Below are 288,358 nucleotides of genomic sequence, written 5' to 3' on the forward strand. Positions count from 1 at the left end.
TTTTCATAAGTTATTTTTTAATATAGAAAAACAAATTTCAAACAGGGCCGGTCGACCGCGGGTGCTCAATCGACCGCGGATTGGTTACTGAAAACATAAACAATTTCCAAAAAAGGTATGGCCGGTCGACCGCGGTTCTTTGGATCGGAAAAAGTAAAAAGTCCAGAAGCCTATCGGCGGCGACCGCGGGTGTTCGAAAATCTATCCGTTGGGGCGAAAAAAATATTGTTTTTCACTTTCGTTTTCAAACCTTTTCATGTCCTTTTTCTTCTCAATAGTCATGGATGAATTTTAAACTCAAGAGACACTTTATTGATGATAAAAAAAACGGTTGAATTGCAAAGAGTTGCGATCAAACGGCCATTATTCAAACAAATACAAGGGATGTCTTGAATGGATGCTTCTCTCAATGAAAAGACATCAAATGCTCTATAAAAGGAGCAGAAATCTGTCTTTTCATAGACAGGAAAACAATTAGTGCTGTACTTTCCTTCTTTTCTTACAATCTCCTACATTGTTGGTTTTCAAAGTTTACTCTTTATACAAAACAGTGCCCTAAATATTGTTTTCTGCAGAAACAGTTTTAGTGATTTTTCTCTAAGGCTTGAAGTTGTTAAAAGGCATTTTGGGTTTGGTTCCGCTTGTGCGAGGTGTCGTCAAACATTTGCAGGATCTTCCTACAAGGCTTCATCGTATCTTGGAGACAATTCGCGGATCCACTTTGCACACAACTGGTGGGGGCAAAATTTGTCTTAAGGAAAGCTATTACGCGCCTTGAAGCAACTCTACAAAATTCCGTTTTCTAGACATTCCCACCAACATATAAGTGCCACGTGGCACGTTCCCATGATCTGAGTCTTGGTGAGCTTTGTGTCACTGGGCCGACCTCTCAGACCGTTGTAGATGTATATCCAATGAATCCCACATAGAAAACTCACTCCACTAGTATGTGGTACCCTAGCTTGGGCCCATCACTGCACGATCCACCTGGATCACTATCAGAAGTTGGGCCAAATGACTTTGATAGAACACATTGTTCATCATTTGGTCAAGGTGTTCATAATTATTCAGTTGATTTTTTAACCAAAGCTACATTAACGAGAGAGATGGTGAATATTTTTTCGCTATTTGCTCATTATAAAAGGGCATAAAATGTTCAGTTTCCTCTTTTATATAACCCTAGATGGTCACTAGCAAATATAGCATCCTTTTCGGAAGAGGAAAACAAAAGTGGATAGAAATATCATTTCTCAAAAGCCTCTATTAATCCAACTGTGTAAGTAAGAGGGAATTAGATCATTTTCAAAAAGAGGAAAACAAAAAAGGATAAATATATCATGGGAAATGATTTGAACACAAACATGTTTTGATACAAGACGCTCATGTTTACTGTCTTTTATATTTAAAGAGATGTAAAAGGGTTTTTACTGTCCCCAAAAAGCACTTACCTGACAATAAATGCTAAAAGACAAGAAACATGAGCGTGTTGTATCAAAACATGTTTGTGCTGAAATCATTTCCCTATATCATTTGACAAAAGGGTCTACTCCAACTGGGTAAGCAAAGATGGAATAAGCTATTTTGAGGTAAACCAACTTGCTTGATACATTGCATATCACTCAATTAATTTATGAGATCATTAGAATCAATATCACCTAATTCAATTGATATGGCCGATACATATCGTTTAGGCCTTTGGCTAATGAGTTGATTGATACCAATATTATGTACCATGTTACCAATTGTTCGTGCTATAACCACTACCTCTCTTCGATTTGGAGTTTTCATATTGAATCGTACAAGTTACAGTTGGGTTGTTCTCCGTGGGGATAGAAATTCATCTATATGGCGGTTCTTAAGATTAGTTATCTTGCAGGAATAATTATATCCTGTAATTATCTGGTTCACATTGTTACCAATTCTGTTCAAGTGTTATTTTATCTAAGAACAACGATTGGCATGAGGGGAGTATAGCAAATGCAACGAACTTGCTCTCTCCACGACGAGCAAATCTAATGTGCTGTAAAACTAAATATCTTAACTAGGAATGTTAGGGCCTGTTTGGATGCTGAGAAGATTTTGATTTGGAATTCTCACATTTGCAGTCCTTTTTGCGTTGACATTTGGATTCCGATCAAATCATTGAATTTCCAATTCAGCGATTGACAGTGAAAAAAAATCAAATTTCCAAATAAGCTGTGGAAATAAGAAATTGGAAATCCACATATCTGGCAGTTTCCTTCACCCTCTTGTCTCCTCAACCTGTCTCCTGCAGCAGGAATTACTCCCTTCGCTCTCTGTCTCCCTCAACATGAGCTGCCAGATCTATTCATTTTGTACTGAAAACTCAATTCCAAATCCAAATACAAAATCTGAGGGTATCCAAACGGGCCCTTAATGAACTTAGACAGTTCGAAAGATCCAAAGGTTCCTAATCTAAATGGATGGACCAGAGACGCCAGTTGTGGGTTCGTCAAAGTGTCCCAGGTGAGATACGGACACAAGCTAGATATAGTCGTACGAGAGAGAGAGAGAGAGAGAGAGAGAGAGAGAGAGAGAGAGAGAGAGAGAGAGAGAGAGATTGTGGGTCCTTTACGTCTCCCAAGTCTGATTGAATAGGCGCAAAACATTCCTATCTATCATCTCTTTACCTACAGTCCCTTTTCAAAAGAGAATTGAACAGATCCAGATAAACTTCCTATGTATGAGGAGTTTCAGATGAGAAGAAGATACACCCGGTATGTTGGGAAGAAGTGTGCAAGCCTATCAAATCAGGGGGGCTGAGTATTGGGAATCTAAGACAAGCCAAAAGTACGTTTCTAGGCAAATGGTTGTGGAGGTTTGGAGAAGAAAGAGAGCAGCTCTGACAAACATTGTTCCTATTTATTATGCTTTTACATCCCTTTTACCACACCACATTAATAACCGTTTTTACATTGGCCCCAACATTGTTCCTATTTATTATGCTAAAATTTTACTTCTCAAGCCACTAATCAATAGCTAGGATTTTTCACTAATGTTTTTTTTTTTTGCTGGGTAAGTTAGGGTTTGACTAGACCCCTCCCAGTGTATTAATAAAATTGAAAGAATTACATATGGGTATAATCCTCATCAGAGGAATTGCGATCTACACTGTCAAGAAGATTGGAAGGGAGATCATCAAGTGGAATATCATCTCCTGTACATGGACAGTCAGGCTTAGAGAGGTAGTCTGCAGCAGTGTTTGCTTCTCTCCCCAAGTGTGGGAGATCTTCCAGTAGTTGAAAGATGCAAGAGCTTCTTCAATTTTTGCAAGGACTGAGAGACTCTTCTCCTAGAACATTTGAAACTGCAAATGATCACATTCACTGCCACCATGGAATCAGACTCTATCCGTAAATGGTATTTCAATTATTTCTTTTGGCAAGGAGAATACCATGATATATGGCTTCAATTTCTAAGTTGTGAATTTCTTTCTTTTCAGGTGGAATCGAGAATAGGCCCAGAATTGACCCATTTAAGTCTCGAAGAATGCCACCAATTGCTGCTTGATCCTCATTCAATGAGACATCTGTGTTTATTTTTGTGGTACTGTTGGCTGGCTTGTTATAAGTGCAACATTGCTGATTTCTTCACAACATTGCTTGATTTTTGTCGTACTGTTTCAACTAGTGTTTTTTTATATATTATATATCTCTATTTTTTATTTTTTTTACGGAATTTTACCCAAATTTTTAACTAAATTTTACAAATTTGTCCCTCATTGCGTCGTTCCCAAATCTGAACTCTGTAACTCTTGAAGAAATCATTTCCCACCCCTTTTTTGTCTATTTCGTTTATTTCTACATCATATAGTCTCATCGTAGGTCTACAACAGCAAACTCATCAAAAAAAGGTTTCCAAGAGCAACATTGCAAGTATATACAACTTAAAGACCAAAGTGGTAAACTATAATTTCACACCCACATACATATTATTAAAACATTGTACAAAAATCCAATATTAAATTTAAAAAAATAGAAAAGGAGAAGGAAATCCTAACTGATATGAAACTCCCCGCTTGCATGCACTTCCTTAACCCTCTTCTCGTACTCATCTTCCTCCTCTTCCTCTTCCTCCTCCTCATCTCCCTCTTCTTCCTTGTCTTCCTCCTCTTCTTCTTCTCCACCCCAGCCGAAACCGCCAATAGACCTGGACGATGGAGGTGGAGCCCTTCCTTCACCCACGATCTTCATTATGTCATCGACACTTTGAAGGGAAAAGCTTGGGTTATCTCTCCGGTAGTAGATCGCTTGAGCAGTTTCTGTTAGCTCTCTTGGCAGGTTCTTCAAGAACCATGCGTGGCTCTTTATTTCTCTAATTGTAATTCTCTGCAATCAATCCCATGAAAATCAAAACTATTTCGTAATCCATTTAACAAAATTTCCTTTTTACTAGATGGTAACAACCAGGTATCATGTAACAAAGATGAATATCTTTCTGAATCAAAAAACAAAAAAAATGACGCTAACATTTCAAAACATATAGAAAAAGATGGATTTCGCAACACCAGAATACCTGCTTCTCAAATATAATAAGAACAATCACACACAAGATGCACTTCAATATATATGATTGAAAACAATAACACAATATATCATGAGATCTCCACTTAATTTAGAGTAAAATAATCAGTTTTAGTCAAATAATCAGTTTTGGACTCACAACTGGTTCTCAAAATCCAAAAAAAAAAAAAAAAAAAGGGAAAATTACATTTATACCCCCTCTAGTTTCTGACACATCCACTTCTACCCCTATACTTTAAAACGTGACAACTACACCCCAGTAGTTTCAATTTGTATAAGGTAGGCCCCCTCAGTTGACGGTTCGTCCATAGATTGAAGGGTTAGGATGATCCGATGGAGCTGATTTTTTAGGCACACCATATCTATGTCAGGGCCCATCAAATGAACGCTTTGGATCATCCAGACGATGTGGGCCCATACCCGAATCCAAACACTACCAAAAACACAGTGGGCCCGCATTGTTTGGATGATCCAAAGCGTTCATTTGATGGGCTCTGACATAGATAGGGTGTGCCCAAAGAATCAGCTCCATCAGATCATCCTAGCCCTTCAATTAGATTGAACGAACCGTCAACTGAGAGGGCCTACATTATACAAATTGAAACTACAGGGGGTGTAGTTGTCACATTTTAAACTATAAGGGTAGAAGTGGATGTGTAAACTAAAGAGGGTGTAAATATAATTTTCCCAAAAAAGAAAGCAGCACCAATCTATCTCACGTTATCAATTGATTTCATTTTCTAGAATTCAATTCCTTATCATCTGATTTCATTCTCGAGCATTCAATTAGTGGTCCCGTAGCAACAATTCACGGGTACTAATGAACATGGGGACCATCACTCAAAAAGGACATCCGTCCAGTTTTTACAAAATGGTGCCCCAGTGGAACCATCATCATTAATCCCAACGTCAACTTTCGTTGTTGGGCTTTCTGTCTTGGTCATTCCCCTTTTATTTACCTTTCAGCTGCCCGTGTGTCGGTGACAGTGACACACTTGTTTTGTTACTATAGTTACTACCCTATTAAACTAAGGGAGATGATAAATTTGCACCCCCGGTATGACAATTCGAACCACTAATTACGTGAATTATGGCAGGCTTTAACACTTTTTGACCTCAAATCATTATTGTATATGAAAGGACCATTTGTCCAACAAAACAAGGGAGTAAAACGTAATCAAGATAGGTTTAGAATCATGAAAATTGGAGTGCTGATGTGTTCCGGGGGGAGGCTTGATGAAATAGGAGAAGAGAACGGGGGCTCATATGAAAATGAAACCGAGATAGTTACCTTTCATAAAATTCCAAGGATAGCCTACTCATATTCAAAGGTTTTCGGGTCTATAGAATGACGGTCACTTAGAACTTCCGTTTCTCAATCAGGTAAAAGTGGTGTGAATTATCCTACAGGAGTGCAAATTTATCATCACCCTAAACTAATTGATATTGTAATCTTAAAATTTAGACATACCTTGGATGGATTTGTCACGAAGATGCGAGCAAGGAGGTGCCTGCAATCAACAGATATGTGAACGTAGTCTGGGATTTTGTATTGAACGGCCATGATATTCTCTGCAAGAAAATTTGTTACAATGATTTCTAATATATATATATATATGAGGAAAATGATTGTGAGCTTGAAGCTCATATAGCTCATATAGCTTATATGATATATATATGATATATATATATATATATATATAGAGAGAGAGAGATGTGGGGCCTACCCCGATTGTCTTTCTGAAATTTTTTGGGTCTTCTTGGTCTTCAAAAGGATACGCACCCACAAGCATTACATAAAGAGTGACTCCACACGACCATACGTCTGCCAACTAGACAAATCCATATATAGAAGTATTGTCAATTTTTAATATCCATTCATAATATAATAATAATCAGCTCTAGGAATATGATTATAGTAGCCGCACAAGTGATATAAAGGACTGCCACATGACATTGTCATCTCCACTCATAAATAACACAAGTAGCTTATTTTCACCTATTGGATTCTCATTAGAAAATCTTTTTAAAACGGACGCTTTATTTAAATAGGCGTATTTTTTATTTTATTTTTGGGTGTTCACTTTTTGCCATTACGGTAGTTTCAATTTCTTGAGCTTTTACAATGGTGTAAGCTCTTATAGTCCCGTATTTTTCAAAACATATTGTACGGACCAGGCGTAGAGCTACATGTAGCATAGGGGGGGGGGGGCAGCTGCCCTTGTTGAGTTGGGCCCGCCACCCTTAAATATTTGAAGCCTGCCCCCTTATGTATAAATCCTGATGGAACACAACGTAAATAGGTTGTTCCCAAAAATCATTTTCAGAGTCTACAGAGGTTTCCATAATATGCAGTTCCTCAAGGGAAATGAAAATCCAATGTAAATTTTAAATTTGTGAAAATGTCTTCAAACCAACGAAATGAAGAGTCCTAATTTCAAGCTAAGTATCAGATCAAAAGGAAAGAAGTGGTCCCACCATACTAACATTGATGACGTGTAAATTCAAAACCACGTTATTATGCACTACACGTATCCTGCAAGGACCCCACACGGTTTATCCACTTTATATTTTGGGCACCCGCAGGGATAAAATCCCCCCCCTCCTTAAACGTTAAGAAAATCGTTAATGGGGTGAATTTATCCTCAAGCAGTGAAAATATCATAAAGAAAGGGGGGGGGGGGGGGGGGGGGGGAGGCGTAGGAATCTATCCCATTTAAGAGGGGGAAAATATCATTTCCTTATATTTTTTAACGGCTCATATCCGCATCACCATCTTGAGGATTGAGCATTTTAACAGCAATTAAAAGCTAATTCAAAAAACATAAAAAAACAAAGTAAGTAGTGCTCTAACCAAGATTAACCTAAACCCGAATAAAATTATGTGATTAACGGATCCTAAATCCAGATTACCTCTTCAAATTATCAAAAAAAAAAAAAAAATTCTTAACAGAAATAAAAAATAAAAAATAGAAAGAAAATACCTTCCCATCGTACTCTCGCCGGGAAAGAACTTCAGGCGCGATATATGCCGGAGTTCCGACCGTAGATTTAGGTCTGGAATGAAGAAGAGAAGACTGAAAAAAGAAAAATCGTATTTTAACATCTGTTCTATATCAGAAAATTACAATCTTATAATTTCATAAATGTATTAAAAAAAATCTGTAAAAATCAGATACCTTTGAGTAACCAAAATCACAGATTTTCAACCGAGGTGCAGGGTTTCCATCTAACAATGTATTCTCTAGCTTCAAATCCCGGTGGCATATTTGCTGTAGAAAATTACAAAAAAAGAAAAAGTAATTCATTTACAAATTCCAAAAAAAAATATTAATCAGATATTAAATGATGGAATTGTATTTCATAATTACCATGGAATGACAGTAATTTACACCTGAGATAAGCTGTTGGAAGAAATATCTAGCCTGAATTTTCAAAAAAAAAATCAGAAAAATAAAATTCAAATTTCACCTTCACTAAATCTTCCAGCGTTACAGATACGCTCGAAGAGTTCTCCACCAGAGGCGTACTCCATAACGAAAAAACAATGATTTTAAATATAAAAAAAAATTAAAACCTCATCTTCACTAAATCTTCCAGCGTTACAGATACGCTCGAAGAGTTCTCCACCAGAGGCGTACTCCATAACGATAGCGAGATGTGTGGGAGTTAAAATGACCTGTAAAATTGAAACCCTAGAAAACCTAAGAACGCCATTAAAATTGAAACCCTAGAACTAGAACCCTAGAAAAGCTTATAAATGATTATAAACCCTAAAATTTCACCTCTTTGAAACGAATAATGTTCGGATGCCTTAGCGATCTGTGATTTATGATCTCCCTCGCCACGTTCTCATCGATCTGAAATAGAAATTAGACTCGATTTAAAGACAGATCAAGGAAGAAAATCAAAGAGAAAAGAAAGCAGAGTGTAAAAAAAAAAAACCTTGCGTCCTCTCTCGATGTATTTCATTGCTACGAGCTCTCTCGTTTCCTTGTTTCTCATAAGCCTGGCAACACCGAAATTTCCAGATCCGATATCTTTTACCAGCTCGTATTTCTCCATTTTCCCCTCTGTTTTCAACTCTCCTAGATCCAAATCGTTAGAACCCTAAAGTTCTAACTCCTATTCACATTCTAAGTTTCTAACCTCGATCGAGACCTGGAATTAGAAATCAATGCCAAATAGAATTATAGGATCCTGAAACCCTAGTTCTTCAACATCTCGAGTCGAGGTGGATTTACAGAGAAAAAGACAAAGAGAGGCAAAAAACGAAAGAAGTGTAATTCTTCTTCTTTTTCACTTCACGGCGGATGATAATAGGACCTTGTACGTGTGAGTATGTGACCTTAAAGCTTACGTTTGTTGCATTTATATTCGGTATGTTTTTACCGTCACTTAGACGTTAGACCTGACAAAAACACACAACTGGCACTTACCAATTATTTCCCACGCTAATTATACCTATTTGTCATTTTATACGAAAATCTATGTACAAAATCCACCGTTCAGATCTTTCACGGCTCTATTTTTCAGAAGGTACTGTACGGACCACATGGAACACAACTCAACTAGGTTGTGCCGCAAAAAATCATTTTAATAGGATGATCCTAGCCCTCTGATCCGGTCATCAGAGGGCTAGGATCATCCTATGTAAATGATTTATTGGGCACGACCTATTTACGTTATAGCCCATCACATGGACGGTTTGGATCATCACATGATAGTGTGGGAATAAAAACAGCAAAATAAAAGAAAAAGGGTCCCCACATGGGTGGGGTCCGAGTTGACCAAATTGTGACCCGTAAAATTCTGTGTCATTTATGACCCGGCTCGTAAGACACTGACACTTACGAGTTGGGTGAAACCCGGCCGGCCCACTTGTTTGCCACGTCTACGCACTCACGTAATTTTTCGGGAAAGGAGATAGTTTTATTAAATTTGATTGCTTGCAACCTAAGCAAGTGTTATTTAAATGAGGAATGCTAAACTGAGGGGCGCCTTGCCCTCATTGGGATCCACGACGAGAAGCGGCAAGTAAAGAATATGTTTTTGCTAAAGGGGAAAAGCACTCTTTGCTAAATTAAGAACAAATTAAGGTCAAGAAGTCTGTCTATCGATTTGATAAGTTAATAATGAGCGAAATGATATATTTGCACCCTTTTCTTACCTGGCCACCCCCTATTGGTGTAAAAAGCAATCATAAATACACTAAAGATGGCTGGCCCAGGATCAAAGGGGCCGAATATATCACTTACGTATTAATATATGCTTAAAAAGGAAGACAAGTGTGCGATATGGAGATGATCGGATCATTGACTCCCCCTTCATCAGATGATGCTAAATTGTTGATTTAGGCCATGTTTGGCAACCTTGAAAAAAAATTCTCACATCTCCATTGACTCCACCTTCATTAGATGATGCTAAAGATAATGCTAAATAGTTGATTTGGGGCCTGCTGTGAGAGATAAGTTGGGGAGGGAGAAGGGCTGCTGTGAAAGATAAGTGGGAGAGGGAGAATCTCTCTCTCTCTCTCTCCATGATTATTCATAGCAGAAACTTTCACGGTTGTCAAACATGGCCTTATTGTTTTGCCAAGAAAGGCTAAATTGCTGATTTTTCAGTCTTTTTTCTTATATGGGATGTGCGTTCCAAATGTAACCTAGATTATGTTGATAGTCTCATGATGGTCTACTAGATCAACAGTCTTGATCATACCTGTAGAGCCCAAAAATTCGATTATTGCTCTCAGGGGCGGAGCCAAGAATTTACGGTTGAGGGAGCCAAATTAATTTACACTTGTCTGCATTGGTCATTGGGGGGCCATGGCCACTAAACTAGCTTGGCATGCATGTGTAGCCATGCACCATATAAAGGAATTTTGCAAGTCATGGGGGGCCATGGCCCCCCTCAAGCTATATGTGCCTCCGCCCCTTATTGCTCTCAACGGTGACTAAGAAGAAAAGTTGAACCCTTCAATAGTTTTGTGAAAGGGAAGTGATATATCTGCCCCTTTTGATTACTTAGGACACCTATTGAATCCTTCAGACCTTAAGTATAACAGCCCCTCTGCAGTCATTAATACACTGTTCTTGGGTGTCCCAAGTAATCTAAAGGGGTAGATATATCATGTCCCTTTGTGATATTGTAATCCATCACAATATTAAATCATTTTCAATATATGTAGACCTCTAAATTAATATATGGAAGGAAAGGCCATAAGCTAAAAAGTAGAAACCATCTTATGCGCTTTTTATCCGTTGGATCCTGATAATTTTTTTTACCTCAAATTTTCCTTAATCATCTAACATACGCCATCAATCAACGGTTTCAGTTGGGGGTGGTTATTCGGTTATAACCGAACCGAATAAACCGAAATTTAATAACCGAAATAATTTTGGTTATTAAATTCCGGTAACCGAAACCGAACCAAAATTCCTAAAAACCGAACCGAAACCAAACCGATTAACAATTCGGTTATAACCGAATAACCGAATTGTGGGAGAAAAAGAGGGAAAAAAGGAAATTTTGGTTTGGATCGGAGGGCTAGGATCATCCGATCGAAATGATTTTTTGAGCACAACCTAATTAAGTTGTGAACAATCAAATTGACGGTTTTGATCATCCTACAGAGTGCCCATATAGAACTTTTTTTTTGAAAAAAAAAATGGATTTCATCCATAATTTCAGTTATTCGGTTAACCGATTTTTTTATAGATAACCAAATAACCGAATTTCCAAAAAAAAAAAACCGAAACCGAACCGAAAAGAAAAAAAACTGAACCGAACCGACCAAACCAATTCGGTTCAGTTCGATTATTCGGTTATAACCGAATAATGAGAATAATGAACACCCCTGGTTTCGGTGGCTGAAATCCGGTAATAGGGAAAAAAGGTAATATTTTATTATATCTGAAATTTGGTAAACCCAAAATTTAGATTGAAATCCAAAATTTCTGCCAAAATTTGCTAAACCAATTTCGGATTTCGTTTCAGTTTCAATTGAAATTTGAATTTTCGATTTCAGCTGAAATTTAAACCATGCTTGTGTATGATAATATTTCTCTACTAATATAGTAGATAACATTTAAATTAGATAGAGGCAACTCCAAGAAGCCACGTATGTTTGTTACGTACATACTACATACTTTTAATTGATATCAATGGAAGTGGGACCGACCATATGCGGATCAGTGGGTGTGACATGCCCCACTTTCCATCACTATCCAAATCAGAACTAGAACTGGAAGATGTTATACAGATCAATCGATACAAACTGTTTTGCATTGACGTTGCATAGCTTTTCTGATATTTCCACCCTATTTCTTTGTCTTTTCCTAAACTTGATTTGTGGAACCATCATTTCCATTATGTTTTTTGGGGACAAACTGGATATTTGGATCTGGGGGGAAGTTACCTTTTCACTAACTCATTTTCCTAGGGAGATATTTCCGGAGGCTACGTTTGTTTGTTTTTTTTTTTTTTCCCAACGTAAATGGGCCTAAAACAAATTTATGCCCACCAAATTTTATGCACACATAGACCCCGTTACCCCAATGGGGTCGTCTCTATAATGTCTCATAAAATATTTGGTCCCACATTCACAAAACACACGGACACGTGCATTTACCGTTTAAGATTCTAAGATCATAATTATTATGATAATTAGGGTTTTAATCAGGGTGCTTAATCCAAACTTGGGCCAGGTTTGGCAGCCATGATAGCCTTTTTCCATGGATTATTAGTTTATCAAGTGGTGGGAGAAGGAGAGAACTGAGAGGGAATGTGTGAGGAGACAGGAAAATGAAACACTCTTGCTCAAATAGAGTTTTTGTTTTCCTTATTTTTTAGCCACCTCCCAACATCTCATCGCTCATGCCCTGTCAATTCCCTACCACTCACACTCTCCCTTCGCCAGTTCGCCTCCGTCAAACACTTGGTAAGATAATATTCCAGGAAAAAAATAATTGTTGCCAAACATGGCCTCTTACAGAAAAAATTCAGCCCTCATTGGTGGTGAGTGGGGTGAGGTCCGTTATTTTTAAGAAAGTAAAGTGGGGCCATTTCATATATATGATAATATAAACCGGTTATTTGTTGGGCCACAATATAAATAGTATGTACCCGATAGATCATCTCTATAGGATGATCCTAGCCCTTCGATCCGTGGAAGGACTGCACATAATATGAGGGTTATGATCATCCTATGGAGATGATCTACGGGGTAGGTACAGCCTATTTATGTGGTGGGCTCCCAACAGAACATGCAAATGAATGGTTTAGATCATCTTGTGGAGTGGACCCCACTGTACTTTCTAAAAAAACGGCTATACTCACGAGCACACCCATATTATGTCACAATAAGATGGCGCGCACTTGTCAAGATTCGCCTCTCTCAGGTGACTAAATCCGAACCCTACAAATAATAGGACTTGAGATTAAGATTTCGAATTGAAAAACTAACCTCTCTTAACAGTTTTCAGGGTTTGAAGCTTTTAGATTTTGCTTGATTTCAGGGTTAAACATTGGGTCGAATGGAGTGACAAGGTGGAGCTAGTAAATGTTATCAGAGTGTTGGGTTCGCTTTCATGTGACATTCACAAATGGGCCCTTGCACTCTGAATGCATTTGGATTTTTGTGTATGTTAAAGACAATTTTATAATGACTATGGGCATGCACATACCATTTTACAATTGGCTTTGCTACTTTTTCAGATGGGGATGGGAAAGGACATCCCCTTTCTTCCTTTTCAGTCCCTTTTCCATTTAAAATGTGTGTGTGTGTGAGAGAGAGAGACCCTGCAACTCTTTTTGTATTTTACTCCTGGGTGCATGGGCCATGTTGTACATACAAAGCAAAAGTGTTTTTCTTTTTTCTTTGGCCAGATGGGTATATCAATAACATTACGCTTATTCAGTTACAAAAGGAGAACAAACCATAGTTACAAGTTGATTTTAAGTCCTTCAATGAAATCTATGAAACATTTTTTGATTTTAAGTCACTTTATAGATAGAAAAATAAGCACGTAGAATTGTAGATAGCATTTACATAAAAACAAAAGGCAAATGACAAATGCAGGACCATGTTTTGATAATAGGTACGAACTCAAGATGTCTTGTATACAATTCTCAATGGTAAAACATTAAGTTCCAAAAACATGATTATCGAGTGGCATTAAAAAAACATGCCTAGCATATGTCAATACATATTGGACAAAACTGTCTAAGAACCAACATCTTTGATGGTGCCCATAAGATAGAAGCATTTCAGTTTTATATGTAAACAAATCGAAGAAAATGAAGTTTTTCACTAATAGCTTTGCCCCTAGAGACTAATAATCTAATGATACATATGGTATTACTATACGATCTTTGCCTCTAATCCCAGGAAGTCACCTAGGCTCTGTTCACTTGCCTTCTTGATAAAAGAAAGGAGAAGAAAGTAAGCCAAATTTTTCCGTGATTGGACATGATTTGACATTTTCCGCTGTTCACTTGTTTTCTCAGGAAAGCATAATTACACAGGTGGAAAATATAAATAATGACGTGGAAAACCAACTTTCTTGCACTTTCCCTCTAAATTTTCTCACCAAAAGGGTGAGAAAATCACTTTCCTGAGAAAACCACTTTGCCTGCATACTTTCTTTTCCTTTCTCGGCCAATTGAATAACGGAATTTTCTCACAAAAGGAATTTTCTCACAGATTCTTTTCCTTTCTTTTCTTTTCCTGCAGCTAGAAAACAAGGGAACAGAGCCCTAGGGTATAGCCAAATATGTATCATTCACCCAGACATGGCAAGATGCAAAGTTAAGTGCATTGGGATCTTCAGAAGCCATGAGTAACACTATGGTTCTTGTAAGAAAAGTAGTAAATCCAATGTGTGGAAACACACGAAAATTACACAGATTGTTGGAAAGATGAGATCAAGTAGGTACTAATTTATGGCTTAGTCAAACCCAAAATTAAGAAGGTCAGATAATTTTCTATAAAACCAGTATGCTTTTCAAAAGATGCATGTTTTTATTAAAGAGATGGGGTTACAATCCTTGGAAAAACATTTTTTAAAGGAATTCTCTTTCAGGGAAAGTTTCTTTTGGTTGCCAAACATACTAAATGCAGAAAAAAAGACTTAAGAGATAATCATGGCAAGCATTTTGTTGCATAGTGGTGATCTAGAGTAATAATTAATTTAAGGGATTTTTGCCAATTAGTCCATCCTTGCCAAAAATAAATGCTAAAATATCCCTACGAATTGCATATTTTTCATACATTCCCGCTTTTAGACAATAATTGCCAAAATGTCCCTAAAATAGACGACCGCTAGTTTTATGTATGCGTAAGCATTTTTTCAAAATGACAAAATTACCCTTTAACGTTGTACCTTCTCTCTCGAAACCCTAGTTTGTCTTCTCTATTGGCCATTGGAGTGGACAGTTTCAGATTGATGGCCACGTGCATTCTGAAGTGGACTACACAAGGTTTCGATGTATGTTTACTACTTGTTTATGTAAATATCCACGGTATAATTTCTCATCTTTAACTAGGATCTTAAATCTTTGGTAAAATATAAATTATATTTTTACCCAAGATGAGGAAGTTAAAATGTTCCCTGAGATTTTTACCAACAATATAGGGAGAAAGTAATTAAAACATTGAAAAGTTAGGGCACTTTTGTTATTTCATAAATTTTAACACATTAAATTGAGGTCTGTCTGTTTTTGGGACGTTTTGGCTGTTATTTTCTAAAAGCGAAATTCTTTGAATATTATGCAATTCTTAGGGACATTTTAGCATTTATTTTGTAAGGGAGGGAATACTCAGCAAAAATACCTTAATTTAACAACTCCTTAACAGTTTTACAACAATACAAAATCAATAAAATGGATTATTGGACTCACAATTATATGTAAATTTGAGTATAATAATCAATTGGAAAGTTATATATCCACCCCTTTTGATTACTCCGGACAGCAGTGTATCAATGACTGCAGAGGGGCTGTTGTACTTCACGTCAGAAGGATTTAATGGGGCTGATTGCCTCGTACACTGGCCCTGGTTGTCAGTAGTAATCAAAAGGGGATGGTATATCACTTCCCTAATCAATTTTGGACTCATAATCGGTTCTTAAAATCCATAGCAAATTGGGCATATAACTCGTCAACATACAAATAAACATGTAATAAAGGAGACAACAGATGACCCCCAACCAACAGTAAAAACTCCGCTGAAAATCAATTCGATCATACAATGAGTGGGCCTTATTCTGCAGATCAAAGAGCGACGTAATTCCTGTTGTAAAAAATCCATATCTTAAGAAGCCCAAACGTTATAATTCTTAAGATTGCTGGATAAAATGGATAGATCAGATTTCTACATATCTTATAAACAAATGATGAAGAAATGATATATGACTTAATTGAAGCCAAAAACAGAATGTCGAAGTCAAAACAAGTTTTTTGAACCTAAAACAGGTTACTTGAACCGAAAACATGTTACTCGACCTCAAAATAGTGTAACTCGAAACCAAAAATCCATGTACTGTAAATCAAAACATGGAAAACAGATTGCACTTATCTCTTTTGATGAAAACTGTTTGGAAAAATCAAATTTGACGAGAGAAGGCTGAGTCGTGCCACATGGTCTCCAAAATAAAACAGCCAAATATGGCTCCAGTCCATGTGCACTCGCTGACTGGTCCACCCAGAACCACCTTAAAACTGTGCTCAGACACGGAAGGAGCATAAGGAATGAGATGAAGCAAAACCAGAAATCATAATCATTATTTCTGTGAAAATCTCTTTCTTTTTCTGTTAACAAAAGCCACCCCAAAACGTCTGTCCAGATCACTTTTCTGTGTATATAATTATGTATTAGCAATGATGTTCCTTCCCCTTTATATAGACCCACAAATGTGACTATTGGGGAGGGAAAATGCACTATTAAAGCCACAAAATGTTTCTCTCCAAACATTCACATTTGTGACCGTTGGAAATGAAACTGTTTTTCAACTTTAATGGGTGTTATTATCACAACCGTTTGGGGTGTCAGAATAAAAAATGTTTATGCAATTAATGGGGTGTTCATAACAAAAAAGTGGGGTAAAATATTAAACCATTTTGGGCATTAAAAAGATCTTTTTCATTTAAACCCAAACCCAGACCTCGAACCACAGACCACAGGCCACGGCCCGACACACACGTTTTTTACACATGGGCTTGTGCTCTTCTAAAAGCCTATGATCAAACAAATTCTAAAGCCTCTTGAAGGTCTAAGCCTTTCTCCAACTCTCCATCTTAAATGGATGAGAATCATTTTCTTGCAAAGCAGTGTGTGACTATTTGTTTTTACTTGTAGTTGAGAGCTCACTTAACACATGCACCAAGGTCTTGGGTTCAAGTCCCTATTCAAGCAAAACACTTTTGCTTTCAAAACAAAAGGGAAACTTTAATTTGATCTTCCTTCCAAATTTTAAACACAGAGAAAAAACATCTTTGACTTTTCAATTTAAAATTTCCAACAATTCCCCATTCAACCGAAGTAGTATAATATAATAAAGCAGGCGCATATTGGGCCGACTACTACATTTTAATGTGAACTGTGACCCACACAATTAGTTTTGCCATACGAACGGTCGAGATTACTAGACTCGTGGGCCATTGCAACTAATTTGAGACAGATAAATCATGCGAGAACAGACTAGAGTTTCCAAATGTGGGATGCAGGCCAAATCTCAACCAAAACAAATTGTAGGTGAGGCGGCATGTGACGGTCGAGTACTTGGTTGACACAACAATGACTTACGTCAAACATTAGGCATTTTCGGTAAATTTGTCCAAAACCAGGACTATTGTCAAAGGTCAAACTTGATGGTATTTTTGGTAAATTTGTCTAAAGTGACTATTGTCATGAAATCCGCTCAAACTCAGGAAGTAAGAAAAGAACCTCGCCTGTGTAACGACCCAAATAGTCGACACGAGCATTGTTTTCCGTAAATTTGTCCAAAACCAGGACGATTGTCATAGGTCAAACTTTAGGTCATTTTTGGTAAATTAGTCTAAATTAGGACTATTTTTCGTAAAATTTGAAATCCACTCGAACTCATAAATGAAGAAATGAACCTCGCTTTGTAACGGCGCAAAGAGGGAGAGGAGGGCGGCGAAAAAAGATAAATAGAGGGAATCGAGAGTTAAAGAGAGGGGGATTTAAAATCCCTCCTCTTTCGCGATTAGGGTTTCTACGAATTCCACCCGCTAGGCTTTCTTTTTTCTGCCACCCCATTTCTATCTCCAAACCCTAATTTTCTCCCCATTCGAAACGAGAAGATGAGCACCCAAACAGTTCATCCTCCAACAAGACGTAATAATCTTAATCCGAGACGCGGTCCATCGACTGTGAAGAAATCCGCTCCCTCCGAGAATGGCTCCAGTAATGGGAATACTGCAAAACCCTCTTCTCCTCGCCAATCCTCGTAAATTCGATTCTTCCAACTCTTTTTTTTTTTTTTTTTTTCAGTTCGGTTTGATTACTGTTTCTTTTTTCTTGTTTTGATTTTAGAATTTTAAAAAAATTTATTGTAATATCGTGGAAATAAGGCCACTCTGCAACTTACAATAGCATGTTTCGTATTTAAGTCATCTGTAAAGGATTCAGCCTAGCAAAAGTTCAATTACTGTTGTTTAACCATTTATTTATTTACCCTTTTTTTTTCTTAATTATGTCGATTTATTTACCTTTTTTATTCTTAATTAGGTCGGTAGGCGGGGAGAGGACGGTGAAGAAGCTGAGATTATCAAAGGCACTGACGATTCCTGAAGGAACAACGGTTTATGATGCGTGTCGGAGAATGGCGTCACGCCGTGTTGATGCCGTCCTTCTCACGGACTCGAACGCGTTGCTCTCTGGAATTGTTACTGATAAGGTGGTATTGCATTTTGGGTTTCTTTGGAGGGTTTGTGGGAGTTTAGGTGGTGGCATGCTTTTCATTTTTTTTTTTTAATTAAAATTTTTTTTTCTTCGAATGTTTTATTTCTGGGTACAGGACATTGCGACTAGAGTTATAGCAGAAGGGTTAAGGCCAGAGCAGACAATTGTTTCGAAGATCATGACGAGGGGTCCGGTGTTTGTCTCTGCTGATTCTCTTGCCATTGAAGCCCTGCAGAAGATGATTCAAGGTCTGTTTACTCCTTGCTTATTGGATATTAGTTATTTACTCAGCTATATTTTTGTTTCCACCGTAATTCATCTACTTTCACATGAAGTGTAGAACTGTTTTGAATCAGGCATGAGAATGCATAATGATATATACGTTCTCCCATAGCAAAAGAAAAGGTCATTGGAATAGAAAATCTGACCAACAGTTTTAAAATGTTGTGTTTTGGGTTTTTCTGTGCTAATTATGAGTTGAAAAAAAAAATTCTCCTGATCGAAGTTAGGGATCTAATGGGTCATACTCATGAGGGCATTCAGTTACCTCCAATTTTTTTTAAAAAGGAGCAAAATGAAATCTCTCTACGTAAGACTGGTTGCGGTATATTATAAAGTTGATAGATAGCGTAGATTTAACCATAATTATCTGAAGCTCTTGCTTTGGAAGCGAAATTATTCTTCCTTTACAAATTTAGCAGAAGCGCATTTCTAGCCTGCTTCCTCTTTATTAAGAGTATGGTTCCTATTTAGTTGTAGGTGTTTTTTTCCCTAAATGAGTGTTTCCCCTTAGTCTCGCTCAGTAAAGAGAGTTGTAGATTCATCAGATTTTGTTTCCAAACGAGTGTATTCATATCATCAAACGTTCGCCTTAATTTCCAAATAAAACATTCGATTCTTTTTTCAAAAACTTAACATTAAATCTAAATACATAAAACATTATGAACTTTAAATCCTAAAAGTTTAATTCTAATCATCTGTGAAGTTCTCTTTGACTTGTAACCCCCCTAACCTGCATTAACTCTCCCTCTCCAATTACTATAACCATATCTCTATCTAGCGTTTCTCGTTTGCTTGTAGCGAGTATTATTACAAACTTCATGTTCACTTCCCATGACGATTTCTCATGTCGTGTCTTTACTTTCGCATTTATTCCTTAATGCGTTATGCTTCGTACATTTTATCTTTTTTAGATCCTTTGCTTTTATGGCATTTTGGGTATTTACACTATGACAATTATGGATTTGAAACTTAATTATGGCATTTTGGGTATTTCCATTCCTCAAATCATCATACATGCGACCTTATCTTCTTAGGGCCTATTTGGTTGGAAGGAAAGGTCTTTCTGCACAGAAAGGGCTTTTCTTGGAAAGCCTTATCCTTTCCACTACTTTTCTTGAAAACTATTTTGATTATTAGGTTCAAAAATATGAAAAGGTGAACTATTTTTAGGAAGTATTTTTCCTATTTGGATGCTTGTTAGTTGGAAAGTGAAAATGAATTCTTTATTTATATTCAGTGATATGCTATGGTTAAGGGGCTCACATATATTCTAATGAGTTACATATTAGTGGGGACTATATAGAGGGCCTCATGACAAACTAAATATAGAACCCTATATGTATACTAATTTGGAGAGCCAATGTCAAAAAACCAATGGGACCCACATGAAATACTGAGTTGTATACTAGTGGAGCCTATATAGAGGACCTAATGGCCGAAAAGACAATGTACCTAACATATATGCTAGTCAATGATCTACTAGCATGCTTACGATGTAGGCTCCGTTGCCTAAACACTAATGAGACCAACATGTATAGTAATTAGTTATATCCTAGTGGGGCATACATAGAAGGCGTAATGGCCCTATAATGTATACTAATCACTAATATATTTGTTGAGTTAAGATGGAGGGCTCAATGGCTACTAATCAATGGGGCTCATATATAATGATGAGTTACATACTAGTGGGGCCCACATAGAGGGCATAATAGTAAAATATAATGGAGCCGACATTATAATAATCAATTATTTACTAATGGGGTCCACATGTATAGTAATGAGCTACATACTAGCAGGGCCCACTCAGTGGGTATAATGGTCAAAAAATAATGAAGCCCACATAAAGGGCATAATGGTCGAAAAAAATAATGGAGGCCACCATAGTTGTAAATGTACTAATGGCAAAACTTTTCGTTACGGATCGAAATCCAACGAAATGACCATACTTTCCACTCCATTCCGGATTTCAGTCATTTTCGTCCATTTCCGACGAAATTCGTTCGAAATATGAAATTTACATGTAAAGTCATTTAAGTAAATATTCATTTACGTTAGTAAATGTTCATTTACTTAAGATTTAAATGTAAATAAGGGAATACCCCCCATTTGGATCTATTAAAAATAGTTTCAAGACGCAAATCTAAAAGGGTAAGAAGTCAACTTTCCAGTTCCAGTACAAAATTAAAAAATGTGCCAGGTCAAAATCTTAACTTCCAAACGATGGTGTATTTTCCCAATTTTAAAAATTCATAAATTCTATCATGTCCAAACTTTATTAAATCTCAAAAGTTCGGTAAAAAAAATCTCATGATTTGGTCTCTAAAATTGTTTCATCTTGTCAACACACTGGTCAACACAGGCATTTCGGATGATAATGATTTTCCTTCAAGTAAATGTTGGATCTTTTGCTTATTTGGTTCATTTAATTGTTTCTTATATTTTTATAACAATTTTTTATTTTGTTCATATTTTTAACTATTAAATTTTTTTCCCTAGTCGTAGCAGAATGAAAAGTTTCAAACGAAATCAGACCGAAATGACCGAAATGTTCCATTTCGGTTGCCAGAATGAAATGACGAACGGAATGAATTTTACAACTAAGGAGCTCACATATACTATAACAAGTTGTGTTCTAATTACCAAAAACTAGTACCCCAATGTTGCAGCTTAATGAACATATTCCAAGTTGAAAGATAGCGTTGTCATTGCTCATTCAAGTTTTCTTGGTTTTAATTATAATCGACCCTTAACTTTGTGCACGCGTTCTCAAGGGCATGCTCATTTTTTGTTCATGAAAATTGAAATAATCAAGTTTTCAAATGTCATTTCGGTATACATTTTACTCTTACACAGAAATGAGGAAAGTTTTTGGATATCAATACAAATGATGGAAATTTAAGATGAAACTTCATGTTATGCTAAAATATGTACAAATACATGCTTAGAAACCATCACATACGCAACACAACCATCCATAACCAAGATCAAACACCTCATGCATTGTCACACTTGTCTAGAGCAATAAGGTTCATTCTAGGCTCAAAATATATACAACCACATAATATATGCTTCAAATAAACACTAAATATAGGAAAAGAAGTCACTTCATTCATTAATTCCATGAAGTACAATTTAATTATGGAGTATCAAGCACAACATAGAAAAGTATAATATGTGGGATATGAAGGATTACAATATAATGGCCACTCATAGTATGTATTATGCTATTTATGTTAATGCTTCAAATAAACACTAAAGTTAGGAAAAAAAAGTCACTCCATTTATTAATTCCATGAACATAGTTGTCAAACTCTTATGACTCGTATGAGTCAACTCCCGAGTTGAGTCGCTTGGCTTTTGAGGCGAGTCACATGGGTGACTCGCTTCCGTTGAAGACTCTTCCAAGTCATCGTCATCAAACGAGTCGCTGGGAGTATACTTGAAAAAATAAGACTCTTACAAGTCAAGTTGAGTCGCTGGGCCTTGGACCTTCTTGTTTTGATGGTTGAAAACTTGGAACTTAGAACTTAATTATTTTTGTGCATGAAAGTTACATGCATATAGTTATTTATATTTTTGGCTTAGTGCTTTATCAATGTGCTATTGGGTTATATTTTTTGCATGCTTCATCTTTTGATATATAATTATATTTTTTCAACTAATTTTTTGTTCTAGTCAAAAATCTTATGAGTCATGAGTCATGAGTCATAAAATTAAGAAATCGAGTCACGGGTTGACAACTATGTTCATGAAGTACAATGCAATTATGGAGTATCCGAGTACAAGATAAAAAAAAGTATAATATGTGGGATACGAAAGAGTACAATATAATGGCTACTCATAGTATGAATTATAACTTCCTTGTTCATTTTGTTTTTATGGTCATAAAATTATTTATTATGGAAAATTAATTATTTTCCATATTTAACAAAAATAAATTAAATAATTAATTTTCGAAAGAAAAAATTTGACTCTATCTATCGGTAGTTCTGTACACAAAGAAAGAATAATTCACATATAAAAAATTAGAAGCCAACATTTATGTATGATAAATTATTTTTTCTGAAATATAGTTTCTTCCTATTTTAAGTATTTTCTAACAAAAATAAATATAATTATTAAGAGGTAGTCTAAACTGAAGGGCGCCCTTTCATAAATAAGGTGAAAGGACGCCCCCATTGGTTTAAAGTGCATTTGGCGCCCTTTCACCTTATTTATGTTGGGGCGCCCTTCAGTTTAGACTTCCTCAATTATTATTATTTTTACATTAAAAAATGATTATTTTTTAAAATATAGTTTTTTTTCTCCAAATTTCAAAACCATAAATCCATGAAAAATAAAATTTCATGCACCAATCCGTGTGCAAATGCATCAAATTAACAATTAGTTGATTGCAAATGCGTCAAATTAACAATTAGTTGATACATTTGCACCTTAATCGAAGAAACAAGTTTAAAAAAGAAAATAAATACATGCCTCGAAAAAATGTCGAACTAAATGTTTTTTTTATCTACATCAGTTGAAATTTCTACATGTCGACCAAAATTCATACACTTATACTACGTTCGTAGTGTTTCAATTGACATGATTGAAATTTCAGTTAAATCTGGGGACCGAAACCGATACATGTCACTCGAAAATGACATGTCAATAGACATTTGATACCATATAAATAATATATATTTTTTCAAGTGAAGAATTTTCATTTAGAACACTAGTGGATCTCTTATTCTTTTGTCTTAAGTTCATTTTTTCTATATTTGGCTGAATTAGTGGTTGTCATTGAGATTTTAAGTTATGATAATTTCCTCAAGGTCAGATTACTTTTCTTTAAAATCAATTTGTGTTACTTTTTGTTCTTTTAGTGATTGGTATCTCTATGTTTCATGGAGATCGAACCGGAGGTCATTGTTTCGGTTGCAGTAACTCTTGATCAAGGTTTTAAATTTCAACCGAAATCCGAAATTTCAGTCAGAAATTTCAGGTTTCAGTGGAGACCGAAATCAAAATGGGTAGAAGTTGAAACATTACTTTATTTCGATCGAAATTTCTCTTATCCCGAAATTTCATCCGAAATTACTGAAATTTTAGGGATTTTAACCAAAAATTTAGATTCTTGATAATTATTTAATGTTATCCCGAAATTACTGAAATTTCGGCTGAAATTTTGGAAATTCTGGGCGAAATTAAGTACGAGAAAAAATAGGCGTTAAACCATTTGGTTAGATTTCGTCCGGAAATTTCGGCTGAAATTTCGGTTTCGGTGAGGACCGAAACTCACTCCGAAACCGAAATTTAAAACCTTGCTCTTGATCATTCTTTTAGTGATTGGTATCTCTATGTTTCATGGAGATTGAACCGGAGGTCATTGTTTCGGTTGCAATAACTCATGATCATTTTAAGGCTACTTTCATTAAATACAATTATTCTCATTTTTCATTTTAGCACCATAGATACTTTGAGATGAGTTATCCAAACTACCAAAGTCAAGGACATTGCATAATTAGAAATGTGCAACTAGTATCCCATTTGCAACTTACTGACGACACACTTATCTTCGTGGAAGAGAAGGAGCATGTGAGAAATTTGAAAAGAATCTTCAAATGTTGCGAGATGGTATCCGACATTAAAGTGTCTGTCATTTCGCTGAAAAAGCTGCTTAGAACCTACAAAAGGTGCAAAGTTTACTTGGAACAGGGAAAATAGTTATAGTAGGATCGATCGATTCCTCATTTGTCCTTGTTGGATGAATTTGGCCCCTGAGGTTTACCAAAAGGCCCTTATTCATTCGGTCTCTGATCATTGTCCACTCTTTTTGGATCCAAGATTGGAATCGTGGGGATCACCTCCTTTTAGGTTCGAGATTGTGTGGCTTCAGTTACCCCTTATGGAGAAAAGATTGGGGGAGTGGTGGGAATCCGTTGGGCCTGCATATGTGGTTATAGGACAAAAACTTAGACATGTAAAGAAAAAAATTGAAGGAATGGTTAGCGGAGAGGAGATTAGTTGATTCGAGTTGAAAGGTATGGCTGGAGAGTAGAATTGAGGAGCTAGCCACTTTGGAGGAATCCAGATTAGGGAATGTCAACTCAAGGGAGGAGCTGGGGAGAGTGAAAGAAGAACATAGTGGTTTGCTGCTTCATGAGGAAATTATTTGGCGACAAAAATTGAGAGTGAGGTGGTTAAAGGAAGGGGATAAGAATTCGGCTTCTTTTCCCGCATAGGCTACTGCCAGAAGGCGGAAAAACAGGATTGAGTCTTTGGAGGATAACATAATTAAAGTGTCGGGGAAGGATGAGGTTACCAATGTGATCTTAAACTTCTATACATCTTTGTATTCATCTGAGGGCATTACTAGACCACTTTCGGAGGATTTGATATTTAGTGAGTTGAGTATGAATGAAAGAATTGAATTGGAGAAACCTTTTGAGGAAGAGGAGATTGAAAAAGGAGTTTTCTCTATTAGTAGGGATAAGGCCCCTGGACCCGACGATTTTTGCTGAGCATTTTTTCAATCTTGTTGGGTGTATGTTAAAGGGGATATCTTGAGATTTTTTAAAGAATTCTACAATGGATTGACTTTGGACAAAGGCACTGGGGCAACTTTTATCTCCCTTATTCCGAAAGTCGTTGGTGCATCTATATCTGAGTACCGTCCTATAAGCCTAGTGGGATGCTTGTACAAAGTGCTAGCAAAAATTTTAGCGGATTAGCTGAAGGTGGTTCTTTCATCTATTATATCTGAATGCCAAAGTCCTTCTGTTGCCAAGTGGTAGATTTTAGATTGTTCATTGGTTGCTAACGAGGCCATTGATTCATATATTAGGTTTGGCATGGGAGGTATTGTGTGCAAGCTGGACATGGAAAAGGCTTATGATAGGGTGGAATGGGATTGTTTGGATTATCTGCTTGGCAGAATGGGGTTTGGTGTTAGATGGAGAGGCTGGATGAGGGTTTGTATTTTGTCTGCATGGTTCTCGATTATGATTAATGGGTCCCCAAAAGGATTCTTTAAGTCATCTCGTGGTCTTAGGCAGAGAGATCCATTATCCCCTTTTTCTCATTGTGGCTGAGACTCTTAGTAGGTTGATAACCAAAGGGATTGGGATGGGTTTATTTAATGGTTTCAGAATAGGTAGTGAGATGGTGGAGGTGTCTCATCTTCAATTCGCGGATGATACTCTCCTTTTTTGTGAACCAGATAGGACTAAAGTGTTGAACTTGAAATCTTCCCTGCGATGTTTTGAGCTTATTACTGGACAGAGATCCAATTTCCACAAGTCTAAATTGTATGCTCTAAACATTCCGCAGGAAGCGGCTCTTGTGTTGGCAAAAATTCTGGGATGTCAGCTTGATTATTTGCCATCTTTGTATCTGGGTCTCCCGTTGGGGGTAAGTAGACCTAATAGATTTTTGTGGGAACCTATTGTTGAAAGAATTGAAAGGAGGTTGGACACATGGAAAATGAATCTTCTCTCTAGAGGGGGAAGGCTTGTGTTGGTCAAGGCAATGTTTTCCAATATCCCTATTTATTTTTTGTCCTTGTTCAAGTGTCCAATTAGTGTTGTATTGAGAATTGAACAAATACAGCGAAGATTCTTATGGGGAGGAAATGCCGTGAAAAAAAGTATCCCTTTAGTTAGCCGGGAAAAAGTCTGCTTACCCATTAGGAAAGGTGGTTGGGTAATTGAAGAATCGGGGAATTTAATCATGCTCTATTGAGTAAATGGTTATGGAGGTTTGGAGAAGAACACTCTCTAATGTGGGTTAAAGTTATTAACAGTAAATATGGTTGTCTGTCGGGGTTGTGGGCATCTGACAATCACTTGAAGAATAAAGGATTGTCTGTTTGGAGCGACATGTTGAAAATATCTCATTCATTTAATTTGAACATTAGGTTTAGAGTCTACTCGGAGGATAGGATTAAATTTTGGAGTGATGTGTGGTGTGCAGAGAAGCCACTCTTGGAATTGTTCCCGAATCTTTATAGAGCAACTTCTGATAAAGAGGCTTTTGTTGGTGATTGTTTTGACCGCATTAGGGGTGTTCTTGTATGGTCCTCGGTCTTTAGGAGGAATTTCTTTGATAGGGAGTTAGAGTCGGTATCCTGTTTTCTTGAGCTTCTTGATGGGTGTTACATTAAGAAGAATGGTGTGGATAAAAGAATATGGACTGCGGAATCTTCAGGTATCTTCTCTGTCAAATCTTTCTATTTTATTTTGGTGCCTGGTGGTGTATCCTCTATCTCAGCCAAGGTATGGATATTTCATTGCCCTCCTAGAGTTTGTATCTTCGGTTGGGCAGTATGTCGCGATCGGATTCAAACGATTAACGTTCTACAAAAGCGTGGTATGTTGCTCATTAACCATTGCCCCCTATGCTTGAATGATGGGGAATCCGTGGGTCATCTTTTCATGCATTGCTCCTTCACTCGTCAGCTATGGAGCTTCATATTTTCGGGTTTGGTATAGCTTGGGTCTTTCCATCATCTATTTCGAATTTGGTAAATCAATGGGGTTTTGTGCCTTGCAGGAAGAAAGGAAAAATATTATGGAATATTTGTTTGCTTGCGACGACGTGGTGGGTGATTTGGAAAGATAGAAACTCTAGAGTTTTTGAGGGGATAACCAAATCTCCATATTGGCTTTACATAAAAATTATTGCACTATCGATATCTTGGGCGAGATGTCATTCGTCTTTCCGTTTTGTATCGGCCTTTGACCTATGGGAGGGGGGGATGGAAGCTTGTTTTAGTAGGGATAATAGGCCTCTGATTGCTCAACAGTGGGAGCCTCCTTCCTGTGCAATGCTTAAAATGAATTTTGATGGTTCGAGTCTTGGAAACTCGGGATTGGCCAGGGTTGGAGGTGTGTTTCGTAATTATTGTGTTGGAGTTGTGTGGGCATATTTTGGCCCTCTGGGGATATGTGATGCTTCGGAGGCCGAAGTGAAGGCGGCTTATCAAGGTATCAAAAGGATTGATAGAGAGAGCATGGATAAAACTATTGTGGAGGGTGATTCACTCAATGTGATTCTGTGGTTAAGTAGGGTGGTGTTGCCTCCATGGAGATTCTCTTTTATTTTTGATGAAATAGAAGATTTAATCTCGGGTTCGAGTATTGTGTTTAATCATGTGCGGAGGTCCGCTAATGGGGAGGCGGGCTAGGGGTGGAGTTAGTCGTTCGGAGTTGGAGTGGTTTGATTTTCTCCCTCCGTGAGTATTATTTTGTAATTTTTCTTTCCTTTTTTTGATTCGTATATATTCAGGTGTGGTCCATCTCGGTCCCCCCTATTCTTCTAATGATATATTTTCGCCATTTCAAAAAAAAAAGTAGAAGAGCTTGCTTTGGGGTATTAAGTGCGCAAAGCCACCCTATGGATCCAATAGTTGAAAGGATGGAAAGAAAATTGATGTCGTGGAAAAAACAATAACTATCTTTTGGAGGGAGAATTACATTGATAAAGATGACACTCCACAATGCCAGTGTATTATTTGTCACTTTACAAGATCCTGACGAAAGTTGCCACGAAAATAGAAAAGCGGCAAAGAGACTTTTTATGAGAAGGGAGGGAAAGAAAGGGCTTGAGCATGGTTTCAAATTTCGGTTTCGGAATGCGTTTCGGTCCTCACCGGAACCAAAATTTCATTCAAAATTTCAAAATTTCGAATGAAATCTAACGAAATCCAAAAAAGCAAAAAGCAATTTTTTATCCTGTACAAAATTTCGGCCTAAATTACTGAAATTTCGGGAAAATATTAAATAATGAATAAAATCCTGATTTTTTGGTGATCTTCCTAAAATTTCGGACCGAAATTTCGGGGAAAACGAAATTTCTAACGTTTCGGGTTTACCCAATTTTTGGTTTCTGTCTCGACTGAAACCTGAAATTTCGGACAGAAATTCTGTATTTCAGTCGAAATTTAAAACCTTGGGCTTGAGCTCTTGATGAAATGGGAGAAAGTGTCTAGATTGAAGAAGTACGATGACCTAGGAATTTGATAGATACAATTGAGAAACAAGGCACTACTCAGAAAGTGGTTGTGGAGAGGAGAAAAAACGCTTTACAGAATCAAGTTATAGGAGTCAACTATGGCTGGGGTTGGGGTGATTGGGAGAGTAAAATCCCTTCTCCAGGAAAAAGGCTCCGGTGCACGGACGTCTATCTGTGAGTCCATACTATTGTATGAACCGTTAGTCAGGTATCTGGTTTAAAGTGGTGGGGGGGACATGTGAGATTAGATTTTTGGTAGATCTTTAGTTAGCTGAGTCTTATTTGTGCCATGCATTTCCAAGCATATATTTTCTAGTTACCAATAGGGAGGCGAGAGTAAGTGACTGCCTGGAAATGGATGGGGGTGGGGGAAGTATTGTGTGGTCCCTTAGACTTGGGCGAAACCTTAACGACAACAAAATAAGAAGCCTTTCCGTCTTTTCATGGCTTTACTCACATCACTGCTATTCTTCTTTGTCGGATGAGGGTTTGGATCCCAAATCCTTTTGGCGACCTCACCATTCGAACTTTCTTTTATAGGTTGAACTCCATGAACGGGGTAGAAGATTGATGTGCAAGGGTGTGGAAATCACGAGCTCCTCCCGATGTGGTAGCTTTTTCTTGGACGGTGATAAAGAAAAGAATAAACGCGTGAGACCGTCTAACTCTAAAGAGAAGGAAAATCCACTTAGCAAGTTGGTGTACTCTGCAAGTTTAGCGAAGAATTCTGGGAGCATTTATTGGTACACTGTCCCGTCTCCTATCGTATTTGGATGTGTTTCATCAAAACCTTTGGGCTTACTTGAGCCCGACAAAGCTCCATTGAGAACGCCTTCTGGGAGTGGAGTAGGGTTCCATTTGGAGAGGTGGTCCGGGCTTTGTGGCGGTTGGTTCCTTTTGCCATTATTTGGCACTTATGGAAAGAAAGGAAAAATCCCATATTCGAGGATAAAAAGCAAAGCTGAGACAAGATTGTTCTAGATATCAAGACTGATCTTATTCACTGGTGCAAGAGTGGCAAAGTTGTGCCGCCCTATGGTGTTGGAGAATTGCTATGAGATTGAAAGGTGATTGTGCTTGAACAACAGCAAAAATCCAAAATGATGCTGAAGTGGGGGTGGATTAAATTGAACTTTGACGGAAATTCAAAAAATCGAGAAGAGCGAGCAATGGAGGATTCTATGAAGCACGGGTACGGGTACGGGGTGCGGGTACGACACGACACGGGTACGTGGGTACGTGATTTTTCAAAAAAATCGGGTGCGGGTACGCCGAATATAATAATATATTTTAATATTTTATTATATATTTATAAAAATTAAAAAAATAATAATTGGAGAGCAATCAAATAACAATAACATCACCAAAATGGAAAATTCTAATATTACTCTTCATTTCATAAGTGATTAAGTTTCATATTTCATAACATGAGGCATCAATACATCATTCATTTGAAAAAAAGTCTGTCGCCAGTGTGTTGACCAGTGCCTGACAAGATAAATAATGTTTAGAGACCAAATTATGAGATTTTTTTTACCGGACTTTTGGGATTTAATAATGTTTGGACATGATAGATTTTATGAATTTTTAAAATTTGAAAAATACCCCACCGTTTGGAAGTTAAGAATGTTAAAGTTTTGACCCGACCCTTATTCTGCGAATTTTGTACTAGAACAGGAGAGTTGACTTTTTTCCTTTTAGATTTGGGTCTTGAAACTATTTTTAATAAATCCAAATGGGGGGTATTCCGTTATTTACATGTAAATCTTAAGTAAATGGACAATAAAATAGTAAAGACATTTACTTGAAGGGTTTACAAACCAGTAGGAGAAGCAGGACGTGTCGGGTACGCGTGGGTGCGCACCCCTAACGCACCCGACACGCACCCGCTACAAGAAAAGGGGTTTTTATTTTTCTAATTATGGGGGTACGTACCCAGGGCGTACCCGAACGTACCCGCACCCAATACGTGTCGGGTACGGGTACGGGAGGCCCGGGAGAGTACCCGTGCTTTCTAGGGAGGATTATTTCGGAACTCAAGCGAGCTTGCAATCTTATCCTACTCAGGATCAGCCGGGGTCTGCGATTCTAAAGAGGGTGAGGCTAGAGCATTACTATGGGGCATGAGATACGTGAAAAATGGGTCGGAGCCTTTACTCATCGAAGCGACTCGTCAAATGTTATAGCTTTGGCTACCAACGGGACGATTGGCCCATGGTAGATAACAGACATAATTAGTGAAATAAGGGACCTTGTCAAGCGGATCAAGCCTTAGTTTCATCATAGGTGTTGGTCAGCCAACAAAGACGTGGACAAATTAGCCAAAAAGATGGCACATACTATAGTTGCCAAAGTGGGAAGCGAGTGTGAGAAGCGAAAGTGGGAAGCACAGGGTTTAGAAAAGAGAAAATGTGGGAAACAAAATGTTCTAAGTTAATATGAAGCATGCAATAAGCCTCATTGGAAGCGATCGAGAAGTACATAGAAAGAGCATGAATATAGTAGTTTAGGGAAGAAGGGTTAATATATACAAGGATTACAAGTAGAAAAGAAGACTTTGCGATTACTTAGAATTACAAGTTTTAGGAATTTACAGTTTCACATGTTTTGTTCATTTATATTTAATATTTATATGTTGAATAAAGATCCACATAATTTTTATTTGAAACTTAAGATGAGTTTTCAAGTCTTAATTGCATTCCTTTTTTAAATATGATCCTTCGACATTATCAAAAGAAGAAATTATTATTTTAGGATGAAATAATGACCTAAATAGGAAGCATACTCATAATTAAGAGGAAACACGTAGGAAACATCTGGAAAGCAGGCTTCTCCTAAATTTGGGAGGCGATAAGAATGTAGCTTCCGAAGCGATTTTCCCGGGAAACAAGCTTCCCATCCAACAAGGAAGTTTCTGGCAACTATGGTGCAGACAAGGTTGACATGCAGATCGTACAATTTCATTATGACATTGGGTTGGAGGCGCTTGCAGAATCGCGACCTCTTGGGTCTCAATGTGATTATTGGCTGGATAGGAGGCGAGAATAGAGGCTGGCCACCCAGTACACTAGGAACATGGGAAAGCTTCTTTGGCGCTGGAAAATATGCGGGAAATCTTCTTCGGGCACTGGAAAATACGCTTTTGGAATGGTTTTTGAAATCATGTATTGGGGTATTTGGTTATTTTGGGACTTTTGTCGGGGTGCCTTAAAAAGGGGCTTTAAGGGGGCTACAAACTTACAATCAAGGTTTTAAATTTCAGTTTCTGTTGGAAATTTCGGTGGACATCTTGTAAAATAATGAAAACATGTGGTAACATATTCAATTGATAGAATTTAAAGATGAAGCTTCATGTAATGCTAGAATAAGCACACATATACAGTCTGAAACCATCACACAAGCAACACAACCATCCATAATGCTTTAAAAACATCGAACACCGAGGCACATGTACATCGCACATGTCTTATAATTCAGTGGATACCAAATTTCACATATAATTCATATAAATATTTATATATCATGCATGGACCCCAACTAGTTTGGGACAAAGGCTTAGTTGAGTTGAGTATGCATGGACCATATTTCAGTATGAGATTGATGAATGCGAGAAGTTTGAAAGTGCACAGATATATATATATATATATATATATATATATATAGGGAAAGGTGTGCGTACTCGGTCGAGTAGATAAGCTTATCTACTCGGTCGGGTTAAAAACAGTGGGGGCCCACATTTTTGGGGTGATCCAAACCATTCATTTGAAAGGCCCTTACCTAGATAGGGTGTCCTCCAAAAATCAGCCCCATAGGATCATCCTAACCCATGCAACAGTGGAGGGAAAAATGGACAAACACAGCTTGTCCACAAATCTGCCCATTTTTCCCTCCGCTGTTGGATGGGTTAGGATGATCCTATGGGGCTGATTTTTCGTGGACACCCTATCTAGGTAAGGGCCTTTCAAATGAATGGTTTGGATCACCCCAAAAATGTGGGCCCCCACTGTTTTTAACCCGACCGAGTAGATAAGCTTATCTACTCGACCGAGTACGCACACCTTTCCCATATATATATATATATATATATATATATATATATATATATATATATATCATGCTTGAACCATATTTCAGTACGAGTCGTACGACATTAATGAATCATATCTTTCGAAATCATCACTTCTTGTGCATATTTGTTAGTTTGGCATGGTATATTGCATTTGTAGCTGATGTCAATGTGGGCTTCTTTTAGCTGTTCCGGCCTTGTTGTGTTCATTGTGCTTTATTTTATTTTTTTTGAAAGGTTATTCGTCATGCTTTATTAATATATTTTACTTGTTCTTGAAAAAATCTTTGCCATCTTTCCTTGTTTCATGATTGTCATCTTTGAAGAAAATGTACGATTCCAATGCCTTCGTTTCTACCGTTTCTCTTCTTCTTTTCCTTTTTAGTTATCTTTTCCTCAGACCCGAATTTATTCCCTTTTCTGTTGAATCTCTGTTTTTTTTTTTTGACCTTCTTCTGCTGGTCTTTTTTTGTTTCACTGATTTTTCAGTTTGAATTTCTTCATTTCACATATTGTCCAGATTCGGATTTGTTTTCTTTCCCTCTCTTTTTTCATTTTGCTGTCTCTTTTGATTTGTCGTCTCTTTCATTTTTTATTTTTTTTTCTTTTCCAGCACAAGTCTCAATTATAGCATCATTTTATGTTTTGTATGTCTTTCTATGCTTTTTTTTTTCATGTTGCTTGTTCTGTTTTTATGAGAATTTCATTGTTCAACATCTTGTTGATGTGCTCCACCCATCATGAATTGTCCTATCCTTATCTGTTCCCCTGCCAGGCTTATGGATGTTTCTTTCCTTTTCTGTCTTACCTGGATTTCTATGGTTCTGGTTTCCTCTCGTCATGATTTTTCAAATTTCACCTCTTTAAGTATTTTTGTTGAATTCCACACTTTTCTTTGAATTACTGTCAGATTTGACCTTGTTCAAGTTTCTATGCTTCTGAATTTCCTTTTTCAACTATTTAATTATTTTATATTATGAATGACATTAGAATCCGATGATTACTAGAACAGCACTTTATTAAGTTTTTTATTCCATTCGTGGAGAAATTGGCAATGCACAAAAGTTGTCCAATAAATTCTCAACAGGACCTGGTTTTCTGGACTACATTTATACCGGGATACACAAGGTCCACAAGGATGGGTTTCTGGGGGGAGGCGATTTGGGTATTTTTATAGACAAGGGGTGCTAATTGGAGAGCAGTTGAAGTGATAATGGGGACAGGACTTTCTGCTTGCTCTAAATTGGGGGATTTAGAATTGGGTAAAACGATACACTGGTATATTGATTTTGCTGATAGGCTATGGTTTTAGGGCTTGCGCGAGAGTAATGTGTGCTTTTGCTCATTTTACTCCTTATTTTCTGCTGTAAATTTTTTTGCCAAACAAACATTACACACTATTTTACTTCAGGCAAACAAACCGCCATAAATAATTCAAGCTTTAAATTTTACAGTGAAAAATTCTACCCCTGCAAACTCTTTCCCTCATTTGTTTTATGCCCATTTTATGGTGAGTAAACACACCCTTATGGAAAATAATTGACGTACTTACCTCTCAATTTTCCTTATTACAGACGAATAAATAAAACTGGTTGAGAGAATACGAGGAAATCCATATAATGAAACTGGAATAACACTTCAAAAAAAAAAAAAAAAAGGATGTGTATCTACAAAAACAAAGCTATTGTATGTCTCACTGAAGAGCGACAAACGGAGCATATCCACTACATATTGATGCATAAAATTGGCATTCTGAGGGGTTCGTTCCCAGCTTATCTATCAAAAAAAATAAAATAATAAATTTGGCATTGCGACTGTGCGAGATACTTGCGTTTTGGTAAGCACAAGCTTCTTTACTCTCCGATCATCAGGTGGATACAAACGTATTAAAGCATAAGTGAGACTAAAAATCATATGTCCAACTATAAAATTTAAATTTAGTTACTAGCAAAGTGATAAATGACACATCTTTGTTTCCACGAATTTATCAAATCCTAGTTATTCAATTTGTAGGGCTTGGAAAGAACAAAAAGGAAATGAAAGGACCTCGGATTAATTCTTATGGCATTATCTTTGTGCTAGCTAGTTTGACACACGCACACATGTGCGCCCACACACACGCACACACACACCCCTCAATGCAAGAGCCGTACTCTTTTCTGCTTTCCTATGGATCTATCTAATGAGTTGTAACTTATAAAAGCAACGAGTATTGTCGGATTTCTCCTGGCCTTGCCTCGAGTCACATCTGAAGGATTATGTGTCGGGCATCTATAAAAGCTTTGGTCTTACTTGGATACCTCAGCTCCAGATGCACAACGTGTCGAATCCATTTATACTGACTATGTATACTTTTGAAGGTGTCTTCTGATTTTGCTTCCAATGGTAGTGGAGTTTCCACCTATCATTTTAGTCTTTTCTCGTTCCTTAGTGGAGTTTCCACCTATCATTTGTCTTTTCTCGTTCCTTAGTGCCAAACTGCTAGGTACTAAATTCTATGATTAGTATGGACTCAGACAATTTTGTTGATATCGTTAGCATATGATGGCATTTGATTGTTCCTTTAAGACTGTCGAACTGGACTCTTGTTAATGGACCGCATCGAATAAATTTAGCTTTAATGGTTCGCCTTGTCCCAAACTGCCATGTGCACAAAAATAAATTTAGTCTTTAATGGTTTGTCTTGTCCCAATATGCCATGTGCACAACTTCTCATGATTAACACACGCTCGCACAATTTAGTTGATATGTCTGGCATATGATGTCATTTTATTATCACTGTAAAATTTTAAAATGGACTTTTGTTAACGGGAAACATTCTTTCAGTGAACTATTAAAAAAAAGAACAAATTTTCAGTGATGTTGATTTGCAGCTTCATTTTGTCCTGTTTCTGCAAGGCATTGTTTTACTAAACTGTTTTGTGGCATAATCATCTTCATTATAATTTTCATTGTTGTTAGGAGAGTCCATTTTCACTCCTATTTATCCCTCTTTGTTTCAATGTGTATCATATCTGAACTATTTATAATTGCTTTTCAACTTGGCTTGTATTTTTTTTCCCTTTGCAGGGAAATTTAGGCACCTCCCTGTTGTAGAAAATGGTGAAGTTATTGCTTTGTTGGATATTACCAAGTGCCTCTATGATGCTATATCAAGAATGGAGAAGGCTGCAGAGCAGGGTAGTGCCATTGCAGCGGCTGTAGAGGGTGTTGAGCGTCAGTGGGGAAGCAACTTTTCTGGTTTGTTATTGATTCTGATCATAAAAGAACTCGTGTGTGTGTGTGTGTGTGTGCGCGCCTGTGCATATATATATATATATATATATATATATATATATGAGGAAAGTGAAGCTACACCGCCGGTGTAGCTAACTTAGCTACACCGCCGGCTTAAAATACAATGGGCCCACATTGTTTTGGTGATCCAAACCATTCATTTGATAGGCCCGCACATTGATAGGGTGTGCCCCAAAAATCAGCTAGGTAGGATCATCCCAACCCTACGATTTGTGGAGGCAAAAATGAACGTGTAAAAACCTTCACAAATCTGTCCATTTTTGCCTCCACAGTTTGAAGGGTTGGGATGATCCTACCTAGCTGATTTTTTGGGCACACCCTATCAATGTGAGGGCCTATCAAATGAATGGTTTGGATCACCAAAACAATGTGGGCCCATTGTATTTTAAGCCGGCGGTGTAGCTAAGTTAGCTACACCGGCGGTGTAGCTTCACTTTCCTTAGCTACACCGCCGGTGTAGCTAACTTAGCTACACCGCCGGCTTAAAATACAATGGGCCCACATTGTTTTGGTGATCCAAACCATTCATTTGATAGGCCCTCACATTGATAGGGTGTGCCCAAAAAATCAGCTAGGTAGGATCATCCCAACCCTTCAAACTGTGGAGGCAAAAATGGACAGATTTGTGAAGGTTTTTACACGTTCATTTTTGCCTCCACAAATCGTAGGGTTGGGATGATCCTACCTAGCTGATTTTTGGGGCACACCCTATCAATGTGCGGGCCTATCAAATGAATGGTTTGGATCACCAAAACAATGTGGGCCCATTGTATTTTAAGCCGGCGGTGTAGCTAAGTTAGCTACACCGGCGGTGTAGCTTCACTTTCCTCTATATATATATATATATATATATATATATATATATATAGAGAGAGAGAGAGAGAGAGAGAGAGAGAGAGAGAGAGTTCCTACACCCTAGTGTAGATAAGTTATCTACACCCTAGCTTTAAATACAGTGGGGGTCACATTGTTTGGGTGATCCAAAGCATTCATTTGATGGCCCCTCACATAAACAGGGTGTGCCCAAAAAATCAGCTACAAAGGATCATCTCAACCCTTAGAACTATGGAGACAAAAAATCGACAGATTTGTGAAGGTTTAAACACGTCCATTTTTACCTCCACAAATCGTAGGGTTGGGATGATCCTATGGAGCTGTTTTTTTGGGCATACCCCCTGTTTATGTGAGGGCCCATCAAATGAATGCTTTGGATCACCCAAACAATGTGGCCCCCACTGTATTTTAAGCCTAGGGTGTAGATAACTTATCTACACTAGGTTGTAGGAACTCTTTACATATATCTATTTTCATATTCTTGTACAATAGTTGCCTACGATTGTATTTTTTCTCTACTCATACACTCATGTTACATTGTTTTTTGGGGAGTGATAAATCGACCCCCTATGTGTCTATCTTTCTCCTCTTTCTCTCTCTAACCCAGAGGAGAGAGATAGACACATAGGGGGTCGATTTATCATTGCCCTTTTTTTTTGGAAAGATATACATGTTACATTTTTCATTGTTTAAAAAATTTTGAGCCAATAGTTAGACTTCTTATCAGTAGATACGTGTAGGAAAATTTTGGGGTGAATGAACAATTTTGTTCTCATATCTGAATTAAATCCTTATGACTTCTTATCAATTTATGTTTTTGCATTACTTCTGCTCTTAGTAATTAAAATGATGATTCAAGATGATTTTCAGGCTACATTGAGATTTGTTTGATAGGTGCACATTGTTTAGATTTGATCAACTTGTTTTTATCTTATTTCTTTTGTGCAATTCCATGCTTTTTATTTATTTTTAACGACTAAAATGACATCGAGGATCAATTCATGTGATAGAACATGCATCATGTTTAGTTGGGAGTTATTCATGCTCGGAGTTTTCTTTTTTCTTTTTGAAATGGTGAAATTATATTAAAAAACCGCACGATCGAGAAGACATTGGGGTGAGATACAGAGAGAGTGGAGGGGAAACAAGGGCGGAACCCATAGAAAAATTCATGCTCGGAGTTGAGGCTCGTTTATAATGAACTAACTTTCTTATTTTATCTAAATAATTTCGACCTTCTTATCCTTAATAACATTCACTCAGTGTACATGAAGGACAATAGCTGGTTGATTTAGAATGTCACAGTGATTGATGCTTGCATGCTAATTGCCTTTGATATGTCAATGGCATTTTGAACTGTTTGTGACATCAGTATACTTACGATGTATCATCCGTATTCTTTTCTATTTTTTGCCCTTCAGAGCCTCTCTGTTTTTGTGATTATTCCCATTTGTTCTTATTGATTTAAATTGCTGTTTTGCAAGTTATTGGAAACAAATAAACTTGAATTTGACAAGCTAACATTTGTTTTTCCTTTTCTTTTCTTTCTTTGAATGGTCTTGTTTTTCCTTTTCTTTTCTTTTTTTGAACCTTTCTTGGTAGTCCAGCAATCCATTTGCTAAGGTTTTCTATTCCATAACTCAAGTTGACATTTGTTTTTCCTTTTCTAGGTAGTCCTGTAATCCATTTGCTAATGTTTTCTATTCCATGACTCCGATGTAATACATAATGAATTGATAGATTGGATCTGATTTTTGTTGCTGTTGTAGCTGGAGCTCCATACGCTTTCATAGAAACTCTTCGGGAGCGGATGTTTAAACCTTCCTTGGCCACGATCATCACTGAAAACACCAAGTACGATTAATATCTACCAGCCGATTATTTTGGCTCGTCTCTGTTAAGGACTTTTATTAATATATTCACTTTTGAGATTTATTTCTGCTTCCAATCTTTGTAATTGTCTCCATTTGCAGAGTTGCGACGGTATCACCATCGGATCCTGTTTATGTTGCCACAAAAAAGATGAGAGAACTGCGAGTTAATTCAGTAGTTATTGTAACAGGAAACAAGCCTCAGGGGATTCTTACGTATAATCCTTTTTTTAGCTGATTTCATTTTTCTTAGAATCGTTGTTTTAAATTTCGGCCGAAATCCGAAATTTCGGATTTTGGAAAATTTGGGATTTATGTTTTGATTTTGGGCAAAATTTGGTCATTTTGACTGAAATTGTGAAAATTTTGGCCGAAATGACCTAGTTTGAAAAAAAAATCGCTTTCGGTCTAAATCCATGGATATGATATGTGCGCATGATGCATACATGCTTCTTTTCAGTTAGTGTCATGTTCTGCACTTTGAGTGGTACTGACAGCAGTGTGGTTGCACTATTGCAGTTCAAAAGATGTCCTTATGCGTGTTGTGGCTCACAATCTTTCCCCTGAATTGACTCTGGTTGAAAAGGTTTCTTCTTTTGAAACATAACTCTTTTTTTATAAATGTGGCCTTCTTTTTAGCTCTCTTGTGTGGGTTTTTCTCCCTTTTTGAGTTGGTGAAGGATTTACTTGAGTAGCAGGTTTTGGATAGGCCCAAGACTTCCTAAGTAGATATTCTGGCTTACTTTTGGCAATCTGTTTGTTCACTCTAAACCAGCTGTAGAGTGGTTAATCAAAATTTCCAATGGATATTCTTCATGGAACCTACCTTTTGAAATTTTGAAACATTACTTATATTGGTGATGTCTAATGTTTGGCAGATCTTCTTCCCATGCTCTTAACTATTTGCATGCTATGTATATGGTGAAAGAATAATTATATACTTTACCATTAAAAATAAAAATAAAATAATTGTGGACTTTGTTGTGCTTGAAGAAATAGGTTGTAGATCTCATTATATCTGTAGGGTATGTGCTTCATCTTTGGTTATAGATCTCATTATATCTGCATGGGTTTGGACGGAAAATAGATGATTAATATGCAACAAGTCTATAAGCAGACAATTCGTATTATTATATTGAATAACGAATCATGGTAGTTTCTATTTAAATTAATAGATTTGGATGAATAATGAAAAATATTCTATTTTATTATTCTCTACCCCGTGGCGGATGTCAGCGGTTCGAGTAAAGAAAGGGGAAGCCGAGGACCAGTAGTTGCCCGTAACCAAGGCCCCGAAACGGAGCCTGCGCGGCCGGTAACCATTGGCGTAAGATCCAATCTTGAACTTGACGAGCGGAAAGGAAGACACCTTGCGGCCCACCCAGTCGAGGATTCTTCTGAAGGGAAAGACTGGTTTCCCGACAAGGGCCTAGAAGTAAACAGCCGCTGCTGGAACACTCTTGATAAAGGGAACATAGAGAGTGATTCCTATTCACTGGAGATGGTGAAGTGAAGGGTTAAAAAGGATAGAAGTATAATTGTTTATAATTTTTTTGATATATATATATATATATATATATATATATATATATATATATATATATATATATATATCTAACCTGGTATATGTTTGTAATCATGAGAAAGGGACCAGGAGTCCCCCAAGATTACAAGTATATATATATATATATAGATGGGATTTGCTAAGCTCCATCGCAAAAAGCTTTTCGCGGCTGGTATGTTGCACGTCAGACCAGCCATCTTGTGAATGGAGACAAAAGCTGTTGTCTGCATTAACGAGGTGGCTAGTCTGATGTGCGACAGACCAGCCGCGAAAACCCTTTTGCGATGGACGCTAGCAATTCTCTCTCTCTCTCTCTATATATATATGTTTATATTTGTCTATATATAAACAAATACATGTGCGTGTGTGTGTGAATGAATGAATCTTATGATTTACAATACTATGTACGATCCTATACGATTTGACCCCTTATTACGATTTACGATTCGATTCTGATTTTTAAAACATTGGGGGTGTCATTCCAGTCGGTGGGAGCCCACATTTTTTGGGTGATCCAAACCATTCATTTGAAAGGTCATTACCTAGATAGGGTGTCCACAAAAAATCAGCCCCATAGGATCATCCTAACCCATTCAACAGTCGATGGAAAATGAGCAGATTTGTGGACAAACTGTGTCTGTCCATTTGAGACTTCTCTAATTGGCTGTTGATAGGTTTTTGGGAGATGCAACAGCCAATAAGAAAAGTCTAAAAGTGAGGATTCTCAATATTAGAGAGCTCATATATTTGAGATACTATGGTCTTGGGGCTATTTATGTTTCTAAGGCTATATTTTGATTCTGGCCACTCGGACACATGTTTGTGGATATGCATATATATATATATATATGTTTCTAACCTTTTAAAAATATCTTCAATGGGGCTGATTTTTGGTTGAATTATGTATAGTTTTCCATCCCATCACAATGTATTGTGTTGAAGTGTTGAAATAGCTGGTGGACTTCGATATTTATTTACTACTTAGTCCACTATCAACAGCATCCATGCTTGCATGTGGCAACTATGCCACTATATAAAGAAGTCTTGTTATAATATTTCTCTACACTCATAATTTGTTTGTTTCTGAAGGTGATGACAGCAGACCCTGAATGTGCAACATTGGACACGACGATTCTTGAAGCATTACATATAATGCACGATGGGAAGTTTTTACACCTCCCTGTTCTAGATAGGGGTAAGAAATAATTTCCTAGATTAGACTAGGGTGTTCTTTGCCAGCAAATATTTGATGGCATTTCTTGGGCAGATGGATGTGTAGCTGCTTGTGTGGATGTTCTGCAAATAACTCATGCTGCAATTTCCATGGTAACTAATTGATTTCTCAGATTCCATATAATATCTCGTATATTCGGATGAATTATTTGTGGTCACTGTTTACTAAATATTTATCAGTAATATTTACATCCTCTTTTCTTTATCCCTTTTTAGACTTTTTCGTTGGCTGTTACCAGTTATAGCTCATTGGGAAATATTGCAGCAAATGGAAAAAAAATTAAAATAGAAGGTGTCATCTTTCAAAGCAAGGGACCAAATATTGGCTCCCAATTTTCCTTTTTATAAGATGGTAGTCCACTCTATCATTTTATGTGTACACAGTTGAAGGTGATTGGTTTGTCCATATACCCATTGCCCATTATGTTTTAGTTTTTGTCGCACATTTGGCCTGATTGGTCTGTACTTATACGTTTTGACCACTATGTTTTTAATTTATTTGTAATATGTGGCTGTATGCCTCAATTACAAAGCAAGCACTCAATGGATTGGTTGAAGGAAGAATTTTTGAATATTTCGAGATATCCAAAACATACAAGTGAAGCCTGTGGGTATCAAACTCAAAGGCCACACATCTACATTGTGGCAACGAATCCAATCGGCAAGAGTTCAATTGGGTAAGGACACAATCAACTCATGGGAGAAGTTGGTGAAACTATGGTCTCAATTTTTGTCAACCAGCCGTGAGGATATGTTTCATCAGTATGGGTACAAGTGTTGAAATCGACATGGGTATCGAGTGTCTGATTCGGCAAGCCTCAAAAAGAAATATTCGTGGATTCGCTCAAATATTTTAATCAATTCTGTAAGTTTAATTATAACAAGTAATATATTAAAATTTTTAATAGGTTAAAGTACATATAACCTTTTATTTCCATATAAAAAACTTACTACTAGGATGGATAAAACTCAAAACATCTGGTACTTCTAAAGCTGCTGTAGTAGTATTTAGAAAAAAACAAATAAAAGAGATCTAGAAGTGTTGCCGTGAATCCTGAATTATTGGAATCTGAAACACGTCTTTACATGTGTACTCTGCCTATTCAGAAGAATTCGTATAACATAGTCGTGTCCCATAACTTTTTATCTGACAGTCTGATATGGACCGAAGCTTGAAGAAAATTCCTCCTCTGTAGTTGCCATAACATACCTGAAAATCAATCCAATCCAATGGTTAGATCTGAACCGTCCATTTTTCAAGATTGCAGATCTCTTTATTTCTACCCAAATTGATGATCCGTCGGTCCGTTTGTCACCCAACTTTGGTATATCGATCCTAGATACGAATCCTAACTTATATACAAAGATATACTTCATCCAAGAGTCAGATCATTCTAGAACTGCAAGTTTACAGATCTGATCCATATCTGCACTCTATTTGAGCATCCCCTTATTCTTAGATCACTACTCCCCTCTCCTCCCATAAATTTTCTCAGATCAAGTGGTATCTGAGCGAATCCTTACTTACTGTATCCAAGAGAAACTTACTTTATCCAAGAGTCAGATCATTCTAGAACTGCAAGATTACAGATCTGATCCATATCTGCTCTCTATTTGAGCATCCATTTATTCTTAGACCACTATCCTCTCCTCCCATAAATTGTCCTGCATCAAGTGGTATCTGAGCTGCATGTGTAATGATTTTTCCGTGCCCGTCCTGCATTAATATGTCTACACCCTTGGTTTAATAAATGCACTCTTTCCTCTCTTTCTTTTTGAAATTTTCTGATCAATTGTTAGAGGCAGTTTAGAGTCCTAAAAGGCTATCAACATCCAATCAGGGTGCTTTGAGATAAAGAGTAGAAATGCTGTTATCAAATCATGGGAGTGCATCTATTATTTCTCTATTTTTATATTAACTTTGTTTTGGTGTCTGTGATGTTGCAAAAATATTATGATGATATTGCAAAAATTGCTTATTTATTGTGACAATATGCCAGGCATCCGGATACAACGTAAATCATCATTTTTTTTGAAATGGTGATCATCATTTTAACTTCTATATTGATGATTTTTGTTAAAAAACGAAGCTAAAATTTTCCGCTCTCAAGTCTATATATACTACACTAACATTTTCAGATTGTTCTAACAATGTCATGTAGGGAAATCTAGGCACTAGGTTCTAATTTTGGGTCAAGGCTGATTCCTTTGAGGTTCATACAATATCTTGTCATACTTTGATCACGACTTTGATTTCGATTGCCTTGTTATATTAGTTTGACATTCAGGACTTGGGAATTTTTTGGTCAGGGTAAATGGTTGTTGGTTCTTGCTTTGTTATCATTTTGTGCACTATTGAGCTAAAGCATGAGACTTTTTTCCTAGTTTATGCTGAGCACTTTTGAAAATGTTAGGAAATTCTTTCTTTTAGTCTGATAGCTGAACTTCTGATTGCTTGCAAGGTTGAAGGAGGTTCTGGTGCTGTAAACGACGTTGCAAGCACAATGATGCAGAAGTTCTGGGATTCTGCTCTGGCTCTGGACCCACCAGATGATGAATATGATACACAAAGGTATTATTTTGTTGACCATGTTTGCCTATATCGTTGACCTTATATTCAGTCAATAAACCACATCTGTTTTTGCGCAGTGAAATATCTGCATTAATGGCATCAGATGGTGCAGAACCAGGGAAGTTTGTATATCCACCTCTGGGGCTTGGAAACTCGTTTGCCTTTAAAATTGAGGATCATAAAGGACGTGTACATCGATTCAATTGCGGTATGGACTCTAGGGAAAATATCTATTTAGGAACCCAGGAGCTGAAGTTGTCATTTTACTGTGGCATTATTTTATTTTATTTTTGAAAATGATAGCCAATTTTATTGAAAAACATAAACGACCGAGAGTTTGAGTGAGCATTATTGAACTAAAATAACAAGATACATGCTTTGATTCCTTGAAGGTACCGAGAATTTGAGTGAGCTTGCTTCTGCTGTCATGCAGAGAATAGGAGCCAGCAATAGTCAAGGTCAACCTCAGTTTTTGGTGAGGTCTCAGTCTATATGTCAAATAGTTGCAGTCATTTTGCTTCTACGTGTCTAACCGATTAGATATATTATTCTTTTTCTTGTTGTAGTATGAAGATGATGAAGGTGACAAAGTTCTAATTGCGACTGATAGTGATCTTGTCAATGCTGTGAATCATGCCAGATCAGCTGGGTGGAAGGTAACTGCTTCTTGTGTGAGTTTTTTTATTAGAATAAAAAGTAGATCTTTCCCGAACCCTTTGCTATCTGTCACTTGCAGTAAAAAGTTGAAGAGCCAAAATTATTGCGATTTATCTTGATTAAAAAGTGTCTCTGAAGTCTGAGTCAGTACTAGTCAAAAGATTTTCTGTATCCTTGGTAATCTGTTTTTAGGACTTAAACTTCCAATTACTCCAATAGCTTAAGCTTTTGGAGTAATTGGTTGTTTTCACATGGTATCAAAGCCGGGGTGTGGCAACCCCAGTTTGCTTCCGAAGACGGAAATATCCCTCAGGGAAGATCTCAGTAACCCCAGTAACCCCGGTATGCCCTCGAGGACGGTGAAATTTCCTTGGGGAAGATCTCGATAACCCCGGTGTGCCTCCGCAGACGGTGACATTCCCTAGGAGAAGATCTCGTAGTTCCCATGTTGCCGCAGCGTGGAGGTGCGAGATTGTCCATGCTGCTTCCGCGTGGAGGGGGGGATTGTTGGGGGTTCCACACAAAAGCAAAAGATCCCACATCGGTAAAGTGAAGGGATGTGTGCGAGATTGTCCACACTGGTTCCGCTTGGAGGGGGAGATTGTTGGGGGTTCCACACAAAAGAAGAAGTTCCCACATCGGTAAAGTGAAGGGATGTGGATGGGCTTTATCAGGATTTGGGAATCCTCCCCTTAAAGGATAGCTTTTGAGTGTGAGTTCTACCCGGGTCCCTGCTAGTGGTATTGGCATGGTAACCCCAGTTTGCCTCCGAGGACGGAAATATCCCTCGGGGAAGATCTTAGTAACTCCATAGTTAACAAAATATGGTGGGGGTAAAATTGGAAAGTTGGCCAAAAAAACGTGTTCAAAACGTTTGCCTCTAAAAACCGAGTTTTTTTCATTGTAAAAGTTTTAAATGGAGTATTAAACGGCACACCAATAAAACACGTTTTTTTTTCTTCTAAAAAATACCATTTAAAACAGAGTTTTTCTAAGTATGTGTAACCTCGGTATGCCTCTGAGGATTGAAAAATCCCTCGAGGAAGATCTCGTAGTTCCCACGTTGCATCTGCTTGGAGGGGCGAGGTTGTCCACGTTGCTTCCACGTCGAGGGGTAGATTATTGGGGGTTCCACGTGAAAGCAAAGATACCACATCAGAAAAGTGAAGGGATGTGGATGGGCGTATAAGTTTGGGCACGCTCCCCTTAAGATTGTTGGGGGTTCCACGTGAAATCAAAGATCCTACATCAGAAAAGTAGTAGATGTGGATGGGCTTTATAAGGGAATGGGCACCCTCCCCTTAATGGCTAGCATTTAGGGGTGAGTTCTACCCGGGTCCCAAGTCGCAACAAGGCTCTGATACCCACATGTGCCACGTGTAGGCCAACCCAAAGAAAGAGAGGCAGCAAGTGAGGGGGGACTGTTAAGTATAAAAAGATTAAATAACGCCTTCTCCAACAACTTAAGCTGTTGGAGTAACTGATCCTTTCGCATGTAGATTTTTTGACATCAATGAGGTTTGAACTCAGAAACTTTGCTCTGATACCTTGTGAAACTTCCAATTACTCCAATAGCTTAAGCTTTTGGAGTAATTGGTTGTTTTCGCAAAGACACAATAACAGATAATTATGCACTACTCCTGAAAGAGGGAAGAAGCCCAGCGGTGATTGTTGTGGATCTGCTATCTTTATTTTTGAAATTCGTTTCATCACATTATTTAAAAAATAAAATTTATTATGTTCAAAATTTCCCTTTTTGTTTCTTTTTTAACCTTTTCTTTCAAGCAAGCTAATAAGTCAGACAAATGTGGAAGTCTGTCCCCCATTCGATCAACTAATAAGATCGCATAAGAGATTAGACAATCGTTCTTTTCTTGTATTAAAAAATGATGTTTCTCTCTTTAACAGAGAGTTGTGGTACTTTTGAGTTCAATTGTGAAGTTTGTGAAATGACCAAACATTGTCGAGCCACCTATTCTCCTAGTTTGAATAAAAGTATTGAAACTTTTGTATTTGTTTCATACTGATGTGTATACTGATGTGTGGGGACCTTGTTATTTCCCTGTTTGGGTATCAATGGTTTGTTACATCTGTTGATGATTTCTCCCGTGTGACTTGGATATATGAATATATCTGATTCCTGCAAACCGTGTAGTTTTCTCCTGTTTTAAGGTCTTCAATAATATGATCTATACTCAATTCGACACCAACTCAAAGTACTCACGTGAGATAATGGTCGTGAGTACATAGATGATGCCTTTCTTGCTTATCTTAGTGATCATGATCGTGTTCACCAGACAATCTATGTAGATTCTCAGCAAAATGGACTTGCAGAAAGTAATAATCGACACTTGATGGAGGTAGCGAGATCCTTGATGCTTACCATTCAAGTTTCACTGTCTTATTGGGGGGATGCGGTTCTTACCGCCACCTATCTAATTAACAAGATGCCATCTTGGAGGTTGGGTTTCAAAGTTATTTTGGAAGTTTTATCAGTTTCTTCCTATCTTTTCTCACTGTCACTTAGAGCGTATGGTCACATCTGTTTTGTTCATATTCAGGGGAGGTCTAGAGGGAAACTTGATCCCAAGGCCTTGAAGTTTGTGTTCTTCGGATAGTCTACGACACTGAAGGGATACAATTATTATCATCCTCCAACTAAGATGTTTGTGGGTATGGATTTGACATTTTTCAAATCCATGGCCTATTTTTCTAGCATTAAGACTCCCCTTAAGGGTGACTTGAAGCGAAGTAGAAGAGTTGTCTTCCATGCTTCCATCAGTACCTCAATTTGATTCTGTGCTGTGACCGGATGGATCATGGGAACAAAGATAAGGTCATGCAGAACAAGGAATTACGAGTCTACTCCAGAATGCGTGAGGAAAAGACCACTACCTCTTCTCACAATCCTTTCACTTTGGACTCCTCAAGTCCAGGTAATGACCCTAGATCTGTTTCTTCCATTTCCTGATATTGATGATTTTGATCTCCCTATTGTTGTTCATGAGAGAGTTTGCTCCTACACTAATCATCCCATATCTATCCTTGTTTCCTATCATTTCCTCTCGCCTTCATATCATCCTTTTATATCCTGTTTGTCTTCTTTGTCTATTCCTCAAGTTTGGAATGATGCATTAGAAAAACCCAAGTGGAAGGGAGTCATGGTGGAGGGGATCAGAGCTCTTGGGAGAAATAATGCTTTGGACTCGGTGACTCTATCCTCTGTCTTCTTTGTCTATTCCTCAAGGTTGGAATGATGCATTAGCGGAACCTGAGTGGAAGTCATGGTAGAGGGGATTAGAGCTCTTGGGAGAAACAACACTTGGGACTTGGTGACTTCCAAAGGGAAAGAAGACAGGTGGATGTAAATGAGTGTTCATCGTAAAAAAAATGCTGATGGCTTAGTGGAAAGTTATATGGTGAGGCTAGTAGCTAAAGGCTTCACTCGAGCTTATGATATTGATTATCAGGAAAGTTTCACACTAGTAGCTAAGATGAATTCCATTCGAGTTCTTATTATAGTAGCAAATCTGGAATGACTACTTCAGCAATCCGAAGTAAGAATGCTTTTTCTTCATGGGGACTAGGATGAGGAAGTTTATATGGTTGCCCCTCAAATAATCTGATTTCCATCTAAAAAAAGGCAAAGAAGGGCCTGGACAATTTAAAGTAGTCACTAAGAGGATGATTTGATAGATTTCAAAGGTGTTGTTGCTGTTCGGATAAAAGCAGAGTCAAGGTGTCCACAGTTACTTCATAAAGCACTTCCAGCATAGCATGAGACTACTGCTCTTAGTTGTTTATGTAGATGACTTTGTGATGATTGGAAACTGGCCGAAAGAGATGCCAAATTTAAAACTTCATTTTGCCAAGGAGTTTCAGATTAAGGAACTAGGAAACCTAAAGTGCTTCCTTGGAATTGAAGTGGCGAGGTTAGAGAAAGGCTTCTTTTTGTCACAGAGAAATTATTCTCTCGATCTTCTTAATAAGACAGATGCTCGGATGTAGACCAGCTAACACTGTAGATCCTAATCATAAGCTTGGGCAAGATAGTTGTAGTGACTTGGTAGAAACAGAAAAATCAATCGAAGGTAAATGGGTAAATGGGTAAAATCGGGGAGATGGCCCGGGGATTGGCCCTGTTTATCTTGTGATTATCTAAATTTTATATGGCGAAAGCGATGCCGGTGGTGCCACCTGAATAAAAAGAAGATTGCTCCTTCACCTGCTTTCTCTCCCAGCTCTTGTCGCCATCAGCAGTCACCGATGAGGGCTGGTGATGAGGGCGGTTGGTGGCCAGATTCTGGGGTGATCTCGGAATCCTTTGAAGAAGGGGTTCCGACCCTATCTATTTCGAGTAAGGAAACAGAAACGCGAACTGATATTCTGAAAGGGTGCTTGATCTGTAAGAGAAGGGATAATAGGGGAACCTTAGACGAACTTTGGCAATGGGCTAGAAGCTCTTGGGAGATCCCCTCCCTCACAAGACCTTGTGTCTTAGCAAAGGATGAAATTCTGTTTATGTTTGACTCAAGGGATTTGGCTGCTAGGGTCCTGGCAAAGGGGAAAGAGGCTTGCGGGAACTGGCTACTCTCACTCTTTGCCTGGCACAAGGATTTCGTTCAGGGAGCGGAAGAGATCTGGATTAATTTTTACGGAATCCCGCTTCACACCTGGGCTACTTCTACTGTGGAAGCCCTTGGAAAACTTTTTGGCCCAGTTTTGGAACTAAGGATGAAAGGCAATCATGATCATTGTATGAGCTTCGTATCGGCTAAAATCCTTACTTCTCGATGGAAGCTATCTCTCCCTTTTGTTCATATTCGGATACTGGATGATTACTTCACCATTGGAATTGAAGTTCAAAAGGATAGCTGTGATCACCAATTGGTCTCACCCAGTATTGACCCTCCTAGAGTTGCAGGTGTTTCTCCCGCGAGTCTGAGGAACCCTCTGGATTTAGTGGACAAATCTTTTGATGATAGAAAGCTGCCGGAGGTCCCTGTGGTAAACCTTGGGCCGGTGCCTGACCGGAAGAATTCCGTCAGAATGACCGTTGAGCAATTGAGCCCCACCCTTTCAATTTCAAAATTCAAACCCCCGTAGAAAAAAAAGCAGATAAAGGTGGGTGTTGTTCACAAGGATCTCCCGTCCTTGGATTTGACTATCGATTGAAAGACCTCGGGTTTGGCATCATCATCAAAAGGGTCTTCTGGGGTTTATGGAATTCCGATTGACCATGGACTAAAACATACTATATCATATAAAATCAAATACCATTCTGGTCATAAACCGAACTCAAAGAATAGACTGGGTATCCTAAACAGAGGGAGCTCTGGGACAAGCCACTCTGGACTGTTTCTCAAGAGTCGAGCACCTAATTATTGCCCTATGTCAAAACAGAGAGCTGGTCAAAATTCTTTAGAGAAGCAGCTTGGGAGGAGATCCTCAGATAGCCATTTGAAGGTAAGATCGACTGAGTGGATCTCAAGGACAAAGTCTCCTTCCAATTTTTACTTAGGGCATGTGTCGCCCTTAGGTGACTAGATATCGCGAAGGCTTTTCTAGCTTCTGTCTCCTTATGAAGGTGGATGGATGGGCCTTGGGGGTTTCCTCCATATCATAGGAGGTGGGTTTAGGGAGAGAAGGCATCCTTGGAAAAGTAAAGTCTCTTGAAGTGACTTTTTTATGGGTGACCCCGGATGGAAAAAGATTGAAACATGGCTTTTACTATATTAATGAAAATAAGATCAGGAAGTCGGCGGCTTCCTCAATGGGTCGTTTTATCATGAACAAATGTCCCGAACATTAAAGTGATATGGGGAGTTGTACCTTCTCTTAGAAAATCTGTCAGATATATTTAAACTGGATCTTGTATCTTAAATGTTTGAATTGACTTGTACGCTTCCCTGGTGAAGTGCGGTCTCGTTATTGGATATATTTGGCGGTTGCTCTCGTTGATAAGGTGCCGCTTGGGTTTTTCCACGATTTAAAAGAAGAAATGTTGTCGCTTGGGTTCTATCTAATTGTCCACCTTGCCAATCCACAAATGGAGCAGAACGATGTATCCTCTCCCTCTTCCAGCTCTTTGAGTTGGAAGAGGTTTCGATACTCGGATCCCATGAATCTGGAGGATGTCCTTAGTAGCGTGAAGATGATGACTTATGATGAAGAGAGGGCTTCGAGGAATGATCCAACCCCTAGGGAGATCATCAAAGGTTTCCTCAAGAGACAATGGAAACTGTTCAAGGAAGCGGCCGGGCTAAATGCATTATCTTTCGTCTAACGGGCCAATACAACGTGAAGGAGATTCACACACCAATGCACAAACACCCTTTTTTCAACAAAGCATTGGTTGATAAGAGGAGGCTTCGAAACACTCGTTGGGAGGCTGCAAAGGCTGTGGGAATCCCCCTTCAGTTCAGAAGACGACGGAATGGAACTTGAGATTGAATCTTTCTTGCAGAACTTGGAAAAGTGTTCCTCCTGATGGGGAATTTCTAGGGTTACTGTACAGGACTTCTTTCATTAAGGTATTTTTGGCAGGTTTTTATCAAGGTCCTCGACGGGAGACCTATTGTGGTGGGGGAAGATTTCATTATATTCTCAAGATCTTCGGGGAAGATCGCACATATTTTTGGTTGTTTAATTTTGTTTGGGAGGGATCTTTTAGGAAGGTTGAAAAGATGGATTTTAGGTTAGAGGTGATGTAGTTAAAGGGCATGGATAGGGAGATTGGTCTTTTTGAATTTTATTAGGGCCTGGAGCTCCCTCTTAGGCCGTCATACGATGTAACTATACGGGGACTCCTGGTCCCTCTATTATGTAATTTTCGTATGAATATAAATACATTTTTGTCGCTTTTCAAAAAAAAAAAAAAGACTTGGTAGAAACTGGAAGATATCAGGGACTAGTCAGGAGCTTAGTTGTAAATTTTGTTTTGTCGCCATTTTGTTGGGGACCGGAATGGAATGTTTCAGTCATTTCGCTCATTTTGTTCCGATTTCGGTTGAAACTTTTCGTTCCACTATGATGATAATATTTTTTTTAAAGACTTAAAATTACGGGAAAAAAAATCAGTTGTTAGAAAAATACAAGAAACACTTAAAGGAACCAAATATGTAAAAAATCCAACATTTACTTAAAGAGAAATCACTATCAGTTGAAATGCCTATGTTGACCTGTGTGTTGATCGGTGCCTGACAAGATGAAAATTTTTTAGAGATCAAATTATGAGATTTTTTTACCGGACTTTTGGGATTTAATAATGTTTGGACATGATAGAATTTATGAATTTTTAGAATTGGAAAAATATCCCGTCGTTTGGAAGTTGAGATTTTGACTCGGCCCAATTTTTTTGAATTTTGTACTAGAAAAGTTTGACTTTTTGTCCTTTTAGAATTGAGTCTTGAAACTATTTTTAATGAATTCAAATGGGGACTATTCCCATATTTACATGTACATCTTAAGTAAAATGAACATTTACTTAAATGACTTTACATGTAATTACTAAGAGGATGAGACAATAAGATAAAAGAACCAAGAAGAAATAAGGACAGTAGAAGAAGAAGCAACTAAATTTTGAAATTTCGGACGAAATCCGGAACGAAACAGTATGTATACCCATTTCGTTCCGGTTTTCGGCCGGAAACTAAAATTTTCGCCCTGTTCTGGCGAAACGAAATGAAATTCACAGCCAAGGTCGGGAGGCTTATTTACTAGCCACATAGTCGTCTAGACATAGGCTATGCTGTGAGTTTAGGTGTCAGCTTAAGTGTATAAACCATAGTTGTAAATTCCGTTTCGGTCGCCATTTCGTTTTGGCCACCGAAACGAAATTTCGGTGGGATTTCGGTGCATTTCGGTCGAAACTTTTCGGTTACAAAATATATTAAAAAATATGAGAGAAATCCAAAAAAATAAAAAATCAATAGAAAATGATGAAAAACTAATAAATAGTCCAAATATGTGTCCCAAAAGGCATATTCATTACTTAAACACATAAAGTCTTGCACAAGTCCAACTGATAGTCTGATACATAGAAAAACATAAAAAAAAGAGATACATGAAAGTGAAACATAGATAATAGCTAGTAGCAACAACTCTCAGTCATCATAACCCGGATGATCATACTCAATGTCTTCTTCGTCGTCGCCGCCGTCATACCACCTGGACCACTAGTAGGGACATCTTCTTCAAGAGGCATGAGAAAGTCGTCGTCGTCGTCCCCGGCCCCAACCACAGCAGTAGGTGCTTCAAGATTTTCCCACCCAATGTCTTCCGGCGTGAGGATGATATCTTGTTATTCTGTTACCCAATCCATCAAGACATCCAGATGGTCTATGCTCAAAGGGTCAGTAGTGGTAGATGATTTCCTCAATAAGTCCCTGAAAAGGAAAACATTAAGTTTAATGTCAAAGGTTAAAGTTAAAAGCTTAAAGTGATGAGGTGAGAGTTGAAAACATTATATTACGTTGTATACCCTTGTCGAAACTTAAGATTGTAATGGACAAACACCAAGTCATCCAATCTCTGGTGCTCCAACTTATTTCTCTTTGCAGAGTGAATGTGTTCGAAGGTGCTCCAATTCCTTTCACACCCAGTCGCACTGCAGGTCTTACTGAGGATTCTGATCGCAAAAGTTTGTAATTCTTCCACGTCACCTCTGAATTGATTCCACCATGCAACTGTAAAGTAACAAATAGTAAAGCATTATTTGTTGAGAAACTGAAAGTTAAAATGAATTATACTTAATTAAACAAACAACTCAAATATACCTGGTCCCAACTTCGTTCGGTTGCGGATTGCAAGCTTCATTCCAAACATACCCTTAGCCTCTCGATAATCCTCAATCTGATTGGTGATGAGGTCTTGTGTAGCTTCATCAGGTACCAGTCGAGTGATGCATGCCAACAAGCCTTTGGTTACTTCACTGTGCCTAGAGAAGGTAGGAGTGAAAAAGATAGCAGGGTTAAGAAAATATCCTGCTACATGGAGGGGACTGTGGAGTTGCCTATCCCATCTTTGGTCGATGATCCTCCAGATGGGCATGTAATCTGATTTTCTCTTCAACCTCTCCTTGATGTTCTCTTTGGCCCTATCCATGGCCTCATATAGGTAACCCATCGCCGGTTTATCCTGCCGATCTACCAAACGCAGCACTCTCACTAAAGGCTCGCTGATGTTTAGAATGTACTTGCATTGGTCCCAAAAAGATTTATCCAACACAGATCTAACTACCCCTTCACTTAGTGGGTGTTGGACAAACCTAGTAGTACTATACTCATCAGACACAAACATCTGCTGAAGTGCTTTCCGATTCAACACCAGACTTTGTATGCTAATGAAATTTGCAGCAAATCTGGTTGCAGCAGGGCGGCACAATTCCTTCCCACCTGTGAATTTCTTCCTCATCAAATTCAAGAGGCTTCCATGGTTGTAGATGAACTTCGTAATCGTCCGAGCCCTCTCAATTGTAGTTGCTATGTGAGGAAATACAGTCGGTTTGCACAGATGCTCAAAGATGAGATCTAAGCAATGGGCTGCGCACGGAGTCCAGAAGAATGTACCAAACGCGGCTTCTAGTCTTTTCCCAGCAGCTTTGTAACTTGGCTCACTGTCAGTTACAAATTGCACCACATATTCCGGATTCACCTCTCCGACAATCTTTTCAAAGATATTGTCTAATTCATCGGCATTCTTCACTATGCCAGATGCATCAACGGATTTGAGGAATATGACTCCTTTAGGGTAGTACACCAAAAAGTTGATTAGGGAACGTTGTTTGGTGTCTGTCCATCCATCTGCCATAATGCTACAGCCAGTGTATCTCCATGACATCTTAATCTCCTCCAAGTAGTTGTTTACCTCATCCACTGTATTCTTCAAAATGGAACCCCTTAAAGCATGATAAGTAGGTGCCTTATAACCCGAACCCACGGCATTCACAGCATCAAACATAGGTTGCCAGAAAGGTGAATTGGCAACGTTGAAAGGGAGATTGGCATCGTAGCAAAGCATGCCAACCGCCATGTCTGCTCTATCTACTGTTTCTTTGGTAGCCAAAGCACTTTTAATGCTTGGCTGGGCTCCAGGGGTTGTTCGTGGTGCAAAGAAATTCCTGATCCCTCTTGTGATTCCCTTCTTCTTCCTTTTTGTACCACTCGGTTCTACAAGAACTTCCTTACCCATTCGTTGAGGCAATGGTGTGCTAATGTCTTCTTCATCCTGCTCTTCTTCTTCGTCTGGTGTGCCATAAAAACCTCCAACCTTTGCTCTGGATAGGCTCATCCTAGCCCTTTCTTTTCTCTTTGCATCTAAATGTTGCTTCATTTGATATTTTACATCTTCAGTCACTTTTTTGCATGATGCTACTTCACCAGGAATAACCGCTAAATGTTCTTTCAAGCAAGTTATACCTCCACCCGATATGACTTTGCCACAGAATATGCAAGTTACTTTATTTTTTTCACCTGGAACCATTGTACCGTAAGCCCATGCCGGGTCATCCGATCTAGCGGGTGCCGATCTAATAGAGGATGCTCCTGCAGAAGGTCCCGAGCCCGACGCACTCATTCTTAAATGAAGTAGAAGAAGGGGGAAAATGAATTAGAAGAAAGGAAATTGAAACAAATTACAAAAAAAGGGAGTAGAAGGGGACAAATGAAGTAAGAAATAAAAGAAAGGAAATGTAAAGAAATAACGAGAACCTTGAGGTTGAACTTGATTTGAAGAGAATAAGATAATATTAGCCTTCCCTCACTTGAACTTTGTAGTGTAACTTGTAAGCCTTCACTTAAAATTTGTAGTGTAACTTGTAATTTGCAAGCCTTAGGAAATAGTTCTTGTAGTTGTTAATTGAAGGTAGGCCTTCCCTTTGCTCCAAAATGGACTTGGATTGAGTGTAAGAAGAGTGTAGACTTGTAGGAAATTTATTAGAATAGATAGTGTAAGTGAAAGTAGAAAAGAGAAGGAGAATCACTTATGTGATGGTGGAGGAGAAGAAGGTAGGGAAAGGCTATTTATAGATTTTTTTATTGTTTGTGCAAGTAAAAATGACTAAAATACCCTTCCCAACAGCTATAAACGGTCACATTTGGAGGCTAAAATGGTCAAAAACCCAAAAGAGCCGTTACAGGGGCATTGATGTAATTTCTGCAAAAAACAGTCAAACTAGTCATTATAGGCAATTTCGGACGAAATCCGAAATTTCGGTCAATTTCGAACGAAATGACCGAAATTGACCGAAATTTCAGACGAAACGAAATTTTGAGGATTTTGAAAACGAAACGAAATGTTTCGTCCATTTCGGACGAAACGAAACGAAATTTATAACCTTGGTATAAACCATTGGATTCTCCCCATATATTTAGAGAGAGCACCAATCTTTCTTTTCTATTTCTCTCCGTAATCTTCTTCCCTTCTTCTTTTCTCCATATCAAATTCCTAATCAAAGAAATCAACCACCTTACCCTAGGTGTGACTGCTTGGAAACCTGGAGTGATTCTTGTTATTCTTCTCTCTGCCGAGTCATTCACAAGAGCTTGTAATCTAAGTGGGGGCTATAAATAAGCATGGACAGTTAGTCCTGGCCTTCTATGGTAGGGTTCCAGGTACAAATTTCTTTATTCATTCAAAATAAAAGTTATTCTCCTCTTCCTTTCTATTTGCTTTAATCTTTATGTTTCAGTTTTTGAATTTCGAAGTGTTGATCTGTGCTTATTGTCCAAGAAAACCAGTGCAGTGCCCCGTATACCCAGTCTGCCGTTACCTTGCTTCCACCATCTTTGTCCCAACATATTTCCTTACTTGTTGCCTTTGTTTTTAGGATAGCTGACTTTCTCTTTTTGAACTTTTTTAATCACAACCTTGAACTCTCCTTGATCTGTTCACAGATTCAACAAACAGTTCTACAAGCATGTTTCTTAGTTCTAAACACCCACCCCAGTCCCTGAGCTCCCTACCAACAACCATAGACCAAAAACCTTCAACCAGCCACTAGTCCTGCAACATTTAGGATAACCCCATATCCTCTCCTGATCTGCCCAGAGATTCATGAAACTGTCAACATAATCGATCAAACCTTTTCGCCATCCTATCGGCTGCCATCAATGAGCTCTCTCTCTCTCTCTCTCTACCACTAAAACCCAGTCCCTTTGGACTGTCACCAACTATGAAGCACGGGTACGGGTACGGGGTGCGGGTACGACACGACACGGGTACGTGGGTACGTGACTTGCCAAAAAAACCGGGTGCGGGTACGTTCGGGTACGCCGAATATAATAATATATTTTAATATTTTATTATATATTTATAAAAATTAAAAAAAAAAAAATTGTAGAGCAATTAAATAACAATAACATCACCAAAATGGAAAATTCTAATATTACTCTTCATTCCATAAGTGATTAAGTTCCATATTTCATAACATGAGGCATCAATACATCATTCATTAGAAAAAAAAAGTCTGTCAACAGTGTGTTGACCAGTGTGTTGACCAGTGCCTGACAAGATGAATAATTTTTAGAGACCAAATTATGAGATTTTTTTTACCGGACTTTTGGGATTTAATAATGTTTGGACACGATAGATTTTATGAATTTTTAAAATTTGAAAAATACCCCACCGTTTGGAAGTTAAGAAAGTTAAAATTTTGACCCGACCATTTTTCTTTGAATTTTGTACTAGAACTGGAGAGTTGACTTTTTTTCCTTTTAGATTTGGGTGTTGAAACTATTTTTAATAAATCCAGAAGGGGGGTATTCCGTTATTTACATGTAAATCTAAAGACATTTACTTAAATGGTTTACATGTAAATACAGAGTACAGGAGAGGAAAGAGAAGAAGCAGGACGTGTCGGGTACGCGTGGTGCGCACCCGACACGCACCCAACCACCAAAACTAGTTTTTTATTTATTTTAAAAATGGGGTACGCACCCTGGACGTACCCGGGGCGTACCCGCAACCCATATGTGTCGGGTGCGGGTGCGGGAGCCCCGGGAGTTGGGGTGTAAACGAGCGGAGCTGAGCCGAGCTTGGCCAGGCTCGGCTCGGCTCGTTAAGCTCAAAAGCTCGGCTCGGGCTCGGCTCGGCTCGGCCAGGCTCGCGAGCCTTACCGAGCTCGGGTTATATTAAGTTCACACCCCCTCATCTTCCCTGGACAGCCCTTCTAGTGTAATTTGACTACTTTTTTTACACTATGGGGGGTGGTCCTAGTAACAAATGGGGTTCCAAAAATGAAGTGACATATTTTGCCCCCCCTTTCACTCTCTGGACAACCCTTTTAATGTATATATTAATATATAATATATATATTTAAATATATTAAATTCTTAACGAGCTGAGCCGAAACGAGCCGAGCCGAGCCTGGCCTAAATCGGGCTCGGCTCGTTAAGCTTAACGAGCCTGGCAAGCCGGCTCGGCTCGGCTCTTTAAGGATTCGAGCCAAGCTCGAGCGAGCTTCCGAGCCCGAGCCAAAATTGACAACCTTACCCGGGAGAGTACCCGTGCTTCCTAGGTCACCAATCTTTTTCTACAGTCCCACTTCACAGCTATAACAGTCAACAGTCCACCAAGTTAATTGTCACAGTTTATCCTATTTATCCCAACAGTCCATCTCAGTGTTTCAAAATGTGGACGTGGGTCAAAACATGGCTGAAGAAAATCTTAGTGAACGTGGCACGACGCAGATGAGTACTGGGTTGACATGGTCATAACTCGAGAGAGTCAAAGGAGTTTTTATTGTTTGTAAGGCAAAACACGGAATACGGCTAGAGCAAAACGCTGAACGCGACAAGGCAAAAGGGAGTTGACTCGGGGGAGTCCACGATGACAGGGAGGAGTTTTCAAACTATGTCCATCAAATAAATTCCACTGTCCATTTAAAAAATAAATAAAAATAAATTCAACAGTCCATCTCATCAATTTCCTAACCCATACCAGTCCGGCATTCTTTGATCGTATACCCCTTTTCTAGACCCACAATCCTTAAGCCATTACCCCTTTATCTCCTCTGTTGTGATTAAAGTCAACAGACTTGAGCTATCTTCCCTAATCACTCCTACATCACTTGCCCAATGTGATTCCTGAGACGACCAACTCTTGTGCTTTTTTGCTTAAAATATTTTAATTTTATTTAATTATGGTAAAATTTCTAGAAGACTCTAGGAGTATAAATAAATTACCATGTATGCAAGTATGCATTAGTAGATATGTCATATGTGAATTAAAAGGTATATAATGGTGCTCTCTATATCATACTTTTTGATATTTTTTACTAGTTATGTGTACATTGTACGAAATTAAGAATTCAGGCCATGGAAGTAATCCTTATAGTCAAAAGTTGTCATGCAATCATTATTGTGAAAGCCAAATTATCTAAGATTACAATTATACGGAAATATTATATTTCTAAGTTCTTATACTTGCCCTCAAGTTTTGATATGAATATAACTTTAGAAGGTTGCTAGGGATCTTGTTTGAATCCTTGCCTGCTCCTCTGAACAGAGTGTTAACCAGTTGTTCTTTATATATGAAATACAGGGTCTAATGGCATTTACATTGTACTGATATTTTTTATAGTATGCCACAACTGACTCAGTTGAAAGATGGAAACCCGTGATCATTAGATGAACTGTTGATGCAATCAATGCTCAATTTGCTTCTGCACTAAATCTCACTGTTTTTGCGCAGTGGATCTGATATCAGATTAACTCAGAACTGTTAACTTAAACACTTCAAAATTGGTGTTGGGCCGAAATCCGGCACTTATTTGAGTAAAATAAAAACGTGCACTGTAGCCAAATCTTCAAATTCAGAAGCACAAATCATGATAAATACCCATATAAGCATGCCCATTAACAATTCCTCTCAAGTATCTAAGGACACTTTTATAGCTACCAAGTAAGAAATTCAGGACTAGCGAATGGGTTGACAGGATGGTGTGGTGAAACTAAATCTTCTTTTTTTTCTTATTTTTTTTGCAAGCATTCACTGATAGTTTTTCATCCAGTTGCTGCTGGTATAATTATGAAATTGTCTATGTAGTGGAGTCTCGAGTCCTGACTCTTGACCAGTGTTTAAAAACGCGGATGTGATGCGGAACGCGGCCAAGGAAAATCCTTGTTGACTCGGCGCGGACGCGGTTGACGCGGTCATAACTCGGGAGAGTCGAAAGAGTTTATTGACTCTGTAGGACAAAACGCGGAATGCAGATGTGGTGCAACGCGGAACGCGGCCAATGCAAAAAGGAGTCGACTCGGGGGAGTTCCTTGTCGAGTCAAGGAGTTTTTAAACACTGATCTTGACACATCTTGACACATCTTCACTGACAGTTTTTTTTCCTTCTTAAAAACTATTCTTTCTTCTTCTAGGAGCTGAAATAACTACTAAACTTCTACCGCCTGCTTTCAACTACAGTTACCCTCTAGCAAGAAAGTTTTGTTTGCAGCATTTTGATTCATTGATCACAACACCTAAGAGTAAAAAAATTTCGGGAGTTGTGGGCTAAACGTGATGTTCGAGAGGTTGCTCCATGAGCTTCCTAGGAAGAAATGTATTCTTTACATCCATTTGATCCATTAGTAGACCCTGTGTGCATGCAAGGGTTGAAACTAATGCTTCTCCTCATTTTGTTGGTTTTATTTTTAAGTTAAATAATTTTGTCTTTGGGTGTGAAGCAAAGGAAAGCCCCCTTATACTATGCAATTTGATTATTTCAAGTTTCATCCTGCTCTCAACACCCTTAGTGTATTAAGTTCACATCACCGGGTAGCTGACTAGTTTGTCCTTTTTAGGTTCTAAGGTTGCACCTCGACTACTCAGATTCGAAGGACGCATCACTATCGTCATCGGATATTGCTCCTGTTCAAAGAAGCGAATGGGTCTCGCTTCAATCTGGGCTTTTGATGGGTGCGGCCGTACTAACGAGCATTGGTATACTGGTTTACTTGAAGCGAACCAAGTGAGTTTCTATACATTTGTACACAAACTTTTGGAAGATCCCATGCAAAGGTAGGAACTAACTTACAAAAATGAAGCACCCTTCAGTATCTGAAGATATTACTCAGCTGGGCCTCAAAGAAACTAAGAAGAGTTCCATGCTATTTACTTGGGAGTCAAAAACTTTTACGTAACAATCATCCAGCAAAGAAATAGCTAAAGAAGGAGGCATATCAATCATTGCTGATAGTATAATAGGTTAAAAGCTTACAATTACTGATGCCCAAAAACCTACCTTCCTGAGGTAAAGAAAACTATAGCCTTTTCTGTATTTGGATAAATAACATTATATCGTTTATATACTTGTTCTCCATCAGGTTTTTTCCCCTTTATATTCCTTCCTGTTGTTGCATGTTGCCATGAAGGGGAGTTCCTCACCGTAGATTGTTCGCATCCCAATAATTGCACTTTTAAAATCTTCATCGTTGCAGTGAAAAAAAGAGAGGTAAAGAGGCAAGACTTCTGCCTGTTGAATGTTTGTTCTTGCTATAATTTAATTTTTTTACAACCATCAGGCACTTTCTCTGATGGACCGAATTACTGCATTTCAATTGCTTGATAATGGAAGAAGACAAAGCACACCCATCACTCTTCCAAGACAAGGAAATTAGAAAAGCCTAAAGTTGAGGGGGGGAAAAAACTTGGAACCACCGTTTTAAAATACTTCCAAAACAAGGGAAAAGAACAGCCTAATGTCGAGGGAAAAAATTGGAATCACCTCTTCACGGGTCCAGAATCATTTGGGCTTTCAACTCATAATCAAATTATTTAAAAGGCCCCTACGGTAGATGGGAAGCTCCTTATTATGTTTCTGTCCTCGTTCTATCGTAAATCAAATCCCTTTCAAGCTGTGGAATTGTCTTGGTGGGTAAAATAGCAGGGTCATGTCAGTACTTGTGTCAGACCCAAAATCATCCGTCTCTGTGAAATTCAACAGAAGGATGTTTCTTAAGTCTGGGTTGAAATGGCTAATTTAGAGATGAATCAACAGACCCTTGGTTTATAGAACGCCTGTTCCTCTTACTATGAAGCTTGTTTACTTCCAATCCGTACTGGGCTGGCACGTTGGCTGGCATCGTGGGTTTGCTACCTACGGATGCGAGTTCGACTACCCTATGCATGTGGTTTAAGGGTGATTGCTAGGGAAAAGTCCTGTCATAAATGGGGTGGGGATACCCTATGTCATAAAAAAAGGATTGTTTTTACCTCTTAATCGCAAACCCATTTCGTGTTCTTCTCCATCTGGCGGTGCGGTTCAACCAGAGAATTGAGACTCAGCCCCATCTATAGAGAGCAACTGTAGCAACTTTCCTCAGTTTTGCTATAGAAGATTTGAAAAGAGAGAATTTCTTTTGTTAGGTTGGTAATATTTTATTTTAGGGGTGTCTCGGATCTCAATTTTATACGATGAACAGGCTGGATATGCATTCGAGCTATTCGTTTCCTTACCAAACCTGTGATAGAGTCCGGCCCTGTAGCAACCATGTCTTTATTAATCGAATCCAAAACAGAAACTCTAATTTCTCCTCATAGTGTCTCTTCGTAACTTCCCCACACGTTTATCTTTGTATGATCTCTTAATTCCACAATTAAGGAATGCTTAGTTATTTACAACACATCTTCATATACTTCCCTACTCAATGCAGGGTTTTTAAGATTTGAATTCATCACAGGAGCTTCCCCAGAAGCACAATAGCTCTATGGTTACAAAGCAAAAGAAGAAAGATAAGATACAAGATATTGAACTTTCTCTGGAGACATTTAAAAAAAAATCTGTGTGGGAAAGCTTCAGATGCTACAAACAAACAATGGGCCAAAGGAATTTTTGCTTTTAGTTGTGAAAGGGACAATGGCTTTTCATGCCACATGGAAAAGCTAAGCACCTTGCTGAATTCTATCTTTATATGCTAAAGCTATCATTCATAAGCATGAAAAAATCAAGTTTTACAAGTGTCATGTGGTTCCTCCTTTCTCCACGCTCTACGTTAGTGACTTCCCCATGGAGCCACACAATAGATAAGAAACCCCACCTCTTCTCACATAGCCTTATGGTGTGCCCACTTTCAATAATTATCAATGATGGGGACTGTAGATAACGACCTCGTATCATGCCTTAAAATTCTTCTTTCTTGGGGTGCAACTTGGACCGGGCTCAACCCAAACCCGCTTGGGTTGGGTTTGCATTTCCTTGGGTTGGGTTACGGATTGGAAAAGGCAACCCGATTTAATTTTGTGTTGTGTTTGGTTTGAGGCCTTGGGCAGCCCAACCCAACCCAACCGACCCGGACCCGACCTCGTCTCCCTAATTTTATCGAGATTTTATCGCGATTTTCAAAATCTTTGAATTATGTTTTTTGGTGTATTTTATATTTTTTTGGGTATATTTTTTCCTTTTTTGTACCCCTACTTCTTTCACTCTCAGTATCATTGCACTGATATCTCAGTCTTCAGAGGCCTCAGATATTGGTTGCCATGTTAATATGTAGACCTGGCAAAAGCGACCCGTGCCCGTGGGTCGACCCGACCCACCCGCAAACTTGCGGGCACGGGTCTGAGCTTTAGTGACCCGTCAAAACTAACCCGCGGGTGACGCAACCCGTAAAAACACGGGTCGGGTCGGGTCAACCCGCGGGCATTCGCAAGTCACTTGGCTTTTTTAAGGGTGGTGATTTTGTTATGCTAATCTAGTTAGATGGCTTTTTTTTCTCATGCAAAGGATGGTGATTTTGTCATGCTAATCTATTTTTTAAGGGTTTGATGCCTGAATAGGTTATGGATGACACCACATAATATAAATAGGTTGTGGCTAGCACCATAGGTTGATCCCAACCCTCCGATTTGAATGTTAGAGGGTTGATCACTTGATCTAACCCTCTATAGATCGGAGGGTTAGGATCAACCTATTGAAATGATTTTTGGGGCACAACCTTTTTAGGTTGTGGGCATCTAATGGACGGTTTGGATCATCCCACGGTGCCGGCTATACCCCCCTCATCAAAATCCAGATAACATTTTCAAAAATAAACAACTGTTTGAATTTGCGGGTGACCCGTGGGTTGACCCGGCCCACCCGCAGGCCGCGTGGGTCACCTAAATTCTGACCCGCAAAAATGCAGGTCATCTCCTGACCCGACCCGTGTGACCGGCACCCGCATCATCCGCGGGTTGACCCGACCCGACCCGCCCGTTTGCCAGGTCTAAGTTTTCCTCAGGAAGGAGTTTTCGGGATTTGAAGAAATACTGGATGGCTTTGGTGACATCTCTCCCAACGAGATATCCTTATCTGTTAAAGTATCCTTATCTTTTAAGGGAAATGATAAGGGTCCATTTGCTCGTAAAATTAATGAGTAAGGTACGATCCCTTTGGAAGTACCTAACCTTTTCAGATTTTCTGGCTAAGTTAAACTTTATCTGCCCACTCTCTCCCGCGTGCCTGGCACGTGCAAGCCTCTGAAAGACTAATCTCTCTCTCTCTCTCTCTCTCTCTCTCTCTCTCTCATTTGAAATGGAGGCTCTAAAATTTTCCACAGTCCGCCATAGGAGTTGTTCTTCAGCAGGTCTTATCACTTAAACCTCATACAATTTATAGCATATGATCAAAGTCCACTTTTTATTTTATACTTCCTGTTATATTATCATTTGCAGCATTATAATTCCCTTTTCCATTCCGTCAGATTTTACTTTTTCCTTGACATGGGTTTTATGATACTAGATATTTTCTCAGACCCATTTGGGTAGTTAATTTTCCTATATTTAATGTGTATTTTTATTTATGATTGAACTTCTCTTTCAATTTTTCTCATCTGGGTCATCTGCGTCATTTTGGATGGAAAACATTTTCTTGGGATTTTTTTTCTTCCCACGCTTTAGAGGGAAATGATACGATTAGGGTTGATTTTTAGGAACGTTATCATAGAGGCTGCTGATATTGGCACTACCATGTTTTGATAATTGCACTAATTCAACTTGTCTTCATATCATTTAACCTGCGGTCAAAGTTTATTGCAATTTTCAAGAAGCTCTCAGAAGACAAATAAAAAAGAAAAGACAAGTTGAATTAGTACAATTATCAAAACATGGTAGTGCCAATATCAGTAGTCTATCATAAATTGAAGGCCCTTCTAAGTAAAAATTGAATAGTATTGCTTCAAGCAATAATTTCTAGTATGTAAAAAAAGTAGGAACAGTTAGAAATAATTTTCCTTTCCAAACTTTTTCTAAAAGTTCCTGCAATCCAAACAACGCCTTATATCACATAGAATGTTAATGGAAATTGATATTTTTATTTCTGCATCCAATTATTGAACTTATGGGTAACACTTATAGTCTAGATTGTGCTATGTTGGACCCAAAATTTTACAAGAAGGGCATAATAGTAAAATTCCTTTTTTTAAAAAAAATTGACATATATTCATTGATACGATGAAAGTTACATTAGGGACCAGGAGTCCCAACTATCTTTACATGGTATCAATTAAGGCAATTCAGGGCATACCCTGAATCACCACAAGAGCCATATAGGCCTATGAATCCTACGCATTACATGAGCATATCGTACTCTACCGTTTAAGCAAACGTAGTTTCTCCCCAATCGCACCCAGAAATTTGTCTCGTACCACTACTGCCCCTCCATACCTCCATCATCTATTTTTAATCAATCACCCGACCTCTGGAATTCCAGATCAGTGCTCCTCACTCCTTAGAACTTAGCCAATAAAAAGGATTTTCAGGCAACCGTGCCTCCATAAGCGAGAGACCATGGTCTTGTGCCTCCATAAGCGAGAGACCATGGTCTCTCAAGCTTTGGAGGATCTACTTCTTTCCTCTAGCACACCTGAAGTTTGACGTTATATGGCCCAGTTACACGTTACGTTATGCTATCCCTAAAATAAAGGGATATACACAAAAAAAACACTTAAGTGAAAAGGAAAAAATTCCTAAATCCATTAAAGTTGAAACTTTCGCGACAATCACCCAGGTTAAAAAAGAGGTTACATAACTTCCTATAAAAGAGGGAAGTTGAAATCATAAAACCAAAAGATATGGGTGAGGTCGCATTTACAGCAGCTCCAAAAAGAGAAAGTGGAGATCGTGAAATTGAGGATGAGGGATGAGTTTGCAGTAACCAACTAGTCTAAGGAATCTCTATAAATAGAAGAAAGGTCCTTTTGAAAAGGGATCCTGATCCTGATCCAATCCTGGCAAGAAAAAGCTACGCAAAGGGGATCGGATCTTTGTGAAAGAAAAAACGACGTGAAGAAAAGACGAAAGAGGAGAAGGAAAGGTGAGAAGAGATTACTGGCTAACAGTGTTTTCTTTTTTTCTTTGCATGCTTCTCCAAAAAGGTTCTAGAAAGGAGACCAAGAAGAAGACCTTTCTCCTTCGGGAGAAAGAGAAAAATTCCTTTAGAGGATATCTCTCTAAAGGTCTCTTTAGGATCTCTTTCCAGAGACTCCCTAAAAGGAGAAGACCTTTCTCCTCCAGGAGAAGGATGATAAAGATGAAGGCTCCCAAAAAGAAAGACGGAGGAAAATCTCTTTAGAGAATCTCTCTCTAATGGTCCCTTTAGGATATCTTTCCATGGTTTTAAATTTCGGCCGAAACGTTTCGTTTCGGTGAAATTTAGGTGAAATTTCGGAAGTTTTGATGAAGTACAAAATTTCACTCAAAATTTCGGTTAAACGTTTCGAAAATTTCGGTGAAATTTTTACAAGATTTCGTTCGAAATTTCGTACAGAAACCGAAACGTTTCGGTTTCGCTAATGACCGAAACCGAAACCGAAACCTAGATTTAAAACCTTGTCTCTTCCCAGAGACTCCCTGAAGGGAGAAGACTCTTCTCCTCCAGGAGAAGGATGAAAAAGATGAAGGCTCCCAAAAAGAAAGACGGAGGAAAATCCCTTTAGAGAATCTCTCTCTAAAGATCCCTTTAGGATCTCTTCCCAAAGACTCCCTAAAGACCTTTCTACTTCAGGAGAAGGATGATAAAGATGAAGGCTCCCAAAAGAAAGATGGAGGAAAATCCCTTTAGAGAATCTCTCTCTAAATCTCCAAAGGTCCCTTTAGGATCTCTTGCCAGAGACTCCCTAAAGGGAGAAGACCCTTCTCCTGGAGATGATAAAGATGAAGGCTCCCAAAAGAAAGAAGGAGGAAAATCCCTTTAGAGAATCTCTCTCTGAAGGTCTCTTTAAGATCTCTTCCCAGAGACTCCCTAAAGGGAGAAAACCTTTCTCCTCCAGGAGGAAGATGACAAAGATAACATTTCCCCAAAAAATTAATTATAAAGGGTATGTTTACAAAAATCAGATCTCCAAAAATCCCTCTTTGTGGAGGACAATAACAAAAGTTGTATTAAGATAGGGAACCTCTTGATGGATAATCAGAGGTGTTTTTTTCTTCAAGAAATGTAATTAACGGCCAATAGAGCCGGAAGTGTACGATCCCTACCAAATTTAATAAAACCTCTTCTCGTAAGAGGGAAATTTGATCCCAATTTTATTTATGTGTGTGATTCTCTTTTTCATGCACGTGAAATTTGTTGCGAACATGCTATTTCTCTTCTTATTTTTTTGTTACATTTAATGGGTGATGTAGGCTCTAGTTTTCTCTAATAGTTTAGAATGCTAGTGTTTTTTATCTTGGAGTTCTGAAAAGTAAAAGCACATGCTTTATTTTATTTCTCATGAATTTCCACAATTAAATAGAAATGATTGACTCATTGCACCTTAATTTCAATGGGTATTTTCTTGTTTCAATTCAAATTCTTTTGAACATATTCAATACAAAGGGTTATAAGTTATAGAATTTAGGGAAAAGACTAGTCACAAACTGACCATCAATGAAAAAGAGATTTTTAGGATCTGCTTTGTTATTATGGATGGTTTTTTTCCTTTTCTGAAACAATTAAGAGAATTATTTATTAAGAAAAAAAGCTAGTTATAGAAAATGTCTATAGTGGGCCATGCAATCTCAAATCATGATAGAGTTACATCTAACTCCAAAATTTGCTAATTTATTAGCTTTGTGCTTTGTTTCACATTGAATGCGGGAATTCTGGCACACCAATCCTGAAGAGTGCAAACGACATACTCCCTTAACAATAGATAGAGATGTGGTGATGTGCAACTTATCTCTTAAACTTACCATTAAAAAAAACTTAACTATCTTGAATTCAATGAAACCCCCTCAATCTTGATCGTTGTTTTTTTTTAAGGGAAAAATACAGATACACCCCCTCAACTATGGCCTAATTCCACTTCTAATCACGTGGTTTCGAAGTTACCAAAGACACCCCCTAAACTATCCGTGGATTTTTTTAACGTGACAGAGTGGACGGAGAGGAGGAAATGACTATAATGCCCTTGTCTTCCCCAACTAAAAATTAGGGTTTTCATACCTTAAAACTGAAAATTAGGGTTGTTTATTTACCAGCACAAACACTTGATGTAGGGGTTTTATTTGTCTTCATTCACATCATTATCATGCTTTGAACAGAACCCTAATATTTTAGATCTTTTTTTTTGTTTTTATCAGTGTTTTTTTCTTGAAATGTGGGGTTTGATGTAGCCATGGAGTGGGGTGTCATTGTCTGTGGTGGAGGTAACAGTGGTGGCCGGAGGTGGTGACGGTGGCGGTGGAAAATGGCATAATCCTAATCCCTCTCAAATGGCTTAAAACCAGTGACGAGGGTATTTCTGTCTTCAAAATATTAACCATTCAAAATATTAACCATGGTTAGTTTTAGTCATTCCGTCAGGTTAAACTAACGGACCGTCAACGAATGGGTCTACTTAAAAATGTCAGAAAGTTGAGGGGGTGTCTTTGGTTCCTTCGATACCACGGGGTTAGAAGTGGAATTTAGCCATAGTTGAGGGGGTGTATCTGTATGTTTCCCTTTTTTGAAATAGTCTTAACTCTTGTTTTTTCTCACTAAGGTTTTTCTGCCAAGCCAATGACTTTTAGACTCTGTAGTCCATCTTAATTTTACATCATTTAACTCTAAGAAAGATCACATTAGCATCAATTTAACTTTAAGCTATAATACCTACACTTATTGGCCAATTTATGTTGTGGATGTGAAGCCAATAACTAAGAATGGATCACTTTCCCATGCAATGCAGCAGTATTCGCACAATATTAGTAATTTTTAGTTTTTTACCATTAAAAAAACCCATATAAGTAATTTTGTTTGCTGCACATAAAAGCGTCATTATGGAGTGGAAAGTATATTGAATATTGCATTTTTTCTCCTGAAATATAGTTATCGATTTTTCTTTCCATATGTTCCCAGAAAGGGGGATGTTTTTTTTTTTTAAATACATTGGTAATGCTTCAACTGTTTTCAATATAAAGTTTTTTGACATCTACAGAGTTATCACCAGTCAAAAATCCGAGCCATGCCATATGGAATCGATGTTATTTTTCCATTTCTCTATATAGAAAAGCCACACAACCTCAACTGGGTCAAATTGACTTTCAACCTCTGAAGCAAAACCACATAAAGGTCATTTTTCTCTCCTTTATTTGATCACTTATCATAGTGCTTTTATATTGACAAATCTATTTCTTTTTATATCAGGTATCATCTAGTCTGAAACAAGAGAATTCGGTGTTAGAGGCCAGGTATGCCTTCTTTTTGGATCTTGGAATAGCGACCACAATGTTTAGGATGATATAAAATACATAGTGCATTCAAAAGTACATTGCGACACAATGTTGCAGCCTTTATCTGGCTTGAAAAATGAATGAAATCCATCAGCTTTTATATTTCGATTGCCTTTTAACTTTCTTTTTTGGAGAGCAGAGATTTATGACAGGAGAGAAAGTGACTTGGGTGTAAAACCTGAAAGACTCTAGGTTTATGTTACCTAGGGTTAAACATGGTAAAAGCTTAAAGGTTGATAATTTCTTAAGTTTGATACGAATGCTGACCATTTAAGTTATTTTTCTGAGATAAAAATGAAAGCTTTGAGAATGATACCTATAGATCTTTATGTCCAAACACTGTAATGTAGAAAAACTGAGATTCAATCACACAATTTCAGGAAGGCATAGAAGAAACAACAGGGTATCTATGAATTTGAATAACAATATCAATTCTCAGCAGAAAAATTTGAAATTCCTCCAATAAACAAAAAAGTGTATATTGTCAGTGCAGAATTGTTTGGATTGTTGGCATGACTCCGAATGATAGAGTTGAAAGTCTGTTTTTGTAACTTCTACAGGAACTTTATCATGACTACAAGTTATCTCTTAGAGCAGTATTTGGGGAAGCTTAAACAATATCTGAACCTTATTCTGTTTCTTTTGTTTTTTGTTTTTTAGTTTTGATTCTGTAAATGTTTGTTGATATTATTCTTTTGTTCGCATTTGCAGCCTTTACTTTTTTTGTATGAAGCCAAGTTCCCAGAGAATACTTTTAAAGTAAATTCTTATATTTGATTTTCTTATTTCCTCCTATGGCTGATTTGAACAGAAATCAATTTTCTTAGAATTTATAGGCACTTTGCCAGAGAATTACAGAGAGATAAAGAAGTATTTCTCATTTGGACTGTTTTTGGCTTCGGAACTTATTGAAGCTCTATATGAACGACTTTTTATGTTCTAGCATGCTTCTCCATTCCATTTTCACCATGTGTATAATTATCATGCTGTGAAATCTAAGTTGAGAATTCTATTTACTTGTTTTCATGTTTCCTTATTTAGAAACAACTGAACCTTTGTCTCCCTTCAAGGTCAATTGATGATTTATATCATGATCTTACGGAACGCCTTCTTCCTATGGTGACAACTGCAAGCGATCCTAATTCGAAGTAAGTTTGAATATCTCTATCCTCTAGGTAGAAAGGATATGTATCTTAGTATTCTATTTGGCTGAGCCTTTCTTTCCAGTAAAACAGTATGCAACTAAGTTTTAATGCCATTTGGAAGTGGAAGCAATGCCTAAAAGTATGAACTTAAAGACATATTTTCTCATATTAAAATGGAAGAGATGAAGTGATTTATTTATGGAGGAAGAAGCTTTATGGACGACACTGGCAAATAAAGTTGATGATTTTACCGTGCATCATATTTTTTGTGATACATCGGTGAGATAGCCAACTCGAATAGTGGCTAACAAAATGAGATATTTGCGCTCATATACCCACTCTGTTTTAGCTCTCTTGAATTCTTCGGCTATTCATTATCTTATTTCAAATTAGGATAGAGCATGCCCAGCTAACTTTATTCATGAGATGATTTTGATCCTTTGACCCCTTGGGATTAAACCATGTAATGCAATGATGAGATGCTCATGAATCTTGAATGGTCGGGATTATCAAAGGTTGGGTCTGCTGTGTTTTGGTCAATGAGTAATGTGAGCCCATGGTTCAGCCACTGTTAACACAATTCTGTCCATGATTTAACCCCACTTTTGTGCACATTTTGAGCCCATGATTCAGCCCATTTTTAAGCACAATTCAGCCCCCATTTTTAAGCACATTTCTGCCCCTGTTTGAGGCACGATTCTGTCCACAGTTCAGTCCATGTTGCTGCCCCTGTTTTGCGCACAATTTAGTCCATGTTGCTGTCCCAGTTTTGGCACAAATCTGTCCCTATATTCAGCCCTGTTTAGCATAAAAATCTGTCCACAACTCACCCCTGTTTTAGCACAAATTCTGTCCCCAGTTCAGTCCATGTTGCTGACCCTGTTTTGCGCACAATTTAGTCCATGTTGCTGTCCCAGTTTTGCACAAGATTCAGTCCAAGATTCAGCCCCTGTTGTTGCACAAGTTCAGTTCAAGATTCAGCTCCCTGTTTTGCACATTTATCCCACGATTCCATCACAGATTTTTACACATTTCAGCCCAAAATCAATTCACCCCCCCTCTTATTGCTTGTTTGATTTTTGGCTTTTGGAACTCAACTCCTATGATAATTTTAGAATGTTTATGAGGGTCCCAACATGTTGGTCCACCACATAACCATTCACTAAACCTTTAAAGTTCTTAAGTGTGTTTGAAAAACTCTTTTAAAATACTTTGCCTTGTCTTGGAAATCTAAAGCGAAAGGATGTACAATGATACCTATGTAACCTTCAACTTCTCTTTAGTCTTGGTCTTCAATTGATCTTCCATCTTGTGAATGCTTGCTTGAGAGATGATGTGAGCTCCACTTAGCTCCTTTGACTCTTGTTGGGTACATCTTCAAGCATGACCGTGTAGTGTGTTGGTTTCTTCAATGATCAATCATATCTTAAACACAACACTTCAAGGCAAATTGATTAGTATTCAATAACACAATCAATTATGTTTAGAATCATCAAAACAAGATAGGAGAGTAGACCCTTGGGCTTACAGTTCAGTCCTAGTTTCGGCACAATTCAGACCCTGTTTTGCATAAGTCCGGCCCATAGTTCAGTCATGATTCAATCCATGTTTGATGTAATGCAAGGACAGTTCACTCTCTTGTTGTTTAGCCCATGTTCTCTGCTATGGAATCAGCCCAGTTACTTGTAATCCAGCCTATGAAATCAGTTTCTGTTTAGCACAAAATTCAGTTCATAGAGATTGTATAAGTAGATCATGTACAAGTAAAAGTATCACTAAATCTATGTACAGGTGTGTCAATACAGTGAATGTATGTGGATGTGTACTTGTTTGCAGGTAGACCTGGCAAAAGCGACCCGTGCCCGCGGGTCGACCCGACCCACCCGCAAATTTGCGGGCACGGGTCTGAGTTTTAGTGACCCGCCAAAACTAACTCGCGGGTGACCCAACCCGCAAAAACACGGGTTGGGTCGGGTCAACCCGCGGGCACCCGCAAATCACTTGACTTTTTAAAGGGTGGTGATTTTGTTATGCTAATCTAGTTAGATTTTGTCATGCTAATCTATTTTTTAAGGGTTTGATGCCTAAATAGGTTATGGCTGGCACCATAGAATATAAATAGGTTGTGGCTAGCACCATAGGTTGATCCCAACCCTCCGATTTGAATGTTAGAGGGTTGATCACTTGATCCTAACCCTCTATAGATCGGAGGGTTAGGATCAACCTATTGAAATGATTTTTGGGGCATAACCTATTTAGGCTGTGGGCCATCTAATGGACGGTTTGGATCATCCCACGGTGCCGGCCATACCCCCCTCATCAAAATCCAGTGATAATATTTTCCAAAATAAACTACTATTTGAATTTGTTGGTGACCCACGGGTTGACCTGGCCCACCCGTGGGCCGCGCGGGTCACCAAAATTCTGACCCACAAAAATGCGGGTCATCTCCTGACCCGACCCGTGTGACCTGCACCCGCATCACCCACGGGTTGACCCGGCCCGACCCACCCGTTTGCCAGGTCTATTTGCAGGCATGTAAGTGTGAGCTTGTGACTATGTGTTTGAATGAGGATGTACGTGAGAAGATATATATGCGCATGTCTATAAATAGATGTATGTGTCTCTGAATGTGTATATGTGTATGTGTTCTCCTAGGTATAGTGATCCTTAGTTCTGAATTTTCTATTTTTCGACCTCAAATGCTCAAAACTTCAAAAAAACAAACATTTCAATCTTGTAGATCTCGTCGAGCCGGTCAGTTCGACATATGGCGGCCCAAATTTGGCCAAGGAACGAGAGAGTTATGCCCGTTTAAAGTTTTCAGTCCATAACGCTATTTTTGTTCAAGTTTTTTAGAAATTATCGTGTCGAGTAACTTTTGGGCTGCTTCTGGCCGGAATTGTTCAAAACTGTCAACTGGAAAAGTGTTTGTTACAATATTTTCTAAAATTGTCTTATTGAGCAAAGTTTTCCATAAAGGCTTTTTAATATGTCAAAAACTACTTACAAGCTTCAGTTTTTCTGAAAAAACTGTCATTTCTGCAACAGCAGCTTTTTGGCCATTTTTAGGCATTTCAGGTCTGTTTCGTACTTTCGTCCAAAGCCGTAGAAGGAAAAAATGTTCTTCACAAGATTTTCTAATAATTTGTCCTTGAGCGAATTTTTCCAGAAACGATGTTTTGAGTGTCAAAACTGAGCCCGAACTTTCAGTTAAAACACTAATATGTCTTTTAATGGCGATGGATCGGAAGAGGCCATTTTTAGGCCACTTCTGGCCAGATCCAAACGAAGTGGTCAACTCAGAAAATGTCTCTTATGCTGAGATCTACAATTTTGATCAGTAGAGTTTTTGATGATTTTGATGTTTGAGAGGTCCAAAAGTCAGTACAAAGTTGCATTTTTCACACTGTCATAACTGTGTCATTTCTTGAAAATCACCGACAATATGAGCTCTATTCAATTTTAATGATTGTTTTGAGCTGCTAGCAAGTTTTAAATCATATATTAAATCATTTCCATGAATTGTTTGGCATTTTGACCAGTTTTTTTGGAAAATTACATGTTGGGTGGAAATTTTATTTTTCTTTTTTTTTAGATTGTTTTGAGCCTATATTGATTCTAATGCTTGTATTGGGATATGATGAGCATGCTAGCAAGTCACAAATCATGTATTGATCAATTTTCATGATTTACTTTATATTTTAGAGCCTTATTTGTGAAAATTGCATGTTACAGAGTGCTTTCAATATATATATATATATATATATATATATATATATATATATATATATATATATATATATATATATACTAGTAAAAAACCCCGTGCGATGCACGGGCCAACAAAGAACTGTACGGACCACATCATAGGTTGATCCAAACCGTCCATGTGATGGAACACAACATAAATAGGTTGTGCTCGAAAAATCATTTCCATAGGCTGATCCTAGCCCTCCAATCTATAGAGGTTTCCATAATATGTTGTTCCTCTTAAATCGGATGGTTAAGATCACCCTATAGATTTTTTATTAAAAAAGCATAAAGGAGGGTGGTAGGATTGAAATTATGTGGCTTTAATGGGTGCCTTTGTTAAAAAGCATAAAGGAGGGGGTAGGATTGAAAATATGTGGGTTGAATGGGTGCCTTTGTTAAAAAAAGTAAAAAAAAGTGATGTGTAATTCTATTAGAATTTTGGGAGAAATTCAAAAAATTCTCTTATTTTCTCTTCTGCTATATATATATATATTATGCTAAATAAATGGAACCCGTGCTATATGTCACCCTAGACATCTAAACTTCTAGAATCACTTCCAAATCATGTCTAGACCTTCCAAATTCCATGAGTCTCATTTTAAGGGACACACTTTGTCTCATTAGGATGTTTTCCTTTTTAGGAGACATGCTCTGTCTCAATAGAAGAGTTTTCTTTGTAGGAGACCACCTTGGTGTCATCAGAGGGTTAACCCATAGGAGACATGCCCAGTCTCATTTACTCCCCTCATAGAGTGTTAGATGTGCTTTGACTTACTTGCATCATTTTTTAGTATTGATTGTTCAGGAGTCTATTTCATAGACTGTTGGTTTGTCCTATAGCTTAGGAGTTAGTCCTTTAAAGTCGTTGTCTTCTTCTTTGTTATTAGAGCCTTGCTGGCTTGGGATCTTAGATTGTTTTCTCTGTTCTTGGGACACTTGTTTACTCGTTTGTGGATTGTTCCATCTTGTTTGTTGATTTGGGGTTTCCCCTTTATCCTAAGGGTTTTACCCTAGGGTGTTGTTTTGTTTGTTCCCTTTGGCCTTTGACCAAAATGGTGAAAGTGTTTGAAATTTTAAAATCTATAAACATTGAAATCATTTACAATCACAAGAGCATTGAAATCATTTAAAGGTCCAAAAACATTAAAAACACTTGAAAATTTTAAAATCTAAAAAAACATTGAAATATCTTAAAATTCAAAAAAATATTTAACAAACAGAAAAATCCAAAATCATCTAAAGTGTTGAGTAGTTTTAGGAGTGTAGTAAGAGAGTTCGTTTTGAACTACGTTGGCTTGATCATCTTCCACGAGGTAAGTAGAGCAGCTTGGGATCTTTATCCCAAGTCCAGCCAAACTTTGTAAGTAGACTTTGTAAAGCTTTCAAAAATTATTCAAACAATTTATTTTCAAAAAGATCTTCCTCTAGAGTTAGGAGTTTGTCCTAGATAGAGAGTTTTAGAGTTAGGAGTTTGTCTTTAATGTGTTGTGTGATTTGTTTGTGTTTGTGTTAGAGTTAGGGGTTTGTTATGCCTCCGTCCGGTCAGTTGGCGATTCACATCGCCGACTGATGACTAGGTCTAGGATGCGCTAGTGATCCCATTGTGTTCCTTAGGACACACAGCCTAGTTACACATAGGTTGTAGGAACCACTTGCATTAGCTTAGGGCTAACCTGCATTTAGTTATGGCATATAGGGTGTCATAAAATCCACAATCCACTGAAATTTAAATAATCGCATAAGAAACTTTAATAACTAGTCCGGTCTTTTAGGTCAAGTCTAGGATAGAGGTCTAGATGTCTTAGGCATCATAGGTTAGAATAGGTGCGAAGAACTACGTTGCCTTGATTCTCGTGGAGGCGGGGATATGTAGGCTTCTTTGGATGAACATCAGACCATCAAATGACTCAGGCTAAATTGTTTAGAGTCTTAGGATTTGTTGTGTTGTTATATTATATATTTTGTTGTGTTTCTTACTTTCTTGTGCAGACCCTATACCTGTAGCTGTAGCATGCATGCGTTTGTCCACCAGAACTTAGACACCAGTTAGGTATGTCACTCATAACCTAGTTGTGATTAGGCGGCACATTTTTTATTTTGTTTTGTATGTGCTTATTATTTCATCCCCTGGTCATGCATGATTTGGTAGACGTCTTCCCGGGGATATTTTGTTCCCATTTCACATGATTTTACCCAAAATTCTTTGAAGTTAATGAAAATGGCTTAAGAGACCAAGTGCATGCACTCGGACGAATTGGGAGTGCTTTTCAGACCTTCTCCATTCGTAACCAGGCACGAGCCCATATACATTTATTGTTATCCATTGCACAGAGGATTTGATTTTGGGGTTCCATGGCCTATCCATGGATGGCGACTCTGAGTTATTTTAGGTACATCTTGGTTTGAGGATTTATCCTTGGATCAAGAGGTATCTAGTTTGTATCGCCACTCGTGCTATGCTATGAGGGTGGCATCCGTTCCGAGAGTTCCTTGGCACAGCTCTCCTTCACATGTGGAGATCTTTGAGGATTGCAAGGGGATGTCGCGTCCCTCGGCACTCGTCTTCAGATCGGGGTCCACAGGCTGGCGACTCTGCTGGGGATTTCTTAAAACATTGCCTAACTCTATAAAAATGCCATTTTAATTAACTTTGGAGAAATTTGGGTTAAAATCATTTTAAATGGGAACTTTATCGTTAGAATCCAGGGGCACCAGATAGGTGCGTAATTAAAACGAGGGATTCATACACTGCACATCATACATTGTCATATCCTTCATTCTTTATTTCTTTCGTTGTTTTTCATTATTATTGGCTCCACGAAAATAGATACAGTGCGTGCCAGACTGGGAGGTCATTACCCTGACAGAACTGCTTGATCTATTTTCAAGCTATGCGCCGGTGCTGCAGCCGTAGACATTGGGCGTACTTTTGTCTACAGCAGCCGATGAGCAATGAAGCATACTATGTTTAACATAGGGCGTACTTGTGTTATACATAATAAGTATGGTTCATACGCATATTACCTGATAGATTGAGTTCGGAGCCCTACTTTGTTTTATATATTATGTATATACTTACTGACTTAGTGAAACCCAACTAGGAAGTACCCATGTTTATATAAGTATATTGCATTCATATAGGGTCGAACATGTGTTGCTCACACATGTGGAGCCTAGAGTTAGGAGCTTTGTCCCATTTGTAGACTAGGGTAGCTCATTTTATATGGCTACAACACGGTCCTAGCACACTCATCAGTCTGTCTTGAGTCAAGACTTTCTTGACTCCGCTATATTAGAATTAGGGTTGGTGCCCCTGGTTAGGATATATGTGTATGTATATATACCTATATATACTGATTATGTATATTAGGGTTCTCTTAGTTAGAGATCCTTATTCATTTCAATTTGTTATATCCATTATCTGTTCAGATCTAGATCTAGTCAGTGGCTTTTGCTTGCCATTTCCTTGGCCGGGTTTTGTCCTTTGATCTGTTGATTATAGGATTTGACCCGTTGTCATATATGTTCTCACCTTTGGTCGATCCTTCATTTGGTCACCTTTCTCTGGTAACCATATTCCGAGCTTATCTTACCACCGTATTCATATACCTTTGGTTGAGCTGTGGGAATCCTTTCTAGCGTCGTCATGCTGCCGGATTTTGTCCAGAATATTTTGAGCATGGCCGCTATCCTTTAAAGTTAGTTAAACCATGAGTTTACCTTACATTGACTTTCTTGTCTAGCCGTTATGCTACTGAATTTTTTGTAAAATATTTTGAGCATGATTGCTATTTTTTGGAGTCAGTTTACCTTGTCTTGATTTGCATGTATAGCCTCAATTAGCTTAGAACCCATTCTTAGTGAGAACTTCTGGTTTGATCAGTTGTATTTGCATCTTTTCAGTTTCACTAGGTTAGTGGCCAGTACATGTCATTCTCGTGGTCACAATTTATTTGTTACCCTTTGTCTATGTATTAATTCTTTTGTTGTGTCATAGATTCAGGTTAAGTATATACATTACTCAGTAGGATTAGATCCTTACTTGTTTACTCGTTGTTGATATCCATCATTCAGATTTTAGATTTGGTCCTTGACCCTACTTTTGTCATTCTTATAGCCATGGTCTATTATCTGAGCCATTGATTTTTCATTGATCCATGTTTACCTATCATATATCTTTTACCCTTGGATCATATCGAAATCATTGATGGAAAAGTTTGATCTAACCTGTATCCTTTGAGTGCATGATTATCACTGAGATCGAAATTTATTTAGATCTGGGATGTTTATCGTTCCTGAGTCTTTCATTCCCAAAAGAAGAACATTTATACTTGAATGAGACTTAAAGGAGTGGATTGAGAATTCCTGGAGACCCTGTTGATGTAGGTCATATTATCACTGTCTATTTTTCCTTGACCTTCATAGACAGTATTTCTTTGACTTTAAAAATAAAATACTCATTGATGTGTTCAAGATTACTTTTATCTTTATCTGTTTAGAATTTTTATCTCATGACTATTGAGATAGTGTGAATGCGTCTAAGTCAAAAGTCTGTGTTCAGCAAAAAGCCCTTCTTCTAAAAGACTGACCATTTCTGAACTCATTCGATACAGCAGTCTATTGCTTTACCCACATTGTCAACATGCCTTTTGTTGCCCCATTTAACCTAGACCTTGTGGAGTTGCCTTTTCTGGGATTCCTACTCCGGGATCGAACTTTATAGTTATCATTATCATGAAGAAAGGTGTATCATCTATAAACTTTCAGTGTTAGTTCACTACCTTTGAAGAAGTGTCTTGTGTCTTTAGATTTGTCTTTCATTAAGTGTACATCAACTTTCTTCTCTCTAAGTTGAAAATTTTCAGTTATGTAGATGTTAAAAAAAAAAAAAGTGTCATGTCTGTCAGTCTTTCTTATATAGAGTCAGTGTTTTGTTTTCTATTAGAACTGATGAAGAGCACATAGAGGTGTGTCTGTGAGTCATCTATGTACTTCAAAGTTTTCAATTCAATAAAGCATTTGGTTATGTATCTTCAATGTTTTATGATTCACTCTTAGATCTTATGTTTAAACAACTAAAGACCCCTTTTTCGGATGAAAATGCATATGAAATTCCCTTCGAGATCTGAAAGAAGGTCAAACAAGAGGAAGAGCGTCTAGCATAGCCACTTGAAGAAGAAATCGAAGCTATTGATAGTGGTATCGAAATTCGAAACTCGGGAATGATGGAGTGGCAAAACTTTATCTCCCGATGAGCGCAAAGAATTGATAAACCTGTTTATAGGGGTTTGAGGTAGTCTTGCTTGATCCTATAAGGATAAACCAAGGGAATGCCCTGTCGTTGAGCAAAGCAAGACTTCATCTGCTTTAGACATCCAGTTGAAGAGTAAAATTTTAAAGAGATAAGCATCAGACATCCTGTGGAGCTGATGAGATATTGAGAGAAGATTTTCAGGCAAGGAAGTTGTATTGTAAATTTGAGCCCTAAAAAAATAAATAAATTTGGGCTGTGTATTTTCGTTATGATTTCGAGGCAAGATGGGAGTGGAGCACAGTGGTTGAAGTTTTGCCTGACATGCCGTCGACTCCTCGGAAAAAAAAAATTCATAGCCTTTTGAACCTTAAGCGCAGGAGCTTACATGTCAAAGCACTAGGAGGCCATCTTTGGACGTTTGAACCTTTATAGCCAAAATCCTAATGTTTGAAAATCCATTTGTAAACCCTTTAGGCCAAAAATTAAAATCAAACCATTTCTTTTCAAACACATTATAAACCCGGGGCATTTATCCCCACCTCTTCAGAGGTACGTAGGCAACCTGATCAATTCAGGTTCGGTCAATCTTTGGGATAAAAGCTCCCTGCCAATCTTTTTGAAGCTAAATGCTAAACCATTCTTTGAAAAACCCCAAAGCGAACTACGCGGATCTGATCCTCCATTTTTGGAGTACGTAGGAAGTCTGGCAAGACCAGATTCGGTCAAAATCCTTAGAACCTTATGTATTGAACCCCTTTGAACCCAAGCCTACCTAGAAAGTCCTTTTGGTGAAACAAGCAAAGGTTCAAGGCAAACAAAAGCAAAAACAGAAAAAAGAACGAGAATCTGAAGACCCACTAGGTTGAAAACCCGAAAAGGCGGCCTAGATAAAGTCATTTTCTTGCTAAGTTAATAACTAAAGAGATTGGCTTATGTAAAGTAAGGGTAGCGGTCTGCTGGATTGAAAACTTGAAGATGCAATCTAGTTAGAGGCAAAGACTTCCAATGAAAAGTTGAGTTGAATGGAAGCAGAAAGAGTTCCTAAGTAGCGAAGAATTCTAAAGTTTGAGTGCAAGTAGTGCAACCAAAAGTTGAGATAAGTAGTCTTTTAGACTGAAAGCTTGGAAAGCAAAAGTTGAGATAAATGGTCTTTTAGACTGAAAGCTTGGAAGACATTAGTTTTGACTTCTTTCGAAAAGAGAAATCGAGGAGACGGAGAAGCAACCTCTACGCAGGGCAGAATCCTGGAATCCGAGTAGTGTCGGTGAGATTTACTTTGATACATTTCTAAACTAGGGGCATTAAGACTGAGCAATCCGAAGGGGGTAATAACCATGACGGAATCCTGATGGAGAAAATTATATCCTCTTGACATGGTTTTCAAGATTACTCTAAGAGTGGCTAGCCTTACCATAACAAAATAACACATTTTATCTAAGGGTGAATCAAAAGTGAGTGATGTCCTTTGAATAATTTGAGTCTTCTTTGATTGAGTCCTTGGAATTATTTTTCTTATTTTTTTTATCATTTCTTTTTCTCTCAATGTCCAAAGTGTTTGGCACTGGAAGAGTGAGAGTACACCTTTTGAAATGTAAAGAGAATTCAAAGTGGATCCTCGTCTGGAAATCAAGGAAAGGGCAAGTCACATTTTGTTCGAACTTGTCAGAGACATCAAAACCTCAAGTAGTGAGCAGTGAAAGAAACAATTTGCAAATTCAGCCATTGTGGATATCTTTTTACCCATATACCCAAGAAAGGACCTACGCAAACTTGAACTTTTCTTACCTATCCTGGCTTTGCTCTCCAATGAATCCTGTCATGGAAGTAATCATACTAGGGGCATCTTTTATGACTGGCGTCATAAAAGATATCAAACATGTTGATAATTGAGATAGATTTTCTCAGCAGATAGAAGCAAGAGATGCTTGAACACTCTCTTGAATCAAATTCCTCAATTGAACTCATTATTTGAAAGAGTCAATGTTTCAAAAAATCTAGTCCCCAGTAGAATCTAGAACCTGCTTTTGCAGTTTTCAAACCCAGGAGAATGTAGTTCCCTTGTTAAAAAGAGTCAATATCCTAAAATTCTTTCAAGTTACTTGAGTTTGGTTTTCAGCAATGATCATGCACTCCCATATATTCTTGGCAGGAGATAGCTATGCTATCAATGAACTCGATATAAGATCGATAAACCCATCAATCATGTTTGCAAGCCCTTTGGGCCTAAATAATAATAAAATCTTTTGATTGTTAATCAGTGAGGTGCTAAGTAGTGGCCTGTTTATTTGTTGCTTGGTGAAAAGTAGTTTCGCCTTGGTATTGAATATTTGGGAGAGAAGTAGTTTCCTCAAATATTTAAATACCCGGATGATTGACAGTGAAGTGTCAAGTAGTGACCTGTCTAATCATCGTCCCGCAATGTGCCGCTACCTAACGAGTTAGGAGTCAGGCATATCTGCGAAGAGGTTTTGTATGGAACTGTTTGGCAGGACCATATAAATCTTGGGGTGATTCGCTACCTTGAAGGAGAAGAGTCAGAGTTACCCGGATAGCTAAACAGATGGATTTTCAGCAATGGTCTGTACAGCTATCGCCTGGTGAAAAGTAGTTTCACCGTGATTTTAAATTGGGCGAAAAGTAGTTTCCCCTTTGAATTGGAAGTTTGGGTGAAAAGTAGTTTCCCCTTTGATTTAAAGATTGGGCGAAAAGTAGTTTCCCCGTTGATTTTAAGATTGGGCGAGAAGTAGTTTCCCCGTTGATTGGAAGATTGGGCAAAAAGTAGTTTCCACATTGATAGGAAGATTGGGCGAAAAGTAGTTTCCCCGTTAATTAGAAGATTGGGCGAAAAGTAGTTTCCCCGTTGATTGAAAAATTGGGTGAAAAGTAGTTTTCCCGTTGTTTGAAAGATTGGATGAAAAGTAGTTTCCTCGTTGATTGGAAGATTGGGCGAAAAGTAGTTTCCCCGTTGATTGAAGGATTGGGCGAAAGGTAGTTTCCCCTTGGATTGGAAGGAGTTTTTGAAGAGAAAAGTTGTTCCTCAATTATTTGAAGATTTTGGAAGAGAAAAGTAGTCTCTCGAAGGCAGAATTTTTGAAGAGAAAAGTAGTTTCTCAAAGATAGAGTTTTGAAGAGAAAAGTAGTTTCTCAGTTATTTGAAGATTTTGGAAGAGAAAAGCAGTTTCTCAAAGGCAGAGTTTTTGGAGAGAAAAGTAGTTTATCAGGGATAGAGATTTTAGAATGAAAAGTAGTTTCTCAGAGATAGAGTTTTTGGAGAAGAGTAGTTTCTCCAAGATAGAGTTTTTGGAGAGAGAAGTAGTTTCTCAGAGATAAAGATGTTGAAGAGAAGTAGTTTCTCAGAGATAAAGATGTTGGAGAAAAGTAGTTTCTCAGAGATAGAGATTTTGGAGAAAAGTATTTTCTCATGAATATAGTTTTTTTTTAAAAGAAGAGTAGTTTCTCATTGATGAAGAATGTGAGAAAAGTAGTTTCTCGTGGCTGGGAAGGTTTTGGAGAAAAGTAGTTTATCGTGATTATGATGTTTGTGGGAAAAGTAGTTTCCTTTTGGTTTTGATTGTTTGTGTGAAAAGTAGTTCCCTTTCGATTTCGATTGTTTATGTAAAAAAAAAAAAGTTTCCTTTCAGTTTAAAAGTAGTCTCCCCATTGTTTTGAATGCTTGAGGTGAAAAGTAGTTTCACCAATATGATATGTTTTGTCGAGTTAAGAGTTTCAAGAGAGGCCATCTCATTGAGATGTAATGATTGCCAAGTTAAGAGTCGGAGAGATGCTATCTCACCAATGCTTGCATCTTAAGAGTCTTGTTGAAAAGCCATGTTACTATTTTACCCTTGTTAATGCCATTCTTAGAACCAAAAACCCAAAAATTTGCTTTGCTTTGTTTTGGGTCTATCAAAATGTGTTGTCTATTGAGCTTTGGCATTCGCGCGTCAAGCACGCTCTGCCAAAGAGGGGCATCTGTAGATACCCCGTTTTGACCGAGCCCTATCCCCTTGTTTGACCCGAGGCATCCTTCTGTGGGATAAAAGAGTGGTCATAATTTTCGCCAAGTAGGGCTGTCCAGTAAAGCAAAGAGGGGCAAATGTGTCATTCAATTGGGGTAAAAAGGACCCATATTTCTTGAATGAGACAAAATGGGAGGGTGAAATTTGGAAAAAAAAAGGAAGGGGAAATACAAATGGAATTGATCTAAGGTCATTAGAATATGCATCTCAAATGATTGGTTAAGATGCACTTGAAGGGGGGCTGCCCATGGAACAAAAGGGGTGCAAATATATCATTCCCCTTTTGCATAAGAGGAACCGAACTAGGGTTTAGGAGAGGCCTCTTCTCATTTTTAGAAAAGGGGTGGGTTTTCTTCATTTTAGAGGGGCTAATCAAAAAGGAAAATTGCAGAGAGCATAGAGAGAGAGAGAGGGAAGCTCCCATATCCGCCGACCATCTTCTCAACCATCATCCCCGGCCGGCCATCTCCCTCCTCCTCCTCTTCTTCTTCTTCTTCTTCTTCTTCTTCTTCTTCTTACCCACCTCCGACCTCATTCCCGCCGGAACTCCGGCCGAATCCCACCACCATCCCCTCTTTTCCGGCCATAACCTCCATGATTTCCGGATTCCATCATCCACCAAACCCACTTCATTTCCCTTTCTAGCCACTTCAAAAACCCATCTTTATCCCTCTACATCAGCCACCATTTTTTTTTCCCAAACCCATTTGCAGCCACCATTAGATCCACCACCACCACCACCACCCATCTTCAGCCACCCCCATCTCACTCTCCACCAAATCCAATCCGAGTATCACTATCTCTATTTCCTCCATTGATTCCGGCGAGATTTGCCGGAATCCGATCTCACTCCCAAACCCATTTTCAGAGCCACCTCCATCTCCAATTCACAAACCCATTTTCTAAATACCCAAACCCATCCCCACCTCTATCTCCACCTCTCAATCACCATTTCCTACCCTCTATCACCACTATAAACCCTCTTCTGTCTATTGAAATCGGAGAGAACCAAGGTTATTTTGCAGAGAAAGGAAAAGGCCAAAAGTTAATCTATGCTTCACACCACAATTATTCACATGCAGAGACGTATAGTGCTTTAAGTATGAAGAATCGAAAGTCTTAACTCAGACAAAATATCAATCAAAGAGCCAGTACCCATAATGTTTGAACTGATAAAGAGATTAAACCATCAAATTCCAAAAGAAACAGAATATCTGAAAGGGAAATGACATCACCACTGCCGTATTTTGATGATCGCACTTCTCACATTGTTAAAAAGTACGGTATGGCTCGCACCATAGGATTGATGCAGGACAATACCTAATTTAGGAGAAATCCTATACTCCTAATAGGATTAAGACTTTAGGACAGCTGAGGGCTTACACGGAAAACTAAAAGAATACTTAACAATTAACCTAGGGCTGAATTAACGCCTAATTAATCTATGGACAACACCAATAATGAGACCTAAATAGCATAAATAATTGTAAAGATCATAATTAAGCATGAACTAAACCTTATACAAATCGATCAAAGTGATAAAGATTTGTAAGATGAATTTATTAGTCTGAAACAATGCCTATGCATGCATCCAATTAAAAGAATTAAAAGATAATGTAAGACCTATCAATTAGATGTAACAAAAGAATGAGAAATTAATAATAATCAACGAAGAAAAAAAAATGTCTAGCAACAGGAATTGGGTCAAAACAATCCAGATTTAGGCCATAGGGGTATTTTGGTAATTTCTGCAAATCTGAAAATTGAAGGAAATTGCCGTCCAGATCTTAGGTAAGGGTTTAGATAGGTAAAATAAAGGTAATTCTAGGGTTTAGGTTCTGATTTGATGGTAAGTTTAGGCTATGGATCTTTAAAAAGGGATTCCGAGCTTGAAAAGGGTAAGAACTTGCAATAAGATTTAAAAATGCTTGAAAGTTGAGGTTCTTGTGAGTTTTAGGTGAGGTTTAGTCACTAAAACAATCCCTCAAAATCTCAAAACATGATCTTGAAGAACAAGGGTGATCTATGGATTTTGGGTTTTTCTAGTTTTAAGGGTTAAGAACGAAGAAAATAGAAAATCTGATTTACTAACCTTGTTTGTGCTAATTTGATTGAAGAAATAGAAGAGAATAGATGAGAGAAGATGATTCCAAACCACGAGAAGAAGAGAGAAGAAGAAAGCCCAAATTTCTGGCTTCAAGCAAAACATCGATTCTATTCAATATTCAAAAGTCCCTTGTATTGCTTTCATAAGATTTATTTATAAGAAAAGAAACCCTAGAAGATAACTTAAAACCTAAGCAACTAATCTCAACCATTCATCTAATCCAGAGTAAACTAAATAAAGTTAAAAACTTACCAAAAATAGTAATCCCGTAATAGACCTATATCACTTCCTAAAAACACACAGAACTTGCTCAAAACACATCCATATCATGTGATCTCCGGCTCATTAGATAGATAATTGAAAAACCTTTATAATAATACCAAAAACACGCCAAACAGATGAGATTTGATGCCTAAAAAGTAGGCTACAAACAAAATGACGAAAATAAAAAGTAAATAATAAAACAAAAACGCACATGTCTGTGACCCATGCTAGAGTCTCCGCCATCAGTCTCGTCCACATCTGCACAAACCTTGAATCCACACCCATTGTTGATGTCCCCATCAAGGATGATCTAAACCGTCAATTAGATGGGCCACAACCTAAATAGGTTGTGCCCCAAAAATCATTTCCATAGGTTGATCCTAACTCTCCGATCTTTAGAGGGAATGAATATTAAAGGGTTGATCCTAACGCTTTATAGATCGGACGGTTAGGATCAACCTATGGAAATGATTTTTGGGGCACAACCTATTTAGGCTGTGGCCCATCTAATGGATGGTTTGGATCATCCTATGGTGTGATCATCAAAATACGGTAGTGGTGATATCATTTCCCTATCCGAATTTCTCCAAACATGAAGCAGAAATTAAATTACGTCTCAAGGATGATGCATCAATAGTATCAGTCTGGCCTAAATAATAAACTAACTCTAAACTTATCTGAATACTGATTGCTTTAACTTTAACCGGATTTCCATTGCCTATGTAGATATTCTTTCAAACTCCAATTCAGTGTCCTTCATTTTTCCGATGTTTTTAGTCATAATAGAATTCTTCTCTAGTTTTTGTCACCTAAGATCTCCAAATTCAAATCAAACGCCAAATCTCTCCAAATTGGTTGTAAACTTTTGTTAAAGTTACGGGTTTTGAAGAACTATCTTGTGGGCTCTGTTGTGGCAAATTACATGCTCTCTTGCTTGTACTGTGGCCCCTGCTAAAGTGTTTCTTAAGTTATTTTATGCACTGCATGATACTTTCATTGGTGTTGTTACTGGGAAAACAATTGATATTTTGGACTCTTATTAATGAGCTGCATTATATTGCTATACTTTGTTATTCAATATAATAGATTTATTTTTTATTTTGCTTAAAACAAGATGCTCAACGATAAGGTTCTTCCATTGTGACCTGGTGGTCACGGGTTTGAGTCACGGAAACGGCCTCTCTGCAAAGCAGGGGTAAGGCTGCATACATCTAGCCCTCCCAGATCCCGCAATGGCGGGAGCCTCGTGCACTGGGCCGCCCTTTTTTTAAAACAAGATGCTCAAAGTGTCTCAGAATAGTTGCAAAATTTTTATAAGGACGGTAAAAGAATTTGAAAGTCATTTAACGTACAATTATGCTACATCATTTAGGTCTTGAGGAGCAAAATGAAACAGATTATTCAGGCCTCCTTCCTAGTTCTTACTTCGTAGACATTATGGGATCAAAGCACCAGGATAATCTAATAAACTGAATGTACTGAAAAATAAATTTATTTTAAAATAGTTTTTGTTTCTTAACCCATTTCTGTTGTCATAAATAAATGTTTCTATTATGCCCTTCGTCTTCCTATAATGTTTTCTACCTGCCCCTTCAGTGGGGCAGCCCCATTGGAAATGGTCTCTATTTACCAATATGAAGGTTTCCCACATGTTTTGCTCTGTGTTAATTGCAGCATTCTTTTTTATCTGTTAACAAGCTCAGTTGCTTCTCCTAATGTTCCGCTTGTAATATGTTTTTATAAAACATCTGAAGGTACATTGTGGGTTTAGCTGGTTCTCCTGGTGCTGGGAAAAGCACTCTAGCGGCTGAAGTAGTTCGTCGTGTAAACATGCTTTGGCCCCAAAAGGCTTTGACAATGGATTCCCAAGTTGAGCCTACAGATATAGCCATTGTTCTTCCCATGGATGGGTTCCATCTTTATCGTTCCCAATTAGACGCGATGGAGGTAAACTTTTCTCTACAGTGTCTATGCATGGAGCTAGATTAATTACTAATTTCCAGCTATACACATGTTATTTAATCCATTACTTTTCGTTCAATGGTCAAAATGCTTAGTGATTGGGATTGCTATTTGTTTTTCTGACTATTGGATCTATCCGGCCATTATTAGAATCCTGAGGAAGCACACGCAAGAAGAGGAGGTGGGAATTTCTATATGAGGTCATTACAATTTAGGCCCTGTTTGTTTGAGATTATGATAACCGATGGTGAGCCCCAAAACCGATTATTGGACTCAATAATTGGTTTGGGGCTCACCATTGGTTATCATAATCATAAACGAACAGGACCTTAGGGATTTCATGATCAACAAAATTATTGATCCTTCCATTGGTGAATTCAGCTCCATGGACATTTGATCCAGTGCGATTACTGACATGTCTTAGAACTCTAAGGAGCCAGGTGATTTCCTGTTGATGCAAGTGCTTATTTAAACTTCTAACAATTTCTTATGAGTTAACCTTGCATATAGTCGCTCACCTTCTCATGCTTCTTATGTGTTTTTTTTTTGTCGTTGTGTTATTATTATTTTTTAAAATATTTTTAGAGCCTTTCCATATACATTCAGAAACAAGTTTGCAAAACTCAAAAATACAAGCAACAATTGGGTCTTCTCTTTTACTATGTTCTAAAAGATCATGATTGGTTCAGGGATCTGTTTATATGCCTTCATTTGACCACGGTGTTGGAGATCCAATTGAAGATGATATTTTTGTGTCACTTCAGTAAGTCATTTAACTTATTCATCTTTTTTTTTTTCCTCTTGAGCACCCAACGTTGGGAATCTTTTTTACTTGAAATTAATTTATTCTTCTAAAACATGCAAAATTGTGCAGCATGATCTTGCTATAAAATGAGTGTATACTTGTTACCACAAGTTGAAATCTTTTTACTTGAATGAATTTATTCTTCTAAAACATGAAAAATTGTGTAATATTGCTATAAAATGAATGCTTAGGGCTACTTGTTCTTTTTGTTTACAATGATAGTATTACAATGTGTTTTCCTGATGCTGGCAATGTTTACATGTCACTTGTTTCGAATTAGATTCAGTGGAAGCATCACTGATAGACATATTATATGTGTATATATGTATATTATATAATTTGGTCCATTTAAAACTTAAAGTAGTTCAGTTGGTGTGAAATATTTTGCATGGGGTGCATTTGTTGGCTCATCATTACCATTGGTAGACCTGGGGATGCATTGTCGTCTTGTTGTTGGAGAAAATTTATGGGGTTTGGCATTAGCTTATTCTGTTAGTTAAAAGTTTTCTAAGGTTATAAGTTAGGCATCTGAGCATATATGCTAATCTATTGTCATTTCTCTGGCAAATAAGATAGGCTGCAGCATTTGGAGGTTGTTTCATGTTATTGATGAGTTAATTGATCTATCTACTAGGCGTGGCTTTTCTATATTATTCATTTCTAGGAGCTCTAACGATCTAGTGGATTCACTTGCAAGGAGTGGGGTCCATAGGTATACATTATAGGCGGCACAACCTCTGGCCGCATTGTAATCAACTCTGATGCAACAACTCATGACCAACTCAAAAACATTTTTTAAATAAAACAAGTCTCTTAATTGAAATATGGATCTATTTAGGAAAGTAACCAACTAAGAAGTTTAACTCTTAATACAGATGATTTGCTTGTTAGGCCACAGGGAAAAAATTCCTACAATTGAAACTAGATCAACTGCACATCCAGCATGGTATAGTTTGTAGAATAGAAATTTCGTATAATAAAAAATGGATAGGTTAATCGATTTTGCTTTCATGCTTCAAACCAGATGGTTTTACAATAAAAACTTTTTCCCTCTTGCAACTTTTGTACTCTAGTTTTTGTGGGAAACAGGTCTAGACTTTAGATTGCCAATATTGACTCACGAGCACATATTAAACCTCGACTCTCGTACCTGCATCCAAGCAACACTGGTTAAAATGATGGAAGATTAACTTCATGAAGTTTTATAGCATATTTTTCAGCAATAGGATTCATGAAAGCTACTTTTGTGAGCTGCCAATATTTTAGAGAAATGAATTCTGTAGATAGGTAATATCAAAAGTGTTAGAAGGGTTAAGTAACAATATACCCATTTAAGGGTATTTTAGTCTTCTTCTTGAACAACACTAATATATATATATATATATATATATATATATATATATATATATATATATATATATATATATATATATATATATATATATATGGGCTTACTGTTCCTGCCCCCGAGCTTAGATAAGCTTATCTGCGCTCGAGTGCAGAAACAGGGTGGGCCCACATTGTTGGGGTGATCCAAAGCATTCATTTGGAAGGCCCTATCATAGATAGGGTGTCCACAAATCAGCTCCATTGGATGGGTTAGGATGATCCTATGGATCTGATTTTTGGCACACCCTATCTATGGAAGGACCTTCCAAATGGATGCATTGGATCACCCCATAAATGTGGGCCCACATGATTTATCAGCACTCGTGCGCAGATAAGCTATCTGCGCTTGTGCTCATAAACCTTTTTCCCTATATATATATATATATATATATATATATATAAGAAAAGTGATTGTACTCGGTCGAGTAGATAAGCTTATCTACTCAGTCGGGCAAAAAACAACGGGGCCCACATTGTTTGGGTGATCCAAACCATTCATTTGAAAGGAGCTAACCTACAGAAGGTGTCCACGAAAAATCAGATCCATAGGATCATCCTAACCCATCCAAATGTGGAGGGGAAAATGGATAGCCACTGTTTGTCCACAAATCTGCCCATTTTCCCTCCACATTTGGATGGGTTAGGATGATCCTACGGATCTGATTTTTTATGGACACTCTATCTAGGTAAGGGCCTTTCAAATGAATGGTTTAGATCACCCAAACAATGTGGCCCCAGTGTTTTTTGCCCGACCGAGTAGATAAGCTTATCTACTCGGCCGAGTACAATCACTTTTCCCTCTCTCTCTCTCTCTCTCTCTCTCTCTCTCTCTCTATATATATATATATATATATATATATATATATATATATCATGTTTGTGAGAGGTCAGATTTAGACTCCCATTTTCAGCCATCATACTCTCTCCTTCTCTCTCCTCCATTGTTAACATGGTATCAAAGCTTTAGGCTAAGAATTCCGCACCATCTTCAGTTCTTGTTCGTTACACACAAAGCAAACTGCCGCCGGGGGGTTCGAAACCGCTGCAGTGGCCCACCATCGCTAGGAAACCGACGCCATGGCCCACCGTCGCTAGGGTGTCCTGCTGCCCGTCACTGCCGTCTTGATACTGTAATCCTCCGATTTGTTCTATATGGTCTTCCAGTGAATTGTTCTTTGATTTCGTGATTTTGATCGTGTTCGGCTGATATTAGTTGTACCAATCACATTGGAAGGGTGCAATTTGGCCTCAGAAATCTGAACATAGGGCTGCTATCATATCGGAATGGCATTTTGCTTGAGTCTATATGATTTTGAGGCTCGACAACCCCTATTGCCATCTGTTTTTGGATCAGTTCTACGAAGTGTTTCTAGCGATTTTTTGGTGTTAGTTGTCCGTTGTTGTGATTGGTTTCTTGTGGTTATTTGAGGATAGTGGGTATTATGGCCACCTCTACCGGGTTCTTCAACTATGGAAATTTAGAATATTCAGATGACAACGATTAGATTGGATAGCTCGAATTATCCTCTGGCGAATGGTTGTTGAAACCTTTCTTCTTGCCTAAGGAAAGGTTGAGTATACTGAGTGGGATCCCCTGATAGTGAGGATACGTCTTATGGGAAGTGGAGGCAGGAAGATGTTGTGATAAGACCCTTCTTTGGAATAGTATGGAATTTAAAGTTGCTGACCCCATGATGTATCTTAGATCTTCCAAAGACATTTGGAAACTACTTGAGACCTTTTATTCGGAGGTAAATAATTTGACTAGAATCTGTGATGTTTACATCAGTAACTCCTGAATTTGAAGTGTAGAGACAAGTTTGTTTCTCAGTTCTATTTCCAATATCTGACTTTATGTGAATAGCTTGATATGTACTTGCCATTCTTGACTGATGCCACTGTCTTAGCCAATCGTCAGCAAGTTTTGTTTGTTTTTCAGTGTCTGGATGCTTTGGGGCCAGAGTTCCTCCCTATCCATCAGTTGATCGTTGGTTTAGAATCTATTTCTTCTCTTGATGAAGTGTTTTCTTGGGTTCAAAGGTCTATGAGGGTTGAGGGTTCGAGTGAGCTGTTTGTTGAGTTGGGTGGTGATCGGGGTGGTAATGGTGGTCGATCTTCCCATGGTAGAGGCCATCGTGACTGGTAGTGGCCTTGATTCAGGGGGAGGTCGTGGTGCTAGAGCTCGTGGTTTGTTTGTTTTTCAGTGTCTGGATGCTTTGGGGCCAGAGTTCCTCCCTATCCATCAGTTGATCGTTGGTTTAAAATCTATTTCCTCTCTTGATGAAGTGTTTTCTTGGGTTCAAAGGTCTCTGAGGGTTGAGGGTTCGAGTGAGCTGTTTGTTGAGTTGGGTGGTGATCGGGGTGGTAATGGTGGTCGATCTTCCCATGGTAGAGGCCATCGTGACTGTGGTAGTGGCCTTGATTCAGGGGGAGGCCGTGGTGCTAGAGCTCGTGGATCCCGCTTCCATGCTCACTGTTGTATGGAGGGCCACCCTATCGACCATTGTTATGATCTACATCTGGAGTTATGGCATTCTCGATATGCAAATCGTGCTTCAGTTTCTGTACCTATGGGCTCAATGCAACTGTCATCTGGGCAGACTAAGCAAGGTGATTCTCTAGTGGTTTCTCGTGCCGAGTATGATGACATGTTGAGATCTAAGGACAAAGACATGCAACCAACTGCCCCTTTAGCTCAACAAGATAGCTCTTTCTCTTGTTTCCTTATTGGCTCTAGGTCATGGCTTATTGATTCTGAAGCAAACGATAAGACCAATAAATCTGATATATTATCTTCCTTCTAGTTACATTCTTCACCAAGTCATAGTGTTACCTTAGCTGGTGGGACTACGTCTCCGGTCTCAGGAGTAGGTGTAGCTTCTCCTCATTCAGGTCTCCCATTACCTTATGTTGTTTGTGTGCCCAAATTTCCTTCTAATTTACTTTTTGTTTTTCAGTTCAGTAAACATCTGAATTGTTTAATTTCTTTCTTTCCTTATTGCGTCTTTCAGGATCTGAAGGCTGGGAGGGAGATTGGTTCGAGTCGCGAGGTGGATGGTCTTATTACCTTGATCAGAAGTATGAAAGTGCACCCTACGATGCTCAGTTAACTCCTTTCAATGGCATTGCTGTTTGGGCCACCCTTCAATTGAGAAGCTTTAGAAGTCAGTTTTAGTGTTAGTCTAATTAAGTCTTTTCGGTGCAACTCTTGTGAACTGTAAAAGCACCATAGGGTGTCCACCCCTACTAATCAAAGGATTCTGTAAAGGGAAGCACTTCATTTCACTTAACCTAGCCAAAGGAAAAAGTACCAAGGTTCTGTTAGTGGTGTTCTTTTATTGTAGTCTCAAGGTTAACGGATTCAACTTTGGTGTGGAGCACCTTGACACGAATAAGCTGTTCTTTAGTTGATGTGGTGGAAGGTAGTGCTGGCTTTAAGAGTACTTGCAAAGTGTTCCGTGGAATAAGAACCAATTTGGCTCAAACCTGGATGCAATGACTCAGGCATTACCAAATGGAGGTGCCAGGCTTATAGAAGTGCTCAAACATCCGCCATATGAACCACTTCCAATTTCAAAACAAATTCCCTTATTTGAACTTGGCGGGCATTCTTTCGCTATGGGTGTTTAAACATAGGCTCAAACATGATTAGAAGGGTTCTAGCTATGTCATGCGTTTAGTACAAAAAAAGCCATAGGAAGCTGCAAAGATGACCAAAAGAGGGCGCTTTCTTGTGTTGCACTGAAGAAAAAAGGACCTAATAGAAGAGCGTCTTCTCTTAGCTTTCTTCCTCCCGTGCCCACCGCTGCCCGACCCGCGCTAGAGGGGAAGATTGGCAAAGCGGGAAAGGTCAAGTACATGGGAAGAGGAAGAGGGAGAGGGAGCAGCATCTTATTCTCTTTGCTAGAACTTCCTGATCGAATAAGCATTTGGAGCGGGCTCCTCGTTCATTTCGTTGGCAGAAACAATCCAATCCATTCGGGTCTTTGAGGAACCCAAAAACAAACGAACTCTTTTGACTTGATTCATAGATAGAATCAACGGATAGATAGAAAAGAGATAGATGAACGAGATATCTTTTGATTTTTGTTGTCTAAGAGAAAGAGGCAGAGAGTAGGCATCCCTTTAGATGTCTATGTATCCTTTATCATCTCCAGATTTTCTTTTATATTGTTATATCTTCTCTCTCTAAATTGATGATTATTCAAGAATGACATGGCTCTTTTTAATAAAAAACTGCTCAGAAGTTTTCTCTGCACGTTGTGTTTTTTATTCTGATATTTGCAATCAATATCGGTACTCAACTGGATGTTTAATGATAAGGAATATTTTTCTACTTGTGATGGGTTTACATCCTTCTTGGAGACGTGTGGTAATCTTCATCGGTCATCTTGTTCTTATACCTTCCAACAAAATGAAGTATTTGAAAGGAAACCTCGTTGTCTTCTTGATATGGCTCCCTCTCATATTCATATGAAGGTTACTAAACCCTATTGGAGTGATGTTATACTCACATCTTTCTTCCTTAGTAATCGACTACCTTCTTCTGTGTTGGATAATCAAACCCCATTCTCGGCTCTAGATCCTTCTAGAAATCCCTTTCCTATGATCCCATGAATCTTTGTTTGTGTGTGTTTTGTTCACAGATTATCCCCTGGCTTAGATAAGGTAGATTCCCGTGCTAAAAAATGTGTATTCCTTGGTTACTCACTTACTAGAGGCGTATAAGTGTTACAGTCCCACCTTACGCATTGTCTTTTTCTCTACTGATGTTACCTTTGTTGAGACCTTTTTTTTTAACTTTTGACCCAAAGACAGCCTTTGTTCTTGACACCGATATGCCTCTTCCCATACCTTCTTCCTCTTTGAATGTCTCCCTTTCTCAACTGCAGGTTTATACTCTTGGCCTTGGAAGGATTTGGTACTCATCACAATGCACCTACCTTATATCCTCCACCTACTCAATCGCCTTCCCAGTCTGACGGGTCTACCTTAGGTATTTTCTCATCTATTGTTCCTTCTGATTCAGTTGTTTATGATTATCTAGTTGCTTCTCAAACTCATTCCCACACAGTTGAACATCCTATTTCTAACTTTGTATCATATAATCATATTTCTCCTTCATATCAAACTTTTCACTCTGCCTTGTCTTCTGTTATTGTGCCTAAATCTGTTGCAGAAGCTTTAGATCATCCTAGTTGGTGTGCCACCACAGATGCTGAGATCAATGCTCGTCATTCTAATGGGCACTTGGCAGTTGGTCCTGCTTATGTCCGGTGGTCAAACTGTTGATTGTTGTTTTATGTTATGTATTTGTTGATGGTACAGTTTAGCATTTGAAAGCCCGCTTGGTTGCAAAGGGTTACACTCATACATTTGTGATTGATTATACAGAGTCTTTTTCTCATGTTGATAAAATTCTACGTGTCCATGTTCTTATTTCATTAATTGTAAATTGGGGTTGACCAATGTTATGATTTGGGTATGAAGAGTGCTTTTCGGCAAGGTGACCTAACTGAGGAGGTCTATATGGAGCAACTTCCTGGCTATGTTGTTCAAGGAGAGATGGGATTAGTATGTTGTTTTCGTAAGGCTTTATTTGGACTGAAACAATCTCCCCGAGGTTGGCTTAGGAGATTTAGTGAGGTTGTTATGCGTTTTAGTATGAAACAATATGAATTTTTTGTTTGAATTGTATGAAGCAATGTGATATTGATCACTCAGTTTTTAGTTCTCACTCGGATGCCAGATATATTTTCTTGAGTCTTTGTGGATGATATTGTTATTACTAGAAATAATAGGACAGACATACAAAAGCTGAAAGAATTTCTTCAGATAGAGTTCTGCACCAAGGATATGTGTCGCCTCAGGTACTTTTTGAGAGTTGAGGTGGCATATTCTCATGATGGACTTCTCTTGTCTCAAAGGAAGTATGTGTTGTATATCTTTGAGGAGACAGATCCTTGGGATCAAACCTGTTGAGGTACCCATGGATCCTAATGTGAACCTCTATCCAGATTAGAGGGAGCTTTTGGAAGATCAAATATAGGAGATTGGTTGGCAAGTTGATCTACTTGACTGTTACTCATCCTAACATCTCCTTTGTGATAGGTGTGATTAGCCAGTTTATGAGTTCTCCGCAACCCTCTCATTGGGGAGCAGTTCTTCAAATAGTTAAATCCTTGAAGAGTGCTCCCAAGAAAGGCTTATTCTTTAGAAAACATAATCATGTAAGGTTGGAAGGATTCATTGATGCAGACTGGGCAGGATCTCCAGCAGGGTCAACTATAGGATAGTGTACCTTTGTTGGAGGCAATTTAGTATCGTGGCAGAGTAAGAAACAAGATGTGGTGGCTACTGGCTAGAGTTAGTGTGGAGGCAGAATATCGAGCTATGGCTTATACTTATGGGGCAGTTGACTTGGTTGAGATCTCTTTTGTCTGAGATTGGTGTTTCTTCCTCATCTCCAACGTCATTGTACTGTGATAATAGTGCAGATATTAATATGGCCTAAAATCCAGCTTTTCATGAGAGGACTAAGCATATTGAAGTGGATTGCCATTTCATTCGTGAGAAGCTCCAAAAGGGAGAAATATGTATTGTGTTTAGCCGATTTGGAGATCAATTGGCCGAGATGTTCACCAAACCATTGAGAAAGTCTAAGTTGAGTGATATTTGTAACAATCTAGGGCTATATGACATCTATATATAATGTTTGTAGGCGGTCAGATTTAGACCTGTTAACCGAAAGTTTAGAGAGAGAGAGATAAATGAGTTAGGGTAATCTCCCCCTGACTCATATCTTTATACTAAAATAAAAGGAATGTACAAAGTCCTAAATGCCCTTAGGCAAGTTACATATTCCAACACTCCCCTTCAAACTGGAATGGAGATATCATGCATTCCTAGCTTGTTACATATATCACTCAATTTTGACTTATTTAAGGACTTTGTAAACATATCAGCTAATTGGTCCCCTGGCCGAGTAAACACAGTGCAAATCTCTCTTTTCTGGATTCTTTGACGGATAAAATGACAATCCACTTCAATATGTTTGGTGCGCTCATGGAAGACTGGATTGTTGGCAATGTATATTGCAGCTTTGTTGTCACAATAAAGCTGCGAAGGAGAAGATGAAATGAAGCCAATTTCAGAAAGAAGTGAACGTAGCCAAATAAGTTCCGTGCTTGTCTGTGCCATTGCCCTGTATTCAGCCTCTGGACTGGACATAGCTATAACATCATGTTTCTTACTCTTCCATGAAACAAGATTGCCACCTACAAATGTACAATACCCAGTGGTGGACCGTCTATCTGCTGGGGATTCAGCCCAATCTGCATCAGAGAAGCCTTCAACTTTCATATGGCCATGTCTTTTGAACATCAATCCCTTCCGTGGAGCCCCTTTCAAATACTTGAAATATGTATCACCGCAGCCTAATGAGAAGTACGTGGAGAGCTCATATACTGACTGACAACTCCAACAGCATATGAAATATTTGGCCGAGTAACCGTGGGATATATAAGTTTACCGATAAGCCTGCGATACCTGCCAGGATCCTCCAACAACTCTCCTTCTTCTGGAACGAGTTTCACATTAGGATCCATGGGTGTAGAAGCTGGTTTAACTCCAAGATTGCCTGTTTCTTTTAGCAAGTCCAAGACATACTTTCTCTGTGATAGGAACAAGCCTCTAGAAGAACGAGCAACCTCTATCCCCAATAAATACTTGAGCTGACCCAAATCCTTAGTAGAGAATTCCTTTTGCAAGAAGGTTTTCAAACGCTGTATACCTTGTGAATTGCTCCTTGTAATGATTATGTCATCCACATAAACTATCAACAAAAACACCCAACTGAAGAGTGATAACTGAAGACCGAGTGATCCACTACGCATTGTTTCATGCCAAAGCGCATGACTGCCTCACTGAATCTCCCAAACCACGCACACACAGATTGTTTGAGGCCATAGAGTGACTTGCGTAGGCGACACACGTAGGAGGAAGTCTCCTCCTGAGCAACAAACCCAGGTGGTTGCTCCATATACACTTTCTCAGTCAGGTCGCCATGGAGGAAGGCATTCTTCACATCCAGCTGATGAAGGGGCCAGCTATGATTAACTGCAAGAGACAGGAGCACACGTATCGAAGGAATTTTTGCAACTGGACTGAAGGTCTCAGTGTAGTCAACACCAAAAGTCTGAGTGTATCCTTTCGCGATTAACCGTGCTTTTAAGCGCTCGACAGTATCATCAGGGAGGTATTTGATGGAGAAAACCCACCGACAACCAACAGGACGGGCACCAGGGGGTAGGGAAACCAGATCCCATGTATCATTACTATGAAGAGCGCTCATTTCTAGGTTCATAGCATCACGCCAGCCATGATGTTCAAGAGCCTTAGCCATTGATTGTGGTAAAGACATAGAAGACAAGGAGGAAACAAAGCTCTGGAAGGTACTGATGAGCTTATCATAAGAAACAAAATTCGAAATAAGATGTGCAATGGAACGGGATCTCGTACGAGATGCAATAGGAGAATCTGAAACAACAGAGGAAGGTGGAAGAGAAGATACCTGAGAGCGGGAGAGAGGGATCATCGGCTCAGAAGATGATTGTGCGAGAGGAGCTAGAAGAGAGCTATAGGTAACTTGGCGCCGCTGATACTGCTGTGTAATTTTAGGTGGAGCTAGCTTCTCCAACGTGGCAGAAGAAGTAGAATCTGCAGAAGCTGGCTGCACGGAAACAGGAGATGACGGAAGAGAAGCAGGTAGATCTAGTAAGGGAAGCGAGACCTCGTACTCGAGAGAAGGGGTGAAGATGCCGCGCCATGTTGGAAGAATGCCTCAGACTCAAAGAACGTAACATCGGCTGAGACAAACCAGGGACGCAGACGAGGGCTATAGCAATGATAGCCTTTTGGCGTACGGGAATACCCCAGAAAGACACAACGCTCAGACCAGTGACCAAGTTTGTCACGGCCAGGTCCAAGGTGATGAACAAAACAAACGCATCCAAATACACGAGGTGTCAGAGGAAACTGTTCCTTACCAGGAGATAAAATCTCGAAAGAAGAAGCACCCTCTAAGACGGAGGAAGGAAGACGATTTGCTAAGAACTGAACCTCAGACTCTGGAACTCCTCATAATCAGCATGGGATAATGTATAGGTGGAATCCGCTGGTGCAGAAACAGAAGCAGAGGAAGCGGAATCTGAAGCAGTAGTAGCACCCATGTGAGCCGAGCGTGTCTGACGAAGCTCGGGATACAGGGTATAGCAATGGTCAATATAATGTCCCTCGCGCTGACAGTGAGTGCAAAACGAATGGTCACGGCCACCACCAGAACCACCACCACCACGGCCGGCACAGCCACGGCTACGACCAGAGGAGGCCGTACCACGAGGCGGACGAGTACTGCCATCATAGGTCGCGAGAGCAAAACCATCAATAGGAATACTGGATCACCAAGAGAGCACTGCTGGACGCGGGAGTAAACCTCAGTAAGGGAAGGAATATCGCCAGAACCGATAATCTGCTGACGAAGATGTGTAGACACCCCATTTTGACCATGCCCTAAACCTTCCAATTTTCTGTAAAACCCAATCAAATCAATCAACTAGGGTCCCAAATTTCACCTAGGCTAGCTGAGGGTCTCACTGAGGTCCCCGCAAAATTTCATTGAAATTCGAGCGCGTTTGCTTAGCGAACGAGTCAAGCAAAGTCGTAGTGCAAGTTCATATAGGGGGGTGGATTATCCGAAAGGTGGTTGTCCAAATAAGAAAAAGAGGTCAAATTTATCACTTCATTATAAAAAGAATCCATCGTTAAAAAAAGAAAGAAAGAAAGAAGCTTATTCTCAGATCTGAAAAATAGCAGAGAGGGAGAGAGAGGGAGAAAACCAAACCCCAAACCCTTTTCTCTTCTTCTCCGATCATAACTCCGGCCAGATTCCGACAAATTTCTTGCCGAATCCTAGCCATTTATCAGCTATCTTTATCATTGCTTCCATGGATTCCGATCCCCACTAGTCATCTCTGCATCTAGATCCCCAACTTTTCTTCTTCTTTAATTTCTATCACAACAAGCTCCATTGATTCCGAGGAAAGAAGAAGAAAATCAAGAGTAAAGGAGTACAGAGAAAGAGAGAGCCGATCAAAATCCTAGTGTCCTCCGATCATCTTCTCCGGCGAGGTTGCCGGAGCTCCGGCCTCGTTTTGTTATTGTATTCCATCACAGTTTTGTTGGATCTACTATTTGTCATCTTTTCTTTGCTAGATTTTAGTTAGAAACCCTGGATCTAAAGCTCTAGAAACCTTTTTTTTTTTTTATCTTCTCTGTGATGCTCGTTGGAATCCGGCAAAACTCCATGTAATCCGGTCTCTTTTTATTTGGATCCGGTGAACTCAAACATTTCAGTTTCAAGAGATCATTTCCAGATCTAGAAAAAATCAGAAAGAGAGAGATTTAGGGTTTCTTCCCCAAATCTCATCTTCTCAAACAAGATTCCGATCTCCGTACAAGATTCCGACTAAGATCGGGCAAATCTCCGGATACTATGATCTCTTTCATAAGTTACAATTTCTGCAATTTCGTGTGACTCTGTCTTCTCCGGCGAAATCTGCGACTTTCGAGTCTATGGAATTTGAAAGATTTGCTTAATTCCGGTGGCGAGGCATGGAGGGATACTCATTCTAAACATTGAGAAAGAAAAAGGGAAAAAGAAAAAAAGAGGATCGAGCATTTGGAGGATTTTTGGTGCCAATTTCATCATCTACGGTGTATTTGAGTTAGTCCTTTGCTCTATCACTCTGAAAAGAAAGGTAAGTACTTTGCTTTTTTGCTTTTTTTCTCAGAAATTCTACTGGATTCTTATTATTTCTCAAGTTTAATGGTAATTTCTGAATAATGCTTGCTTGATAAAATAAGATCCTAATCTTGTTGGAACTTATGATGATTTTCTTGAACAAAATGATTACGATTTGCTTGAATTTTGTTATAATTTTCAAAAGATCTGTACAGGTTTATGATCTCCACTTGAAATTTGTTAATAATCATTATCAAGTTCAGTTCCTGTTTTTGTGCATTTTATGAATTGGGATAGCATTTTGGTCATTAGTGTTTGCACTGTCAGGCTTAGTTGTTCATGAACAAGCCGTTTGCTTTAATTGCCATAACTACTATAAACTAGAATTTTCTAAGGCTTCAGCTGCATCGTGAGTTACTACAGTGGAACATGAATATCATTTCTTGGAACTGAGTAGAACTGAGAAGGCTTCAATATTATTTCTTGGAACATGAATGCTTGGTTTAGTTACTAATCCAATCAAGGTACATTTTTCTTTTTTAGTTTCTGGATTGAACATTCAGCTGAAGGATTTTCTTGAGCTGGAAGTAATCATTGCCCATTGAAATTTGAGCTTCGGCAAATCCTTCAACACTTTATACAAAATTTCATTTGCAAAAGTGCAGCAAAACTCCGGATTGATTCAATACAGTTCTTCACTTCTGTGCTGTAACCCGTGGCATTTTAGTTCATATTCATTGCAACAACACAGATTTAGTTGGCAAACAACTTACAACTTCGTTATGACAGTTACTCTTCCTTGGCAGTGGCTGTCCAGTTTCTGAACTATTTTAGGATAGTTCTGTCTCCTTCAATTAGAACTGAGCAGATCTTGATTCGTGTGGTTTTGGAAAATAATGTTGATCCATTGAAGGATTGATGTCAATCCTTGATCAGAAAGTTGTTAGCCACTTTAGTTTGTAGTAAACTGAACTGAAAGTTTCCATTCAACCATTCAACCACTCTAAGGTGCAGTGAAGCAGAGAATTTCTTGGGTGACCAGTTACAACCATAGCAGCCGGTCAAGATCTGTTTTGCTAGAAAAGGTCTGAGAAGGATAAAATGTGGCACTATCAGGATCCATATGGAAAATCTTTCTTCTTTTCTTTCTTATATAAGACTGACTTAGTCTCTTAAGTGCCATTCTTATTAGTTTGTTTTCTCATCATAGCAAAAAAGGGCGATGAAGGCGTTAGCCCAAGCCCATTCTTAGAGGAATTTACCTGATGTGGTAGTACCCTCTGCTCTTATCTCCCCTTCTTTAGGTAGAGAGTTTGTAATCTTTTAGATGCACTTATACTTTAGGTAATCCATTCATCGCAAAGGGTGATGGAGGCGCTAGCCCAAGCCCATCATTAGGGGACTGCTCAGTCCGAGTAGCCCTCCCCTCATTTGTTTTTAAGACTTGCCCAGTCTTTTGGGATACCCTTAAACATTGTCATTTAGAGCCCCAATTTAGGGAGACAAGCTATGTCTCAGGTAAGCAAAGTCACATTCTTTTAGAGAGACATGCTTTGTCTCGTAGAAAGGTTTATCCTCAGGGAGACAGGCTATGTCTCATGTGGTAAAATTCAACTCCTTTGGAGACGGGCTTTGTCTCATTGGTCATAGTTGTCCTCCATCTCTTTTAAGAGACATGCCTTGTCTCATTAGCACATCCTCCTTAGAATTCCTAACTTCAGTGTCAGTCTTTAGCATAGGAGTCTGTCCTTAGCTAGAGAGTCAGTCCTTCAGTTTCAGGAGTAAATCCTATCATAGGGGATAGGATTCTATCCAACCCCTCATCAAATCATGTGTTTTTCTATCCGCTCCTGCAAGGTATAGGATGCTGTCCAACCCTTGCAGAGCTGTGATTCTGTTCTTTTCCCCCGCAAAGCATAGGATGCTGTCCAACCTTTGCGGAATATTCAGGAGTCTGTCCTACCCTTATGATGATAGGATTCTGTCCTCTTGTGTCAAAAACAACAAAAACATTTAGAAATTTCAAAAATATCAAAATATCTGAAAAATCCAAATTATCTAAAAAATATCGAGTCATTAAGAGAGTAGTTAGGAATTCTATTCCGAACTACGTTGGCTTGATCCCTTTCCACAAGGTACATAGTGTAGCTTGGGATTCATATCCCAAGTCTAGCCAAACCTTTAAAAATAAACATTTCAAACATTCAAAAAATACAAAACTTCTTTAAAACCTTTTCAAAAAGATCTTCCCCTAGAGTTAGGAGTCTGTCTTAGCTGTTTTGGGTGTTTTAGAGTTAGGAGGCTGTCCTGATTTGTTTGATATGGTGTGCCCTGTCGTGTGAGTGTCCCTAGAGTTAGGAGGCCTCGAGTCGATCGGTTAGACACTTAGTCGAACCGATGGCTAGACTAGGAAGCATATAGTCAGCCCATGGTTTTCATTAGGTTGCACAGCCTAGATACACATAGGATGTAGGGCCCACCTGCATTAGCTTAAGGCTAACCAACTGGCATTAGTTAGGGCATATAGAGAGTCCTAAAAATTACAATTCACTTGAAATTAAGTAATCATACAAAAAGCTTTAAAAATCAGTCGAGTATAGGATAGCGGTTCTAGAGGGTTAGGCATCGTAGTTTAGAATAGGTCATCGAACTACGTTGACTCCGATTCTTCCCGAGGCCGGGATACGTAGAGCAGCTGGGATGGACGGCCATCTTGGTTCGAGTCAAGTCGCATTAGAGTTTTTAGGATTCATCTTGTCCAGTCATGTATAGAGTTGATTTGTGCTGTATGCTTTGCTGTATTTTCTTACTTTCATGTACAGATCCTATACCTTTAGCTGTAGCATGCATATGTTTGCACACCAGAACTTAGACACCAATTAGGTATGACATTCATAACCTAGTTATTCTCAGGTGACACTTATTTTATTTCTTTTAAGCGTGTTCATTAATCGTCTCCGAGACATGCATGATTAGGTAGACGTCTTGTCGGAGATATTCGTTCCCATTTCATATGACTTTCGCCCAAAACTCTTCAAAATCAATAATAAATGGCATAAGAGACCAGGTGCTTGCACTTGGGCGGACGAGGTGCTCTTCGGACCTTCCAAATTCGTAACCAGGCACGAACCTTCTTTTTATAATCTCTGGTTATCCGTCGCAACAGAGCATAGTATGGGATCCTTGGCCCACTTACTTGGATGACGACTCTTCTTTGTTTAAGGTACGCTTCGAATCTGGGCTAGTCCCCGAATCGAGAGGTATCTCACCTTTTATCGCCACTCATGCTGTGAGAGGCATTCTTCTTTCGAGAGTTCATTGGTAGAACTCTCCATTCACGTGGATGATCCATAGAGACTTTGCGTGGGGGCCCGTCCCCCGCCTCTCTCGGATCGGGGTCCACAAGATGCATGTACTCTGGACCCAAACTCTCAAGGTACTGCACAACACGGATCTGATCCCTCTGACGAGCAGCCTCTGTGAGATCCATGGTAAGCGGCATGTAAACATCAAGCTGCTGACATAGGCCATCGAAGTGGCTGTAATGGGTGGCAAGAGGGAGATCACCACGGCGGAAACGCACCCACTCAGAATAGGTAGAGCAGATCCGACTAATGTTTGCCACGCCAGAGTAAAGAAGAGTAACCTGATCCCAGATCCGTTTCGCAGTAGGCAGAAGCATCAATGGCCCAGAGAAGTGAGGGGCCATACTCTGCCACAGAAGGGTACAAACAAGAGCATCCTCCTGTTTCCATCGATCAAAGGTGGGATCCGTCGTAGGAGGAGGATCACGACGAATGACGTGGGCTTCCCCACGGGCAATAAGATACTTCTCGACTGCTGCTTTCTAAATAACGTAGTTTGCCCCATCCAACTTAACAGTACTGATCTGTGGGAATGATCCATCCACAGAGAGAGATGATGACGAAGAAGACGCCAAAGAGGGTGTCGGACGAACACCAGGAGCCACTCCTGTGGAAGGATTGTCAAGCACCTCGCCATGGGGCATAGAGAGGAGCTGCAAACCTAGGAATTGGGGGCTGAAAAAATATTTTCGAGAAAATTTTGGGGGGGGTGCAAATCCTCGTTCCTGGAAAATATTTTCCAGAGTCGGCAGAAAATATTTTCCTTGAAAATTTTGGGGGGTGCAAATCCTCGTTCTTGGAAAAAAAATTCCGGCCTGGGCAGAAAATATTTTCCTGGGAATTTATTTTATTTTTTTTCGGCCAAGAGGTGCGGGTGGCTGCAAGGGGGCGAGCAAAGAGAGGACCATGGGGTATGCGCAGGGAAAAAGAAGATGGTGGGTGGGGGGTTGATACCTTCGACTTAGAGGAAACGGCTCATTCTCAAGAGGAAAAAGATAGCATACCATTGTGCCTCAGATGAAAGTTTAGCCGGAGTTGGGGTTGGGGTTTTGCGACGAGAGGGAAGAGGGGTTTCGGCTATGTGAGGGTGGCGGAGAAGGTGGAGGCTGATAGAGAACCCTAGGGATCAAAAACCCTAAGGCTCTGATAACATGTTAACCTAAAGTTTAGAGAGAGATAAATGAGTTAGGGTAATCTCCCCCTCACTCATATCTTTATACTAAAACATAAAGGAATGTACAAAGTCTTAAATGCCCTTAGGCAAGTTACATATTCCAACAAGACCCTCCCATTTTTAGTCGTTGTACTCTCTCTCTCTCTCTCCATTGTTAACAAAAGGCATTCATGAATCTGGTTATTTCAGTTTACAACATTACTTTACTAAAATAGGCCTTGTTTGTTTGGTTATGTGAAAATGAAATATTGCATGTGTTTAATTTATTTTTCCATGTTTATTGTGGGTGCTTTTTGTCAAGAGTACACAGTCAAAGTTCCTTCACTTGGTGAACACCTTTTCCTCATAATGTATATAGATGTTAATAGTAGATCTCTTTGATCTGACCAAAAATAAAAAGAATAGTAGATCCTTAAATTTGATGAGCAATTCTATCACATTCTTTTGCAAAAATTCTGTGTAAGCGAGAGCTATGCTTTTTGTTTGGTGTTCCTTCAGTTTTTGTTCGTGTTTTGATCTATTTTCATTCAATTTTAGGGATATTTTGCAACCCAGTAATTGCCAATTAGAAAATAGATATACAAAATGCCAATCATCTAAAACCATGTCTTTCACCACTTAATCTTCTGTAATTCATAAGATCAATTTTGGATTACAGACCCCAAATCAATTTATCTATTCCACTCATCTTATTTTTGACAGGCACAGAGTTGTGGTAGTGGAAGGAAATTACTTGCTCTTGGACGAAGGGGTCTGGAAGGAAATCTCTTCTATATTTGATGAAAAATGGTAATTCTTCAAATTTTCTTTGTAATTATAATCATAGTAATGTGAATTATATTTTTATATCAATGAGGTAACATGATCCGCAAATTTGGCGTTCAGTTTATCACGCATTGGTTTAGATATCTTCGGGTCTTCATTTTTGTTGTTTCTTTTTCTCATTGAAGGTTCATTGAAGTGGACATAGATACAGCTATGCAACGAGTAGTAGAAAGGCATATTTCAACTGGTTTGTGTTTTTGTAGATTATGGACATGAACACCCTTTTGAGAAAAAATGGGTTTTGAATTTCACTAATCTCCCTTATTGCTTTGGTGACAGGAAAGTTGCCGGACATTGCCAAGTGGCGGGTAACTTTAGCTTGTTTGCTTTTCTTTATTTTAATCTCTACTCTCAGACTATGTTGGTTCAGTACGGGTACAAGTGTCAGAATTAAATGGATATCGAGTGTCAGATTTGGCAAACCTCAAAAAGAAAGATTTGTAGATTCACCAAAATATTGAATCAATTCTCAACTTTTAACATTTTTAGATAATAATACGGTTATAACAAATAATATATTGAAAATTTAATTGATTAAGTAAATATGATTTCTTTTTTCCATATAAATACTTAGGGAAATGATATCAGCACAAACATGTTTTGATAATATGTACTAACTCACCTTTTCCTGTATGCCTTAACCATCTGTTACAATTCCCAGAAAGCTGTCAGCATCGTTTGACAGCTGGTCATAGCATATAGGACAAGTTCATTTCGTGCCTATTATCAAAACTTGGTTGTGCTGATATCATTTGCCAATACTTAATATTATGATGGATAAAACTTAAAAGATGCCGTAATTGTAAAGTTGTGGCAGTATTATTCAGAAAAAAAAAAAAAGATAAAAGAGATCAAGAAGCTTGGTTTTTATGGTAGTATTATTCAAAAGAATCCTTGTAACATGCCTTATAGCCTTTAAACTGATTTTCATTCCTTTGTACTGTATGTGGGTATACAGTTCTGAGGGTGTCAATATCTGATTTTATACTGCATTTTAACTAAACTAGCTATTGATCTCATTTAGGTTGATTATAATGACCGACCAAATGCGGAGCTCATCGTGAAGTCGAAGAAGAATTCAGACTTGATAATTAGATCAGTAGACTGGTAGAGCTGAAAAAAGAAGAGAAGCTCTTCCTCTTTGCTACAAGGTTGGTTTTTGACATAAATAAATCATCTGTTCAGTTAATAAAAACTTTCTTTTTTATTGATATTTCGAAATTTCAATTGATTGTTTGTAATAATTTGTTACTGGAACCAATCTTGAAATTAATGCAAAAACAAGTTTATTTGCATTCAAGCATCCTTTTTACTTCTATTAGTTGTAACCAGCCTGGTGAGCATAGAACATCAGTAGGTCAGATGGTATGTGAATGAATAGTTACATAGTTTTCTGAATAACAGAAAATCTTTGAATCTTTAATATCTCATTTTGAACATTAAAAAATCTTGAATAATTTAAATATTCTTAAATTTTTCATATTAATTGTGAATTTTTTAATTAAACTCCAATTTTCCAGATTTATGAATTAGATAAATTATTCATCACTTTCTCATATATTATTTGTAAATCACATGAGAAACTCAAATTATTGGAAAAGAAAGACATTGTAGGGAAAATTGAACTCATCTCAGTCTAGCAAACATATATTATTCAAGTTTCACCTGAATATGATTTGGATCAAACAACCATGTGGGCCCCTTGCATAATCATTTCCATCGAATGATCCCCTCCGATCTATTAAGAGATGGCACATTATGATAATAACCTCTTAAGGTGGGAGGGTAAGACCAGCCTGTATAGATGGATTCTGCAGTAGAGCCTGTATAAGTTGGCGCCGAATAAATGAATGGTTTGGATCATCCAACCATGTGGGCCCCACTTCACTTTATAAAAAATACACATGTGGATATAAATCTCCTCTTATTTAAGAAAGTTTTAAGCCCACGTTTGGATACCTCGTGTTTTTGTATTTGGATTTGGATTTGAGTTTTCGATACAAAATACATCAATCATCATCATGCTCACGTTGTACAATAGGGAGAGGAAGAGAGGGAGGGACGTCGCAGCAGCAAGTTCGAGTAGCAGCGATGGTGAAGGTAGTTGCCACAAATATTGATTTCCAAATAATTTCTTGCAGAACATATTTGAAAATCGGATTTGTTTTCACTGTTGTAGCTGATTTGGAAATCTAAGGATCTAATCCAGTTCCAAATCTCAATTGCAAATTTGAGAAATCCAAATCTAAATCTTGTGGGTATCCAAACATGGTGTCACACCCCCAAACCCCCACATACACTGCCTGGGGACGCGACAACGCCGTATACCTACAAAGCAATCTCTGCAAGTATACAAGGCTAGCAAAACAATATCAGATCCACTCATAACGTAAACTAAAACATGAATTTAGAACAAAGCCTCACTATTACACAATACTCACTATGTTAGATTTAACAGACTCCAATAGTTGATGATGCAACTGCACCTCCTTGAGATTATAATGAGGATTCAAAAGCTGAAAATTATTAAACCACAGTCAACTAAAAGCTCAGTACATAATAACACACTACAAAAGTGGGGTCATGCAAGCTACAAAGAGGGAGTCAATAGGGAAACGAAGATGGTATAAGCTACACATGAAGTGGCAAATACAAGTACAATAACTGAGAAGCAAAGTCCATGAGGCCATATCTCAAAGTGTCACATCAAAGAGGTTCCAAATAAGGGGAGCCACAAAGTCCCGAGAGATTGAAAAGGTACAAAACCACCCAAAGGTCATCGGCTTAGCCCAAAAAGCAAGTTATTTTACCCAACTGCCCGCGGTACGAAACTAGTTTTTAAGTTCACATACCTGTCGACAAGGTCAGCACATAGTACCCACTACAGGACCCAAAAGCCAACGTAATGACCCCATTGGTGTGGGCCCTTATAATTCACATATATACCTAAGCCTCCACAAAAGGTGTCCACATATGCACAAAGTCCAAAAGGGTGTACAAAAGTTCAAAGCTGGTGATTCACATTGGTTCCACATAGGTTCTTTAGAATAGTTGGGTATAAAATGATCAAAAGGTTCTTATATCAGAGAGGGCCACATATTCAATACGGAGGTCATATGCTGTTAATGAGTATGAGATTCAATAGATTTCATTCAATGAAAGAACATGCATGCAAGACCCAAATTAAAGTCTAAGGTTACCAAGGATTGCACAGATTCAAACGGTGAGAAAGTTATGATCAAAGGCAGTTTATCAAATGGTAAATCATTATACTAAAGTAGTACAAAATTACATACCTCAAGGTTCACCTAAAAGTCTTCCGGATTCAAAATCAAGCACCTAATAGCATAATTCATATCATTATTATCAATAGCAAACCACAAGATAATGAACCAAAACACAAATACCCAATTTGTGGAACCAAACGGAGTCAAATGGGAGAAGAACGGTAAGCCAAACTAGGGTTCCTCTAAGTACTTCTACATTAACATCATTTTTCAAACATTTTTGAAATCATTTTTAATAGAAGAGCGCATTTCCAACATGTCTGTAGAGCATAAGAGCGTCGAAAACGGACGAGAAACGAAGAAGTAATGAATTTTCGAAGTTTGAGCTGCAGAGGGAAAAACTACCGCGCCGGACGTCCGGGAATGTTGCTGGATACCGTCTGAGATTCAGACCCGCGACTTTGCCGGTCGACCGCGCCTGCACGGACCCAGTTTTCCCCGAAACACGATTTTTCACAGTTTTGGCTCTAACTTGATCGTTTTACATCGGAATGTGGCGCAGCCGGGCTCGCTGGAAAGCTTAGAGCGAGGAGCTTCCAAAGAGGCCAAAAACCTCACCGGAATTTTGCCAGACAAAGACTAGGGGAGAAACTTAGATCTAGGTCAAATCGTAACTTTTCACTTCTAAAGATCAAACACATGATGATCTAGGGTTCGATGGGGATCCAAAGACACAGTCAAACCCAAGGAACTCTAGATCCATCGAAGGGATTCTCCAAAACACGATTTGAAGATTCAAATAGTCCATCACAAATCAAGAGCACTGAAATGCAAGTGTGACAACCCAAGAGGGGGGGTGAATTGGTTAATTAAAATTATTGGCTTAATTAAGTGGAAGATTAAAATTAATTTGCTAATTTTAAGTTAGTTATATCTAACCCTTGTTCAAGTTATAAGATAATACAATTAGGGTTTACATATTACTCATCATTTATATTTACTAACCCTTGTTGATAAAACATAAACACAAGAGAGGGTTAGATTTTACCAATCACCACAAAGAAGTAAGAGAGAAGGAGACCACACAAAGATTTATAGTGGTTCGGTCACTAATGGACCTACTCCACTACCCTAGTACTTGGTCTTTCCTTGAGGTTTTCTCCCCTATTTGTGAGACTCCACAATGCCGCCTCACCAAGCGTTACAAGCAATCATCTTCAAGGAAACAAACCATTTCCGCACGAAGCTTTGGCAAGGACACTCCCTCTTACACCGGATTCACCTTTGTTACCGGGCCGAATCTAAGACCCTCAATACAATGAAGAAGAACAAAAAAAAAAAAACTCTCACTTAGCCTCTTGATTAGGCTTGATACAAAAGTTGTAGCTCTTAAACTCTCCAAAGAGAATACACAATGTAGAAGCCTATGGATGTAACGACCCGATTTCCGTCGAGTCGCTACGAGCAAAAGAACCCAAAAATCATGGAAATATTTTATTTTTTATTTTATAAGCAGCAACCACGATAGAATCTTATTCTAACTTAATATGTCTTACCATAACAATTTCAATACTCATACTTCAAACGAAAAACGAAGTTTTAAATCCACAAAGTCCAAGCTAAATAAAATCTTGATAGAAATAAAAAAGGTAAATGACGCAGGACGTCAAAATGCAAAGACTCCATAAACGAACTCTCTGATCGCACAGTCCCTTATCCCAAGGTTCCTTCATTTGCAAATGCTCCGCCATCTAATGCCTCAACCCCTGTGGTGGAGGAAACAACGTCAGAGCAGGGTCCTCCAGAGACCGAGCAGAGTAAAGGAGACAATATAAACAGCGCATACAATATAATCCACATCCTTAATAATATCTAGGAACAATAATAAAGACTGAAATAAATTACAATATCCATGGCAATATAAATAAAAGGAGTGACAATAATTCAAATTTATACTATGTATGCAACAATTTTATAAAAATTGAGACAGCACATTCCCCAGGTACATCCGGCTTTCCCCAGTTTATTTTTCTGTCAGTTCTTTTCTGACTTTTTCATTTTATTTTTGCCGGTGTCCTTGCCGCACGACTACCCACTACCCCTGTCTAAAGGTAGTGGCGTTATGGACTCGAATTTCGGTCTCGCATTTAATGCCGAGCCGTTTCGGGGATACTATCCCTTTCTGGATGGTTTGCCAACGAAAGGCTGTACACGCTTCTCGCGTTGGCCTTTGGACCTTAAGTCCCAGGATGATACCACCACACCCTTAAGTTCCCCTTCACTCTCCCCCATGTATGATATGCAATTAAGAATTTAAGTACATTACCTTTGCCTTCCTTCCTGCATTACTTCGCATAAGATTTTAGAACAATTCATTTTTCATTTCAATTCATTTGATTCCAGGCAAGCAAGTATAAATTAACTAAGCAGGTATTAATAAGGCAAAATTTATAAGTAGAGCTACATTGCATAGACAAGTTATATTGAAAACTATTACAAGGCAAGGTCTAGCTGTCACCTGCCTTCCAGTTAGATTTGTGGATAAAAATTTGACGAGCTCCCTAGAGGAGGTGGGAAGGTTGATAACCTGGCAAGGATGAGATACATAGTTTATACACTAATTTATACATCAAAACTGTACCATGTCTATTTAATTATTATACATAGATTTTTACGTATATATTAGTTTATACGCATTACTTTTCAAAAGAACATTTATACGCATACATATGTGCTGTTTTCTTTTCTTTTTTTCTTTTTCTTTTTTCTTTTTAAAACGAATAAACAATAAGGGGGTGTCTCAAGGTAAAAACGAGGGCATAAGTATGAAAATTTTTGTTCTTTCTTTTCTCTTTCTGCCTTGCTTTATTTGTTTACAGCATCTCTAATTTCATTTTAACGAAGATAAGGGTTTTTGCAGGTGATTAAATCGTGAGATTTGGCACGGAAAAATCGTGGAATCGATATGGGTAATGTATAAATCATTTTATTTATTTTATTTTTCCTTTTTGCATCTGCTTCTTTGGTTTGCAGAAACCCTATTTCCATTTTTAACGAGATGAGGTTTTGCAGGTTTTGGAGTGCGATAGAGGGCATGGAAGAAATCGAAAATGAAATGGGTAAGGATATATCACTTTATTTATTTTCTCTTTTTGTATCTTGTTTTCTTAGTTGCAGAAACCCTAATTTATTTTAACGTGGATGCGGTTTTCTGCAGGTTTTTTGGAGCTTGAGATATAGGGTATGGCAAAATTCGTGAAATTGAAATGGGTTTTACAGAATAACAAGAAGGGTTTCATCGCATATATATGGTTTAGGGGTTCCGTTCCATGGTTTCAAAAATAATAGAAGAAGAAGAAGAAGCTGTCATGGGATTTCAAGAACTAAAAAGAAGCATACCTTTCTGCTGGTGAATGAGGAAGTTGAAAAATCGAGATGGATTTCCCGGCCAAGAACGAGGATGATGCAACCGAGCCTCTCTCTTTTCTTCCTCTCTCTCTCACTGTATTCCTTCCCCTCTTCTTCTCTTGATTTTTAATCTTAACAATGAGGTATGTAATTGATTTGGGTGGGATTTTTAAGCTTTTCTAAGCAAGGACGGAAGTTACCACAAAATAAATACGATCCATAAAGAAAATCTTTATTTTTGCCCACTCTCCTCTTGAAATTTTGAGATCGTGTTTTCCTTCCTCATAATTTCCAACGGTTTTTCCTTTTAATTGTTACTAGCCTTTTTAATTTAGTCATCAAATGCCCCTAAATACTTCCCTTAATTATGAATAATGAACAGCTTTATGCAGTTTTTTTTTTTTTAATTTTAGATTTAATGAGGGTAGTCTTTACAATGGAGATCCTCTTGATAAATGAAGAATGCAAGTTCAAGGGATAGAAGAGGATTAAACCTTTGATATGAAAGTTTAGGTTAAAAAGGATATGAAATAATCTTGCAAAAGGTTAATTAGAAAGGTTTAGATAGTGTATATATTGCCCATCTCAAAATATGACCGTTTGGGGGTAAAACTGTAAAAAACTGGGTTGAAAAAGTCAAGCCCTGTAAGCCCCAATGGTTAGTTTTCCAGATCGGCGCAGTCGACCGAGGTACGACTTTCGCCCGCCCTTATCGGGCTCACCTTTTTTTTTTCAAATTTCATAGCGTCGCGATCAACCGACCCATGGCGGTCGCCCGTCCAAACCATGCTGGATTGTTTCTGCTTTGACAGAAACATATCCGCGGTCGCCCGGGACACCCCGGTCGACCGGCCCGCTTTATTTAGGCAAGTGCTGGATTTCCAACTACCTTGCTGCAGTCGACCGACCCTGTTTGAAAATCCATTTTAACATATAAAAATCCAGGGTTTTGGACCTTGATCTTTGGGCTTTAGTCCAAGGTTTTCAAACACTTTTTTGGGTGTGTGTATGGTTTCCAAAGATATAAAAAGTTGATTATGAAAACCATTTGAAAAACCTTTGAAAGTGCATCTACATCTAAACAAGAGGACTCTAAATACAATAAAAAAGTATAAACCTTTAGTCTTCTTGGATTGTCTTGGCTCCTTGGCACTTTCTTAGACTTCTTCAACTTGTGAGTGAACTACTTCAACTTGATCTGGTTCTTGTGACTTCCTCCAATCTTCAATACATGTTGAAAGGTACATGAGGTGTCGCCAAGGCAGGTTCATCTCCATGCTTCTACTTGACACTTGCTAGGCCAGTTTGTGGGATCTTCATCTTGAGCTTCTTGACTTGAACATCTTCAAATGATGATGTCTTCACCGTGTGTGTGCAAGCTCTTTGATCATTGTGTGTATGGATCCGTAAGTCATGTGTTGTGTAATGGCAATATGACATGTGAAATTCCTGTATAAGGCACAACACTTCAAAGCAACACATAGTCCATAAATGCTAATCAATTTGAGTTTGCTAGCATCAAAACAAGAAGGTAAGGTGAATGATTGAACCCATGAGAACCCTTGGGTTTACAAGCACTAATCTTTAAGGTTTCTTAAAGAACAAACTAACTAGGGATTTGGTTCTTAAGTTGTTTCACGGTCTATTGCATGCAAATCCGCTTCTCCTCTCCTCTTCACGCACTCCATGTTAGGGGCTGTAGAAAACTTTTAGGTTTAGGTTTTCTCTACACAGAACTAACAAAAGAATGTATTTATAGCCTCTCAAAAGAAGCCCTAACCTATGCTAAACCTGAAAGACAAAAACACCATGACTGACTAAGAGGGGAAGACGAAAAGGCTTAGGGGTATTTTTGGGATATTTCACATGGCCTAAGGGAAATGTTATTTGCGCAACCGTGTTTTAGTAATTACACAAATGCAGCATATCTTCTCTTTTTAATTGGCTTGCCAGAGCTTTTTGGGAATGGTAATGACCCTGGACATGTCTTTAATTTGTAAAAGCTATGATGTGTTTGCGCAAATATCAAAACATGGTTGTGCTTATAACATTTCCCTTTATGAAAACAAGTATATTTAAGCATAGTGGATAGGAAATGTCTTTTAAGATGTGCATCATTTTTAATTCTTTCGACGTAAAAATGGACAGAAAATTTGTTTTATGTTCATGTAAAAATGGACAGGAAATTTGTTTTATGTTGTAAAAATGAAAATAAAACAAATTTTGCATCGAAAGAAATTCTTTGGAACTAAAATAGGAAAACAAATTTTATGCCCATTTTTCCACTTAACAATGAGCATTAAAACAATTTTGCATCCTTCCACTTAAACATGGGCATTTAAAAAATTGTTGCATCCATTTTTTCTACTAGAAAACGAGCATAAAACAATTTTTTTATCCATTTTTCCTAGGGGTGTCAACGGATCCACTTTGGATCGGATCCACGTATGTCTTACTCACGATCCATTCAAATCCCTTATCGGTAAGATCGGATTCGGAGTGCTCTTCAGATCCTACTTCTTGTGTCCCGATCACGGTCCATTTCAAATCGGACCGTCCATCGGAGTTCCTAGTAGGTCCTACTTACAAGACAAAAAAAAAATCCTAGCTTTCTTCATTTGAAATGAACTTCAAAACTTCCTCAATTTAGAAAACAATTAGTCTCTATACATAATAACAACCCATGATTTTGAGTGTCAAGTTTAAAGGAAGAAAAACTGATTTAGGAAAGGAAGAGGAAAAGATGTCTGGAAAAAAGGGGAAGTGGAAAGTCGTAAGCTAAGCAATATTTAGTTCATTTTTATGAAAATACCCCTCCTTTAAGACTTAATATAAGAAATATTTTGAGCGTATTTTAATAAAAGGACTTCGGATCGTGACTATCCATCGGACTTTTTTGCCATGTCCTTATCACGATCCGAATATTTTCGGATCTTACTAAGAGTATCCAAAATATGTCCATGGATCCTTCTAATGTGCCTAGATCCTGTCTATTAGGGCCCGTTTGGATACTTCATATGTTTGTATTTGGATTTGGAATTGAGTTTTGAATACAAAATGAATAGATCCGGCAGCTCATGTTGAGGGAGACAAAGAGGGAAGGGGGTACTTCCTACTGGAGGGGAGAGGTTGAGGAGCAAAGAGGGTGAGGGAAACTGCCAGATCTGTGGATTTTCAATTACTTATTTCCATAGCATATTTGGAAATCTGATTTTTTTCACTGTTAGTTGCTGATTTGGAAATCCAAGGATTTGATCCGGATCGAAATCACAACATAAATGGCAAATGTGAGAAATCCAAATCAAAATCTTCTCGACAACCAAACGGGCCCTTAAGGTTCGGATTCAGATTATCCATTGGACCGTCTGGGTCCATTGACACCTTTCTGCTTCAAAAATGGGCATAAAATTTGTTTTACAACTGTTTTACGTGGACAGAAATAGTGGTTTCCGGGGCATGAACTAATAGGATAAAAAAAACCCTAAGTCAGTTTATTTTATTTTTTGAATGGTAACAACGTAGAAGGCATTGGCTTGAATTGGCTTATTTGTGTTCAATGTTTAAAACCAATCAATTTATATCTCGTCCTGGCGAGGATTTAAAAGTTTTAATCTCCTGAATAACTGAAGGAAGGTTATCCCCTTCCGGCAAGATCATTATGCACAGCGGAACAAAAATCGCATAGAACTTTAAAATTTTCTTTTCGATCTTGGTTTTGGCTAAGATCCTAGAGTCTAGATTAGTTAATTAAGTTAATCAGACATAAATAAATACCTCTTTGAAGAAGAAATCAAGGAATCACGCTGCTTGATCTACACCTCGAACGGTTGCGATCGTTCTAAACGCCGCGGACTCCGCAAGTTGAACCGATGGATTCTTTTTCTTTGTTTAGACTATTGTGGATGTGAATAACTCTTATTCACCTATTTAAGGTCTGATCTAATCAGTACCTTTGTTGTAGAGAATAAAGAAATTGATTTGAAGCCTTTCTCTTTGAAACTATTTCAATTGGAAGAGAGATAGAGAGAGATGGAAAACTATTTTCCAAAGGGGGAAAGCAAGGGAGTTGAAACTACATTAGCTTCAACTAAGAAAGAGGATTTTTTATTCTTTTTTTGAAGATCCTCAGTAGATTGAAGATGATTCAACAATTCTGTCAACATCATTGACAGTTTGTTCATATGGTAATTCATGACAAAGTCATTGAATGATGGTGGTAGGGATGCTAACACTATGTCGACTTGCGACTCAGCGTCTAACATGGCTCTTAAAACTTCGAGCTCATTTAGATAGCCCATCATCTTCAACATGTGATCTCTAACTGGGGTTCCTTCCACCATTTTTGTGGAAGCCAGGCCCTTAATTGCTATTTGTCTGGCACTGTGATTTTGTTGTCCAAACGTCTCCCTAAGATTGTGCATAATATCCATGGATGAAGCCATTCCGACATGTTGTTACAACACGTTCGACATCGATCCAAGGATATAGCACTTAGCCATTTGGTTATCTTCATGCCATTTTGTGGCTCTGTCCTTGACATCATGGGGAGCATCGGGACCAGACAACTAAGGCGCCTCAGTAGTCAAGACCCAATGAACTTTCATTGTTGTGAGCACTAGAGTTAAGTTCCTCTTCCAGTCCACATAATTTGGACCAGCAAGTTTGTTGTCCTCAAGAATCCTAGCTAGTGGATTAAAGGATGCCCTATCTAATGGAAAGGAAATGAGGCATAAAATTAGCAAGACTAACCATTTTAAATTTATCATGACATGTAACCATTAAATCTGGGTTTTCGATCTGTAATGGTACTACCCATTGTTTGTCACATTTATGTGCCCCTTAAACACATAAATCAAGAGAAATAACATGATTTCTCCAACGGGCATCGGATGCTCATTAACAACAACTTTGTAAAGTACGAGTGGATTCATCTAATCCATCATATTATTAATATGATATCCGATTTGATTTTGGCCTCCAACCATCGCAGTGTATCTATCCTTTAGGCATCAACACTCTTTGCTTGGTTAAGTTAACACCCATTGCCTTGGAACCATTTTACAAAGCATACTAGCTTCTGCTTTGGCATATGACTAATGTGTTTTGCAAATATCCCTTATCCTTATAGGAATCAATTAGTTACTCTAGATAGAAAATCAAGATCGGGTTCTACTTTGGCATATGATCGTCTTGTTCTCTAAACTAGCCAACCGATAGATGGCTATGGAAGGCCATGGAGATTAATCCTTTTGATTTAAATCCCCTTTTACAACTTAATATTTTATAAAGAAGGTTTCTTTTAAGTGGGAAAAACTTATTCCTATGCATGCATCTAAAACAAACCATTCAATGGAAATACATACATAAGGAAAGGAAAATGCAATCATCCATCACACATCCAAACCACAAAAAAGTGAACCAACCACATCCATAAGCTTAATTTTGACGTCTTGGATTTATAGGGATTCTCCCACTAACCTTTTTATAATTATCTAACCATTTTAGAGTTAGTTAATACCCATAATTCCATATTACCAAAATTAAGGGTGAAATTTGGGCAACTATTAGCTATTCGCAATAGGAAAAATCTGCCGACCTCAAGGCTATTTTTCAAAGGTATTGGTACTAATATACTTCATCATATGAAGTATCTTAGATCAGTAGGAATCATGAAGAATGCGTCTGCCCTCTATTGAATCGATAGAATCGAGGTCCGCCATCATCTATAGCCTTCTTAAAGCATTGCCATGTCCAAGTTCTTTGATTCTTCGTTGACCACCTCAAGAGCAATTTTCTTTCTTCATTAATTCTGATGTAAAAAGAAAATAAACTACCCTAGTGTCATACACTAGCCTAAATAATATATACATCAAAATAAATTCTCCATGGGAAATCAGTTGTCCGCACAACTGCCTAGAGGGAGTACATAAACCAATAAATCATTAATTATTACATTGCAGACTTTTAATTGCTACATTCTAGCAATATCAAACCATAAAAATAAATAATAAACATCAACAAATATTATCCATATGCATCTCATGCATGGATAGAGGTCGAGTAATCCTTTTTGCCCAATTTTTCACCAATGGATATCAACTCATGCTGAAATTAAATCAAATAATCTTTAATTCATCCATAAAAACTACTGACATCTAAAGAAACTTAATATAATCATTCCTTATGATTTCAGAAGTCACCAAAAAAATTTTCGTGTAAAAACGAAATCGTTTTAGCGAGAAAAGCTCAAAATAGTGGTTTTCGGGAACTCTTTCAGAATAGCATAATTTCCGAATATTTTAAGTGAGAGAAAAATATTCGGACTATCATATTAGCTACTGATTATGCTTGGAATACACCCAAATAATGGTTGAAAATTTTAATCTTAGGCTATAAATTTTTCTCACAACTTTGGGGCCATTCCGAAATAAAACATGCAATTCCCGAGATAAAAATCATCAAAAGGCCGCACTTTTGCCCTAACTTGTAAAAATCATATCTCCCAATCCGCTAATCGAGTTTTGATGATTCTTGATGCATTGGATTCGTATTCAAGTCTACTTTTTAACCATCAAGGTTGATCAAATCAAAAATCAAAATGAGTAGATCGAAATTACAGATCTTTACACAACAGTCCATATGTTGATTAATTAACACTACGGACTAACAACCTCAGATAGCCGCGATAGAACGTCCGGACTCATAATGGATATACCGCATGATCTATCTTTGGTTAATTTAATCCCCTAATCTAAGCCCTAGTTGCTCTGATACCACTTGAAGGAAGGTTATCCCCTTATGGCAAGATCGCTATGCGCAGTGGAACAAAAATCGCATAGAACCTTAAATTTTTCTTTTCAATCTTGCTTTTGCCCAAGATCCTAGAGTCTAGATTAGTTAATTAAGTTAATAAAACATAAATAAATACCTCTTTGAAGAAGAAATCAAGGAATCACGCTGCAAGATCTACTCCTCGAACGGTTTTGATCATTCTAAACGCCGTGGACTCCGCAAGTTGAACCGATGGATTCTTTTTCTTTGTTTAGACTATTGTGGATGTGAATAACTCTTATTCACCTATTTAAGGTCAGATCTAATCAGTACATTTGTTATAGAGAATAGAGAAATTGATTTGAAGCCTTTCTCCTTGAAACTATTTCAATTGGAAGAGAGAGAGATGGAAAACTATTTTTCAAAGGGGGAAGCAAGGGAGAACGAATTTTTGATTCTTTTTCTTTGTTTAGACTATTGTGGGTGTGAATAACTCTTATTCACCTATTTAAGGTCAGATCTAATCAGTACATTTGTTATAGAGAATAGAGAAATTGATTTGAAGCCTTTCTCCTTGAAACTATTTCAATTGGAAGAGAGAGAAATGGAAAACTATTTTCCAAAGGGGGAAGCAAGGGAGAACTAATTTTTGACTATTCCACACTTGAAATTTCGTTCTCCCCTCTCTCTTTTATATAGAGTAGAGTTTTGGTTTGATAAATCCTTGTTTCTCTCTCCTAATTCCAATCCAATTGAGAAACCGACTTAAATTGAGAATCCTCGAGTGAATGAGACTCTCTCAAACCTCCAAGGCTATGTGGGTACACTAAAGATACATGGGAGAACATATATGGAGTCCTCCCTCTAGCCCTTGTGGCCTTATCTCATAAGAGCTGGTGTTGAAAACAAATTGCTTGCTTTATAGATCCTACAATATTTTAGCAATTCTTATCCAACAAAGAGTTTGAGTGAAACTCAAAGTCCTTGAGCAATTGGGACCATTTTCTTCAGTTCTCCAACTGATTTAGGAGTGTTGTGGGCCCCACAAACCTTATCCAAATGTGTAGTCCTATCCCAATTCCCAATTCCGTTCAAATTCCGCAACTTTTGCAAAACCGGTTTGGGAATAACTATCCTCAATTGGATTACACATTATTATGATAATTATTAATCAAATTAATAATACATAATAATGTATAATAATTAACTAGTTTATTAATAAATTAATTAATAATTTAATCGATTAATAACTCACATCTAATGGAAGTTATTTCGGCTCCAATTTGTAATCGAAAAATTCACTTACTGTCTTTTGTTATTTTTCTAACAAAGACATGTATATATATATATATATATATATATATATATATATATAATTAATATCTACATTAATCTAACGGATTATATCCGTCCGTGCAATTACATAAAATGCGGAACCCTGAACCATTTGGATGTTACCGGGTCATTCGAGTTGTGAGTGGGATCGTCGCAGAGATCCAACGGTCAATCCATCAGAACCCTATGGTAGGCCCCACTACGATCTCGCTCTGTAGTTAAACTACACTCGCATTAGGTCAGTGGCCTTCATCGAGATGTAACACTGAAGATGACTGTCATATCATCTTACCCCTAATCACGCCATGTATGTGCAAGTCCTTTCTTCGTAACTACATCTACTAAGTTGAGTCATACGGGAGGTGGACAGCATTTACCCCCTGGCACAGTCTTGGTATACCATTCTGGCCAAGCGGTGTTCGGCCTCCAAATGCATTTCCTTTGGAAACAATTCAATGTTTCATAAAATTTTCTGATAAACGTTTTATCAAATCTGCCTGGCCAGGCTATTTAATAGGCCTACCGCTCTGACAAAATTGTAGATTTCAATCCCTAGATTTTAGGGCGAAGAATCCCTTTTTGAGTATCAGTATTAGTCTCGAGAGTTTGCTCTAGGATATAGCTCTATCCGAATGTGACTCTAAAATAGAATCACTATAAGATAGACTACGACTCTAGAACGGACCAACAGACCAATAAGATCCCTCAGGTCTAAGGACTTGTGAAGGGTCCTGTCTGGAAGAACAACTTTATACTTTCTTGTCAACAAGTTGTTCTTTATTTGATCCGGTTCGGTTATGCGATCCAATCGCTGCACCCAGTCTTCATTCATCGGCATTCTTCACTATGCCAGATGCATCAACGAATTTGAGGAATATGGCTCCTTTAGGGTAGTACACCAAAAAGTTGATTAGGGAACGTTGTTTGGTGTCTGTCCATCCATCTGCCATAATGCTACAGCCAGTGTATCTCCATGACATCTTAATCTCCTCAAAGTAGTTGTTTACCTCATCCACTGTATTCTTCAAAATGGAACCCCTTAAAGCATGATAAGTAGGTGCCTTATAACCCGAACCCACGGCATTCACAGCATCAAACATAGCGTGCCAGAAAGGTGAATTGGCAACGTTGAAAGGGAGATTGGCATCGTAGCAAAGCATGCCAACCGCCATGTCTGCTCTATCCACTGTTTCTTTGGTAGCCAAAGCACTTTTAATGCTTGGCTGGGCTCCAGGGGTTGTTCGTGGTGCAAAGAAATTCCTGATCCCTCCTGTGATTCCCTTCTTCTTCCTTTTTGTACCACTCGGTTCTACAAGAACTTCCTTACCCCTTCGTTGAGGCAATGGTGTGCCAATGTCTTCTTCATCCTTCTCTTCTTCTTCGTCGGGTGTGCCATAAAAACGTCCAACCTCTGCTCTGGATAGGCTCATCCTAGCCCTTTCTTTTCTCTTTGCATCTAAATGTTGCTTCATTCGATATTTTACATCTTCAGTCACTTTTTTGCATGATGCTACTTCATCAGGAATAACCCTCTAAATGTTCTTTCAAGCGGGTTATACCTCCACCCGATATGACTTTGCCACAGAATATGCAAGTTACTTTATTTTTTTGACCCGGAACCAATGTACCGTAAGCCCATGCCAGGTCATCCGATCTAGCGGGTGCCAAACCAATAGAGGATGCTCCTGCAGAAGGTCCCGAGCCCGACCCACTCATTCTGAAATGAAGTAGAAGAAGGGGGAAATGAATTAGAAGAAAGGAAATTGAAACAAATTATAAAAAAAATGAAGTAGAAGGGGACAAATGAAGTAAGAAATAAAAGAAAGGAAATGGAAAGAAATAAAGAGAACCTTGAGGTTGAACTTGATTTGAAGAGAATAAGATAATATTAGCCTTCCCTCACTTGAACTTTGTAGTGTAACTTGTAAGCCTTAACTTTAAATTTGTAGTGTAACTTGTAATTTACAAGCCTTAGGAAATAGTTCTTGTAGTTGTTAGTTGAAGGTAGGCCTTCCTTTTGCTCCAAAATGGACTTGGATTGAGTTTAAGAAGAGTGTAGACTTGTAGGAAATTTATTAGAATAGATAGTGTAAGTGAAAGTAGAAAAGAGAAAGAGAATCACTTATGTGAAGGCGGAGGAGAAGAAGGTAGGGAAAGGCTATTTATAGAGTTTTTTATTGTTTGTTCAAGTAAAAATGACTAAAATACCCTTTCCAACAGCTATAAATGGTCACATTTGGAGGCTAAAATAGTCAAAAACCCAAAAGAGCCATTACAGGGGCATTGATGTAATTTCTGCAAAAAACAGTCAAACTAGCCGTTATAGGCAATTTCGGACGAAATTCAAAATTTCGTCCATTTTGGACGAAATCCGAAATTTCGGTCAATTTCGAACGAAATGACCAAAATTTCGGACGGAACGAAAACGAAATGTTTCGTCCATTTCGGACGAAACAAAATGAAATTTATAACCTTGGTATAAACCATTGGATTCTCCCCATTTATTTAGAGAGAGCACCCATCTTTCTTTTCTATTTCTCTCCGTTATCTTCTTCTCTTCTTCTTTTCTCCATATCAAATTCCTAATCAAAGAAATCAACCACCTTACCCTAGGTGTGACTGCTTGGAAACCTGGAGTGATTCTTGTTATTCTTCTCTCTTCTCTCTTCTCTCTGCCGAGCTCATTCACAAGAGCTTGTAATCTAAGTGGGGGCTATAAATAAGCATGGACAGTTAGTCCTGGCCTTCTATGGTAGGGTTCCAGGTACAAATTTCTTTAGTCATTCAAAATAAAAGTTATTCTCTTCTTCTTTTCTATTTGCTTTAATCTTTATGTTTCAGTTTTTGAATTTCGAAGTGTTGATCTGTGCTTATTGTCCAAGAAAACCAGTGCAGTGCCCCGTATACCCAGTCTGCCGTTACCTTGCTTCCACCATCTTTGTCCCTTGTTGCCTTTGTTTTTGGGATAGCTGACTTTCTCTTTTTGAACTTTTTTAATCACAATCTTGAACTCTCCTTGATCTGTTCACAGATTCAACAAACAGTTCTAAAAGCATGTTTCTTAGTTCTAAACACCCACGCCAGTCCCTGAGCTCCCTACCAACAACCATAGACCAAAAACCTTCAACCAGCCAATAGTCCTGCAACATTTAGGATAACCCCATATCCTCTCCTGATCTGCCCAGAGATTCATGAAACTGTCAACATAATCGATCAAACCTTTTCCCCATCCTATCGGCTGCCATCAATGAGCTCTCTCTCTCTCTCTCTCTCTCTTCTCTCTCTCTCTCTCTCTCTCTCCCTCTCTCTCTCTCTCTCTCTCTCTCTCCCTCTCTCTCTCTCTCTCTCTCTCTCTCTACCACTAAAACCCAGTCCCTTTGGACTGTCACCAATCTTTTTCTACAGTCCCACTTCACAGCTATAACAGTCAATCCACCAAGTTAATTGTCACAGTTTATCCTATTTATCCCAACAGTCCATCTCAGTGTTTCAAAATGTGGACGTGGGTCAAAACATGGCTGAAGAAAATCTTAGTGAACGCGGCACGACGCAGATGAGTACTGGGTTGACGTGGTCATAACTCGAGAGAGTCAAAGGAGTTTTTATTGTTTGTAAGGCAAAACACGGAATACGGCCAGAACAAAACGCTGAACGCGACAAGGCAAACGGGAGTTGAATCGGGGGAGTCCACGATGACAAGGGGGAGTTTTCAAACTATGTCCATCAAATAAATTCCACTGTACATTTCAAATATAAATAAAAATAAATTCAACAGTCCATCTCATCAATTTCCTAACCCATACCAGTCCGGCATTCTTTGATCGTATACCCCTTTTCTAGACCCACAATCCTTAAGCCATTACCCCTTTATCTCCTCTCTTGTGATTAAAGTCAACATACTTGAGCTATCTTCCCTAATCACTCCTACATCACTTGCCCAAGGTGATTCCTGAGACGACCAACTCTTGTGCTTTTTTGCTTAAAATATTTTAATTTTATTTAATTATGGTAAAATTTCTAGAAGACTCTAGGAGTATAAATAAATTACCATGTATGCAAGTATGCATTAGTAGATATGTCATATGTGAATTAAAAGGTATATAATGGTGCACTCTATATCATACTTATTGATATTTTTTACTAGTTATGTGTACATTGTACGAAATTAAGAATTCAGGCCATGGAAGTAATCCTTATAGTCAAAAAGTTGTCATGCAATCATTATTGTGAAAGCCAAATTATCTAAGTTTTTATACTTGCCCTCAAGTTTTGATATGAATATAACTTTAGAAGGTTGCTAGGGATCTTGTTTGAATCCTTGCCTGCTCCTCTGAACAGAGTGTTAACCAGTTGTTCTTTATATATGAAATGCGGGGTCTAATAGCATTTACATTGTACTGATATTTTTTATAGTATGCCACAACTGACTCAGTTGAAAGATGGAAACCCGTGATCATTAGATGAACTGTTGATGCAATCAATGCTCAATTTGCTTCTGCACTTAATCTCACTGTTTTTGCCCAGTGGATCTGATATCATATTAACTCAGAACTGTTACCTTAAACACTTCAAAATTGGTGTTGGGCCGAAATCCGGCACTTATTTGAGTAAAATAAAAACGTGCACTGTAGCCAAATCTTCAAATTCAGAAGCACAAATCATGATAAATACCCATATAAGCATGCCCATTAACAATTCCTCTAAAGTATCTAAGGACACTTTTATAGCTACCAAGTAAGAAATTCAGGACTAGCGAATGGGTTGACAGGATGGTGTGGTGAAACTAAATCGTTTTTTTTTCTTTTTTTTTTTGCAAGCATTCACTGATAGTTTTTCATCCAGTTGCTGCTGGTATAATTATGAAATTGTCTATGTAGTGGAGTCTCGAGTCCTGAGTCTTGACACATCTCGACACATCTTCACTGACAGTTTTTTTTTTCCTTCTTAAAAACTATTCTTTCTTCTTCTAGGAGCTGAAATAACTAGTAAACTTCTACCGCCTGCTTTCAACTACAGTTACCCTCTAGCAAGAAAGTTTTGTTTGCAGCATTTTGATTCATTGATCACAACACCTAAGAGTCAAAAAATTTCGGGAGGTATGGGCTAAACGTGATGTTCGAGAGGTTGCTCCATGAGCTTCCTAGGAAGAAATGTATTCTTTACATCCATTTGATCCGTTAGTAGACCCTGTGTGCATGCAAGGGTTGAAACTAATGCTCCTCCTCATTTTGTTGGTTTTATTTTTAAGTTAAATAATTTTGTCTTTGGGTGTGAAGCAAAGGAAAGCCCCCTTATACTATGCAATTTGATTATTTCAAGTTTCATCCTGCTCTCAACACCCTTAGTGTATTAAGTTCACATCACCGGGTAGCTGACTAGTTTGTCCTTTTTAGGTTCTAAGGTTGCACCTCGACTACTCAGATTCGAAGGACGCATCACTATCGTCATCGGATATTGCTCCTGTTCAAAGAAGCGAATGGGTCTCGCTTCAATCTGGGCTTTTGATGGGTGCAGCCGTACTAACGAGCATTGGTATACTGGTTTACTTGAAGCGAACCAAGTGAGTTTCTATACATTTGTACACAAACTTTTGGAAGATCCCATGCAATGGTAGGAACTAACTTACAAAAATGAAGCACCCTTCAGTATCTGAAGATATTACTCAGCTGGGCCTCAAAGAAACTAAGAAGAGTTCCATGCTATTTACTTGGGAGTCAAAAACTTTTACATAACAATCATCCAGCAAAGAAATAGCTAAAGGAGGCATATCAATCATTGCTGATGGTATAATAGGCTAAAAGCTTACAATTACTGATGCCCAAAAACCTACTTTCCTGAGGTAAAGAAAACTATAGCCTTTTCTGTATTTTGATAAATAACATTATATCGTTTATATACTTGTTCTCCATCAGGTTTTTCCCCCTTTATATTCCTTCCTGTTGTTGCATGTTGCCATGAAGGGGAGTTCCTCACCGTAGATTGTTCGCATCCCAATAATTGCACTTTTAAAATCTTCATCGTTGCAGTGAAAAAAAAAGAGGTAAAGAGGCAAGACTTCTGCCTGTTGAATGTTTGTTCTTGCTATAATTTTAATTTTTTTACAACCATCTGTCTGCTAGCAAGTGATTAGATGGCTCAATCTTGGGGCTATGGGACATCTACGGTGAGGGTTGCAGATGAAGAGCCCATTAAGAAAAAAAAATGGATTACCAGGAGTCCTCTCAGACAAAAGCTCAAGGTTACAAAGTAAAAGTAAAGAAAAATGGATCACCCATTTCAAAAAAAGGAAAAAAAAATGGATCACTGGGTCCTATGCTTCTTGGCAAGATTCTGAACTACACCTAGGCACATTCTCTGATGGACCGAATTACTGCATTTCAATTGCTTGATAATGGAAGAAGACAAAGCACACCCATCACTCTTCCAAGACAAGGAAATTAGAAAGCCAAAAGTTGAGTGGGTTGGGGGGGGGCGTGGGAGGGGGGGGGCGTGGGAACTTGGAACCACTGTTTTAAAATACTTCCAAAACAAGGGAAAAGAACAGCCTAATGTCGAGGGAAAAAATTGGAATCACCTCTTCACGGGTCCAGAATCATTTGGGCTTTCAACTCATAATCAAATTATTTAAAAGGCCCCTACGGTAGATGGGAAGCTCCTTATTATGTTTCTGTCCTCGTCCTATCGTAAATCAAATCCCTTTCAAGTTGTGGAATTGTCTTGGTTGGTAAAGTAGCAGGGTCATGTCAGTACTTGTGTCAGACCCAAAATCATCCATCTGTGTGAAATTCAACAGAAGGATGTTTCTTAAGTCTGGGTTGAAATGGCTAATTTAGAGATGAATCAACAGACCCTTGGTTTATAGAACGCCTGTTCCTCTTACTATGAAGCTTGTTTACTTCCAACCCGTACGGGGCTGGCACGTTGGCTGGCATCGTGGGTTTGCTCCCTACCGATGCGAGTTCGACTACCTGATGCATGTGGTTTAAGGGTGATTGCTAGGGAAAAGTTCTGTCCTAAATGGGGTGGGGATACCCTATGTCATAAAAAAAGGATTGTTTACTTCTTAAGTTTACCTCTTAATCACAAATCCATTTCGTGTTCTTCTCCATCTGGCGGTGCGGTTCGACCAGAGAATTGAGACTCAGCCCCATCTATAGAGAGCAACTGTAGCAACTTTCATCAGTATTTTTTTTCGATGGGCAACTTTCCTCAGTTTTGCTATAGAAGATTTGAAAAAAGAGAATTTCTTTTGTTAGGCTGGTAATATTTTATTTTAGGGGTGTCTCGGATCTCAATTTTATACTATGAACAGGCTGGGTATGCATTCGAGCCCAGTAGCAACCATCTCTTTTTTAATCGAACCCGAAACAGAAACTCTAATTTCTCCTCACAGTGGCTCTTTGTAACTTCCCCACACGTTTATCTTTGTATGATCTCTTAATTCCACAATTAAGGAATGTTTAGTTATTTACAACACATCTTCATATACTTCCCTACGCTATGCAGGGTTTTTAAGATTTGAATTCATCACAGGAGCTTCCCCAGAAGCACAAAAGCTCTATGGATACAAAGCAAAAGAAGAAAGATAAGATACAAGATATTGAACTTTCTCTGGAGATATTTAAAAAAAAATCTGTGTGGGAAAGCTTCAAATGCTACAAACAAACAATGGGCCAAAGGAATTTTTGCTTTTAGTTGTGAAAGGGACAATGGCTTTTCATGCCACATGGAAAAGGTAAGCACCTTGCTGAATTCTATCTTTATATGCTAAAGCTATCATTCATAAGCATGAAAAAATCAAGTTTTACAAGTGTCATGTGGTTCCTCCTTTCTCCACGCTCTACTTTAGTGACTTCCCCATGGAGCCACACAATAGATAAGAAACCCCACCTCTTATCACATAGCCTTATGGTGTGCCCACTTTCAATAATTATCAATGATGGGGACTGTAGATAACGACCTCGTATCATGCCTTAGAATTCTTCTTTCTTGGGGTGCAACTTGGACCGGGCTCAACCCAAACCCGCTTGGGTTGGGTTTGCATTTCCTTGGGTTGGGTTAGGGATTGGGAAAGCCAACCCGATTTAATTTTGTATTGGGTTTGGTTTGAGGCCTCGGGCAGCCCAACCCAACCCAACCGACCCGGACCCGACCTCGTCTCCCTAATTTTATCACGATTTTCAAAATCTTTGAATTATGTTTTTTGGTGTATTTTTTTTTTTTTTGGGTATATTTATTCCCTTTTTTGCACTCCTACTTCTTTCACTCTCAGTATCATTGCACTGATATCTCAGTCTTCAGAGGCCTCAGATATTGGTTGCCATGTTAATATGAACACAACCCAGAACAACTGCATCTCTTACACGTTATCTGACCTTACACGTTATCTGACCAATTTCCTATGTATATAGTCGTTCCCTTGCGTGGGTTTGCGGGAAATTTAATTGCTTTGGGACCCCTAACAGATTAAGATGTCACTTTGTGACACCTCTTTAAGCAGTGAACCAAAATCGTTAAGCATTATGAGTCTAGGGTCCGTTTGGATACGCGGATTTTAGAATCCTTGTTTTCTTCAAAAATTGTAGATGGGAGACCAGAAGAAAGAGACAAGCCGACGTTTTCTGATTTTTTGCCCTTCTTTCCAACAGTAAGAGAGGAACAGATCATCCTATATTTCCAGATTTTCACATCCTGAGATTTCTAAAACCTGGATTTCTTACTTAAAATCCAAGAAACGGCTGTCAGGACAGCATACAACAGCTTGACCATGCTTGAGCGGCATTGATCTGGAGCGAAGCAAGAGATTTTTAAAAAACAAAAAAACCCGATTTAATTGGCTTAGCGCTGTTTATTTTGGATTTTGAGACTTGATTGAATGATTCTAGGCCCTGGATTCTGTAGCCTTATTTTGGGTTATCTAATGAAGCTAAACCACTGATTTGTGTAGTCCTTTTATCTTACGCATGGACATCTATTGAAAACCCTTCAAGATGGGTATCCCGTGCTAACTCAACTCCTCGGCTAGATGTTGATTGCGGTGAGGATGATCGTTGGCCTGACTCTGGCAAAAAATTTCCACATAGGGGTTCAGGGAGCCCTTCTATATCTATCTCAGGTAGGGTGTGTACCAAAAATAGGGTGTGTACCAAAGCATTCATTTGCAAGGCCCTATCATAGATAGGGTGTGTACCAAAAATCAGCTCCATTGAATCATCCTAACCCCTCCAAAAGTGGAGGGCAAAAATGGGCAGATTTGTGGACAAACAATGTCTGTCCATTTTGACCTCCACAAATGGATGGGTTAAGATGATCCTATGTAGCTGATTTTTGGTACACAACCCTATGAACTTTGGAGGCAAAAATGGACGTGTATAAACCTGCACAAATCTGTCCATTTTTTGCCCCCACAGTTCATAGGGTTAGGATGATCTTATCGAGCTGATTTTTTGGGCACACCCTATCTATGTGAGGGCCCATCAAATGGATGCTTTGGATCATCCAAACAATGTAGCCCCAACTGTTACTTTAAGGTAGGGAGTAAATAAGTTATCTACTCCAGGGCGTACCTTCTCTTTTCTCATATATATATATATATATATATATATAGAGAGAGAGAGAGAGAGAGAGGACATTTTTTCTGTATGCTTAAGTGGTTATAACACCTCCCATTCATTTAAATGTTTGGGTCCTGCTTAAGCGAACAAATGGGAGGTGTTATAACCACTTAAGCACACTGAGAGAGAGAGAGAGAGAGAGAGAGAGAGAGAGAGAGAGAGAGAGAGAGAGAGAGAGAGAGAGAGAGAGAGAGAGAGAGAGAGAGAGAGAGAGAGAGAGATTTTGTGGCGGTGAATGCATGTGGCCATCATTTGAGAGAAAAAAAATGAAAGGTTTGGCCGGTTGCTGTTGGGAAAAAAAACGGAGCACCAACCGTTTTTGCACCCCTACTTCTTTCACTCTCAGTATCATTGCACTGATATCTCAGTCTTAAGAGGCCTCAAATATTGGTCACCATGTTAATATGAACACAACCCAGAACAACTGCATCTCTTACACGTTATCTGACCAATTTCCTATGTATACTGTCATTCCCTTGCTTGGGTTTGCGGGAAATTTGATTGCTTTGGGACCCAACAGAACACGTAACAGATTAAGGAGAATTTATATGATGGGTGGCCGTGAAAACACGTGAAGTGTAAAAAAAGTAGGTACGGCTCACTTTTTCGATGATCTAAACCGTTCATCTGTTTGGGCACAACGTAAATAGGTTGTGCCCCAAAAATCAGTTACATAGGATGATCCTAACCCTCCAATATGTTGTAGAAGATTCCACAAATGATTTTTGGAAATCTCCATATTCATATCAGTTCAGATCAGAGGGTTAGGATCATCCTATGGAACTGATTTTTGGGGCACAACCTATTTATGTTGTGCCCAAACAGATGAACGGTTTGGATCATCGAAAAAAGTGGGCCGTACCTACTTTTTTTAGACTTCATGTGTTTTCACGGCCACCCATCATATAAATTCTCCAGATTAAGATGTCACTTCGTGACACCTTTTTAAGCATTGAACCGAAATCGTTAAGCATTATGAGTCTAGGGGCTATTTGGATACGCGGATTTTAGGATCCTTGTTTTCTTCAAAATTGTAGATGGGAGATGAGAAGAAAGAGACCAACCGTCGTTTTCTGATTTCTCGCTCTTCTTTCCGACAGCAAGAGAGCAGCATATCATCCCATGTTTCCAGGTTTTAGAAATCTCAGGATGTGGGAGAGATTTCTAAATCCTGGATTTCGAGCTTCCTCACCTTGAAGAAATTCCCTTTTCCACGGTGAGAGAGAGAGCAAGTGATTACCCAAAGCCTCAGGTCCCTTAGTGAGATTCTGTGATCCCTGCATTTTTGTTTCAAACATAAAAACAATATCGTTCTCCGCCAAAATACAAGGGCATTGTAAAAATCGAATGTCCCAAGACTTTTGTGCCCAACTCCAGAGATCATGTAAGGTCCCATTGTGATCTTTCTTTTTCCGTATCAGGCAGGCATTTAGGGTATCCATTCGTACATCCACTTCCCTACCTAAGATAGATAAAGAAGGGCTCCCTGAACCCCTATGTGGAAATTTTTTGCCAGAGTCAAGCCAACGATCATCCTCACCACAATCAACATCTAGCCGAGGAGTTGAATTAGCACGGGATACCCATCTTGAAGGGTTTCCAATAGATGTCCATGCATAAGATAAAAGGACTACACAAATTAGTGGTTTAGCTTCATTAGATAACCCAAAATAAGGCTACAGAATCTAGGGCCTAGAATCATCCGATCAATTCTCAAAATCCAAAATAAACAGTGCTAAGCCAATTAATTCGGGTTTTTTTGTTTTTCGATTTTTAAAAATCTCTTGCTTCGTTCCAGATCAATGTCGCTCAAGCACTGAAATGAAAATACTTCAACCGTTTGGATACGCGGATTTTAGAATCCCGGTTTTAGTTTGAAAAAGTGTAAAAGAGGGTTCATGATCAAGCTGTTGTATGTTGTCCTGACAGCCGTTTCTTGGATTTAATTTCTATGGCATCCCTTTGCACGCTTGGGCTGTTTCAACGGTGGAGGCTATAGGGAGTCTTTTTGGTAAGGTTGTGGAAGGAAACCAAGATGGAAGGCAACCGCCATAATTATATGAGTTTTGTCTTGGCCAAAATCCTAGCCCCCCGTTGGCATTTCCCTAATTCCTGTATTAAAATCAAGATTTTAGATCAGGCCTATACCATCGGGGTTGATCTTCCAGAAATAAAAAATTGTGTTCGTTCATCCATTCATAAGTCCTCTACCTCCTTGGGCCCTTCTGGTTTGGGTTTCCGTTCGCCTGCTGCACAACCCTGGACGATTCAGGGGTGGCTTCCCGGTGAGCTTTCGGATCCCTTGATGAATTCAAATTTCAAACCTAACCAATCAAATCTTCCGGTTGTGCCGCCCAAGGATGGTCCGAAGGTGGGACTTGGAAAAGGTGTGGTGGGACTTGAAAATAGGAACCCAGGTCATTCATGTTTGTCTTTGACGGGTTCCGAGTCAGTTAAGCCAAAACCTCTTGCCCCTAGGCGGAAAGCTGCCTGGTTGGATTTGCCCATCAAGAATATCAAGATAGGTGGCCTCCACTCAAAAGTAAGGCACACCTTCAATTATCGAGCCATTGTTGGCTATCATCATGGCTTAAATCTCTTGGCCAGGGTGCTAAGACCAAAAGAAAATCTCCTTATAAATATTTTGGAGAATCTTTTGGTCGCAAATTTAGGGTCGAGAAAAAAGAACAGAGGCTTTCAAATCTTCTAAAGGTTTACTCCAAATCGGCTAGGATTGGATCCGTTTACGGCTAAAAATTTACTCCAAATCAGCCAGGATTGGGACTGGGGGACCCTTTCTCCAGTTCCTTCCTTAGACGGGAGGCCTTAGTGATTTTGATGGCTTGGTCCATGAAGGAAGGCTCTTGACGCCTGTTGTGTTTGTTCGACTTTTTGATCCGGGGTATGTCCTGGCCAACTTTGTCTGTTACTATGTAATGACTCGAGGGACTTCCCCAATGTAATTTTTAGAGTATTAATGAGAATTTGTCATCTTTAAAAAAAAATCTATTGGGGATTATCTCCTAATGATCAGTTAAATGGCAGCAGAGACCAACCCCCATTTATATAGAAAACAACCATTAGTGTTCCACCCATATTAGAACTCTAACAATATAATTAACTACTAAAAATGATGTAGTTAAAATTAGGGATATCCTAAACACCCATGTCTTAATAACGTAAGATGCTCTGATTACCCTTTTACCCGGTATCGATGACTTGGTCAATGAGTAAATCCAGTAATTTCACTCTTAATCTCAATCATAAATCTAGACGGTTGATCTAAGATCAATGAATGACCACATAAGATCTTACATCTTTATCCCTTGCATGAATATCGAATTCGGACATGATGCCAATACCTTATGGGTTATCTCATGATATTCTGCAAAATGAAGTCTCGATTGTACTTACATTCACTTTTGTGGGAGCAGCCTAGAATTGATCATCACCATTTGTATCAATTATACTATCTTCCTAGTCGTCCTCGTCTTAATGAGATTTGCTATAATTTTTCTATTTGTTAGGGTTAAGTTTTTTCCTTTTTTTTTATTGGAAGGAAGATTATATTCTCATTCCCTTGTTTTGAGGCACACTTCACTTTATAAAAGAGCTTTCGTGCTTAATTAGCAATGAAGAGAAACAACCAGCCAAGAAGTAGGGAGTCATTATCAAACCGGAGTGCGTAAAATATTTCCTCTTGGCAGGTTAACCGCCATTAAAAACCAGAGGAATTCTAGACTGAAGGGAGCCCTTGCAAAATAGAGGTGAAAGGACTCTCCAATTGGCTACACATCACCATCATGCATTAATAGCGGTTGAAAAGTCAAACATGATGGTGATGTGCAGCCAATGGAGGAGCCTTTTCACCTCTTTTTTGCAAGGGCTCCCTTTAGTTTAGACTTCCTCTAAAAACTAATTAGTCTGAAAAATAAAGTGAGTGCTACTGATATTGGCGCTACAATGTTTTGATAATGGGTCGATCTGCCATTATTATCCATTATCTATTACTTGTCTATTTTTTTTGTTTACTCAGCTGTCAAAGGGTATTACAATCCCCACAAAGCTCTCGGCAGCCGATTAAAAAATAGAAGACTATATGAGTTTGCCCTTATTATCAACACATGGTAGTGCCAATATCAAATAGCGTAAAAAGAGGAGTGCTATTATTTGAAAATGGGATTGCAAATATCATTCTCCTTTACAAAATGTGAGTAGAGAGATGTGCCCTTTTACCAACCACTGTCATATGTAATGCTATAATTCTTGTTATTGACGTGTATTATTAGTTGATGTTGCCCAATTGTCATGTTCAATTATAGGAGACACGTCGGTCTCTACCTATAGAAAACTTGGTGTATAGTTTACTCATTAATACGTGTCTTGGTCCCCCTATCTAGATGAGTTATAGCCTAGGTTCTGATAGATGGTAGAAGAAAATGTGGGATTCCCTATTGGGACTGTTTGGCACGGGGCAAATTAATCCTCTGATTGGCTGAAAATCCAGGATAATGAATTGTAAAATCCAGAATTTCATTCTGCTTTCAAACTAAAACCTGGATTCTAAAATCCACATATCCAAACGGCCCCAGATATGCGGATTTTAGAATCCTGGATTTTGTCAAAATTGTAGGTGGAAGACGAGAGAAGAAAGAGACCAGCCGTCATTTTTTTATCCTCGCCCTTCTTTTCGGCAGCAAGAGAGCAGGAGATCGTCCCCATGCTTCCAGGTTTTAGAAACCTTAGGATTGGGGAGAGATTTCTAAAACCTGAATTTCTTACTTAAAATCATACAACAAATTGATCACAAACCCTCTGTTACACTGTTTTCAAACTAAAACATAGATTCTAAAATCAGCATATCCAAACAGCCCCTATAGAGTAAGATGTTCGGAATGGAAAACTGATGGAAGACCGATTTTTGTTATTCTCTATTTTTGCTGTCATCTATTTTTTAAAAATCGTAACAAAATAGTCCATTTTAAATAAATCGGAACAAAATAGTCACTGAAAACCCTGGATATTGAAAACTCGGTGGGGCTTAGTAACGAAGGATTCTGAATCCCACGTGGACTTTGTAGAACTGTTGATTACAACTTTGAAGTGCTACCGTTTGAAAATGATTCTAAGGAGAGCATTTTAACAGGAGAATGGGATTTTGGTAGTCTGGGGCTTAATCCTGTGTCTTCCGACTATTTCGGATTTTTGGAGTGGAAGCTAAAAGTTGGGAGGGACTGAGCCGTTAGCCTTCAAGTCTCCCGGAGTTTCCCAAAGTCCAATTCGAGTAAACCTCCTTAACATCTAAATTCAAAGCCCAAGCAACTAACCCCCCTTAACATCAAAATAAAAAACCCTACATTCTCATCTCTGACCTCTTTTTGACTTTGTTTATGAGGGGGTCTTGGGTTAACCTTGATTAGAGTTCTAAACCCTAAGCAACATGGGTTTCAATGGGTCAATCAGGATGATCAAGGCTGTTCATATGGTGGGCCCCGCATTGAATGGTCCATAGTCCAAAATTAAACTGGTAAGATGATCTTAGTCATCTAACCAATTGACTATTTCCTTGATAATTAGAGAGATGATTGTCTGATCAGTGTCATGTTTGGACCATATGGACGGTTTGGATCGTCTGAAGCTAAAGACAAATGCAAGGTTTTGATGGGCTATTAGTACTAATCATGATTGACCCATGACCACATCACTAAGCAAAGCCGAAACCATTGTCATAAATGATAAAAATAATAATAATAATGGTGGTTAGGCTCTTTCATAATCGACACTTGGGGCCCCCCTCTCGTAACACATTGTGTGATCTGATCCGTTGATCTGGCCGGCGAACACAAATCTAGCCAAATTCCCTCAGATATTCACCTCAGTCGGATGATCCTAGGCCCTTGATCTATTAAATTTCGTTTAAGATTTATCCAAGAAAAGTTAAACCATTGATCTTTGATGCATGGCCAAATTTTCTCAGATAATCCATTGATAGTTAGCATTGATCCCTATGGTAGATGTTTGCCCGTTCTCTTTTCAGAGGAATTATATGATGATTGTGAAAAAGGCTACACTGAGATTTGCACCATAATGTTTTAATTTGATAATGACATGAACTCTTCTTTTCTTTCTTTTATTTTACAAGCTGTCAAAAGGCAAAAGCTACTGCAATTCCGAAAAAGCACTCAGCAGCTCATTAAAAATTAAAAGATAACGTGAGTTTGTGTCAATATCAAAATAAACATCAGTAGCCTTGTGAAAAACATCAATGTTAGGTGAGACCGTGAGATCCATTCTAAGAGAAGCATAGGCTCTCTCTCTCTCTCTCTCTCTCTCTCTCTCTCTATATATATATATATATATATATATATATATATATATATATATATATGTGTGTGTGTGTGTTTCTAGTCCGGCCGACTAGAGATCATTCTCTAGTCCGCCACCCAAAAACACATGGGTCCCACATATTTGGGTGATCTAAAGCATTCATTTGATAGGCCTCATCATAGATAGGATGTCCACAAAAATTCAGCTTCACAGGATCTTCTTAACCCTCCGATTTGTGGAGTTAAAAAATGGACAGATTTGTGGCGGTTTATAGCCGTCCATTTTAAGCTCCACAAATCATAGGGTTAGGGCCCATCAAATGAATGCTTTGCATCGCCCAAATATGTGGGACCCATGTGTTTTTGGGTGGCGGACTAGAGAATGATCTCTAGTCGGCCAGACTAGAAACACTTTCCTTATATATATATATATATATATATATATATATATATATATATATATATATATATATATATATATATATAATTTAAGGGTTTTTATAGGATGGATGCGTGAGGGAAAAAAAATGAGCAGGCTAGATGTACAAGTGGGACCCACTTATTTCATGATCCTAACCGTTTATCTGTTAGGCCCTCCCATGAATGGAAATCCATTCCCATCAGATAATTCTATCCTTCCAAGTGCGGCCCACTTAAAAAATGAGCCGCTCATATTTTTCCTCAGAAAAAACTATGGTGAGGCCAATATTATTTGATAATCCAAAGCATTCATTTGTTGGGCCATAACTTATTAGGCCCTCTTTGTTTTGGATTTTGAGAATGAGTAGAGAGAAAGACACATGGGGAGTCGATTTATCACTGCCCTTTGAGAATTCATGTTGAATCGAAAACTGATTATTGGACTTAATTGTGTTTAATTTTGAGTCCAATAATCAATTTTGGACTCAAAACCAATTCCCAAAATCTATAGAAACTAGAAACATATGTACCGGACAGTAAGGATTGTGGGCCCAACAAATATGAAATAAATGGTTTGGATCATCAAATAATGTGGCCCACTATAATTTTGTAAGAATACGTGCATGCAAGTAGGGGAATAATTGGCGACCATTAAATAATTTTTCATTCCCATAATTTAAGGGGGAAAGAAATCATCCTATTATCAATAGGGAATTATAATATTTGTGAAAGGGCTCCCCCATTGGTGATGTGCAGCCAATGGGGGAGCCCTTTCACCTCTTTTTTGCAAGGGCTCCCTTCAGTTTAGACTTACTCGTAATATTTAACAATCTCACACAAATAAATCTAACCCTTTCTCGTTGCTTCGACAAGGTTGACTAACCTTAATTATGCCCATAATTTAAGGTGGAATGAAATCATACTTTTATCAATGCTAGTCTACATTAACTCATCTAATGATTGAATGTCCTCATTTTGTTAAGCAAGTCAATGTAAGACTCCTCCTAGATGGAATGGTAAGTACAAGTCTTGCGAAATGCCAATGAGAACACATTCATTGGAAGATCGTAGTCTCTGATCGATTAGGCCTTGTCTATGTGAGAAATTGTTGATCGTAGATCGACGGTGTAGATTGATGAATGCGATTAAGTTGGTCTCCTTGGAGATAGAAATCCTTGGATAAGTTGTCTTTGGTAATAGCAATTCTGTTTGAATAATTTTATCCTTTCCTGATGTTCACCAATTTTGTTACGGTGATGTTTTATCCGAGAAGAAAGGTCCATCTGAACAGTGGATAGCAAGTCTATGCAAAATGAATTAAACCCCTACTTACCATCTCTATCTCTAGTTTATGAAATATTTTCCTTCATTTAATCTTGGGGATATATATATATATATATATATATATATATATATATATATATATATATATATGAGGAAAAGGATTGTACGCTCGACCGTACCTAAAGTTAGGTACGGTAGAGTGCCAAATCACATGGGTCCCCCATTTTTGGTGGGCATCTAAACCATTCATTTGCAAGGCCCCATCATAGATAGGGTGCATACCAAAAATCAGCACCATTGAATCATCCTAACCCCTCCAAAACTGGAGGCCAAAATGGGCAGATTTGGGGACAAACACTGTCTGTCCATTTTGGCCTCCACAAATGGATGGGTTAGGATGATCCTATGGAGCTGATTTTTGGTATGCACCCTATCTATGATGGGGCCTTGCAAATGAATGGTTTAGATGCCCACCAAAAATGTGGGACCCATGTGATTTGGCACTCTACCGTACCTAACTTTAGGTACAGTCGAGCGTACAATCATATACCTCTATATATATATATATATATATATATATATATATATATATATATAGAGAGAGAGAGAGAGAGAGAGAGAGAGAGAGAGAGGGGTTGTGGCTGTGGATGCATGTGGCCATCATTTGAGAAAAAAAAATGAAAGGCTTGGCCGGTTGCTGTTGGGGACAAAAACGGAGCACAACCACAGAGCGCCATCTGGCCTCTGAGCCCACAAGGATCTTGAGGCAACGCAACATGACACATTGTCCCACCTGGCCCTAGAGCCCACCGAGGCCTTAAGGCCATGCCGGTGAGCCAGATCATCCTAGCTGGTCCCTGAGCCCACAAAGGCCTTGCCACGGAGGCAATACGTGCCCTTCTATCTAGTCGTTGAGCCCATCGAGGCCCTGACGTCATGTGAGGAGATACGTCGCCGCAGGCCATGATAATCCTCAAGCAAGCGCCACAATCTTCCCCAACATGGCACTCTCAGCAGGCCATGCGCCTCCCAACCTACCAACTAGAAGCCACGGGCCAATTTTGGAAACAGGCACAACAGTGCCAAACACTGCCGTCTGTAGGATCGTGTCGCTTACCAACTATTCCAAAATCAATTGCTGATGGGAAAGGCTCTATCATTATCTTTATTAAGATACCACACTACGGGGCATTGCTGGCACAAGGCCTAGGACCACCCAGCCATACTCCCGCCCCCCAATGACGACCCCGGAGGGACTTGAACCAGAGACCTGGCTCTGATACCACTTGTACACTTGTAGGATCGTGGTGCTTACCAAACATCAATTGCTGATGATGGGAAAGGTGCTACCATTATCTCTATTAAGAGTCAACCAGGGGGCATTGCTGGCACAAGGCCTACCACGCGGCCATACTTCGGTCTAGGTCCAGTAACCTGCCTAGGCTAACATCATCAACTGAGAGGTCCTGTCCATGGTCAGAGCCACCATGAAAAGGCAGACTCAGCACCATCCTAAGATGCCAATGACATTCTTCACCGGGAACACACAACAAACTCACAACCCAAGGTAACTTCATCTATAAAAGGGAACCCACACCTAGCCGCCAGAGGAAAAACACATGAACAGGAGGCCGGAAGGCAAGGTAACACAAAGCTAAGGTCCCTTGCAGCACTTCTGAACCTCGAGGTATCTCAAAGAACCTACCAGGGCACCGCAACAGTTACAAAAGACCAAATGCTCAGGTTCCAAAGTTCAAATCAAAAGCAAAATTGTGGTTGGATTGCCGGAATCTAGAAGGAATAGGCGTCTTATTTCAAATTTTTATAATGATTCCCAAAGAAATGGAACAAGAAAAAAAAAATGAAAATTTTAGTTTTAAAAATTCTAATAAAATTTTCTGTCTAATCAGAGCAGAATCAGAATACCACCTATCAGGGTGGAAATAGGTTCATGCATTTTTTTTTCTCAATTAATTCCTCCCGGTGTTAATCCTGCCTCCTTGATTCCATTCATTTTTTTTTTTAACCAAATGCCAAAATAGGGCTCAATCAGAATGGGATGCCGAATCCTGCGCCCAAATTTGGTAGAAATCAGGGGACCCACGAACAGACTAGGGGGGCCCACCGAGCAAATACGGCCAACTCGGCTAACGTGAAAGAGAACAACTGAAAAGACAAATGGATCTTTCTAAAATCTAAATACCCCGTGATTGAAGGATTTTAATGCAATAATCTTCTCCTTTTTCTTCTTAAAAACTGTCTACATACAAAGAAGGAGATCTCATCTAATCAAAACTCAATTGCATTGCTGACTATTTATTAGGCTAACAAGGCATAGATGAAAATATTAATATCTAAGAAGAATTGTATTATGCTTTGGTGGGTCCCACACGGATAGACTGAAGGCCAAAAATCATATCAATAACATTGTCGTTTTCTTTTGTAGTTTTCTAGCCTTCACTGGGATGGTCCATCAGATCAACGATCTTGTTCGCCAAGAGCATATCAATGTGTGGACTAGATCATAGTCTTTTTTCATCAAGATGAGATTGTTTTGCTAGTCAATCTCATAGTAGCAAAACTCCATTTTAAACGGCGTTTTTCCCCCCCAAAAAAAAACACATTTTATCGGTGTGCCGTTTAAAAATTTTACAATGAATAAAACTCTATTTTTAGGCAAACTTTTTATGCATTTTAAACACGTTTTCTTGGAAAACTTTCCAATTTTACCGCACCATAGTTTGTAAATGACAAAATTCTAAACTCATTTTCATGTGTTTCCTTCTTCTTTTTATTATGATTTTTTGAACCAGTACCGTATTAAACTTAAAATTTTATTGTCCCGTTATTTGCCGAATCACGTTTTGCTAACTTGGGTGAATCTCATATATTTGCCGAATCACGTTTTGCTAACTTTGGTCAATCTCATATTAATCTTAGGAAGTAGCTGGTTTGCACCGCGCTTTTGTTTCAAAAATCAAATGAAGAAAGAAGTACCAACATCGAAGTAAGGGGTTGTATATATTATTTCCAATTTTGGAATATGGGTCATAGCCCACACAATGTTAACCAAACAAGATTTTCCAATCTCTGATTAGTATATTATGAACATTAAATTTGAGTCAACCTTCAAATAAAATGATATTTTTTAAGGGACCATTTTGGCACGACCCTACCACACCATATCAGTGCCACTGACGAGTGGGGCACACCTTATCAGATGATCTAAACAATACATTCGTTGGAATCCGACGAAGATAGATCCTGCCCTGAAAATGTTCTCCGAGTAGGATGATCCTAACCCTCCAATCTCAATCACCCAAATCAATGGCTTCAGATCATCCGGTCATTCGACCATGGGCCCCGAGCATCATATAATGTCTCGATGATAATCTTACATGTTTTGACCGTCCATTCCTTGGCACAGATCGTACGGTGAGTCATTCATTTGGATGATTTTGCCCGGTCCCATCCATAGCGGGGCCCATCGACTAGTTGGCGGTTCACATAATATAACTGTTTATCTTAAGGTCCTACCAAAAGTCCAGATATTGGCTCCAGTCTGTTGATAAGTCTAATCCCAAATTCTATTTCTCTTCTTATGGGAATGGGAACATCTGGAACCCACAAAAACAAACTCCCAAATAATTTCAATTCATTGTAGGGTGCTATCCATGGCGATAGAAATCTTGGATAAGCTTTTCCTACGATTGCTATCTTGCTAGTATACACTACCCCATTGGGACTATTCTAGACTAAGTCTTCATAGGATCAAATATGGCTACTGATTTTGGCACTACAATGTTTTGGTAAATTGAACTAAATCAACTTGTCTTTTCCATTTCAATACACTTTTGAGACCTTTTTGGGTATTGAAATAAACCTTTGACAGCTGCTTAAATAATAAAAGACAGAGTGAATCAGTGCAATTATAAAAAAAATAAACCCCAATTTATTATCCTCATATGGAGAATAGCTTATCCAAGGATTTCTATCCCTCTCTAGAACAGTTCCCCCTATAAAACAAATGCATTGCTTTCAGCAAGCGCGCACAGCCTACCTATTTCCAATTTTCAAAATTCAAAAAAGAAATGGCAATTCCGCAATTCTACAAACAACAAATGGCAAAAACATCAGCCTAAGAATTAAGAAACCAAATTAAAGCTCTCAATCAATGTTCTCTAACCTCATTAAGCAATAATCAAACAAATAATGAAAATGAATAGAAGAGAAAAAAATAAAAATCAGAGAGAGGATTCTGTAATTTATTGAGAGGATTCTACAATATATTTGATTATTTTATAAGGTAATTAATGGCAGAAAATATCAATTCATGGGCGGGAATAAGGGTACCTCTATTTGAAAATGATGTCCCCAAGACAAAAACAAAAGCTGAAAAGCTGATCTTAGACCCCCTCCTCTTCACATGCATTCCCTTCTGAGAAAAGGAAAAAAAACATATGCCAGGTAAGAGAAGAAAAAAAACCCATTTTCCTCCTTTGTAACTTCATCTATACTACTGACATTGTATAGATTTTTATAGCTTTCTTTATGGTTTTTATGATTTGTTTGTATTCTTATTTTACTGGGTCTCTCTTGTAAAAGAATATTTTGATTTGGGTCAGACTTTTATTCCACTGTTATTCTGAGCTTATGGTTTTTTTTTTTCCCTTTATTTGGGTAGTTTTGTAATGGGGTTTAATCGTTTATAGGGTTTTTCTTTTTTCCTTTTTTGGTTTAATGAAATTTCTTGCTAAGATGGGTTGTTCTATTTGTGGGTTTTGGTAATGGGTTTTAATCGATTATAGGGTTTTCTTTTACTTTTTTGTGGTCTAATGCAATTTCTTGATATCTGGGTTGTTCTATTTGGGGCTTTTGGTAATGGGTTTTAATTGTTTATAGGGTTTCCCTTTTTCTTTTTCTGGTTTGATGCAATTTCTTTTGTCTATTTTGGGTTTTGGCCTTTGGGTAGATTGGACTTTGCTTTGATCGGTGGCTTTCAGCTTTAGTTTCTAGTGGTTGGTATTGATGAATTGTCAGTTTTATATGTGGGTACAGTTTCTGTTAGGGTTTGAGTAATTGTTTTATGTTAGGTGTTGGAATTGAAAGTATTTTATTCTTCTTAGTATTTTTTGCCTTTATTTGTTTAAAAATGTTAAAATTAATATAATCTTTGTGTGGGTTTGAAGCAAAGAGAGGGAACGAGAAGTCCTTTTTTTCACACAGATTGTTGTTTCTAGGGTTTTATTGTTTGGTTGCCCTAGATAGGCTTGGTTTTCTAAGTCTTAGCTTGATTTGAAGACATGGGTTTTCTTTCCTTTTGCCTGATTTTTAAGGCAATATTAGCTTTCCATTTCTATGGTGATTGTGAGTGATCCATGGAAGAATTGGGGTAATGTATGTGCAGATGAAATCATTGTAAAGTGTTGGATGATCGGATTGGAAAATGGACCGTCGAAGCTGGCTTTGGAGGAGGAAGTCTTCTGAGAAAAGCACCGGCGAGACCGAAAGCTCTGGATCATTATCTTCTCATTCTGAAAGATTTTCTGATGATCAGGTGATTCTATTGCCCTAGATTGCTTTTTAAGGTTTTTGGGTTTTTCTTGAGTCTGAATGTCCATTTGGTAAGGGTTAACCTTCTGCCACTCAAGTGACATGGCTCACCCTGTTCACTAATTTGCAATCTGATTACCTGCTACAGTATCTCAAAGATGATATGTTTAGGTGTTCTTGTTACCTTTTCCCTTATATCTGAGATGGTTTGAGATGACTGAGAGATCATTTTTATACTCCGCGTAGGGTTTCATTTTCTGATGGAAAAATATATTTTTCATTTGATATTGGATGTTCAAGTACACTGCTATAAGTAATTGGCAGGAGCTGATTAGAAACTTGTCAGATATGGAAGTTTATGTAAGAACAAAGAAAACTATGCTGATTTGGCGAATCTGGGTGAAACTATATGTATGTAAATAAGTAGTGAATAAATTAGGTTTTTAGGTTTGCACATAATCCATGGTATAGAGTTAACTGAAATGTGATATTCCTCTGGTCATATCTTTCCTTCCATGTCTGATTGCATGGTTTTTCCTTATAGCACCGTTTCTTTCGACATGAAATGAGCGTACAAACAAATTTCACCTCCATTTTTACACTGAAAAACGAGGATAAAATTTGTTTTATGTCCATTTTAAGTTGAAAGAAATGGAGGCTATGTAAACTTCTCAGAAATGCTGGTGTTTATTGGTCATGTCTTTTCTTCAGTACCTGGTTACCTGGTTTCCCTTAAGTTTTCTCTTGACAACTTGTCTTTCTTTTGCAAATGAAAGAATCTGGAGTTATTAATGAACAGCTTATTTCAGAATAAAAAATAGGTTTAGTCATGGGCAGATGAATAAACAGCAGGCTACGAGGCATTATAATTTAGCAGCCTAACAGGTGAATCTGCCATTTTGGCACATGGAAATCGTCGTTTTTGTCACAGTGGTCAGAGTGTTAGACTCTATTATGGGTTTCGTTGCTTGATTTTTTTTTCAATCCTCACCTTATAATGTAATTACCTTTTGTGTTCCAATTTCTGTTTTTGTTTTTTGTTTTTGTATTCCTGATTTATCTGCTAGTTAAGTCTGTTTTGGCTCTTTCCACCCAATTTTGGTGATTGGATTGTATCAATTACTCAATAAATTGTTCTGTAGAGCATCTTAAATAAATAGATCTCTATTTTTGAAAATCTACTGGTGTTAAACATAACGAACTGAGAACTTGTATGAGTGCACTAAATGGTTTGATTGAATCAGTGACCTCACTGTGTGGTTAGTGGAAAATTGGTATTTATGGTGGCTGCTATCTTTCCAGTTATCACCCCTTGACAGTGTTTAAAAATGCGGATGTGATGCGGAATGTGGCCAAGAAAAATCCTTGTTGACTTGGTGCGAACGCGGTCAACGTGGTTGACACGGTCATAACTTGGGAGAGTCAAAGGAGCTTTTATTGACTCTGTAGGGCAAAACACAGAATGCGGATGCGGCGCAACGCGGAAAGCGGCGCAACGCGGAAAGGGAGTCGACTTAGGCGAGTTCTGAGTCGAGTCAACGAGTTTTTAAACACTGCCCCTTGAAGAAGGAAAACTATTCTTGCCCCTGTTTCTGAAAAATACCAACTGTGGCTTCTCTTTTGCTTATTTTTCAAGTTTAGGAAAATCTCACCATTCAAAAAAAAAGAAGAAGGAAAATCTCGAGTACATCTCTATAAAAAAATTGTTGTGCTGCTTACAGCATTGCTTTTGAGTTTTCTCTGGCCATGTGGAACACACTCTACCTAAAACAATATTTTACATTTGTAATTTATTCACATACAAGAAAGAATATGGTACTTTGAACTTGAGTTATTTCTATTATTAGCCTATGTAACTGTAGTTTTATATTAGTGGGTACATGTACCAGAAAGTAGGGCTGTTAAATTGTGAATATGCTTGACTGATTGGCCTTTGGTCTGAAAAAGAAACAGAGGGGCTGACTCAGGCTGGCTGTTAACACCCAGTACTAAAACTCATGCACACTAAGAGTAAAGGTATTCGCAATGAATCCATTCCTTCATGTAAAGGGTTGTGATTATGCCCAATGACTTTCAGATATAACATATCTCATCGTTGAGAAACTGCCAGGGTTGAAAGATCCAGGTCCAATCATTTGGTAATCTTCTGTACTTATGAAATGTTTTCCGATGAAAATTGTGCATTGTGGCAGAGATACATATTAGGTTTACATATAAGATAAAGACACATGATTTGAACACTCATATACACAAATGGGGATTACTGAAGGCTTCATGCCTTTGAACCCACATTGAAGACATGAACAATAACACCACATAAAAAAGAGTTGGAGCCCAAGTCAGGCTGTGACTTGTGAGCGGCAAAAGTGAAATGTTGAGTGAAGGAAAAAACTAAAACCAGTGGAGAAACATATGTTAGTTTAGAGTCTTGTAACGTCATTAGAGCATTAGAATATGATTTCGGGTTGCCAAGATGTTACACCAAATAATTGAAATAAATTAAGTCATTCAACCTTTCATCTACCCTTTGTAGGTTGCTTTTAGATTTTTTAAGCTTTGGGGATGAAAAGTGTCTACTACTAATGGCAATGAGATTGATCTGAAAGCAGCAATCATTACTCATTGCATAAAACTCACCACCTCTATTCAAGGCTTTACATTTTGATTTCAACACGCATGTCGGTCGCCATGAGAAAGCGTTGGTCTCAATCATAGGTTTTGATGAAAATCCTATATGCAAGCAAATGATAGAAATTTATGATTAAACTTTAGAAAATGCTAGAATAAGCCCAAATATATACTTGCAACCATCACATAAGCAAGACAGCCATCCATAATGGTTTAAGAAAATCAAACACCTAATAACATGAGTTGGCGGGCGTCTGTAGCAAAGTCTATTATAGACTGAAATTGTATACAACTACATATAAATATGCTTCAAATAAATCCAAAATGTTTGATAAAAAGCCACTCCATTCATTAATTTCGTAAAGAAAATACAATATAGGCAAGAATTACTTCCATATAGAAAAAGAAAAAAGCTAAGATGCATATATGATAATTTTTTTTTCTGATTATAGGTTTTCCTATTTTTAAAAGCATTTTCTAACTAAAATAAATAAAATAATTAACTTTTGAAATACAGAAATTTGACTCCATCAATCAGTAGATGGGGCAAAAAGAATTCAAATGTAATAAGATTAAAAGTTAACATACATATGTACGTAGTTTTATTTAAAAATATACTTTCTCCAAATTTCAAAACCATAAATACGCGATAAATAAAAATTCATTCACTAATCCATGTTCAAATGCATCAAATCAACAATTAGTTCATGCATTTGTACTATAATCAAAGAAACAAGCCAAACAATTACCAAGTAGAAAAAACCAAAGCTTCTTTATGCACTTTGTTCAAAATTTTGGCATGATGATCTGTTTACATACGAAAGTGGTGGCGCTTTGTTCGACATAACCGAAATGTTACCAAAATCTATACATGTCAACCCAGATGATTTCATTTCGGTGGGGATGGATACGAAAACATGTCAGTTATCTCAATGTTAGTTTCGGCCAACATTTAGAACCGGGCCTCTGCTCTCCTCGATGTTTTTTGTACCATCCATGGGCCCTTCATTAATTGTAAAGTGTCAGATTACAAAAGTATATCTGATCCCAGTGACATTCATCAAACTATCAAAGGCCAAAAGTTATAATAGGAAACTGTCTTCTAGGTCCAACCATCCACATGAGTTCAGTGGGTGGTCTACAATATCTCACTTTGCCTCGTTTTAAAATCATGATTCCTGTAAAGTAAGCACCAGAGAATGCATGACGCCATATCTTCTCCTTAAGAATTTTCAACATTTGTGAACAACACCATAGTTTATGGCCTCATGTATTCCAAATTCGCAGGTTATCTACGTCATACTATAGTGGATCCATAGAGATAAAATTGAATACAGTTTGATTTTCAATCTTCATGTTATTGTTTCCCATGCTTGTTTTCCTTTTGGATGATGACCCACATGCTTATGGGATTGTGACTTACAAAGCCCTTTGTTCATATTATATAACGAGTACCACCCTGTAATTATTTCATTATATATATACAGCTTTAGTTATTTATTAAGGATCCAGAAGTGAAAGGGTGGCTTTCCATTTGGAAGACTACAATGATGATGCTATTATCGAACATGAATCTTGAAGTGGCTATTCATTTTAACAAGCAAGCAGATAATTTAGAACCAGAAACTGCAAAATATCTGATTTTGGAGATACAAGCTAATTGTGTTTGAGCTTGGACAATGACAAACTTTGAATGGATTCGGAATTTATCTCTCGAATTGATTCATAAAACAGGATACATCAAGGGCATCTCCAAATCATACTCAATCCCCAGAGGTTTCATCAAACCTTTCAGGTGGTGAAGTCCATGGCAGTGCAAAGAGTTTGACTGAGAAACTGTCAGCTGTTGATGAAGTCAATGACAATGTGAAGAGTTTGACTGAGAAACTGTCTGCTGCTCTTTTGAACATCAGTGCCAAAGAAGATTTGGTGAAGCAACATGCCAAAGTCGCAGAAGAAGCTGTTTCTGGTAACCATGAAAATGATTTTTTTTCCTATCTTCCGATATATCTGTGATATGGTTGTTGGTAATATATTGATATTCTTGTTTTTTTTTCTCTTTTCTTGCTCCATTTCAAATGTAAACACTTCCAGCGCTTTTCTAAATGCCCATTTTCATATGAGGATATTTGAGTTTCAGTTAATTAAGTGGTACATGATTTATTTGTTTCTGGGTTTTCTTCTTTTTTAATTTGCACACTAGGCTGGGAAAAGGCAGAAACAGAAGTGGGGACTTTGAAGCAGCAGCTCGAAGCTGCAACTCAGAAGAGCACGGCCCTCGAAGATCGAGTTGGCCACCTGGATGGGGCTCTCAAGGAATGTGTGAGGCAACTCCGGCAAGGAAGAGAAGAGCAAGAACAAAAGATCCATGATGCTATCATAAAAAAGACTCATGAATGGGATTCTATCAAGTTCGAACTCGAAGGCCAGCTTGCCGAGCTCCAGAGCCAGCTCCAAGCTGCAAAAGCCGAAGCCGCTGCCACCATTGATCACGATCTCCGTCCAAAACTTGAAGCCGCAGAGAAAGAGAACTCTGCCCTCAAGCTTGAGCTTTTCGCTCAAGCCGAGGAGCTCAAGATTAGGACTTTGGAGAGAGAGCTGAGTACCCAATCAGCGGAAACAGCTAGTAAACAGCATCTGGAGAGTATAAAAAAGATGGCTAAGCTTGAAGCCGAGTGCCGTAGACTACGGGCCGCAGCTCGTAAGTCTTTGTTGGCTAATGAACACAGACTCATTGCTCCCTCCTTGGTATATGTGGAATCGCTTACAGATAGCCAATCCGATAGTGGGGAACGGTTACTTGCTGTTGAGGCTGATATGCGCAAGATGGGTAGTGTAGAGTTGAGTGAGTGCGATCCGAGCTGCTCAGACTCTTGGGCGTCGGCTCTAATCGCAGAGCTTGATCAGTTCAAGAACGAAAAGCCCATTGGTAAAATTCTTATGGCTGGATCTTCTGACATTGATCTCATGGATGATTTTCTCGAGATGGAGAGACTGGTGGCACTGCCTAAGGCCGAAAATGTTAGTCGCGGTTCTGAGTTCGAAGCTGTTACGGACCGAACTGATAGTGGCAAAATCCCATCAAAAGCCGAGTTCGAAGCCATGCTAGAGAGAACAGCTGAGTTGGAAGAGAAACTACAAAGGATTGAAGATGTGAAAGCGGGATTGGAGGTGGCTTTGGCTGAAAGTCAGGATCAACTTGAGATATCACGAAATAAGTTGATTGAGGCCGAGGAGAAGTTGGGAAAGCTGATGGCTTTGGCAAGCGAGTCAAAGAAAGCTGTTGAGGTAGAGTTAGAGGTTGCAAATACAAAAAGAAAGGTGGCGGAGTCGCAGCTTGAAGCAGCCGACGCAGACGTTCGGACACTGCGAGCAAAGGTGGATTCATTAGAAGTGGAGATTGAAAAGGAGCGGTCATTGTCGGCAGAAACGGCCGTAAAGTGTCAGAATTTGGAGGATAAACTGTTGAGGAAGAAACGTGAAGCTGAGCTTCGCCGAGCCGCAAGCTCGAATGGCGAGTTGAAGATAAAACAGGTCAGAGATTGTATCACTTATTTACTTATTTTAGTATTTAATTTTTTGCATTGTGGCACTTAGTAAGGAGAATTGACCAAGAAAAAAAAAGAAGATGCCTTCATTGGTGCTACAGAATGGGGACCATTCACATGATGTTTAGTGCTTCCATTGGGGCCATGCTGTATACCACAATTGAAAGTGGTGTCGACTATTTTTTTATCGAATGGAACTGGCTTGTGGCCTATTAAAATGGTTTTAGCCATAGTTTCAAACCGCGTTGATTGAGTACTCACCTCATCATGCTGAGTTGACTAGGATTTGCTTTGGCCGCATTTGGAAACACAAGTTTTAGCACCATTCCATAAATTTTTTTCCTTTGTTTTCTTCCTTCATAGTTCTTCAAGAAGCCGTGACACATTATTCATTTGTAGATACATATTGGAAATCATCCACTGTATAGTGCACACACCGAAATGTGCAGTGCTCACATCACTGTGGAAATGCTTAGGTGTGGAACATCATCCACCACTGTTACCATATGGTCATAATCATATTAATGTGATGACTTTATACAGTGATTGTTTCTTACAACAGCTATGCACCCATTCATCCTGATTATTTCCATGAATTTCTATTGAATGCTCTTATTTTTCTTCAGGACAAAGAGCTCGCCGTGGCTGCAGGAAAATTGGCAGAATGTCAGAAGACGATCGCCTCTCTTGGGCTGCAGTTGAAATCACTTGCCACATTAGAGGACTTCTTACTCGATCCCGAAATGCCGGATCTCAATGGGGAATCTCCAGTTCTTAGAGGCAGAGAGCTAAGAAAATCATATTCCAGCGATGCGTATTTGCCCAAGAAAGACAATTCTTCAAAAATCATTGATGAATCTGGTCCCTCCCCAAACAGTATTGACGGGGAGTCGCCTCCCTCATCTTCATCCTCATCCTCCTCATCAAATCATGCTTTGGGGAAAAGCCGAAACGGGCTTGCGAAGTTGTTCTCTCGAGGCAAAAATGGCGGTATTAGTCATATAGAAAATCAGTGAAGTGAAAAGCGAAAGTATGATTAGTTCTCTTGTTTGCTCTGTTGCAAAAACCCATATGTAAATGGATTTTTTATTACTGAATTGCTGCTTAATTGATGGTTAAGCAGTGATTATTCTCAAGTAGATTTTGGAAATCACAGGCTATTCAGCACTTATAAAATGGGAATACAAGAGGAGGTTGAATGTGGACTCTGAATGTGAATTGGGTTTGTGCTCAATTGAATTGAATGATACCTTTGAGGACACAGTTTCTCTCAACTATCTTTCAATCTCTCTTGCCCTTTGTAATTTGAAAGGGTCAGAATGCGGTCTCTCTCTATAAGTAATTCTAATTCAATCTCCATGGAAAGAGTTATTTCATGCAAAATAAAATTTTAGGATTGTGTTTTTCAAGAAAATCTTTGGGTTTGGAAAGCTTCCATGGAAAATGAGTTTACCAAATGTGGGAAAATTCATTTGCATGAAAAAAATTCCCTACATCCAAACTGGCTTCAACAAAGTCCTCTATTAGCTTGTCATAACATCCAATAATGATCAAGCCTTGCTTTGGCTCTCCTATTCCCCAAAAATTAACTCAATTGAACTATCATCCAATAAAGTGTATTTTTAGTTGTCATGAGTTCATAACTCATGACAAAAAAAAAAAGTTTTCATAACAAAAAATACCCACTATTTGTTGTCATAATTACATGATTGACCTAAATTTTTTGGGTCAAGAGATTTCAAAGCAAGACCTACCAGATGAACGGTTCAGATCAGTCAAAGATGGGTGTGATCTCATTGTAATAGTAAGGATGAAATGGGCCACTGATTCACTACTTTGAGTATACCGAGGAAAGGTGTGATCATTAATGAAGTTTAGGTGAGATATGTGATCCTTTGTGGGTAATCGGTTGGAGATTGATTGCAACATAAAGAGTCTCATCTTAGAAGAACACATGTCCTTACAAATATTGGACCACATGGGGGATTAAGTTTAGGTATGGAAATGTTATTCCATCCCCTTTTCCAGCATTTCTACCCCTCTTTTCCTAAAAATGTCTTGATTTCCTATGTATTTTGTTAACTTTTCCTGAAAAAGACTGTAGTTTAAGGAAAAGATAAAGAAAGGGGGTGGAAATGATGGGAAAGGGTGTGAAAATATCTTGATAAAGACTGGTTATTAACTTATCTAAGGCAAAAGTCTTAATAATCAATGATCATTATGGTTGCATTACAACTCTTTTAGGCCCTGTTTGGATTATAGGAAAAATATTTCTCACGAAATTTTCCATTTCAACGATTTAGAGGTAAATGAAATGGTTATGATGACTCATTTAGAGGGATATCATTATAAATTTAGGGCAATGATATCAACACTCTAACATTTTAATAAGATGCGCAAAAGCATCTTATTGTTTAGTATTTAAAGGGTTGTCAGAGGGATATTACAGTTCTCAAATTCTTTTTCAAGCAATTTAAATACTAAACGACAACATACTTCGCGCATGTTATTATAACATTGAAGTGCTGATATCATTTCCCTAAATTTAAGGCGCCTCTAAATAAAACTAAATTGGGGTGGTCTTTCTTAAAAAGCAAGAAATTCTTCAAAAAGAAAGAAATTTCTTGCAGGGTCCAAACAAGTGAGGAATTTTATTTTAATTTTTTTTTTTGGCGAAAAACCCATTCACTTTGTGGCTGGTGTCAGACGATCTGCGAAAAGCCTTTTTTTTTGGTGAAAAACCCCCAAAAAAGACATATCAATGGCTTGTATCCGTTCAAATCACCTTAGACAGGTTATTTAAATAGTAATCAATCTTATGTTTTAGGGATTTGCTAGCGTCCATCGCAAAAGGCTTTTCGCAGATCGTCTGACACCAGCCACAAAGTGAATGAAGACAAAATCTGCTGAAAAGTGAGCCTCTGTCAGATGCAACAGACCATCTGTGGAAAGGCATTTGGCGGAAAGGCATTTCGCGCGGCTGACTTTTGCATGAGAGAATGCCCCATAAAATTCCCTACCAAATCAGTCGTGAAATGCCTTTCCGCAAAATCCCTTAGCAAATCCTATTTTCTTTTATAAATATATAAGATATTGGGACAAGGCTAATATTTTTCAAGGGAGTTGCTAGGGACCATCGAAGAAGGCATTTTGCGGACAGGCTGTTGCATGAGAAAGCAGCCACGTAGGCTCATATTTTGTCTGATTCAATTAATTCATCTGACGTGGCTGCTTTCTCATGCAACAGCCGGTCCACGAAATGCCTTATGCGATGGTCCCTAACAAATCCCATTCAATAATACATTATCGAGGTCATTAACTTAGGATGAATACTAAGTCGGGACATGTGATTTTCTTTCTTAAGATAGAGAAAATAAACATATTCTCCTCCAATTTTTCTTTCAAACTCTTCCCAAAATTTTTATTTTGACTCAGGCTCCTTTTCTTTCTATATAAAATTGGACTTAAAATTTGTTTTAGGTTCATTTTTACAACATAAAACAAATTTCACGTCAATTTGCCGTAATAGAACATTGGGGCGTAAAATTTGTTTTACGCTTGTTTTACACCCAAAGAAACAGAGCCAAAATGAAATGAAAAATACATCGGCAAATCTGTGAGAAGCTTGATTTAGGCCCACCCACATGATTTCAAAATGAAACCAACCAACCATCCATGTGGGACCCACTATCTAGAAACCAGTGCTTGAAAATACAATGTGCCTGAGGAGCTATCGCCATGTTTGAAAAATTGATTTTCAAAGATCCAAGCTGGATGATCCAAACCGTTCAATTGTTGGGTATTACCTTAAATAAATCGTGCTCCGAAAACCAACTCCATGGGATGATCCTAACCCTCCAATATGTAGATGTTTAAATAGAACTGTATGGAATAAAATTTTCAACAGATCCGACGGTTAGGATAACTCTATGGAGATTATTTTAGGGGAACAGCCTATTTAAGTTGGGGACTAACAAATGAGCGGTTTGGATCATTCAATAATGTGGGCCCACTGAGTATGGTCAGTAATTACATATTATTTAAATAATTAAACTTTGCAATTACCTTCAGTAACTGGTTCTATGGTGTAGTGGTTAGCACTCTGGACTTTGAATCCAGCGACCTGGGTTCGAATCCCGGTAGGACCTCTTTTTATTATGATGTTTCGAAATTTTGGCGCGCTGTGTTTATGCACTTTGGCCAAAATCCAAGCGCTTGAAATGTCAGTTTTTAGGGCTGAAGTTCGGCTGAAAGAAATCCGGAAATTCTGTAGAAGCGTTTGAAATGTCGGTTTTTAGGGCCGAAGTAACCGTAATTTTGGCTGAAATTATATTTTATCAAAAAATTGTGACCGAAATTTGGTAAGTTTCGGCAATTTCAGTTTCGAAACGTTTCGGTTTCAGCCCTGACCGAAATCCGATACTTAAAACCATATTTTATAAAAAAAAATCGCCGAAATTGCCACTTCGGCAATTTTGGTTTGGTTTCGGTTTCAAAACGTTTCGGTTCCAGTCCTTATCAAAATCCGATATTTAAAACCATGATCACAAGTCATTTTCTCGACGTCGAAGATGGGACCAACTTGATGGTGTTTCTTCCCATGACCCATCGAAAAGTGGGGCTCATCTTAGGGATGATCAAATCCAAGGGATGGTACCAAACTCCACTTCTCCTGTGAATATGAACCGTCTATCAAGTGGATCCCACCGTGGATTTTCTAGTGGCCCAAACAATACTGAGTCCTGACATCCTCATCTCTTTGGGCACTTTTTTTTGCAGTTTTGACTTTTGACCACCCATTTATAGGCCACCAATTTTAATCACAATAACCAATCCGAAAATGGTGGTCCAAAATCATGGGTCCCAACATACAGTAGTCTTGTTTCACCGCATCCATGTGGGACCCATGATTTGTATCATCCATGAAATCAGCTTTATTGCAGATCGAGGGGCCCATCATCTAACCAATTGAACCTCTACCGTATCTCTTGAGGGAATGCAACAGTGGGGCGCGACCACATTGTCATAAAATGTGGCTTAGTAGGTCCCACCTTCGATTGATCCAAACCATTCACACGAGAGGCCTCGCTTTCAATCTGCCAATCGTAACATCAAACAATATACTATTTTTGTCATGCCAAGTTGATGGAGTAAAAAGAGAGGGGCAGACCGAAAACAACCTGGGTAGAAACAGTGAGGAAAGACTTGAGGGCTAGGAAACTAACAGAGAACATGACCTTGGATAGGAGAGAATGGAAGAAAATGATCCATGTAGAGTCAGGATTAGACTTAGTCAATTTGAGCCGGGTAAATCCTTTCACCTTCTTCATGAAAATTTTGTAAAGGATTCACTGGCCAACCCCAACTAGTTTGGGAAAAGGCTTAGTTGAGTTGAATGGGAACAGTAGCCGATAGGTATTTTTTCACACTAATCGAAAGACAATCAAAACACATTATTAGATGTTAGAATTGGATGATTGGCATTGTTGTTGAGGCCTATGAGATCCTAAGCAAAGGCCTATAAAATGGACGGTTCAGATCAATCAAGGGTGGAACCCAGTTCATAAATAAAGTAGATAATTTAGTAGACCTCATTTGAAAATCGAAAATCCATCCCTTTGCAAAACATAATAATAAGAAGTGTTTTTTGTTTTTGTTTTTTTTTTTGCAATTACAGGACACATTTACAAGAAATAACGTTTGATATGTGGATTAGTACAAACGAGAAAAAAAAACCAACACCCAATCTAAAGAATAAAATGACATAAACTGGGGCAAAATATTCAAATCTTTCCCTTCATTCCTGGCGTTTGTGTTGCTTGTATTGATTCTTCTCTTGCCTGTAAGCTTTAAAGAGATCTACGCCGAGGAAAAGATTGAGCAAATTCATTCCGGCCATGCCGGAAAGAGCAAGCGGAAGCTCAACACCCCTTCCGAATTTGGGGGCATCTCTGATGAGTTTGTATGTGATGAATATGTGGCAAGCCAACCTTGCGACAAAGAAGGTGACCCAGTTTATTATCCATTCCGCTCTCACGATTTTGCTCTTCGAGTCAAGTACTCCGGCCATCCGCCGCACTTTCCTTACATGAAGAAAGACGGAATGCAACTGCAAATCAAATAAGAGTTCATAGACAGTTGGTGTTTCATGGATGATTTCCATGCTTGAATAGATGATTAGAGAAATAATTCAATGTATAAATTCCACACCCGCACTTTGTATAAAACATCCCTACTTTCCAATCAGTGCCACGTGCCCATTAACCGTCTAATCCACAGTTACACAGTTAAGATTGGGGAATGATTCAGGAGGCAAATGTTAAAAAAAATCAGGAAATGTTTAAAAAGAGTTCTGAATTTTTTTGGAATAAACCCTTTTTTTTCTATTTACACCAGTTACATCAGTAATGATAGATATTTTTCGTCTTTTGATGATTGTCCTTCGGATTCTGAGTTGGTGGGCCTCCTTAATCCAATGTGGGCTTGGCCCTCTCCAGTTAGGAGTCCAGTGGGGTTGTGTAACCACTGGGCCTCGGACTCGAGTGAGGCTTCTATTGACCAAATTGAAGAAATCAGCTTAGCATCCGACGGATATGATTTTTATCCGGTCCTTCAACAACTTCAAGCTAGTGGGTCCTCAAATGCAAATTCTGATCAGCTCTTAAGCCTTGTCAATGCTAGATCTTGGAATTGTTACCCCCTCCCTTTGACTGGTTTTGTTTCTCAGATGAAGGCCAGAGAAGAGGCTGCTGAGCCTTATAGGGGGAGAAGCTCTGCGGCCATAAGGAAATGGAGTAGAAGAGTTACTAGAATTGCTTTAAACTTTGACCTATGAGGAAGAGGATCTTAATCCTAATTGGAGTCCAGTTGTTGAGGAAGACAGAGAGAGAGGGGGGGAGAATTCTTTCAGAGGGTCTGATCCAATCGGGGGTGGTGATGCCCGGGATGGTGAGCCTGGTCATTTGCCTCTCTGTGCGGAGGCTCTTATCCAAGCCAGGTCAAGGCATAAAAAGAGTAGTATGTGCTCTTTCTCTGTGAAAGCCGTAAAAGATGGCCCAAGTATGAAAATCTTTGTTGATAATTTGATGAGAGCATCATCGGAGGATATTTCTGGTATCGTCAATGCCCTAGCAAATTTTTTGGGTTTCTTCAGTAGTAGGGAGGGGCGGGCCAAAAGTGTTAGAGTGTGTGACTAGGAAGGCAGATTGTCAAGACCTCTAAGCCTTATCTCTGGGGTTAGTAAGAGGTGCGGTGGGGAGCTCTGGAAAGGGGAGGGGAGTAAGCCTCCAAGCCTTTGGGGGCTGGATGAATCTGTCAATCATACTTATGGGGTTTTTAGCAGTTTGGGTGTGGTGGCTTCTCGAGGGGAGGAAAATTTGAAGGCTCAAATTAGGGCCGCAAAAGTAAAGGATTTAGAAGTTGTTGAGGCCGCCAGGAGAGCAGCGGAATCAACCAAAAAGAAGGAAAGGGAGTTGAGAAGATTCGAATCAGGGATTAACTATGACGGAGGGTCGAATGAGGATGGGCAATGTTGTGAGGTGGGAGGAAGGGTCACTAGGGGTCGTAAGGGGAGGAGTTCGCCTAAGCCTTCCGTCCAATGAAGATAGTATCATGGAATTCTAATGGGTTAGGGTCGCAGGGGAAGAGATTGCAAGTAAAGGAGTTGATTAATAGTTCTAAGCCGGATCTGATGTGTCTGCAAGAAACCAAACTGGAATTGATTTCTAGAGGGGTCTTTAGGGGTTTGGGTTTTAGGGAGGAGTGGGATTTTGATTTTATTCCTTCTCAAGGGCTTCTGGTGGTATATTAGTGGCCTGGAATGGGAGCGCCTGGAGGCTGGTGAATGTGTGGAAGGGTAACTTTTCTCTCTCTGTGGCTTTTAAAAAATTAGAGGATGGCTCTCATTGGCTCTATTCTGGAGTCTATGGGTCGTGTTCTAGGGAGGCTAAGTTGGAATTTTGGGAAGAATTAGGAAGGGTGCGAAGCTTCTGTCAGTTTCCCTGGTGTGTGGGAGGGGACTTCAATGAAATCAGGGCTGGGATTGGGTGTCCCAGAGTATCCCAAAACATGCAACTTTTTATTGACTTTATTGCAGAGAATATATTAATTGATCTCCCTATGTCTGGAAGAGCTTTCACTTGGGCAAGAGGCGAAAGTAGAAGTCGGATTGATAGATTTTTTATTTCTTCGGAGTGGATGGAGATGGTCCCGGATGTTTTTCAAAAGGCTCTACTTCATTCAGTTTCGGACCATTGCCCCATTTTACTTGACCCTAGTTGGGAGTCTTGGGGCCCCAGCCCTTTCAGATTTGACATAGCATGGTTAGAAATTCCAAAAATGGAGGAAACTTTGGGTGAATGGTGGGGATTGCGTTCCTTTGAAGGGCCAGCTGGTGTAGTTATTGGAAAGAAATTAAGGTTTGTGAAGAATAAGGTGAGGGAGTGGGCTAAAGTTCAGAAAGAACAGGTGCTTGCTAAGAAAAAAGGGTTGGAGTCTAGATTATCTGAGCTGGTTGCGTTAGAAGATAGCGGTCTGGGGGGGATTGAGGAGCGTGAAGAGTTGGGCAAAATCAAGTAAGAATATCAGACCATTTTGTTGCATGAGGAAATCTCCTGGAAACAAAAGTCCAGAGTGAGATGGTTGGCTGAAGGGGACAAGAACACGGCGTATTTTCATGCTATAGCTAGTACCAGGAGGAGGAGGAATAAAATTGTGGTGATTAACGAAGTAGGCCAAATGGTGTCCTCAAAGGACGGCATTTCCTCTGCTATTATTGAATTTTATTCAAATCTTTATTCTTCAGAGGATTTATCCCGCCCTATTCCGGAGGATGTAGCCTTTAGCAGCTTATCCCTAGAAGATAGTTCTAAATTGGAAGTTCCTTTTGGGGAAGAGGAGATTGAAAAGACTCTTTTCTCTCTGCCAAGAGATAAGGCCCCTGGGCCTGATGGTTTTTGTTTGGCTTTTTTCCAAGCCTGTTGGTCGGCAGTAAATAGTGATATTCTTAAATTCTTCAAAGAGTTTCACGAGGGGTTGCATCTGGATAAAGGAACAGGAGCTACCTTTATAACCCTAATTCCTAAGAAGGAAGGAGCTTCGAAAATTACAGACTTTCGACCAATCAGCCTTGTAGGTTGTCTTTACAAGGTTCTGGCGAAGGTATTGGCAGATAGAATCAAATTGGTGCTCCCTTTTGTAATTTCTAATAGTCAAAGTGCTTTTGTGGACAAGAGGCAGATCTTGGATTGTTCCCTCGTTGCCAATGAAGCCATTGACTACTATCGCAGAAATGGAGAAAAAAGGGTGGTCTGTAAATTAGATATGGAGAAGGCCTTTGACCGGGTTGGGTGGAATTGTTTGGACTATCTTCTTGGCAGAATGGGTTTTGGGAATGTTTGGAGAGGTTGGATTCGACCCTGTGTTTCTTCTGCCAGGTTTTCTATATTGATCAACGGTACGTCTAAAGGTTTTTTTCAATCGTCTAGAGGGTTGAGACAAGGTGATCCTTTGTCTCCCTTTCTCTTTGTGATCATGGCAGAAACTCTTAGCAAGTTAGTTCAGAAAAGCTGTGAAAAGGGTTTGATTGAAGGTTTCAGAATTGGAAGAAATAAGGTAGAGGTGTCGATCCTTCAATTCGCTGATGATACGTTGATTTTTTGTGAGCCGGACTTTGCTCAAGTTAAGAATCTTAAAGCAACCCTCAGATGCTATGAGCTGATTACAGGTAAGAGGTCTAACTTTTCAAAATCACGTTTATTCGCTCTCAACATGTCTTCAGCTGATGCAGAAGAGTGTGCTGCTTCCTTGGGTTGCAAAGTAGAATCTCTTCCTTCTTCTTACCTGGGTTTGCCTTTGGGAGTAGGGAGACCAAGTAAGATTTTGTGGGAACCTATTGTAGCAAGACTTGAAAAAAGATTGGATTCCTGGACGAGAAGACTGGTGTCCAAAGGAGGCAGAATGACCCTAATAAAGGCGGTTCTGGCAAATCTCCCTGTATATTTTCTATCTCTCTTTAAATGTCCAGTTAGTGTTGAATTGAGGATTGAAAAGATTCAAAGAAGATTCCTGTGGGGGGGTTCGAGTGAGAAGAGGGGTATCCCTTTGACTAAGGGGGAGAAGGTTTGTGTACCAATCAGGAAGGGTGGTCTGGGCATTAGGAGAATTAAAGGCTTCAATGCAGCTTTGTTGAGCAAATGGCTTTGGCGCTTTGGGGAGGAGCGCTCGGCTTTGTGGGCTAGAGTTATAGGAAGTAAGTACGAGGTTCTTAGTGGCACTTGGGAATCGGATGATATCTATGAAAGAAAAGGCCTGACTATTAGGAGGGATATTTTGAAACTAAGATCTGAGTTTAGAAAGGGTTGCCGATTTAAAGTGTATTATGATAATCGTATCAAATTTTGGAGAGATGTCTGGTGTGCAAATGAAGCTTTGGAGATCCTTTTCCCAGAGTTAATGAGGGTTGCTGCGGATAAGGATGCTATGGTGGGTGAGTGCTTTGAAAGGGTGGATAACAAAGTGGTTTGGTGCCCGAAATTCAGAAGAAACTTTTTTGACAGAGAATTAGAGGCTCTCTCTGCATTGTTTGAGATCATTGAGAAGTGCTATATAAAGAAGTCAGGTGAGGACAAAAGGATTTGGATGTGGAACTCTTCCGGTTTTTTCTCTGTCAAATCGGCTTACTCTAAGCTGGTTCCGGAGGGGGAAGATTCTGGGGTGGCTAAGGTATGGTCCTTTCAGTGCCCCCCCAGAGTGATCTTCTTTGGCTGGTCTGTTTGCAGTGGGCGAATTCAAACTATCGAGTTCTTGAGGAAAAGAGGTCTCTTCCTTATTGATCATTGCCCTCTCTGCTTAGAGGACGGTGAATCTATAGACCATTTGTTCCTCCATTGTAAAATAGGAAGGCAAATATGGGGTTTAATTTTGGCAAGGTTTGGCATTAATTGGGTCTTTCCTCAGTCGATTCCCCTTCAATTGGAAAGCTGGGACTTTGTTCCTTGGAAGAAGAAAGGAAAGACATTATGGAGAATTTGCCTTCTAGCTCTTTGGTGGTCAGTTTGGAAGGAAAGAAATGGAAGAGTATTTGAAGGAAAAGCCAGTTCTGCTTTCTCCATTTTTCAGAAAATCATTGCTCTTTCTATTCAATGGGCTAAGAATACCTCATTGTTTAGATTCGTGTCAGCCTATGATTTATGGGAGAGGTGGGAAACAATCTGTAAGGAAGGGGTGTGTAGGTCCAAGGTTGTTAAAAAATGGGCTCCTAAGGGATTCTGTTAGTTAAATGTGGATGGGGCATCCTTTGGGAACCCTGGTGCCTCAGGTTTTGGAGGGCTGTTGAGAGATCATGATGGTGCTGTGAAGTGGGCCTTTTCTGGTCCAAATGGAATATCTGAATCTTCGGAGGCTGAAGTGAAAGCAGCTTACTACGGTATTCTTCATGTGGAAAGAACTATGCTAGATAAGGTGATAATGGAAGGGGACTCCTCAAATGTTGTTAGATGGCTTGCGGGTCTAGCTCCTCCTCCTTGGAGATTTCTTAGTTTTTTTGATGAAATTGCTGACTGGGTGGCTAATTCATTGATCTCCTTTCTCCATATCCGAAAAACAGCTAATGAAGAAGCAGATGCTTTGGCCAAGTCTGGTGTGAGTAGGCAGTACTTGGAGTGGTTTGACGATCTTCCGCCTTGAGATATATTGTTATTCTATTTGTTTCCTCTATTTTTATTTTCTTCTTTGTAATTGGTGGACCATCTCGGTTCCGTTCTAATCTAATATATTGTGCCATTTCAAAAAAAAATGATATAGTATATAATACATGAGCGAGTATTACAGTGTAAATACATGCACACAAAAGTATAAAATGGGGTCCACATGTTTAGATGCATGGTTTAGAATATCTGAACCACTCATCTCTTGGTCCCTCCATAGATAGGTCGTTACCCAAGATTCTTCTCCATAGGATGATCCTAACCTGGGTATATAACCTCCACAGATCAAAGGATTAAGATCATCCTATGGAGAAGATTTTTGGGTAACAACATATCTATGGCGGTGAGAAACAGATGAATGGTTTAGATAATCTAAATGTGGGTCCCACTTTGCTTTTTGTGTGTGTGCACGCGAGCGAGCGTCGCACGTGCACTACACGGCCACATCTTGCATAAAATCTCATCTACTATACATAAACTTATTTTCTAGATAAGACAGTAAAAGGCATGCAATTATGGTTAAGTGCTTGTGTTTGCTAGAATAGAATGGGAGTTCAGATTTCATTACAATGTCTCTTTCAACGAATCTGAATGCCTCATAAGATTTAGAAATAATAAATGACTTACCAGTCAAATTTGTATTTGATTTAAAAATGCGAGAAATTTTAATTATTTGGGATTTTTAAATTTTAATAACAAGGCATAAATATTGAGGATTTTTACAAGAATTTCTTTAATTATCAGGAGAATTTTGAAACTATGGTCTAATAGATTTGTCACTTCTCAAATGTTCTTGACCTGACATCAATGGCTTGCGGGTAGACAGGAGAAAAAACTTTTGAGCAATAAGGATTGTTTTCCAGTAGAAATGGTTTATAAACCAAGTTGCAGTGCAAAGTTTATGCATAACTCAAGCATAAGCCGTAATACATGAAGGCTAGCAAAATGTGTATATTAATGAGAAAGCATGGCACATAATAAAACCATCTACATGATCCAATCTGCATATCCATGCATATCTTCCAAGTAAAAAGAAAACACCAATGCTTCCCATACATGCATATCTTCCAAGTAAAAAGAAAACACCAATGCTTCCCATAAAAAAACAATTCTAGCAATAAGATTAGACACAGATTCATCCTTTTTCATGATATCACACATCTGTCTTGATAATGACACTCCTTCGTCAAACATTTTTTCTAGTTGGATGTTATCGTATTTTGGCAATTCTAACAACTTTCGACAGCTAATCAGAAAAAAATGTGACTGCCATTACTGAAACAAGGGAATGCAGATATCATTTCCCAATTTAAACAGGTTAGAAATGTCAAAATAAAGCTAAAACAGTTGGGTTTTCCTTATCACTATCTTAGAAAACAAAATAAGAAAGGGGAGCAATGCATGCATGTGAAAAACATAGAGTTGCGGGAGGAAGCTAAAAAGATACCTCGCAGACAAGAGTGAGAATAAGGTAGTTGACCGTGACATTCCGATATAGAGCCAATGTAAAGCAAACCAGTAGAATCAGATGGTGTACGAGTATTGAAGGAATCCAACCACTGTAGAGACGGTAAAGGAGCATGTCCCATTGATCGTATGCAAAGTACCCACATGAAAAGCATAGTGCTGAGTATGAGCCTGCCCATGTGCCGCCAAATAACTGTGCGTGCTCAAGCATCTCACTGAAACTGATATTCGCCCATTGATTAACCAGAATAAGAACCACTGCATGATAATCACAAATACAAAATTAAGCTTAGGAGGAAATCCCAAAAAGTTAGACAAAGGCCTATGGACATCTTCTAACCTTTCCACATCCAATCAATGGAATTATAAGACCGGGGCATAAATTGTTAGGCATTTTTAGGCACCATGCATACTCAGTTTTTCTTTTTTCTTTTTTATTTTGAAATGGCATTGTGCATACTCAGTTTGTGTCCAATCATATGTTTTGTAAAGCTGATACCAGTTTTGAGGTCATTGGAGAACTATAAATCTAATCATTGTATCTATTCTGAAAAATCCATATATTTTCATTAACATAGTTGAAAACACTTCTGAAAACTGTTCACCGTTGGTGAATCAGATGTATACCGTTCTAATTTTGTCTTGTGGGATTAGATATTTTGTTATTTCATTTTGTGATCACTGCCGTGAAACGAACAAAGAGGAGAGCAAGAATTTTTCAGACAATTACAGCGTTCATATTCATCATTCGAACACAATTGAATTTTATTGTGATTTGATAGTTGACAAAATAGAAGGAACAAAAGTGGAACCTAAAACAAAGGGACATATATTGGGGATACTCTCACAGAGGAAGAACTCCCATGAGCTACAATAGCTATACTCACTATTGAACAACACAAGAGGGTAACCCAAGTCCACTAAAGGATATTATGGAGTAAGGACTCCAGAGCCCAAATCCAAGCCTGGTCAATAGGGGGCTTAAATTTCCCACTTAACAAAACACACCCATGATTCCATGAAACCAACCATGCCTTGATCTTTTCCAATCATCAACATTGGCCCCTTCCCCAGCTAAAGCAGAAATGATTGGCTCAATTACACCGAAGCATCCGATGTAGGATAGCTAATGAAAACAAGATTTTTTTTTAAATAACAGATTTTATTAAAAAAAAACAACAGCCATAATACAAACAATAGGGATAAGTTGTCCAACAAAACGATTACAGCAGCAACTCCCCAACAGCACTCGTGACCTAGCCCACTCCCATCCACCCTCTCAAAGTCCGACATCCAACAAGGGGTCGGTAGTCTCCACTGCTGCCCTCTCCCATTTCCTATAAGCAATGGGAGAACTCGAGGTGCAAAATCAAGCAAAGATCTCAAATTTCTGAAATGATGACTGACAATTTCCACGGGCCAAGCATCTAATTCCAAGCCCACGCCAAAACCTTAGTGAAATCCCATTCAATGATTAAAAGGTTTAGAAGAGGAACTCACATATCATCGCAAACCCCAAAGAAGTGATCTCGAATCCACCTCATTAGAGTCACACACACTCCTGCCAGTCCGGAGAAAGAAAGGATTGTATGTCCACTATTATCACAAAATAAACCTCCAATAGCCGCTCACCCAGGGTTTCCTTTTGAACTTCCATCAAAGTTAATCTTCACCCACCCTAATGGAGGGCACCATCTAGGGGTAATTTTAACCTTTGCCCCCGCATTAAAAAATGACCCTCCTCCAATTCATAAGAATGTCCCACATGGTATATGAAGGTAATATCTTTTCATTTCTACGCTATGAAAAAAGATCAATTTTAATTTCAGGAAAAAAAAGATCAATTTTGATTTCAGCTACTATCCTTCCAACCCTCTTCTTGTTCTCATCAAAGATGTGGTTGTTCGGTTGTTCCTCTCTTTCCAAATGTGCCATATCAATGAGTAACGTACTAGCCTCCAAAGAGTCCGTCCCAAACCGAAAAGAGTAAAGAGTAATGCAAGAATACATGATCCAGGGATTCTTCTTCTCTCTTGCATCAGATACACCTGTTGGTAAGTAAAATCTTCCTCTCGAAGCGCTCACACATGTTGATTCTCCTGTTCGCCACCATCCAAGATAAAGCAGGGGGCACCGAATTCTTGAAAAATTGGTGCCTGCCCCATCTTCTCTTACCAACCTGTAAAAAAAAGAAGCAAATAGAAAAGGAGCCAATAGTATTAGGGGTCTACACTCTATGATCTTGTCTAGAGGGGGAACAATACTGGGAACCAAGGAGACCAAGAAGGAAAGATTGACTATCTCACTATCTTAAGGTTTCTCCTGAGCCTAATGATCAAATCCAAATGTGCCATTTCCAATCCCAGAAAAATATTAAGAGGCAACCAGCGCATCTTATGAATTATTTTTTGGGGGATTTTGCAAATAATTCTGAAGTATTTTAACTTTCTACAATATTTTACGGAGAAACAATGGAAACCAAAGAAACCTCCGGACCAAAGGCTCGATGCTTAAGAAAATGTTTAGCCAGAGGCAGCATATCAGAGGAGGCATAAAACAAAGAAGGCATAAAATAAACAAATAACGCATGAACATATCCAACAAGTAGCAAATATATAGACCCAAAAAAAAAAAAAAAAACCCTTGGAAGGCATCATCAACGATTGCAACATAGTCATCGTTTCAACATCAGCTTCACTGGCCACCGTCGCCATCCATTGCAATCAAGAGTGTGATCATTGTTGCTCATAACCCTGGAAAGATCACTGAGCTCGGTGCTCGAATCTGTTGATGTTCAATGACCACAGGCACCCCTCACACCATCGCCCTTCCTGGACACATTGGTAACCATCATTTTGCCCAAACAACACCCTAGCATTCGTCCCGTATCACTCTGTATTACTTCCCCTAGTTCGACCTCCTCAAACAACCGTGGGGTGGACTCAGTGCCAGCTCGACCGTTGAACCAAGTAACGAAAGCAAGGACCTAGAAGAGAGCCATTTCAAAAACAGGAAAGGAAAGAGAAATTAATTTTTTTGTTCTGCAGAACGCTATAAATGAGATTTTGGGGGCTTAATGGATTAATGGGAGGAGAGGGTTTTTGAGTGTTACTTGAAATGAGGTCTTTTCTAAGGGAATCGAGATATGGAGATGGGGTTACATTTGCTCTTTGCTAGATTTGGGATGAAGACGAATGGAATTTCGAAAGGTGAAATAAGAGCGATGTGGTGGTCACAGATGAACAGTCATGACAAATGGACGCTCCTGCAACTAACCACCCCAAAAACACCCTTATGTTTCTACGGGAGGGATGTCATTCAACACTACTTGCAGTAGCATGGTGATAGATTGCGGAAACGATTCCGGTTTTGTTTTTATGCCAAGCAGGAAGAGCACAAATGGTGATCAGATTTGGGGATTTTTGGAGGTGCAAAAATCAGCAAAATGATGCATGGGAAATGGGGTGGAACAAAAAGGGCATTTTGATCTTTTGAGAAAGTTAACTTCAATATGAAGAAAGGAGAAATAGAAGGGGTGGAATTTCCATAAAAAGGGGGGAAATATCATCACTATATATAGACACACGCACACACACTAACAGAATACTGGGTTTTTCACAAAATTCAAATCATAGGTGGAAATGGCACATTTAACAGCTCGAGGTTTCCTACATGTCATTTAATGATTGTGAAAGTTATTATGCACCTATGAGAGATCAAATCCAACATTTTCAAACTTCAGTCTCTTTCTACTTCCATAGAGTATGTTTTCACCATCACTTTTGTTAATGGACCTAAGATCTTACCACAGAGAAGCACGTCAATCTTACTAACAACAAGTCAGGCAAGAAGACGACAACATCTCTTGATAATTAAAAAAAAGGTCATCTGGACCTTGGTCATTTACTTGGGGAGAAGCAGTTAATCTTTGGAAGGTGAATATATAGATTTTTATGCCCAATGAACTGAACAATTGCCAAAGGCCTAGTGGGGAACATAAAATTAAATTCTATAAATTCCTCGGCCATGCCCCTGAGAAAACATCCATCCAGAGAATTCCTATCGTTGTTGTAACAAATGATTGTTGGGTATAATATCAAGAAACAGAACTAATTCCATTATGATGTAGGGAGCTAAGGAAAAATAAACTCTAGAAAATTGTCGGAAAGTACAGGAATTCACAGAAGTTACAGGAATTTTCTGGGTGCTGCAGAATTCAACCTAAAGGATGGTTTGGGTGTAAAGAATAGACCCCAAACTCAACAAGATCTAACAAAGTAGTTAACTGAAACGGTGAAACCTAATAGATTGGAATGAAACACTAACCGACTTGGATGAATAAAAGAAAGTTGTAACAACCGGTTCAGACTTCAGACAATTTTGGATCCTCCCCTTTTGAACAACAATGGTGGCAAAATTGCAGACAAGATAGAAAAAAACACGTGCTTATAAACATAAAATAAACTATTTTAATCACGTGATAAAACAAACCTAATGATGAAAGAATCTAACTGTAATTGAAAACACAAAATAAAAACCTAAACAACTGAAGTATACCAAAGAAACCACTTTGGTCCTCTAGGAATCCACAAAGAGAAGAAACACGCCAAACTAATGAAATCCACCACTGATCCCTAGGAATCCACCTAGAGGGTGTGTTTCTTGATCAATGGAATCCACCAGTGATTGACAACATGAATCCACAAGGCACAGAGATGGCTGAAAAACTCGGAAAATTATTTTTGAAATTCGTAATCATCCATAAACCAGACCAAAGATCAAAGACCCTTATATAGACCATATACTTGTCTTGTTATGTCTCCAAAACATTCCCAAAGTAAAGACTCATAATCCTAGACACTTTCCAACTCTAAAACAACCTCCATGCAGCCTTAAACTCCCTTTACTAAGTCCTAACTAACCTAAAAGACGTCTAACTCTCCTGACAGAAACTAACCTATTTAAAACAAACTACTTAAATAAACAGCTCAATGAGAAACACATCTCAACAAGGACTCTTCTTAAACGGGCATAAGACACCACGAAAATAATCAAACAAGCCCCTCTTGGATTCTTATTTTCAGACTTGTGGGCCCCGACCTTTCAATTCTAGATGCTCAGAATTCCATTTATTTCCTCGTTTCGTAGGGTGGTCTGTAAAAGGTTTCAGGTTTTGGTTTCGGTATGCGTTTCGAACATGATGGAAATGGAAGCGTGCCGGTTTCGAATGAAAATTTTGGTAGGAATCTTGTAAAATTATAAAAAAAAACCATACAGAAATGTATGCAAATGATGGGCATTTAAGATGAAACTTCAGAAATGCTAGAATAAGCACAAATACACAGTAAAAAATAACCACGTAAGCTAAAAAAAAAATACTCATAATGGTTTAACAATATCAAACACCTACTGACATGTGTTATCATGCATGTTTTATTACTCAATATATATCAAATTTCACACACACACAATGCATACACCACATTTTGCATGCAATTCATATAGATATAATTATGCAACACAAGCTGGTATAGTATACCACTAATACACTTATGGTTTTGGTTTCGCTATCTGTCTTGGTTTCAGTATATGTTTCGGTGGGGATGGAAACGGAAACATTTCGATTGTTTCGTATCAGTTCCGATAGAAATTTAAAATTATGTCCACATCACACTCTCTAGGTTCTCTAAATTCAAAGAAAAACAAAAACTGGACAGGCATGTAAATTAAAAATTAAAAGTTGTGGTTTAAGAAAGGTGAGTGATGTGGCGGAAGCTAAAGAAGGGAAGAACACCGTCTTCCCTTTGATGAAAAAAACCTAGAGAAGATCATCGTCTTCAACCTGGGAACCAGAATCCTTGAATCCACAAGGAAGATAAAAAGAAAATTAAACTTCTATTCAACTATTCATTCAATGGGAAAATAAACTCCCTCAGCACATCCACTATTTAAAGAAAACAAGCTCTCTTCTCTCCTACTTTCTAAAAAGTTCTCATTCAAACCCTAACTAGGATTAAGACTCCTATCTTAACTATAAAAATATAACTATTACTAACTAAGAGACTCACAGGCACGCACGCGCGCACACACACCACTTGAATGAAACTTGTCCTTGAGTTTAGATGTGGTTACTCGCCCGTGAAGCAGGTTGACGTCATATACACAGAATTTACTACATAGTGTATGGCTTGTATCCATGGTCAATAACATCAAACAAGCGTCTTGATAATACTTTTTAAACGGCATACGCCTGTGGACCCCGATCCGAGAGAGGCGGGGGACGAGCCCCCGAAAAGTCTCTCTGATCATCCACGTGAAGGAGAGCTCTACCAAGGAACTCTAAAAAAAGTGCCTCTCACAGCATGAGTAGCGATGTAAAGTGAGATACTTCTCGATTCGGGGACTAGCCCGGATTCGAGACGTACCTTAAACAAAGAAGAGTCGCCATCCAAGGAAGTGGGCCCTGGATCGCATACTATACTCTGTTGCAATGGATAACCAGAGACATAAAAAAAGGTTCGTGCCTGGTTATGAATTTGGAAGGTCCGAAGAGCACCTCATCCGCCCAAGTCCAAGCACCTGGTCTCTTATGCCATTTATTTATTGATTTTGAAGAGTTTTTGGCAAAAATCATGTGAAATTGGAACATATATCTCTGAAAAGACGTCTATCTAATCATGCATGTCTCGGAGATGAATAATAAGCATACACAAAAGAAATGAAAGAGATGTCACCTAAAAAAATAGCTAGGTTATGAGTGTCATGCCTAATTAGTGTCTAAGTTCTGATGAACAAACACCTGCATGCTATAGCTCAAGGTATAAGGCTTATACATGAAAGTAAGAAAACACAACAAAACACACAACACAACCTGACTCCACTCACGACTCGACACGACAAACCCTAGACTCTAATGTGATACTTGACTCGGACCAGGATGGCCATCCATCTCGGCTGCTCTACGTATCCCGGCCTCGGGAAGAATCAGAGTCGACGTAGTTCGGTGTCTTATTCTAAACTACGATGCTTAACCATCTAAGAACGCTATCCTAGACTCGATCAACTAGACCCGACTAGTTTTTAAAGCTTTTTGTACGAGTGCTTAAGTTCAAGTGAATTGTAATTTTTAGGACTCCCTATATGCCCTAACTAATGCAAGTTGGTTAGCCTTAAGCTAATGCAGGTGGTTCTTATATCCTATGTGTAACTAAGCTATGTGTCATAAGGAAAACCATGGGTTAACTAAGTGTTTCCTAGTCTAGTCATCGGCTCGACTAAGTGTCTAACCGACCACGACTCGAGGCCTCTTAACTCTAGGGACACTCACACGATTAGACACACAAAGCATCCACATAACCAGGACAGACTCCTAACTCTAAGGCACCCCAAACTTCTAAGACAGACTCCTAACTCTCGAGGAAGATCTTTTTGAAAAGGTTTTGAAGAATTTTTATGTTTTTAGAATGTTTGAAATGTTTATTTTTAAAGGTTTGGCTGGACTTGGGATATGGATCCCAAGCTGCACTACGTACCTTGTGGAAGAGGATCAAGCCAACGTAGTCGGAAAAAACTTTCCTAACTATTCTCCTAATGACTCAAGACTTTCGAGATTTTTAGTTTTTCATATGTTTTTCAAGTGTTTTTGTTGTTTTTTGATACAAGAGGACGAAATTCTATCATCATAAGGGTAGGACAGACTCCTGATATCTCGCAAAGGTTGGACAGAATCCTATACTTTGCGGGGAGGGCTGGATGGAATCACATCTCTGCAAGGGTTGGACAGCATCCTATACCTTGCAGGAGTGCATAAAAATCACATGACTTGATGAGAGGTTTGACAGAATCCTAACCCCTATGATGATAGGACTGACTCCTATACTGAAGGACCGATTCCTATGCTAAAGACTGACTCTCTAACTAAGGACAAAAACTCTTATGTTAAGGACAGACTCATATACGAAAGGACTGACTCCTAGTGCACAACCCTAAGAGGGGAGTACTAGTGAGACTAGGCTAGTCTCCTAAAAGAAGAGGAGATAAAGAAGGGTGCTAATGAAACTGGACAAGTCTAGTAAACACCGAGGTGAGCTCCAAATGACCTTATCATTGCCCCTGCAATGATGAATAAGGGTACGGTATCTAACAGACCAAGTCGGTCTTTAACCTAAAGAAGGTGTTCTGCTTGAGACTTGGATAATCTCCTATAAATGACTCACTAATGAGACAAAGCTTGTCTCCAAAGGATTTGATTTGTTAATGAGACAAAGCCTGTCTCCAAAAGGGTATGACTCTTTTCTACATGAGACATAGCTTGTCTCTTAAAGGGGGCTCTAGATGACTCTTTCATTGCCCTTGCAATGAGAGGAACAAATGCCTAGGATACATGTCTAAAGATTGGGTTAGTCTTTTAAAAGAGAGGAAAAAATACTATTGGGACTATGCAAGTCCTCGAAGGATGGGCTTAGGCTAGCGCCTTCATCGCCCTTTGCAATGAATGAAGGTTACTAATGTCTAAATTACATGTCTAAAAAAAAAAACTAGAGAAATCTTCTAAAGAAAAGAAAAGGAGGGGACTGCAAGGACTACAATGAACAAGGTGACCATATCAATGTCATTAACTCGAATTTAGTGGTTGTATTAACACAAAGCTTGACTAGGAGGCCTTTGCAAGCGGAAAAAAAAAAAACAAGCTGTGCCTGCCAATTTTGTGAGTTATCACCATGTTCGTAAGTAAAGAAACTATAACACTATTCAACAAAACAGTTCAGATATCATTTATTAACACCATTTCTATTATCACCATTTCATAACAGTGTATATGATAATCTTTGTCTTGGTAAGTGTAATCATCATTTCCTCAGTTCAATTATAAGACAGCAAGCATACCATTTGGCAAATTCGACAAATATAAGACAGTTTATAACCCTGAAACTGTATGAATCAATAAAAATATCCATCAATCAAACAGGAAGCAGTATATGATCATCATAACCAAACTATATAAATATCTATTTATCAATACTGCCTTGAAACTATAAAATCTTCTCATATGGACTAAAATGTAATATAAACATAAGCAGCTTGAGCCTTTACATTGACATAATAGCACAGGTAAATCAATCATATGAAAGCAATCAATACATTACACCTGGCATTTCAACAGGTTGTATAACCCCGTACTCATGTTTGAATAAAATATATAAGGATCTTTTAGAATAAAAATACATAGGAAACTTTTATAATAACATAAACGCAGATAGTACCCCTAATAAATCATTCAATGCAAGATAAAATCCTACACACTTTTAAGATTTAATATTATGTCACATTTTTATTTAGATTCTTTCATTATAAATAGAACCTAAAAAAAATCAACAATCCAAATGCTCGGGTTTCTGACGTTAAAGAGAAATCTACGGTGAACACAGATTAAACACTCCAAGTGCCAATTTCCTAATGAGAAACCCTTATTTATTCAGCTAGTATGCCTTCTTTCAAAACTTGTATACATAACCATTCTATCTACTCATGATTACCTGATTAAAAAGAACAACTTTGTTTACTTCTAAAGCTACACAGTTATATAGATATGGAAGGACAATTTTATTATTGAAATCATTTAAAACAGGGAAAACATTTCCAACAACAAAGCTACTACACTACTCCCACGTTTTTTTTGTTTGGGGTCCACAAAACACAACAAAACAAAAATTGCCATACTTATTGCATATTCAAAGAGTGCAACTAGCATTTAAAGAGAAGCCATTTATGTTGACTTTATCAAAGCATTGCAATCATAGTGTTTTGGCAAATTCTATACTACACATACGTCTCTCTTTCTATTTGGAGAATTTGACCATAAATGTTGGTTTTTTTTTAAATTGGTCATAAAGAATTGTATAAGGCAAGAAGGCTGCCAATATCAATTGGAAAGGAGGGTAAAAAGGAGGGTTACCAATATCAATTATAAAGAGAAGGGAATAAGTTAAAAGGGCTGGTAATATCAATTAGAGTTGAAAAGGAATAATGGTAGAGGAATGCTATGGGATGCGGTAGACATATGTTTGCCATGCGCCTGGAAGTTAAAAGAATTCATGTACACATGGCACTAATTCAAATGATTCTAAACATAAAGTCAAACAATGAATTATAGAGACATCTTAATCATGACCAGCACAAAAAAAAAAAACAATTTATACAAATATAAATAACAGTAAATGAATACCAAATTATCAACAAAAGTTAACTGAAGCAATTTCAATTTCACTTTTAATAAGGAGTACTAGTATCAATTCAACATATAACCACACATGAAAAATGCTGATATCAATACAAAATGCCAGAAGCAGGTTTAATGTCCTGAAACTGTCCATTGGCACTATAATTACACCATTTTATTTATACTTTGTAAATTTACCACTTCTCACATCTAATAAGCAGCAAAAGAATTAAATCCATTTCCTCAATAAGTTTAAATAAGTGAGACTTGTGTAAAAGAACATCCTATACATTTTTCCTTTAATGGATCCTTCAACCTTAAAATGTGAAAATTATAGAACATGAAATCATCTAATCACAAGGGACTGAACAAAATAAGCAATAGAAATCATTCAGCTATATGGAATTACCTTAACCAAAAATGAAGAAGGTTAAAGGATCTCACAGGGAAAATCATACCTGATGTGTCAAAAATTCTGTTGATTCTAACTTCTCATTGAAGCAAGGGTTTAGAGCTTTGGAGTGGCTGCCATGGAAACAAGAGATGGAGGCAAAGATGATGTTGGATCTTGAATTTTTTAAGAAGAAAAGCCACCAAACATAGGTTCTAGGGCAAACAATAGCAGATCTAGGGTTTTAGAATCTACTGCTTTGGTTCAGGGTTTCAAAACAATAGAGAAAGTAAAAGATTAGCAAGAAATGAAGAAAATAAGAAGGAAAAAAATATCAATCAGAAAATGGCAAGAGTTTTGACCGGAGCTCCGGTGAGAAACGATCGGAGAAGAAGATAAGGAGGGTTAGGGAGAACAAAAGTGAAAATAAAGCAATCAAATGAAAGAAACTTGGCCGGAGTTTGTCAGAATCCGGCGGAATCCAACGAGGAAGATGATCGAAAAAGGAAAATCTCGATCGGAAAAAAAGAATTTGGATTTGGGATTTGGGGATCGATCTCTCTCTCTCTCTCTCTCTCTCTCTCTCTCTCTCTCTCTCATTTGGGGAAAAATCTTGATTAAAATGACAAATGAAGGTTTAGTTTATATTTATAGGTGACTTGGAATATTGATATCGGCACTCTAAGTGGATTAGGTGCGCCGATGATCGTGTCCCATTCGGATTTGGATCGGCCCTCTTCAGGATAGATTCACCCCTCTTCTGCGTACTTACACTACGACCTTGCTTGACTCGTTCGCTAGGCAAACGTTCTCGAATTTCGACGAAATTTTGCAGGGACCTTGGTGGGACCCTAACCTAGCTTAGGATGGAAATTTGGGGTTCTACCTCACTGATTTGATAGGTTTTTGCACAAACATAGAGGTTTAGGGCACGGTCAAAATGGGGTGTCTACAATGACATCGTATTGGAAACTTCTGATTGAGATTGCATCGGGTTTTGAAGACGTTGTGTTGTTGTGGATCTTCCTCATGTTTGGACATTTATCAAAACTCCAAGATAATCCAAATTGGATCATCTCAGAGACATTCTTCATGCTAGTCATATGTCACATCGTCTGTGTAACACTCTGACTTGTGCACATCAATTAAGAATTTCATCACAGCCTCCAACTTATACTGAAGTTCTCGAACTTATACTGAAGTTCTCGAACTTATACTGAAGTTCTCAAATAATCATTCCATTCCCAGATGCAATTCTCGTTTGGCATGTAACTTGCATGTCAATTCCTTTACCTGACGCTTCAGTTGGTCATTGGTGATCCAGAGATCTTCCTTGGGCGAATCTAGATGCTCACACAAACTCTGTTAAGTGATTTGGGCTCTTCAAAGCGTCTGGATTACGTTGGTAGCACACTTGATGCGTACATAATCATCTTGGGCAATCTTCCAACGAAATAAAGTTTGCATCATAATGGAGGAGCTGACGTACCTCTTATACCCACTTCTGGCATGGTACACACGACATGACTTTTGGATGGTAAGACATGCGGCTTTCCACCTGGCACGGTCCTTGGCCTTTTGGACTTTCTCCTCACGTTTGAGTCTAACCTGGAGCTTAAAGCATACTTGATAAGTTTTTTGTTTTGCTAGATAAGCTAGGATCGGACCTGTAACTTCAAGGTTGACACACAAGCCTCAGCCATTGAGCTACAGGCCAGCCCCTCACTCTTGATAAGTTAACAGTGCAAATTCTTTTAAAAATGGATCACATACTTCTGCCCAATGACTGAACAGAGGTTGTAAAAATCTGTATCGCTCATGTTCCAACTTTATCAACACAGATTTGGCACGAATACCTATGGTCTCTCTAGCATATTGAATCATCTCTATGTGGTTCAGACTATATTTCTTCATACAGACCGCATTAGCATCGATCCATTCCAAGGACGCAGCCTCGCAATCGCCATATCCAAAGAAGCACAAGACAAAAGGTAGATCCATGGGTGAAAATAAGATCAGCTCTGACTTATCAGCATAACCCAAGTCAGAGAAGGTGAAAGGTGAAGGACAGAGTGATGGTATTAGTTTAGGGAAAATCAAAGGAAAACTGAAGGAAAAGATGTTCTTGTAATTTTGCAAAAAGAGATGGAAAAGGGATGTGGAAAAGTTGAAAATGGTTGTTAGAATTATTGGAAAATGGATTAAAGGGGGTGAAATTAATTGAAATCTTTATTGAAGGGAAGTTCGTTGTGTAGGGAATCGTATGGTAAACTAATGAGATGTAAATCAAGATGGAAGGATTGTTAAAGAATCAAGAAAGGTGCGGATTTCAAGAATGAAAGTTAAAGTGATTAAAAGAATGAAGTACGAGTGAAAGGTAACAAGAAATTTGTTCAAGAGTTCAAGTTTCGATTAGATGGTAGGGGTGGTTAATGAAAAACAAGAAAAGAGAATTGGGTGAATTGGTTAGAGGTAAAGAGAGTTCTCGGGAGTTAATATGGCTAAAATAAATAAGGATTTTTTAAGGTTCCAGGAGAGAAAAAGGAGAAGGTACAGCTTTTTGGTAAGGGCTTTAGGACGAATAAAATAATGGGATTTTGGTGGCGAATACATGCAGCAAACGAGTGCAATAGGTAGTTAATTTTTCAACTAAGGAGGGGTTGTTTTAGGCTAAAGTAGGGGGGAGGGGGGGATACAAGTTTGGGCAAAAATAACCTGAAAGTTTCTTCGTCGGATCTAAACTTTGGCCGAAGGCTTAGATTGTGGCATATCTGCATTAGAAATTTGTGCCTCTCGGTTGGTGGTGTTTGGATGGTTGATGCAAAGTTAGTTCAATCCAAGGAGAAACCTCGCTCTGATACCACTTGATGTGGCAGAAGCGGGAGAAGGGCAGAACACTATCTTCCCTTTGATGAAAAGAACCTGGAGAAGATCATCATCTTCAACCATGGAACATGAATCACTGAATCCACGAGGATTAGAAAAGGAAAGTTAAGCTTCCATTCAAATTTTCTTCCAATGAAAAAAAACAAACTCCCTCAACATATCCTTGGGTAAAAATTCACCCTGATTTTAGATTTGTCTCAAATTACGATCAATGGCACGGTTGGAGAGTTGTTTGCTCTAGTAGTGAGCGAGCTCAGGTAATCATTGACAAATGGGCTCCGCCAGAGAAAAGCAAATTAAAGTTGAACTTTGATGGATCAAACATGGGCAACCAAGGGCCAACCAGATTAGGTGGAGTGCTCAGAGACGATTAGATTAGGGGAAAACGATATTAGCCTTTTAAGGTCTGCTGGGGTTGACGGATTCAAATGAGGCGGAAGTCAGAGCGGTTCTTCATGGAATCCGTCTCATTGAGCCCAGGTTCTTTGACAATCTTATAGTAGAGGGAGATTCCCGCAATATCATTAAATGGCTTCAGGGATCTTCCTCCCACCATTGGAGATTTGATCATTTGGATAGATGAGATCCGTGATCGGGAAGCCGATTCGGCTATTACCTTTAGGCATGTCAAAAGATGCGAAAATTCAGTTGCGGATAGACTTGCTAGAGCCAGCATTGTAAGGGAGCGGATAGAGATATTTGATTTTTTGCCTCCTTGAATTGCTTGTATTCCTTATGCATATCTGCCTTCGCTATTTTGACCAGCTCGGTCGCTGAGGTTTTTCCCTCTTTTTCTAATGAAATCTCTATCATTTCATAAAAACTCCCTCAACACATACATATGTCATTATTTATAGAATACAAACTCTCTTCTCTCATACTCAAACAAGAAATCCTATTCAAACCCTAACTAGGACTAGGACTCCTATCTTAACTATAATTCTAAATATAACTTCTTCTAACTAAGAGACTCAAATAAAAAATACGAAAATCATCCTACATCAGTGACACAAACTACATGCTGGGTTTGAGGAATTTAGTGAGTCCGAGAAGCCAACTGGATTAGCAGTGGAAGACGCCTGTGATCTCCCTTACATTAAAAAAGTGGAAAGAGGGTAAAGCTTCATCAATTTTATATCGATAACATTGTTATGCAAGTGATGATCAATTGATCATAACACCAACACTAACAGCTTAAGCTTGTTTCACATGGTATCAAAGCTATTGCCTCAGGGCAGGTCCTGGATTCAAAATCCAACAACCTTGATATAAAAATTTCACGCATAAGGCCAGCCCAAAAAAAAACAGGGCCACACGTGAGCGGGAGCGTTGAAGTATAATTGATTAAATAACACCAACTCTAACAGCTTAAGCTTTTGGAGTAATTGATTGTTTCACACAAATCAACACAATCTCACAGTTGCCAAATCCCCATCAGAAAACAAGTTCCACACCGAAACCCCAAATCATAGAAACAGAATTCCAACCATCAAAACCTAAATAAATAACACAGACCGAAGAAACCCACCAATGAAACATCCACAAAATAAGAACCCAAACATATAAAACAAAACCCAGAAAAATTAAACAAAAAATAAATAAATAAAACCCAAAACATGAAGCAAAACCCAGAAAGATTAAACAAAAAAACAACACATAGAAGAAGAGAGAGGCATTAAGGAAGAGAGAATCACCTGAAAAAGATGTAATGGTAGAATGAAGCAAAGAGACACTGGTATTAACGAGGAGAGGGTCTTTTGAGAGAGAATAACGGATGACCCAATTGGCTACTTGGTAAAAGCAACAACCTGCAATAATAGCAACGAGTTCTTTTCTCTTGTTGAATACTATCTCAAAAATAACAGAAACAAACCATAAGACTAGAGTGGCCACAAAGAAAGGAGCTGTATTTTGGCTTGACCCCCTCACCATCTCTCTCTCTCTCTCTTCTCTCTCTCTTCTCTCTCTCTTCTCTCTCTCTCTCTCTCTCTCTCTCTCTCTCTCTCTATAGACTACTCGTTCTCTTCTTCTTCCTCATTTTTTTTCTATCTTTCTCTGCTACCACTTTGGATTGTCTTTCATCAGAAGCAATTCCTTCATTCCTTGTTGTCTTTTTCCAACCGAATAAAACTAAACTATTTTAACCTTTTCCCTGGATTCGAGAGAGAACCAGAAACTCAAGACCATTCCTGCGCCCGGCACCAAAATTAGGAGTGTAAATGAATGGGCCATCCAAATCCGAACTTGAACGGACAGGATCTTGACACGTTATAATGACACATTTCCGGACCCTACAATAGGATCTGAAATTATTACGAATCCGACAAGTAACAAAAGTCCGTGAGAGAGTCTGAATAGGGCTGGCAACGGGCGGGGCGGGGCCGGGCCGGGCCGGATGTTGGGTCCCCTACCCCTTCCCCTCCGCGGGGAATTTCCCCCCTCCCCTCTGCGGGGATGGTGGGGAATCCCCCTCCCCTCCCCGCGGGGAATATCTAATCCCCTTCCCCTCCCCGCATCCTTCGGGGACAAAATCCCCGCCCCAACATCACCCCCTCTTTTGTCATTGATACACTAATGCTGGGTGTCCCTAATCAACTTGATGCAATTTCAATATATAAAAATGTTATAAACTAACAATCGATAGGCTAGCTATTAATTAAATTAGCAAGAGATTGGTATAAGGAGTTTGTCTTCTCTTCTTTATATATTGATTGAAATGCTGGGCAGCAACGAACGTCCAGATTTCAGTTGTTTGCAGTGTTTTTTTACTTGAAGATTTAATAAGAGAGGGCAGATCCATATTCGGTATTTGTGTGTGGACGATGGATGGATGGACCCATTGGACCGACAGTAGCTGTTGTTGGATGATGGGATTTTCGCACATTGCTAATTGGATTCGATCCAACTTCAATTTTAGATCAAGTGGTATCATAGCCTGCCACTTAGAATACCCAACATCCAAACCCCATTTTGGATCATTAATTTTGGGAAATGTTATGAGCACTACTGTATTCTGATGATCGCACTCCTGACTTTATTAAAAGTAAGGTATGGCCCGCACCATAGGATGATCCAAACCGTCCATTAGATGGTGCACACCCTAAATAGGTTGCGCCCAAAAAATCATTTCCTTAGGTTGATCCTAACCCTCCGATCTGAAGAGGTACTGAATGATCCTATTCCTCTATAGATCGGAGGGTTAGGATCAACTTATGGAAATGATTTTTGGGGCACAACCTATTTAGGGTGTGCCCCATCTAATGGATGGTTTGGATCATCGTATGGTGTTGGCCATACCATACTTTTAATAATAAAATGCAATTTATTTTGGCTACCGATGTTGGCACTACGATTTTTTGATAATTGCATACACTCACTCACTCAGCTTGTCTTTATTATTTCAACATCTTTCAAAAGATTATTATAGTTCCCAAAATGCTCTTAGAAGCTAATTAAAAGGAAAAGACAAGCTAAGTCTATGTTTGGGGGAATCTTGTAGCCGATCCACAGAGTTTCTAGTAGTTTTCCTAAAAAAAAACACTTAAAAATATACAAAAAAATGGCATTGATTAACGGGGCGAGGCGGGGCGGGGCAGGTCGGGGAGGGGACAACTCCATCCCCTTCCCCTTCCCCTCCCCGCACCGGGGAATTTTTAAAATCCCCTTCCCCTCTCAAATCGGGGAATCCCCGCCCCAAACGGGGCGGGGCGGATCCCCGCCTTTTCGGGTGAAATTGCCAGCCCTAAGTCTGAAATCCGATTCTATTATACTGCTTTAAAAAAACACCTTCTAATATTTATAGGGAAATAATTTCAGCATCCTATGACATCCCTTTAAATGCTAGACAACTAACATGTGAAGCACATGTTTATCAAAACACTGGAGTGCATATACTACACACAACAAACAAGTGGAGCATTCCCTTTTTATAACTTTAAGTGTTATTTTAGCGGTATTTTAGTAAAAATCAGCAATATACATTTTTTAAATGATTCCTAATTTTAGTATATTTTTCATTACTCTCTCAAGTCTCGAGCCCCCCTCTTCTCTTCCTTTTCTAACCATTGACCCTAGGTCCCGAGCTCACTGTGTCGCTATGGTTCATGCTCATGCTTGTGCTCACCCTCATCTTGGAGTGCATATACTACACACAACAAACAAGTGGAGCATTCCCTTTTTATAACTTTAAGTGTTATTTTAGCGGTATTTTAGTAAAAATCAGCAATATACATTTTTTAAATGATTCCTAATTTTAGTATATTTTTCATTACTCTCTCAAGTCTCGAGCCCCCCTCTTCTCTTCCTTTTCTAACCATTGACCCTAGGTCCCGAGCTCACTGTGTCGCTATGGTTCATGCTCATGCTTGTGCTCACCCTCATCTGAGAATTTTAACTACGTAAAATGTAAGTACTGAGGCACTCAGATGGACACTCCAATTTGAAATGGATTGTGACAAAGACACAGGAAGTAGGATCTGAAGGAGGTTCTGAATCCGATCTGACTGATAAGAGGTTTGAATAGAACATGGCTAAGACATAGGTGGCCTTGATCAGAAGTGGATTCATTGACACTCCTAACCAAAATTTATGAAATGGTGGACCCACTAGATGAACTTGATTAGGGCTGCTTTAGGGGTGCAACTCGGGTTGGGTTGGATCGGGTTGAGGCCAACCCTAACCCAATCTGAGATAGCATTCCCTCAACCCTAACCCAACCCAACTTGAGCCTCGGGTTGAGGATGGTCAACCCTAACCCAACCCAACCCACCTCTAAATCTCTCAACCCTAACCCAACCCTCTAACCCGAAATCGGGGCGGGTTTCCGAAATTGGGTCGGGTTGTTGGGTTGAGTTCGGGTTCACCTAGGGCCAAATAGAAAAATGCATTAACTCAAATAAAACAGAAATAAAATTAGAGGACGGAGATCGGGTTCGAATTGGGTCAGGTTGGGTTGCCAAGGCCTCAACCCAACCCAACCCAACCCAAAATTAAATCAGGTTGGCTTTTTCCAACCCTCACCCAACCCACGGAAATGCCAACCCAACCTGAGCCAAAATCGGGTTGAACCCATCGGGTTCAGGTTGAGCCTGACCCAAGTTGCACCCTAGGCTGCATCTCTAGACCTACTTGTTTCGGTTTTTTCCTTTTAAGGATATTCATATGAAAATTTTACCACAAATTAAATTAAAAAGGATTCCAAAAGGCTATTGATATTAGCACCATGGTTTTAAAGTTTGGCCAACCGAAATTTCAGATTTCGGTTGAGACCGAAACCAAAATTTGGCAAAATCGAAAAATTTCTGTTTTTACCAAATTTCGGCCGAAATTTCAGAATTTCGAAGATTTCGCCGAAATTTCGAAAATTTGATTATTTTTAAAAATATATATAAATATTATGAAATTTAGGCCGAAACCGAAATTTGGTAAATAATAAAATAATAATTTTTTATGTTTACCGAATTTCGGCCAAGACCGAAATTGGTACTGAAATGAAATTTAAAACCATGATTAGCACTACTCTGTTTTAATAATTGCACTAACTCATCTTATCTTTTATTATTTAAACAATTGTCAAAGTTATTAGAGTTCCCAAAAAACTCTCATAAGTTAATTAAAGGGATTTTTGCTGATTAGTCCCTATATGGCAAAATAATTGTTATTAGTCCCTAAGAAAAGCATATTAGCTGAACAATCCTACTTTTAGAAAATATTTGCTAAAAGGTCCCTAAAACTCATGAACTTCATTTTTCTCCATTAAAATTTTAAAATGGCAAATTTACCCCCCAACCCATTTAATTAGTTTTAGCGTTTTTTGATTTCCCTTCCAATATTTTTGTAAAAAACTAGGAAATAAGCAACAATATTATCTCTTCCAATATTCTCGTCAAAAAACTTTCAACAAAAAAATCATTTTAGGAATTAAATAAATTGAAAATCCCTCTAAAATAAATTAAATAGGGTCAGTTTGAGTTATCTTTTCTTCGTCGATAAATAAAGTATGAAATTTCATGAATATTTTTCGTTTCTAACTTTTCTAAGAAATTCCTATCTTGGATTGCAAGAAAATATCTCTGATGAAAAATTATTTCTATGAATTTTATTTTTTTTCATTGAGGAATTATGTCTGATTAATTTAGAGGGATAACATCATAAATCGAAGGTCCCTAACTGAAAAATTGAATAGGGTTGGTTTACCTTATCTTTTTTTTTTTTATGTGTAAGAAATAAGAAATTTTAGATTTTTTTCCTTTCCGAACTTTTCCACTAAAATTCCTACGATCCAACGGGGCCTAAGTAGAAGGCATTTTGTAATACAGTAGGGTTTTAGTTTTGTTTTGGGAATAAGAACTAGGGTTTGGCTTCTAATCTTAGGAGAAGAACAAGGGAGAATGTCAAAGTGAAAGTCAATATTGTTGCTTATTTCCTTGTCTTTTCTAAAAATATTGGAAGGGAAATCAAAAAATGCTAAAACAAATTAAATGAGCGTGGGGCAGGGGCGGAACCAAGAATTTACACTTGGGGGGTCGGGCTAATTGTAAAAATAAATGCATGATATAAGATTGTTTTTCTTTGAACAATTTATATAGAAATGATATGATTATGCTCAATTTAGAGGAATATTATCAGGCATTGAAGGTCCCCTCTAATTAAAAATTGAATAGGATTGGTTCAAGTTATCTTTTTAGCAAGCTAGAAAGTTGGGAAATTTTATAAATGGGATTTGCTAGCGTCCATCGCAGAAGGCATTTCGTGGATGGCATGTTGCATCTGAGAGCAACCACCTAATGAATGAAGACAAAATCTGCTGAAAAGTGAGCAGGTGTGGCTACTCTTACATGCAAGAAGCCATCCACGAAATGCCTTCTGCGATGTACGCTAGCAAATCCCATTATAAATATTTTCCTTTCCAAACTTTTCCAAAAAATTCCTGCAATCAAAACATGGCCAAAGTAGTGAAAAAATAATACAAAACAGGCCCATTTACTTTGGGATGAAAGTGTAATGTGACATGGTCAGAACTCATGAGTATAGATCATGCACCATCATTGGTTGTCTCTCAGCCACAAACCATTTTGCATCAAGATCCAATTAACAAGAAAATGGAAGCGAACCAAACTGGACCAAATCCCCGAACCAGAGAACCAATTAACAAGGAAATAGAAGTAAAAGAACTAAAAGGATGGGGGATTCTAGATAGCAGCTATAATAATTCATTATCGCAACATCCATACCATATAAAAAGACAACCTCGAGCGAGATTTTCCTACAATTTAATACTTGTGGTTTCTTTTTTTAGTGTTGCTTTTCTCAGAGTACGAACATCCTATAACAGCCTTGAATATGAGGTATTTGTTTTCTTTCATTATACATTTCTCACTTTTGAGTAAACCCAAGAGAACTATGTAAAATATATACGGCAGAATCTTCTTATAGATAGCAAATTAGCAAGGATAAAACTAAAAAAATTCAGGATTTTCACTGAAACCGTATCCATTTCCAATTATCCACGAGTCGTTATTGAGAAAAAAACCAAAAAGGCTTGGTTTGGGACTTGCAAAAAATCCAGAAGGCTTGGTTTGGTACTGAAAATCTGTTCTCAAAATCCAAAAGGGAAAAGGCCTTCTACTTCTAATAGGTTTTAAAAATCCAAAATAAACAGAGATGAAAGAGATTTAGAGAGAGAGAGAGAGGAAGAGCATACACAGAATGAATGAAAACCGCCCACAGGAAAACAACATGAAAGGAACTAATGGGAGATCGAGATTGAGAGACCAAGAGACGGAGGGAGAGATAGAGAGATATGACAAAATAGTGAGATCTTCAAATCGTGAAGAACGAAATTTTTGGAAAATCAGGATTCAACTTTGGAATGAAAAGGGCAATGTAATTGAAAGAAAGACATTTGTCCCTTCACTAAACTTGAGAAATTCAAAGAGGGTGTAGACACCCAATTTTGTCAAGGTGAAACTAATGATAGGTTGTCGCGAGGAAGAGTCTCATGACGAGTCCTAGAGCACCTGTAGTATTTCTCTCAATTTCTCTTTAGGTTATGAAACTATGATAAATTTTTCAAAAATGAACTTTACCCTGGAGGTGAAACAAAAGCCCGTCTTTACACGGTATCCCGCCTTTCACGGCGCGGCCAAAAAGTTGGTTTCCACACGGCCTTTCAACCGAGAAGTTAACTTTGAGTCAAAAGCATTCGTTTTTACCCAAAAGCACTTTGTGTTTCGAAAATCACCGATATTAGTTTCATTGGGATCTCCTCGGAATGAGGAATCTAACGGATCTAACCGCATGTAATTCGGAGTCCAAACGGAGGAGTTACGGTCCGCTGAAACTTCCCAAAAATCTGTCAAAAGAGACGAAAATCACGTTTTTCGAAGCAAAAAATGACAAAAAATCAAAATTTTCAAAACCTTTAAATAGATCAGATTAAAATTGGGATCTATTTAAAGGTCGGAATGAGGAATCTAACGGATCTAACCGCAGGTTGCAAATTGGGATAACCCCCAAATCGCAGAGTGCCAAAATTTCACACTCTGGGAATTGGGGATCCGTCCCCCTATAAATAGACCAGATTAAAAGATTTTTAGTTTTTTAACTTCTCTTTGGTTTTAGGCTTTAAAACCTCTGGTCCCCCCTTATGGTTTTTCAGTTCAAAAAACTCTTATGAATATCACAAAATCCTTGTTTCTTTGCTTTAGAAGAGAGAAAGTAGAGAAATACTTAGGTAGCTTACCCTGGGCGTCGGCATTCTGCCAAATTTCGAAGACTCGGAGTGACATTTTTCAAATAACGCCATTACTTAGCTAAATTTCGAAGAACTACGAGCTATTTTTCCATCACAGCGTCGTTGTTCTGCCGAAATCTCGGTAAACCCGAAGCCTCTTCGTCCAAATAGCACCGTTACTCTGCTGAATTTTGCCGAACTACAAGCTATTTTTTCATAACAACGCCGTTGTTCTGCCGAAATCTCGGCAAACTCGAAGCCCCTTCGTCCAAATTGCGTCGTTGTGCTACTGAATTTCGGGGAACACGAGGCCCTATTATCTAAATAGCGCCGTTGTTCTGCCGAAATCTCGACAAACCTGAAGCTCATTCATCCAAGAAGCGCCGTTGTTCTGCCGAAATCTCTGCAAAACCAGAGTCTCCTTGTCTAATCAGCGCCGTTACGCTGCCAATTTCTAGACAAATTCTCTCACTTTTTTGGTAAATTTACATTTATTGTCCTGCTTTATGTATTTTCATTACAAAACTCGGTGCATGGTAGTTATGGGGTTTATGGCTTATTTTGCCCTAAATCTTGTAACGTAAACCCCTCTCCTCTTTGTAAATAGGGTTACGTTCCCTCTCCTTATCCCACCACTCTATCTCCGGTCCTACCATAGACAAACGAGATAAAGATGAGGGCGCTTGAGCTCCACGGTGTTGGACAAACGGAGGGAATCATAAATCCAGTGTTTCTTTTCCTTTTAGTACTGTCCTTTTCCGTTTGATTTAGTTAACATGATTGTGGTCAGCTGCGAGATCTTTCGGCTCATCCACAGCATACGATCTCAATCAGGATAACTGCCGCTTATTTTTGTTCTTTTGTAAATTCATTTTATTTACATTCTGGAATTAAGCATAATCAAAATAAAGGATAAAATGATAAGTTATCCTGATTAAAATTTCCAAAAATGCTAAATCAAGTCAAGAGACCGGATTCATCCGGGCAAGAGGGGTGCCTAACACTTTACCCGATTGTAACCATAACCCTTACCCAGATATCTGTAAGGACCATGCCTTAACAAACAAAGCAAAATTAAAAGGTTCTAGGCCCAAAGCAAAATAACCCCTTTGGTTACTGTTCCTACAATGAAACTCGGGTCCTACTCTCCTTTTCATCAAAAGAACAGGCACGGGTCCTAGGCCCTAACCTAGGTGGCGACTCTGAGTTTCTCTTTCTTGTGAAGTCCGGATCACAGTCCCGAGTTCATAAGAAACGCAGATCAACTAACACTCCCAGAAAGCCCGACGTGGTGATCCCTCGCCGCCCCGGCGCGTGAGGGAAAGAACCTGCTCCCACAGAGGGCAAAGGGTATTATTGGAAATATGGCACCTATATTAAAAGGGATCTTGCAAATCATTGGGGGGCAACGGCCCCCTCACGCTGTACGTCGCTCAGCCCCTAAATATATCACTTCCCTAGTATTAATTCTAGGAGTCTATGTCTGCGTAGTTGGTTTACTCTTATTTATTAGAATATCTAATGTCAATCATCATGGTCCATGTAAGACTGATTTGAGGAATTATTTCTTTGGGATTTAGTAGGGTATTTCAAAGAAAGGCATTTCACGGTTGACTTTTGCATGGCAGAAGAGCCACCTCAGATGAATTAAATGAATAAGACAAAATCTGCGGAAAAGTGAGCTCAGAAATGCCTTTCCATGAAATTCCCAAGTTAATCCCAGATGAATTAAACGAATAAGACAAAATCTGCCAAAAAGTGAGCTGGGAAATGCCTTTCCATAAAATTCCCAAGTTAATCCCTATTTCTAAAGAGGTTTGATATAGCCACACTTCTCACTAAAATGTAAAAGTACAGTTCGGCCGGATTCTTTTGTTCGTGCTTGGATGCATGTAATATAGAAGTACAAAGGAAAACAATTTCCATTTCATTACTATTCTTTTCCCTCTTGATTTGAGAGGAAAGTCAAATTAACACTAAAAAAGAGCTTGTATTTGGAAAATTTACAGCCAATCAAACCATACTGGGAAAAGGAGGAAAAGGAAAGTATGTCCTTTTACTTCGATTTTTTCTATTTTTGCACAACAAAACATAACCTACATTAAACCAGATTAGTTCCTGTAGGCACCCCATTTTGACCGAATCCTAATAGAGTCGTTAGGATAGAAACCCTATCAAACTAGTGTTTTAATATCCCAAATTTGTTCCTAGAATAGGTTAGGGTCTCATTTAGGTCCCCGCAAATTTTCGTCCGAATCCGTCGCGGTTTGCCTAGCAAACGAGCGAGGTTTGTAGCAAAGCGTGGTGTAGGATTAAGGGTGGCGATTCAGCCAGAAGCAGGGGTGCACAGGAACCTAGAAAACCAGTTCAAATTTTTCGTAATGGGTTGTCCAGGGAGATATAGGGGTATATGGATTAGTGTGTAACGTAATTAGGGGGTGTATTATCCTGAACCAGGGTAATTTCGTAATTTGCGAAGATGCTTTTCTTCCCCTTCAAGTCACCATTAAGCCCTAAGCTAGGTTAGTGAGATGGTTAGGACTAGGATTAGTTAGAGGGAATCTTAGGAAGCTTCCTAGTTGGTTATGCTTCCTTCGATCCCAACCCTTGAACGAAAAAGGTAGTTTGGAGGGTTGGGATCAAAAGAGAGAGGATATTTTGCAAAAAAGTTTTCCCCCCCGTTGCTACTTGGGCCACCCCCTGCTAATACAAAGGATAGCCATAGATATAATAGAGGTGGACTGTCCATAGGAGAAGGGGGGGGGTAATATTTTTGGTCTTATAAGAGACCATCGCATCAGGGCATTGTGAGGGAGTTTTGATTTTTCTGAAAGATCAAGCAGAGAGAAAAACGCAGAGAGGGGCCTCAGCCATTTTTTCCTTCTCCCTATTCTCCGGCAACTCCCTCTTCTCCGGCCAACCTCCAACCGGGAATCCGATCACCACCATCTCACCATCACCTTCCATCACAGCCACCAAAGCCCCCACCTCTCAAAATCCAAACCCACATCACCATCTTCTCCTTCACATGTGGAGATCTTTGAGGATTGCAGGGGGGTCTCGTGTCCCTCGTCGTCTCAGGATCGGGGTCCACAGGCTGGCGACTCTGCTGGGGAGTTCTTGAAACATTGCCTAACTCTATATAAATGCCATTTTTACTAACTTTGGAGGAATTTGGGTTAAAATCATTTTAAATGGAAACCTTTTCGCTTAGAATCCAGGGGCACTAGATAGGTGCGTAATGAAACAAGGGATTCACACACTGCACAAACATGCATCATCATATTCTTTATTTTTTTCATTATATTTTATTTATTTCGTTGTTTTTATTGTTGGCTCCACGGGATAGATTTGGCGCGTACCAGACGGGATGTCATTACCCTATGGGCCGTTGAATCTATTTCCAAGCTATGCGCTAGTGCTGCAGCCATAAACACTAGGCGTACTTGTGTTTACAGCAGCCGATGAGCAATGAAGCATACTATGTATAACATTGGGCGTACTTTTGTTATACATATTAAGTATGGTTCATACGCATAGTACCCGATAGATTGAGTCTGGAGCCCTACTTTGTTTTATATATTATGTATATACTTACTGACTTAGTGAAATCCAACTAGGAAGTACACTTGTTTATATAAGTATATTGCATTCATATAAGGGTCGAACATGTGTTGCTTACACATGTAAAGCTTAGAGTTAGGAGCTTTGTCCCATTTGTAGACTAGGGTAGCTCATTTTATATGGCTACAACACGGTCCTAGTACACTCATCAGTCTGTCTTGAGTCGAGATTTTCTTGACTCCGCTAGATTAGAATTAGGGCTGGTGCCCCTGGTTAGGATATATGTGTGTGTATATATACCTATATATACTGATTATGTATATTAGGGTTCTCCTCTTAGTTAGAGTTCCTTATTCATTTCAATTGGTTATATCCATTCTCTGTTCAGATCTGGATCTAGTCAGTGGCTTTTGCTTGCCATTTCCTTGGCAGGGTTTTGTCCTTTGATCTGTTGATTATAGGATTTGACCCGTTGTCATATATGTTCTCACCTTTGGTCGGTCCTTCATTTGGTCACCTTTCTCTGGTAACCATATTCCGAGCTTATCTTACCATCATTATTCATATACCTTTGGTTGAGTTATGGGAATCCTTTTTAGCGTCGTCATGCTGCCGGATTTTGTCCAGAATAGTTTGAGCATGACCACTATCCTTTAGAGTTAGTTAAACCATGCGTTTACCTTACATTGACTTTCTTGTCTAGTCGTTATGTGTAGACACCCCATTTTGACTGGACCCAAGTTCGCTGTGTTTGTGCGAAACCCCATCAAATCAACTAGGTAGGGTCCCAAACTTCATCCTAAGCTAGATTAGAGTCTCACCATGGCCCCTGCATAATTTCGTCGAAATCCGAGTTGATTTGCCTTGCAAACGAACCTCAAGAGCATTGTAATATAAATGTATAAGGGGGTTGAATTAATCAAGGTAGGGGCTGTCCATGGGGGAAAAAGAGATAAAAATATTATTTTCATATAAGAGGGGTGCATAATCCCGTCTGGGCCGCGCTTGATTCGCGCGTCCATCAAATTTTGTGCGCCTATCAATTTAGGAGTACCAATATCAGCAGCCATTATTTTAGTATATATATGAAAAATCTAAGAAAATAAAGAGGATTTTTTTCATTTTTTCGCAGAAAGAGAGAGAGAGAGAAGAAGAGAAAGAAAAATCCCCAAATCCCGAAATCCCCAAACCCTAACTTCAATTTTTTCTTTCTTCTCTCCGGTTTTACTCCGGCTGATCTCCGACGAAGCAAGATCTCTTCATTTCAATGCGCTTTCTTCGTTCTTGTTTCTTGCAAAACCTTAGATCTTAGCTTTCGAAACCTTAGATCCAAACTCTAATCTCTTCATCTCATCATCATCTCCGATCGGGATTCCGGCCAGTCTTAAACCATTTTCTTTTACAGATCTTCATCCTCTGTTTCATAGATCTGTAATTTTTCTTTCCTCAAACCTTAGATTTCCTTTAGCAGAAATCTTAGATTTCGAGTTTCGATCATATCTTTTCCCCTTTTTACCAGATCTTCTTTCATTTTCATCTTTTCTAGTAAATTTCTTTGTTTCCTCACTTAGAAACCTTAGATCCATGTAAAGAGAGATAGATCCATTAGAAAATCAAAGAAAAAAAAAGAAATTAGAGAGAGGAAATAGATCTCACGGTTTAAACCTTAACCCTAGCTTTTCATTTTCCGATCCTCTTTCTTCTTTCCAGCTAGGCACTCTTTAAATCAGTTACTTGCATAAAAATCAGACCTGATTTGTGAAGGAAATAGAAGAGAAATAAGTTTAATCTTTGTCATTTGAGTGAAGAATTGGCATCTGAAACAAAACAAAAATAAATCAAGATCTCATCTTAATTTGTAGAAAAAAATTTCGAATATATCTTTCTAACGATTGGATAGATCTCTGCTTGTATAGATCGGTGTTCCATTTGAATTCAGTTCTCCTAAAAGGGGAAAATAGCGATTCAAGTATGTTTCTCTAAATTCTCTTCACTTCCTATGTGATTACTTTTGATAAGCTATAAATTGATCTAAATTTTGGATCATTTCTTTGGAAACTGTTATTCATTTCAGATTTTTTGTTTTATTTTAATATAGATCTATAATTTCTGTGCTAATTAAGATTAGAAGTGTTGGATCTATGTTAATTTGAGAACCAGATTTCCGGACTTAAAGTTTCAATTTTGATTAAAAATGAAAAAAAGAATTAGAGAAAGAGATTCTTGCAATCATCACTTTTCAATGTTTTGTTTAATTATAGTTTTAGGAATTATCACATACTTCGTTGATTCTACTAATGTATTAAATTTTTGCTAATATACTGGTTTTTGAGTAAATGTTAATTGAAAGAAGAGGATAATATCTCTCACTGTGTAAGATAATTTTGTAGTTATACTTGTTATAAATTTTTTTTATCATCTTTAAAGTAACCTGGTGAATTTTGATCATTATACATGATTATCAAACGTATACTTGTCATATATTGATTATTTTTATGGCTCCATAAGTATATGTTTGAGAATTCAATTCGTTGATTAGGCGGTGTTGATTTTTCTGTTTGTGTAGAAGATGCATGTTCGCAAGCTCAATAAGATAATATAAGTTTTTATTTTATTTTATGGCTGAATATTTAAATAACTGAATTAATACCTGATTTAATAACTAAGACAGTTCTGAAGATTTTCCTTTGTTCTTTTACAGCTTTAATGGTTAGAATTGTAGTTTGAGGTGTAATGAAAAGAAAAGCCTTTACTAAAAAAATTAACATTATTATGTAAAATAGGCCCATTTTTGTGTCACATGATATTTCCTTTTGTATTGGTTAAAAAGAGATTTTGTTTTTACTTATTTTATTATAGTTCATAATGTTGGTTATTCAAGAGAATATATATATATATATATATATATATATATATATTAGAATACAAACTTATATAGCCTGTATTGAAGGCATGGTGTGTTTTATATGCAGATGCTCAAGATGATTTGATAAATGTAGAAGGTGCACTCATGGTTTTCTTTAGTCCCTGTGCTTATATCATTATGAGTATATGTGTGTGAGTATCTGGGAGTATATGCATGTGTTTCATCTATTTTTTTAAAGTCGGTTTATATGAAAAAAACAAAGTCATGACGAGAGTTTTAAATGTCATTCTTCCGTACAGGGGTACATGGGGCCTGATTCTTTTATTTTTATTTCATAAGTAGTAATGATATATTATTGTTGCAATGGTTGATGGTTGATGACCTGCTCATTTGAGAATTTATAATTTGCTATATATTATGGATATTTGATGGAGCGGGGCTAGTAATGTACTCTTGCTAGTGACCTTTTAGTATTTATTCCATTATTTGACTGTATATGTATGCCGTTGTAATTGTTTAAGTATGCACATGATAACCTATTGGCTTCAAACCTTTTGATTTTATTTGAGATGTAAGATTAAGAATCCTTGTTCAAAAGCCCAAGATTAAAATTTGGATTTGGTTGTGTAACTGTGTCACTAGTAACAAAGGGATTTTCATTTTATTGGTATTTTTTACTATAACAAGGCACACATGGATTATTTTCTTTAGTCAGTAATGATGAACAAAAGGATTATATGTTAGAATTTCCCAAATTGTATTATTGAATGGGTAAAAATCCTTGGTTACCCTTTAGGAAATTATGTAGATCAGGATAAAAATGTAGTTTGCAATTTATTTTGATTCCTTGCTTGAAAGTCTTGTGTCCACTAAAATTATCTAGATAGAACAATGAAATATCAGAGGCTGGATTAGCACACCTTTGCTAATGGTCAGCTCTCATCAATTTTAGTCCCTGTTTGGTACATTTCAGCCCATGTTTTGACATTGCGCAGCCCTGGTTTTCTATAGATCAATCCCAATCCTTTGCACAAAATTAGTTTACATTTTGGCCCAATTATTACCCCAAGATTCTGCCCATAAATTTCCCATGTTTAGTACAGGTTTTAAGCTCATTTTCTACACAAGATTCTGCCCACAAATCTGTCCCTGTTTAACACAGTGCACGCACACAAGTCTGTCCCTGTTTGGCACAGGTTCATGCATACAAATTTGTCCATATTTAGCACAGTACACGCATGCAAGTCTATCTCTGTTTAGCACAAATTCACTCACTTTAGCCCCCTGTTTTAGCACAGTTTTCCCCATTTTAGCCCCTGTTCAATAATCCCTTGTAATGATTGATTTATTTTTTATAAACATGTATAGCTTTGGTTTTTATTAATTTGGTACTAAGAGATAACAGCCCGCACACATTTTTTTATATAATGCCAGTCCCTACACATTTTTAAATATTAGCAGCCCATTTCTTCATCGTATTTAGATTTCTTTGGGTTTATAATAATATTTTCTGAATAACATACAGGTGTATTTACAGGTAGACTATGGTTTATCCTTTTTGGTTTTAGGTGGAAAGGTGGTTGCATTTAACCTAGAGAATTTCACTTTATAGTGTAGGTAATGTTGGAAATTTAAATTATGTTGTTGTAGACACCCCATTTTGACCGTGCCATTCACTCTCCAATTTTATGCAAAACCCCATCAAATGAATGAATTAGGGTCCCAAACTTCACCCTAGGCTAGCTTTGGGTCTCATCTAGTCCCTGTAAAATTTGGTCGAATTCCGAGCGCGTTTGCCTAGTGAACGAGATGAGAGAATGTCCGTAGTGTAAAGCAAAAAGGGGGTGGATTATCCTGGATGGGGCCGAACCTGGGCCGAATAAGACAAAAGTTATGGGCGCGCCATATCAAATTTTCACGCGCCTTATCAATCTGGGTGCCAATATCAATTCTCAAAAATGCTTATAAATATTGATTTTCTCTCATTTTCTAAAAAAAAAAATTTCAGAGAGAGAGAGAGAGAGAGAGAGAGAGAAAGCTTGAGAGAGAAAACAGATCTCATTTTTCCCTAACCCCATTTTTCCCGATCGTCTTCTCCGGCCATTCTTCTGTGAAATCCGGGCCGGATTTCTGCCATTTTACCATCGGTTAGCTTCTCTATATCTCCTTTTTATTCTTCTAAGCCCTAATTCATGTGTTTTAGCCTCATATCTATTCTCCTCCATTGTTATTTTGTTCATCTCAATATTTTGATCTCTCAAATCTGTTTTAGAAGCCCTAAAATTTTCAATTTTCTAGATTTGAAACCCTACCTCATTTGTTCATCTTCTTCTTCTCCGATCATTTCTGTTTGTTGACTCACCGGAGCTCCGCCCGAGCAATTTATACCTCCGATCAACCCCTAACCATTCCATTTTCTCCGATTATCTTCTCAGGCCAGAGCTGCTGGATTTCAACTCATTTTTCTTTTGATTAAACCTTTGAAATTTCATATTTTCCCTAAAAAAATTCAAAAGCCTAACTTTCTCTTGTTTCATTCTCCGGCGAGCTTAAGCTCAGATCATGACATTACTACATCACTTTCGGCGAATCACTGCAATTTCTGGCAATATTTGTGGGATTCTGGTAATCTTCTACTTCTAACTCTCAGATCTGCAAAGGGAAAAGCCCTAAGTAACGATAATTTTTCATTGAGGTATTTTTTTCATTTATTTATTTTTTATTATTTCTTTTTGAAGAAAAAAAATCTAATTATCTTTAATTTTGCTACATATGTAAATAGCTTGATGTTTGAGTGAGTTATTCTATTCTGTGATTTTGTAATTTTTGAGCTAATCTCTTATTCTTATTTTTATTTTTTCTGCATTATATACTCAGATTTGTGAATTTATGCATAATATACTTTAGATCGAGAAGTAAGATATATATATATATATATATATATATATATATATATATATATATATTACATATATCCAAGTAATATGATTTTTTTTATAGAAAAAGAGGTCTGAATGGAATAATGTTTCCGTTATGTAATTCATTGATATGTATAATTCCAGATGAGTTCTGATTTTGGATAAATGTTTTGATTTGTAAGGTAAAACTGCTAATAATAATTTGAGTACTTTCTCAGGATATTCATATATTCGCCTATCTTGTTTATTAAGAAGAGATCATTTTACCATTTCAGTACCGGCATGTTTGAATTTTAATAGCGAATGAATTATAAGAGTATACTTCCCTGTTATTTTGTAGCGTAACTTCACTAGTTCAAATTGTTTTGGTTGCATTTTTCAAAAATGATTTCATGAGTCTAGCTGAAAGATCAAATTCATGTGAATCTAGCTTATGGTACTCTATCATATGCATATGAATAAGTGTGTGTGTTTTGCATATGGTTCAATTCTTGTGTCAGTTACTGCTCAAACACATAGTTTTGTCCTATATAATTCCTTGATCATATATATTTGAGTTCTGAATTATATACATTTCAGTTTAGTAATTTTTTATTATCCGTGAGTAGGATTTTGCTGTCCAATGGCTTTAAACGAGAAAATCATTTTTCTTTGTCTTGATAAATATATTTTAAAACTGAATAAAGAGTACTTTGAAATAAAATTTGAAATGATTTCGATAAGGATTTCCAAAATTGAGCCTATAGTCCAGTGCTTATAAATTCAATGCTCATGTAGGTCAATGTAGTCAAAATGTTTTTGTAATTCAATATATGATCATATACATAGCTTCCATCCTGATTGATGTGTTTTAATTTTATACCTGTTTAAAGTTGTTCCCCAATCGTTACATATTAAGCAATTGCTTGTCCATGTATATGTGATTTTGAGATTCTAGAAGTAAGTCCTTTGAAGTAGAGAATTTTGAATCTATATTGGAGCCTCATATCCTCATTCTTATCTGTGATGCCGATGAATTGTTTTCTCTCTATCATATTCTCTCACATCTTTAGTATACCGGGCAAATTTGTGTAAAGTTCTTATTCTTTGGATGGGAACTATAGAAGATGGTAAGCTTGGCTAGTTCATGGTGGAATTTTATACAAAATATTCACTATCCATCGGTTAAAATTCATCACAAAAATTAGAAATTTCTATTTGTATCTAATCTGTTGAAAGGTTCTTTTTATTAAAAAATCTTGAATTCATTTGATTAGCCTTTGCAATGTCATCAGGTTGTTGAACAATTTCAAGTTCATTGGGTAATTTCTTTTAAACAAGATGATATGAAACCCATATATAGTATTGGAATGTTAGAAATTTTTTTTAATCAGCCCCAGTTTTGGCACATCTCTGCTCACAATTCAGCCCATATTTTAGCCCTGTTTTAACACAAGAGCTGTGTTGTCCCTGTTTTAACGTAAAGGCTAGTCCATAGTGCTGTCCCTGTTTAACACAGGAGCTGGTCCATAGTGCTGTCCCTGTTCTACACAAACCAGTCCATTGCCCCAATAAGCCTTAAGTAAATATAGAGGCATTATTTGTAATTCTTGAATCCTGGTGTTGTGTTGGAATATGATTCTCATAATCGTCTCTTTAATGCCATGCCAAGTGTAATGCTCAGTTTGTGTAAATAATATTAGAATTTGTTTTTACCTGAGACTTGTTTATGAGCCCAAGAGGAGGATATTAAAAGTTAAAGTCAAATCCTATATATTAGAATCAAAAGTTGATTTTTTTCATTTTCCAGAATCTTTATTTGAAGTATAATACTTTAGTCTCTTGTATCATAGACTTTATGATACCTATCAAAATGAAATTGGTTTAAATCGCAAATTTCATTAGTCTTCTGCTAGTAAGCAAAATGCTATTTATAATGAGAAATTTATGGTGCTTCGGTTTGTAATATGACATGGAGCTGAATATGAGTTTGTGAGTCTAATGTCCTTGTTGGCTACGACACCCTATATTTCTTGTCAGCATTCGTTGCACAATCTTTAAGCTAAACTTGTGATTTACTGACCAAATGAATATTTATGGATGGTTATTTTATTATTGTTAGTTTAAAATTCTCATTGTTATGATAGTCTTGTCAAGGAAAATAAAAGAATCTTACTTTGATTATTTTAATGTGTGGGTTGTCATGTTCAGGATTTCTTCTCCAATGTCTGTGAATATGTCATGAACCCTGCAAAGTTTCATTATCTAAGTGTATAAAGTTTAGTGGTAGGTCTATAAAGATTACATGTCTTTTAGCCTTGTTCTTTAGCTTTTACACATAACTGGTTCTTGTTGGATGGATGTTGGCTAGTTAAAAATGCATGTTGTAAATAAGTATTTTAAGCGTGAATTATATGCGTCACGCTGTTTTTGCTATTATTGTTTGAATTATGTAGCAGCTCATGCTTGAATCACAGTCCTTCATCTATTTTTAACTTGTTAGCTCTAATAGTTGAAGCTCATGATGATTACATTGTGGTTTATAGAGTTTGTCAACTGATTTGATTGCTTAGTTTAATTCTATACTAAGATATGCTTGATATCATGTTCAGGGGCGATGAAGGCGCTAGCCCAAGCCCATCCTTAAGGGACTTGCTCAGTCCAAGTAACACTCCCCTCTTTCATTTAAAAGACTTGCCCAGTCTTTTAGATGCATACCCTTGAACATTAGAAACCCATTCATTGCAAGGGCAATGAAAGAGCTATCTAGAGCTTTTTTTAAGAGACAGGCCATGTCTCATTTATCCTTCTGATCATCATCGTTTTAGGGAGACAAGCTATGTCTCACGAAAACATGATCAAATCCTTTGGAGACAAGCTTTCTCTCATTAGCGAGTCATACATAGGAGACTATCCAAGTCTCAAATAGAACACCTCCTTTAGGTTAAGGACCAACTTGGTCTGTTAAAACCCATCTCATTTTATCATTGCATGGGCAATGGAGCCCATCTCTGTGTTTAGGAGACTTGCCTAGTCTCACTAGCACCCTTCTTATCTCCTCTTCTTTTGGGAGACTAGCCTAGTCTCGTTGGCACCTCCCCTCTTAGGGTTGTTCATTAGGAGTCAGTCCTTTCGTATAGGAGTCAGTCCTTTAGCATAGGATGTCTGTCCTTAGCCAGAGAGTCAGCCTTTCAAGAGTCTGTCCTATCATCATAGGGGTTAGGATTCTGTCCAACCTCTCATCAAATCATGTGTTTTTCTATCCGCTCCTGCAAGGTTTAGGATGCTGTTCAACCCTTGCAGAGTTGTTATTCTGTTTCCCCCCCCCCCCGTAAAGCATAGGATGCTGTCCAACCTTTGCGGGATATTCAGGAGTCTATCCTCCCCTTATGATGATAGGATTTTGTCCTCTGATGTCAAAAACTCAAAAAGATTCAGAAATTTCAAAAACATCAAAATATCTGAAAAATTCAAAAATCTCAAAAATCTTGAGTCATTAGGAGAGTAGTTAGGAATTCTGTTTCGAACTACGTTGGCTTGATCCCTTTCAACAGGGTACGTAGTGCAGCTTGGGATCTTTATCCCAAGTCCAGCCAAACATTTAAAAATAAACATTTCGAACATTCCAAAAATACAAAAATTCTTCAAAAACCTTTTTTCAAAAAGATCTTCCCCTAGAGTTAGGAATCTGTCTTAGCTGTTTGGGATGTTTTACAGTTAGGAGTCTGTCCTGATTTGTATTGATATGGTGTGTCCTGTCGTGTGAGTGTCCATAGAGTTAGGAGGCCTCGAGTCGATCGGTTAGACATTTAGTCGAACCGATGGCTAGACTAGGAAGCATACAATCAGCCTATGGTTTTCATTAGGTTGCACAGCCTAGATACATATAGGATGTAGGGCCCACCTGCATTAGCTTAAGGCTAAACAACTTGCATTAGTTAGGGCATATAGAGAGTCCTAAAAATTACAATTCACTTGAACTTAAGCAATCGTACAAAAAGCTTTAAAAATCAGTCGAGTCTACTGGATCGAGTCTAGGATAGCGGTTCTAGATGGTTAGGCATCGTAGTTTAGAATAGGCCATCGAACTACGTTGACTCCGATTCTTCCCGAGACCGGGATACATAGAGCAGCTGGGATGGACGGCCATCTTGGTCCGATTCAAGTCGCATTAGAGTTAGGATTTGTCTTGCCCTGTCATATATAGGATTGATTTGTGTTTTTATGTTTTGATGTGTTTTCTTATTTTCTTGTACTGATACTATACCTTTAGCTGTAGCTTGCATGTGTATGTCTACCAGAACTTAGACACCAATTAGGTATGGCATTCATAACCTAGCTATTTTTAGGTGACACTTATTTTATTTCTTTTTAAGTGTGTTCAGTAATCGTCTCCGAGACATGCATGATTAGGTAGATGTCTTCTCGGAGATATTCGTTCCCATTTCATATGACTTTCGCTCAAAACTCTTCAAAATCAATAATAAATGGCATAAGAGACCAGTTGTTTGCACTTGGGCGGATGAGGTGCTCTTTAGACCTTCTGAATTCGTAACCAGGCACGAACCTTATTTTATATCTCTGGTTATCTGTTGCAACAGAGCATAGTATGGGATCCTTGGCCCACTTTCTTGGATGACGACTCTTCTTTGTTTAAGGTACGCCTCGAATCTGGGCTAGTCCCCGAATCGAGAGGTATCTCACCTTTGTATTGCCACTCATGCTGTGAGGGGCACTTCTTTCGAGAGTTCCTTGGTAGAGCTCTCCATTCACGTGGATGATCCATAGAGACTTAGCGTGGGGCCCGTTCCCCACCTCTCTCTCGGATCTGGGTCCAAAGGCTGGCGTATATGCTGGGGAAATCTTTTGAGATATTGCCTAACTCTGTTAAAATGCCATTTGTTACCAACTTTGAAAAATTTTGGGTTAAAATCATTATAAATGGGAATTTAATCGATTAGAATCCAGGGGCACCGAATAGGTGTTTAAAACAAGGGATTCACACACTACACAGCATACATCATCATTTTTTTTTGGCTCCATGGGATAGATACAGTACATGCCATCTGGGATGTCATTGCCTGGATGGGATTATTGTATCTGTTACCAAGCTATGCGCCGGTTCTGCAGCCGTAAACACTAGGCGTACTTGTGTTTACAGCAGCCGATGAGCAATGAAGCATACTATGTATAACACTAGGCGTACTTGTGTTATACCTTTTAAGTATGGATCATAAGCATAGTACCCGATATATTGAGTCCGGAGCTCTATTTTCATTTTACATATATTATGTATATGAATATATTTGCTGATTTAGTGAAACCCAATTAGGATCTGCATGTACTTATATATATACTGCATTCATATAAGGACGAACATGTGTTGCTGACACATGTTGAAGCCTAGATTTAGGAACCTTGTCCTATCTATAGATTATTGTAGCTCACCTTATGTGGCTACAACGCAGTCCTAGTACACTCACATGTCTGTCTTAAGTCAAGTGTCTTGACTCTATGGGATCATATTTAGGATTGGTGCCCTTGGTTAGGATATATATATATGTATATATCTATATATTGATTATCAGATTGATGGCCTACTCTCTAGTGATGTTTCCTTGTCTAATCTAATCAGTTGTATCAGTCCGTTTTTCAGATCTAGACCCGACCAGTGGCTTTTACTGCCCCTCTCATGGTTGTGGCCTTTCTGTTGTTCAATTCATTGAGATTATGTCCCTATATCTCTTGATTATAGGTCAGAGAGATTTTTGGCTTGAATCAATCAGTCGTGTCTATACATCTCTCATATCTAAACCCAGCTAGTGGCTTCTACTTGTCACCCTCATAGCTATGGTTTATTCCTTGACCCGATGTTGATAAATTTCACTTGTTTTTATCCCTCAAATTCGAACCTCATTTATCCATTCTGTTGTTATGTCATACATTATTCAGATTGTTTGCTTGTCTTGTCTTTATATATGGTCGACAGTTTGTCTGCTGTCTTTATGGCCATAGTCTATTATAGATCTCCTTGATCATTCAGTTTTGACATCCATCTTACAGATTTAGATCCGGTCTATGATCTACTTTTGTCATTTTGTGACCGTGGTCTTGTTTCTGAGTTTCTGATTATCTTTGATCAGTAGTGGAACATTCGATGTCGTCAATTGTATCCTTCTTATGTTTGATCGTTAAGTTTATTTTTATTCTTTGTTTATTCGAAGTTATCTTCATCCCCTCATTATCCCGTCCTATCTTTGTGTCAGGTCTGATTATGGCAAATCTTTTATTGGACAACTGGATAGCCGATACGATTAAAGCTCTTCCGTGTGAACAGTCAGAGAAATATGGCTGATCATTTCATCAATTCGTTCACTTATTTGAACAGTCGAGATATAAATTGGAAGTTTCTCCAAGCAGCTGCTGGACTTTGGGATCCTGTTCTTCATGTCTTCCGATTTGGCCGTTTTGAACTCTGTCCTATATTTAAAGATTGGTGTACCATGCTAGAGCTCCCATCTGAGGGACTCTGGATCAGACCTTCAAAGATAGAATCTCCTCCTGGTCTGTTTTGCAAACTGTTCAAAAATGAGACTGTGGATGCTCTGCCGTGTTTAACGAATACGTGCGTGAAAATTCAAGACCTTGTTAAACTTTTTTCGAAAAATGTCGATCCTACTAACTCTCATTTTCAGGATTGCCGACATAATGCTTTGATTTTTATGGTCTTCGCACGTCACGTTCTTCGCAGAAATTCCCATGTTGCATCTTTGATCCTATTAGGAGTGGTAGATCAGATCAATGAGGGGAGGAATCCTATCCCTACCATGTTAGCAGAGACCTTCTTGGGACTAGATCTTATTGCTTCCTAAGAGATCAAGGACAATTTCTATGGATGTGTCAAGTTGTTGTATGTCTGGCTTGGTGAAAAACTTCAAATTCTTCAGCGACAAAACCAAAATCCATATACCCTGAAGAATTTCTGTACATGGAAACCAATAGCCAATCAACCGCAGTCCATCGATGAATGGCGCAGTTGGTTGCAACGTGTAGAAGAGAGCCAGTTTCGTTGGGTTAGTCATTCGTGCTTTCAAATTTTTACCAGCACTTACCCACATCCGTTTGTTTATCTCATGGGTACCAAGAAATCTTCCTTTTATGGACCCATGCGATTTCTCCATCAGATTACGGGAATTCCATGTCCTCCCGGAATCATAGTCCCTCCTCTTTGTGAAGATCTCTTTCCTGATCTCATCCGATCCATTGTGGCTGCTTGGGGAAACAAAAATATGGAAAGGAAGTTCGGTTTATCTCGCAAATTTCGACGTGGAGAAATATCGGAAGAGCCCGCAAGCAGGAGAGCTCGAATTGAGGAGCCTTGAAGATCCATATCATGTTTTGTTATTCTGATTTCTGCATTTCCCATTTTTTGTCAGTCTGTTTATCCAGTTGTGATTAGAGATTAATATTTTCCATCCGTTGTAATCACAATTTGAATTTTATTAATGAAAGTGTGTTTCTATTTCTCTTATTACTGTTTGATCAGAATAGTTTATCTCGATTATCAAAAATTTAATCTAGTGTTTATATTTCTATAACAGGATTCTTGTTTGAGTAGCCATTGCTCCTAAGAAAATCCTCGTTTCAAAATCAACCTGGTCCCGTCAGTCCGCTGATACCAGGCTGAGTCGATTTTCTTCATCACCAATTTCTTTTACCTCCCCTGCATTACCTTTCTCTAATCTCCAGGAAATTCCTTCACCCATCCAATTTGCACCCGAATCAATGGCGGAAAATGGAAATAATGCCCTGGACACCAATGAAATGATGAAGGCTATTTTGGCACAGTTAGGCACCATCAATGAAGAGATTGCCCGTCTAAAAACTGATAGAAGTTCTACTTCTAGAGAGAATGCCCCTCAGCATCCTTCAGTTATACCTCCTCCACCTCCTATGATGAGCCGACCAGCAGTGTTCGCTGTTGAGGATGACCTTGAGGATGAGCAGTATGTGGAAGAGAATTGCCTCCCTCATCTGGAGAGAGCCGATAAGGGCAAAGCGATAACAGACAGAATGGATAGGCTGGCCCAAGAGATGGAGAATATAAAATTCCAAGGCCCGAAGAAGCTAAACGTGGCGGACTTTATGATTTATTCAGGAGTCACACTGCCTCCGCGATTCAAAGTGCCAGACATGGACAAATATGATGGGACAGGGTGTCCTAGAAGTCATTTGATGTATGTTCTTCCGCTTCTGCAGCAGCATGGTCTATCTCCGGAGCAGGTTGCTCTTTTGTTTCCCTGTTCTTTGATCGGAGTGGCTAAGAAATGGTTCTTGAGCCTAAAGTCAGAGGAGATCTGAACCTTGGAGGACATCGCCAATAGGTTCGTTGAATAGTTCTCCATGCAGGAAGGGATCGACGTAACCAAAAGAGATTTGAAAGCATTAAAGCAGGGCCACAATGAAACTTTTACTTCCTTCATCCGCAGATGGAGAAGGAAGGCCGCGCAGATGACTCATCGTCTGCCAGATGAGGAGCAAATAAAAATTGTTGTGAAGAATCTGTCTCCACAATACTATCATCACATGGCCATCCAGTATTTTCTTGATTTCAATCATCTCATCAAGATGGGAACCCAAATAGAAGATGCATTGTCTAAGGGTTTGAGATCAAGAGTTCCTTCTGATTCAAGAGAAGAAAAAAGACCTATGGTGGCACCTAAGGAGGTTCACAATGTGAATACTGCTCCGCCAGCAAGAAGAGTAAATTTTGGCGAAGGTTGCCCAGAGAGGAAAGAGCCAAGACGATTCGATCCTTTACCATATTCTCTTTCAGTAGCATTGAAGAAGCTATTGAGAGACAAGAAGATTGAGCTGTTAGAGCCTAGGGAGGCTCCGAATCCTCTCCCGAGGTATTGGAGGAAGGATTACTACTGCGAGTATCATCAGAGTGTTGGACATCTGACTGATAGATGTATGGCCTTGAAACATAAGATTCAAGACATGATCGAAGCAAAGAAAATTTCTGTTGAAGCTCCTAATGTTACTCGCAATCCTTTGCCGACACATGCAACCCGTCCACCAAATGTTTATGCAATCCTTACAGAGGGAATCATTTTGGACCACTTTCGTATTTGTGCTGTCATCTCTGAGGAGCCGTATGTTCTGAGGTGGGAAGAAGGAGACAGTGATACAGAAGATGAGAAGCCTTATGTACTGTCTGCTCGAGATGGGGGATCTGCAAACTCGGCCGAATGTTCATATGTCCTCAAATGTGAAGAAGAGAGTAAAGAGGAAGTCCCTTATGTTCTAAGATTAGAGGACGACGATTTGTCACTCTTGAATAATCAGTGTGATGAGCTCCGTTACGTCACACGTGGTGGACGAGTCTTCAAGCCAGCTGAGCTCAGAGTCGAGAATCCCGCTGAGGTTGCAAGAGGGGTTGACCATCAGAACCAAAAGCAGAAACAGAGTTTAGATGATGAGGAGGACAATTTGCTGAAACAGTTGAAGAAGACGCAAGCCAATGTGTCCATATCGGGTTTACTGATGGCGTCGCCGAAGCACAGACAGGTTGTGCTTCGTGAGCTGAATTCGTCCCAGGTATCAGTTGAGATTACTCCTGACGAACTGGTCAGTTTAGTGGCCGTGACAAGAGCTTCCCAGGATTTGTCTTTTACTGACGAAGACCTCTCTCCAGAAGGAAGAGATCATGACCGCCCTCTCCGAATCACCATAATTTGCAACAAAAAGAGAGTGCCGGAAGTCCTAATAGATAATGGGTCAGCTTTGAATGTTTGCCCGTTAAGTACTGCCACTACCCTAGGGTTTGGACCAGAAGATTTCATACCATCTGAACAGGTTATCTTAGTGTATGATGGCACGAGAAGAGGTGTGATTGGGACATTAGCAACAGAAGTCGAGATTGGAGGAGAGACTTTTGAAGTCGAATTCCAAGTGCTTGATATCAAAACCTCCTTCTTTCTTCTCCTGGGCCAACCTTGGCTGCATAAGGTCGGAGTTATTCCTTCAACATTACATCAGAAATTGAAATTCATCCGGAATAGCAAAGTGATTACGGTACGAGGAGATCCAGAGCCTGAAATTGGGCAAATAACTGCCGAATCAGTTGGTGAAAGTGCTAAGGATGTCAGCTTAACTGGGTTTTCACTGGAGGTCTCAACTATAACTATGAAGGAAGCCATGAATGAGGAGATCATGTTTCTATCAAGCACCAATGTTAGTGTCGCCAGGATGATGCGACGGTTTGGTTATTTCCCGGGAGCTGGCCTGGGAAGAAACCTGCAAGGCCTGATTGAATGGCCAATAATGAAGGCGATGAATGGATTGTTCGGGTTAGGGTATCAGCCTACTCGAAAGGAAGTCCAAGAAATGAAAGCGTACATGTTGACATGGGCTACATGCCGCCGTCGGGGTTTAGAGTTTCCGATGAGACCGTTCAGCATGGTCATGAATGGCAGGTTCAGAAAGGAAGGGGCCGATGGTCCGTTTTACGGTTTTTCTGAGCCTTGGTATGATGAGATTGGGAAAAAGCTGTCGGGTCTTGAAATCTTCTTCGTAGACGAACTGCCGAAGAACTTTTTCTTTGAGCAGATTGCAAAGATAGCCGAATCAGAGAAACAAGACTCAGATTGGGTTGAAAATTTTGAATCAGAACTCCTAGATTCCTTGTTCCAAGTTGAGGCACCAGTCGTGGCAATGATTGGAGGAGACACACCCTGCATTAACCCCAGAAACTCCATCACCCCAGCTGAGGGACCTCTGGATAACTGGACCTCACAGGTTATACCCCAAGTATTCTTTCAGTATAGTCCAGTCCCTTCAAAAAAGTCAGTCATTTCAAAATTGGTGTCAGTTTATGAGTTTGTTCCAGAGTCTGTCATTTCTAACTTTTCTTTTGATGCAGGTACTGTAGAGGTCAGTTCTACTCCTGGAGTGGGTGACGAGTCTGTCCCTGGTGGCGTCAAGTCCGAGTCTGAGGACTTCTCCGTTGATGTTTCGTCTGTACATATTTCCCGTTGTGTCGATACTGATGTCGACTTATTTTTTCATTCTGTTTCAGAGTCTGTAAAGCCTGCTGTGAGGTATTTTACTGATGTAATCATTGATTCTGATGAAATAAAAGACTCGTTTGCTTATATTCCTGTACTTGTCTCTTCTGCTGATTCTGCTTCTAAACCTGATCAAGTAACTAATAATAGCAATCAAGACTCCCCCTCTAATGAGAAAGCCGACGAAACTCCCCTTGAAATCAAACATATGATTCAACAAGAGGAGAGTCGCCGAACTAAACCACTTGAAGAGGAAATTGAAACCGTAAATATAGGTGATGAATCCTTAATTCGGAAAATACGAATTGGCAAAATTTTATCTCCTGAGGAGCGCGAAGAATTAATCACCTTGCTAAAAGAGTTTAAGAAGGTTTTTGTTTGGCCTTACGATGACATGCCAGGATTGAGTGAGGACATTGTCCAACACAAATTACCTCTAATCCCTGGCATCAAGCCGAAGAAGCAAAAACTCCGGAAACTTAAAACAGAATGGGAGTTGAAAGTTCATGATGAGGTTAAGAAACTGCTCGAAGTGAAATTCATCGAGGTAGTTGAGTACCCTGAATGGCTTGCAAATATTGTACCGGTGCCTAAGAAGGACGGAAAAGTCAGGATGTGTGTCGATTTCAGAGATCTGAACAAGGCAAGTCCAAAAGATGATTTTCCGCTTCCGAACATTGATCTCCTGGTTGACAATACCGTTGGACATGCACTCTTATCCTTTATGGATGGATTCTCAGGGTATAACCAGATCAAAATGGCGCCTGAAGATATGATGAAGATGGCATTTATTACTCAGTGGGGGACATATTGCTACAGAGTGATGCCGTTTGGTCTCAAGAATGCTGGTGCCACCTATCAGAGGGCTGCGACTACTCTTCTTCATGACATGATTCATAAGGAGGTCGAGGTCTATGTAGATGACATGATAGTCAAGGGCAAGACTCGGCCAGAGCATACAATCGCTTTGAGAAAGTTCTTCGAGCGAATCCGAAAGTTTCAACTTCGCTTGAACCCAAATAAATGTGTATTTGGGGTCACATCAGGAAAGTTGCTCGGATTTATGGTCAGTGAGAGAGGAATCGAAGTAGACCCTCAAAAAATCAAGGCAATCCAAGAAATGCAACCACCAAAGACAGAAAAGTAGATTCGTGGATTCTTTGGCAAAGTGCAATACTTGAGAAGATTCATATCTCATTTAACTATGACGTGTGAACCCATCTTCAAGTTATTGAAAAAGAATTCCTCCAAGAGATGGAATGAAGATTGTCAGGAAGCATTTGAAAAGGTCAAGCAATGCTTGTCTTTGCCGCCTGTCTTATCCCCTGTCATACCAGGTCAACCATTGTTGATGTATTTGTCCATCACAGATACAGCAATGGGTTGTATGCTTGCTCAGCAGGATGCGGGATCTAAGAAAGAAAATCCCATTTACTACATTACCAAGAAAATGCTAGAGTATGAAATCAAATATACTGTTTTGGAAAAGACATGTTTAGCATTGGTTTGGGCAACTCAAAGGCTTAGACATTACCTGTTGTCGAATAAAATATTTCTGCTCTCATGGATGGATCCGTTGAAGTATTTGTTCGAAAAACCTGCTCTTACTGGGAGAACAGATGGTTGTTATTGTTGTCTGAGTTTGACATCACTTATGCCACTCAGAAATTAATTAAGGGGCGGGTAATCGCTGAGCAATTGGCTGATGCTCCTGTTGAGGAGAGCGCTTTTCTGAAAGCTGATTTTCCTGATGAAGAGATCATGGACATTGAAGAAGAAACTCCGAGTTCCAAGTGGCTTATGTACTTTGACGGAGCTGTCAATAATCATGGTTAAGGAATAGGGGCAGTTTTGGTATCTCCAAAGAAAGAGTACATCCCTATATCCATCAAGTTGCAGTTTGAATGCACCAACAATATGGCAGAATATGAAGCATGCATCGCAGGACTTGAGGCAGCTTTGGCTTTACGAATTCAAGACATAGATGTGTTCGGAGATTCAATCCCGATCATTTGTCAAATAAATGGGGATTGGAAAACAAAAGAGGCGAGGTTGATCTCATATCACACTTATCTTGCATCTCTGGTCGAGAAGTTCAGGAGTGTCACCTTTACTCATCTGTCGAGAACAAGGAATCATTTTGCTGACGCTCTGGCTACTCTGGTGTCAATGCTAGACATTTCTGCTACAATGGAGGTTCAACCTTTAGTTGTGAGGTTGCAATGGGCTCCCGCGCATGTGAATGCGATAGAGATATCAGCAAGATGTCCAGACGGAAAGCCGTGGTATATAGACATTCGAAATATCATTTCAAGCAAGGGGCATCCGCCTGAAGCTTCCAGCAAAGAGAGGAAAACTCTTCAGAAGTTTGTTGCCAATTTCATCATTTGTGGAGAAGAATTGTAACAAAGGTCGTTTGATGGGATACAACTTCTGTGTGTTGATGAAGATCAGGCTACAGAGCTTATAGAACAAACACATGAAGGTGTTTGTGGTCCTCACATGAATGGTAAGATGCTATCAAGGAAGATCCTAAGACTTGGTTTCTATTGGCCCACAATGGAAGCAGACTGCTTCGCATTTGTGAAGAAATGTCATAAATGCCAAGTCTATGCGAACCTTATTCATGTGCCTCCATCAGAGTTGCATTCTATGACCTTGCCATGGCCATTCTCAGTATGGGGAATTGATATCATTGGCAAAGTCTATCCTAAATCGTCAAGTGGACACGAGTACATCTTGGTGGCCATTGACTATTTCACGAAATGGATAGAAGCTGCTTCATATGCTTCCATAGCTTCCAATACAGTTGCTAAGTTCATCCGTGCGAATATCATTTGCAGATATGGAGTACCTCATGAACTGATTTCTGACAATGGATCTCATTTCAAAAAAGAGGTAGTGCACCTGTGTGAAGAGTTTAAAATCAAACATCATAAGTCATCTCCTTACAGACCACAGACAAATGGTGCTGTAAAGGCGGCAAATAAGAATATCAAGGTCATAATCAGCAAGATGACAGAGACTTATAAAGACTGGTCGAATAAACTTCCTTTTGCATTGTGGGCTTATAGGACATCGATCAGATCCTCTACAGGTGTAACTCCGTACTCTTTAGTGTATGGAATGGAAGCAGTCCTCCCTGTTGAGCTGAGAATCCCGTCTTTAAGAGTCATGATGGAAGCGAATCTGCCAGAGTCTGAGTGGGCAAGAGCGAGACATCAGGAATTGCAGATGATTGATGAAAAGAGGCTGAGAGCCTTGTATCACATCCAAGGGTATCAGAGAAGAATTGAAAGGGCCTTCAACAAGAAAGTCAAGGTCAGAGACCTGAAACCAGGAGATCTTGTCTTGAAATCCTACCGGGCACCAGTGTTTGATCCCAGAGGAAAGTTCAGACCAAATTGGTCTGGTCCTTACATCGTCGATGAAGTCCTGCCTGGAAAAGCCGTTAGACTCCTCAATAAAAATGAAGAAAAATTAACAGAACCTACAAACCTGGACCAATTAAAGAAGTATTATGCTTAGATACACCAGGAGGCCGTCTTTGATCGATTAGAGCTTAAAAGCCAACAACCTCAAAGTAAAAAAAAACCATTTGCAAAACCCTTTTGAGCCTAAAAACGAAAACATTCTTTCTTTGATAAACTCAAACCAGGGGCATCTTTTATGACTTGCGTCATAAAAGATAATAACCTGAACTACGTCATGACCTAATCCCTCTTTACAGGGTACGTAGGTAGCCTGATCAATTTAGGTTCGGTCAAATCCTTCAAACCTTTCAAATCCTTAAAAAGGGCGAACTACGCAGACTTGATTTCCATTTCTTTGGGGATACGTAGGTAGTCTGGAGGGCCAGATTCGGTCAAATACATGAAAACTTACCAAATGTGTAACCTGTTTGAACCCAAGCATACCTAAAAGTCCTTCTGGTGTACTTAGGCCCAGGTTTGTAGAGAAACAGAAAAAAAAAGAAAAAAATGATGGAGTCTTAGACCCGCTAGACTGAAAACCTGCAAGGGCGGTCTAGGCAAAAGTTAGGGTCATTTCACCCGCTAAGCTGAAAACCCGAAAGAGCGGTTTAGGCAAAAATTAGGGTGCTGAACTTGCTAGATGGAAAATCTGCAAGGGCAGACAGTCCAGGCAAAAATTAAGGCATGCGGTCCGCCAAATCGAAAACCTGAAAAGGCGATTTGGTCATGGCGGTGACTTCATAAAGGACAAAACCTCTGAAAGCCAGCAAGACTTTAATTTCTTCGGCGGCACTACTCCAAAGTCTGAGTAAGCACCAGCAGAAATTCTTATGACGACTAAGCAATCCAAAGGGATAATAATCATGATGGAAATACCGGAAAGAGGAATAAAACACCTTTTAATACGGTTTTCAAAAGATTCTAAGAGTGGTAGACTATACCATCTTAAAATACTTATCAGATTAAGAAGCAGATTCAGTCTCTCTTCGAGTCTAAGTCATTGTGTCCATCAAAGTCTTCATTTATGGGTAGTCCAAGTCTTTTCTTTGCCGAGTTGAGGTTAAGCTTCAGAGTCATGTGTGGGGAAGCCTGTGTAGTTTAATATCCCTCCTAAAGCTGGGGTAGCAAGAAACAAGAAGGGAAAGGTGAAAAATGACGAAGTTGTATCTCCTCAAAGATGATACGCAGCAGAACGAAGTTCAGAAGATGGTAAATTCTCAAGTCCATCTGGCAAGTTTTCAAGCTCATCTGAAATGCCAGAGATCATCGGAAATGAAAGGCGGTTGTCGGGCAGATTACAGTCTGTTGTAAACCTGAAAGCTTTGTAACCTCAAATATTCAAGAAATGAAAGCATTTTTAACCATTTTTCTATGTTTTGCTCTCTTATGAATTTGTCATGGAAGTAAAATAATACTAGGGGCATCTTTTATGCCCTGAGCAATCAGGTCATAAAAGATATCAATTGAACAGCAGTGTTTGAGATGGCTATTCTTAACAAATGAAGATGAGAGGAGCTTGAACACAGTCTTTGAATTCAACTCCTCAGTCAAATTCCTTCAAGAGTCTGTCTTGGAAATCCTCTGAAAGTCTTTCTCATTATTTCATTGGAAGTTTTCCTCATTATCCCCGGCGGAGTTTCTACTCACAACCAGAGTTTGTAACTAAACCAAGCATTTGAAACCAGTCAATTCTCCCTGAGAGCATCCACCCCGAGTGAAGAAACAATTATTCTCTCTAAGAGCATCCACCCCGAGTGAAAATACCAATTATTCTCTCTAAGAGTATCCACCCCGAGTGAAGAAACCATATTCTCTCTAAGAGCATCCACCCCGAGTGAAAATACCAAAATTTCTCCCTGAGAGTATTCACCCTGAATGGAGAAACCAAATTCTTCCTGAAAGCATTCGCTCCAACCGTAGAATCCAAATTCTTTCTGAAAGTATTCGCTCCAAGTGTAGAACCCAATTCTTCTTGAAAGCATTCGCTCCAAGCGTCAACTCAATTTGTCTCTTTGAAAAGCATTCGCTCCAAGCGCAAAATCAATTTGCCTCTTTGAACAGCATTCGCTCCAAGCGTAGAACCCAATTTATCCTGAGAGTTTTCGTCCCGAACGAAAAATCTAATTTCTCCTTGATAGTGTTCGTCCCGAGCGTAGAAAGAATCAAAGTCTCTCTGAGAGCATCTTTGAGAGCATCAAGCAACCAACCAAAAAACCCATTCCATTCAAGACCCCTGAGGCATCACTTCTTTCCAACGATTCGATCCTTCCAAAATCACTTTCTTCATTCTTTTTTCTCTTCAATCAATTTTGGGCAAGTCAAAATGTGCTGTCTGTTCAGCTTTGACATTCGCGCGACAAGCACGCTCTGCCAAAGAGGGGCATCTGTAGACACCCCATTTTGACCGTGCCCTTCACCCTCCAATTTTATGTAAAACCCCATCAAATGAATGAATTAGGGTCCCAAACTTCACCCTAGGCTAGCTTTGGGTCTCATCTAGGTCCCTGTAAAATTTGGTCGAATTCCGAGCGCGTTTGCCTAGTGAATGAGATGGGAGAATGTCCGTAGTGTAAACTAAAAGGGGGATGGATTATCCTGGATGGGGCCGAACCTGGGCCGAATAGGACAAAAGTTACGGGCGCGCCATATCAAATTTTCACACGCCTTATCAATCTGGGTGCCATTATCAATTCTCAAAAATGCCTATAAATATTGATTTTCTCTCATTTTCTAAAAAAAAAAATTTCAAAGAGAGAGAGAGAGAGAAAGCTTGAGAGAGAAAACAGATCTCGTTTTTCCCTAACCCTATTTTTCCCGATCGTCTTCTCCGGCCATTCTTCTGTGAAATCCCGGCCGGATTTCTGCCATTTTACCGTCGGTTAGCTTCTCTATATCTCCTTTTCATTCTTCTAAGCCCTAATTCATGTGTTTTAGCCTCAAATCTATTCTCCTCCATTGTTATTTTGATCTCTCAGATCTGTTTTAGAAGCCCTAAATTTTTCGATTTTCTAGATTTGAAACCCTACCTCATTTGTTCATCTTTTTCTTCTCCGATCATTTCTGTTTGTTGACTCACCGGAGCTCCGGCTGAGCAATTTATACCTCCGATCAACCCCTAACCATTCCATTTTCTCCGATTATCTTCTCAGGCCAGAGCTGCTGGATTTCAACTCATTTTTCTTTTGATTAAACCTTTGAAATTTCATATTTTCCCTAAAAAAATTCAAAAGCCTAACTTTCTCTTGTTTCATTTTCCGGCGAGCTCAAGCTCAGATCTTGACATTACTACATCACTTTCGGCGAATCACTGCAATTTCTGGCAATATTTGTCGGATTCCGGTCATCTTCTACTTCTAACTCTCAGATCTGCAAAGGGAAAAGCCCTAAGTAACGATAATTATTCATTGAGGTATTTTTTTCATTTATTTATTTTTTATTATTTCTTTTTGAAGAAAAAAATCTAATTATCTTTAATTTTGCTACATATGTAAATAGCTTGATGTTCGAGTGAGTTATTCTATTCTGTGATTTTGTAATTTTTGAGCTAATCTCTTATTCTTATTTTTATTTTTTCTGCATTATATACTCAGATTTGTGAATTTATGCATAATATACTTTAGATCGAGAAGTAAGATATATATATATATATATATATATATATATATATATATATATATATTACATATATCCAAGTAATATGATTTTTTTTTTAGAAAAAGAGGTCTGAATGGAATAATGTTTCCGTTATGTAATTCATTGATATGTATAATTCCAGATGAGTTCTGATTTTGGATAAATGTTTTGATTTGTAAGGTAAAAGTGCTAATAATAATTTGAGTACTTTCTCAGGATATTCATATATTCGTCTATCTTGTTTATTAAGAAGAGATCATTTTACCATTTCAGTACCGGCATGTTTGAATTTTAATAGCGAATGAATTATAAGAGTATACTTCCCTGTTATTTTGTAGCGTTCACTAGTTCAAATTGTTTTGGTTGCATTTTTCAAAAATGATTTCATGAGTCTAGCTGAAAGATCAAATTCATGTGAATCTAGCTTATGGTACTCTATCATATGCATATGAATAAGTGTGTGTGTTTTGCATATGGTTCAATTCTTGTGTCAGTTACTGCTCAAACACATAGTTTTGTCCTATATAATTCCTTGATCATATATATTTGAGTTCTGAATTATATACATTTCAGTTTAGTATTTTTTTTTATCCGTGAGCAGGATTTTGCTGTCCAATGGCTTTAAACGAGAAAATCATTTTTCTTTATCTTGATAAATATATTTAAAAACTGAATAAAGAGTACTTTGAAATAAAATTTGAAATGATTTCGATAAGGATTTTCAAAATTGAGCCTATAGTCCAGTGCTTATAAATTCAATGCTCATGTAGGTCAATGCAGTCAAAATGTTTTTGTAATTCAATATATGATCATGTACATAGCTTCCATCCTGATTGATGTGTTTTAATTTTATACCTGTTTAAAGTTGTTCCCCAATCGTTACATATTAAGCAATTGCTTGTCCATGTATATGTGATTTTGAGATTCTAGAAGTAAGTCCTTTGAAGTAGAGAATTTTGAATCTATATTGGAGCCTCATATCCTCATTCTTATCTGTGATGCCGATGAATTGTTTTCTCTCTATTATATTCTCTCACATCTTTAGTATACCGGGCAAATTTGTGTAAAGTTTTTAGTCTTTGGATGGGAACTATAGAAGATGGTAAGCTTGGCTAGTTCATGGTGGAATTTTATACAAAATATTCACTAACCATCGGTTAAAATTCATCACAAAAATTAGAAATTTCTATTTGTATCTAATCTGTTGAAAGGTTTTTTTTATTAAAAAATCTTGAATTCATTTGATTAGCCTTTGCAATGTCATCAGGTTGTTGAACAATTTCAAGTTCATTGGGTAATTTCTTTTAAACAAGATGATATGAAACCCATATACAGTATTGGAATGTTAGAAAATGTTTTTCATCAGCCCCAGTTTTGGCACATCTCTGCTCACAATTCAGCCCATATTTTAGCCCTGTTTTAACACAAGAGCTGTGGTGTCCCTGTTTTAACGTAAAGGCTAGTCCATAGTGCTGTCCCTGTTTAACACAGGAGCTGGTCCATAGTGCTGTCCCTGTTCTACACAAACCAGTCCACTGCCCCAATAAGCCTTAAGTAAATATAGAGGCATTATTTGTAATTCTTGAATCCTGGTGTTGTGTTGGAATATGATTCTCATAATCGTCTCTTTAATGCCATGCCAAGTGTAATGCTCAGTTTGTGTAAATAATATTAGAATTTGTTTTTACCTGAGACTTGTTTTTGTGCCCAAGAGGAGGATATTAAAAGTTAAAGTCAAATCCTATATATTAGAATCAAAAGTTGATTTTTTTCATTTTCCAGAATCTTTATTTGAAGTATAATACTTTAGTCTCTTGTATCATAGACTTTATGATACCTATCAAAATGAAATTGGTTTAAATCGCAGATTTCATTAGTCTTCTGCTAGTAACCAAAATGCTATTTATAATGAGAAATTTATGGTGCTTCGGTTTGTAATATGACATGGAGCTGAATATGAGTTGTGAGTCTATTGTCCTTGTTGTCTATGACACCCTATATTTCTTGTCAGCATTCGTTGCACAATCTTTAAGCTAAACTTGTGATTTACTGACCAAATGAATATTTATGGATGGTTATTTTATTATTGTTAGTTTAAAATTCTCATTGTTATGATAGTCTTGTCAAGGAAAATAAAAGAATCTTACTTTGATTATTTTAATGTGTGGGCTGTCATGTTCAGGATTTCTTCTCCAATGTCTGTGAATTTGTCATGAACCCTGCAAAGTTTCATTATCTAAGTGTATAAAGTTTAGTGGTAGGTCAATAAAGATTACATGTCTTTTAGCCTGGTTCTTTAGCTTTTACACATAACTGGTTCTTGTTGGATGGATGTTGGCTAGTTAAAAATGCATGTTGTAAATAAGTATTTTAAGCGTGAATTATATGCGTCACGCTGTTTTTGCTATTATTGTTTGAATTATGTAGCAGCTCATGCTTGAATCACAGTCCTTCATCTATTTTTAACTTGTTAGCTCTAATAGTTGAAGCTCATGATGATTACATTGTGGTTTATAGAGTTTGTCAACTGATTTGATTGCTTAGTTTAATTCTATACTAAGATATGCTTGATATCATGTTCAGGGGCGATGAAGGCGCTAGCCCAAGCCCATCCTTAGGGGACTTGCTCAGTCCAAGTAACACTCCCCTCTTTCATTTAAAAGACTTGCCCAGTCTTTTAGATGCATACCCTTGAACATTAGAAACCCATTCATTGCAAGGGCAATGAAAGAGCTATCTAGAGCTTTTTTTAAGAGACAGGCCATGTCTCATTTATCCTTCTGATCATCATCGTTTTAGGGAGACAAGCTATGTCTCACGAAAACATGATCAAATCCTTTGGAGACAAGCTTTATCTCATTAGCGAGTCATACATAGGAGACTATCCAAGTCTCAAATAGAACACCTCTTTTAGGTTAAGGACCAACTTGGTCTGTTAAAAGCCATCCCATTTTTATCATTGCAAGGGCAATGGAGCCCATCTCTGTGTTTAGGAGACTTGCCTAGTTTAACTAGCACCCTTCTTATCTCCTCTTCTTTTAGGAGACTAGCCTAGTCTCGTTGGCACCTCCCCTCTTAGGGTTGTTCATTAGGAGTCAGTCCTTTCGTATAGGAGTCAGTCCTTTAGCATAAGATGTCTGTCCTTAGCCAGAGAGTCAGTCTTTCAAGAGTCTGTCCTATCATCATAGGGGTTAGGATTCTGTCCAACCTCTCATCAAATCATGTGTTTTTCTATCCGCTCCTGCAAGGTATAGGATGCTGTCCAACCCTTGCAGAGTTGTTTTTCTGTTCCCCCCCCCCTCGCAAAGCATAAGATGCTGTCCAACCTTTGCGGGATATTCAGGAGTCTATCCTCCTCTTATGATCATAGGATTTTGTCCTCTAGTGTCAAAAACTCAAAAACATTCAAAAATTTCAAAAACATCAAAATATATGAAAAATCCAAAAATCTCAAAAATCTTGAGTCATTAGGAGAGTAGTTAGGAATTCTGTTTCGAACTACGTTGGCTTGATCCCTTTCAACAGGGTACGTAGTGCAGCTTAGGATCTTTATCCCAAGTCCAGCTAAACCTTTAAAAATAAACATTTCGAACATTCCAAAAATACAAAAATTCTTCAAAAACCTTTTTTCAAAAAGATCTTCCCCTAGAGTTAGGAATTTGTCTTAGCTGTTTGGGATGTTTTACAGTTAGGAGTCTATCCTGATTTGTATTGATATGGTGTGTCCTGTCGTGTGAGTGTCCCTAGAGTTAGGAGGCCTCGAGTCGATCGGTTAGACATTTAGTCGAACCGATGGCTAGACTAGGAAGCATATAGTCAGCCTATGGTTTTCCTTAGGTTGCACAGCCTAGATACATATAGGATGTAGGGCCCACCTGCATTAGCTTAAGGCTAAACAACTTGCATTAGTTAGGGCATATAGAGAGTCCTAAAAATTACAATTCACTTGAACTTAAGCAATCGTACAAAAGGCTTTAAAAATCAGTCGAGTCTAGTGGATCGAGTCTAGGATAGTGGTTCTAGATGGTTAGGCATCGTAGTTTAGAATAGGCCATCGAACTACGTTGACTCCGATTCTTCCCGAGGCCGGGATACGTAGAGCAGCTGGGATGGACAGCCATCTTGGTCCGAGTCAAGTCGCATTAGAGTTAGGATTTGTCTTGTCCTGTCATATATAGGATTGATTTGTGTTTTTATGTTTTTATGTATTTTCTTATTTTCTTGTACTGATACTATACCTTTAGCTGTAGCTTGCATGTGTATGTCTACCAGAACTTAGACACCAATTAGGTATGACATTCATAACCTAGCTATTTTTAGGTGACACTTATTTTATTTCTTTTTAAGTGTGTTCATTAATCGTCTCTAAGACATGCATGATTAGGTAGACGTCTTCTCGGAGATATTCGTTCCCATTTCATATGACTTTCGCTCAAAACTCTTCAAAATCAATAATAAATGGCATAAGAGACCAGGTGTTTGCACTTGGGCAGATGAGGTGCTCTTTAGACCTTCCGAATTCGTAACCAGGCAGGAACCTTATTTTATATCTCTGGTTAAATGTTGCAACAGAGCATAGTATGGGATCCTTGACCCACTTCCTTGGATGGCGACTCTTCTTTGTTTAAGGTACGCCTCGAATCTGGGCTAGTCCCCGAATCGAGAGGTATCTCACCTTTGTATTGCCACTCATGCTGTGAGGGGCACTTCTTTCGAGAGTTCCTTGGGTAGAGCTCTCCATTCACGTGGATGATCCATAGAGACTTAGCGTGGGGCCCGTTCCCCGCCTCTCTCTCGGATCGGGGTCCACCGTTGTTATCTGTATAATTTAGATCGAATCTAATAAGAAGACAATTGGTTGGCCTTTGATTGATGACCATATTTGTAGATGTTTAGGGTATAGAACTAAGTTATTGTGGGTTAATCATAGTTAGCAATGCTATGATAACATTATTCTATTATAGATAATATTAGGGGTTTATACTTGTGCCTTTACTTGTTAATAATAACATTGCTGCAATGTTTTGGGCATATCCTTTTGAATGGTCAATCCAGATAAATGGTATGATATTCGTCAGAATATTTATCTAAATAAGGATAATTATTTTAGGAATTTGCTAGAATTCAGGTTGTTCATACAAATTGGCACTTGCATTTTTTTATATATAGAGGGCACTCTATTGACGACTTTATCTATAATGGTCATATGTATCTTTGTTCATGCCATTTGTAGTTCAGCCCATGTTCTGTGGGTTTATAAAATCAGCCCATGTTCTTTGAGTTTATAAGTTCTCTTGATGATATGAATGTATACTTTGCGGATGGGATCATTTCAGCAATTTTGATTGGGGAGCTATAGTAGTTGAAATATGATGTTGTGTTAAAAAAAAAAGAAGGAAGAAAGAGTTTTACTCTTTTCACTTCCTTTGGCAAATAGCATCAACCTGTTCAGGTTCCAATAATTCTCTGACCTTCTTTATCATGTGACAACATCAAGTGTAACAGAGTTTAAAATCTTAAGATGTTTATTTATTTATTTGTAGAATAGTAAGGTTACATTTTTCTTATGTAAAGCAACATCATAAATGAACTTGATTTTCTGTTGAAAATTGGTGATTCATTATGGGTTTCAATGGTAGTCCTTTGTAATTGTCTTGATAAGAGATGGAAAGTGGAAAATACTAAATCAAGCAGACAAGTGCATCTCAAGTTATGGTCTTTTCCAAGACTTGCATAGTCTCATTGACATCTCTTACTTATTTTCAGTAGGAGCCAGCTAAGTATTTGAGTTTTTACCCTTTATAATTGCAAAGGCGATGAAGGTGTCAACCCAAGCCCATCATCCTTAGGGGACTTGCTCAATCTCAGTAGTGCTCCCCTCTTATTTAGTAGACTAACACAGTCTTTTAGACACCTCTTAGATAATAGAACCCTCGTTAGGAGACACACTATGTCTCATTAGGTAGTTCTCATTTGGAGATAATCCTCAGTTAAAATTTACCCTTAGGGAGTGTACCTTGGTTTAATAGAGAGATACCCATAGGAGGCATACAGTGTCTCATTTATAGAACCTCCCATACTTGTCCTCAATTTGTAACCCTTCTTTAGTTTTGTTTTGTTTAGAGGTTTATCCTTAGAGACTAGCTTAGTCTTGTTCGGGTTTGACTTGTTAGGAACCTTATCCTTTCTCTTTTACTTTAGATTTCAGTTACTCGTTTGTGGTTTAGTTCAAGTGTCTTTGACACTAGTTTGCTTGTTTGGAATTTTCCCGTAGCTTTAGGGTTTTGCCCTAGTTTGTTGTTTTGTGTGTTTCCTTTAGGTCTTTGACCAAAAAGGTGAAAACGTTTTTAAAAATCTAAAAAATACTTGAACACTTTAAAATTCAAAACAAAAACATTTGAAATATCTTAAAATTCAAAAACATATGAAAACTTTAAAAAATATCAAAAGCTTTAAATCATTTGGAGTTTTAAACTTTTTAGTGGTAATTAGGAGAGTTTGTTTTTGAACTACATTAGCTTGATCCTCTTTCACGAGGTACGTAGTGCAGCTTGGGATCCACATCCCAGGTCCAGCCAAACCTTTAAAAATAAATTTGTTAAACCTTCAAAAAAAAATACAAAGCTTCTTCAAAACCTTTTCAAAAGATCTTCCGTTAGAGTTAGGAGTCTGTCCTAGCTGTTTGGGGTGTTTTAGAGTTAGGAGGCTGTCTTCTTTATATTGATATGGTGTGTCCTGTCGTGTGAGTGTCCCTAGAGTTAGGAGGCCTCGAGTCGATCGGTTAGACGTTTAGTCGAACCGATGGCTAGACTAGGAAGCATATAGTCAGCCCATGGTTTTCATTAGGTTGCACAACCTAGATACACATGGGGTGTAGGGCCCACCTGCATTAGCTTAAGGCTAACCAACTTGCATTAGTTAGGGCATATAGAGAGTCCTAAAACATACAATTCACATGAACTTAAGCAATTGTGTAAAAAGCTTTAAAAATCAGTCGAGTCTAGTAGATCGAGTCTAGGATAGCGGTTCTAGATGGTTAGGCATCGTAGTTTAGAATAGGTCATCGAACTACGTTGACTCCGATTCTTCCTGAGGCCGAGATACGTAGAGCAGCTGGGATGGACGGCCATTTTGGTCCGAGTCAAGTTCTGCATTAGAGTTTTAGGATTTGTCTTATCCAGTCATATATAGAATTGATTTGTGTTTTATGTTTTGATGTGTTTTCTTACTTTCTTGTACTGATACTATACCTTTAGCTGCAGCTTGCATGTGTATGTCCACCAGAATTTAGACACCCATTGGGCATGTCACTCATAACTTAGCTTTGCTTAGGTGACACATTTTTTATGTCATTTTGTGTATGCTTATTTCTTTATCCTCAGGAAATGCATGCTTAGGTAGACGACTCCTGAGAATTGTTCCTATTTCATATGATTTTCGCCTGAAATTCTTCGAGGTTAGTAATAAATGGCATAAGAGACCAAGTGTTCGCACTCGGACGAATCGAGGGTGCTCTTCGGACCTTCTCCATTCGTAATCAGGCACGGACCCATATATATTTCTGGTTATCCATGGTATACAGAGCCTATTTTGTTTAAGGATCCATGGCCGTATACCATGGATGGCGACTCTGAGTTTGTTTAGGTACGTTTCGAATTCGGACTTGTTCCCGAATCGAGAGGTATCTCTTTTATATCGTCACCCGTGCTATGCTATGAGGGTGGCATCCGTTTCGAGAGTTCCTTGGTAGAGCTCTCCTTCACACGTGGATGATCCTAGAGGCCGCTAGGGGCTCGTCCCCCATCTCTCTCTCTCTCTCTCAGATCGGGGTCCACATTATGCTACCGAATTTTTCGTAGAATATTTTGAGCATGACCGCCATCTTTTAGAGTTACTTAAACCATGAGTTTACCTTACTTCGACCTTCTTGTATAGCTGTTATGCTGCCGAATTTTACCTGGAACATTTTGAGCATGACTGCTATTCTCCAAAGTCAGAGATAAACCATGAGTTTGTTGTATCGTGATCCTTTTGTTTATTCCTATTTATCCATTTGTGGATTATCATCAGATTCTTGACTTTAGTCATAATCTTTTTTTTTAATCTTTTGTACATATAATTGATTCATATTTCCCATCATGGATTTACCTTTCTTATATCATGATCATTGATGAATTATCTAAATCTTGCCTATCTGTCACGAGTGCATGATTGTTATTGAGGTCCAAACTCATTTAGATTAGGGGTGTTTATCATTCTTAACTTTTTCATACCTCAAAAGAGAGCAGCCATATCTCAAAAAGACTTAAAGGAGTGGATTGAGAATTTCTTGAGACCCTGTTGATGTAGGTCATATTATCACTGTCTATTTTTCTTTGACCTTCATAGACAGTATTTCTTTGATTTTCAAAATAAAATACCTATTGATGTGCTCAAGATTACTCTTATCTCTATTTGTTCAGAATATTTATCCCATGACTATTGAGATAGTGTGAATGCTTCTAAGTCAAAAGTCTATGTTCAGCAAAAAGCCCTTCTTCCAAAAGACTGACCATTTCTGAACTCATTCGATACAACAGTCTATTGCTTTACCCACATTGTCAACATAAGCCTTTTGTTGCCCCATTTAACCTAGACCTTGTGGAGTTGCCTTTTCTGGGATTCCTACTCCGGGATCGAACTTTATAGTTATCATTATCATGAGGAAAGGTGTATCATCTATAAACTTTCAGTGTCAGTTCACTACCTTTGAAGAAGTGTCTTGTGTCTTTAGATCTGTCTTTCATTGAGTGTACATCAACTTTCTTCTCTCTAAGTTGAAAATTTTCAGTTGTGTAGTTGTTAGAAAAAAAGGAAGTGTCATGTCTGTCAGTCTTTCTTATATAGAGTCAGTGTTTTGTTTTCTATCAGAACTGACGAAGAGCCCATAGAGGCATGCCTGTGAGTCATCTATGTACTTCAAAGTTTTCAAATCAATAAAGCATTTGGTTCTGTATCTTCAATGTTTTATGATTCACTCTTAGATCTAATGTTTAAACAACTAAAGACACCCTTCTCGGATGAGAATGCAGACGAAATTCTCCTCGAGATCTGAAAAGGTCAAACGAGAGGAAGAGCGTCGAGCATAGCCACTTAAAGAAGAAATCGATGCCATTGATAGTGGTATCGAAATTCGAAACTCGGGAAAGATGGAGTGGCAAAACTTTATCTCCCGAGGAGCGCAAATAATTGATAAACCTGTTTAAAAGGGTTTGAGGTAGTCTTGCTTGATCCTATAAGGATAAACCAGGGGAATACCCTGTCGTTGAGCAAAGCAAGACTCCATTGGCTTTAAACATCTAGTTGAAAGTGAAGATTTTAAAGAGTGAAACATCAGACATCCTGTGGAGCTGATGAAATATTGAGAAAAGACTTTCTGGCAAGGAAGTTGTATGATAAATTGGAGCCATAAGAAAAAAAAAGAAGAAAAAAAGAAGAAAGAGACAAGAGTTGTGGAACCTTAAAGCATAAATTCAAGATCTTCGAGATGGGAGTGGAGCACAGTGGTTGCAGTTTTGCCTGACATGCCGTCACACTCCTAGAAATTTTTTAAGTCTTTGAACCTTAAGCAAAAGAGCTTGTACATCAAATACATCAGGAGGCCATCCTTCGACGTTTGAACTTTTATGGCCAAAATCCCAGCGTTTAAAAATCCTTCTGTAAACCCTTTGGGCCAAAAGCAAAATTAAACAATTTCTTTTCAAACACATTATAAACCCGGGGCATTTATGCACCCGAACTACGTCGGACCTGATCCCCAACTCTTCAGGGGTACGTAGGCAACTTAATTAATTCAAATTCGGTCAAACCTTGGGATAAAATCCCTTTCAAATCTTTGAAGCTAAATGCTAAACCATTCTTTAAGAAACCCCAAAGCGAACTACGCGGATCTGATCCTCCATTTTTGGGGTACGTAGGTAGTCTGGCTAGACCAGATTCGGTCCAAATCGTTTGAACTTAAAATATCCCACCCTTTTGATCCCAAGCCTACCTAGAAAGTCTTTCTGGTGAAACAAGCAAGAGTTAAGATAAGTGGTCTTTTAGACTGAAAACTTGGAAAGCAAAAGTTAAGACAAGTAGTCTTTTAGACCGAAACTTGGAAGACATTAGTTTTGACTTCTTCCGAAAAGAGAAATCGAGGAGACGGAGGAGCAACCTCTACACAGGGCAGGATCTTAGAATCCGAGTAATGTCGACAAGACTTACTTTGATATCCTTTTAAACTAGGGGCATTAAGACTGAGCAATCCGAAGGGGGTAATAACCATGACGGAAATCCCGATGGAGGAAACTAGAGCCTCTTGACATGATTTTTGAGAGTACTCTAAGAGTGGCTAGTCTTACCATAATAAAATAACACATTTTATCTAAGGGTGAATCAAAAGTGAGTCAAGTCCCTTGAGTAATTTGAGTCTTCTTTGATTGAGTCATTGAAAGTCTTTTTCTTATTTTTATCATTTTTTTCTCTCTCAATGTCCGAAGTGTTTGGCACTGGAAGAGCGAGAGTACACCTTCTGAAATGCAAAAAAATTCAGAGTAGATCCTGGTTTAGAAATCAAGGAAAGGGCAAGAGACATTTTGTTCAAACTTGCCAGAGACATCAAAGCCTCAAGTAGTGAGCAATGGAAGAAAAAATTCTCAGACTCATCCATTGTGGATATCCTTTTACCCATATACCAGAGAAAGAACCCATGTAAACTTGAATTTTCTTACCTATCCTGGTTTTGCTCTCCAATGAATCCTGTCATGGAAGTAATCATACTAGGGGCATCTTTTATGACTTGCGTCATAAAAGATATCAAATACAAGATAATTGAGATAAATATTTTCAGCAAATAGAAGCAAGAGAAGCTTGAACGCTCTCTTGAATCAAATTCCTCAATTGAACTCATTCTTTGAAAGAGTCAATGTTTCAGAAAATCTAGTCCCCAGCGGAATCTAGAGCCTGCTTTTGCAGTTTTCAAACCCAACAGAATGTTGTCCCCTTGTTAAAAGGAGTCAATACCCTAAAATTCTTTCAAGTTACTTGAGTTTGGTTTTCAGCAATGATCATGCGTTCCCATTTATTCTCGATAGGAGATAGCTATGTTATCAATGAACTCGATATAAGATCGATAAACCTACCAATTCCTTTATTGATTTGAGACTCTTTGAGTAGTTAAGGCCCTTTGAGTGTTACAGACTCTTCGGGTAGTTGAGACTCTTTGAGTATAAATATTTTTGTGTTGATTTGAGACTCTTTGAGTAGTTGAGACCCTTTGAGTGTTACAGACTCTTCGGGTAGTTGAGGCTCTTTGAGTATAAAGGTTTCTATGTGTGTTTGAAGCTCTCACAGTGTTACAGACTCTTTGAGTGATTTCTTTTAGGCTCTTGGAGTGTTACAGACTCTTTGAGTGATTGTTTTAGACTCTCAGAGTGTTACAGACTCTTTGAGTGATTGTTTTAGACTCTCAGAGTGTTACAGACTCTTTGAGTGATTATTTTAGACTCTCAGAGTGTTACAGACTCTTTGAGTGATTGTTTTGAGACTCTCAGAGTGTTACAGACTCTTTGAGTGATTGTTTTAGACTCTCAGAGTGTTACAGACTCTTTGAGTGATTGTTTTGAGACTCTCAGAGTGTTACAGACTCTTTGAGTGATTGTTTTAGACTCTCAAAGTGTTACAGACTCTTTGAGTGATTTGTTTTGGACTCTCAGAGTGTTACAGACTCTTTGAGTGATTTATTTTAGACTCTCAGAGTGTTACAGACTCTTTGAGTGATTGTTTTGAGACTCTCAGAGTGTTACAGACTCTTTGAGTGATTATTTTAGACTCTCAGAGTGTTACAGACTCTTTGAGTGATTGTTTTAGACTCTCAGAGTGTTATAGACTCTTTGAGTGATTGTTTTGAGACTCTCAGAGTGTTACAGACTCTTTGAGTGATTTGTTTTAGACTCTCAGAGTGTTACAGACTCTTTGAGTGATTTGTTTTAGACTCTCAGAGTGTTACAGACTCTTTGAGTGATTGTTTTAAGACTCTCAGAGTGTTACAGACTCTTTGAGTGATTGTTTTAGACTCTCAGAGTGTTACAGACTCTTTGAGTAATTATTTTGAGACTCTCAGAGTGTTACAGACTCCTTGAGTGATTGTTTTAGACTCTCGGAGTGTTACAGACTCTTTGAGTGATATTTTTTTGGACTCTCAGAGTGTTACAGACTCTTTGAGTGATTATTTTGAGACTCTCAGAGTGTTACAGACTCTTTAAGTGATTGTTTTGAGACTCTCAGAGTGTTACAGACTCTTTGAGTGATTTGTTTTGAGACTCTCAGAGTGTTACAGACTCTTTGAGTGATTTGTTTTGAGACTCTCAGAGTGTTACAGACTCTTTGAGTGATTGTTTTGAGACTCTCAGAGTGTTACAGACTCTTTGAGTGATTATTTTGGACTCTCAGAGTGTTACAGACTCTTTGAGTGATTGTTTTAGACTCTCAGAGTGTTATAGACTCTTTGAGTGATTATTTTAGACTCTCAGAGTGTTACAGACTCTTTGAGTGAGTGTTTCACATTTGTTTGAGTGATTGATTTACATCTGCATTGATAATGGTTTGCATTCTCTAAAAGTAATTTCATTATGTTAGTTTTCTTAAAGCTTTGTTTTAAAAAGAGTGTGTTTGTGTTTGCTTTAATAGAGCCCTTGCGTATTTTGTTTTAGATAGTTGAGTCGTGAGTATTAGAGAGAGGCCATCTCATTGAGATATCGTGATTGCCGAGTTAAGGGTCGGTGAGAGGTTTTCTCCCTTCTGCTTGCAGTTTTTATTTATTTATTCTCGTAGGGTTACTTTGTTGTGTGCCTTTGTGAATACCATTTTTAGAACCCTAAACCCAAAAAAAATTTCTTTGCTTTTGGGTCAGCCAAAATGTGTTGTCTGTTCAGCTTTGGCATTCGCGCGTTACACACGCTCTGCCAAAGAGGGGCATCTGTAGACACCCCATTTTGACCGAACCCTAATAGAGTCGTTAGGATAGAAACCCTATCAAACTAGTGTTTTAAGGTCCCAAATTTGTTCCTATAATAGGTTAGGGTCTCATTTAGGTCCCTGCAAATTTTCGTCCGAATCCGTCGCGGTTTGCCTAGCAAACGAGCGAGGTTTGTAGCAAAGCGTGGTGTAGGATTAAGGGTAGCGATTCAGCCAGAAGCAGGGGTGCACAGGAACCTAGGAAACCAGTTCAAATTTTTCATAATGGGTTGTCCAGGGAGATATAGGAGTATACGGATTAGTGTGTAACGTAATTAGGGGGTGTATTATCCTGAACCAGGGCAATTTCGTAATTTGCGAAGATGCTTTTCTTCCCCTCCAAGTCACCATTAAGCCCTAAGCTATGTTAGTGAGATGGTTAGGACTAGGATTAGTTAGAGGGACTCTTAGGAAGCTTCCTTGGAAGCTTCCTAGTTGGTTATGCTTCCTTCGATCCCAACCCTTGAACGAAAAAGGTAGTTTGGAGGGTTGGGATCAAAAGAGAGAGGATATTTTGCAAAAAAGTTCCCCCCCCCCCATTTGCTACTTGGGCCACCCCCTGCTAATACAAAGGATAGCCATAGATATACTAGAGGTGGACTGTCCATAGGAGAAGGGGGGGGTAATATTTTTGGTCTTATAAGAGACCATTGCATCAGGGCATTGTGAGGGATTTTTTATTTTTCTGAAAGATCAAGCAGAGAGAAAAACGCAGAGAGGGGCCTCAGCCATTTTTTTCCTTCTCCCTATTCTCCGGCAACTCCCTCTTCTCCGGCAACTCCCTCTTCTCCGGCCAACCTCCAACCGGGAATCCGATCACCACCATCTCACCATCACCTTCCATCACAGCCACCAAACCCCCCACCTCTCAAAATCCAAACCCACATCACCATCTTCTCCTTCACATGTGGAGATCTTTGAGGATTGCAGGGAGATCTCGCGTCCCTCGTAGCACTCGTCCTCTCAGGATCGGGGTCCACAGTTCCATAATTTACGTAAAACTAATCTTGTCCAGAATCCAGAAAATGGTAGGACAAATTGCTGATTTTTCCTGAGTTTTTGTACAACCAAACATACCCTTAAACTTTAAAACCAGATTAGTTCAATAATTTCATTAAAAACTAACCTTGTTCACAATATGGAACAAGAAACTATATTCCATATGACCTCCTAACTATTCTAAATGATCCATAGGTCCCTTGGAACTATCTCAATTAACATAGTGCCTTCTATGAGCAATGCCTCATGAGAGGCATGATCAGCCGTTACATTGAATTCTCGGGGAAACCACTGCTTACTTACATATCTGTAACCATCCTTCGAGGATGCTGTCATATATTCCATATTTTGCAAGAGCTTCATCCCAAGGTAACCTGAAATTACCTCTGAATGTGCACTATATTCCTCAACCGAAGTGTGACTCATTAATGCACTGAGCAGTACTCCCTTGTAGTTTCTCAGAATTACACCGGCGGCCGTGTGCCCGAACGTACCTGTACAAGAGCCGTCGAAATTGACTTTCAAAATTCCTTTCGGAGGAGGCACCCACACTTTTGCCTCCCCTTGACGCAACTTTTCGAGTGCGGCGTCCTTAATTATAAGTTCTTTAATTTCTTAGGGGTCTTTTGCGCCATTACTCTACTGAATTTCACAGAATTACGAGCTATTTTTACATAATAACGTCGTTGTTCTGCCGAAATCTCGACAAACCCGAAGCCCCTTCGCCCAAATAGCATTGTGCTGCTGAATTTTGGGAACACGAGGCCCTATTATCTAAATAGTGCCAGTGTTCTGTCGAAATCTCGGCAAACCTAAAGCTCACTCATCCAAGAAGCACCGTTGTTCGGCCGAAATCTTGGCAAAACCAGAGTCTTCTCATCTAATCAGTGCCGTTATGTCGCCAAATTCTCGACAAATTCTCTCACTTTTTCGGTAAATTTACATTTATTTACGGGGTTTGGGGCTCCTTTTGTCCTAAATCTTGTAACGTAAACCCCTCTCCTCTCTGTAAATAGGGCTACGTTTCCTCTCCTTATCCCACACCAAAGACAAACGAGACAGAGACGAGGGCCCTGGCGCTCCACGGTGTTGGACAAACAGAGGGAATCATAAATCCAGTGTTCCTTTTCCTTTCAATATTGTCCTTTTCCGTTTGATTTAGTTAACCTGATTGTGGTCAGCTGCGAGATCTTTCAGGACCCATACACAACATACGATCTCAATCAGGATAACTGCCGGTTAGTTTCATTCATTTGTAAATTCATTTTATTTACATTCTGGAATTAAGCATATTCAAAATAAAGGATAAAATGATAAGTTATCCTGATTAAATTTCCAAAAATGCCAAAGCAAGTCAAGAGACCGGATTCATTCGGGCAAGAGGGGGTGCCTAACACCTTCCCCGATTGTAATCATAACCCTTACCCAGATATCTGTAAGGACCATGCCTTAACAAACAGAGCAAAATTACAAGGTTCTAGGCCTAGTGCAAAAGAACCCCTTTGGTTATTGTTCCTCCAATGAAACTTGGGTACTACTCCCCTTTTCATTGGAAGAACAGGCACGGGTCCAAGACCCTAACCTAGGTGGCGACTCTGAGTTTCTCTTTTTTGTGAAGTCTGGATCACGGTCCCAAGTTCATAAGAAATGCAGATCAACTAACACTCATAGAAGGCCTTATGTGGTGATTCCCCGCCGCCCTGGCGTGCGCGGGAAAGAACCGGCTCCCACAGAGGGCAGAGGGTATTATGGGAAATATGACACCTATATTAAAAGGAATTTTGCAATCATTGGGGGGCTACGACCCCCCTCACGCTATACGTCGCTCCAGCCCTGAATATATCACTTCCCTATTGATTCTAAGCGTCTATGTTTGCATAGTTGGATTACTCGTATTTATTAGAATATCTAATGTCAATCATCATGGTCCATGTAAGACTGTTTGAGGGATTATTTCTTTGGGATTTACTAGGGTATTTCGGAGAAAGGCATTTCACGGTTGACTTTTGCATGGGAGAAGAGCCACCTCAGATGAATTAAATGAATAAGACAAAATATCCAGAAAAGTGAGCTCGGAAATGCCTTTCCATGAAATTCCCAAATTAATCCTAGATGAATTAAACAAATAAGACAAAATCTGCCGAAAAGTGAGTTGGGAAATGCCTTTCCATAAAATTCCCAAGTTAATCCCTATTTCTAAAGAGGATTGATATAGTCACACTTCTCACTAAAATGCAAAAGTACAATTGGGCCCTATTCTTTTGTTCGTGTTTGGATGCACATAAAATAGAAGTACAAAGGAAAACAAATTTCCATTTCATTACTATTCTTTTCCCTCTTGATTTGAGAGGAAAGTCAAATTAACACTAAAAAAGAGCTTGTATTTGGAAAATTTACAGCCAATCAAACTATACTGGGAAAAGGAGGAAAAGGAAAGTATGTCCTTTTACTTTGATTTTTCCTATTTTTGCACAACAAAACAAAAACCTACATTAAACCAGATTAGTTCCATAATTTACATAAAACTAATCTTGTTCAGAATCCAGATAATGGTAAGACAAATTGCTGATTTTCCCAGAGTTTTTGTACAACCAAACATACCCTTAAACATTAAAACCAGATTAATTCAATAATTTTCATTAAAAACTAAACTTGTTCACGATATGGTACGAGAAACTCTCTTCCATTTGACCTCCTCACTATTCTAAACGTTCGATAGGTCCCTTGGAACTATCTCAATTAACATAGTGCCTTTTATGAGCAATGCCTCATGAGAGGCATGATCAGCCGTTACATTGATTTCTCGGGGAAACCACTGCTTACTTACATATCTGTAACCATCCCAATGATGCAGATCAATAAACATAAGCCTATAATACTTTCGTAAACGACTTATAGGTTTATAAAAATAGCCGATCGCAGACTGATTGTCTCCTTCGAGGATGCTGTCATATATTTCATATTTTTGCAAGAGCTTCATCCCAAGGTAACCTGCAATTACCTCTGAATGTGCACTATATTCCTCAACCGAAGTGTGACTCAATAATGCACTAAGCGGTTCTCCCTTGTAGTTTCTCAGAATTACACCGGCGGCCGTGTGCCCGAGCGTACCTGTACAAGAGCCGTCGAAATTGACTTTCAAAATTCCTTTCAGAGGAGGCACCCACACTTTCGCCTCCCCTTGATGCAGCATTTCGAGTGCGGCATCCTTAATTATAAGTTCTTTATTGGGGTCTTTTGCACCGTTATTTTGCTGAATTTCGTAGAACTACGAGCTACTTTTCCATAATAACGCCTTTGTTCTGCCGAAATCTTGGCAAACCCGAAGCCCCATTCGTCTAAATAGCGCCATTGTGATGCTGAATTTCAGGGAACACGAGGCCCTATTATCTAAATAGCACCGTTGTTTTGCTGAAATCTTGGCAAACCTAAAGCTCACTCATCCAAGAAGCGTCGTTGTTCTGCCGAAATCTCGGCAAAACCATAGTCTCCTCGTCTAATCAGTGCCGTTACGCCGCCAATTTCTTGACAAATTCTCTCACTTTTCCGGTAAATCTACATTTATTTCACGGCTTTCTGTATTTACATTACAAAACTCGGTGCCGGGCAGTTACGGGGTTTAGGGCGCCAATTTCTCGGGAGTGGGGGACATATTGTCCCATCTTTGTAAGATTTTGGCTCTTTATTAATCAGAATTGACATGTAACCGACATGTAACCTTCTTAAAAAAGGGAAAATAAATTTATTGCAACGACACATTTCTCCTATGATCAATAGAAATTTGGTTTGTACGGTGCATTCTCTCGCAACAAAACCACTTTCCTCCATAGGGATCTACAAGAGCAAGCATACATGTTGCCTCCTCTTGGTCTTCATCACTGGGAATGAAGAGAAAGTTTTCTGTTTAAAAAATATATCAATGGGTTAAAGCAATCTCTTAAAGTCTTGGTGTGCAAAGTTTATCAAAATGATGATGTCGAAATCTGGTCTCCTGATCCAAGGGTTCGTACAGCTCCGATCTGTGATCTACACTCACAGAGAAAGCGTTAGGGTCCCAGAGCTTTATCTTCTGGAAGCCACTCCGACGCTGAAGTCAGATATCACCGGTACCACGGTTTAAGCCGAATGACAGAAATGGCAAGTGAGTGAGAGCTTATCTAAGAGTTTCAAAGGTTGAAGATGAAGTGGTGGTCTGAAAAAGGGATCTTGGGACCTTTGAGCATGAGGGGGTTCTTATAGGGAGAGGAGTCGTACACCGTAATCTGGTATGAGTGCCATGTGTTGTGGTCTTGCTGGTGGAGGGGTGATGATGGTGCGACGCTGTATCAAAAGTCCCTTTTTCACACCTGGCGACTGCGCATGTCAGGGGTGCGGCGGACATGGAGCAGAAGGCATGCCTTTGCCACGTGCGAACATCTCAGTAATTCTTGATTTTACCTAACACAAAGTAGTTAGAGAACGGATATCATCAGTGTCATGTAGATCGTACTCTATTGTGAAGCATTCAATAAAACTTATTGTTGCTCTTATTGCGTGTGTTTACTACAATGTTCTAACCAAGGTTTTAAATTTCGACCGAAATCCGAAATTTTGGGCAACCCCGAAACTGAAACTGGGTAAACTCAAAACGATACAAAATTTTGACCGAAATTTCGAAATCTCGTTTTCCTTGAAATTTTGGTATGAAATTTAGGGAAAATCTCCAAAAAAATCTGAATTTTATTCTTTATTTAATATTTCCCCAAATTTTAGCAGAAATTAACCAAATTTTCGTTCAAAATTTTGTGCGAAATAAAATATTATTTTATTTGATTTTGAATTTTTTAAATTTCGGTTTTGGTGTGGAACGAAACGCATTCCGAAACCGAAATTTGAAACCTTGGTTGTAACAAGTAACTGCTCGACAGAGTTTGAAATCCAAGATATAGAGGAGTTGAATTTTTTTTTGTTAAAGATGGGAAAGTATGTATTAGATTTTTTGAAAGAGAGTAGATTTCAAAGATCAACTGTTTAGCTTTTTCTTGGAAAAAGCCCTAAATGAGATTTAATCAATCAAGGGGAGATGATCATCTAATGAAGGCGTTTTGGATGAAAATTGTTCTCCTCCAGGAAGATCAACGGATCCGATCACGTTTGTGTGGCACAAGAGCAATTTGCAATAAAAGGAATCGAGAGAGATAGCATACTAATCCGAGCTGGCAAAATATCATGCCTATGTGGCAGAATACTTGGAGAGAAGCTATCCCTGTCTAGAGGACTGTGTGGAGCTAGGATATGCCACGTGGGCATCAGTCTTCCACGCTCTTCCACGTGGCCACCAGTGGGAGGCCAATGGAGATCTCGTGTAACACTAACCTCTTATCAACAAGCACTCAGAAATAAACTCCCACCTCTGAATAAAAGCTCTCTCTCTCTCTCTCTCTCTCTAGGTGTCTCTCTTCAAGACGCCATGACAGCAGTAGCAACAGCAGCTTCTCTCTCTCTTCCTATTTCTCTACGCAGGCCGTCCAAATTCAATTTCAGTTCCAAAAAGGTAATCTTCTATATGGAAATAATGTTCAATCCCACATGGGTTTGTTTTTTTTTTTTTGATTAATGGGTAGTATATTGCCAAATTCAATTTCTGTTCTAGAAAGTTAAGCTTCTAGATGAAAATAGTGCTCAATCCCACATGGGTTATTCTCAATTCATCTGAAAATATAGTCTGTTTGGTTTGTTTCTTTTTGTTTTGATCAATGAGTATTGGATAATTGGATTTGCTAAAATTTAATTTCAGTTCCAGAAAGGTAAGCTCTTCTAGATGAAAATATAAGTTCAATCCCACATGGGTTTGGTTATTTTCTTTTTTTAGATGAAAATAAAGTTCAATCCCCACATGGTTTGGTTATTTCCTTTTACTTTTGATTAATGGGTATTGGATTTGCCAGATTCAATTTCAGTTCCAGAAAGGTAAGCTCTTCTAGATGAAAAGAGTTTTCAATCCCACATGGGTTTTTTCACATTTCATCTTAAAACATAGTTTGTCTGGTTTGTTCCTCTTTTCTTTTGATTAATGGGTATTGGATTGCAGATTAGTGTTAGAGGAGGATTTGGAGTTTTTTCTATATTTGGAGAGGAAAGAGGATTGGAGAAGAAGCACACAGACGTGTGGAGTACTATCTTTGATGTAGAGGATCCTAGACCTAGAATCCCTCAGTCAAAGGGCAAGTTCTTGGATGCATATCAAGCTCTAGAGGTGGCCAGATACGACATTCAATACTTGGATTGGAGGGCTCGTCAAGATGTGCTAACTATCATGCACCTTCACAACAAGGTACACATATGCCCTTGCTATATATGTCATTCCCTCTGTTCTGGAATTTGGTTGGTGTTGTTTTATCTTCTCCTCTGTGGTGATTATTTGATGGGTTTCTTTGGTTGGTTGAGATGATCTTGTAAAGAGCTAAAGATAGAAACAAGTTATAGAGAACCATTCATGGTTTATGGATAGAGACAAATTTGTACTGTATTTATACAGATTTGTAAAACCAGATGAGAAAGTTTAACTTTCTCTAGTTTAGGTGAATGATAGAATGATCTTGTAAGCCATTGCTTCCAAATAGAAGCATTTGGGAAATTTTGTATCAAATAAATGCCTACAACCACTTCTGGAAGTAAAATCCACCTAACATGTCCAAGGGTATAGCTGTGCCAACTCTCTCAGCATACTGAGACTGATCTCAAACCTATACATATGTCAATTTGGACCATTCAAGTTTAGGGTCCCTCTATTTATGGGTCATAATGCCAAATACGTATCAATCAAACGATGATCTTCCGGATGGTGGAGTGTAACTGGACAGTTAAAAAAGAGATGTGGACAAAGATCCATATTCAATGGAGGAAAATCCTGGATTGGATGGTTAGGATCATCTGGTTTGTGCAAATAGATTATCTCTGTGGGGAAACACTTTTCATGTGCCATGTTCCAAAAATTACACCCAGCTCCAATTTGATCTCCACTACTGTCTCTAATCATTAAAAAAGACTTCAAACAAATTTTATGGGGAAAAATCTATAGAAATAGGATAAGTTGAGTAGTGCAATTTAGGCCAATGGCTCATCCAAGTGAAATTTTGGATCAATCATCTGGTGTTATAGATATTGCATGCACTTAGTTCCAGTGTATAGGTTGTAGCAATGATCATTCCCTACAATTTTCCTTTGAGACGGATTTGGGTTCATAAGTTCTTACTCAGTTTCACTTCTGATGATACCTTTGTAGGTAGTTGAGGTTCTCAATCCATTGGCACGTGAATACAAGTCCATCGGTACCATGAAGAAAGAACTTGCAGAGTTGCAAGAAGAACTAGAACAGGCTCACAGACAGGTCAGTTAAAGAGGCCTTCCTCTTTGTATCTTAATTTGATCAATTGAACAAAAATTTATATATTTGGCATCCTTATATAGCTTTTTTGCTTACCAAAAAGGTTCACATATCTGAAGCAAGGGTTGGAACCGCATTGGACAAGCTCGCCTACATGGAAGTTTTGGTTAATGATAGATTATTACCGGGCCGAAACACGTCAGAATCTGACCGTACCTCACTTTCTCCGAGCACTTCCTCCGCATCTTCTGATACTGTAAAACCCAAGTCTCCACGAAGAAGCTTGAATGTATCTGGTCCTGTGCAGGCATACCATCCTAGCTTGAAGAATTTCTGGTACCCAGTAGCTTTCACCAATGACCTGAAAGATGACACCATGGTAAGTGATATTTCACCTCACAGAATGATGTAGATCTTATGTAATTTCGGATATAATTTCTTTATATCTTTGTTCTTTTCAGATTCCTTTAGATTGTTTTGAGGAGCCGTGGGTCATGTTTCGTGGAAAAGATGGAAGACCAGGTTGTGTTCAGAATACCTGTGCTCACCGAGCGTGCCCTCTTGACCTTGGTTCAGTAAATGAGGGTCGGATTAAGTGTCCTTACCATGGTTAGTAAGACCAAAAGAAGTAGCTAAAAAACTACACAACTTATGAGGATAAATCCAGTGTGAAACACCCACATGTAGTTATGAAACAAGCTCCGACCAAAAAATTGTAATTGTGGTTGTGGGTGTTTCAGACTCTCATTAGTACCCTTAACCTCTTGTTTGTAAAAACACATACTTTGTGGAGATTGTAAGAGCAGCATACATTACCAAAAAAAAAAGAGAGAAAATAACAAGAAATAAAAACACCCTTGCCTGGCTATTACAGCAATAGTATGAGAAATGCAGTGTCCCCCTATTACATGGAATATGACTGTATTACTTTTATCACATATGAAAAAGGTTCTGAGTTTCGGGGTTGGAATTAATTTCAGGTTGGGAATACTCAACCAATGGAAAATGTGAGAAGATGCCGTCAACAAAATTTGTTAACGTGAGCATACGGTCGTTGCCGTGCTTTGAGCAAGAAGGGATGATATGGATCTGGCCCGGTGACGAACCTCCCATGGCCACCCTTCCTTCTCTTGAACCCCCTCCAGGATTTATAGTGCATGCTGAGGTAACTATATTTCGTTTTCCACCCATTCAACAAACCAGCCATGCCCCTTAGATGTAGTAGACTCCTATTGCTCTTTTGCTTCAAATGGCTGTGGTAGCTGATAGCCTGATACTAATATTTGTAGTAATGAGTTCTATGATGCAACTCACTCTTTTATTTTGATGTCAATAATAGATTGTCATGGAATTGCCGGTGGAGCACGGGCTTCTTCTAGATAATCTTTTGGACCTCGCTCATGCCCCATTTACACACACCTCCACCTTTGCCAAGGGATGGAGTGTACCAAGGTCTGTTCCTATTATCTGAATTCTGAAATATCTTGAACATGATCGAAAGATTTTGTGATTTGAGCATCAAATTCCGATGTTCTTTTTCAAAATACCTATAAATCTTCCTCAAACAGCAAAAGGCTCATCAAAAAACTTGCAACATTCTGACTTTTGGTTAACCATGCAATTTCAGTTAGAATATGAAGGTTATCTCTAACATGCAAAATGAATAAGGGTGTCTTTGGATGCCACCAAAATTAGCCATTATTGAAGTTAATCTTATTTGCACGTAGGACATTAAGGCCTCTTTGGAAACAATTAACTATATCATTTCTAAAACTATTATAATCATTATTTGCAAATAATCATTTTTAACTCCAAAACCTCTTGCATATAAGATTATATGCTAATAATATTTATAGGTATCCCAAGAGGCTTTATGGCGGTTGAACTGTGGGTATGAGCTTCTGATTATAATGCATTTTTGTTTCTTTTTAGAATAGGTAGATATCATTAAAAACTAGCACCAATTATGGCAGAGATTTCTCCACATGCAAAGAATCACTAGAGATTCCCTTCTTGTTTAAGAGTCTGCCGATATAAAATTTTGAAATGCATTCCTCCTTGCCATCCCACATAAAGACAACCAAAATGGTCAGAAAAGATGGAAAAATCTATAGAATTTGTCAGTACTTAGTTATGTTGCATCTTAATTTTTTCAGCTTGGTGAAATTCCTGACACCTGCATCTGGGCTTCAAGGATACTGGGATCCTTACCCAATAGACATGGAATTTTGTCCTCCTTGTATGGTGCTCTCAACGATTGGCATCTCAAAGCCTGGAAAATTGGAGGGGCAGAGTACCAGGGAATGCTCAACACACCTTCACCAGCTCCATGTCTGCCTTCCTTCCTCTAGAAACAAGACTAGGTTACTTTACAGAATGTCGTTGGACTTTGCCCCCTTGTTGAAGCACGTCCCCTTCATGTACATCCTATGGAGGTACTTTGCAGAGAAGGTAAGGATCCTGGCTTCACAAAACACTGTTTTTTTTTCAGTTAACTTCGTATATGGTAGATACAATCTATAATGTGGGAAATTGTATCTTTATCACAAATCAAACCTGATCTGTATCAGTTTACAATGTGAGAGAAGCACACATACCATACAATTAGAAATACATTAAAAATGTACAAACACTATTAAACGATTGAGTCAAGTGGTAAGTCCTAATTTCCATGTCAATACGTGTCTGATTCGTTTTCTTGCCATTTTTGAAAAAAAATCAACAACCTCAGAAGCCCAAGGATATAAGGGACTTTTGAGTTGATTGAGAAATCTAAGATTTTCCTTGGAAAATAAATACATGTTATACTCTTATGATAGATTAGCGATCTTTTCTCTTTCATTTCTCGCTCATTTTCCCGTGTTGCTGAAATTGTTCATTATGGAACAAAACACAGGTCCTGAATGAGGATCTACGGCTCGTGGTTGGGCAACAGGAACGGATGAACAACGGTGCGAATGTTTGGAACTGGCCCGTGACATATGATAAGCTAGGAGTAAGGTATAGGCTATGGAGAGACGCAGTCGAAAGGGGTGCCAAGCAATTACCTTTCAGCAAATCCTAGTGAAGATTCTATGATGGGTTTAATTTCATCTCTGGTTCTTCAAAATCCCTACTGCACATTGGTGCAGACAAGCCCTCGATCGGAGATTGTTAATAAGAAGCGGAAAAAAGATGATCCCTTCCTCCCTGTATAATAAATTGTACACTAGTCCGTTACCAAGGCATGCCATAGTTTCTGTGTCTTGATTGTTTTGGTGTAGAGTACAGATTGATATTTCTCTTCTTCTTCTTTTTTCACTCTTTCCTTTTAAGTTTAATTGAGTCCTTTGCTTCTCTTTTTACCCTCATCTTCAGCTTAACAGAATCACCATCCTGTTTGTATGATCAGATCATTTGGAGATCACCATTTCAGTTTTGGATCATTTCCAGTAACCCATTAAGTGTTGTATAATAGTATTGCATTTTTATTCTAATTTCTATGAGACCCTGAATCATTGTTGTAACCTTCATCTGGTCCATATGCAAACTGCTAATTTATATCTTAATGGGTCTCTGTTAAAAGTAAATTTTCCATGGGACCTTGAACCCTTCATTGTTGTAACCTTCTTAAAAGATGACTAATCTAGGCAAAAGCTTGATCTGCATGGCTGTGAAATTCATTTCAGACCCGGTGAAATCGATTGATTGCAATTCACAGGAATGTTGCAGATTATGCAGGGTGAGGGAAATGGGTTGGGTCAGATTTAACCAAAAAAACTACATACAGGTTTATAGTCTAATAATCTGAACCGACCATTATGGTGGGCCCCATCATGGATGATGGGTGGTTAGTTATCCAATTGGGGTGACCTCCACTCAGTTAATCTGGACAAAATCAACCATTTTCATCTCTAGCAATCTATCTACCCAGCTTGTAATTTTTGTCTGGCCCCACCAAAATTGACGGTCCAGATCATCTGACTAAAGGACAATCAGCCCAGATGGGATCAATCTCACTTTCAGCAGATTTTGTTCATTATTCACGAGGGTCCACCTATTTAGATAATCTAAACCATTCATTTGTTGATCGTCGTAGAGAGGTTGTGCCCCCAAAATCTTCTCCATAGAATGATCATAATTCATAATCCTCTCATATATTTGGGCCCTGTTCGTTTTATATTTTGAGTCTAAAATTGATAATTGGACTAAAAACAAAGATAAGTTTGTAAAAGGAAAAGTTTTCCACAATTTCCTGCTTTGTCATTGTTTGATTTGATTACACGCAATGACAAATCAGTTTGGGACCAAAGGCTGAGTTGAGTTGATTACACGCAAGAAAAGAGTCCCTTGAAACACACATAACTGGTTCTTTTTTTTTTGGAGGGACCTTCAATTTATAATGTCATCTCCCTAAATTTGTCTTAACCATATAATTTCCCTCTAAATTGAGGAAACAAAAAACAAATTGCTAAGAAAAATTATTGGGAAATGTCAACATATTTCATTGCCTAGGGGGGATTACACTTACTTGTTTTTTAGTACAAGTAGCTACAGGGTTTGCTATGACCTTTTACTATCGTCCGACCGTTACAGAGGCCTTTGCCTCTGTTCAATACATAATGACTGAACAATTTACAGACTGGTCGTGGCATTAGCGCTTTTATTTGCGAATCCTTTTGTTTAATCCTATAAATGTGAAAAATACGTTAAGCAAACTTCACAACGTTACAAAGAACTTCAGGACATTATAGCTATCCTTGGGTCGGACGAATTATCCGAAGAAGATCGTTTAACCGTAGCAAGAGCACGAAAAATTGAGCGTCCAGTACAAAAAAATATGAATAATGAAACATGGGGAGAAGTATAGCCTGTAGTGACATAGTAGTCCTACTAATAAGTGTAAGTGCGATTACTTAATCATCATAATGCATTTTCATTCTAATGAACAAATGTTCAACTTTGGACCATTTGTATCTATATGCATCAGGATCCCGATTCATGGATCTCTCGGTTCGAGAAATAAGAGGATCGACTGAAATCTCACAGAACTATTTATTTTGATGAATTATTCATTCAATTAATTTCAAATAAGTCGTATCTTGCTCAGACCAATCAATAGAGCTGGGGTTATAGTTGAAGCAGCTAGTAGAAAACCGAAATAACTAGTTATAGTGGGCTAGAATTCTAACCTTGTGTCAGGACCTACGGGCCAAGGGACAGTCTCAGGTAAACAGTTTCTATGGGGCGTAGGCCTCCCAAAAGGTAACTGAGGCGTGCAAAGGTTTCCTCGGGTCTCAAAAAAAAAAAAAAAAAGAGCGACTTTTAACTGAAAATCTCAAAAAAGGGTTGAGTTGGCTAAATTCTCAAAAAGAAGTAAAACGCATCACAAGGCATGTTTTAAGACAAGAATGCCCTTGAGTTGCTTTTCCCTCCACCTTTTTGAGAAACAGATCCAATGCATTTCACAAACCCTATTCACCTTTTTTAGCTTCTTCTTCCCCACGCCAAGTGTTGAAAAGTCCATTGCCTTCGGTAAAACTCCATTGTACAGCCCCGTTTTAGGATGAATTTAGCCCATATTTTTCAAAATGGACTATACATCCCATACCATAGGATGATCCAAACCACCCAATTGGTGGGCCACAACGTAAATAGGTTGTGCCCCAAAAATCATTTCCATAAGATGATTCTAACCATCCGATCTAAAGAGGGACTTAGATTATAGAAACTTCTATAGATTGGACGGTTGGGATCATCTATGGAAATAAATTTTGCGGCAGAACCTATTTATGTTGTGGCCCATCAATTGGGCGGTTTGGATCATCCTATGGCGTGAGCTGTACAGTCCATTTTAAAAAATACGAGGTGAATTTATCACTGCCCTTCTAAAAATTGTGTTCAATTATATAAATATGCTTGGCTTTTGACTTGATGGTAGGGAAGACCTATTGTTTCTTCATGAGAAAGAGTCTTTATATGGTGTAAACTCATATACTCCAGCATTTATCAAAAAGTATTGTACGGGTCACACCATAGGATGATCCAAACCGTCCATTAGATGGGCCACAATGTAAATAGGTTGTGCCTAAAAAATCAATTCCATAGGGTGATCCTAGCCCTCCAATCCATAGAGGAAATTCGGATTATGGAAACCTCTGTAGATTGAAGTGCGATGATCAGTCTATGGAAAACATACTCAAAACTTCAAACAACATTTCATGTTATGTATTTTTGTTTGGATAAAAATTGTCCATCCTCTCGAGTTTCTTTCCACTTTCTCTTGATCCCTAACTATAAGCGCTAACTATGTACAATATAAGTAAGACTTACGACACTTTGATGGATGGTCCCACTCGACTCAAAATAGCTTGTGACCCGGACTTGGCAACTAAGATTCGAAAAGCACTTCAAAAAGGATAATGGATCTAATGAAATACTATTAGAATGTATGAATCACTATTTATACCCTGGAACCACTATTTATACCTCGGAACCACTACATAGTGGTAAATAGTTGTTCCGAGGTATAAATAGCGGCTCTCACTGTATAATTAGTGGTTTTGAGTGTTTAAACCACTATGTATACACTCATTCTCACCTTTTATAGTGGTTTTGACTGTAATTGTGGTTCCCAGGAATCTTGAAACCACAATTAGTGATTTGAAGGATTTAATTGTTGTTCCTTTCATCAAAATGTGGTTCTGAGTGTTTAAACCACTTTTTATAAATTCATGACAACGTTGAGACCTAATGAAATACTATTAGAATCTATGAACCAATATTTATACCCGGGAACCATTATTTATACCTCGGAACCACTACATAGCGGTAAATAGTGGTTCCTAGGTATAATTAGTGGTTCAGAGTGTTTAAAACCATATAAATACACACATTCTCACTTTTTATAGTGGTTTTGAGTGCATAAAATTTTCAATCTCATAATTTAAACTCTCAGAACAAGTATTAGGCCATCTAGACTATCAACTACCATAAGATCTGAGTGTTTAGACAAATATTTAACCCATTGTTCATAAATTCATTGCAACTTTGACACCCAATGAAATACCAGTAGAATGTATGAACATTTATTTATACCTCAGAACCACTATTTATACCTGGGAACCACTATATAGTGGTTCCTAGGTATAACTAGTGGTTCTGAGTGTTTAATCCTCTATTTATACACTGATTCTCACTTTTTATACTGGTTTTGGCTGTATAACCTTTTATTTTCACTATTTATACTCTCGGAACCACTATATAGTGGTTCAGAGGTCTACATAGTGGTTAGGACGGTATAAATAGATTACCTAAGCATTTAAATAGTGGTTCTGATCTTCTACATAGGGTCCTCATTGTATTTCTACATTCAGAACCACTATTCAAATCATTGGACCTACTACTTAGTGGTTGAGAGGACTAAATACCGGTTCCCACATATCAACAGTGGTTCCGAGAACAAAATACTGCTTCTACACATTTAAATAGTGATTTTAATTGTATAGACATGAGTTTCATCCGGGTTTCCTCTAAATAGAACCATAGAGGGGCAATAGAGAGATAGAGAGATGATGACAATACACCATAGCATTGTAAAGAAGATGACGACAATAAGAAATGCCTAACAAAACCATAACAAATCCCTAACAAATAAACAAGATGATGACAATACACCATAGCATTGTAAGGAACATGTTAAACTTAAGAATATGTATGACAATGGACCTACTAGAGAACCTTAGGTTTCATAGCCAAAGAAAATAAAGAGATCCAATAAAATCTAGATGTTTCTCAAGGGGAGTTTCACCGGTCTGCAATGGAATTTCAATGGAGTTTTACAAGAGGCAATGGAGTTTTAGCAGTTGGCTTGGGGAAGAAGAAGGTAAAAAGGTAGAAAGGGTCGGTGAAATGCATTGGGATACGTTTCTTAACTTCTTGGAGGGACAAGCAACTCAAGGGCATTTTTATCTTAAAACATGTCTTAGGATGCGTTTCACCCCGTTTTGAGAATTTAGCCAACTCAACCTTTTTGAGATTTTCAGTTAAAAATCACATTTTTATTTTTTTTAGAATTTTCCCAAAATTATTCGTAGAGAAAATGTATTTCCTGCAATCCAAACAAAGCCTCAGGGAGGACGGCAAGCTAGAACTACCACTTCCTACACCCCCGGCATGTGATTTACAATACCTACTACCATGGTTTGAAATTTCGACCGAAATCCGAAATTACCGACACCGAAATGCATCAAACCGAAATGGTCATTTATTTCGACCGAAATTTCAGAATTTCGGTCGAATTTCGGTTTTTCCGAAATTTGACCCAAAAAATATGTTTTTTTAGTATTAATTTAATTTCGCCGAAATTACAATATTGAATAAAATATTAGTTTCGGGTCAAGTACCAGATTTCGACCGAAATTTTGAAATTTCACGGTCCGAAACCGTTACCGAAACCGAAATTTTAAACCTTGCCTACTACTAGCACTTCTCGTGAAAAAATGCCCCATGTTGTGTTGGTAATTGATATTTAAAATAAATTAATTTTAGGCCATATTTGGCACCATTGAAAAAGGAAGTGACATATTCGCCCATTTTTTTACTTGGGGCACCCCCCTCTAACGTATTTATGACTACCCTTTCACACTAGAGGGAACTGTCCCAAGTAAAAAAAGGGGGGCAAATATATCATTTCCCTTGAAAAAAATTTCCATGGAATATTTGTGTGGCTAGGTGTGAGATAGGCGGGAGGGGGGGAAACTTGAGCAGTGGGGCTATGGGAGTGAGGGGAGCCTGAAATGCTCCTAAAAACCAGGAAAATAAAAAACCAATTTTAAGTAAGAATTTTTTCACTATTTTTTATGGATTGTTGATGCCCCCTCTATTCCTACCAAGTCTCTCCCCCCTCCCTCCTTCTCTGCCCCTCTAAACACACCTGGGCAATAATTTTTCATGGTTGCCAAACATGGCCCAAGAAAATTCATAATCATTTGTACATGAAAATATCCATTTAAAAGGCCAATATCCAAGAGTTTAATCATCAAATGTTTTTGTGTCATGGATCAACTTAAGAATTGCTCAACAAGTGAATGGTTTGGATCATCAATCAAACGGCATCTTCTTGTACCTTAGTTCTTATTTGCATATAATATTATTATACCATCAGTCCTACCTTTTTCTTGATAGGTAACCATCCTACTTGCAAATGGGGCTCTAAGGCCTTTTTGGAAGCCATTAACTAATAGGCTACTATATTGACACTGCCATGTTTTAATAATTTCACAAAATAAGCAAGTCTTTTCTTCTTTGATTGGCTTTGAGAGCTTTTTGGGAACTGTAATAGCCTTTGAAAGCTGTTTAAATAAATAAAAGACTATATGAGTTGATGCAATTATTAAAACATTGCAGTGCAAACATCAGTAGCCTAACTATATTCGTTGTAAACGATCATAACCATTATGGGCAATGAATCGTTTTCAACTTCAAACCACGTGCAGACAAGATTATAGCAAGCAAGGTTTACGCCCTGTTTGTTTTAGATTTTGAGAATCGATTTTCAGTTCAAAAGTGATTATTGGACTCAAGATTGAATCGATTTTTAGAAGTAGGCGGCATCACTCGCACCAACGTAAGACTAAACGTTCAAAAGGTGATAGAAAGTACAGAAGTTCAAACTTGGAAAGAAAAAATAATCCCTTCCTACTAGCAAATTTTACAATTTATAAAAATTAATACAAACAACAACAATAGGCGCTAAATGAACGAGTGGATTAGCTCATTTGCTATGCTTGCAAAGAAAAGGATTCAATATTTGACTGGTTTTCATGTTTGAGTACACATTCGTATCTTCTGAATCACTATACACATAAATACAAGGATCATGGATATTCCACAGATTAGAAAGTAGAGTCAATAGAGATTTTTTTTTTTTTTTGAATGGGAAGTAGAGTCAATAGAGATACCTCCTATAAAGTTTCTGTTGTCTTCACACCCGAGTACTCACAGCTGAGACTCTCTGCCTCCAAATCCCTTTCTTTAACCTTTGTCCAAGAAATCCGCCATGTCTCTAGTAAACTTTTCCTGCATCAAAGACGTACCGAGTGCACAAAGATATCAACCCACTGTTTACTCATCTGGAAATGGGAAAATCTCACTATGTACAGATAGTACTGTAAATCAATGAATAAAAAACTCATAATTAGATAAGAATTTGAACGAGGTAAAACCGATTTGACTTGGGGGGGTTAAGAATCAACACGGCGAGTTTTTATGGAAATAATTTGAGGGAGAATGATAAATCTGAACACCCACCCCACCCCCCCCCCCCCCCCAAACACCCACACACACCAAAAAAGAGAGAGGTGATGATGCTTGTGCACATACCTGCACACTTGAATTAGGGATGTGGGCTCATGCTTGCATTAAGAGAAACACACTAGATATCAGGATTTGTGTCGAAACACCACTTTAGGTATGTATGCTAAATGTGGGTTTAGCATTTGAGGAGATAATAAAAAACTCGTTTTATTGGACAGTTATGATTAATGGGTCAGCCTTAGAAGCACGAAGCGGGTGCGGGTGCGGGTGCGGGGGCGGAGGCGGGAGCGGGGGCGAGGAAGCGTGAGGATCTAGAAGAATCTAAGTTTGGGAGCGCCATGGGATCGTGTATATAATATTTTCTTTATATATCTTTCAAAATAGAAGTTCATCAAAAAATAATAGTTTCTAACCATTTTCATACGTATCTTTCAAATTTTAAGTACATTTAAAAGCAGTAATTTCTAACCATCTTCATTTTCGTTCACTCGTTCCTCGTGCCTTTCGAAGATCCACAAGCCTTTATGCTTGCTCCAATGAAGTACTTTGAAGAGTTGGAGGAATTTGATGCAAGAAAGTTGATGATGGTAGGACTTATGGAGTAATAGAGGCAGGCTGGGAGCGAAAGCAGGCTTGGAGCATCATGGGAGAGGTTCCCGTCTCTTTGGGGTCACGCTCCCTAGAAGCTCCTTCCTAAGGAGCGCCGAATCGGGGTTCCAAGGTGGGAGCGGCACCCTGAGGGAAGATTCCTGCTTCTAAGGGGTCAGCTATTGATGGGTATGGAAGAAAGGCAGTCGGGGTGAGAGCGAATATCTGGCGGGATACAATTTTGCTTATTCGTGTCTCTACCAGTCGTCATAGTGGGTTGCAAGGACAATAATTGTGCCATGATCTGAGGAGGGGTTATGGATCGCCCCTCAGATGGGAGAATTATGGGTGCATGGTGAAGCTCTTGAGAAGTTCAGTAAAATCTGGCTTTGTTATGACCTAGGATTGAATATGGGAAGATAGGCCAATAGGAGCTTGGTGGGAAGCAGGTTAATATGGTTGTGAAAGATAGTGAGTGGAGGTGGATCTGGATTGTTGATAGTGATATTGAAGGTCCGATTGTGAAGATGGATTGGTTTGGCTGAGGGTATTGCAGGGTGGGGATGGCTGCTAAGCCCAAGTAAGCTCCCTAGGTGGGATGACGGAGAGTTGTTTGGGAGGGAGAGTAGAGTCATGCATTGCCTCTCACCAAGTGTTGTCGAGGATGACTTGAGAGAAACAGGAAGATAGGAAGAAGCAGAGAGGTCGTCTTTCTCAGTGTTTGAGAGAGGGAGGCACACATTTAATGGGTGTGAAGTGAAACGGGTAAAGGAGAGCTAGTGGAAAAAAATGGGGTCAGATTTATCATTTGCTTTTTTTTTTGAAGCAGTAACAACTTTTATTCCAATAATGCCATTAAAAAAACAACTTTTATTCAAATGGAAGCAATACAATCACGTTAGAAGAAGAGGAGGAAGAAGAGGGGGTTCTTCCAAGGTCGGTTGGTCCCTCCCAGAGAAACTTATTTCCTAGCTTCTGATATCTATAAAGAAAATGCGTAATAACCCCAAGTATGGAGACATGAAGAGTTTGGGCTTTTGGGAAGTTTATCTGTCAATTCTATATATGGTTAAAAGTTAACCTCCACTAGTTCAATAAATAAGACCATGAAACCAATCCATTTTTATTGATAAGAATTCTACCATGTAATGAATAAGCAACATAATCAAATCATATGAATAACCAAACATAATAAACAGCAGTTGTATAAAGTATAAGGATGAAAATGTACCTCTCTGATTCAATGCTCCTCTTTGCAAGCATGAGTGTCAAGAAAATAGGAACCATCGCCGCACATAAATGCTTTAGGGTGTGCCCACTAACAATATGATGAGTCCATTTGTAAATTGCTTTATCCTCTGCTTCTTCTACTTTAGCTAGTAGGTAAAATCCTGAAAATACTCTAAGTCAGCACCACAATGAATATGATTCTGGAAGAAATAACCTAAGGTTATGTTTGGTTGACCAAAAACCAAGCAGCCATCAGTAATCTGTTGGGGTCTGGCATGCCACATCACCCTTTTATTGTGTTTGGTTGGGTAAAGAAAATGAATTGCTTTTGACTCATGAGGTTGTGTAGGGTGAATGTCAGCTTAGCTGCCATGCTAAGCGCTCACGCACGCCTCTCTCCAAAAAGTGAGTTCTTTTTCATGCAAACTATTAAGGATTCAGATAAGACAAAATACATTTCCTTTTTCCCTTTTCAACAAAGAGGATACGTATACATCAGCTGGGATCTGTATGTATTTTCAGAAATTGTTACTTTTTTTATATTTTTAACCAAACACAGGAAATGACAAGTGACCCCAAGTAAATTACTGGAATTACTTATCTTGTCTACCCCCTTTTGACTACTTCTAGTAAGACATTACGCACATCCAAACACAGCCTAAGGATAAAATTTATCCTTTCTACCCCCCTTTGACTGCTTATAGCCAGACATTACGCACATCCAAACATAGCCTAAGGATAAATTCAGCTATGATCATTCATATACAATAATAATAATTAAACAATAAACAGAAGTTCATATCAATAATTCAATAATAATAATCCTTAAATCAGAATAGAAAAAGTAACAATAATTCAGTACTTTTTCCACACTCAAGCAATTCAGTTGAGACAGTTAATTCCTTTGTAACAAATGTCAATGCATGGACTGCATAGCACATCCATTCACTAAAAAATAAAACAAAGAAATCAAAGAAACAATGTGTTACAGTAATTGGTTTATGTAATTGAGGGTTTATACTTTATACAGTGCACACACAAGAGTTTTATGGTTTATCACGTCATTATTGGTAGTATTATAATTATGTAATCAAAGTGTTTATATACATGTGATAGGGGTTATACCATTCATTAAGTGAATATAATTGCAATGCCAATCTGATGAATTGTGTGGATTCTCTTCTCCACGAAATCTCTCTTCAGCCTCACACAAGATTGCTTCAAGATACAAGAAAGAGTTTAATCTCTAATCTAGTATAAGATTGGATACCCACAAGATTTAGATTTGGATTTCTCACATTTGCAGTTGAGATTTGGAACTGGATCAGATCTTTAGATTTCCAAATCAGCTACAACAGTGAAAAAAAATCCAATTTTCAAATCTGTTCTGCAAGACATTATTTGGAAATCAATATTTGTGGCAATTACCTTCACCCTCGCTGCTCCTCGACCTTGCTGCATCAGCACCGAGACGTCTCTCTCTCTCTCTCTCTCTCTCTCTCTCTCTCTCTCTCTCTCTCTCTCTAGTACAAAATAAGTATGAGGATGATTGATGTATTTTGTATCCAAAACTCAAATCCAAATCCAAATACAAAAGCATGAGGTATCGAAATGTGGCTTAAATGTTTTCCCTCTTCATCTTCTAATATGCCTTCTACCTTAATCCCAATCTTTTACTACCTAACAAACCTAAACTTTCATTCCCTTCATTCAAAATCAAATCCTTTTCTTCTACCCTATCTGCAACCCTAAGCCCTCACAAAACCCTAATCCCCAACCTATACATTCTTCGAAACACAAATCCCCATCTTTTGTCATTCGAAAACACCACACCCCAATTCCCCTCTTACCAACAACCCCAACATCTACAATTTATTTTTTTAATGATGAAGCATTTTATTAATAAAGAAACAAGGGAAAACCCACAACCGAGATGGTTGGTACAAGCACTAAAAAAGGAACACGAAAACTACACATCAAACTACTCCATACAAGCAGAAGGATTAAGGGGGGAGAAAGTCAAAAACTCTCATCTGAACTCTATCACTCCAGATTGGGCTAGGCGGTCTGCATCGTTGTTAACCGATCTCCCGACATGCTGAAAGTGAACCAGGAACCCCTCAACGCAATCATGAATCTCTTCGATCAAATCCTCGAACCTCCACTGGTGGGGAACTCACATCAATCCACCCGATAAGAGTGAAAGAGCCCCTTTCCACAATCAATCTAAGCATGTCTCTGCTCTTAGTGGTCCTAATACCCTGCAATATCGGTCTCACTTCCATCAGAATCCTTGATTCCTAATGGGGCCAAAAAAGCTTATATCAAGCAATCAGTCTCATCTCTAAGAATTCCCCCTACCCCAGCGAGTCCTGGGATACCCGAGCTCAGTCCACAAAATTTAGCTTCATCAAGCCAAGGTCTGGAGGGATCCACGTAAGGCACCTCAGCCCTCTCCTTGCTTACACAAATCTCCCTCCAGCACCGTCTGAGGTCTGTACTAGATGTAAACCTGAAGCATGGCAAGGGTCTTCACCCATGATAGAGCACAATAACTTTCATGTCGATAAAGAGCAAGCATTTAGAAGAGCTTTTGAAGATGGCAGACATTCATCTCCTTCCATAAGACCTAGACAGTGATGAGCAATACTACTCTCCATAAAAATCCTCCCTTTCCTTAGCCAAGGTGCATAGATATTCATAAATATATCCAACATTTTTAAAATATCACAATTTTATCACAACATTTCGATAAAACGGAAAAACCCAGAATTAAACCTAAGATTTAAAAAAAAAGGGAAAAATACAGTTACAGCCCCTCAACTTTCCAACACATTCAAAGATAACCCTATAGTTTCAAACTCATCAACTACACCCCTTGACTTTTCAATGTGTATAAGGTAGACCCCCTCTTTTGAAACACTATCAATGCTAATTAAGATATCGTCTCTAGTCGGTCAACTAGAGAATCTTCTCTAGTTCATCAACCAAGAACACAGTGGGCCCACGTTGGATGATCCAAAGCATTCTCAATATATCTGGTAACATTAAAATCCCCTCCAATGCACCATGGATTTGACCACTTCCTTTTAATACTTGCCAGATCCTCCCAAAAATAATTCCGATCAGCCACCTGATATGGACTATAGATACACATAAAGATCCACCTCGAGTTAACAGCAACTTTTCTGACCACCACCGATACAGAAAACCTCCCTATGAACTCATCCATGAGAGTATAAACCGCAATGTCTCACGTAACAAGGATTCCTCCTGTCAATACCACCGCATCAGGGTAACAAGTTCCTAACTAGCTCTGCAATCCATCTTGTCATGTGGATACAAAATAATCTGTTTCACACGAATCCTTTTCTCTAGAGCACCTAGCCGTCGCAGTTGGAAACTGTGAAATTTCGCATACACTCTCCCCTCCCCCCGCCCTGGTGATTCATTTCTTCCAACCATCCCTCCGCCTCTGCCTCTAGTTTTCTGGAGTAGTCAATAGCATCACCATAGTCCGCCTCCTCAATGAGAAACTGCTTCCCACCGCGACCACCTTTTATACATTCGTTGGCCCGATGCCCTGCTTCACCACAGTTAAAACAACAAGGCCTCGTCGCTCCTCCCTGGGTGGTATTTGTGACTCAAAATGGTCTGGTGGGTGTGGTAGAGCCGGCCTGTACCTCGGAACGCCCACTTGTGTAGGTCTAATGGTGGTGGTTGGAAGAGCCACAACCCCCCCCCCCCCCAAAATATATCTAGTAACCAATTGCTCGTCCGATTCAAACAAATCATTGCGGGTAACTAGTTTGTATCTTCGTCAACAGGTTTAGCCCCTTGTTTCAAGTTATGCAATAGTTGGAACAACAGGCGAGTATAATTATAGGAAGGAATTCTGACCTCATTTTCTTCTTCATTTTATCCCATGCAACGATCTTCTCTGTGCCCTATCTGTGTCTCGTCACCTTCATATGCTGCCACCATGCAACGAATCTTCTTCAGAATCGAGTAGTGATGAACCACTTGATCCTCTAGAATCTCCTTCAACTCCAGTACCTCTTCCGCGGTAAAAAACCCAATCCATCAAATCTTTGGGCGTTAACCTTTATGGAACTTGGGGATCCCAATCTTGAGACCTAGTTTGGACGACAATCACACTTTCTAGTGCAAATTGGAGAAGAAGATATAAGGAAAAGCTTGGACGTTTTTCTCTTCTGTGTGTTAATTCATAAAATTAATTAAAGTACATTACAATGCTTTGATAACATCTTTATAAGAAAAAGAAACCCTAAATGCCAACCTAAGAACTAAGCAATTAATATTATCCGTCCATCTAAAGTAATTTAAATAAAAGCTAAAAACTTGACTAAAATAACCCCAAAATAAAAATCCCATAATAGGCATGTACCATGTTTCTAAATCGTCCATGACTCCCTCAAACCACGTCAAAATATTATGATCTTGGGATCGATAGATGATTAATTGAAAAACCTTTCTAATGATACCAAAATCAAGCCAATCGAATAAGATTTTATGCCTAAAAAATAGGGTACGAATAAGATGACGAAAATAGAAGTTGAAGAATAAGAGACTCGTTTCACGCCGCACGTTCTTGGATGGAAATGGACATGCAATCTACGGCTATAATGAATTGACAACATGCATGCAATTTACGGCTAACATGCATGGGAAATAGAAAAACAATCTACAGCTATGTGGATGGAAATGGCGCCTAAGCATGTGGACCTGCTTGGGCCCCCTTGGCCTTGAGCGTCCTCTGACCTTCACAAGACTTTGAGATGGGCCCCTTTCTCTCATAATCAGAGATGCTACGGTGTGGCCCACATCATTTTCCATCACTGAAATGCATACTGAAACCAAAACGCATACCGAGACAAATATTGTAATGGTAATATAATATATCAATGTGTTATAAAATTATATTTATATGAATTGCATTTGAAATGTGATGAATGAATAATAGATAAATATTTATATGAACTATATGGAAAATGTGGTATGTACTGAATAATCAGATACGTGCGATGGCGCATGTCACTAGGTGGTCGATGTTGTTAAACCATTATGAATGGTTGTCTCGCTTATATGATAGTTTCCAAGTCTATCTGTGCTTATTCTAGCATTTCCTTAAGTTTCATCTTAATATTTTATCATTTTCCATGGTTTTATAGCAATTCCACTGAGATTTCAAACTGACATCGAAACGTTTTTGTTTCCATGGCAACCAAAACTGAAACCGAAATTTAAAACCTTGATTGTGACAAATAATAAATTTTCAGAAAATCTAGTGTTTATCGCCTGAACATAAGTACATAACACATAGAAATGACTTCTAATTTGTCAGAGAAAGAGTAAAAAGTGGTGAGATAGCTCCACTCTTTGTTCCAAGAAAAGACCAAGTTGAAGACCTCTCCACTAAGGGACTCACAAGTGATCAACATATCCGTTTATCTGACAAGCTAAACATGTTCAAAGACACAGTACTGTAAAGGGAGTAATAGAAATAACACATAAGTCAATATGCTGCATACACAAAAGCCTTATGGTGTGTAAAATCATTAATGGCAGTCTTGTAATGATGTCACATGGGGTTCTATATACATGTGATTAGGCCTGTACTATTCCTTAAGTGAATGCAATTGCAATACTAGCCCTGAGAATTGTGTGGGTTCTCTTCTATTCTATCCTCCACAAAATCTCTTTTCTTCCCCCTCACACAAGATTGCTTCATCTTTTACACAAGATAAAGGCATCTACGGAATGAATAGCATATTTAACAGATATCTTTCACCAAGAACAAGGACGCAACAAGTGAACAAGTAGTTTGATTTATTTATTTATTATTTTATTTTATTTTTACATATGAAAATCTACACAAAAAGAGTATGCAACAAGAAAATATCAACTTGAACAAGGAGATTATTCAAAGAATCGTCTCAATTAAATGTTTTGCAGAAAAGGGTCTTTTTTATGTTAAAACACGAACCTGCTGCCCAAAGCCAGTAAGTGGAATGCGTATACATTGGAGGCATTAAGATAGCCATTATGGGTATGGCAAGGCAAGGGACAAACTGAACCAGTGCATAAGGACGGAGGTCGTCAAAAAACCTGCAGCTCAAAAAGAATAATCTTTAAGGTCAATCACAAGTTAACACTATAATGAAATATACAAACAACAAATCACCATCATAAAGAAAAGTAGTATGCTTGCCTCCAATATAAAATGCTTATTATACCAGCCAAAATGAGAGGTGCAATAGATATTGTTCCAGTCTTCTCATCAATTCTTTCAATGATGAATAGTGCCACGATTGATGTGAAAGCAATAGTCATCTATGCTTGATAGAAAGTCCCCATGTCAGAAAATTGGGAAGTCTAAGACTTCAGTACATTTTGCAAAGTAGAACAGCCAAAAGATAACAGCATGAAAATTTGACAAAAAATGATACAAAACAGAAAAAGGAATAGTTACAATTAGTAACATAAAAAAAAGTACTAACTGGGATATCATGTTTCTATGTATAACAGTAGAATATTAGTATAAAAAGTCAAACATGTAAAGATTAGCAGAAGGGAAGACTGACAAACCGTCAAGCTGAAAACAACGATAAACTAATTATGTATTCCTTTACCCATAAAAAAACGATAAACTACAAGATTGATGCTTTATTACTCCCTTCTGAGAATATCTTTTAGGCATTAATATTTGATAATAATTCTCAAATCAACACAAAGCAAGAATTTGTGTATGCTAAGGCCTCCAAATAAGTAATCAAAACAAATGAGACTCGGAAGTCGGAACCTCATTATTATAGAGCAACTGAGGTTCAAATTGCTATTATTCGTCAACATGCCTTCCTTTACTTGCCACACCGGTTCAAGTTCCAATTACCTGCAGCCAGGCAAGTAGCCTCCTGTGCTCTTGACGCTCATAGAAAAAAAAATATTAACTCTGCTGACCTTCCATGGTATTTGGCATCATTGCTGACAGTGGGATCACAGCCTTTGCCTGGTGTTTAAAAACTCGGACGGGAACTTGACCAAGGTAAAACCAAGTCGACTTGGGCAAGTCAATGATTGACGCAGTCAAGTTTTTCATTAACTCAGAGGAGTCCAAGGGACATTTAATAACTTTGTACTGCTAAACAAAGACTTGGACGAGAACTCGGGCCAAGGTAAAACTGAATTGACCCGGGGGAGTCGATGTTTTGACGGGGAGTTTTTAAACAATGCCTTTTCCACTCAGCATATACTGACATAATCAAGACAATGGCATTTCTATGAGATATTGTCCTCCAGGTGTAAAAAACAAACAATCAGTAATTAATGAAATAACATGCATTTGGCTCTAAAATTTCTATGAGTCAGTACCAGGCTGCTATCTACAAGGGATAGGACGAGAAACAACGAGAAAATGTCAAGAAATAGAATGTCCAGCAGCAGCCAATGGGAACATTCTGTTATGCTATCAGAAATAGTAATAATTATGACATATCTACAATCATAGCTTTAAATTTCGGCCGCCAATGGGAACATTCTGTTATGCTATCAGAAATAGTAATAATTATGACATATCTACAATCATAGCTTTAAATTTCGGCCAAAATTGGATTTCGGCAGGGACCGAAATTTAAAACCGAAACCGAAATTATAAGATTTACACAGAAAATTTCCACCGAAACCGAAATTGCCACCGAAATTTCAGTGGAGATTTCGTTTTCGGCTGAGGCCGAAACCGGAACCGAAATTTCAAACCTTGTCTACAATGCATAATACTTCTTAAGGTTAGAAATAGAGCATCACAGGTTTAATAATAGATGTGCCATTGTAGATATGTATAAATTCATAATTGTTCCTGTTTCTGATAGCACGACAGAATGTATTGACATTTGTCGTGTTTGAGTAACGGCAAATATAGAGAAGGAAGAGAAAGAATTCCAGAATCTAATAAAAAAGGACAGCAGAAGAGGAAGATGGACTCAGAACAAATACTGATCCCTGCACAAAACTCCTATCCTAAAAGTATCTCAAACAGGGCCAATCACATGACTACTTATAGATGCTTTTGTTAAAGTAATCATAAGACCATCAAGGTAATCCTTCAATGACAAACTCATAAGCACAATCTCCGAGGCACATATGGAAATCTGAAAACCAGAATGAGTTTAATGGCATTGCTGGGTATTGTATATTCAACGTCATTAAGGGTAGTTTAGGCATTATCCTTATTTCTTCTCTCAGTAGTAATTGCCACTTTAGCAAGGGTATTTTAGTATGGTATTTTAGACAGTGGAATAATATTCTTGGTAAACAAATAATGGAAAACCTCATGAGAGTAGTAATTTTGGCTTTACTCTCAATTTCATTCCTCTCGAAATATAAATAAATGGAACACCAAGAATAATTACAGCCTAAAGAAATTTAGCTGCACTTCAAGAAAATTGTCGCTTTGTTCAAGCATTTTATAAGTTTAAAACATAATAAATCAGTTTATCTAGGATTCTCCGAGGAGTCCTTTCATGAAAACCCCAAAATAAAAAATAACTGGGAAACAACTGGAGTACTGGACATTAATCAGTTAGAATATCGATGATGCCTCTTGAGACTGTGGTTCTTTGCTCCAGATACATGGAACATAAATGAGGGCTCTGATCACATGGCTCTACACAAGGCCTGGACCACTAAGGATATTTTTAGTGACGAACACTACATATTGAGTACTCTGAAGGTGGAACTTAAAAGCTCCACTAACTGCCATTGTTCAGGATATTGATTTCCTATTTCATAACAGGAAAGGCACTGAAAATAAAAAGAAAATGGAAATGCGGAAGACAGGACCCTTGCCTACGGAGTAAAGTAATAATCTTATTTCTTTTAGGTGAATATCCATACCGGCAAGCGATCCCAAATAAGCCGAGCATCATTTGGCTTGAGATGATAATAGGAGGAACCAAAGGCAACAGCGGCCACACCAACAAAAAAAACCGTCCAACCCCACACTTCTCCTTGCAAGCTACCAGATAAGAAATAATCAGCATATGAAAATCAAGACATAAAAAGAAGGATCTCTCACCCGCTCATCAATTTAATAAAATGATCACAACAATTGCGTAAGCATTACCTTAACCTAAAATAGTTTCCGTGGTAGCAAAGTACAAGGCCTATGATACCGACAACAAGAAATGGGAAGTTCGAAAGTACATTCAATGTATTAGGTATCCCTGCAAATAATAATAGCCGCGTCAAGTGTCAAATAACAAACTTCAGTTACAAAAATGATCGGCATAAAAGTTAAAGAGTCTATCCTACTACAACTAACATGCATGTAAAACGACAAAGATTATACTGAATTTCTCAAAACAAAATTAAAAAACCCTTTTTGGAAAACTTTTCAAAGACAAAAACAGGTGCAGCGGTGGAATGTAGGGTGGGATCATGGATGGTGTGGTGCAAATCCAACTCAATCCAAGCTCTAACATCCTAATGCTTCCAGATGACTTCACACCAAAGTATGCATTTTGAAGCTGTCTATTTCTCGTTTTGATGACCTCTGCAAGGTATAAATTTGCTACTTAAACATATTTAACAAAGACCTCATTTTTTTCGGCCTTATAAGTAGCCCAAAATTTAGCAAGGAAAATAGAGATGTGGTTGTCATATTTATTAATCAAAGACCTGGTGGTTTCAGGAAGTTTTTGCAATGCTTTAAGAACCGGAAAGTCCATTAAACAATTGAAGTGGCTGATTGGTCCAAACCAGTGTAGCAATCAGTTCAACCTGGTTCAAACCATAATGCCAGCATGACATCATATAGAAAAAATCACAAATCAAAATTAAGAAAAATAGGTAAAACGTGAAAAAATAGAAAACTAGAATCAACCTATAGCTTGACCTTTAAAATTGTAAATATTTAAATTTTGTTTAAAATGAAAAGAAAAAAACAGCAGTTTCTATACCTAAGAGAATGTTGTGAGTTGTTTGGGCCCCGCTTCATCAAACTTTATCTTTAATATAGGGACACAATTGTTGGATCCAAATGGAAGAAACAAAGGAACACATCAAAGGGAAGAGGACAAGAAGGTAAAAGAGTTCGGTCTCTCTTGGTCTCTCTATCACATGCCTCGATGCCTGTGTACTGAAAAAGAAGAGGTCAAACATGGAGTTTTGAGATGATCAGTTTAGAAAATTTCAAGTGCAGTTTGGTCTCAAATTTATTTTGGTCATAAGTAAAGGTTATAATCAAGGGCTAGGATTAAATGATAAAAAAGAGAGACTAGAATCGCTGCCAAGAATACTCTCTTAAAAGCAACTTAATTAAATACACCCATTTACCAGCCTGTCAATCTATAAGAGTAATGGATGGATTCAAAGGGTAGATGGTGCTATAGGATGAAAAAGGATTTCATCTGGCTGCCTGAAAGGCCTGAGAACAAAAAGGACAAGGGGGTTGAAAGGCATACTAGGGTTCTAAACATATCTGTTGGGGAGATAGCAATGGAGGTTGTTCAACAGATAATAGTAACTTTAAGTAGCTATTTTGACGGAAAAAGTCCGGGATGAATTTGGCGGCTCTTCATGTCTGTCTATTTTCTTTGTAACTCATGTCATGTCTTGTTGCCTTGATTTGCATGTCAGCTCATACTACTTCTATGGCCAGACATAATCACCCCAATGAGTTTTCTCTCAACGAATAGCCCTCTAGTTCTTTCAACCAATATGGTTTATTGCACTCATTCTTCTAACTATTCCACAGATTCACCTCCACACTTTGTCGGATCATGATACTGTTATTGCCCTAAAAGCCAGTTGTTGAATTGAAACCATTATTTTAATGAGAATGTATTGTTTCATGACATCTATTGGGAACTATACAGGAGTGTGTGATGTGCTACTTGACACATGTTTGTCCTTAGGCAGCATCGTAGCATTGGCTATGCACATAGAGCTTATGTGGCGGGGAGATATGACCTCCAGTTCTTTACAGACCTAGAAGTTCCTGGTTGGGGTTGAGATTGGACATCTCGTGCATGTACACAATCACCATCAGACCTGCCTACATACACACATTGGGGTGACTTATCTCGGTCACTGGACAGGTAGTATGGGTGCGATTAATGGTTCATGCATTGAACGAATCACTTCACAGAATAGCCCGGTCGAGGATATGGATAAGGTTATTCTGACCATCAGGACCCTATAATATGCCCTTAGACCTGAGGGGTTGTTTTGGTCTGTGGGCGCGCCTTATGGCTTTGGCATATCTTAGAGTAGTCCACGGTCCGGGATTATTTACGGGCAGTGCTGGCTCATCGGGTAACCCATGGGATCAATAGTGATGCCCAACAAGGAATCCTCCACCTCTCTTGTAGAGGAAAGTCATTTATAGTTTCGGTCTCAACTGGGCATTTAAATAAAGGTTGGACAGCTAGTTTGATAAATTGTTTATCAAAAATTTTTCTGAAAAGCAATGGTTGTTTTCAAAGGTGTTTGCAAATGCATTTGCGGGCTCGAGCTCATTGATTGAAAGGTGTACCATTGAGTGGGCCCAGGGTGTAATCGATGCCACCCCCTGTAGGACTCAACTCGGTAAATGAGGATTGGAGGAAGCACGTACACATTGGATGTGATTAGGGGCATGTTGATCTAATGGTCATCTTTAGGGTAATGTCCTGGTAGGGGCCACTTGCCTAAGGCGATCGTAGTTGGACTACTTGCGTGGGATCACAATGGGGCCCGTTGTGGGTCCTGTACAATCAACCATTGGATCCCTGCATCGATCCTAGTCATAACTCGCTAGATCCTTATGGATCGTCCAACGATCCATGTTCTGAATTTGATCGTACACATGAAATCGATCAGATCCACTATATGAAATACAAGGAGGAGGTGCACCATACATAGGTTGCATACTTGTTTATTAGAGGAGATACACTATACTTATGGGGTGTACATGTTTTAATTAACATGTGCTTTATAAACACTTAAATCCTATTGGTTGGGAGTTAAGTGAAATCCTATTGGCTAATTTTATCTCAATTCCTATTGGTTGGAGTTTGGAAAGGGAGAAAGCGAGCTCAAATTGGAGTTTTCTAATTTCATGGGAATCCTTTTAGGATTTGGAAACTATTAGACATGGAAAAACAATTTTACTATGTGTGCTTGTTTTTAAAAACAAATAAATAAAAGAGTTTTATTTTGATAAAGTTTCCAAAACCAAAAAGGACCTAGGAGGAAACGAATTCTATAAAAGGGAGAAAATGGAAGGTTTTGGTGATTACACACACTCACTATGTCACTTTCCACTTGACTAAAAACGTCTAAGCCCTCCCTCTCACTCAAATTTGTTCCCCCCCCCTCTCTCTCTCTCTTCTAGTTCTTTGGAAGAACAATAAGCATTAAGGATTTCAGTTTTGGGATTGGATCCCAAGTCAGTTCTTCTCTTCCTCCAACCGTGTGACGAGTGGAGCCACTACTTCAACTTTCGGAGCGCTCGGGTGTTTGAGAAACGTCGAGCACCTAGCGCGGTGTAGATCTAGAAGTGATTATCTTATCGGATAATCTGTGGTAATGTTTTCATAACTCCATAATTTCAATTCATCACCATTAGAATCTAGTAACTAGGATCTGGTTTAGTTGGTAGGAAAGAAATTTTTTGTGTTTTCACATGCACAATAGCTTCCACCGCGATTAGTTCTTCCCGTGCCGACTTTCAGTGGTATCAAAGCCTACAGTTACTTAGATTGGACAATTCTCCAATCAATGATAGACCGTGGTTTTTACCGGTGTGACTGGAGCCCACTCCCGGCTATCGGATATTAAGAATTGTCATCGTTTCCTATTTTGAATTGAATGTGTGCTCTGACGATTTTGGTTCTTGGTCGATGGAATTTCAAGCGGTCCATCGGGATTATTGGATTCCTCGCGTTGAGAGAAATCCAACGAGCCCAAGATATCAAAAATCCAATGGCTGGATCGGAAGGTTTGGCGAAAACAAGAAAACACAGAGAAAAAATAGTAATTTCCTGAAATTGCACCATGGTCGACCACGGGCTCCCCGGTCAACCACCGGAGGCTCTCGGGATTTTTTTATTAAAGAAACATGAGTAAAGGCGGTCGACCGGCCCCACATGGTCGACTGCGCCCATATTGGTTTTATTTTTCTTATGTGGGTTTTTGCTTGGTTTTTGTGCCACTGATTAATTTTTAATCAATGGTTTTAATCAAATGATTGTACTCAATGAAGTCAAAGAGCCGAATGTCGTTAAGCAGAGCCTGGACTTCAACATCGTGAAAATCCTTCTCGCCAATGGGACCTGAGCAAGCCCACATTGTTTCATAATCCGGCCTACAAAGAAGGCCTCCAATGCCTGTTGTGCTGGCCCATGGTTCCCCAAGCTGGTCGAAGTTCAACTCAATCCTACTAGCACGCATCTACTCTTCCTGAATTAATGTATTATATGAAATCTTCTATCCACAAATCTTGGGTAGAAATGTGTGCTAGCAGGATTGAGTTGAACTTCGACGAATTCATCTTGGGGAACCATGGGCTAGCACATTAGTATTGGGGGCCTGAAGAAATTGTTAAAAACGCAATTGTTCCTATCTTTCTAGAGAGTCCATATCGTAGCCAAAATGGCCAAACTCCACAGGATGCGCCCAACAGGCCCCAAATAGGATAAGGGTGAAAAACGAAACCTCTCAAGCAACATTCAATGAATGAAGATGTGATCTACTGTTTCCTCAACATCTATACACAAGGCACAATGGTTCATGATGATCTAATTTGACATGCAAGTGGTTAGCGATGAGAACTTATTTAGGCACATAGTCCAGCTAAAAGCACAAACCGATGAGGAACAAAAATCTTTCATGTTCTTCTAGTCAGAGACAGAAAAATGTGCAGGACCAAATGGTGGGAACTGAGACATTCTCGTAGTGTGCCCAGGTCTGAGTCCTCTTGTCCTTACCTCCACATTTGATACAAACAAAATCCAGGTTTTTAATGAACTCTGCCACTCTAATGACTTCTAAAGAATTTTTTTTTTAAAAAGTTAAAAACTGAACTTTCCAAGCTACTTTGCCCTCCCACCTGCTAAAAGAATCTTCGACACTAATCAGCCGCTTAGACACCACTAAGAATAGCTCAAGGAAAACCTCTAGAGTAGATCCTACATCCAATCGACCCTTTGACCAGGGAATGGAAGAATTCCCACTGCCATTGACAAGCCAACTAGACTGTGAGGGCAGGGGGAATGAGCTTCCCAAAATGCCAGCCCGGGACAGGGTCAGCATAGAATGAAGGGGACGGACCTAATGTTGTGTTGGCAAAGCCAGCAAGCATCACATATACTAATAGGGATAATGGGAAGCCCGTAAACGCCCTATTAGAAAGTGAATAAGTCAAGCCCTATTATTAGTAAGGCAACCTCTATTAGCCCTTATTAGTATAGCAAGTGATAGGGGCCCTTATTATTAAGTGTATTGAAGCTGGGTTGCAGGCAGAGAAAAACGGCTGTTTCGGGCCGCGGAGCAGCTGAGGGACAACTCACCACACCATATGGCATACCAAAATTGGATCCTTTCCCCTTGCCAACTCTGAGTTTAAGTCCCCTTTGAAAAATGAAGAGAAGATTCCTAAATATCTTTCCAGACAATGAAACCCACCCTGCTCCCTATAACACTCACTAGAATCCCATCCACCAAAACCAGCTCTATATTTTTCCTCAATCACGACCGCCACAGCTGGTACCAATCCTCCCCGAACCTCCAAAGCCACTGACCCATAGCGAGTTACCCGCCACAGAGATTCATAGCTTTAAGCCTCTCGAGACCGATGCCTCCCACCAAAAGTGCCATGCACAAACAATGTGAAAGCAAAAACTTAACAAGAGCAATCCTCCCTTCGAAAGAAAAACTTAACAAGACCCAAATAAGCTTTGTGAATAAAAATTCTAATTAGGGTCAACATTCCATTTTGCAGATTTACTAGATTCCAAGAGATGGGTTTCAACAAGTAGTCATTGAGAACACAGAAGTTCTTCACTCACTCCCCGTCTATGAATTGTACATAGTGTTGTTCCAAAATCCAGTTACTAGATTTCTATTATTAGATAATATACAGTTAAATGTGCCCCAATCTCCACTGGGTTTCTAAACACTTTCCAGCAGTTTATTTTCTTACCCTTTGGCTGTTTGGATACATGAATTTTATAATCGGGGATTGTAAAATCCTGGATTTTATAAGCTAAAACCTAGATTTTACAATCCTGAAAATGTACAATCCATGTTTTAGTTTATAAAATTCAGGTTTTAGCTTATAAAATCCAGGTTTTGGTGCAGGATTTTACAATCCTCGATTATAAAATCCTCTTATCCAAACGGCTAGGGTTTGAGCCTGCAGCACAGTTAGTCAAGGCTTTATGCCTCAACCTTGAGATGGCAATTTCAATCCCAGCATACCTAACCAAAAAAAATAAGTATGCCCTAATCTCCATAGCTCCAAAGCAAATACATATAAGTTAAGCTATTCCCAAAATCACCAAATTATTAGAAGTCAAATAATCAACAAATTCGAATACAAAATTACAAGTGAGAAAGGAAAAATAAAACAATCTAAACTGACTTACAAACATGTTCAGTAAAGAAATCATGTATATATATAAAAAAAAGAAGATACAAAGACGAAAACCAAGTACTGAAAAACAAAAAAAAAGAAGTAAATGAAGAGGGAAAGGATTTACCGAAGAATTCGCGCTGGTCTGCAAAATCGTGGTATTCTTGAGATTGGGGAATGGCAGGGGTTACGATCATCAAAACTACGAAGCAGAGAATCGCTACCGTCCAAACATACACTTGCTTCATTTTCTTCTGCTTCTTCCTCCGAGAGAGAGAGAGAGACGGAGAGAGAGAAGGATTATATATGCAGAGTAATGCTGAGGAATTTCTTCGGTGGACCAACCAGAGGTGGGACCCAATATGTTTGATCGATCTGAGCCGTTGACTTGTTCTCTTATCAAATGTACGTTTTGGACCAATCAAAGGTGGGACAAATATGTTTGGAGTGAGATGCTACTCTTAACGGGAACCTCTCTGTTTGGTTGCCGGGTTTTTTTTGTTCCTGGGAGTTATGTGGGAGAAAGAAATACCCTGGGAGATAGGTGGGAAAAAAAAAGTCCTAGAAGTATTCTGGTAAAATAAAAATCCCATGTTTGGTTGACCGGATTATGGTGGGGAAAAAAAAACCTTTGTTTGGTTGCTTGAACTGTTGGGTAGAAAAAAATTCTTCTCAAGCTTATTTTTGGTTCCTGAGTTTATTTTTGTTCCTCGGGTTATTTTGGGATGGGATGAAAAGGCAATCATTACAAAAGTGGGATTAAAAATTCACCACACAAGCAATCATTACAAGAGTGGGATTAAAAAAAACCTAGTGCTAAAAGGCAACCAAACATGGGATGGGACCAAAATTTAACTTACTCTTCCTGGGGCAAAAATTTAATTGGATGTGGCCTTTGCAAGATCAATGAACCAGATCATTTTGATTAGTTAGTTGTTTTTATGAAAAGTCATTATGTGAAAAGACTTTTAATTGATAAGGTGTAAACATAAAGAGACGTTTGGGGAGAGGGATTAGCGTAATGTTGAGTTCCATTACTTCCCACAAATGTCTATAAAAGAAACGCTTGGGATCCACGTCAAAGAGAAGAGGAAAACAGTCCCAACACAGTCGGTTGTGGAGCAAGGAGAAACTTTGAGAGGGAAATCCTTTTCTGCAAGAAGAGAACAAGATTCACGGCTTCCGGTATGTCTTTTTCTATTTCAATTCAAAATCGTATTGTTAATTGCGTTTTCTCAATGTTGGATCCCCAAGATCCGTTGCACGTGTTCTTATTGTGACGAATACCAATAAAACCATCTCATTCTATAGCATGTTGCTTATTAAGTATTGAGAAATTATATGATGAGCGGGCGAATAAACCCGTACTCATCATCCATTCCTTGGCATTTGATCCAAACCAGCTCACTTTTTTAGGAGCTGCTGTTGGGTCAAATATGAAGGTGGTACTTCCATTGTACCACCTTTATCTGTCTACACGCTCACTCATCATATAATTTCTCATTTAGCACATACCTTGTATAGATTCATGTCTTGTATAAATTCTATCCTTGTATAGGTTTATTATGCAACATCTATTAACATGTAAGGACGCACCTTACATTCCTGAACAAGGAGAAGATCTGGACAATGTATCATGGTCAGTCGTGCATGCTAAGACTAATTTTGGGTGGGGCCTGGTAGAACAACAACATGAGCTATACTAAGATGTTTCGGAAAGGATGTATTTGCCCCCTTTTCTTCTCCTGGACCACCCCCTTTACTGATAAAAAGGCAGTCATAAATACACTAGAGGGGGTGGCCCGGGGAAGAAAAGGGGTGAACGTTAAAGGGGGTGAATTTCTCCTCAAGCAGTGAACCATTCTCAGAGAACCCGTTTTAAGACACTGTCAATTACAGGAGAGATCTTCTAATCTACACAAGTCTGGATACTCAGATCAATAGAATTTAGGACTTTGCCTTGGTAGATTAGGGATCACCAAGAGAAGAACTCTTAAATCACTCTTGTTTTCTTAATGTGTGTTTCTATGATTAGGGATGAGGGTTTAGTTTCCCTCCATGTGAAGGTCAATCAACTCGTGCCAACTGATGCAGTCTGAAAAAGCTTCCATCACATGAATACTCCTACTACCCAACCTTTCCTCTACAAATCTAGTGGCGTTGAAATCTCCACCAATGCACCAAGGATAAGGCCATCTAACTCCTATTTTGTCTAGCTCCTCCCACAATTTTGGCCGATCAACCGACAAGTTGGGCCCATACACACCCGTGAAAATCCAATCAGCGCCCTCATCTATTTTTCCTTGACACCACGGTCAAGGTAAAAGAGTCCCGAACTTCACTAGACAGATCAAATACCAATGAATCCCAAATCACAAGAATGCCTCCAACCGAACCCACTGCGTTAATAACTGCAAAGTCCCAACTTACTCTACGGCCCAAATCTTCGATAACTGCATGACTCAAGTCTCCATCTTGGTTTCCTGAATGCAAATAATTTGAAGTTTCTTAGAGTGAATCCAATTTTTCACTTTGGATTTTTTCCCTCCACATTCCAATTAAAGATCTTCATGAGTCAACGTTAAGTTGAAGGGTACCCCCAGGAGATCTTAAGATCCCCCCCTTTCCTCTTCCTCTTCCTTTTTTTTTCCCACCTACTGTCCCATTATAGTTAACTGAACAATGCAACTTAGCCATTTCGCGCGAAATTTTTTTTTGTGTTCTTTATGTGACTCTCCTCCTTTGGGTTTTTCATCTCTAAAGCCCGAATTTCTGCATTTAAGAATCTCCTCTTTAAAACCCCTCTTGTTCTGAAAATGATAGGACCATGGTTTTGATGATCTGTTGTACATGGTTATTTATTAGAACATGCATCGTAAGAATGACTCTTTACCTCTATTGCTGGAATTAAAGCAACCAGGATAGGTGGATAGGTGACCGAAAAACACTACACCGTCCTATTTATGATCCATTATCATTTTAGATATGTTTGATCCACTGAGGACTTAATTATTGCTAGGGACCATCGCAGAAGGCATTTCATGGATCGGCTGTTGCATGTGAGAGCAGCCACACAGGCTTAGATTTTCTCTTATTTATTTAATTCATCTAAGGTGGCTGCTGTCACATCCGCGGAATGCCTTCTGCGATGGTCCCTAGCAAATCTCTTATCTCTTACTAAGAAAAAAAACATGCCAAGATGCACATGAAAGAGGGGGAGAGTTAAGTGAGAGATGTTGAAGTTTTCAAGGGGAGAGTAAGGAAAGATCAAAATTCGGGTTTTATAATTTTATTGGGGGTTGAGGGTTGGTTGATCCACGGTCCACCCCAAACTTAGGAAATTGATTTTAATTGCACCCCCTCTAAGAAGTAAGGGGGGCTTCGCTTTATATATAGGATAGATGTAAATAAATATGTACCAAGAAAGTTTAAACCTGCTAAGAAGAAAATGTGGATAGATATGTACGAAAATAGAAAGTTTAAACTTACTTCGAAGAAAGTTTTATAGTCTTCAAATAATTGAGGAAGAAGAGGCAAAGCCCGCCTGCGAAGTCATAACTGACAAGAAAAAAAAGCCTTGAAAACAATGGCACAACTCACATCTTCAATAGGACTCTCTTATATAATAAGTAAACTCTTTGCAGGATGGAACATTTTATCAAGGAAGGAGGCAAAAAATGAAGACTGAAACAATAAATTTTATAGCAAATGATAGGGAAATGATATCAGCATAACCGTGTTTTGTTATGTGCATGGACCTAACTCAATTTTTCTTTTTTAATTGGCTTGTGAGAGCTTTTTGGGCACTGTAATAACCTTTTGACAGCTCTTTAAAGGGAAATGATATCCCCCCTCTGACGGATAAAATCCCATCCCCCCACCGTAACGTTATTCGTTAGGTTCTAAAGGAAGAGAAAAACGTTGAAGGGGGTGAATTTATCCTCGAGCAGTGAACCATTCTCACAGAAACTGTTAAGGGGGGGATTTTATCCTTTTAAGAGATGGGAGAGGGGGGTGAATATCATTTCCCCTCTTTAAATACTAAAAGACACGATGTGTTAGTGCATAAAACAAAACATGGTTGTGGCGATATCATTTCCGAAATGATATTATGAAATCCACTTAGGGTCCGTTTGGATACCTCATATTTTGTATTTTGATTTGGAATTGAGTTTTGAATACAAAATGAATAGGTCTGGCAGCTCATGTTGAGGAGACATAGAGGAAAGGGGTTACTTCCTACCGCAGGGAAGAGGTTGAGGAACAAAGAGGGTGAAGGAAACTGCTAGATCTGTGAATTTCCAATTACTTATTTCCACAGCATATTTGGAAATCTGATTTTTTCACTGTCAGTCACTAATTTGGAAATTCAAGGATTTGATACAGATCCAAATCACAACACAAAAAGGTTGCAAATGTGAGAAATCCAAATCAAAATCTTCTCGGCATCCAAACGGGCCCTTAATTAACTAAGAGTTCCAGTAACATGCAGCAAATGGATCAATCCCCATGGGGCCAGTCATCATGATCTGGATTGTTAGTTTGGTGGGTCCAAAATGAACAATCCAAATCCCATCGAATGAACAATCCATGACCAAATAGCATTGGGGAAATCGTTTGCCATTTGATAAGGAATCTCTACAAAAATAGATGATCTTAAAAATTTGGATTTCCTATTTATCTCACTTCTAATTAAGTTTTGCCATGAAGGAAATTTTTTTTTTTTGAAAAGGAGCCATGAAGGAAATTTAAAGCACAGTTTCTCTTTATGCTTGATAAAACGTTAATTGTCTAATTTAAGATTTCCATTCCGAAATAGTTTTCTTTATACTCTTTAATTTAGCATTAAATAAGCAGTTATTTTTTGTCATTGGAGTTATCTTTAATTTTGAATTAATTGTGGAGTTAATTTGGTCATTGGTGCTGGCCGGCATGACATAACACGTATTTTTCATCCTTCTATGCCATTTTCCATGGCCTTTTGCAACATCATCTCTTTGTCAGTGCTTCTGCAATCTCCTAGACATCTTGCAATCTAGAACGTTTAAACACCCTCCAAAGATCTACATATTTTGTAGATCGAAAGGTGTTAAAGGTGAGTTTCAATGCACCAAATGTAGATCCATCTCTGCACAATACACTTCATCTAGGAGACACCATCAAGACATATGCTGTCTCTATTGGTACCTGATATCCAGTACCCAAAAAATAACCGATTATCCATGTAAGTCATTCCCAAATCCAAACCAAATCACTTCCCGTGGCATTTTAAATTCTGGGTATGATTTTATTTTATTTCTCTTTTAGATTATGTGTTTCAGTTGTCCTTTGCATTTCATGTTTTTATAATTTCATTGCTATGTAAGGTATCACATGCTTTGGTCTCTTTGTTTTCTACATTTTTGTTTGTTTATTTTGCTTACCTTTTTTCAGAACCTGTGTTGTGATCTTGGTTTCATTTTATATCTTTTTGCAGTTTTGATTGTAAATCCGTCCTGTGCTTGCAAGATTCACCTATCACTATAATGTTCAAATATTGGCAGCTAGGGCTGCAACTCGGGTCGGGCGGGTCGGGTTTTGGAGAACCCAACCCTACCCGAGAAATATCTCGGGTCGGGTCGGGTCGGGTTTTTTTCCGGAAAACCCACGATTCCCAAACCCGGCCCTACCCATGATAAATCTCGGGTCGGTTCGGGTCGGGTCGGGTTTTTTCACGTTGACGCAAATTTTTAAGGAAAATTCTTGTATGGCAAGGCAACTCAACTCATAGAAGCAGAAATTACACTCACATTACACTTGAATCAAACAATAATGTAATTACACTCACATCACACTTGAATCAAACAATGCTGTAATCAAACAATGTTGTAATTACAATCAAACAATGCTGAATCAAACACTTGAATCAACTCAACTCATAGAAGCAGAAATTACACTCACATACAGTAACAGTGGGTGCGTGGGTTTTCACTTTTAACTTTGGGATAATTACATTTACACCCCCTCTAGTTTCTGACACATCCACTTCCACCCGTATAGTTTAAAACGTGACAATACAGCCCTGTAGTTTCAATTTGTTTAAGGTTTGAGGTTCGTCCACAGATTGAAGGGTTAGGATGATCCGATGGAGCTGATTTTTTGGGCACACCATATCTATGTCAGGACCCATCAAATGAACGCTTTGGATCATCCAAATAATGTGGGCCCCTACCCGAATCCAAACACTACCAAAAAATCATCCAAATAATGTGGGCCCACATTATTTGGATGATCCAAAGTGTTCATTTGATGGGTCCTGACATAGTTAGGGTGTGCCCAAAAAATCAGCTCCATCGGATCATCCTAACCCTTCAATCTATGGACGAACCTTCAGCTGAGGGGGCCTTCCTTAAACAAATTGAAACTACAAGGGTGTATTTGTCACGTTTTAAACTATAGGGGTGGAAGTGGATGTGTCAGAAACTAGAGGGGGTGTAAATGTAATTATCCCTTTAACTTTTAACTAACAATAGAAAAAAATGTACACACTATATAACTTATGTAACTCGGGTCGGGTCGGGTCGGGCCCCTTCGAACCTGGCTCGACCCGAGATTCATGCGGGCTTTTGAATGCTGAACCCGGCTCGACCCGAAACCCATGAAACCTGAACCCGACCCAGGCTATTTTCGGGTCGGGTCGATGCGGGTCGGGTTTTACCCGGCTCGAGTTGCAGCCCTATTGGCAGCAGCCTTCTCTAACAAAAGACATGCAACACGATGGCATTTAATTCAAGTCCCTCTAATGGGTTACATTTAACCTTCACATATCCTGTGCCCTAGCTGTATTGTGAGCCCCACTATATCATATCTGTGAGCTCACAATATAAAAGCTCTCATATTCTGTCTATATAGATATTCTATCTATGCTATATACTAACCATCTTTCTTTGCATTGTCATTCGTTTTCTTTCTAACAAAATTATTTATTACGAGAGGAAGTCTAAACTGAAGGGAGCCCTTGCAAAAAAGAGGTGAAAGGGCTCCCCCATTGGCTGCAAATCACCATCATGTTTGACTTTTCGGCAGTTATTAATGCATGATGGGATGTGCAGCCAATGACACAGCCCTTTCACCTCTTTTTTGCAAGGGCTCCCTTCAGTCTAGAATTCCTCTTATTTACAAAACAATTTCCTCTAGATATTAAGTTTAGTACTGATTTTATATTTAAGTGGGGCCTGCCATTTTATACCCCGTGTTGTTGATAGATGGGGTCACCGTTTCTTATGGGGCTTAACATTTCACACCTCAGATTTTAATGGATGGGGCCATCATTTACCAAATATTGTTGATGAGTCGGGCCCACCACCTCTACCCAAACTGATCCATTAGGGTGGGGCCCACCATTTGACACCCATGCATAGCATGGACCCCGAATACTAGTGTGTGTGTGTGTGTGTGTGTGTGTGTGTGTGTGTGTGTATATATATATAGAGAGAGAGAGAGAGAGAGAGAGAGAGAGAGAGAGAGAGAGAATAGAGGTCCTGAGGGTGCCCTCATATAGCTTATATAAGGTGGCTCTCACAAAACATAAGGGGCCTACATTGTTAGGATGATCCGAAGCATTCATTTGAAATGCCCCATCATAGATAAGGTGTGTACAAAAAATCAGCTCCATTGGATCATCCTAACCCCTTCAAAAGTGGGGCAACAATGGATAGACACGTTTTGTCCACAAATTATGTGTTATAATAACTAGTTTCAAAACTATTGTAGTTTTAAAAAAATACTCTCTACTATATATTTCCTAAGTAATGCTTTAGTAGTAGCGTGTGACCACATTGTAATACAATAGGCCTCACCTCTGAATGATCCGGATATTACATATTTTTGGTATGTTGACCATGGACCATTGAACCTACATAATTTTTTACCACCTATCAGATGGACGGCTCGGATCAATCAAAGATTTGCAACACCAACCCCATCTGTAACTCCATCAATTACTCGTCTATGAGGCCAACTATGTGAGGTATGAAGCATTTCCTAGAGGTTTATATATGATGTCTTCCAATGGAAATGGTTTTCTGGGCAAGTCCAGCAAATGAACGGTTTGGATCTTTAAACAAGGTCCACCGAAGCTATATTTTTTCAAAAAAAAAAAAAAAAAAACTTTATACACTTTTTGTACCTTGTTCAATGATCTAGACCATTCAATTGGTGGGCCCAACCAAGGTTTTATTGAGAGGTAAAGTGTGTATTTTGTTGCATAATACATGCACCCACATGTAAGAAAAAATCTGGAAGAGATTTTTTTTTAAGTGGAAGATTTTCCTAATTAATGATATTTCCTTTACCAGATACAATTCTGCATTTGCAAACATTCCCACGCCGACCCTTCAACACTATAAATAAACTCATCTAGACAAAGGATGAGAACACACAGAACAAACAGAAGAAAATAGAAGAAAAATGAGGCACATGTTCTTATTCCCTCTCCTCTTCTTCATCCTCTACCTTGAAGTTGCTACAGGACAGCTGCTCCATGATGCATGCGTGCAATCGGTCAAATGCAATCCACACATTACCTATTTGTTCTTCGTGGATTCTCTCCAGTCAGACAACAGAAGCTCTGAATCTGATAAGGACTATCATCGTGTAGCGTTCATCGCAGTAGAGTTAGCCATTACCAACGCCACAAACACAATCTTAATCATAAAAGATTTGCAGAAGAGTGCATCAGATCCCTTTATCAAACAAGGCTTAAGTTCTTGTCTCATTCAATACTCAGATGTAATTCCTACTCTGAAAGAAGCCGATACTGCCGTGAAATCCAAGAGTTATAAGGATGCCAACATAAAGGCAACACAAGCCATGGGCGCCTCGACTTCATGCGAAGATGGGTTCAAAGGTTCTGTGTCTCCATTGACAAAACAGAATAGTGATTTCTATGAATTGGGTGCCATGGCTGCATGCCTTTCTAAGCTTCTTTCAGAAATGTAACTGGTTTAAATGTATGAAATAATAAAGGGAAATGATATTTCGTTCCCCCTTTTCCTACATTCTTGTTTGTATTTTCCAAAGAACCAGTTCTCTCATTTTGGAAAAGAAAAATGTTCCTAACTGTTAATTTATTTGTTGGGCTCCAATCTAAATAGGCCTTGCCAATTAAATTATCTCCATGAGATGATCCTAAAACTCTGCCAACCAAGGAGATTAATTATTTTTGGTGAAAGGCCTATTTACAATGGTACCCAACAAATAAGGATCTTTGAAAATGTGGGCCGCAATGAATTTTCAAATAAATACGTGTTACATGGTGTCAGTACATACTTAGGTGTATGTATGATTTTTTTAAATAGAGTGGGACCCACTTTGTTCAAAGATCTAAACCATTCAATTGTTGGTGCCTAACGTGAATAGGCCATACAGAAAAACTGAGCCTCCCCTCTTTCGTGCCATATAATTGGGGTGTTATCAATCGAATCAATAGTCAAATGCAATTGTTGAATCAAATCAATAGGTTGTCTTGTTAGAGTAGGTGTCCTAAAATCCAGTATATTTCACATGATTAATCAATAATAAAAAATTTCATGATATTTATGGGTACTAAATGTTAAATATGTGTGATGTGTTACTTGTTATTGACACGTAATTGTCCTTAGGAAACGAAGTAGGAAACCCATGCTCATGGATTCACAGATCCTAGTGAGCAGGGAGATATGAGATTCCGCTTCTTTGCAGACTTTAGTAGTTCCTAGTTAGGGTTGAGGTTGGACACCTCCTCCTATATACAACTAGCATCTAACTTGCCTACATGCACGAGATGTGGAGTGACTTATCTCAATCACTTGGGTAGTGGACCCTAAGCAAGATAGAATGGGTACGACAATGAGATTACGTACTAAACATGATCACATTAGAGTAGCCTATGGACATGAGACAATTGAGTTATTCTACCAGACTCTTTACATGTCATTTGACCTGAGGGGTCAAATTAGTCTGTTGGCGAGTCTCTCATTTTTTGTCTATGTAACAGTGGTTTTATTGGAGTCACCAGAGAGTAGTTGCTAGAATGTTGAACAGACTTTCGAGGTCAATAGTGATACCTGACATAGAATTCTTCACTTATTTAATAGGAAAACATTTATGGTTTTGGTCAGAGCAGTAGACCTAGGAAAATGCCTGGCCATGTGGGTTTGATACAATGTTTATCAAAAGGTTTTCACAAAATTCGTTTTCTTTTAAAATGGTTTTAGCAAATGCATTGGCGGGTTAACACTACTTGACTGAAAGGTACACCATGAGTGAGCCTAGGGGTAGTTAATGTCCACCCCCCATAGGACTCAACTCGGTAGATGTGGACTTGGAGGAAGGACTTGCACATTTGATGTGTTAGGGGTATGCTGATTTGACGGTTATCTTCAAGGTTACGTCAATGCGATTGTAGCATTAGCAACGAAGTAATAATCGCAGTGGGGCCCACTTGTGGGTTCTGCAGGATCTACCTTTAAATCCCTGCTACGATCCCACTCACTGCTCGATTGACCTATCATAATCTATTGGATAGATGTCCTGCATTTATTTAGTTGCTCACACGAACTAGTTTCGTGGCATTGGATGCATTGAAATGATATGCACAATGTATAGTGTATATGCACTATGAGATACATTGAGAATACAAAAATGGTTAAGTATTAACCATAAGAGTATTTTGGGAATAACGTAAATTATGTTGGAGCTTTAATCCTATTGGATAGGATTGGATTGCATTAATTTAATTAGGAATTAAATTAAAAATACAAGGGAATTTAAATTGGATAGGTGGGACCCACATGGGACGAATTTGGGTGGGACCCATGCCCACACACCCCATGTGGTGTGCCCCTATCAATTTTAAATTCAAATATTTATTTGAGATATTATTGCTAGATTTGTTTTCACAAATTAAAGCAACACATGTGATTAAAAATGGAAAGAGAGAGCGAAAGAAACATTGACTAAACAAAATTGGAAACAAGGTGTAAAATTAGGACACATATTCTAACACAAGGAAACTACATGAGGCAACCCAAGGTTGCTTAGGCAGCAAGGCACGCCCCCCTTTGGCGCCCCATGTGGATTTCCATAGTGGGTTGGGTTGTTTTCCAATTGGAGCTTCCAATTTTGACTAGTTTCCTTAATTTTTTGAGGATTTCTCTAGAAACTTTGGATTGTGCTAAAGGCAATTGAAAAGTCTATAAATATAAGAAAAGTGCTGGAGTTTTTTAGAGCTCTCTCATAATTCTATGTGATGAAAATTGGAGGAGACACCCCAAATTCATTCTCTTGTTCTTCTCTCTCAATTCCATCAACTAGTTTTGGCTTTTAGAGCTTAAAGACAATCATCCAACTAAGCTCTATTATTCTAAACAAATATTCTCATATTATAATCTGATTTAGATCATATTACAAAGTGAAAAAATAGTTGTACACAAGTTCCTTTGTGCAACAAAAGGAATCCATCGATTCAACTTGCGCTTCCGCGTCAATTAGATCGTCGGCGGATTTTTGAAGAGTTGATCAAGCAGACGTTTTCTTCTCTATAACAACTAAGGTATTTGATTTATATTTATGTTTATTAAATCACCATAAGATCAATTAGTCCCTAGGAATCCTGGGTTAGAGCAAATTTTTTGTTTTACACAATTTATTCTTCCGCTACGTGTAGCAATTTTGCTCGAAATTTTTCTACCACACCTTTATCCGTTATAGGGTGAAATTGCCCTTTCCGTCAGATCTGTTAATGTTGAACTAGGGAAAACTTGATTTTATCGCCATCTTAGATTACTCCACACTTCTCTGTGTAGCGCTATACCTCAAACGAGAATCTTTCGAAAAATCTTTCTATCACTAACAATCACCATTATTGCAATCCAATCACAACACCCATGATCACTCCACTCAGCCTCTACGGTTGCTCCACTTGAGCTCTGGCACCACTTGTTGAGAAAATCTGTTGGGCAGATTCGATCCGATCATGCACAAATTAACGGAAAAGTAAAAGTAAACACAAACCTCAAGATGAACACTGTGATTTACATGGTTCAGCAAGATGACTACATCCATGGGTGAGAACATGATCTTCCACTATGAGAAAAACAATATACAAGGATTACAATGGACTAAACACAAAACCTTCAAACCCGCAACCCTTTCCTTGTCCTCTCAAACAAGACCATACAAGAGAAACTCGAGGAAGAATCCAAAGAGAAAATCCTAGGAAGCCAAGAAAAACCCTTCCCTCCCTCCCTCCCTCCCTCTCTTCACGACTTGAGGTAACCGACACACCCCAAGCCTCTTGTAGCCGACCCACTTCAAAGTTGATAAAGATAGGTTTATATCTTAGGTTTTTCTAAAACCTAAACATCTAGTTTCTATATTTCCTTCAACCGAATCCCAATTGCTTGTGACCAATTGCCAAATCCACTTTTGATTCGAAAGCTGCCTATTGCTTTCTCCCTTTGTCAATTTATCAGTTTTAACCCTAGCTTGTTCTACTACTACCTTTCGGGGTTCAATCTGCTAGAAAGTCCTCCAATTAGTAGATAACATACAGATCCACCTACATTATTGTACAGTAATTTTAATCACATGCCGGAATCAGTATAAGATGCCTATTATACCACTAATTCCGGCAATTCATATGCGCCCTAACTCCTTAACACAAGGCCCTCGATTGAAGTCTTAAAAATTGACCATTGAAGATTTGAGATCCTCTTGGGAAAAGTAATATCTAGTGATATAAGTTTTGAATTAGAATAGTAATATCTAGTGATAGAAGTTTTGAAAAAAGAAAGGTCCTCGTATTGAAAACAAGGAGTGTGAATATCAATTTAATATTTTTTGGATCGGCTAAACATTTAAAAGGAGATTATCTTTTCACCCCTTATTTTTTTACTTGGGAGAGCTCGAAAGAGTAGTCATAGACTCATAAATGCACTAGAGAGGGCTGCCCCTTGTTAAAAATGGGTGAATATATCACTTCCCAATTTAAAATGTAACTAAAAAAGACAAGTAGGTCATGCATGCATTCAACTAATATACTCTAGGGATTTTTGTGAAAAGTGAGATAGACAAAATTATGTTTCGATCGCAGAAGGCGTTTCTCAGACCACATGGGCTTGGACTTTGGCTTATTCATTTAATTCATGCTACTCTCTCATGCAACAACCGTTCTGATAAATGCCTTCTGTGATGATCCCTAACAAATTCCTGTTCAAAAAGACCACTGGCTAACTTATTCAATGACTAATAACATCCCACAAGGCCTTGAAATAATCTATGTGGGCCTGATGTAACGCCCTGGACTAAATGGATCATCCACAAGCAAAGGAGATTTAAAAGAAGGTCCTGGAACACTCTAGAACCTCCAAGAGTTCTCTAGTTTTTCTAGAATAATGTAGAAGAGTCTAGAATGTCCTAGAATGTTCTAGGCATCTCTAGAATTATGTAGAGTACTCTAGAATCTTCTAGACTCTCTAGAATTATGTAGGTTATTCTAGAACCTTCTAAAATGTAGAAGGATAGAAGGCTCTAGAAGGGGTAGTGTGTGAATATTCTAGAAGAGGGTTAAACATTTTGTAAAGAATATACTTGAAATATTCCTAGAATAATCTAGAGAAAGAAGTATGTAGAAAGGGACCTAGAATGATCTCCTAAGATCTATAAAAGGGGAAGAGCCCCTCATTTGTGAATAACTTGAGAAACTTGTAAGTTCTCTCTTCTAATGCAATACAAGTTCTTTCTTCTCTCTTGTGTTCTTTCTTGCCTACTTTGGTTGCCCACTTTATCTTGATAGGCTGACTTAGCATTGCCAAGGGGGTGAGAAGTGCTAAGTGCCGGCACGGTTGGCTTGGTAGGGTCCAAGGCCGTGACAACGTGGTATCCAAGCAAGGTTCACTAGGGGCGTGAACACAAAGAGTAGGCACCATGGCGGATATGACAAAGGGACACCATGATGATGCCACAAGGGGTAGGGACCCTAACCCAACTCAACAAGGCGGTAGGAAGACTCACGCCTCTAGCAAGGCAAGGGGCGAGGAGTTCGTTACCTTGGAGGGAAGGGTAAGCATCATGGAGGACACACTAGGGGGGATGCTGCTGCGCCTTGAGAAGGTTGAGCACAACATCGAGATGTTGGAGTCTCACGCATTAGGCCAGCTTGACCAGGTAAAGGACAACCTTGAGTCTTCTCTTAATGCCGAGGAGGAGCGATCTGAGCGCATGAATAGCTTGGAGAGGAGGGTCATGGATGCGATCAGCACGATGCAGGCTCAACTTGACTCTCTTAGGGCATCCATTGAGGAGACAAAGGGGCGAACACCGATCATTGCCAGTACCAGTGGGACAAGGGATATTCCAAGGACCGATGTGCCCAAGCGAAGGAGTTCAAAGGCGTGAGGGACGCCAAAGAAGTGGAGAACTTCCTATGGCAGATGGAGAGATACTTCGAAGGGTTGTACATTGAGGATGAGCAAGCCAAGGCATGTACTGCTTCACTCTTCCTCACCGACAATGCTATCCTATGGTGGCATAGGAAGTATGCAGACATGGACAAAGGATTGTGCACCATAAGAACTTTGGAGGACTTCAAGAAGGAGTTGAAGAGGCAGTTCTTCCCAGAGAATGTGGTCTACGAGGCAAGGAAGACGCTACGGGAACTCAAACACAAGATCACCATCAGTGACTACGTGAAGGAATTCACGACGCTCATGCTGTAAATTCCTAACTTAGCCACTGACGACCTCCTCTTCTACTTCATCGACGGACTTCAGAATTGGGCCAAGCAAGAGTTACAACTTCGTGGAGTGAAAGACATTGACGAAGCCATTGCCGTAGCAGAGTCACTCATTGAGTATCACAGAGGTGAGTCCAATAAACCCAAGAATCTTGAGGTCAACCCTGCCAAAGATGGGGGAGACAAAGGGAAAAGTTCATTTAAAGGGGACAAAAGCAAATCTTCCTTAAGGCTTATGAAGAAAAGAAGAAGGCCTTCAACCCTAAGATTAGTTGCTTTGTGTGCAAAGGGCCACACCTCATGAAGGAGTGCCCCAAGCTTCGGTCCTTGGCTTCCATCGTCAAAGAACATGGGGCTATGGCGAGCCAAGACCAAACCACAGGCCATGTTGGATGCCTGCAGCTCCTGGGAGCCTTAAAGGCAAAACCCCAAGAAACAGGGAACAAGGGGTTAATGTATGTAGAAGCATCGGTCAATGGGAGGCAAGCCCAAGTCATGATTGACACGGGAGCCACACACAACTTCATTACTCCTGAAGAAGCCAAGAGGCTTAGCTTGAAGGTCTTTAATGGAGGGGATGGCTCAAGACTGTCAACACCAATGCCAAACCCCTTGCCGGTGTAGCTCATGGGGTGGAGTTATGCCTTGGCACGTGGAAAGGGTGGTGGACTTCTCTGTTGCACCGATGGATGATTTCAAGGTGGTTCTTGGTATGGAGTTATTGCAGAAGGTGAATGCGGTACTTATGCCATGCTATGATTCAGTATGCATCATTGAGAAGGGGTCTCCATGCATGGTACCCACTCTACCTGGACCCAAGGCTACCACTACATTGTCAGCCATGCAGCTGAATAAGGGATTGAAGAAAGGGGAAGTCACATATCTGGCAGCACTAAAGGTTAACAACCCTGTCACCGAGGGAAGTGGGGAGCTTCCCCAAGTAATACTAGATGTCCTTGGAGAAAACAAGGATGTGATGCCGCCAGAGCTACCCAAGCGACTACCACCAAGGAGTGGGGTGGATCGCAAAACCGAGTACAAACCGGGCAAGGCGAACTTAGTAGTGGACGTATTGAGACGCAAGCGGAGCTAGCCGCTATTAGCAAGGCCAAGGGGGATGCCATTGATCAAATCCAAGAGGGGATGCAACAAGACCCCATGGCCAAGCAACTAATAGACATTGTTAGAGAAGGCAAGGCCAAGTGGTTTTGGATGGAGGATGGCCTTCTATACACTAAAGGAAGAAGGATCTATGTTCCTAAATGGAACAACTTGAGGATGAAAAAGTGGGCGGACGAGAAGAGACGACCAACAGACTTTAATACTGGTGACATGGTCATGATCAAGCTTCATCCACAACAGTTCAAGGCCTTCAGGAAGGTACACAAGGGGTTGGTACGGAAGTATGAAGGCCCATTTCCAGTTGTGAGCAAAGTAGGCGAGGTTTCATACAAACTCGACCTACCTCCTAGCTTGAAGATCCATCTGGTCTTCCACGCCAGCTTGTTGAAGCCTTATCATTGAGACGAGGAAGACCCAAATAGAAGCAACTCTAAGAGGGCACCTCTGATTATGACCAAGTCTTTTGACAAGGACATTGAAGAGGTGCTAGGAAACCGAGTCGGGAGGAGAAAGGGAGTACTACCAACCATCCAGTATCTGATTAGATGGAAGGGACTGCTAGAGAGCGAGGCCAGCTGGGAAGCACAAGAAGATCTGTCGCAATTCGAAGACCAGCTACAGCACTACAAGGAACTGACGAGGGCGTCGCTAGAATAGGTGGGGGAGAGTTTAACGTCCTGGACTAAATGTATCATCCACAAGCATAGGAGATTTAAAAGGAGGTCCTCGAACACTCTAGAACCTCCAAGAGTTCTCTAGTTTTTCTAGAATAATGTAGAAGAGTCTAGAATGTCCTAGAATGTTCTAGGCATCTCTAGAATTATGTAGAATACTCTAGAATCTTCTAGACTCTCTAGAATTATGTAGGTTATTCTAGAACCTTCTAGAACGTAGAAGGATAGAAGGCTCTAGAAGAGGGAGTGTGTGAATATTCTAGAAGAGGGTTAGACATTTTGTAAAGAATATACTTGAAATATTCTTAGAATAATCTAGAGAAAGAAGTATGTAGAAAGGGATCTAGAATGATCTCTTAAGGTCTATAAAAGGGGAAGAGCCCCTCATTTGTGAAGAACTAGAAAAACTTGTAAGTTCTTGCTTCTAATGCAATACAAGTTCTGTCTTCTCTCTTGTGTTCTTTCTTGCCTACTTTGGTTGCCCGCTTTATCTTGATAGGCTGACTTAGCATTGCCAAGGAGGTGAGAAGTGCTAAGTGCGGCACGGTTGCCTTGGTAGGGTCCAAGGCCGTGACACTAAGGTTACTTAAAACCTTATAAATGTATAGTTTTCTTTAAAAATTAAACGTAAACGCCATTAGGAAAGACCACGCTAACTTATTGAATGGGGATTTGCTAGGAACCATCAAACTGGCTAACTATTTAATGGGAATTTGCTAGCGACCATAACAGAAGGCATTTCACGGGCTGGCTATTGCATGAGAGAGCAGCCACATAGGCTCACTTTTCAACAGATTTTGTCTTATTCATTTAATTTATCTGAGGTGGCCGCTCTCTCATGCAACAGTAGTTCCGCGAAATGCCTTCTGCGATGGTCGCTAGCAAATCCCTATATAATGACTAATAACTTTCCGAAAGGCCTCAAATTAATTTATGTTAACTATTATGTGGGCCTGAGGTTATTTAAAACATTATAATTGTAAAGTTTTCTTTAAAAATTAAACAACTTTAAATGCAAATCTATACTACATATGTGCCATACATAATGGGAAAACTTGATTGGCCCAAATGGCATTTAGACCATTTTTGGCTACTATTATTTTTTTGTCCATGGAATATTAGCTTACTCAATGGCGAGGGAGGATTGGAGACACAGAGAGCGGAGAACTGAGAGGAAATGGGTGAGAAGTAGATAAGAAAAAGCTGAAAACAAGGAAAATAATACTACACTCAAAATATGATTTATTTTAGGCGATGATAAATTCGCACCCTTGTAGGATAATTTGTACCCCTTAAACGTGAATTAGCGTCAAAAGAGTTAAAGTCTGCCACATACCCTCTGTAGACACCCTATTTTGACCGAACCCTAAATCCTTGTAATCGAATAAATTCCCGAGAGCAAGCAAATAGAATCCCAAAACCCAAATCCCTGAAAATTTAACTCAAGTCGCACCCCGATTCTTATTTTCGTCTCAAGACCAAGTAAAAGGGGTATGAAGCATCCATACAAGGTGTGTCCATATCAATTCAGTAAGGAAGAGGAAAAGAGAGTTTATCCCATCCCTCCCCCCCACCCCCCCCCATAGTGTAAAAAGAGAGTCATGAATATACTAGCAGGGGGCTGTCCTGGGAACAAAAGGGGCGGAAAATATCATTCCCTTTTACACTTAAGGGCCGAATGAGAAGAAAAAAAGAAAGGGGATTCCATTTTCGTAAAAAAAATAGAGAAGGGCGAGAGAGCAGCCACGACCACCATCTTCTTCTTCCATTTTTGCCCTAACCTCCTAAATTTTTACCCCCATCTTCTCCACCGAGCCACTCAGCTCCTCATCTATAAATAGAGTTCGTGAGGGAGCTTGAAGAGGGATCTCATTTTCTTTTCTAAAAAATTCAGAGAGAGGTATAGAGAGAGAAAGAAACGAAACCCTAGCTCTTATTCCTTGTCTTCTCCGGCTTGCTCCGTTCATTTTCCGGCCAAACTTTGATCAAGCTCCGGCCGGTGGCTTCAATTTCAGATCTTCAAAGAGAGAAAGCAAGAGAGGGAGAAGATCTAACCGAAACTTTAGTTTTTTTTTTTATCTTTCTTTTCTGTCCAAAACTCAGGCTGGGATCCGGCCGGCTATTTTTTCTATTTTCCTTTTCCATTTCTACCTTATTGCCTCATCAGATCTTCACCTCTATTTCCTAGATCAGTTTTTTTTAGGTTTGGAACCCTAATTGTCATTTCATTTTTGTAAACCCTAACCAAATTTCACTCATCTTCTCCGATCATTCGCTCCGGTTGCCTTGCCGGAGCTCCGGTTGTTATTGCCTCTTTATTTTCTTCCCTAATTTCTGTTCAGGAGTATCATTTTCTTCTTATTACCTCATTTGACACTGTAATTCATCACAAATATTAGAATCAAGAGTCTAAACCTTTGTTTTAACCCTAAAACCATAGCAAATCTTAGATTTCATTGTTGAAACTTTAGATCCAAACTTTTTCTGTGAAGAGGACATAGATCTGACTTGTAAGGATTTGGATCTAAGATTTCATTTGCAAGAGACTGCAGTTTTTTCGAATCAGAGCTAAAGAAACAGAGAAAGAGAGGGTTTGGCCGGGAGAATCATCTTCTGCAGCGAATCCTTGCCGGAATTCGATCATTTTCTTCAGTCTCTGGTCATCTTCCTTACCAGATCCGACGATTTGATCTGCGATTCCGATAATCAGGTTGGTGATCTAATCTTTATTAATCAGGTTGACTTCAATTGAGATAAATTTTCATCTTGAATTCAATATTGATGCTATAAGAAGATGAATGCTACCCTAGCTCTAATTGGTTGGAATTAAAAATTGGAAAAGGATATGCGAGATCCATTTGTTTACATGGAATTTGATGAGCACTGCTGTGGATCAAGTTGCTTTGCGTTAAAATTGATGATTATTGTTTCGGATCTAGGCATTCATACTGGAATTTATATTAGAGTCGCATGGAATAGGGTATCACTTTGGATTTAATTGTTTTACATTAAAATTGATAAAAATTGCTTCAGAATCATTTGTTGTTCTCATAGAAACTGATGTCTCTTGAAGTAAATTAGAAAGGTTGATAATCATATTACTGTATTTCTGATGTCTGTATGGTCATAATGGAAGGTAAGATGTCCTGGTAAATGGATCAAAATATGATGATATTTGACTTATGTCAATTGCATTTTCTGAACTGATATTGCCCCATGATTTGATGATTTTCAATTTTGTATAATTTGTGAATAGTGTTACATTCTATAACTCTTGGATGGGGTTGTTAAACCTGCCCTGCAAGTCAGTTGAACATTATTGGTTGAATCAGCCCTTGTGGGCAATGAAAGGTAGTTTAAGAGCAAGATGAATAAGGGCATTTGTTGAGCAATGTGAACTTAGGTTTATTTCTTCATGTTAAAATATGGAGTCTTGAATTTCTTTTATGGCAGTGTCAATTTGGGATAATTATTCAAGTGTGGTTAGGCTTATGGAGATAAACCTGTTCGTTAAGTGATGTTGCTGCCATATTTCATTAACTGCATGGTCTTGAATTGTTTTGCCATTGTACTTGATCCTCCTAAATTCCTAAAGATTCAAGCAGTCTCTTACACAAGGCAGTGTAATTGTTAAACTTAGATAATACCCATCTTCTTGCCTTCTATAATCAACACCATCTTATTCAACATGTTTACATGATCACTTTGTTTTGTCAAGTTTCCCATGGATGGTTTTGCAAACCCTCTCGGTTGTCTTGTTCAAATTCAAGTAAGATGGATGCAATTATCATAGTAAAATCGAGCCTCTTTTGAATCCAAAGCCATAAATTCTGATAATTACTCAATGTTATCTTATCTTCTCTTCAATTGGGTTCTTAGAGTTTCTTTTACTTTTGAAATTCTAATAACATCTAATGGTAGCTCTAAAAGAAATAAGACAAGATGGTGCAATTATGAAAATATGGCAGTGTTAATGTCCCAAGTTTAAAAGAGATTTCTCATCTTCTTCTTATGAAAATTGTTATCAGTACATGCATGTTTCGATGTTTGTACAATCAAATTTATCTCCATGGTGGCTTGTAAGGTTCTTTTTCCTAGAATTATAATTACATGCAAAGATAAGAAATTAACGTGGGAATACTAAAATGTGGTGGTGCAGATACCATTTCTTTAGTTCCTTTTTATGCACAAGTGTTATACTATCATGTTTTGATTGTATAACTTTAGCTTATATTCCTTTAATGGGGTTGTGGGGGTTTTTACTCTGGAAATCTTCTATTTAGTTGAAATGTTGAGAGGGATCTCCTTTAATGTTAGAGATTCTATTCATTTAGGAATCTATCCTCGTGGGTTAAGGCTAGGACGGAGCAATTCTCGACATAACCCATTCCCTTCCTGCCTTAGAGTTTTCACAGGCTAAGGGATTTCTTCATTTCTTAGGGTCTTTCCTAGAGTCATAGGTCCTACCATCATAGAGTCATAAGAATCAGTCGTATCGTCATAGGGAGTTAGGATTCTATCCTCTCATCATCAAATCATGTGATTTTATCCAATCCTTGCAAGGTATAGGATGCTGTCCAACCCTTTTAGAGCCCTTATTCTGTTCATATTCTCCCGCAAAGCATAGGATTCTGTCCAACCTTTGCAGGATATCAGGAGCCTGTCCTACCCTTATGATGATAGGATTCCGTCCTCTTGAGTCAAAAATGACAAAAACACTTGAAAAACATCTGAAAAATCCAAATCATCTCAAAAATCTCAAGTCTTAGGAGCGTACTAGGAAGTCTTTTTCGAACTACGTTGGCTTGATCCCTTTCCACGGGGTACGTAGTGCAGCTTGGGATCTTTATCCCAGGTCCAGCCAAACCTTTCAAAATAAACATTTCCTTCCAAAAGCACAAAAATTCTTCAAAATCTTTTCAAAAAGATCTTCCCCTAGAGTTAGGAGTCTGTCCTAGATATTTGGGGTGTTTTAGAGTTAGGAGTCTGTCCTGATTGTGTTGATATAATGTGTTTTGTCGTGTGAATGTTCCTAGAGTTAGAAGGCATCGAGTCGTGGTCGGTAGACACTTAATCGAGCAGATGGCTAGACCAGGATGCATTTAGTTAGCCTATGATTTTTCTTAGGACACACAGCCTAGTTACAAATAGGATGTAGGAACCACTTGCATTAGCTTAAGGCTAACCAACTTGTATTAGTTAGGGCATATAGAGAGTCCTAAAAATTACAATTCACTTGGACTTAAGCAATTGTACAAGAAGCTTTAAAAACTAGCCAGGTCTAGTTGATCGAGTCTATAATAGCGGTCTTAGATGGTTAGGCATTGTAGTTTAGAATGGGTCATCGAACTACATTTATTCTGATTCTTCCTGAGGCCGGGATACGTAGAGCAGCCGGGATGGATGGTCATCCTGGTCCGAGTCAAGTATTGCATTAGAGTCTTAAGGTTTATCGTGTTGAGTTGTGTGTGGAGTCAAGTTGTGATGTGTGTTTTGTTGTGTTTTCTTACTTTCTTGTGTAGACCTTATACCTTTAGCTGTAGCATGCATGTGTTTGCACACTAAAACTTAGACATCATTTAGGTATGAACTCATAACCTAGCTATTCTTAGGTGACTGTGGACCCCGATCAGAGAGGACGAGTGCTACGAGGGACGCGAGATCCCCCTGCAATCCTCAAAGATCTCCACATGTGAAGGAGAGCTCTACCAAGGAACTCTCAAAATAAGTGTCACCCTCATAGCATAGCATGAGTGGCGATACAAAACGAATGAGATATATCATGATTCGCAGCCAGGGCTCGAAACCGAGATGTACCTATAAATAACTCAGAGTCGACATCCATGAATACACCATGGAACCAAAACAAATGCTCTGTCTGCAACGGATAACCAGAGATACAAAAGGTACGTGCCTGATTACGAATGGGGAAGGTCCGAAGACCATCCCAAATTCGTCCGAGTGCAAGCATTTGGTCTCTTATGCCATTTATTATTAACTTCGAAGAGTTTTGGGCGAAAATCATGTGAAATGAGAACAAATATCCCCGAGTGGACGTCTAACTAGTCATGCATGACTCGGGGATGAAATAATAAGCATACACAATCATAAATGAAAGGAGATATGTCACCTAAGCATCGCTAGGTTATGAGTGACATACCTAACTGGTGTCTAAGTTCTGATGGACAAACACATGCATGCTACAGCTAAAGGTATAAGGTCTGCACAAGAAAGTAAGAAAACACAACAAAATATACAATATGACAACACAATAAATCCTAAGACTCTAAACGATTTAGCCCGAGTCCTTGGATGGTCTGATGTTCATCCAAAGAAGCCTACGTATCCCCGCCTCCACGAGAATCAGAGCGTAGTTCTTCGTGCCTATTCTAAGCTAGGATGCCTAAGACACCTAAACCTCTATCCTATACTCGACCTACAAGACCAGACTAGTTCTTAAAGCTTCTTGAGTGATCACTTAGATTTCAGTGAATTATGAATTTTAGGACACCCTATATGCCCTAACTAAATGCAGGTTAGCCTTAAGCTAATGCAGGTGGTTCCTACAACCTATGTGTAACTAGGCTGTGTTTCCTAAGGAAAATAATGGGATCACTAACGCATCTTATTCTAGTCATCAGTCGGCGATGTCGATCGCCAACTGACCGGATGGAGGCGCTCCTATAACTCTAGGACAAACCCCTAACTCTAAAACAAGCACAAACAAGCACACAACAAATCAAAGACAAACTCCTAACTCTAAAACTCTTTATCTATGACAAACTCCTAACTCTAGAGGAAGATCTTGTTGAAAACAAGGTTTTGAAGAAAAATGGTTAAATCATTTATTTACAAAGTTTGGCTGGACTTGGGATGAAGATCTCAAGCTGCACTATGTACCTCGTGGAATAGGATCAAGCCAACGTAGTTCGAAACAAACTCTCCTACTATGCTCCTAAAGCTTTAAAGCATTTCAAAATGACTTAAGGTTTTTGATATTTTTCAACTGTTTTTGAATTTTAAGATATTTCAATGTTTTTGATGTTTTTAAAGTTTTAACATGTTTTTGAATTTTAAATTTCAGTTGTTTTTGTATTTTAATGTTAAAAATGTCTTTGGATTTTAAAATATTTTCACTCTTAAAGGGAACATGCAAGTAACATCACAAACTAGGGTAAAGTCCTGAATCTAAAAGGGGAAACCCCGAATAAGCAACTAGTGTCTCAAAGAGACGATCCACAACAAGTAAACAAGTGTCCTAAGAACAGAGAAAACGATCTAAGATCCTAAGTAAGCAAAGCTCTATATGACTAAGGTAGTTTCTAACAATGGGAATGACAACAACTCTAAAGGAGAAACTTCTAACTAAAACACTAAAGGAAGGGGTGCAAATGAGTCAATGACTCTCTAATAACGCCACCAAAATGCGAGGGAAAAATGAGTCAAAGACTCGCTAGAAGAAAGGGCTCTAACATGGGGCTAGGTAAGCCTCCTAACAGGAAAACTCTCTATACGAGACAAGGCTTGTCTCCAAACAGGGACTCTATAAATGAAGCAAGGCATGCCTCCTACAAGAGAACATCCTACCAAACTAAAGCAACCTCCCTAAGGATAGGTTCCAAATGAGGCTTGTCTTCAAAAAAAGAACTATATCAATGAGACAGAGTGTGTCTCCTAAGGGTATGACTTTCTGATGAGACATAGCTTGTCTCCCTAAGGGTAGGGCTCTTTCTATCGAGACATAGCTTATGTCCTAAATGATGGACTATTCTGCATGAGGCCTAGCTTATCTCCTAAAATGGGGGCTCTAGATGACTCTTTCATTGCCCTATCAATGAATGGGGCTACTAATATCTAAGAGGCGTCTAAAAGACTAAGCAAGTCTACTATATAAAGGAGAGGAACGCTACTTGGACTGAGCAAGTCCCCTAAGGATGGGCTTGGGCTAACGCCTTCATCGCCCCAAAACTCTCCTCGGGAACTGAAACCGCAACCTCAACACAAATCAAATTTAAACACCACACACATCCTTTGCATTGCAGATTTCAATATAAACAAAAGAAAGAACAACAATTTTAACGCGATTGAGGGCATAAGATGAGTAGTATCAAATTGCGGAAAAGAAGAATATTAGTCTATTGATCATGCTGCTTAGAGACCAAACCATAGAGATGAAATCAAACAACTCGAAGGCGAACCCAAGTTACGAACCTTATGTGAAAACTCTGCAAAACATGACCTAAACACATATCCGGACCAAACACCTTATATGTAAGAACTTAGACCTCGGATCAAACTAAACTAAAAAGTAGGTTGCTAGCCTAAACTCCTTGAGCCAAAATCTAGCAACCTGACCAAAGAAAAGCTACCACCAATTTCTTGACTCAATCAATTTCGCTTCCGATTTGGATACTAGAAATGGAACCATGAGCGGGCCCCACTATTTAGAGAGTGACAATTTAAACCAGCTAGCACTCTCTAACCAACGAATCTCATCTTAACCTGCAGATTTGCTAAAACAGATAACAAAATGGGATAGACCTAAGTATCCAGAACAGAGGAGTGAAGTTTAGTCCAACTTAGCTTCACACCTCAAGGATAGCTTTGATGGTATAAAACAAAGGGTGATCTAACATGGACTGAATTTATGTGCTAAACAAGGCAACAACATGGACCAAATCTATGTGCAAAACAAGGCAGCAACATGGACTGAATCTATATGCCAAACAGGGCAGCAACATGGACCAAATTTATGTGCTAAACAGGGCAGCAACATGGACTGAATCTATGTGCTAAACAGGGCAGCAACATGGACCAAATCTATGTGCTAGACAGGGCAGCAACAGGGACTGAATCTATGTGCTAAACAGGGCAGCAACATGGACCAAATCTATGTGCTAAACAGGGCAGCAACCGGGACTGAATTTACATGCAAAAATGGGCAGCAACAGGACTGAATCTATGTGCAAAACAGGGGTGAAACACGGACATAATCCATGTGCTAAACTGGGGCAGCAACATACCTGTCCTATATCGATTTTCATATAACATTTGGATCATCAAAAGAAATGAATGAACTAATCAAGTGATGAATCACAGCAACCCAAAGAATGAAATACTTTTAAAGGTTTTGAACTTGCACAAGCCCGAGCAATTTGGCACGGAGAATGAACTGTGCGGATTTTCTCTTCAAAAACCCTACCACTGCAGCCATGTCTCTGCACTATTCAGATATACCTGATCTACATGGCAAGCTAATATCCTATTTCAGA

The 288,358-nt window shown here is 38.7% G+C and overlaps 9 protein-coding genes and 1 non-coding gene across 10 annotated transcripts; 7 read left to right on the forward strand and 3 right to left on the reverse strand.

Annotated features, from left to right (window-relative positions):
• Nucleotides 1-3,920: 3,920 nt before the first annotated feature.
• LOC143888316 (serine/threonine-protein kinase SAPK7-like) lies at nt 3,921-8,895 on the reverse strand. The gene is made up of 9 exons (XM_077392690.1): nt 8,490-8,895; nt 8,330-8,404; nt 8,122-8,223; nt 7,916-7,969; nt 7,724-7,816; nt 7,529-7,621; nt 6,272-6,376; nt 6,016-6,114; nt 3,921-4,349 (listed from the first exon to the last, which is right to left on the reverse strand). Exons 1-9 carry the CDS (start codon nt 8,607-8,609, stop codon nt 4,017-4,019), a joined length of 1,074 nt encoding a protein of 357 aa, XP_077248805.1. The 5' UTR covers nt 8,610-8,895; the 3' UTR covers nt 3,921-4,016.
• Nucleotides 8,896-17,650: 8,755 nt separating this feature from the next.
• LOC143888317 (CBS / octicosapeptide/Phox/Bemp1 (PB1) domains-containing protein) lies at nt 17,651-61,174 on the forward strand. Its single transcript, XM_077392691.1, has 14 exons — nt 17,651-18,013; nt 18,295-18,463; nt 18,584-18,716; nt 35,879-36,049; nt 38,710-38,794; nt 38,914-39,027; nt 39,331-39,397; nt 41,465-41,570; nt 41,643-41,701; nt 44,071-44,180; nt 44,258-44,388; nt 44,573-44,655; nt 44,747-44,836; nt 60,632-61,174. The coding sequence occupies exons 1-14, from the start codon at nt 17,868-17,870 to the stop codon at nt 60,800-60,802; spliced, it is 1,635 nt and encodes a 544-aa protein (XP_077248806.1). The 5' UTR covers nt 17,651-17,867; the 3' UTR covers nt 60,803-61,174.
• A 3,011-nt stretch (nt 61,175-64,185) lies between these two features.
• On the forward strand, nt 64,186-127,015 carry LOC143888320 (P-loop containing nucleoside triphosphate hydrolases superfamily protein). Its single transcript, XM_077392694.1, has 13 exons — nt 64,186-64,393; nt 69,206-69,339; nt 69,415-69,458; nt 70,571-70,648; nt 87,800-87,992; nt 88,158-88,188; nt 88,389-88,447; nt 88,697-88,770; nt 106,244-106,330; nt 106,492-106,553; nt 106,646-106,674; nt 107,391-107,517; nt 126,501-127,015. Exons 1-12 carry the CDS (start codon nt 64,342-64,344, stop codon nt 107,475-107,477), a joined length of 930 nt encoding a protein of 309 aa, XP_077248809.1. The 5' UTR covers nt 64,186-64,341; the 3' UTR covers nt 107,478-107,517; nt 126,501-127,015.
• On the forward strand, nt 91,175-95,191 carry LOC143887387 (uncharacterized). The gene is made up of 2 exons (XM_077391483.1): nt 91,175-93,093; nt 93,213-95,191. The coding sequence occupies exon 1, from the start codon at nt 92,304-92,306 to the stop codon at nt 93,003-93,005; it is 702 nt and encodes a 233-aa protein (XP_077247598.1). The 5' UTR covers nt 91,175-92,303; the 3' UTR covers nt 93,006-93,093; nt 93,213-95,191.
• A 15,943-nt stretch (nt 127,016-142,958) lies between the features above and the next one.
• Nucleotides 142,959-151,760, forward strand: LOC143888321 (filament-like plant protein). The gene is made up of 5 exons (XM_077392695.1): nt 142,959-143,218; nt 144,159-144,308; nt 148,667-148,901; nt 149,136-150,466; nt 151,107-151,760. Exons 2-5 carry the CDS (start codon nt 144,198-144,200, stop codon nt 151,494-151,496), a joined length of 2,067 nt encoding a protein of 688 aa, XP_077248810.1. The 5' UTR covers nt 142,959-143,218; nt 144,159-144,197; the 3' UTR covers nt 151,497-151,760.
• Nucleotides 151,761-154,556: 2,796 nt separating this feature from the next.
• TRNAQ-UUG (transfer RNA glutamine (anticodon UUG)) lies at nt 154,557-154,628 on the forward strand. Its single transcript has one exon. It is a non-coding gene; the product is annotated as a tRNA-Gln (tRNA).
• Nucleotides 154,629-156,074: 1,446 nt separating this feature from the next.
• LOC143888322 (TRAM, LAG1 and CLN8 (TLC) lipid-sensing domain containing protein) lies at nt 156,075-179,341 on the reverse strand. Its single transcript, XM_077392696.1, has 3 exons — nt 178,843-179,341; nt 163,633-163,910; nt 156,075-156,589 (listed from the first exon to the last, which is right to left on the reverse strand). The coding sequence occupies exons 1-3, from the start codon at nt 179,078-179,080 to the stop codon at nt 156,278-156,280; spliced, it is 828 nt and encodes a 275-aa protein (XP_077248811.1). The 5' UTR covers nt 179,081-179,341; the 3' UTR covers nt 156,075-156,277.
• Nucleotides 179,342-232,797: 53,456 nt separating this feature from the next.
• Nucleotides 232,798-238,281, forward strand: LOC143888323 (chlorophyllide a oxygenase, chloroplastic-like). Its single transcript, XM_077392697.1, has 9 exons — nt 232,798-232,954; nt 233,492-233,734; nt 234,686-234,790; nt 234,891-235,166; nt 235,249-235,396; nt 235,768-235,952; nt 236,127-236,239; nt 236,944-237,238; nt 237,684-238,281. Exons 1-9 carry the CDS (start codon nt 232,871-232,873, stop codon nt 237,849-237,851), a joined length of 1,617 nt encoding a protein of 538 aa, XP_077248812.1. The 5' UTR covers nt 232,798-232,870; the 3' UTR covers nt 237,852-238,281.
• A 6,160-nt stretch (nt 238,282-244,441) lies between these two features.
• On the reverse strand, nt 244,442-262,823 carry SAG18 (senescence associated gene 18). The gene is made up of 7 exons (XM_077392698.1): nt 262,663-262,823; nt 256,044-256,143; nt 255,815-255,935; nt 253,134-253,255; nt 252,909-253,030; nt 246,903-247,062; nt 244,442-244,846 (listed from the first exon to the last, which is right to left on the reverse strand). Exons 1-7 carry the CDS (start codon nt 262,781-262,783, stop codon nt 244,732-244,734), a joined length of 861 nt encoding a protein of 286 aa, XP_077248813.1. The 5' UTR covers nt 262,784-262,823; the 3' UTR covers nt 244,442-244,731.
• Nucleotides 262,824-270,983: 8,160 nt separating this feature from the next.
• Nucleotides 270,984-271,514, forward strand: LOC143888841 (putative invertase inhibitor). The gene has a single exon (XM_077393236.1). The coding sequence runs from the start codon at nt 270,984-270,986 to the stop codon at nt 271,512-271,514; it is 531 nt and encodes a 176-aa protein (XP_077249351.1).
• The last annotated feature ends 16,844 nt before the right edge of the window (nt 271,515-288,358 follow it).

The sequence above is a fragment of the Tasmannia lanceolata genome, unplaced genomic scaffold (assembly GCF_043159265.1).
Source record: "Tasmannia lanceolata isolate RefF3 unplaced genomic scaffold, GAP_Taslan_0.1 ptg000012l, whole genome shotgun sequence".
Lineage (NCBI taxonomy): Eukaryota > Viridiplantae > Streptophyta > Magnoliopsida > Canellales > Winteraceae > Tasmannia > Tasmannia lanceolata.

What these genes read in the sequence shown, in the direction of transcription:
- LOC143887387 (XM_077391483.1), top strand. Translation starts at nt 92,304, where the DNA reads ATGGTGGTCGATCTTCCCATGGTAGAGGCCATCGTGACTGGTAGTGGC.
- LOC143888323 (XM_077392697.1), top strand. Translation starts at nt 232,871, where the DNA reads ATGACAGCAGTAGCAACAGCAGCTTCTCTCTCTCTTCCTATTTCTCTA. An exon ending in GATTTATAGTGCATGCTGAG is followed by an intron (nt 235,953 to 236,126) that starts GTAACTATATTT and finishes TGTCAATAATAG; the next exon opens with ATTGTCATGGAATTGCCGGT. An exon ending in GGAGGTACTTTGCAGAGAAG is followed by an intron (nt 237,239 to 237,683) that starts GTAAGGATCCTG and finishes AACAAAACACAG; the next exon opens with GTCCTGAATGAGGATCTACG.
- LOC143888321 (XM_077392695.1), top strand. Translation starts at nt 144,198, where the DNA reads ATGGACCGTCGAAGCTGGCTTTGGAGGAGGAAGTCTTCTGAGAAAAGC. An exon ending in AAAGATTTTCTGATGATCAG is followed by an intron (nt 144,309 to 148,666) that starts GTGATTCTATTG and finishes TTCATAAAACAG; the next exon opens with GATACATCAAGGGCATCTCC. An exon ending in GCGAGTTGAAGATAAAACAG is followed by an intron (nt 150,467 to 151,106) that starts GTCAGAGATTGT and finishes ATTTTTCTTCAG; the next exon opens with GACAAAGAGCTCGCCGTGGC.
- LOC143888317 (XM_077392691.1), top strand. Translation starts at nt 17,868, where the DNA reads ATGAGCACCCAAACAGTTCATCCTCCAACAAGACGTAATAATCTTAAT. An exon ending in GTGGGGAAGCAACTTTTCTG is followed by an intron (nt 36,050 to 38,709) that starts GTTTGTTATTGA and finishes TTGCTGTTGTAG; the next exon opens with CTGGAGCTCCATACGCTTTC. An exon ending in AAGCCTCAGGGGATTCTTAC is followed by an intron (nt 39,028 to 39,330) that starts GTATAATCCTTT and finishes GCACTATTGCAG; the next exon opens with TTCAAAAGATGTCCTTATGC.
- LOC143888841 (XM_077393236.1), top strand. Translation starts at nt 270,984, where the DNA reads ATGAGGCACATGTTCTTATTCCCTCTCCTCTTCTTCATCCTCTACCTT.
- LOC143888322 (XM_077392696.1), bottom strand. Translation starts at nt 179,080, where the DNA reads ATGGTGAGGGGGTCAAGCCAAAATACAGCTCCTTTCTTTGTGGCCACT. An exon ending in TACCATTACATCTTTTTCAG is followed by an intron (nt 163,911 to 178,842) that starts GTGATTCTCTCT and finishes ATTATCATGCAG; the next exon opens with TGGTTCTTATTCTGGTTAAT. An exon ending in TTCTCACTCTTGTCTGCGAG is followed by an intron (nt 156,590 to 163,632) that starts GTATCTTTTTAG and finishes TTTGATTTGCAG; the next exon opens with TTGCATTCCGTCTTTCTTCA.
- LOC143888316 (XM_077392690.1), bottom strand. Translation starts at nt 8,609, where the DNA reads ATGGAGAAATACGAGCTGGTAAAAGATATCGGATCTGGAAATTTCGGT. An exon ending in ACATCGAGAGAGGACGCAAG is followed by an intron (nt 8,405 to 8,489) that starts GTTTTTTTTTTT and finishes TTTCTATTTCAG; the next exon opens with ATCGATGAGAACGTGGCGAG. An exon ending in GGCGAGAGTACGATGGGAAG is followed by an intron (nt 6,377 to 7,528) that starts GTATTTTCTTTC and finishes GGATTTGTCTAG; the next exon opens with TTGGCAGACGTATGGTCGTG.
- LOC143888320 (XM_077392694.1), top strand. Translation starts at nt 64,342, where the DNA reads ATGGAGGCTCTAAAATTTTCCACAGTCCGCCATAGGAGTTGTTCTTCA. An exon ending in TGAAGCAAAACCACATAAAG is followed by an intron (nt 69,340 to 69,414) that starts GTCATTTTTCTC and finishes TTTTTATATCAG; the next exon opens with GTATCATCTAGTCTGAAACA. An exon ending in CGGACATTGCCAAGTGGCGG is followed by an intron (nt 106,675 to 107,390) that starts GTAACTTTAGCT and finishes GATCTCATTTAG; the next exon opens with GTTGATTATAATGACCGACC.
- SAG18 (XM_077392698.1), bottom strand. Translation starts at nt 262,783, where the DNA reads ATGAAGCAAGTGTATGTTTGGACGGTAGCGATTCTCTGCTTCGTAGTT. An exon ending in GGAAACTATTTTAGGTTAAG is followed by an intron (nt 255,936 to 256,043) that starts GTAATGCTTACG and finishes CTTATCTGGTAG; the next exon opens with CTTGCAAGGAGAAGTGTGGG. An exon ending in AGGAGCATTGAATCAGAGAG is followed by an intron (nt 244,847 to 246,902) that starts GTACATTTTCAT and finishes TCTTTGATGCAG; the next exon opens with GAAAAGTTTACTAGAGACAT.